Below are 288,358 nucleotides of genomic sequence, written 5' to 3' on the forward strand. Positions count from 1 at the left end.
TTTGTTTTGTTTGTTTGTGTGTTGTTGTTTTTTTTTTAAGGTTGGCAAATTCCGGAGATTCGTTTTGTAGTATGCACTGCTTTCCTTTCATTTGCGGATAAACGAACCTTCGGATCAACGCTATAGATCTTCAGATTTGGACGAGCCCTCTTTCATTTTCGGATTAGCGAATATCTATAGGTATATATAGGGAATTTATGTGTGTGTTTCTGAATAACGAACTTTCGGAATGACGAACTTTATTTCATTTTCGGATCAACGAATCTTCGGGAAACGAACAACACGCATTCACTTGACAGGAAACCAGAGTGACGCCACAAAGAATGTGCGCAAAAGAACCTTTGTCCTACATGGAGGGGTATAAAAAGTCGAGTCTCTGATTAGATTAAGAATACCCATTCTTTTTCGTGCCTCGTCATCACGTCAGGGAGACTGCAGTTGTGACAGAAGATTTCTCTCTCCAGACGAAAAGCCAAAAAACAAAGAGATTTGGCATCATTACTGGTTCAATACAAGAGTCAACCCATCCGTGATATCTAAAACGATTATAACAGATACATACTGGTACATCGTGATACAACCATAACAACAAGGGTCGCAAGTAGATTCACAGCGGAATGATGTTCAAGTATACTGACAAAAGAGGGCGCTAATTAACTTTATAACGAAACACTAGATTCAACGGTAAAGATAATGAACAATAACATGTATATCACGTCTTTGAAAGTGATACATAAACGTTACGGTCTCATCGTTCCAGTATAATCTATACTCTATGATATTAGGTTGTCTATTTCTAAACTTCATCAAAGAAATAAAAAACTAGAACACACAAACAAAACACAACAGGGAATGTTCCGTCATAAATTAGCAATGTTCAGCGAGATTGGATGTGACGTTTCCCGGGAAGTTTTCAAATTTAGCATGGTTTGTATATAGAGAAGCATAGATTCATAATCAGAAGGTTAACTCAGCTATGTCTATAATTATGACAACAAGAAAAAGAAAATCATGGAACTTGAAATTCACGAAATTAAACATGATTAAATTGATTAGATATTGAAGAAATAAATTACTGAATCGTGTTGTTGGTCACAATAACACTGGTAAAAATAGGAGACAATTGCAGTGTGAAATTTCTTCATAAGGCGCGGTCAGACTGGCAAAAGATCGCGAATTTTAAGATCGCGATCTTTAAGATCTCGAAGTTTTGCCAGTAGGCGCGGTCAGACTGGCAAAAGATCGAGAAGTTTAAGATCGCGATCTTTAAGATCTCGAAGTTTTGCCAGTGTGACCGCAAACTTCCCGCGAAACTTCGCGCGAAACTTCTCGATCTGTTTGCGGGCGCGGTGCCTCCGAAGCGCGAGGCCATTGTCATGTACAGATGTGCATTTTTACGTCACAATCACTAGCCATCGGACGGTGCACTCTTGCTTGCGCGCGTACCAATGGCCCAAACTTCGCTATCTTAAACTTCTCGATCTTTTGCCAGTCTGACCGCGCCTTTAGATCTTCTATTACTGTAGTGTATTTACCAAAATATATATATATATATATTTTTTTTTAAGGGATAGTATAGTATTGGTGGAGATGAAAATTGGACTTTAACTTTTTTGCGAGATACCAAGAAAACACATGAAATACTACAGAGGATACCATTTCAAGCGGAATTCAAAGTTTACTTGATGAAAATCGGGTTTGGAACAGCTGAAACATCCAAAAACAAAGTAAAACAAAAAGATCGTAATGAAGTGTGGGTCCAACACTTTATTAGGATCACTTTTTTTGATATCTCAGCAATTTCAAAACTGCATTTTTTTATCAAATAAACATTTAAATCCTCATGTAATGTTTTAAAGAAACTACAACCTTATCCCCTAAAGTTCTTGCTTATTGCAGCACAATAATGATTTGAAACTTAAATCAAAACTGTAAAAAGCTTTGTTTTTATGTCTGATTTGGCTGAGCCGACACCATTGTCTTCGTCTGATTTCAGTCTATTTTATCAGGGAGGTGAGTCTCACCTCCCTGATTTTATCAATGCAGTTTACGCAGACTTCAACACGGCTTAGACTTGAACTTTAGTGCTTACACGGAGTAATCCAACTATTGAGATTAGTGTACTTGTTATGCAACTGGTTTATTTGAGGAGTCGCTATTACACTTATCGTTTGTTTGTTTGTTTGTTTGTTTGTTCTTTGTTTCATTTCCATCTGAGAAGATGGGCTGTATGGCCCATATTAATTTTAGCTGCTGATACCTTGTCTTCCATGGGGCCCATAACAGTTGGATGTAAGGTGGGACCACTTCAATGGATTAACGCCCTGCTCTTGGCGATGAATAAAATAATGAAGCGGGATTTTTACGTGCATGAGTTGTGACTCTCTCACACACGGAACCCCTCCATTTGATGTCCTATCCGAGGGACAGATCGGGTGTTTTGCCTCCTACTAGAGGGGACGGCGTGATTACACACCACTAGCTCAGTGCAGGGACCCGGGAATCGAACCGGGATCCTTTGGATCGTGAGGCAGACGCGCTACCGACTGAGCTAACTCACCCTACTCGGCCTCGGTTAGACCTCGTCTGACAAATTTCGCGTTGTATACTCCTGTACATCTCTCGCAATACATTGTACATCGTGCACACTGTCAATTTGGTTTTTGAAACTTAAAACAACAACAACAAGAGCATGAAAGTGTTACTGCAAATTTGCATTGAAAGCATGATTTATTATGGTATGTTTTCTTTCAGCTTTACGATATTGACTTAATATCCTCCTTAAATTGATGCTGTTTTGTTGTTGTCTTTTCTCGTTTGTGTGTGTGTGTGTATCCATGTGAGCGTGCGTGCAAGACTCCCCTACATATCCAAATACCGCTACATAATACTAATCAAACATGACGGCGTTTGCACGAGACACGACTATCATGTGCGTATGTATTACCTGTTGTTTGATGGAAATAAACTACAGATGAATTGAAAGTTAAATTGAATGTGGCTGTAAAAATATGTGAGACATGCCGCAGTCACGAGTCGACATTCCTAACGATTTTCAGTCAAGGTGCACGATCGTTTCGTGACAAACGAAGCTCTTAACAAAACATTTAAGCAAAAATCAAACAAGAATATATCATTTTGTTCGGTAATAACTTCTCTGGCCGCCCCCGTGAGAACATGAAACTTAATCATTCCGTAATAGATCCAGAAGAGTTCTCCAAATTACATCCATGTGTTTACTATCTTCCCATTTCATCATGCGCTCTTCAAAGGAATATAGGATACCGGCATCCAACTCGTAAGGACGTGATGTGGTAGTTAGAATAAAAGTGCAGGTAGCGGCTCATTTTTTGTAAGCTTTCAAAGTGTTATGACAGAATACAAAGAGGAAATGAATATTTCTATAAATAGGCACTTTATGATCCAATTTTAGAAGGATCCTGCACTCTCAGCAGAGAATTGTTTCGTGTAAGAGCGCTGCAAGGTAAATGTGAGAGTCAGATATATACATTTGGATCAAAATTGGATATACCAATTTCAGAAACTGTCGGTTAACGGTATCTGAATATACGGGAGTCAAAGTGGTTGTAAGAGGCCAAGCTGAAAGGGAAATCTTTGACTTCACGTCACTTCCGGTATCAACATGATAGTATTGCTATTGTTGTTGTTGTTGTTGTTGTTGTTCTTGTTGTTTGTTTGTTTGTTTGTTTGTTTGTCTTTTGGGGTGTCATTGTACACAACGATAGTGTTCTTGATAAAGACAAATATCTTTCACACTCTGTTAAAGATAACCGTGTTCCATAAAGGTTCTTAAACTGTTTGAATTAATTTCCTTTAAGAAAGGTCAAGAAAAACAGCTTTAATCCTCTTTGTGCGCTTGATCGCAATTCGAGTTGGGTGAAAAAAATTGTTGGTTTAATCTCACGCCATTGTCTTTCTCCTCGCGAAATATGGATACAAACAAAGATAAATAATATTGAGAACAACAATATGAAACAACCACTGACGGTCATTAACGAATGCTTCAATGAATATTCCTTAACTTAACTGTATTGTAGGCTGGCAGACTCCTTTAAAAACTGCAGACTATACGATATACTTTAATGGCGGAGTTTTATAACATAAAATATAATTAATAGTCCCATTGCTTCCATAAGAGGGCTTGCAGTATACTATGTAGTATCACATAGTTATTGAGGTATAGTCTGCGGCATGTGCTCGGCATTTTTATGACTCTGTGTTTATAACTTTAATAATTATGATTATCAAGCGCTTCTGATTGTATAGGAGCGGATTAAAATTACGATTATTCTAATTAAGTGTGGTTACCGCACACTGACACAAATACGAGTTCTTTTTTTTTTTTCTTAATCCATTCATTGCATTCCAATATAAACACAAATCATATTCCATTCAACTAATGAGTATGATTGTTATTGTCATTTCTGTACGAGACACACAAACCCAAAACAAACTGCCAAGCAAACTTAAACATAAACATGATTTATTTTCCAGGTTTTTACAATCTGGTTGGCAAGATGGTAGATGCCTGTATGTGTTATTCACTTTCTTCCAGTTTGAAAATCCTAATGTAGGTCGTTACCATTGACATTCACTGTGTGAATACATGTCACGTCTACGTCTGTATAGTCACATCAATACTGTATTTATGTCGATTTTGATGAGTACAGCTGTTCTGTATACATAATATAATCATGCCGACGTTGGCTCAGGGTGTGATATATATATTTCTAGAAGGCTCTGGGGTGTAATTTGACAGAGCGCCGTCTACGGCTAATTACCAAACAACCAATGTCTCTGTAGCGATCATGAGTGTATACAAAATTTTACACTATACTAGTAGGACCTAATCTCTTTGACTAATCAATTAATTAAATTTAGATCAGTGGCCGAGCTATCTGTCTTCACCTAAAGGGATCCAGGTAGGTCTTTTTCAATGTCTATGAGAATTGTTAAAATCTGCTGCTGCTACTCTGAATACTACTTCTAGGCCTACTGCTGCTGCTGATGCTACTACTTCTAATCTACTACTGATGATGATGATGATGATGATGATGATGATGATGATGATGATGATGATGATTGTGATTATGATTATGATTATGATAGTAATAATACCAACACAGTATGCAGAGATGTCATAATACCATCCTAAATTAATAAATGCAACATGACTGACAAAGAGATGAATAATGACCCTGTGTCATATTTTGCCGCATTTAGACGTGAGCTCGTATTCACAATCCCTTTAAGGAAGCCAAAACCCAAAGAGAAATGTGGATTGAGTGAACACAGCAACATTATTAGAAAACATCAGTGAAAGTTTGAGGAAAATCAGATAATTGATGCAAAAGTTATGAATTTTTAAAGTTTTGGTGTTGGAACCGTTGGATGAGGAGACTACTTGAGTTTATGACATCATGTGTGGACAACAATATAAAGAAAATTTAAAGAAAATTAAAGATGATTAAACTTTTCTAGCAGAATGAAATAGCACTTGACTAAACTCTTTCAGAATGCAGAAGGCTTATTCTACCCTTAACATGTTATGTCAGTAATTAAGTTGATGGAATGTGAAATTTTCATGAAAATGAATTTTTATTGAATTTCCTTTATATTTTCTTTATATTGTTGTCCACACAATGACGTCGTGATCTCTAATTGTCACCCATATAGCGATATTTACAGCTCTATGTAGTCACCTCATCCAGCGGTTCCTACACCAAAATGACTTTTAAAATTCATAACTTTTGCATCGAATGTCCGATCTTCCTCAAACTTTCACTAATATTGCTGCTTTCACTCAATCCATATTTCTCTTTGGGTTTTGAGAGAAGTCTAAATAGGGGAAATATTGTGCCACAGATCAATCTTCAACAGGATAAAAACCAGTCAAGCAGTAGAATGAATCTAACCTTTGGCGTTTTCTCTTCTAAACGGCACAACTCTGTGAAAAATATCTCGCGTTCTCTCCCAATTTTGAAATGGTCTAGCGCCAGCTTTTGACAAGATAGTGCCAAATCCAACATGTCTGCGCCCAGTGTTGAAGTCGTGCATGGTTATCTTGAATGTTTACCTCTCCACTGAGATTGCTAAGACATGATGGCCACCGTAAAGAAAAGCAAACAAAGCTCTTCTAAAAGCATTGAATCGAAAGGGAGTGAGAAGAGGTATGTCCTGTGTTATAACAGTCAGTTTACTTTCAATGAGGAATTAGTAATGTAAGAGTTTCTAGAATTGAAAATGAATGTGTGTATCAGTAGGGAGTGTATAGACCATAGTCCCACGTGTTCGATATGACGTTAGTCAGTGTAACTGTTGTGTGGTCATGGTGGTGTAACGCATAACGTTAGACCTATCTATATGGCTGGTTATGTACCGTACTATCTTTGAAGGTAGTGTAGCTGCTGTTTATTTTAGTGTGCGCCTAATAATATGTGAAATGTGAGATATGTGCAGTGAGATGAAACTTATAGAATTAGAAACCCTAGTACATGTCCCTAGAGTAACTGCGTCAGTAAGCGGCTGTGCAGCCGTTCGCGGCAGGTACAACATACACGGTAATATACAGCTAAACACAGCATTGCACTGTTACATGCACACTACACATATACTAACACACTAGCAATCAACAAAAACCAACCGATAAAATGGGCACGATCTCTGACGAAAGTGAAATTTTCTCACCTAAATGACAACATATCGCATCCAAAATGAAATTTTCGGTACTTCATAACATAACAGTTAAGAAACAATGGTCCAAGAAACTGGATTTTTTTTTCGTTTTCTCGATGTTCATGGATTTTGAAAACATATCCTCACGTAAAATAGAATTTTCGCGAGCCGATGTGGGCCGCCATTTTTTTCAGAAAGTGGATGTTACCATCGAAAAAAATGAGAAAAACACGAGAAAGACATCAACAGCACCACCAGAAGTGCGATCTTGTTTGCGGCCAATGCATGTGCGCACACGCTATTTTCACGTGCTTTCGCAATGGGAATTGGCGCTTACGCAATGTTCGCGAGACATGTGAAGGCGTTCAGCTAAAGATCGCGGAGCACACGCGTATTGCATAGGGATTGTACATCGTGCCGCAAGCAGAAATACTACGCCGCATATCGCCCTTATCGGCGAAAATTGTGCCGGGTTTTGCCATGGTAAATCATGAAAACTGCGTTGGTCAATGGTAAATTTCTTTCATGAAAACAATTGCGTTCATGAATAATCTTGTCTATGATATATGAAATGGTTGAAAATAATTTGCCTGATTTGTTTACAAGTTGGAAAAACTCTTAACAATGCTTAAACTGCCGCAAACGGGATATTTTACTCTAGTTGTATTACTATTAGTAGCCTGTAGGGCCTAGATCTAATTTAGCAATGGAACAGTCTTCCTCAGCTCAGGAAGCCGGAAGCCATCGAGGCCAACACCATCGACACCTTTGTGTCCTGGGCCTCGAGACAGGAGTAATCCAAGTACAAGCATCAAATTCTTTATTAATTTATTACTTCTTCTTATTCTTTATATCAATAAACTGTTATTATTTCTTGAGATTATCTATTATTCAACAATATGAATTATATAGAAACTCCAATTCTACTGCACCGTGCAATACCGACCTACCTGACAAAGAGACAGAATAATCAGCATGTTGATTGCAGTTACTCACCAGGAAGAAGAAGAAGAAGAATTTGATCACTTTTCCACACTGGTGTCCGGGCACTGGTGACACGATTGGTGTGGTGGTGGTGGTGGTGATGGTGATTCTTGCAACAAGTATGCACACCACACAGAGCTTAGGAAGTGGCTATCCTGGGTCACACTGGGTGTTATTTGATGCAAAGCTCATCCAATTGATCCCTGCTTTCATCTTCTATTTGTCTTCCTTCTTACCTCTTCTCAGTTGTCCTTGTCCTTCTGTTTCTACCATATATTTATCAACTTCTTCCGCACCCTTCCTTCCTACAATTTCCTCCAGCTCCATCATTCTTCCTCTCTTCTCAGCCTTCCTTTTTTTCCATTTCATGCTCTTCCTTCTCCCTCTCTCTGTCACTCCTTTCCAACTTCCTCCTCTCCCTTATAATTGTTCCTTCAGCTCTCTTTCTTTCAGCTGTCCACAGGCCACATCTCACACTTACCACCTTCTACCTTTTTCCATTCCCTTTATCCTTCCTTTGCTTCCTCCTCTGTCTTCTCTTGATCTCTACATTTTTAAAGTATAATCATAATGAACTTCACTGCCTTTAGTGAGGAGAAATTATGAACATGTGTAATTAGGCAAAGTCAAACAGATATCTAGTATATTATAGTCAGTGGGATATCAATAAACCAGTAAACCTGAAAAGAAGGGTGGGGGGGGGGGGGGGTCTGGGGGAGGAGATACATTGTAGAGGTGCCTTGGTTTTTAATGTCACTGCAATGCCATTAATTATCTCCGTCAAGGAAGGAGGTTATGTTTTAATTGGGATTTGTTTGTTGGTTAGTTGATTTGTTTGTCTGTGTGCAAAATAACTCAACAAGTTGTGAACAGATTTGGATGAAACTTACAGAAAAGATTAAGAATGACACAAGGAACAGATGGTTAAAATTTGGTAGGGATTATTCTAAGAGAATATCAGGACTGGAGATGTCAGATAACTTGTCATTGGTCTGGTGCATGATCAAAATTTTATTTCGGACTTTTGTTTCAAATGCTACTATCTTTACTTAAAGAATATAAAGACCTCTGTCTTTAAGACAATAATAGATACTGTACTTCTTCAAGAATAGTGCATTATGTAGAATTTATCTATTCTGTGTCAGAAAGCTAAAATAAAATCTAGAGGTCCCCGCAGTTTTGTTTTGAAGTAGAATTACAAAGCCCTGCAGCTACTGTAGGACTAGAATTTTCCTTTATACCTCTGATGTGATTGACTCTTAATATTGTCCTTGCTTTGTAGTCTATGACTGGATATTATTTTTTTCTTTTGTAAGCAGGTGTTTATTTTGATGAAGGCTCAGGTATTTTTTTTTCCTCCCAATTTCAGGAAAGAAGAGGTCCTAGCAGCAGCCAGGAGGAAAGCAGAATCTGAAAAGACAGCTCTGAGAATTGTTGAACGTCTTCTGGAGGAGTCCATTTCTGAGTCGTTCTTCGAAGACTGCGTGAGTTGAAGTTACTTTCTCCCTAGAAAAAAAAAATCAACAAACAGAATTTGTGACTGATTTTACTTGTTTGTTTACTTTTTTTCCCCACCAAAGACTTGTGACCTGTATTAGCTAAAGTCAAGTCGAGTTGGCTGTCCAAACTTTCAACTCAGGAGCAAGAATATTGTCAGTAAGAAAATGTGTTTCTTTGCCAAGTGAGTGTCATACTAGCCAAATTTTTCCAATGAAATACTTGAATCGCCTTTATTGATACCCTCACAGCAATGCCATCGAAGGTATTGTAGGTTTTAAAACTGTGATACGTATGAGGGATCATTATCTTTGTTATGTCAAGTTGGTGTGGGATGAGAACAGCTTGTGTGTAGTCACATTTATCACTATCATTTATCACTGTCATTTCATCGCTGTCATAAGCATTATCACAGAATATCCTTACAGCAGGATGATTTTTTTTTTTTCAATTAGGAGATGATTTTGACTTATAATCTTGAATGATTCTAACTTGCCAGTATATTCTACTTGTCACAATAAAATTTATGACTTACTCAATCAAGATTCTTAACAGCATGTTCGTGAAATCATTACCCAGTATATGTCTGGGATACTTATTAGCTGCATAGCTTGCCAGAATCATATCTTCAATATGAGGTTTGATAGTACAACAGTCTTACATGGGGTATATAATGCAAGGTAGACTGTTCATTAAGAATAGTAATTGGCTATTTGAGCCTGAAGAACATAACAGTCTGTGGAGGGTTATGTGGTTAATGGCATCTTAGGAAGATCAGCAGCGGAAACTTTGCTCGTCCTCTGAAGAAAAGATCTCTAATCATAGCAAACTTCTGTCCCTTCCTCAGGGTAACTACATCACCAGAAAACAATTTGAGGATGTCGCCGTGGAGAGGTCGATCGAGAAAATGTGCGGTTATCCCCTCTGCTCCCGGAAGCTCACGAACATTCCTCGCCAGCAGTACCACATCTCGCTAAAGAGCAAGAAAGTCTATGACATCTCGGAGAGGAAGGTACGGTCCAGTGGTGCTTGTTTTTGTTTTTGTGCTATAATATGAACAACTAGAATCTAAGCACTCTGAGAGTGCAGACCTCCGCCAAACAGCTACTTCATTTCTACCGAGGATTTTGCTCTTTCACAGAGATCAGTGATTTCCATCAATACGTACTAGTATGCATGCCGGAAAATTGCCCAATTTCCCAATATAGAAGCCTTTGTTACGTCATAAACCTTCAGCTGCGCAGCGCGCCTTGCCCTTACAGAAACTAGAGCACGTACTTTAGTGCGTATATAAAAACCTCCAAAATGCGCAGCTTGAACTCCCAAGTTCATTGACCCTACCTACCAAAATATCAAAAGTCCTTCATAAAATCCATAAAAATTTCTGGATCACTACCAAAACTAAGTCATCTGTTCCTTGTGCCATTCTCAACCTTTCCTGAAAGTTTCATCTAAATCTGTGCACAAATTTTTTGAGTTATTTTGTGCACAGACAAACAAACAAACCAACGGTAATGAAAACATAACTTCCTCCCATGGCAGAGGTAATTACAGCATTCATGTAGATCAATCAATCTGACACATTGTCTGTATTGTGCTGCTGTGCATATCTTGACTTGACACAAAATGATACGATCAAATAATTTTGTGCTTATCTTGACAAGGCACAAAATGATATGATCAAATTTTTCAGTTTCCTGCCGGCCTTACTTGCAGCTTAAGAAATGGACACAATCGAAGTATTTCAGTATCATATTTGGTATAATTTCAGCATGACAGTCTGCTAAAATACCAAAAGTTGTTTTCTTCTTGTATTCTTTTGCATTAGCTATACCAATGTTTGCAGTTTTACTACGTAAGCTAAATCTTTTGTGAGGGTTTAATTTTCAGAAATTTCACAAATCACTATTGGACTGTGAATTTGACAACACAGGAAAATGTTGCAATGCACTAGGGTAATAGTACACTAACGATAGCCTTGGTGTCAATTCGTGAAATCAGCATCTTGCGAAAATGTCAGTGATCACCTTGTTTGCGAAAATAACAGCTTCCATACAGTATTGGGAACTGACTTGATTTAAAAAAAAAAAGTCTGTTATCTAAATGTATGTATATAACAGTGCATTTCTCACCTATATTCTTGTTCTTTGGCCTTATCTTTTTCTATCAGAATTTCTGTCGACAATTCTGTTACAAGGCATTCAAGTACTACCAGGAACAGCTCACTGATGAACCGCTTTGGACAAGAGATCACAAAAGGTGATGAATAATTATTACCTGGACTATTTACTGGGGATTGCTTCGTATAGGCTATAAAGACCTCTCAATCATTTTACCTTGGAGGAAAGAATCTGAATTTTGACCATTCCCAACTCTCTTTTCAATAAGGGTTTCCTGTTTTTCTGGATGATTTTATTACACATTCCTAGGGAAATGCTCTTTCTTTCCTACTTATGAGCCAAATTATTCCTATTTTTCATTCAGAACAGTTAGGATGTCTGTACCACGTATATGTCTGCATGAACAAACTGCTTTCTGATTCAGCACCACGGAATGGTGAAGTTTTTTAAATTAGCCTGTTTTATTTGAGTACAATGCCTGAAATACAGCACTTGCCTGTTGGTTGTGGAAGTATATTTTGTGGTTTCTGATTTGATCTGTATTATTTGGTCATGACTTGGCAACATGTGCAGAATGTGGGGAGAAAAGAAATGTTCAATTGATTGTCATATTTGCTTTCGTTTGGGTCTCCTGCAGATGAAATGGCCGTAACATACCTTGGAAATCATACCTTGGAAGTGGGCTTAAAGTTATAATACCAAACATATTTGCCCCTCTGCACCAATAAAGATGATTAATTTCTGTGCGATAGGCTTTGTGTAGCTGGGGTACATGGACATTTAAAAACTTCATCAGGGTTATAGTTATCTATCTTACTGGATCTTGCCCAAAATTTCTTCATATTTGGTTTTGAATGTGTTGATTGAAGTGCTCTCTACTACATACGATGGTAGACAGTTCCATTCCGATATCACTCTGAGAGAGAGAGAAGATTGCCTCACCTTTGTATTGACAGGCTTCATCAAAATCTTAAATCGATATCCTCTTGTTCAGCTGCTAGTTGAAAAATCAAAGAAGTCAGTTGACTAGAGAATATATGCCCTGTACTATTTTGGAGGTATGTATCATGTCTGGTCTATACCAGTTGATCTGCAATAATTAATACCCAATGAACCAGACAGCTTTCAAGAGCATAAGGGCGGACATTCTCCTGACACACTTAAAACTCAATCTTATGTGGTTTAAGAAGTTGGTTGTTTTAAATGAGAGAGTAGTCACAGTCACACTGGCAAAACTGCTTGAAGTTCAACTTTTAGAACAGTTTTGGAAGTTTGCTTGTCCATCACATCAGTGGCCAAACTTCTTGAAGTTTCAGTTCGAAATAAATTCTCAAAGTTTGGATGACATAGCAAAAGAAGAAAGCAAGCCATCTGACAGCTAATGATTGCTCTGTACAACAAACAATGCACACACATGCATCCCAATGAGCATGCTCTTCTGAGGCACTGCATACAGGAAATGGACTGGTTCTGTGATAAAGTTGGTGAAATTTCAGCTCTGAGCGGTCAAATTGCACAAACTTTGAGAAGATTTGCAGGGGTTTTGGGAAATTTCCCCAGTTTTAATGGGAAGTTTCAAAAAAGCTTTCATGAAGTTTGCAGTCACACTGGTCAAACTTTGAGAACTTTGATAACCTTTGAGAAGTTTTGCCAGTATGACCGTGGCTAATATATGATATGATATGATAAGCACTCTCAATTCTTGTCATCATTCTTACAGCATGCCTCCAATCAAGTTCCTGAGAGAAGATGAGGAGAATTCGGTGGCTCCTTCTTCCCTCAGATCCCAGGATGAGGTGAAGATGAAGATCCAGATCAGGGAGGAAGAGGTGGAGCACGTACCGGAGACAGGGCCACCCGGCAACGGCAGTGATGGAGAGGAGGAGATTGGGTCTACAGAGAACCCGAAGATGCCCTTGAAAGACGAGATGTCTGCACTGAGTTTGACATCTCAGCGTGAAAAAGATAGAGGGATGGGACTGCAAGCGAAACTTGAGAAGATTGCTGCAGCAACTAGACAGGAGCAGGCTGCTGTTACCATGGCGAGCCAGTCATCCAGTGTTGGGTGTGGTGCTGCTGATGATGTGTCGGCAGCACCTGGTGATGGTGTCGTTGTCTCTGAGGTTTCCTGTGTTGTTGCCAACAGGAATGAAGCACCGGCTCCATCCACTTCAAACCAGAGTGATGCGGTCCAACCCAGCATCAAACGGGACTGTCCAGCTGGTGATGCAAGTATTGGAAAGACAGATATTGACTCATCTCAACCTCTCAGTGCTAGAGGCAGATGTGAGACGGAAGCAAAGCATAGTTCTGCTCAGGACGGGGCATCTTCAGAGGGCGGTACACGGTCGCCACCGCGACATGAAAAGAAGAAGAGGATGAAGAGGAAGAAGCAAAGTAAAATAAAGGGCGATGCAGGGACTAACCCGCATCTTGCAATCCTGAGGCACATTCAGCAGTGCCTGTCGGAGTGGAAGACTGCTGCAACGATGAAACACCTGTATGGTGAAAACATGGAACCACCAATGAAAGAGGGCATGCCGGAGAACAATAGCCCGTTTGGAAGTGATCACTCCAGTAATAACATCCCTCAACAAGCTGTTCGATCGATTGGAGAGCGAGCTGAGGATGCTCTGAGGGATTTTGAAAACGAGGTGGAAAAGAGGATTGAGATGGAACATGAGGAGGAGGAGGAGTTAAAAGGAGAAGGTATGATGCCTGTTTCCAAGCCAGTGCCAGAAATAGAAAGGTTGCGACAAGAAACCGAACAGTTTTCGATCAAGGTCCGAGAGTTCTTCATGGGGCGGGAGGTAGCTGCTCCTTCTGCATCCAAGACGACGGACACTGATGTTAAAGAGGTACAGTGCAGAAGAAAAATCCCAAGTCAAGTTGCAGTGTTTGTTGTCAAAAGATACCAAAACTCAAATATAAATGTGGATGGAGTAGAAGCAGCAATAAAGTAGAACAGATCAGTGAAAATATGAGAAAAATCAGACAATTGACTAAAAAATTGTGAATTTTTTAAAGGTTTGGTGCCATCAATACACGATAAGGAGACTACCACTGTTCATGATGTCTTTACAGATAACAATATAGAGAAAATCGAAAGAAAATTCAGCATATTTTTACTTTTCTAGCATAATGAAAGAGTCCTTGAGTATACTTTTTTTTTCAGAAAGCAAGAGGAATGATATAACCCTTAACATAATACGACAGTAACAGGTTGATAGAATGTGCACTTTCTTGAAAAATAAAATTTTGTGGAATTCTCCATGTTTTATCTTTATGTTGGTGTCCATTATGATGTCATAAACTGTAGTAGTCTTCTTTATATTCCATGATGACAGATCCAAAACTTTAATAATTCATAACTTTTGAATTGATTATCTAATTTATGTCAAACTCTCACTGATGTGTTCTACTAATATTGCTACATTCACTCAATCCACATCTGTATTTGGATTTTGGTTTCCTTTAATGCTGTAATGTTGTAGCCAAACAGTAAGGTATATACAGACATATTAGATGATGGTTTTTGGTTTTGGGGCAGGTCTGCAGGTTGGCAAAAGGGACATTGGAAAGGAAATCCCCCCCCCCCCACATTCCGCGCAATGTATTGCCATCGCAAAAAGTTATCACTGCGATGTTTCACAACTTTTTTCTTTTGAGGCCCCCAGGCTCTATCATCTACCAAAATAGCCTGACCTACTTAGGGTCATTGCATTCATTGCAAAAAAAAAAAAAAAAAAAAAAAATGATTAAAAACTGATAATGACTCAATGAATACTTTGGTCAAGGATTCATGGTATACGAACTGTCACAGCCCTTTTGTCCTGGAAAATAATGCTTCGAACTATTCTGGCTTTTCTACTCTGAAAAAAATACTATTTGATTTCCATATGCTCCCCTGGAATTGAACTTACGTCACTTTAAAAGCCACATGGCTATGGATTTGTCTTTTCCATCCAGCAAGCCCTAGAGCCAGTCAGTCGAACCCTTGGTCTTCCCCCGGTGGATTCCCATCAACAGATGAAAGTCAGGCGCAGGATTTTCCTGGAAAGACTGGGGAAAGTGTAAGCAGGATTTCGTCTGATTAGATTGATGCAGATGTATTCAGGGAATGCAGAAAAAATAATGAAACACTCATTGAAAGTTTAAAAAAAATCAGATGATATCTGCAAAGCTAATTGATTTCTAAATTTTTTGAAAAATTATGTGTGAGTCGCTGCCTTCTGTACATGGCAACTCTACAACAAGTACAACATGTCACAGTGGTGGAATGACATTGAAAGAAAAATATGGAAAGGATTTTCACACTAACTTTAGTTATATCACAAAATATAAGCTTTCCCTTGACCTGTTACTGATATATGTCAGGCAAGTGTCATTTTCTATGCCCTTTTCGGGAGCTAGACCAAGTGCACTTTCATATGTGTTGCGAAATCAAACTTGTGCAAAATTCCTTTTACATGGTTTCTTCGAACTTTCACTGAGCGTTAACACTGACTCCATATGGTCTTCCTTGTAGAAAAATGCAAAACTGTCAAATGAAGAATGTTGAGGCTATGGAGTTGTCAATGGGTAGTACTGAGCTGTGTCATCCAATGTAGACTTAAAGGCACTGTACAGTACTGGTTGAGGTGGGGATTCATGTTTTGAACATTCCTAAGTGAGATAATGAGAAACCTCTTATGAAATATGAAACAGCGTGTAATTCCAAGAAGGATTCAACATTTATTTGATGAAAATTGGTTTTCAAATGGCTGAGATATCCAAAAAAGTGATAATAGTAAAAGGCGACAGGCCGCGCCTTTTATTAGGATCTCTTTGTTTCACCTTGTTTTAGGATATCTCAGCCATTCCAAAACCGATTTTCATCAAATAAACTTTTGATATCCCTTTGAATTGCATGCTCTTTGACATCTCATAGAGTGGTTTCTGAATATCTTGCAGAACGTTAAATGCTAAATCCTCACCTCGACCAGAACTGTACACACCCTTTAACCACTTGGACATGTCATGCATTGTCATTGCACCTTGTGAAGCCACTATGTCTTACCTTCCATGCTAGCTGGCATTGGCTGGGTTAAAGGGGAAATCTAGTCCACATACAGGTTAGTCTGGTAAAAAAAAGAGTAAAATCCTATGAGTTCAAAGGTAAAAATTTGAAATTGGATGAAAAATAGGGTAGTTATGACATTTTGAAGTTTTGCTAATTTCTGCAAAACAGGTCTTGTACAGTGAATATGAATATGCGCATCAGTGAGCTAACCACGTCATACCCTCACAATTTTCCATTGATCGTGTACAAAAAAAAAAGAGACAAAATTCAATGTTTCTGTCATTAAAGTGTGACACATGGTGTTATTCCTGGTTGAATAACTTCAGAATAGTGATCAGTTAGATATATCAGGATTTGAGCCTCGGGCATAATTGTGTTTGAATGAAAAATTGGAAATTTCAAAATTTTATGTACAAACTCTGTGGTAAGTTGTGAGGGAATGACATGCTCACTTTGCCATTTGCGTATTCATATTGACTGTTCAAGAACTCTTTTCCCCTGAAACTTCAAAATGTCATAACTTCCTTATTTTTCATCCGACTTCGATCAAAATTATACCGTTGAACTCATAATATTTTACTCTTTCTTATCAGACTAACTTATACTTGGACTGGATTTTCCCTTTAAAGGGTGTGTACAGTTCTGGTTGAGGTGAGGATTGAGCTTTGAATGTTTTACTCTTTCTTATCAGACTAACTTATACTTGGACTGGATTTTCCCTTTAAAGGGTGTGTGCAGTTCTGGTTGAGGTGAGGATTGAGCTTTGAATGTTTTGTGAGATATTCAGAAACCGCTCTATGAGATGTCTAAGAGCATGCAATTCTAAGGGGTATCAAAAATTTATTTGATGAAAATCGGTTTTGAAATGGCTGAGATATCCAAAAACAAGGTGAAACAAAGAGATCCTAATAAAAGGCGTGGCCTGTCGCCTTTTATTATTATCACTTTTTTGGATATCTCTGCCATTTGAAAACCAATTTTCATCAAATAAACATTGAATCCTTCTTAAAATTACATGCTCTTTCATATTTCTTAAGAGGTTTCTTATCATCTCACTTAGGAATGTTCAAAACACGGATCCCCACCTCAACCAGTACTGTACAGTCCCTTTAAGACATCTTTATGTAGGGCTCCCACACCCAAGATGATAAAGCCTTTTACTCTGCCGATGAAGAGAGCTATGTTGGTCACCATGACAATCCATCATTAAACCAAACACATACACTTCCAGTCAGTAGCGGTCATTTTTAGAAGTATTTTTCCAACAGTAGAATCCTCTTTCTAAGTTTGAGGTTCGGATGGAAAATGATGAAAAGATAGTGTGTTGTACACTTCTTTTGCACCCAGGGGTGTTAACATCAGGTTTTCTCTGTTTTTGGCCCATGAGGTACATTAATAATTGCATGAATAAAAAAAAAAAAGAAGGAAGATATTTGTTGAAATTTCCAGCAGTTGCATTACAACAGTACTTGAAAGAAATAGGTAAAATGTTTGTGATATGTATTTCAGTCTCTGATATAATCCTATGATCTCTTCATGGCAGTTGCTATAGAATTTTAAATCCCATTTTCTTTGATCTAATCTCAAAGAGTTTATCAGTGAATATCTGGACACTTCTCAAAGCTCTTTAGGCTAGGGACATCATTTTAAAGCTGAGAACCTGCTCTCTCAAAAATCTGATCAAAATGAAAAATTTTATCCGGCAATTTTGATTTTGCAAACATTGTGTTATGGCATGATTGTCACAGAAGCAGGATCAGTATGTTAAAGGTCCAGTTTACCTTTGGAAGCAGTGATTTCAAAAATGTTCAAGATATCACATTTGATGCATATGTGTAGGTCTGTTGTATCATAAAACATCCTACCATATGAAATATTTGCAATAAAACCTAAAATATAAGGAGATATCAGGGTTTTTCTTCATAAACCGTAACTGTATACGGTTTAGTCTGGAAACATCTTTATTATAACTATTGTTCACATTTTGTGTATTAAACAACACTTAACATCGATTATACGGATTCAAATTTTGACAGTGGTCGTTTCTATCCCTAACTCACATTTTAGAACTATTTTAAAGCACTAATGCTGGGTTTTTGTTTCATCTGCAAATGGTAAATTATGCCTTTAAGTAGTGCAGAGATGGACATGGTATTGTAGTGCAAATTGTTCATGAAGTCAGGAAGCATTTATAGAGATGTCCGTTTCTATGGCAACCCTCTGGTTTTTAATTTGCACCCCATTCAGTCTTCCGGGTGTAGTGGTTCCGCTGCAGCTGTCTTTGCGTGACGTTAACCCCACAATGATAGACTTGGTGAACACCTTCCGTCTTGGCAGCGGCAACATCCTCTTCAAACCTGTGGGGTGGACACTTCTGGCCTTGGTTCTTCTGCATCTGTGAGTACGAAAGAATAGAGAAAGAAAGAAATCATATTTATTCCATGCTCAGAGGTCACTCACCACTTGGCCGGCACCACGTTTTCAAAAGTGGGGGGCCCACTTCAGACTTCTGGTGCCACTTCCGGGTTTCATAAGCTAACAAGCTAAAAAAAGGTCTTCAGTGCAATAACAAAGCCTTACTGTGCTCACACTTCAAGGTTTCTATCTATTTCTTTCTAGTTCCACTAGTGCCACTTACGCATTTCCGTCCATCCCCTCTGATAAGAGGCAAAACACTCTGTCCCTCGGATGGGACATTAAATGGAGGTCCCGTGTGTGAGTTACCCACGACTCGGGCAAATAAAAGATTCCACTTCGTTCATTCAATGCAAAGAGCAGGGTGTCAACCCGGTGAAGTGGTCCTCATACCCACCCTCACAAGAATACGGGCGAATGATGCCAACCCCTCATGGTTCACCCCCGGTGACTAGCAATAGTCAGCAAACGGTATACAAATATTCAATATTTATGAGTGCGATGGTTCCGAATATTACATGAGCGTGCAAGTTTAACCGTTCTATTCAACGACGCGAAGTGGAGTTGAATAGAACGGTTAAACTTGCACCGAATGTAATATTCGGTACCGTCGCACGAATGATAAACATTGAATATTTGTTTTATACAACACATGATATCGAAATATTTAGGCATGGTCTAGAGTCTAGACCAAGATAGATATGCTTTAACCCTATAGGTCGAGAACTATGCGAAAGCCTACTCCTATTAAACGTTATGGCCTTATGCCTACTATAGCTATATGTAGCGTACTGCCACTGGATGGCTCGATCTGTTGTAGGTCTTGAAAAAAGGTCTAACTAAACCCTATATATATAGGGCTAGAGAGTTTGCTTACCACTATTTAAAGCATACTGTATTTGACCACTTTCTTAGTATTTGCTGCTGCACTTCACTCATGATTAGCAATGCACGGATATCCTCATCAGAGACGAGAACAAAGCTCGGGTGAGAAGAGGTACAAGTAGGTTTACGTAGCCATGATAACATAGTGGCATGGCCGTGCGTGTATAACGGTGGACTGGTACGGTGGTGGTGAACCGGTTGCGTGCTGGCGCAGCGCAAACCCTACGGGTGCAAACCCTACGGGTGCAAACCCTACGGGTGCGAGTATGCCATCAATGCCAGCTAGCTAGTGTATGATACACAAGTTCAGTGCTTCCTAGGGTCTATTGCACTGCTGGCTCGCTTGTACCGTTCAATAGTCGACTATTGCACTGCCATTGAGAGTAAGCGTTGGATAGCTGATTCCTCTGAATGTCATGTGACCCGCATTCATCCAATCAGATGGCAAGATTCCATACATGTGTTGTATAATATCAACTAGGCACATTGTGCCATATGCTGAAAGAAGAAGAAGAAGAAGAAGAAGAAGAAGTAAAACGTGTGATTAGAAGACAAATATCAGCCCCCCCCCCCCCCTTTGTTCAGAGCATGCATGCTGCATGTTGTGAATATTGTGTACGGTTCAATTTGTGTGAATTTTTACTTGATTGAGTCACATGTAAGAGCAAAAATGAATCGCCCTGGATTGTGTGTACTTTACTTCGTGCTTGTCTTTTAGCCGGGGAAAAAGTGGGGGGGGGGGGGGGAGGAGTGGGGAAGGGGAATAAAAATTGTCTGTCAAACATGAACGTATAGAGCCTCTTTGACCCACTTTGAGAGCATGTAAAAATAATTTCAAGGCTAGGATCTTTCCAATTGGGAGGAGAGGAGGTTTATTGCTGTAAAACCTGGAAATGTGCCCGGCCATAACCAGGCTTTACCCGTGAAGCAATTAAGAGATTATCTATCCTGTGAGAATTCAACCCCGTGCTTCATCGAACCCAGAGAGGCAGTAAGATACTAAAATCATTTGTTACTGAAAAAGATGAACAAGTAAACCTGTGTGCCTTTTGAACCACAGTTTGTTTTACGTGCCCCACATTTCATGCAACTATAGTAAAATTTTTGAATATGTGGCCAAAAATCCTGTTAGTAGACCTAATCTCTCCGTATTTTTTTGGATGCTATATATATATGAAACCAAAGTACGATGCTATCCCAGGCGGGATTAAAATCAGTAGGTCAGTAATAAATTTGTATGGTACTATTTAAGGTGGCCTAGGGCCAATAGTTTTATTTTAAATGTTTACTACTGCTACAACTACAACTTCGACTACTTCTACTGCTATTACTACTTCTACTACTACTACTACTACTACTACTACTACTACTACTACTACTACTACTACTACTACTACTACTACTACTACTACTACTACTACTACTACTACAACTACAACTGCAGCCGCAACTGCTACACGTAACTACTTCTGCGACTGCTACTACTACTACTTCTACTACTTGTCCACTGCTACTACAACAACAACTAACTGTTACTACTATTAGTGCTACTACGTGTACTACTACTACTACTGCTACTACTACTACTTCTTCTACTACAACTACTAAAGTGTACTACTGCTACTTCTGCTAGTACTACTATTACTGCTAATTCTATTCTACTATTACTACTGCTACTCTAACTATTACTGCTGCAACAATAACAACAACAACAACAACTACTACTACTACTACTACTACTACTACTACTACTACTACTACTACTACTACTACTACTACTACTACTACTACTACTACTACATCTACTACAGTTTCTGCTGCTAGTAATATTTGTATTTCTTGTGCATAGATTTTCGTCATGATAAAAGCTCCTTGTCTTTTCAATACTATGGCTATTAATACCCTTTTGTTAATTTCACGCCTGTGATATTTCACTCCATGGTGAGCGCCTTGCTTTCAAAAACAGCATTACACAAAAGCCCACCAAAAAATTACCTTCAGAGCACGGCCTATCCTTGATTGCTGAGTGATTCAGAAACAATCATCATTATAAGAGAATCATCAGGGCGCTTTAATCCCAATCAAAATAATGGGACGGGGAGCTAACGACGCCGAGTGATTACACGTGAGCACTGCCCTTTTACTTTGCCGTAATTGGTTTCATGATTTTTCCTCCTGCTTTGTTTTGCAACTTTTCTGATGCGTGCTCAAAAACCGTGACAAAGAGACAAGATAGCAAAGATAGAGAGATAGATAGATAGATAGATAGATAGATAGATAGCAATAGAAAGAGAGAGAGAGACAGTGTGTTATGCCCACATTCTTAATAGAGGTTTAGATTTCATGGGTGATGATTGTAGCATCTGACCCTTAGGAAGGAATTCATTTATGTTTTATGCGTCGCCAAAGTCATCTGGCATTTTAGCCAATTACTGGACTCTGTGAGTCTGCCTTGAGAGACCGGAAGGTCGTGCGGTTGTTCAAAAAAAAAAAAAAAAAAAGCAATTTCCTAATGATGAAAAGTGATCTCTAATAATGATGAGGAGCATTTCCTTTATTCTGTGCCTCTGTGCCCTGAGCCATGATTATGGTAGATACTCATGTTGAGTTTGTCCTTGATGTTCCCCTTTGGGCTGTCAGACACATGCCAGGCAGGAGAGAGAATGGCAATGTCGCATCATTTAACATCAGCTGGCATCTTTAAGATCTCGTTAATCCCCTTCAACTTTCTCTCCATCAAATGCCGTACTCTGACCTTGAGTCAAAAGCTGTGATTTTGTATTTCTTGGCTTTGTCTGCACACTGTATTTTTTTTGTGTGTGGTAATTTAAAGCTACACTACAAGTCATCAATTTTAATCCCTTAGCATCCAGTCTTGAGTGTGTACCAAGTATTCTGAAAAGATATTTCCTTATATCTTGAAGTATATATAATCAAACTTATTTCATAAGGGAAATTTGTCAAATTAGTAGTAGCATTTTGCTGTCCGTCAAAATACGGCAATTGCCTATAAGAGCTTTCAAAGTAGAAGAGGAAAAGTATGGTACCAAATCTGTAGAAATTCTCATTTAAAAGCTATCACTTTAATAAATCAAAAATTAAAATGAAATTAAAAAAAAGACCCAGAGGAATTGGTAAAGGAGAAAACGGAGAGGATCAGGCTTTAACCCAGAATTAAATTTGAGTTGGCATAGTGGTGTGGCCCAGTTGCGATTTTGAGGTCAGTCTTTTGTACTTAGTCACGAGGGTGAAAGTGGGTAATGGTTTCCGATTGATTGATACAAATAATGAAATCAGCCATGCTTTAAGAGTGAGAAGTGTATCATAATAGTCATTTTGTCACTATCAGTATCATTGTGGTAGTCCAATCATCATTCTCAATGGCACTAAACTGCAGACGTATATGGTAATCAAAACATGAGAGATTTTTTTTTTTTTCTCCCAAGTTTATTTCGGGCCACACATATCAAGGAGTTTGTTGGGAGAGTTACATTTCACTTTTCATACCTGATCAAGGTCTTAATCAGCTGGTGCTCCTCTGTACTGTAATGGGTTTGCACTGCTAATTGTTTTTGCTTGTGAATTGAGCCATCTTGTCATCAATAAAACAATGCAAACGCGTGCGAATCCCCACGAGGGACCGTAGCGCGACGGAGCTGGCGTGCTTTCAGTCTTTGTCGTGTGGCTAATCGGCCAAATGAGCCCATTGTTTCGCCCCCCGAGCCCAAAACAGTTTCAATTCACTAGATTAAACTATCTGGTAATTACCACCCGATTGTGATTCATTGTTTCATTACTGGCGGATGGCCATGATACGCGCCTGCACCCCCGATAATGATGGGGGAGGATTCTTTCGGTGCAATTAGGGAATGGAATGCATGTGGATTTCCTTTTCTCTTTTTCATCTTCATTGTCTGGCTAATGTATAACTTCCCTTTTCACCTGGTTTGGCAAATGCACTATGCAAACTTTGTCAGAATGGACAATAGATCTTCTCATCTCATCAAACTTTTCATTTTTTTTTTTTTCTTGAGTGTGGGACATATCCAGAGATTATTATCTTGGACTATTGCCAGCTTGATTGTGCAGTGGTAGATTTTATCTTTTCTGAGATTTCACCTGAAATCATTCACTTCTCAACAAAACTCGCACGGGCCATTAACGTTATTCCCAAGTCTATGGCATCGTGCAATGGCAGCCCATGCCTTGAAATTGTCATCATCATGCTTTCTTTTTCGAGTTGTGGAAATGTGGCGGCCAAGTTGACACAGTCTTTTACACTTAAGCCAGAGGCTGATGGACTGTATTCTGCCACTAAGTTGAACATCATAAAACTAGAGGACAATATACCTATCTATCCCGAGTTTGCCCCACATTATTGTCTGTTTTTACTGCATTACTTATTCATCTATGGTTAAAAATACAAACAGACCACTGTCAGAAATGAATGCTTGTCTTGAAGTTTGGCGTGTTTCTGATCAAGGCGTGCAGATTACAGAAATGAATATGGGTAAAGGCGTGATAAAGTGGTGCACAATCTAGAATGAAAAGCGGACATTCAGGTTCAGAAAAACCTGAAAGAAATCAACTTTTGATTATCAAGGTAGAATACGTCCAAACAATCGGCACATTTGCTGTGCAATGACAGTCTATGCTAACTATAGGGGGTGGTGAGTTTGCTCAGTCGGTAGCGCATCTGCCTCCGACCCAAGCGACCTGAGTTCGAATCCAAGTCTGGACTGAGCAATGTTGTGTGTAATCATACCGTCCCCTCTAGCAAGAGGTAAAACACTCTCTCCCTTGGATAGGACATAAAATTGAGGTCCCATGTGTGAGAGAGTCCCAACTCATGCACGTAAAAGATCCCGCTTCATTCATTCATCGCAAAGAGCAGGGTGTTTAACCTGGTGAAGTTGTCTTGCCTCACATCGAACTGGACCCCAAGGAAGACCAGCTTAGCCTAGCTGAATATGGGCTATCCAGCCATCTTCTCAGAAGGGAAATGGACAAAGAAACAAACAAACAAACTTACTGTACCCTTCATTAAGTATATTTCTGTTTGCATTTTAAACATTCTCACAAAGGATTTTGTGGCTTTGCTATGTCATCTTGTCTACAAATGTTCTTGTCAGAACTTGAACTCTGTTTTGATCTCTTGATTCATATTCAAACATCACATTTGAAGTAAAAGTTCTTAAAATTTTCTCTTTTCCTTTTTTCGCTTTTAATAGTGCAAGTCATACAGATGTATGTGAGATAATAAGAAAGGGGGGGGGGAATTGAATTGATACAGTATTAGCAGGTTCTGAGTGCACAAGTTGATTTGAATCTGCATACTAATGCTGATTGCCCTTTTCAGTCATTGAGATGTTATACTGACTATGAACAGCTGTGTCAAAATCTACAGTTTAAACCCAAATTGATATGCCTCAAACAATTATCTTGTTAACAAACCACTAATTGATCCTATGGTCATTCAGAGATACCCCATTCACTCACATCTTGTTAACAGTGTCTATTCAAAACAAGAAATACTCTTTCTGCATCAGTGGCTTATACTGTTGACGAGAAGACTTTTTTTTTGTGACAAATCTTTCGCATTTTGCCAATTTCAGTCAAGTTCAGTAATTTCATCAATTTTGTGGCTGTGAGAATTTTTCTGCAAAAATTGACATCTCCCAAAATAGTTACACTTTATTATTTGTTCAGTCAAGTGTTGAATGCAGGAAAAATGTCACCCCACGAAATATTCCTCGTTTGCAGTATTTGCCCCAAAGCTGCCGTAGCAGATGATTGATAAAGGGAGTAGATGGTTGCCATGGGGATGGACACTCCTATTTCATTCCATGTGCGATACCAGGAGCTTGAATATACTTGCAACTTCAGAACATCCTTTCCCCGAAAATTGCATTTCTGAATGTTTGATTTTGCATCATTTTGATTTTGCAGGGTATGGACAGTCAACTTTGCACTGTCGTACATCGTTTTAAAGCTGAATAACTCCCACCCCCCCCCCCCCCCCCCCGGAATTCAGTCAAAACAAAGAGATCTTTTTTGTTCCATGTTTCATTTATTTCCCTTTTGGATATAAGATTCCAAATGCATCCAAAGTCACATGTATGTGCCATAGCAATAGTCCCTGATATGTTGTAGAATCCAATCAGTGTGAAAAGTCGATGTGAAGTAGCGACATTTTCAAGTTTTCCTTTATTTCCTCCATTTACCTGTCTTTGGGGAATCATTAACCAGCATGCTAATGATGTATCATTATAGAATGTCCCCCTGATTTAGGAAATTTTTGCCCTCCCTGTAAATGTACTCATTAAGAGTCATAATGACCAACCTTGAAAGTCAAGCGGATGCGTGTAGCAGGTGGCCGTAAATCACTCGGGGGAAGCCAGGTGCCAGTGGGAAGATTTCAATCTCCTTTTAACCTCTCGCCAGATACCGGCTGAAATGCTGTTTTTTAGGGTCGATGTGGAGTCATCATTTATTGACTGCATGCCACTGCTCATCGCGACGCCAATTTCCTGTGTTTTTACACCCACAATTAGCGTAATGGTTGCCACAAAGTGTGCAACAGTGCGTTCGTCTCGCCACATCAAAGTAGTGTCGATTTTCGTGGAAGTGGACTTCTGTAATCGATCTATCCCTGGGTTTATTGAGATTCCCAAGGGCAGGAAGTCGATTGTGCATATATATTCATATCATTCCTCGAGAAAAAAACTCTGAAGTTGTACTTGTCTTTTATTCTACTGTTTTGTTGTTGTCATTGTGTATCAGATTTGTGTATCAATAACCTAATGCTAGCATTCTGCACACAAAAACTGGTGCAAGGGACTTCGCAATCACACATCTAGAAAGATGCAAATGAGGCATTTTTCACGTACTGCTGTATTATAATTTTGAAAAAGAAAAGTCGGCTTATTGTGATTTTTTTTTTCCATTTTCACTCATACTTTCAAGGTAATCATAGGATGAAAATTAGCATACAATTTCTTCTATAGTTTGGTCTGTGCGCCGACATGCATGTCACATAATTGGATATATTTCGGAGGGGTTATGCTGGTTTTGACACTTTTAGGCTATGACCTAAAAGTGAGTGAGTTAGAACATTCTTAGAGGATATTTCTCTCTTTCTTTTTATCATTAAGCATTGCTTACAATATTTCATTGCAAGTTCTTCTCACAAAGGCAAGCAAAAGGGGGAAAAGTGTATTATTAACACAATGGACAGTTTACAACCTTTGCCAAGATTTGAAAAGAAGAGGACCGGTAATGTACTTCCACAATCATATCTGTATGTTTACATACAGTACAAATGCTTAAATGTTTAGAAAACGAAGGTCGTTTGTTTCTTCTTTTTTCTTTATTGTGAATGACATAATTATTCACAACATAATTCCATTGAGTTGAGTTGGCTCAGTAGGTAGCTCGTCTGCCTCACGATCCTAAGGGCCCGGGTTCGAACCGGAGTTTGGACTAAACAATGTTGTGTGTAAGCATACTGTCCCCTCTAGCAAGAGGCAAAACACTCTGTTCTTCGGATATGACATAAAATGGAGGTCCCGTGTATGAGAGAGTAACAACTCATGCACGTAAAAGATCCCGCTTCATTCATTCATCGCAAAGAGTAGGGTGTTTAACCCAGTGAAGTGGTCCCACCTCACATCCAACTGGACCCCATGGAAGACCAGCTTAACATAGCTGAATATGGGCTATCCAACCATCTTCTCAGATGGAAATAAACAAACATTACTTTGCAAGAATCACCACTGTTATTCCTCATATAATGATAATCTTTATTGTTATTATTATTGCTATCATTGTTATCAGTATTATTATTATTGTCATTGTTATTATCATTCTTCTTCTTCCTATGAATTATCATTGTTATTTTTTTTTTTTTTTTAGTATAATGATGCCAGCTAGGCAGCTGGGATGAATGATCCAAATGTCACATGAAAGACCAGCTTTATTTTTTTTGGCCAGTCCTTAGGTGCGAGCTGCCTTTTTCTCGCGGAAAATAATTGGTTTTTCATTCGGCACCGAGTCTAATGGTCCGTAAGATTGTCAGTTCTGTTCCCACTGTGCTTGAACGACAAAGAAAATTAATTTGCCCTTGAACAAGATAATTTAGATAAGTGAAATACTTCAATCAAGCTGATTTCATTGATGGGAAAAGTGTGTCTGTGTGCGTGTCTGTGTGTGTGTGTGTGTGTATGTTTTTGTCAGGGGTGCCATTTAATGGATAATAGAGTGTCTTATTGAGCTGTAAAATTCATGACAGTCTTGTGCTTTGATTAGTAACAAAATAAATGAAAAATGCCAGTTTTCATGCGTAATTAAATTGTTTCTCCATTTGAGTGCACGGGACTGGACAGAGTGTATTTTTTAATGCAAACATGCTTAAACTGATACCATTTCTTAGTTGCCTTTTTTTCTCTGTTTAAGGTATCCCAGGTGCATTATTACATAATAGAGTTATACACATAAAAGTTAGGTTGCAGTAAATATATTAAAAGACCAACAATTCTATAATCATAGGTGGGCATTTCCACAGTAAAAGGGAACATTTCAGGGATGTCCCTTTATTTTCTGTTTCCAATGTGCATTACTCCCTAATACAATATCAGAAACAGGACCCTTTAATGAGAGATCACTTTACCCTAAAATTGTTTCAAAGAAGCAATCTATTAGAATTTTTGCCCAAATGAAAAATATTTGGGTAATAAAAGCTGCACGCCGGTAAAAATCACTGTCGTACCAGTAACCTTTTCAGGAATGGACCAGAAAAAATTGAAAAACTTGGTACCTACTGGTCCGACAGACAGGTCTGACCAGTAGAAAAAAATGGGTTAGTGTGCAGCTTTGGGGTAACGTATGCAACGCTGGACAGACATACTTATACTACTATGTGAAGGTCAAATAGTAATGCTCATTAAGACTTTCTTGTTTTTCAACTGAATGGCTTAATATTGATTAGAAAAGATGATAACAACTCTCAAATTCTATGAAACATTTGGTTTTACACCATTTTTAGACTTAGTGTGTAATGTTTGCAGCGTGGACAGACAAAACTGTCTGCATTACAGCAGAAAAAAATCTTTTGTCTACATTGAGAGCTCCACTATGATGAAATATTGAATATCATTGGCATAAAAGGACAAATTGGGGGCCCTGAGTACCACAGCTGTGGCTAGCCTTGGGCAACCCCCGGCGTGCCCAGCAGTGTAAATGGGGACTAGGGTGAACATTAAAGTCAAAATATACAGGTTGTATACACAAGGAATGGACCATGAATTTAACCCGTTGAAAACTAATCCCACTCGGGCAGGTGTCTGTGGGAAATTGATTTGATTTGATTTGATTTGATTGTTCCACATCTCAAACACAAATAACATGATACAATCAATTGAACATTTATAAGACTAGAAATGTGTTTTAAATAGCAAAATCAGTTTGTCCTCAACGGGTTAAATGATGAGTAAAGTATGAAGAGATATCAGTTAAGAATATAAATCTGTGTATTTCAATGAATTATTGAAAACAGGAACAGATGTGTAGTTTATAATCGCCTGACTGGATTTTTTGTTCTTTTATACTTTTATGGAATTAGACCACAATCGTCATACCTAAAAAATGAGCTATCAGTGCAAGGAAAGGGAAAAACAGCAAACCAAAACTGATCACATGCCTGTGCAGTGCTAGAGTTTACCTGCCGTCCAAGTCCGCCACGGCAGACGGGAGTGAGCAACTCGCTTCCGAACCCTGCGTTGCGTCTCGCTCGCATGTTTTCGTCATCTCTCAGTTGGTCAAAACGGATGATTGCAAACTGATGGAAGGCATCAAAAATTCATGCCCGCTAAAAGGTCCCGTTTGTGGGTCAGAGACAAGATGGGGAGATGGAAGGGGGGGGGGGGAGGGAGAGGGTAGAAAAAGAAAGGGGGGGGGGGAAGAAGGGATGGATGTTGTTGGTTTGAATGGGGGTGGACCAGGTTTGGGTGTCATGCAAATTGAGGGCAAATCACCAAGTGCAGTGGGTGAAATCCTCTCTGCGATCTGGCCATTGATCCAGAAAGTGGTTGTGTGCCACGGATATTGAGTACTTTGTGTAAAGGGCAGGGGTGTTCCACTCTCAGCCAGTGTACGGAGATGCAGCTGCCAGCTGAATGCACTAGAACCCATTTTTTTTTTTAAAGCCAGTATATCAGTTACATTAATGAATTTCAAATTTACGGGAGATTTTCCTCTGAGAAGCTCTTAATGGTAATGAATGTTCTGTCTACATGTACGTTGTTTGATAGACTTTCAATATTTACAATCTGAGTTTGCATGCATTAGTTGTTGCTATGTCAGGCTACACTCAGGTGTGCCTTCGTGTTGTCGAGAATAACTTTGTTATTGTCGTGTGTAAAAAGTGTAAGGGCTAGTCTAGGTTTGGTTCAGATGGGGGATTCAGATTTTGACTTTTTGTGCGATAATAAGAAACCACCTTACTATTAAATGTTTGAGAGCCTATAATTCCAAGAGGAATTCACAAAGTTTATTCGATGAAAGAGGTTTTGAAATGTCTGAGATATCCAAACACAAAGTAAAACAAAGTCGTCCCAATGAAAGGTAGGTCCCACCTTTTCTTCGGACCTCAAAGTTGTTTTTGGATATCTCAGCCATTTCAAAACTGATTTTTATCCAATAAACCTTGAATTCCTCTTAGAATTGTATGCTCTTTCATATTTTGTAAGAGGTTTCTCATTGTCTCACAAAAGAAGTTGGAAACCTGAAACCCCCATCTCACCAAAACTAGTCATTACCCAATTTACATGTTTAGATATAGATTGCTTCTTGATTCTTCATCACTTGAAAAGAACAGAGCTAAACCAAATGATTCTGTAGTTAATGATACGACACCCTAGTGGCTACTTGTACTTACAGTACGCAGAACCTTTATGGTCAAGTACCCATACCATGAAGGGCTAATGACTATGTTTGACCATACACGGTTTCGCTGAACATGAATATGTCATGATGTTTTCACCCTGAAGTGACCTCATTTGGCTTTACATTCCATCGTGTTCATTTAGGCTCACAGCGACACAGTACGAAAAGTGCAGTAGATTTACGTAGACACCATTGCTAAAATCAGATGCTATTCCACAGTAAGTAGACAATGGGAGCCCTAATCCTGTGATCTCCGATGTATGTGTATAGTAATCATTCTTTTTTTTGTATGAATTATTATGAATATGGTGCCATTAGGCCATCTGCATACACTGTAGGTGCATTACGACGACAGGAGTGAGATTTGCATTGAGATCTGAACTACGATCCAAATCTCAATTTTCTCATCACCTTTAAAGGTAGGGAATCCCATTTGCATGCCTTAAATGAAGAGTTGTATAAACACAGTGGTATGTTGAAGAGAGTATCATTTTAGAAACTCCCATAAAGTATTGAAAGTGGAAGGTAACATTAAGTACATTTTTATTGACCGTTTGATTTTGAATTGATTTTTTTTCGGGGCTCACCGTAAATTCCAGTACATTACTAGGCTACCTTTGCAGACCCATGCACTGCATGTGTGTCCATCATGTATATTTTGTGAATAAAGTTCATCAAAACTTACAAACATTTCTATATACATTCTTGCCACACACTCTATATGTTATTACATCAGCTCTTATACTTTTAGATTTGTGTTTATAGATAAAAAATACAGAAGACTGCAACACAAAGGCTTAAGTGTGGCTGACACACAGAACTACTGGGTAGTTGAGTTTTGTGCAGTATTCAAATTGTAGATCTATAACTGTTGACTTCCAAATTTCTAAGCAGTGGCCTAAACAAGTCCACTGAGGTTCATATTTAATGTTTTGCTGCATTTTAGGAGTTCTGTAAAAGGTAACCCCTACCTTTAAACCAGCCGAAAGTTCTACCAAATAATCGCAATCAAAACATTAAAGTTGTTTGGGGTTTTTTTTTTGTTATTTTTAGCAAGCGTTCACACAATGACCAAAATTTTACTATCAAGCCACTGAAGTGGAAACATGTTATCGCTCATCCTCAACAGGTAAGCATTTGACATGTCACCACCATAAGGTATGGAAAATAACATGTGCCATAATGTTGAGGAATAGTGTATTTTTCAAGAAAAATTTGAAAAATGATATCAAATTAAAGGACTGGTAAAATGGGGAAAAAAAACAAACAACCAAATACACATGACTACATATAAATAGATTTATCCATAGATATTCATAGATATATACACCCCTTGTAAAGTAAAGACCCAAATGCATAAGTTTCTCAGCAAATAAAAACAGATGGTTTCTCTGTGAGTGAAAACTTGAGCTCAGCCTCCACTCACAGCAAAACTCAAAAAGAAAATGATTTGTGTATCACAATTGCTGTGTAAATATGACAAGACTTGAAATAAAATGAAAAGAAAAAAAAAAAAATGCCGGCCTTTGAAAACCTCTCGCTTGTTATGATTGAAAGTGCTGGTCGGCATGACGACCTTTGTGAAAAGACACCACTTTGAGGTTAAAGATCTTTGTGTAAGCCGCCGTGTTACCCTGTTGCCAAGAGTATCTTCCGCTTGGTTTCAATCCAGACTTCCAGTGAAGCGTAGGTTTATTCGATTTGTTAAGTCCTTCATTTACCCACACCGGAGCAAGTCCCCCTTTCCCCCCAGAAAACAAGGAAACTGACGGAAGAAACATGCAGCTATGTGTTTTTATTAACTCACAGCTTGGTGAACTGGATTTTGTTTTGCTACTCGTAATTGTGTAATTTCATTTCAGTTTTTTTTTCTTAATTTCTTGTTAAGGGACAAAGATGTGACTGCCATTTTTCTAACCTCTCCGTCATTAGAAATATTTATTTTTAAAAAGGGCTGTTACTAGAATTTGATTTCATCTGTCTTTTTATTCCTATGTTCTTCTCTTTTTTCTTTTTTTTTTTGTTCCGAAAAGGAGTACGGTACTACTGTACTTTTTCATTGTATAAAGGTTGATGTCAATTATCTTCAGGGGGCAAAATTAAGAAACAGTCGAGAAACTGTCTCTGATGAGGTGAAAAATCAGTTAGGTATGATACTTGCGGTATCTGTTTTTGTGTGATTGTAATAACCCGAACCTTTGTGAAAATTAATGGAGAGCGAGGAAAAACAGGTGAATGCAAGAGAACAGAAAGACTATGCCGAACAGAAGAATACTCTAAAACATCAGAGTTAAAAGTATTGTCCATGACCATAAAACTAGAGCTGGCTGTAATTTTATAAGGCTTTACATGTGCGCTTGTATGTGTGTGTGTGTGTGTGTGTGTGATGTGTGTGTGATGTGTGTGTGTGTGTGTGTGTGTGTGCGTGATGTGTGTGTGTGGAGAGAGAGAGGGATTAAAAAAAAACCCAAATGTCAGATATGGCTCACTTGCAAGAAAAATGAATGATATGTAAATGACAATGGGACGGGTGATAATTAGGGTGTTTGTTTTTTTGTGCCTCCACCATGAAGTGGTGCCGGAGACATTATTTTGTATGTTTGGCAGAAGAATGAATAATTTAATGAACAGAAAGATAAAAAATTATTGAATAGTGAGTGCGTGCACAAATGAATGACTGACCGAAGGAGGGAATGAATTAAAATCTAAATGAAAAATAAATGAGTGAATGCATGAATTAGTGATTGCAAAATATTTGGACAAATGTATGGCTGATTGAAAACGTAAGTAGATGAATAGATAAAAAGAAACGAAGGAATGAGTGAGTAGATGGATTTTTAATTTATAAATAGCAAATGGTATAACGATGCTAGGCAGGGGTGATGGTAGAAAGTTATTGTTAGGATAAAGAGGGATACACACTTCTTTGTCAGCAATTAAACTAAGCACTGGGCCCTTTTTTTTTTCTTCTTTTTTTTTTTGATCACTCTGTCCTTGCTTTCACACATACCGAGATTGCTCAATTTGATTGCTGAATTACAAATATGATTGCAATTACGATTCGAATCATCATTCGTTCACACGACCGAGGAAGGCTTCGCGGATTCTGCGGTTTTGAATTTGAGAGTGAGGAGGGGAGGTTCGCCTTCCTTTCACGTTTCCGTCAATCACTCTTAAGCCGTAAAGAGCGCAAGCTTTGGCGGCATTGTAAGCATCTGAGGAGCAGGGTCTTTGAGCGGAAGTGGTTGAGAGGTCACCGTAAGCTCTGCCCCCCCAAAAAAAACACAATTGGAAGTTGATCCATTGACACGACTGTTTTGCTCTGTCATTCTTGCGAAACATGATTGGAAAACACCTCCGGACCATCATTTAAAGCACGATTGGAATCATGATTCAAATGTGCATTGACATGGCAAGAAGGCTCAATTTGCAACACGATTCAATTGATGCATCATTAGAATCGTATTTCAAATGAAGCACTCTCGGTACGTGTGAAAGCAAGGTGTATTTTTGTTCCTGTTGTGTGTGACAAAGCCCCGAGAGTTAGTGGTCAGAAATACAGAGTCATTTTAATTAGATTTGGTATGAGCCTGTTTCCAGTAAATGAATTGTGTGTGACCAAGAGTGGTATGGAAGAATTGAACAGGGAAGTAGCCAACTCAGAGTAAAAACAATTATCTAACCAACACACAGCCTTGAATGTAAGATAGAGAAAAAACAAAACGATCCCATGGTTTCAGAATCTGTGATGTCTATAATCAATTTTAAAGTAATTTTGATTTATTTTTCCACACCAAAGATACACTTCTTTTAAAAACTGTCATTGATGTTGAAATGAATCTTCTTTATTTTTTCAGGTGTTGTCAATGTAGAAGACAAGTCCACCTGCTTATACAGTACATAGGGATTGAGTGAATGCAGCAGTATTAGTAGAACACATCAGGGAAAGTTTGAGGAAAATTGGACAATCCGTTCAAAATTTATGAAGTTATAAAGTTTCTGCATAGTCACTGCTGGATGAGAAGACTACTACATTGTATGATGTCACATGTATAGAATGATATAAGGGAATATAAAGTGTTCGGGACAACTTAACGCCCTTCTCATTCTCAACAGACGATATGTTAAGGGTAATATCATTCCCCCTGCCTTCTGAAAGAGGCAAGTCAAGTGCTCTATTTTTATGTGAGAAAAGTGAAAATAGGTTCAATTTTCTTTATACTTTCATATATCGTTCTACACATGTGACATCACAAGCTGTAGTAGTCTTCTCATCCAGTGCTGGCAGTACTGAAACTTCCAAAATTCATAATTTTTGAACGGATTGTCCAATTTTCCTCAAGCTTTCACTGATGTGTTCTACTGATAGTGCTGCATTTCTCAATCCTTATAAAAATACATTGTATATGAAGGTGGACTTGCCTTTTAACCCGTTGAGGATGAGTCCCGAGTATACTCAGCCAAGCGTCTATGGGAAATGCATGTTGTAGCAAAATTAAACCGTCCTCAACGGGTTATAAGTGCGATCAGAATGGCTAGGGGGAGTGAAGGGATTATGTAATGAGAATCATGGGTGGGATACAAAATATGCAGGTGCTTGCGATTATGTGTTCAGGGTGTGGCCACATGCTTTTGAATTAAGGGCCAAAATCCTAAATTTTGAATTTGGTGGCTTGTATGGAGAACTCCTGACGCCATACTTCTTTGGCAGTTTTGATTTCGTCATTAGTGCGCCCATCAGTAATATGAATACTGTATACGCCGAATATTTCGCGAGGTTTTTATTTTCGCAAATTTCGCGAGTCAGCTGCAATTCGCAAAATTAACAACATGCGAAAATATTGACTCTGATCCCAATATGAATGCGACGTACGCGTGTACATTTCTTCGTTCAGCACAGGACTCCACGATCACAAAATTTAACCACTCGCGAAATCGTCGGGAAGCCTTGATTCGCAAAAATTTAGACTCGCTAAATATATGGCGTATACAGTATGTGCATCAAAGTGTATGCTCTTTAGTAACAGCGGACTCCATTTTGAGATTCCCTGGCTGTGTGTTTACTCACAGAGAGATCAGTGATAGAGCTGAACAAAAAGTTGTTACAGGAATTCTGGGATATATTTTGAGCCGGGTCAGCCTTCCACGGAGCCATGGTATCCCAACACTACTGGGTCTTAAAAGGGATGGCATAGTACTGGTGGAGATGAGGGTTGGACTTTTAACTTAATACGAGATACCAAGAAACCACTTATGAAATAATACAGAGCATATCATTCTAAGAGAAATTCAAAGTTTATCGGATGAAAATTGGTTTTGGAATGGCTGAGACATCAAAAAACACAGTAGAACAAAGCGAACCAAATAAAAGTTGGGTCCCACCTTTTATTAGAATTGCTCTATTTTTGATATCTCAGCCATTTCAAAACCAATTTTCATCAAATAAACATGGAATCCCTCTTTAGAATTACATGCTCTTTTGTAATTCATAAGAGCTTTCTCATTATCTCACCTAAAAATGTTCGAAATCTGAAGTTTGGTCTCAACCGAACTATACGATCCCTATAAGAGAAAATAATCCTGATTTCTTATTCCATTGCTTTGGTTCTCAATCATGAATTTAAACACTGATGAAGTTGGTATTTACAAAATGTGTAAGTCTTGACCTGTTTAACGTGCATTTGAAATATATATAATTCACACAGTGATATTTGATTCATTTTGTGTGTGTGGGTATGTGTGTTTGTGTGTGTGTACCATCTACTCTCTTTAATATCTCCCATGCTTTGTGAGATGAAGAAAATGCTTGTTCCACAGTAAACGCCTGATAATAGGAACCGTCGGTGCTTTGTGCATTATTGATGACAATTATCATTACCTGCTGATTACAATGAATTCTGAACCATCTATGCGCCATGGTCTGCTTGTTCTAAAGCGTGCCCTTTCATGTTGTCTAGATAACATTCATGTTAATACTGTTTTGTCAAAAGCATTCACCGGCAAAAAAAAAAAAATGTCTGAATGATGCACCTGTTTCGCTTGTCTCGTTTGTTTGACTCCCAAGAAGTGATCAAGGAGATGGGTATAGTGGAAAGTAATCAATGAATTTTTGAAAAAAAAAAAATGTTCCATTTTCTCCAATTGTTGATCACTGTAGTGTACATGAGTGCATTGGGGGTAGATTTAGTGCATTGTTGTTATTGTTTTTTTTTTTTTTTTTTACTTAAGCAGTGTCATCATTTTTATTTCAATCCATGTCATTTCACTGTTATCACCAGTCCCACTGCAGTAGACTGTTATCAGCTTGATGTAATTATGAGGGATTAGTTGTTTAAAGAGATCGTTTAGTTTTGGCAGGGAGGTGGAAGAAAGCCTCCCTGGTTTTGGTTGAGACCTAATTTCAGGTTTCTAACATTTTTTTTTTTTTTTGTGAGATAATGAGAAACTTCTTATGAAATATGAAAGAGCATGTAATTCCATGAGGAATTTGAACGACGTTTATTTGATGAAAATTGGTTTTGAAATGGCTGAGATATCCAAAACAGCTCTAGCGATTCTAATAAGTGTGGGACCAACACTTTATTCCGATCAGTTTGTTATTTTACTTTGATTTTGGTCTCAGTCATTTCAAACCCGATTTTCATCAAATAAACTTTGAATTCCTCGTAAAATGGTATGCTCTGTACTATTTCATAAGTGTTTTCTTGGTATCTCGTAAAAAGTTAAAAGCCCAATTCTCATCTCCAACAATACTGTATCATCCCTTTAACCCATTGAGGACGAGTCCGGAGTATACTCGGGCAAGTGTCTATGGGAAATGCGTGTTGTAGCAAAATCAGTCCATCCTCAATGGGTTAAACGGACTGTACAGTACTGGTTGAGGTGGCGATTCATGTTTTGAACATTCCTAAGTGAGATAATGAGAAACCTCTTAAAATCTGATTAATATTTCATAATATGAAATATGAAAGAGCATGTAATTTTAAGAAGGATTCAACATTCATTTGATGAAAATTGGTTTTCAAGTGGCTGAGAAATCCAAAAAAGTGATAATAATAAAAGACTACAGGCCACGCCTTTTATTAGAATCTCTTTGTTTCACCATGTTTTTGGATATCTCAGCCATTTCAAAACCGATTTTCATCAAATAAACTTTTGATACCCCTTAGAATATCATGCTCTTTGACATTTCGTAGAGTGGTTTCTGAATTTTTCACAAAACATTAAAAGCTAAATCCTCACTTCGACCAGAACTGTACACACCCTTTAATCTGTCCCCTCCCTAGAGTGTGAATTGTAAAGCATGAAACCTCTTAGGTTTACTTTATGTGCAATTGATTTATGCCACAAACGTCAACAAAGTGGATATTTCACCCTAAGGCTAGGCTCAGAAATTGCCTTACCCCAATATATTTCCTTTCTTTTGTAGTACCTTTGATTATGCACTAGGCTTTCCCTCATTAGTTTGTGCATGAAAATATCATCAAGAACAGTTTATGTCAATTTAATATTTGTAGCTTATCCCCACATAAAAAGTCATTGTCACTATATCACTGTTCTAGGATAATGTGATCCTATACTGGAATTTCTTCTTTCTGAATGCATTTGAATAAAGAAAATTATGTGAAGATGTGTGTACAAATCAGATGGATGTCATTAAAAGTAATAATGAAATAATTGCTTCACATTGTTTGCACATGTGCACAATTGTGACACACTATAATATCACTGTATATTACTCTGAGACATATATGACATGGTAGAAACTTTTACCCTTCCACTTCTCTGACTTTGCTCACTGTATCGAAGTCAGTGTGACGCGAAAAGGAGTTTCTCCTCAATATTACGTCAAGCATCGATTACCCCACCCCTCTAGATCTTATGGAGAGACGTCCCCTTACACCACAAAAGTTTCCCACATGACAGTTTGCAGCCATCAGCATTCCATGCTGTATCAAACTAGCACACCTAACTTTCAGGAGAGGCAACAAGATGGATATAATACCCCCTGATGGTCATCTGTGTTCTCGCCAAAAAACAAAACAAAACCAAAAATCAGAGGTTGGGAACGAGGGATGCGCTCCCTTTGTCGGCCGCGCCCGTGACGTCGTCGGGAGCCGAGAAAAGTCGAGACCCGATTCCGCCCCCACGGAGTGGATCGCCAGCTCTGATTTGGGGGAGAGATAAACGTTATCAATCGCATCATGTGGGTCAGATGAGCAACAAACAGCACTCTTCTCGCAAAAATGATTGACGTCCCTCTAGAGTTGTGATGTTGTTGTTTGCTTTTGTCTTTTTGTTTCCCTCTGCCCTGCTCTATCGCAAAGACACACTTTGATTGCCAATATATTGTGCCCTGGCTTTGAGTTTTATGTATCATTTTTTTTTTTATTTAGTTCATGATGGCGATCACAAATGAAAACAAAAATGTAAACATGGAGTCATCAGACTGCCATTATAGCGTGCAAAATCCGAAGTTGAAAAAAACAAACAAAATCTAGTTGACGACACTGAAGACGTCTGTTCTGTATGTGTGTGTGTGCGTATATGTGTATGTGTGTGTAATGGTTGTGTGTGTTTGAGTTGTGCAGGAATGTCCAGTATTAATAATTATGACTTGGTAACAAGATTGATAATCAATAACTTACCGGGAATGACTGGGGTATTTCCTGGGGTGAATGGTCAAAGGTCAAAGGTCAAAACCTATCAAAATGAAATTGCAAGACTATTATCTACCCTCAAATTCCATGTGATAAGTCCAGTAATAATGCTGTTTGGTAAAGTGGATTGAAATGAATTTGAAAATATTTCCTTTGTGCAGAGAGGGTTGAAGGTCATTCTGTTGTCAGTGGTCAAGATCAGTGAACTTCATCAAAAGGTAAATGAAGAGCCATGCGCATGACCAGCACATTAGTGATTACTTGTGAGGTGGGAACATCCCAGGTGAATGTGAGGCAGTTGAATTGTTAATTTCTTTACCAAACAGACTGGTAAGGGTACTGTACGTGATTTCAAGTTGGAACCAAAAAGGTAATTAATGTTGTACAGTGTCGACGGAGTTACAACCCTCTACCGTATGTCAAAAAAATTACAATGGGACCCTCCGCAAAGATAACTTTGAAAATAGCGAATCAATCCAAATAAAATTTCAGGGTATGAAACTATAACTCATTGCCCACATCTTACAGAAAATCCCATTTGATTTGCTTCAGTGGTCAAAGAGAAATGTAGCCTTTTGTCAAGGCCCTCTCGCTGTAATGGGCGAGCGAAGCGAGCCCAGCCGAGCGCGCCAGCGCGAGGGCCTTTTGAGATCTGCTTCATACATTATTATTCATGACACGTGAACCCTTCTGAATACTCATTTTAATGGCTTCCGGTCAACCAATGGAATGGCGCACTCCCCGCATCCTCAGCCTTGGTGGTCATGCCTGTTCGCATGCATCACTGACCACCCGAGGAGGTCTGCCACGGAACTCTACACACTCTGTGTGTAGAGTTCTGTGAGGTGTGCGGCAGCGGCGTGCATTCGCTCTATTCAAATCGGGTTCGAGCAGACAGACACGCTGATTGGACCCCGACTTTTGCTCCCGAAATCGGGGAGCAAAAGTCGGTAATTCAAAGGGCTAACAAAAGGATGCGAAGCAGATCTCAAAAGGCCCTCGCGCAACCCCACTCAGCTGGGCTCTCTTCACCATACAGCGAGAGAGCCTTGACAAAAGGCTAAGAGAAATGAGGAATTTTGTAGAGGATGTCAGGAATCTCTCCCCTCCAAGCACTGTCTGTTGTGTTCACACATTATGCAGTTCCAAGAGCATCCAAGAGCTAAACTTGGAAGAATCAGACTCATGACATGCTTTACAACAATCCACATTTCTTTGTGACCACTTAACCAAATTGAATGGGGTTTTCTGCAAAATAGAGCTAAGATGTTATATTTTAAGATCCTGAACTAGCATTTAGATGGCTTGAGAATATCGGGTGTTATCAATGTGAAAATCGGATTGTAATTTTTTTTGTGGACATACTGTACATCTAAAGTGTAGATGCCATTCTCTTGGAATAATCTGGCTGTGGAAATTTTGGATAATTTTGCACCATGCATGACAAGTGCCATTAAACGGGTGACACAACATTTGCTCCTGCGACAATTGCTCCAGTTATTTTTTTTTTTTCTCCAAGGACTTAGGATTAGGGTTAGGATATGATAAGGTTTTAGGGTTAGTTTGATGTGAGGATTAGGATTAGGGTTACGGTTATGTTTGTGGGTAGAATTTATGTTTGGCTTTAGTGTTCAGATATTATATTCCATGGGAGCAATTGTTGCAGGAACAAATGTCATGGAACCATTATATGAACATGCAAAGATTTTATTTACCAAGCTGTACATATGAATTGTAAATATTTTCTGTACTAATTTGTCGACAGTCTGTGAAATTATCAACATGCAACACTCACCCTACTTGTATGCGTATAAAAAAATCATCCGGCACAGATCCCAATTTTTATAATACATACACATTCTATAATACATCTATGTTTAATACAAAACACAGTCAACTGTTGCTGCTGGATGCAATTTTATGGAAATTTTACTGAAGCCTGATTTACAAGTGGCTGCCACTCATGCAGCAAACCACTTTGTTGTAGAGAAAATTACCATTGCATACATGTTTGGGTATCGTACATAGTTTGATTTTAGGGGGGGGGGGAGGAGGAGGAAAAAAATATGCATGTACCTTGAAGGCTTTTATGAAATCAATCAGACTAGATTCCCCTTGCTCTATTGATAGAACATTGCTTCTCTTCATGACATTTTCGCCAAGTGTGTCATGTTGGTTTACATGGTCATGCACTGCTTCTTGCACTTAGGATGATGGTAAAAGACAGCATATTTAATATCAGTACTGCAATTTAGCTGATCAAGAGTAGTGAAAATAGCACAGAGTATAATTACAGTTTTTTTTTTATGTAATCAACAAATTCAAAATGAGTACATTCCATTACAACTCTAAATCAAGATGGAATCATTTTATATTAGCCAGAGCTCAATAGGATTCATCTGTTATGTATTCAAAGCTTATTAATTGGTGAGTTGGGATGATTTTATAATGTCAGTTTTGAGTAATGTGGGCTTTTCAACATATCCTAGTATTTTTTTTTTTTTTTTTTTTTTTTGAGGGGGGGGGGGTTTCTTCATGATTTCTTTTAATCTATTCAGGTAAATCTCTTTGGTCCCTGTCAGTGACAAAGCTACTCTGCACACTTGTCGAAGATTCATCACTAGCAGAAGATGGCTGCATCTTTTGGGATAGATAATGACGACGCTGATCATGATACAAACGGGGTTCCTCTTTCCACGAACTGATGCGCAACTGAAACCATTACCCTACATTACACCATTACTCCGTGGCTTATCAATGCTCGTTATCACCGTCACTGCCAGTGGTTTAAGCGATTTTTTTGAGGGGCAGTTTCGTTTTAGTGGGTCTGAGGCAAGGAGGGGGAGTGATGTCCCTCCAGCTATTGTCAGTGAATGAGATGAGGGGTGGGGGCTGGGGGAGAGATATGGCAGGCCTTTCAGATTGGAAGAGAACTTGTCAGTATCCCGTTCCTTCTGCAATTCTCAGAGAACCTTTGATGCCCCCAAACGAGAGGCTTCTTACCCATTGACAAAGAATGGCAAAGAATGGCAAAGAATAAACAGGTTTGTAATCCACTTGTGCAAAAGCAGAGAAGTGGTACGTGTTTCACCTTTTCACAGTCAACTGCATGTGCCATCAAACAATGCAAAATATCGATCAGACTTGACATGTAAATAGAGTGTGCGCTGATGGGCTCACCATTTTTGTGTTATGCACTATCAAGGGCATCTGAATGGGGACAGCAAAAGTCAGTATCTAGTGAGCCCAGCCTCAATTGCTGTGTACATCTTCATACAACTTATACAGCAAAACAAGCACACCACGATGTTGGAAAAGGTAAAGTACACATTAAAAAAATGCAATTTTGAAACAGAAAAAGAACTTGAAATTGTGTGGAATGTTGTTTTCAGTTTGTCAGTGTAGCAGTAAAGGAGGGTACTATACAAGTGTAGTTCTGTGTCTAAACACAATCATGGTTTTTCTTTGAACACATTTTTAATATACCATTCACAACTTCATGCCCTTATTATCAGCATAAGAGCAATGAAGACAGTTCATAAAAAAAATTGCACACACAAGCAATCTTATCAATGCATTCAAAGCACCCATGAAAAAAAAAAAAAAAAAACAAGACTGGAAAAGACAAATGATTGTCATGGTAACTGCACAGGCCCCTCCCATGATGCCTGTCAAGAAAAAGGGTGACCTTTTGACCATACCTTAGAAATAATAATTATGTAATATTGACTGGCCTCGAGGGAGATACCAGAAAATATTGCCCAAACTGAAAGAATGCATGTATTGCCTGAGTCGAAGACGAGGGCAATATTCTTTCAGTGCGGGCAATATTTAACTGGTATCTCCCTCAAGGCCAGTCAATATCATAATTATTACCTATCCCTGTCGAATAATTGAAAATTGTTCATCAATGTATATCATTCAACTCCAACTTCAAAGATACATAAATATGTAGTTGTAACAGGCGAACTTCAAACATCTGAACGCTTTTACACTTTATTTTGCTTCTGTTTCAATTTGGAGAGTTGTAATAACTGATGGTCACTGTACAGTTATTGAGCACAAATGGACTAGTCATTGTTTGACGTGTAGTGCTGCTAGAAGTGGTCCAACTTGTATGAGTTGATTTATCGGCGTTCTTCTGCGGTGCGTGTAATCGACACGCAGTAACCTCCTTGAATGTTTTCTTTTCGTGGTCGATCGGAATGTTTACATGTAAAGCAGGGAGGTTAGATTCCACTCCTTCTCTTCCCACCTCCCTGTTTTACAGTGCACTCCCGTTATAACAAACACGGTTATAACAAAATTCTGGTTATAATGAAGTAAAAATTTGGGCTGCAATGTGGTCCACTCTATGTATTTCTATTGTTTATTTGTTCGGTTATAACAAAATTCCGATATGACGAAAGAAAACTGCCGGTCCCGAGGATTTCGTTATAACGGGAGTCCACTGTATATGTAAAAACCCAGATGCTCGTGATATGCTCTAATGTCGCCTGTTGAACTCCACGACCCTGCAAAATACCAACTGTAATTGCCTTGCAAAACTACCTTGTATAGGTAATAATACACATTATTTTGGAATTGCGTTTACAAACTCCCAGTCTGGTTTTGATGTGGATAATAGCAGTGTTGAAATTGTGTGAACTACTCTAGTCCCACTCTGATGCCAAATAATGTACTGGTACTAATCTGCATAAATAAGTCTTTGAAGGCGGTATTATTTGTCAAGTGATTGACAAATCCCCAGGAGTGCTTCCTTCACCAACTGGCACAGATGAGTGGAAGCTAATCATCAATGAAAAGAGATTACTGTATACGCCATATATATCGCGAGTCTAAATTTTCGCAAATCGGAGCTTCCCTACGATTTCGCGAGTGGTTAAATTTACGATCGTGGAGTCCTGGACCGAATGGAGAAATGTGACCCGCGACAACGGTTTCAGGCAAAAGTCGCAAGAGCAAATTCCCTCCTAGGCGGGGTACAAAGATTTTGACCATGTGTATGTGCGTGTACATAGTCATTCCCATGCCACTGCATGTTATACTATGCGTGCATGGAAGCTGCGATACCACTAGCGTGTTCTTTAGTGCAGTGCAGTGCAGTGGCTAGCACGCGCTAGCCCCAGCACCAAAATAATTTCCTCTTTTTGGCACCCAGGGTACAACCTTTAAAAAAAAAAAAAATAATTCAACAAAATGGCTGATTTTTATTTGGTACCCCGGGATACCATTTATATCATCACATTATGATTCACTTTGGAAGAATTGACTGGAAGCTTATGGCATAGTGTGGGAAGATACCAAGAAGTGCCTGTGCCCTGTTTTCATAAAGCTGTTCATTAAGTTACGAACAACCTACGGGCGACTGGTGATCTGTTCTGATGTGCTATACTTATCAGCCATGCCATGTTGTGGAAAAAAATAGAGAGAAAGAAAGAAAAAAGAAATATTAATAGTGATAAATAATGTGTCCTTAAGTTTCATTACGGTCACCAACAGACACAAAGCTTAATTAGATTGATATTTGATGCCATTCTATTCACAGTGACAGATTGCATGTGGCGTATAAACGTAAAAACTTAATGAGGGAATATGACAATAGATCTCCCCCAGTGTCAGATTTGCCCTTTTATGCATGCTTCCTGACCGTGATAGCATGAACTTCAATGGCCTGATTTTAACGATTATTGATAAATGCCATGAATTCTATATTGCTATGAATCATAATTGTTTTTTATTGGATGTTGTGCATTCACTTGGGAAATGATGATTGTGTCATGAAAACGCAATTACAAGCAAAATTGGAATGTGTTCTCATAATTCTCGTCATAAACTACTCTGGAATCCACATGTTTTTTGGGGGGATTTCATTGAATGTTCATCGCATTATTGGATTCTCTACAGGGTACCAGCTGACTCTTGGATGGGTAAAGTCTTCTCATTCTACACGCCTCTGCCACAAAGTGTCGCCAAAGGCAATCTCTTTCTGTTTTTTTGTTGTTGTTGTCACTATCAATCTTATCACACAATCAGTCTCATTTTGCATTGGACATGCCCAAAACTTTTCAAGTCGAAGTAATCATAATCTAATACTAGAGACGATCATCTCCGGGCCATTCCCATGTCATGGTTTAGAGGGCGCTTCTCACATGGCCCACTTATTTCGCACCGGCACCCGCCTAAGATATTTTTCAGCAAACCTGCAGCTGTCATCCTCGGAGCCCCTGGCTCCATGGAGCCGCCTGGCAGTGTGCAATTTGGGAGAGGCATGGACTACTACCCAAACTAAGGACAATAAAGCACAGACAATTGACTTTTACACATAAATGTGAGGGATCAGCTCAAAAACCCAGAAAAAGTTGCAGATTAGGATTATCTGTAATGGACCAGATAATTATGTCATTTGGAATGAGTGACTCAAATTTTTAAAGATTATGTGATTTGTGAATGTGATCTTTTCTCTCTTTTTTTTCTACTCCTGCTGTCTAAATCGGGTGGCTTTGAAACAAAACCGAAATCAAGATACTGACAATTTTTCTGAACCATGTTTTCATTTTTTTCGGACAGTTGCTGTTTTTACTGGGAAATAGAATATATTCTCATCAATATTTCTGCACAGCACACCTGAGTGACCCAAATCTTTAAATCCTCTTTTCTCCCTTTTTGGTGAAACTGCACTTCTTTATAATTTTCTCTCAATTCAATCACATATTGAGTGGGTAAGGGTGGTCCAATTTTAATTTCTATGTCATTTTAAAGCTTAGAGTCTTTTAAACTATATATTAACCCGTTGAGGACGGTTTGATTTTGCTACAACACGCATTTCCCATAGAGGCTTGCCCGAGTATACTCGGGACTCGTCCTCTACGGGTTAACGTGGAAATTCATTTTGGTTAACTTTTCGTTGATTTTAAAGTGGGCTGTCACAAATGCATGTACATTTGACTTGAGCATATATTATCCATCATGCGGCAAACTTTGTTGTATAACCCTTTTAGTGCCAGGGACTTTGGACGGTGTGTGCAATGCTGTGGGTTTTTTTGTGCCATTTGACGCTCAAAGAACACAATGGCATTTCTTTCTGCCACTGATAGCGTATTCCAAACTCTTCTGGTTTAAGTGGGAGACATTTAAATATGCAAAGAGCATGATATGTTTAGTTTTGTGATACTACCACTAGTTTCCCGTCCTGATGCTGTATATGATTTAATTGCCTTCATCTCAAACTCTGTAAACATCATGATAGATCAAATTAGAGGTGTGTATTTTTAGACATCTTTCCTTCTTGTTGACATCTCAGTTTTCACAAGATTTAAGTCGTCGATGGAAAAGAGGACCATGCTCTACCTCTTCCGATAAATGTCAAAGGACTGATGAGCACCATCATCATCTAGCAAACGAACTATCATATACTGTATATGCCATATTTTGCGAGTCTAAATTTTCACGAATCAGGAATTCCCGATGATTTTGCAAGTGGTTATATTCGCGATCATGGAGTCCTGTACTGATCTAAGTAGTGTACACGCATACGTCATGTTCACATCGGGATCAGAGTCAATATTTTCATGTGTCTTTCATTTTGCAAATAGCACCTGCCTCGCGAAATTCACACAAAATAAAACCTCGCGAAATATTTGACGTATACAGTATGCAAATCAATTCAGGCTATGTATCTAATGACAGAAATATGTATCAATAGATATCTTTGGAAAATGCTGTGCACTCTAGGTCGGGAACATAGCTTGTTTCATGTAACATTGGATGAATAGAAAATAAAACCTATATGCAGTATTTTATAAAGGAAAGATTTCCTCCAATATTTGTTCCAGTGTACAAACAATCAAGTGATCAAAGTGAAACAAAAGAACAGGTGGGTTGAAAGCCAGAAGGCAAGGATCAAATATCCAAATGTGATATATGACATGCTCATAATGCAATGAAAAATAATGAGAAATGAAAACAATAAAGATCCACAAATAGTCCAACCTAATTTCAATTGTCTACAAAAATGGGCAACTCCTAATGATGTCATTAAATATGCAACTGGTGCTATAATTTCTGTGGCAGCATTTATGAGCTTTGTCTCAATGGCTGTGAATGAACCATAGAGTCAATGTACTGTAAACCGGATCTGCACTTCCATCTGCATGTTGTCATGTGACATGGCCAGGGTTTCTGACTGACCACCTGATAGTTTTAGCTCAGCTGATAATGTGATCTGTGTGTAAGGCTTGTATTGTAAATGCATTCAAACCTAATTTGCACAATGTTAGCAGACAAAGGCAGCACATTTGCTCCCCCCCCCCTCTTCCGACATCTGATGCCATTTTGAGATTTGTCAGTCAAACAGTCCCAACAGTTTTTTGCCTATTATCATGCTTGTATTAAAGATAATAAAAAGTTTTGGTACCTCAAAAGTGTCCTTGAATTTCCTTGTCTTAGTTTGTGTTTCAGGTTAAAGTACCTTTCATATAACTAACACTGTGAGACTTACTCGCCCCAAAGTGCTCTCACGTCTTAGTAATCATGCAATTAACTGCGACCAGCAGCCCCATACGCATAGCGACCAGCAGTCCCATACGCATAGCGTAATCGGGCTTCGCATTGTAGCATTCAGGATCATGACAGATTTAGTATCGCAGGGTAAATGTCAACTTGAAATCCCATTCTTCAATTTGAAGACTTACCAATTAAGTTGAAGTATTGAAAACAGGCTTCGGGCAACGTTTGGTTCTGCCTATAGTCCCTTTCTGTTCGAATTGATGACTGAATGTGACTCGGTCGACAGGACCTTAGGAGAGCTACATACAGTACACTGAATACTACAGCCAGTGCATGCGAACACATCACATGCACACAAATTTCAAATCCATGAACGGATAAGATGTTTGTGTGCGCATGCCCTGGCCATGGTATCCAGTGTGTAGCTCTCCCAAGGTCCTCTCGACCGAGTCACATTCAGTCATCAATTCGAACAGAAAGGGACTATTGGCAGAACCAAACGTTATTCGAAGCCTGTTTTCAATACCTCAACTTAATTGGTAGGTCTTCAAATCGAAGAAATTTTTGGATTTTAAGCTGACATTTACCCGCGATACTAATTCTGTCGTGATCCTGAATGCTACAATGCGAAGCCCCATTACGCTATGCGTATGGGGCTGCTGGTCGCAGTTAGCTATGCGTACAATGGGCTGCACGCTGCTGGTCGCAGTCAGTGGTTTCGTACAATATTTATCGACGCTGTACAGCGTCGGCTCTGGTACGAAACCATTATTGCATGATTACTAAGACATGAGAGCACTTTGGGGCGAGTAATTCTCACAGACAACGTACTTTAACCTGAAACACAAACCAAGACAAGGAAATTCAGGGAAGCTTTTGAGGTACCAAAACTTTTTATTATCTTTAAGGGGGATCGTGTCTTTGTGTTTGTTCTGAAAAATGCTTTCGTAGGTACATGTATTGGCTTTGTCTGGCAACAACAGAGAGTTTTCGCAAGCACGACGCGCTCGTGAGTTGAGCGTGCCGTGTGCAAAATTTGCTTCTGTGCATGATCAAAGCCGAGAAACGTCCCGTCCTGGGGAAAACGAGTACGGTACTCAGCCAAAATAGCGTTCGTCCCAGTGCTGGGCAGCGAGTGAGCCAGCCAGCCAATCAGCAATCTTGTCCATATGCTCCCATCCTGTACAGGAAAGCGAAACTGTGTAGATATGGGGACGGGAGTCCGAGTACGGGGACTGTCACATGTGATTACTTCCGCGTATTCTCGGTCTTCCCGTCGTGTAGCGAAAACTCCCTATTCTGTCAAGACTTCAGCATCTTCAGTGCAATGATCCCCGTGTCTTTCTGTTAAACAAATGAATTAAAACAAATTCTTTCCGGAATTTTTGGCTTCTTTGGTGCAAAAGTGCTGTACACTTGTATGTGTAGGACATCTTCAGCTAGGTGTGTCCAGTTATCATGCCGATCAATATAGTGCTTTGAAATAAAGAAATTATAAGTGCAGAGCGGTGAAGATGTCTGATTTCTTTTTCTTTTCTTTTTTTTATCGATTGTTTACCCTCTGTACAAATGTATTTGTCAGATTGCAACTGCTGATCTACTTTACAACAAACGTGCTGGAAAAAGGAGCCAGTCGGATTCAAACCTGCCGGAGCCTGGGTTTTTGTTCCAAGTTCATCGCGTCAACGCCAGCATCCAGGGAAAGCCTGGTGGTAGTGTCACTGCGCAGAAAGCAGTAGATGACAGGTTCAAATCCTACTGGTTCCCTTCTCCAGCATGTTTGTGAAAATGTAGATCAGAAGTTGTGAACTTGCATCTACAGAGGGAGGCAATTGCTAAAAGAAGACCATAGAAAACTCAGCCAATATTGTGCTTTGTTGAAGTATATAGAAACCGCCTTCCTGTATCATATTTAGCAGTGCTTCCAAACACAGGCTGACATTTAATTCATGCATCCAAACAATAGACAAAAAAAATCTAAAGTAATCAAACTGCTAGTGTGTTACAATACGAGGAGAGTCTAGCGAGTTCAGTGCAGGAATCGGGCCATCCGTGGAGCCCGTAGGCAAAAATTGTACTTATAATGAGTAGTTCTCGATTGTGTTACTAAGCTGACAAATTGTGCCATTGTCATCAGATTTTTCATGTTTTGTTTTCTTCAGTTGTTCCTATAGTGTGACTTGGGCGAAAACTTTGCACACAACAGACATGTATGCTTTCGCTGTCGAGCGATGAACGGAAAGTAAAATGTTATTTCTGTTTCTTGACCCTTCATACTTCTTTTCGTTGTTGTAGTTACAGAACTGCAGTGATGGTATGTGACTGCAGTTTTCGACTGAATTTGAATGCCACCGCTCGCAGTACTCTTCTGCATTTATCTGGGAGTACAAAGGATGCATTGTTATGCAGATTAAATGTTTTAACTGTCCAGGGTTTCAGATTTCTTCCCAACTCCGTGCTGGAAAGTCGATCCTCTCCAGTTCTATTCATCGCACAAAATTGTTGTTGTTCATCATTTTCTTCCCCTTTTCCCTTTATTTTTCCCCTCTTCTTTTCTTTTCCCCGTTTTTTTTTTTTTAAATTCTCGTCACAACTGTAAAGATTTCTTGTATCTTGAGTTTGAATTCTACACCCTCTTTCTCGTCGCACTCCCTCTCAATTCGATGCCCCAAACGATACACTGATACTTTCATCATTTTGCCATCAATAAAATTACAGCCAGTGTAATGGGAATTTTCTGCCTTCCGGCAGTTTTCCCTTCTTTTCTCAACTGTCATCTCGGTTTGCTGATGGGGAAAGTAGGGTGAGAACGGAGAAAGAGAGAGTTTTTTTTTTTCTTCGAAGAAGGACCAGGATTTCCTACACTCCTTTATCAATTTACTGTGATGAAATTCTGGCAGTCCGCACAAAAAGAAGAAGAAGAAAGAAAGGAAAAAAAACCCCCTCCTCCTATCGGGAAGTCTCCCGAGAGACGAAGAACTGTAGAGATTTCTATCGTGGATTCTAAGTGATGTCCCAAACGCCTCCTGTGGGTAGAGTCCTTCCCCCCTTTTTTCCCCGTACTCCTTTAGATTTTTCCCCGCAGCCACGCCGTGCTGTGGAGATGCACACCCCGAAACAAAACCAATTTCTCTCTTTCCTTTGTTGCCCGCTTCTCGACCCTCCTTGGCGACGGAGACGGTGGTGGGGTGTGGGGGGGAAGGGGTGTTGTAGGAGGAAAGTCATCTCACCGCCTCGCCCGGATGGGGAGGGCGAGAGATGTCACAGGAAAGTCAGGAAGGAGGAAATGGCCAGAGACAGAGAAAAAGAAACAAAGACAGACAGACAGACAGACAGATAGACAGACAGACAGACAGACAGACAGGCAGATAAAGACAGACAGGAGCGGGAGGGAGTGATGGTATAAAAACAGGGAGAGATGGACTTTCCTTGAGATACAGCAGAAGGAGGAGGAAGAGGAGGAAACAATGAAGATCTGAAGAGGATGGAAATGAAGGAATGAAGTAAGAGATTAGAAAGAGGAAGAAACAAGATTAAGAATAAGAGGGAGAAGGAGCAGATGGAACAGAAAGAGTTGGAAGCAGGAAAAGAAGGAAAAGAAAAAGAAAACCTGAATAGGACAGAGACATACACAGGAAACAAGCAGAAGGAGTAACAGACTGTTTGATGGTAGAGTCCATGGAGGAAGTTGTGTTCTTGAAATCAGAGAGATTTTGAATACAGAATGAAAGAAAGAGAAAAAAACAGTAACAACCGATGCTGACATAGAGAAATTGACAGGATAATCAGATAAGACTGAAAATGAAAGGTGACGGGGTATTGTACTGGAAGAATAAAGGAATAGATCAAAGCAGAGAAGAGAAAGAGAGGGAGTGATGAAAATGCATAACAACACAAAATACCGATTTCTGATGTGGTGAATCAAAGGTATTTTACAAACTAACAACAACAAAAAAAGAAGAAAAAAAAAGAAGGCAGAACACATTACCAGTTGAAAGCAAAACAGGCTTTGGTGTTGTATAGTAGTTATAGGGAGATCAGCCCTTCTGCTATTCATCCTTTAACGACACTCTGAGTAGGTTTTGGAGCAGTGCGTGTGAGCTGGAGGGTTGATGGACTCTATGGAGGCGGGGGGAAGAGATGGCAAAATGCAGTCGCTGAGTGGAGGGGAGGAGACACTTGGGGGTGTCTCTTGGTCAGGGTAGGGTACGGTACCGCCGCCATGAACAGATTGATAGATTTCGGGTAGGATACGGGGTTTGTGTGCGGGGCGAGCGAGGCAGTGTATGACTCCGGGCACTCCGTGGACTCGCAACAGCCGTGTGGCTGATGAAATGCTAGCGTTAAATGGGCCAAATCTATGTCTGCCTGGATTAGAAAGAAACAGCTACCTGCCACTAATGAGGGCGTGTATGGGGTGGGGGGGGGGGGGGGTTAGGGTGAGGAGGGGGTAAGGGAGAGGGGCTGTCGAGAAAGATAAAGTGGTAGGCATTTTTTCCCCTCCCCATCATGGGCGGTCGAATTGATTCTGATGCCTGATGATGTCTTGTGGCAAGATGCTATGAACGTAATGCATTTCATATTGCCATGTCAAATATTATTTTTTATGGTTAGGTCTTTAAAGGACAAGTACCACCTTCATAAACATGTGGATTGAGTTAATGCACCAGTACTAGTAGAACCCAACAGTATAAGTTTGGGGGAAATTGGACAGTCCATTTAAAAGTTATGAATTTTTGAAGTATCTGCTCAGTCACGACTGGATGAGAAGACTGCTATAGCTTGTGATGTCATAATGTGTACAATGATAGAAAGAAAGTATCAAGAAAATTCAACATATTCTCACTTTTCTCACATAACAAAAGAACACTCTACTTCTCTCTTTCAGAAGGCAGGGGGAATAATATTACCCCTAACATACGTCAGTAACAAGTCGAAGAAATGTGCACTTTATTAAAAAAGTCAAGTTTTGTGAAATTCTCTTTTATTTTCCTTATATCGTTGTATGTATGTGACGTCATACACTAGTAGTCTTCTCCTCCAGCAGTGATTGTGTAGATACTTTAAAAGTTCATAACTTTTGAACGGATTGTCGGATTTTCCATAAACTTGCACTTATATGTTCTACTAATATTGCTACATTCACTCAATCCACATGTCTGTTAAGGTGGACTTGTCCTTTAATCATTATGTTTCTCCAAAATTTACTTCATTATCATCCCTACACAAAATTGTACATGTGGTGGGACATTATTTGACATAATGATTTCATATGCACATGACAGAACTTAATCTTAAAACTCAGATATCATGGTTACCTATATTGTCATGTAATTCTGCAAAGTTGCAAAACTGCAAGAATCTTATAAAGTCAAATTCACTGGCCTTAAAAGTCGATATTCATAATCATGCTACTTGAAGATTTTGTACCTTTACTGTGGGTATATATATCTTAATGTTACTCATGACATAGTAATGTATCCAAACAAAGCTTGTTGCAATTAATTGTGGTGGAAAAGTTTCAGCATAACATCGTTTGTAGGATGGTCTTAGACAACATCTGTTTATGAACACATGAGTAACAAATTCCAGCTTTTCAAAATGTTCCGTGTTCATCTTGGTGGCTGTCTGTGTCTGATATTGATGTTTAGAATAAGAATTCTACTGCAGAAATGTCACAGAGGATCTAGCAAAAACCCATCGCTGCACTACTTCGAGACACCAACAATCTTGACATAGCTGCGAAATGTTGCTAAATTAGGATTAAAGGCTGTTAACTTGTTCTGTGCCAGGGACTTTGGACAGTGTGTCCAATGCTATGGGTTGGGTTTTCTGTTCCAATCAGCACTCAAAGCATACAATATTTAGTTCTTGATGTCATTCCTGCAAATTATGCATTGTTTCTCCGATACCTTACATCTATTTGTAAATACACTTTGCACAATACTTTATAGTTTCCACTTCTTTGATTCTTTACTTGTATGCTTTGTATTGTTATTTTTTTTTTTGCCCAATGATATAGCAATCTCATTGTATTTCAAAGTTATAAGTACTAGGTTATTGCAAGAGTACTATAATACACATGGAAGGTGCACCTTTTTCTTGTTTATTTGATATAGAAAACAAAAATTCACTGAAGATTTTTTAAAGGCTGTTGAAGAGACTGGTTGGGTAATGACATTGTCACTTCAAATTTGCATTGCTGGTGATATCTTTACTTGAAAAGAAAATATGTGAAAATTTCAAATTCTGTAGCTTTTCTATTTTCGAGGGATTTTGATGATACCTCTTCTGTTCACCTGCTTGATTTTGCTGTGTCTGTCAAAGGTAATTTGACTTTGTTTAGTAATCCAACTATGATGATGATGATGATGATGATGATAATCATCATCATCATCATCATCATAATAGTAATAATAATGATAATGATAATTACAATAGCAATAGCAATAACAACAACAACAACAACAACAACAATAATAATAATAATAATAATAATAATAATAATAATAATAATAATAATAATAATAATAATAATAATAATAATAAAAATAATAATAATAATAATAATAATAATAATAATGATAATAATAATAATAATAATAATAATAATAATAATAATAAGAAGAAGAAGAATAATAATAATAATAATGAATAACAACAATTGTACTCCCCTTATAACGAACATGGTTACGATAAAATTTCGGATACAATGAAGTGGAGTTCAGGGCCCAAAATAATCAGTTAGATATCTTTATACACTTTATTTGTTCAGACATAACAAATTTCATTATAATGAAAGAAAACTGTCTTTTTAAGGACTTCATTATAATGAGTTGCCTGTTTATAACATCTATAAAGTACTTAATATCATATTTCTAAGTGCTAGGAAATTGAGTGCAAAGAGAAAGAATGAGGAAAGTAGAAAGCTAAATGAACAAGTACCATGCATAAAAAAATGGTACAGAATATATATATATATATATATATTATATATATATATATATATATATATATATATACCATCTATGTGTGAATGTGAGAACCAACATATGATGTCTTCTTTACTCTTACCTTTACAAAATTTTGAATTCTCTTTCAACAAAATGCCATATATTTCTTGATGCTTTTATGCCCGCCAATTCTGCTAGTCAACTGCTAGGTGCAAGAATTAAAAACTCACAAATATATTGCTTCTTGTAGGATGAAACTGACACTGTTTCCAAGTTTTATCTAAAATAGGGATAACAGTTATAATGTATTTCTCATTTTAATCACTGTGGTTCCTAATTGCAAATTCAGCCATGTGTGAAATTGTCTGCAAGTCCCTATTTGTGAGAAATCATGCTTTGTGAAATATATGGCATATATATTTGTTCTCAGTCTGACTGGCTGGTAAAAGCTAACATGTAATACTAAGCTGCTTTAATACCAGTATTCTCTTTTTACGAAACTACTTACTTTGTCTTCATCAAAAATAAGAAAACTCATGTATGAGATAAACATTCTTTTTAAGGAAATTTAATTTGGAATGCTTGATATGTTTAATATTGTTTATTTTCTTCTTTCTTTTTATCCAAAACAAGATTTGTGCCTTCAAAATATGTTTTCATTCTATGCATTAGTAGGTTTGTTTGTTTTTAATCGGGAAAAGTTAGCAGTCCTTCAATTTGATGACTTTGAGCCATCAGATGATGGTGAACTGCAAATTAAATGAGGTTGTATCACTCAAAGAGATGTGCTATTTCATATCTCTATGTATTTCTGATTATCAGTCTTCTTTTCTCTCTTTTTTTTTTTCTCCTGTGTGTGATATGCCTTTTATTGTTCTTGTGTAGGTGTCATATTGGAAGCTCGGTCGTCTGACCAAACGACCATCAACATCGTTTTCATCTCGTCATTGTCCAATGACAGTGTAAAGTGCATTAATTTGATGCCCAAGCGGTAGATGGTAATCGGAAACGGGACTTGGGGGCATCGCCGAGCGAAAGCCGATAGTGGGGCAGATCGTGGCTTTCAATCTCTCTTGCCCCAAACTGCTATGATGAGGGGAGAAGGAGAGGGAGAAAGCGTGAGAGTGAGAGTTAGAGAGATGAAAAACATAGAAATAGAGTTGGAGGGAAATGGGGGCTTGTTTTTTAATCTCTTTTTTTTTTTGGGGGGGGGGGGAGGAATATTCCAAAAAGTCATCTCCTAACAATTTCTATCCGTGTCTAATTTTTTTTAACTTTTTGGCACTCTATTGCATCACTTCATTCAAGTTCTTGTTGATTTTTTTTTAAAGCTTTGTCTGATACCAATTTGATCTATTTTGTTTTAATTTAGTGCATACCATTCTTATCTAAATATTAGCACATTCCATGAAATATGATTCTTCCAGCACGGAAATTATTTCTCCACACATTTTTCTTTTCTTTTCAGCAACAGTTCATTGCAAATCTTTCCTTACTTTAGGTCCTTTCTTGTGTTTTACACTTAGAGTAAAAGCATGCCAATCAGCACATCTATAAGCAAAATATCCAGTACTTTACTCTGTAATTTTGACAATTAAACAAAGAATATTTTGTTCTATTAGTCAAATCAATATCTAACTTAAAAGTGTCAGATAGTGCTCTAAAAAAGGTTACACTTCCTTCTTCCAAAATAAAATATAAGTTACTTGGAAGCTCCCGACCATCACATAGTGTAATCAATCATAGTAGTCCTGTTTTCACGATTTATTGTAGTCACTTTTACCCCGATCATCAGGCAATATAAATAAACAAAAATTCCTGTACTTGCTAATCATGTAAGAATACAAAACTTCATAGAAAAGAAAGTGTGATGTGTTAATAAAGTCAGAGCTGTGTCACTTCCAAGTTCATAAGTGCATTGTCTAATATATTTGTACCCGTTAGAAAAGGCAAAATGTCATAACGTAATGCAATGTTCTACTGATTTCATAAAGTCATTTTTGAATAAAGCCCTTACGAGAAACACACTAGTTGTGGTAGTCATTGCTTTGAATAAAATATGATCTCAGCAAATATTTGAAATGGCAAGTTTTACATTTCTCAAAACTTGGAATCAGTCTCAATTTACCAACTTCCCATGAAATTCGAATTTTCTAGTAGGCTTTGGACAGGTTGTGCCAAGGTTCAATATGCAATGGCTGAATAAGAGTTGAGACAGAAGAGCTTGAACTCAAAACTGGTTTAGCACAATTTGCAAACATCTTAATCCTTCATCAGACAGAGAGAAATTAGACCTTTCCTCACATGTTACATAACAATGAATATTTTAGAACTTTAATATGAAGAAAAACATCACATATTTTCTTATCAGTTTCTATGTCTTTTTAGCACCTCTAATGACAGATATTAATCTCAAATTAACATGAATGGAGTTAGCTTGCTTTTGCAATCAAACTTTTCAAATGCAATGGGAGATTCTAATTCAGTCTAGATCATTTCATTATTATCCTCTCTTAGGATTGTGCTGAATAGAGAGGATAGTTATTATAGTGATTGAAATGTGTAATCGCATGCTTGAAAATTTCAGTATATATGAAATACTTGACAGTTGCTTACTTTTAGAAGTATTTTAGAAGAAAAAGAAATCTCCTCTGAATATTTGATTGCAGACCCTAAATGTCTCTTCATTACAGATGACAGTAGGCAAGTCTTTCCGTCTTCTTTCGAATGTGATTTTTCTTGATCATAGCTAATTCTGCATGAACTTTTAGAGATGCAGGGTTGTTCTGATTCAGATGAGATTTTCATTGGTGCTGGATAGTGGAATTACTGTGCCACTTTTTGGTTTTCTCTTTAGATAGGCAATTTTTGCTGTGTTCTTAGTGTTTCTGTAGCATTGACATGCAATGGTGAAAGTTTCCTTTAATTCTTTATGTGCCATGGGGGAAACCCCCAGTGTGCCACATTATTCTGAGACAACAATGCAGTGATACTTTGAGAAAACATTCTGTTTTTCAATCTATGTATCTTCTATAGATTTCTGTTAAGCTTTACATGTAGTGAGCAAAATTGTAGAGAAAATGCCATGGTTTGCTTTGATGTAAATTGTATGTCAAATCTGTAATTGTTTTTCTTTCAAATGACTAGTAGCTACATCACTGCAAAGGCATTACTTTTGCACACAAAAAAGTGACAGAAACTCAGAATTTACACGCAAATCCAGAAGGGAACACCGCTTGCTAGTCAGTCACAACATGAAATTCAAGCTAAACATGAGAGGAGCGGAATAGCGTGAAACGCTTTAATTGTATTGTGGCATTTGCCGATTTATTGATCGGTTTGGGCAGGTTTGTGCGTTTGAGCGAAATATGCGAAGTTGGCATGCCGTCGACTGAGACGGACGTGCGAAACATGACTCATGAAGAGTTAACAAGTTTCAAAGCAGAAAGGCTTTTGGTTTGGCAAGTCCCATTGATAGATACTCCATGGTGAGCTATCGCATCAATGTAGTTAGTGTTAAGTTTCACATATGCATTTCTTGACATACCCAGGAAAGCGGGTACCTGTAAAAAAATGTGAAGGATGAAATCTTTGACCAGTCTAAGCTTGCACAATCCCTGCTTGCTGTCCTGTTGCCAATTTTGAGTCAGTCAGGATGCACATCCCTGTACTGACACTATAGAGGAGACTTGTCAACCTTGCCCTGCAAGGAACGTGCCGCTGGTACAGAGCGGTATTGAAGTACTGTAAAACACAATATTTTTGCGGCATGAAATTTTCGCGAATTGGAGCCGACGGCCTTTTTCGCAGCATGAAATCTTCGCGAGTTGCCTCTAACATTCAATGCACAAAGTGCAGACAAAACTTTCACATACATTTTAATTTCGTGAATCTTGGCTCTCGCGAAATTCACGAAATTAAAATGGATGCGAACATTCCTCGTTTTACAGTAGTCCTGATGTTTTCCACACCACTACCATCACCCCCATAGCAACCTCCACCTATGTTGTCTTCATCATCTTGTTCACTGTCATCCTTTTATTGTCTCATGCATGTCTATTATCAAAATAGTAGATCTCACATTGTGATGTGAGGCAGAAAAATGATTGATGAGAGAATGCATGGTGAAGATAATAACCATGAGATGAAGGATTTAGCCCCCAATGTCATATTGTTTATACCTATTTTTATACTTGAAATATTCATTGCAATCTGACAATCCACGACATGAACCTCAACATGGGCCTTGCATTACAGGGAGTTTGCTGTCTGGCATCGTTGAATTCATGGTTAAATTGAGACATGATTTTCATCAATCTTGAAATCCATCAAAGTGCCAACACTAGGAGACTTTGTCAGGGGTATTATGTGCTCTTTGAAAATTCATTTTTTTTGTAAACCTTGTTATTGTCATAGCTAATTCTTTCTTTTTTATGAGTTCTTTGACCCTGTGCCATAATTGATTATGAAGTTGTTGAAGACATTATTTGTCATTGAGTCATGGATATAAATCTTTTAATGATAACATATGATGAGTCAATGATATAATATGATAAGATGTGAGTCAGGTGTACTTGCCTTGAATGCTGTGGCTCTGTTTGGGTCTCATTTCTTAATATTCACATATTTGAATGCACGGGTGTCGTTCTTGATCTTTACAAGATTTCACAATAACCTGCCTCACCATTGATATTGAGCTTTAAGAAATCATGGTATTTCATATGATTTTTCAGAAAGTTTTTGTATGATTTTGTGTACAATCCGAACAGAAAGATAGACAGGTTGTAAACAGCACACAAAATTTAGATTTTTACAACTTTGCATGGAACCTGCATTCCCAAAAGAATAATTTTATGAATTTGATGATGTCATACTCTGGACTTCACATTTGTTTCATGTTATACACAAAAGGGTGAAAACATGGCTTGCATTGGTCTCACTAAGGAGGTTGAAGAGATGGAGTAACAACAGAGTTTATTCCCTTTGATCAAAAATATTTGAAGCATGTGCCAAACAGGATCTGCCGCACCGATACGAAGACAATTGACTCGTGTCTCATTGCATAATCACCAGCCACTTTCAAAGGAAGATATGTCTTTGTGATGGTAATTACTTTTCGCTATCCCTTCTTGTAAAAGGTAGGTAGTACAGACACGAGGATGCGCGAACAGAAATTGAGGAAAAAATGCTGAAATGAAGATGAAAATTACTCGACTGGGCATACGCGGGCACTAATCTGATATATCTATCAATAAAGAATTATACTTGAAGATTATTACATATTAGTTTCATTTGGGCAAATTAAGTCGAAAAGTGATAAAACCAGCTTTCCAGGATGGTACAGTTTTAAACATTTTTACATAATACAGCTCTGATTTACACTTTTGCGCAAATTTCTAAACGGAATTGACTTTTGTTTTACATGCTTTATTATTAAGTGAAATTTCATTTCATTTAATAAATAAATAAGCAAAATATGGCCAACATTATGATAATGTTCAAAATGAATCTTCAGATTACTCAGCAAGACGGCGGCTTGGAACATTGATCATCAAAGGCACAAGTGCACCTGTGGAATTCTTTTGTACATCAATAGAAATCTGACAACTGTTTGAATAATTACAGCCAGTTGGAACTCCATGTATAAAACCTCCTTGGTCTCACTATGGTGTTGTTGATATCTTTTGTCTGTGAGCAAAGTCAGGAGAAAATCATGTCCATGATAATCAGAGACACAGAATGTACAGTTGAACCTCTCGTATCCTGGCAAGTCGGGACCGGGGCTCATCCGGATAAGGGATTTGGCCGGATACTGGAGACTCAATGCTTTATACATGTACATATACATACACATGTACTGATGTAGCCCATTGTAGTACCACATGTAGTAATGTGTATACTGCAACCTTTTCATTGTTACACTCAGTAACAGACCCCAAAATAGAGGTGTATGCTAATGTTGTAAGTAATATGTAATTCATGTGTGTTTGTGTAGGAGTTCTCGAGGAGTTGGGAATCTCCCTTTCCTCCCGTAATTATAAAAAAAAAAAAAAAATCACGGCGAGATTGCGTCCGTATAATAGAGAGATCCGGATAAAGGGAGGCCGGATAAGAGAGGTTCAACTGTACCTGGGTACTAGTTTTTATAAGAAATTATTACTGTAAAACACGATATTTTCGCAGCATGAAATTTTCGCGAATTGGAGCCGTCGGCCTTTTTCGCGGCATGAAATTTTCGCGAGTTGCCTCTAACATTCAATGTGCATAGTGTAGGCAAGAACTTTCTGTAAAACACAATATTTTCGCAGCATGAAATTGTCGCGAATTGGAGCCGTCGGGCTTTTTCGCGGCATGAAATTTTCGCGAGTTGCCTCTAACATTCAGTGTGCATGGTGTAGGCAAGAACTTTCATATGCATTTTAATTTCACGAATCTCGGCTCTTGCAAAATTCGTGAAATTAAAATGCACGCGACAGTTTGTCTGGTACCAATGCATAAAACTGATAAGGAACTCTTCATAAGTGACACAATTGTGTTTGATTCAGGCAACAATTGTAAGAGTACCCCTGGGCCCGAATTCACGAAGGTGGTACAAATGAAACCATGGACAAAAACCATGGAGCGCCAAGTGTCGCATGGAATATTTAGTTACGAAATCAGTCATTTCGTTGATAAAATGATTATTTTGTAACGAAATGACAACATTTTGTAACTAAATGAACATTTCGTCCACGAAATGATAATTTCGTTTATAACGAAACGATCATTTTGTCGACGAAATGACCAATTTCGTAATGAAATATTCCGTGTAACATTTGGCGCTCCATGGTTTTTGTCCATGGTTTAAACCATGGTTTCATTTGTACCACCTTCGTGAATTCGGGCATTGGTGTCTGTGTGATCATGTACAAAGGTTTAAGTGATCATAGCTGTACCTGATATGTCCAATCAAACACAAAATTATGTCATCTTCTGTTGTCACAACTTCTCCCTGAGAAATTCCCTCTTATACTTTTCAAGACCTCCCACTTCAATATGTATTTTGTCTATAAATTTTAGATTTCAAATCAGTTAGAATGAATGTGCTTCTTTTATTCATTTCACATCTCAAGGCACTAGTGGGAAGCCACATGATATGCTACACAGTCAAATGAACATCAAAGAGTTATGAGCAGCGCTTTATTAGCTGAGGGGTATGTGCCCTGAAGCAGAATGCTGCCCTCTATTGTCAGGGTATGGGAAATGCAGAGATGAGGTCCTTCCTTTGATTGTAATTGTTGTGTAGCCTAATACGAGAGATAGAGATAGATGGGGGGGGGGGGGGGGCAGAGAGAGATGGGGAGAGTTTAAATAGAGGAATCCTTTTTGCCTTCATTCACACAAAAGGACTACCTACAAGAAGCACTGCAGTGCATTATCAGCCAAAACTATCAGATCTTCCATAGATGTTGTTTTGTACTAATATGACCTTAATACAGTGAATGAGATAGTATGTTATACACAAATGTATAGCCTCACTTATAAGTTGAATTGCTGGTCTGAATATAATTTTTTTTTTTTGCACACTTAATTTCTCATCACAAACACGAAACATAAATCTTCTGTAATACAGCTTTGAAAAAATATCAGTCTTAAAAAAAAAAAATACCCCAAATTTGAGTGTGCATTAAAGATTGTTGGTAATTTGTTGAAGTGAGACACATTATCAAATGCTCTTACAACTACACAAACAATGATTGTGAGAATTATTTGTGTGTTCATATCTTGATTCCTTGTATCATTCTTTTTTGCAGATTAAAATGATGACACTAATAGTGATACCAATGATTATGATTATGATTTCACTGCAATAATGATATCGTTAGAACGATGATATTCTTGTTACCATTTTAATCATTATGTGATGTCCTTGACATCTTTATCATCATTGTTCTTTTTATTATTACTTCTATTTTCATTGTTATGCGTTCTTATCATTATATAGGTTATTGCCAGAGTAGTAATATTATAACTGGTATTTACTTAGAAATATTATGGTCATTGGCCGTGATATTGTCTTCATGGATAGTATTACTTTCATAAAGCATTGTAGTAATTAGCATGTTTTCCATCAAAAGTGGGTGAGGGAATGCCATCTCATTTTCTTTGTAAACAACTCACTACCAGCAACCTTGCCAAGAGGACATCTTTGATTTGCTCAAGGGTAATTAAAAGAGTTTATTGTAAATGGGCACTAAATCTCTTTCCATGGCTTCACTGTAACTACATACAGTGTGAAACACTTCACTGTGAACTACATATAACCAATGTGAAACAACAAGATTCTGATCTTATGAGCTTGCTTCCCAGTAGTAGCTAGTGTAAAACATCATGTAAGAAGTGTATTCATAGATATTGTAGATCTCTACTTCTCAACGAAAGGTGGGGGGGGGGGGGGAGTGAGGGGTGGAATCATAGTGCTTTTGATGCAAACAGTTTTTCCCAAAAGTAATCAGAAACCTCTTATGAAGTATGAAAGAGCATGTGATTCTTAAAGGAATGCATAGTTTATTTGATGAAAATTGGTTTTTGATATGTCTGAGATATCCAAAACAAAGCCATCCTGATAAATGGTGGGACCCACCTTTATTAGAATTGCTTTGCTTTTCTTTGTTTTTGGATTTCTCGGCCATTTCAAAACTGATTTTTTTTTTTTTCAAATAAACTTGAATTCTTCTTAGAATTATATGCCCCTTAACATTTTCATAAAGTTGCGTCTAAGTGTTTCCCGAAAAATTGAGAGCCAAATCGTCACCTCAACAGATACTATACTACTAGTATGGTACTAAAGCCATAATTCCAGTGTTCAGCTAAACCAACAACACCCTAGCATGTTCAGGGTCATCCCACAAGACCGACACCCACGAGTCATACAGCCCCCGAGTTCAACATTGAAAAAAAGGTCTATGAGCAGTACAGCCCACGAGTCATACAGACCAAGAGTTTGACACTAGGTAAAGAGGGTCCATGAGTTCAACACTAGGTAAAAACAGTCCACAAGTTCAACATTGCAACACAGGGCTTAATGTGTCAGTCTCGTGGGCCTTGTTTGCATAGTGTCTAAACTCATGGGCTGTATGGCTTGTGGGCTGTATAACTTATTTAGGCTGTATGTATGACTCATGGGTGTCGGTCTCATGACGTTAACCCGCATTTTTGTATCTTGCTGTGCCCTTAACCCTTAACTGTTGTGGAAACTCATTCTTACTCAATGCCAAGTTTTGAGGAATTATCTGAATTCTAATGAAAAAAAAAATGATGAGTTGGGCCAAGTTCCTGAGAAATTAAGAAAATAAAAGAAACCTCATCCATGAAATTTGAGAATATTTGCTGTATTTTGGGCATTTCCACAGAAGTGTACATTTCACAGATGTCGCTTTATTTTTTTGTTTTCAGAGAACATGCTTACCCCCTATTACAATTTCATCTTTTATAACACTTTAATGAGAGATAACTTTGTTCCAAAACTGCTTCAAAGAAGCAATCTATTAGAATTTTTGACAAAACTAAAAATTTTGGGGTAATGTATGCAACACTGGACAGACATTTAAATATACTAACATAATACGAAGGTCAAATATTGAATGTTCATTGAAACTGTTGTTTTTTACTTGCTTGTGCGTGTAATGATGTACGCAACATGGATAGACAAAAATGCAACAGTTTTCTCTGTCCACGCATATATTACACACTAATTCTAGAAATGGTATAAAACAAGAATGTTCAATAGAAATCTAGAGCTGCTTTCATCTTTTCCAATCAATATTAGACCATTCAGTTGAAAAAGCAAAGTTTCAATGAGCATCCATAGTTTGGTCTTCATTTGTTATTACATACTGCAGATGTCTGTCCTGCATTGCATATACTGTACATGAACCGTCAAATTCTTCATTTTGCGAAAAGAATCAAACCGATTGCTTCTTTGAAGCAATTTTGGAGCAAAGTTACCTCTCATCAAAGTGTTCTAAAAGATGGCCTTTGCATTGGGGATAATGCATGATATTGTAAACAGAAAATAAAGTAACATCCTTGAAATGTATCCTTTTATAGTAGAAATGCCCACATCTTGTGATCCATTCTTTGATGTTTCTTATGGCATAGTTTCCTGCTGTGTTCTAATACTCATGAATGAATAGTCACGCAAAATATGTTCAAAAGATAAGTAGAAATTCCTAGAAGCACCTTTATATGCAGCCGGCATTTTTTTCTTTTTCTCTCTCCTTTGAAAAGCTAAAGAAATTAAACTTTATGTCTTCAGAGAACCTTTAATTTTTGAATATATGTTTTGTTTGTATTGCCATTGTGGCCTTGTATGTATTGTATGTTCTTATTGGCAAAGTACATGTATGCACTGTACTCTGCCTGTCAGACAGTGCATGCATCATCTTTACCCAACTTCTATTTTCTTGCCTTTCTTATATTACTGGTGAATGATCATGCATGTGACCTTATGAAATAACCTACTTCTTTGGAATAGTAGAAGTGTCATAAAAAAAAAAAAAATTAATATGAATTGAGAAACATGCAACATTTTTATGTTTCACATGTTTTCACTAAAAAGTAATATCATTCATGACCACAAAGTAGAAGATACCATGATGTCATGCCTCACAACATTCCAATTTGTTTGTTTCGAATGGATATAGATATGATGAAATTTATGTCTTTGGTTGATGATTTAGCAAGTGCAATCATGTTTGCCCCTATAAGACATCATTGTTTAGGTTGTTTTAAGATGAAGGATATAGTTAATTTCCATTCATTTCATGTAAAAAATGAGAGAATTCAAGGAAGGTGAATGCACTTTAGGTTGGTAGGAGATGACATAATTGTCTCTTCGTGTTTCTACATGTGGTTGCAATTGATATTAGCTCAGTGAAAACATGTAAATCTTCAAGATTTCATAACTTTCCTCCTTTTGTTGTCAGCCCAATTATGATGAAACCTCTATTAGATTTACTCTTTTGCTTGAAGCCAAATTGACTTTCATACTTGCATGGAAATACAACATGAAAATTTCCACCAATTTTCCCTTGCACCCTTCCGTAAGGTGTGTGTCTAATCGAATTGCTGAAATATGTTCCGAGTTCATCGCATCACGCCGGCAAGTTACCCGACGGAAGCTCGATCGTTAGAAATCCCTCACCGCATTGTGCGGTGCTGTACCTGTCGCTGTGCAAAGAGTGATGGGCAAAATTTGAGATGACATTAATCAAGCAATAACTATTACCAAACAGATTACAATACATCACAGGTATGCTATTGGCATACTTCGATTTCTAGGTTGAGCCAATATTCGCAGCAGGTCAGTTCACGTGACAAATAATAATAATGATTAATAATAATAACAATGTTAATGATAATAATACTAATAATTATTATAATGATAATGATAATAATAATGATAATAATAATAATAATAATAACAACAACAACAATGGTAATAATGATAATAATAATAGTGATAACAATAATAATCATAATAACAATGATAATAATAATAATAATAATAATAGTAACGATAATATTGATGATGATAATAATAATGATTATGATGATAATAATAAAAGATGCAAAAACTTTCTTTTCTAGTTGTTTAGAATCAGTGTATTGAAGTAACTATGGATACCACTGTTTTGGATTGCAACAAATTTACACCATGTGCCACGTTCTAGAATATTCCTTTCAAAAGAATATACATTGCTATACATGTAATGAAAGTTTAAAGGCCATTTGCCACATCAACCATGTCAATTGTTTTAAGATTCCATTTCTGATGTGCTCATGTAATATAAGTTTACTGACTCATCAGCAGTCCTGGCTAATTGAATGAAAGGGGCACCTTTTGTGTTTTGAATGTTGCTGGGGGAGGGAGCAGATTTAGATGTACATTTGTAATAGTCTTTTGACATTAGGAGAGCTACAACTATGTATGGGTAGATAGTTTCTTGATAATGTTAGTAATGTGATTTTAATGAGAAATTGTCAGCTGTCTCCAAATTAGTAGACCAATCAGAATTGAATATTTGTGCATCACGTCAAATTATGATGTTCAGATGTCTTATTGATACATGTTGAAAGTTACCATTGGATAAGGTTTCATCACTGTCCAAACAAAATTATCATATTTGTTTTATGGATATTTAACGATCTCCAAAGCATTGTGTGACCCTGGTTCTGTATTAATATATAGATGTATTCACATTTACTGAATTGAAGTGGAGAAGTAGCCACACTTCCAGTGATAATCTAATTCACTTAACTAAATTACTTTTCAGTTATGAACAGGTCCTGTATGACAGGATATTTGTATTCCCAAACTGTGTACCTGTTTCCAGTATTTACATAAAAGTCACATCTATTAATTGTGCCCATGAAAGCTCTTCACAGATGAATTCATTCCAAATATTGTTTGCTTTGTGAAGCATGTCTCGCACCGTATTGTGTGAATGTCACTGCAATTTCAAGCCCATATGTTGCATTTATTGCTTGTAATTCGTACCCCCGATGCCCTCTTGATTCTTCCCGACCAATAGCTGTGAAATTGTTCCATTGGATTCCATCACAAATTTATTTGCATTACCATCAGAATTTGTAAAGAAGTGTATTGTATGGATCTGTGAAGGTTTATGAAGAGCACGTTTGATACTAAAGTGGCTTCATGAACGGAGGGAAAGTGCGGTATATATGCATTCTTTCTCGTTTGAGGTGACAGACGTTTTTGATGAACGCGATTGCTAATTAATTTCCGGGTATAGATTGAATGGAGCAGAGTCATAGATCCTGGCTTGATATTCAGCTTGTGACACGGAAAAAAACAGACCTATTTCCGCGTCCCTTACCTGATATGCCCGTGGGAAGGTACTGCATTACGAGTGACACCCCAATTTTGTGGCCTAGAAAGTGAGAAATATGGCACTCTTTTTTTTTTTTATAGTCAACTGTCACAATGCATATTTGAGTTTTCTAGTTTTCTTCTGAAAAATCTGCCATACAGAAAATTTCTACAGCTCAGAAACTTTGAAACACTTGTCCTCACCAGTTGCCGTGTGAAAGTCTGTCACCACGGTGATAATAAGATACCAGAATTTTGTGGAATTACATTCTCTTTGAATGCCTTTTAAACAAAAAGCTTTGAGGAATAACTTAGCAGTCATTTTACTTGTCTTATGTATACATATCTGCAAATACTCAAACAAGCGTGATAAAAAGTACGGAAAGAAATTCAGTTGCGGTTTCGGTTTATTTTAGATATGCACAAACCCTGCTTCAACCACAGCCTGTTCTTCAGCATGTCTGTGCCGAAAATACCTGCATTATCTCCGTTGAATACAATCAGAACATAATCATTCATACTGTATACGCTGAATATTTCACAATGTTTTCATTTTTGCAAGTTTCACAAGTCAAGCGCTATTATTTGCAATTTTAAAGACACGCAAAATTTTACTCTGATCCCGACGTGATCCCGACATGAATGTGGCATGCACGTAACAATTCTCCGTTCGGAACATGTGTTGTACTCCACAATCGCAAATTAAACCTCTTGCGATATTGTCATAAAGTCCCAATTCACGAAGATTTAGATTTGATGAATATATTTCATATACAGTAGGTATAATAACACAAGCCAACATGAATGATTTGAAAAAAAATACCTAATGATAAACTTTTAAATCATGAGTCTGTTGCATGCTGTATAACGCACTGTTCTCCTGTGGTGCTTAATGTGCTAAACAGCTCAGCTACAAAATTTCTCTATTTTTTTTTTTGTTCAATATTAGGCTTTAATTAAACCTATACCATTCTTTTTCCTGATCAATTGTTTACATGTAGACATTTTGCATGCTGTATAAAGCACTGTTCTCCTGTGGTGCTTAATGTGCTAAACAGCACAGCTACAAAATTTCTTTATTTTTTTATTCAATATCAGACTTTAATGAAACCTATACCATTCTTTTTCCTAATCAATTGTTTACATGTAGACATTTTCAAAGAAATATACTCCCTTAAAAAGAAAAAAAAAATGAGCGAAAATGTTCACTCTTGAAGGAGTGAATAACAGAAAAGAGTGAGTTTAGAGTGAAATTAGAGTGAATTTTGAGTGAAAATGTTCAGTTTTAATGCTATAAAGGCACCTCCCCTTTACGGAATTCCTGGATCCGCCACTGATATATATCATTCTTATGAAATGGGATCGATTGTGGTAGTTTGCTTTGACTGGAATAGTTATGAAAACCATTTGCAGAGTAGGTCTATGGCCGTTACGAGAAAAATATTGTGGATTCCAAGATTATAGTAATACTATGATTATTCAGGTAATTTTTATGAGTTCAAAACTTAAACAGATAGGAAGAGGGATGGTATTTCATTGCAAAGATTGTTGGAGGGCTGAGAGATATCTATGAGTGTCCTTACTTTTTGTTCTTTTTTTTTCGGGGGGGGGGGGGGGCTTCTTGTCTCCTTTTGTTTATATCATGTAATGTTATATGTAGAGTTTGCAAACTTTGTTTCCTTTGATGTCGACACACATGATGGGAGCTTTGTAACCTGAGAGACACGCTCAGAATGCGAGCCTTTTGTTCTCATCGACTGGTGGTACGAAGTTGGGGGGCTGATCAAAGCTAAAATAAAGGGAAAAGGCCTGACTGGTTGTTCTATTGTCCATCCCTTGAAAGGGACCAGTTGTGAAAATAAAACAAGATCAATAATCTGTGAATGTACATCTCTCTCAAGGCCTTCTATGGTATCGCAACTTTCATCTGGGCCTTTAATCCGAATTGATTGACTCCCAAGTAGGGGAGGGGGGGGGGCTTTTTTTGTTTAATCCACATATTTGGAGATGCTTGGCTGCAATGCATGTTGGGAAGAATAATCAGGCACTGACATGTTGTCATTGATAATTGATGATATTTGATTTAGTTTATGAAAAGTTTGAGCTTTCACTTTAATCTCGTCTCGTTGTTTCTCATCGGGCAATTTCACTATGCCTTGTCTTCAATGAACTTTACCTTAAAAAAACAAACAAAAAGACAAACAAAGAAGAGAGTAGAATTGTAGAATTGGACAATCAGAATAGTGGAAGTTTCATCAAAATATGATATGGAATAAGAAAGTCATAACATTTTTAAATGATGGTCATTTTTACCCAAAATTGATATTGGTCGCAGCCGTATTTCTGAGTTTAGCTGACGAGTTGATGTAATCAACTCACAAACTGTCAATCTGCTTTGTGTACAAAAATATAATGTTATGTTACAATATCAGTATGTTTGTGGTGTGATGACTTGAAAATTATATGAAGAAGAGGTGCACTTGTTCAATATTAAATATTATATATATTATATATATATATATATATATATATATATATATATATATATATATATATATATATATATATATACATACATATATATATATATATATATATATATATATATGTATATATATATATATGTATATTTATATTTAATATTGAACAAGTGCACCTCTTCTTCGTATAATTTTCAAGTCATCATTGCCATGTTAATTCAAATTCAATAAGAAAATGATGTGAAGGACAAATGCCTTGCAAAGAAAAGATATTTACATATGTTATTCACTTTTTTATTCTTATGTAGATCAATTGAAATATTGTGTGGCCATGACACCTTAGCACCTCATTTCATCTACATATCATTAGCTGAGAGCCAGAAGGGTGCTATCACATTGTACGATTTGAGCAAAGATGAAAACAAAACAATTAATTTTCATGAAATAAAGAGCTTATTTAATCAAAGTTGGTGGATTTATAAACAATGTTCCAAAGATCAGGTAAGATAGCACCCTTGTGGTTTTGATTCTTAACATTTTACTGCAAATGAAATTACTTTGGATTTGACACCATAATGTACAATGTGATACCAATAACTTCATACCCCCAAAATTGTGATAGCATCCTTCTGGTTTCAGCTGATGATATAAGAATTGCTTCTTATTTGATTGCTTCATTAAAAATGCAAAAAATTGAAATTCCATAAGTTTATATTATAACATGTAACCTCCACCTTATTTTGATATTTGATTTGATATTAATTTTTCTTATTCACATAAATGCCAACCTGAACATGGTGTATCATTTTTATGAAGACTTCTGCATAAAACTGCTTATTTATGATCTCATGATACATTCTGAAATAGTGAATTTCCTTTCAAATTTCATGCGTAGATATGCTTTATGTTCGTAAAAAAAAATGAACTCATTCATTTGAATTCCACTGATGCATGTACATGTAATGCACCAAAGATGATTCCAAAGATTTTATGATTACACAAATTGAATGTTTAGTTAGACCCAGAAGACAAGCGGTGCTGTTAATTGGGAAGATTTTTCATTTTTCATGCCGCTAGTGGTAGGGATATTAATTTACTTCAAGGGTGAGAGCAATGCCTTCCTACTGGTGCTTTCTGCCAACCAAATGGTAGAATTACTCAAACTCTACTGCAAGAGTTTATTTATTTATTTATTTTTGCAACTGATTGACAAATTGCCCTACATCGACGTAAATAAGCACTGAATTAATCAGTGTTTTAGTAGTAGCCATGATAAAGAAATCATTGGCGTACATACTCGAGCAGGATTCCAACCTATGACCTCCTGATCACCGAACAGGCGTCATCTCCACTGGACCACCGCTGATTCAGTGCTTATTTACGTCAATGTAGGGCAATTTGCCAATCAGTTGCCATGAAAACACCTCGACACCTTGACAGAAGAATTTCATGAATTTGAAGAGTTTATTTGTTTTTACAAAAAATAAGAAAAATAATGTATTTTTAAACATCCCTGTAGAATCATGTTCAATCATAAATAAAAAGTGCAGGCTGGTTTCTCATTTCGTGCAACACGAACAACAGCAACAATAAAACCCTACATGGCTATGGGCAATAGTAAATGTCTTTACTGTTATGTGACCCTCATCCTGTTATCATCTTAACCTCTGTCATTTTGTGTTACATGTACAGTATCGTATGTCCCCCTCAAAAAAGTACAACGGGACCCTCCGCAATGATATCTTTAAAAATAGTGAATCAATCTAAACACAAATTCAGGGTATGAAACTATAACTCATTGCCCACATCTTACAGAAAACCCCATTCGATTTGCTTCAGTGGTCAAAGAGAAATGAGGAATTTTGTGGAGGATGTCGGGAATCTCTTCCCGCCAAGTTCTGTCTATTGTTATTCACACACAAGAGCATCGATGTGCTAAAATTGGAAGAATCAGACTCGTGACATGCTTTACAACAATCTACATTTCTCTGTAACCGCTTAACCAAACTGAATGGGGTTTTCTGCAAAATAGAGCTAAGATGTTATGTTTTAAGACACTGAAGTAGCATTTAGACACATCAATCATATTGGGTGTTATCAATTTGAAAATCTGATTGTAATTTTTTGGGGGGCATACAGTACAGTATATTCTTTAGTAATGTTCACTCTTGTTTTTGTCCTACGTCTGTAATGTTTATGATATATATATATATATATATATATATATATATATATATATATATATATATATATATGTATATATGCTCTTTATCTGGTCAAATAGATAATAATGATTATAATAAAAGCATAATATTTTAACCTGTTGAGGATGGGCTGATTTTGCTACAGCATGCATTTCCTATAGACACTTGCCCGAGTAAACTCGAGACTCGTCCTCAACGGGTTAATGAATTTTCCACAGTTTGTTTGGTCTGCCTGCATATCTGTATAGCTGTCAGTTGTTGGGTTAAAGCTTGGTAATCATCGTGAAGTTTGCTTCCGTTTAAAGCTGAGAGGTATGTAGCGGGTTAGCTCTGCCCATGCACATACAAGCAATATGAACGTAATGAAAATCATTACCACATAAATCAGCATTCAGAAAAAAAAAATAGTGATTAATGATGTTTTTGCCATCAAATAAACTGCAAATAGCATGTGTGTTACATATCAACAGTTTCAAGCATACATATGAGCCTTCATGCAATGTGTAGGGTTTATTTCACTTATAAAACCTAGCAGTTGAATTCTGTAGACATTGTTGGTTCATGTAGATGGTTTGTATGCTGTTTTCAACTATATTTGTTGCGAGGGAGTGTGGTAATGGTGGAAACATCAAATTCTGACACTGAACCATTTAATGTTATAATGATTAATTCAAAGCTCAAAACTTAGATGTAATCAAAGTCATAATTTGAAAACCTGACATAGATACAGAATGAGTGAAATTGATATGATAAGTGAATGATAACTCTCACTTTTGTGATCAGTTCTGCAATTTTAAAATGAATATGATCGATGACTCAGTAAGTGCTTTGATTTAATGTGATTTCTGCTGTTCTTAATGATACACCATATTGCCATGGCAATGTCTGCATACATGTGTAGTTATTGGATGTAGGACATGGTGAAAAGGAATTTACATTTATTCTCTATGGACAAGGGGCTTTAATGAGGCTTGACTAATTCTGGAAACCTAGAATAACTTTCAAAACAAATCAAGAGCAACTTAGTCCAGTGATCAGCATGAATCCTCTAAAAATCTGTATTTTTATGATGATTGAATGGCAACCAGAACAAATTTCTACATTGCTGATTGTGTGAATTTGACTGACATAGAATGGAAGTGTTCTCTCTGTCTGATAAATTCTTCAACCTGACCAGCTTTTTCCCCCAAGAATTAGGTTGAATCCAAATTCACATATTTGCTAGGGTTTTAAAGTTATGAATGACATAAATTCTAGTTCTAATAGATAAACTTAATCAAGCGGTAAGATGTATGTATCTCCTCAGACTGGGTGTAGATTTGGTCTGTTGCTGTGATGCTCCAGTTGCTAGGGTGTGTCCCATGTAGAGCATTTTGCAGTACAAAGATGCCCAAATGGAACAGAGATGTTCTGTTTTATCACCAGTCACGCAGCGCATGCTACCAGCTGCCCTATCAAGGACAGATTCAATGTATATCATTGTGATCTCAAATCAATACAGTTGCAAGCAACATTCATGTACCACCTAATCGGGACCCCCGTCGCACAAGCGATGAGAGTTACATTGATTCGTGTACCCCATTGTCTCGCGGACAATGCCGAACAAGACATGCGGAGGTGCCTTTTGGTCGGCGCGCGCTTTCCTATTGTCTCAGTGATTTTAATGATTTCTTCATTGATGTCCCCATGCATTGCTTTTCATGTAATGCTGTCCCTGGCGACTGAAATGTGGTCGTCTCACCTTGTCGTCGTTACATTCATGTCTCACTTCTATGACCCTCGGTTTGCTGATTGAATCCTTGTCAAGTCGAGCAGATGATGTAAAGTAATCCTTGTAATGTTTCACTAAGCGGCTTGTCGCATTAATTATACATGGCTGTAAGCCTTTGTCTTTTTGTGTCTAATGATTTGTGGTGTTGCGCATGAATGGCCGCCGTGTCTCGACTGTTGTGACTTTTGCTATGGTAATTGAATGGTGTTGGCAAAACTTTGTAATTTGATGTTGTGGCCGCTTTGGAAGAGTGGGATTTTTTTTCTTACTCGTATTACAGCAGCAGTTCCTCCAAGCTTTTGATATATACTTCTATTCATTTCAAATCATTGATTCTTTGATTGGTCTACACCAATGTAGTTTGATGCATTTATTTTGTGCAAGAAATTACTATATGTAGTTTGAGGACTGTTTGGGAAAGAGACAGAATCTACCCAAATTTTATTTTAAAAAATCATTTTTTGATGATCATTCAGATGCTGTCTTTAATGAAAAATGAACGGCCAAGGAAATGATTTCAAGTATGCTGGCTGAGGTAAATTTTGATATGAAGTTTTATTAAAATTGGAGATATATATATAAATTTTACTTGATTTCACTTTACAGTGGCCCTGATCACAATACATGAATATTAGATTTGAGACCATAATATCATACATTCCACAGTCTTCCATTCAACTACATACAAATTTTTGGGAAATTCACATTGTAGACAAGAACTCAGAAATAGATTCTTTTTACCAAATTATTCTGAGCTTTATAATAGCAACCTGTGCTTTAAAGAGCGAGTTGATGTAATTACAATATAGTTTACAAGCAATGATCTTCACAACATTTGTGTTTTGCAATGGCTTTGTCCCTCTCAGAAATTTCACCTGTGAGTATGTCTGATTTCACTGTTTCATTAGACCATAAACAAGTATGATATTTTTACATATTTTTTCTTTGTTATTTATAATGATTAGACATTGCACTTTATATTGCTATCAACTTGAGCACAGGATAAAAATATCCCTTTTTAACCTGTTGAGGACAAGTCCCAAATGTACTCGGGCAGGTGTCTATGGGAATGTGTGATGTAGCAAAGTCAGTCCATCCTCAATGGATAAGTCTATTGTTGTTAAAATGATAAAGTAAAAGTTGTCATTCACACTAGAGAGCATATATGCCATGGACTAAAAAAGGGTACATTAAACTTAGAATGAATTTCTGATCTTGTGGGAAAAAATGTAATCAAAGGTTATTCTCTGAACATTTTTTTTTTTGTAATAAAATGTTGCATATTCTAATCTTAGGTGACAGAAGAATATCAAGTTTCCATTTACTGGTGTGTCAAACTTGATATGTGTGTGTCTTTTTCTGTTTTGCCTCTATAGATTGAAGGGTCTTGGACCCCCAAATTTGCAAGGTACAAAGACAATGCGGTGCCAATTTCCATGTTCGCAGCAATGTTTTATGCAAAATGATCGAGTAGATAGCTTTTACCTTGAGAAATTCATGCAATCCTTTGAAATATTCATCTTGACTTCTTTAAAATATGTGCCCGATTATTTTTTTTTGTGGTCAAATTAAAGGGAAAGGCCATTTTGACATTCTGTTGCTTTCTACACTTTGTATGAAAACAGACAAATCAGAGAAGTATGATGGCACAAATTTGGAAAAATTCTTGACACATTAAAAGTCATGAATTCTAAAAATGTAAAAAGTAAGTATGGCAAATTGGCAACTCTGTGTGATCTTGATATTGAGCAACTTTCCATTCAGTTTGTACATGAATATTTCCCAATTTTTATTTTCATTGTGAGAGATATTTTCAGCCGACCTGTTCTTAATATAGATAGATTGACTCTTGACTGTCACATTTTTGCACATTTGTCCCAGGGAGGTGGACACCACCTCCCTGTTTGTCCTCAGCAGATTGTGTAGCTGTCTGTCCCCAACTACATATTTTGTATATCAGAAAAATTAAATTGGTGTAATTTTGTGTACCAAACAAATGGAGAGATACTCAAAAGGACAGCTCATACAGAGCTGCCAATTTGCTACACTTTTTGTAAAGTTTTACAAATTACACACCTTTTTGTGTAATGTTTCTATTTTTTTTGTCAATCATTCACTGATCTGCTTCTCTAATTTATGTGTTTGTTTGTGAGTGAGTGTGTGTGTGTGTGTGTGTGTGTGTGTGTGTGATTTTAAGCAACACAATATGAGGTTGGATTTGCCTTTTAAACCCTTTAGGATGAGCCAATTTTGCTGTAACATGCATTTCCCATTGACACCTGCCAAAGTACAGTCGGGACTAGTCTTCCGTGGATTAAATTATAAATCATACTTTCTGATCTTCTGTCCATCAGAGTGTAAACTTACCACACTACTTTCATCGTTGGCCTTATTACTTGTTCCCACCCCCCCCCCCTTTCCCTGTTCCATTGTGCTGGTCCCATGCATTGGCGAAGACGCCCCATAAGAGGGGCCCCCAACAATCCCGGTCCCAAAGCCAGGGCACATGAGATTACATTGATTTCATTGTCGCTTGTGCACTAATGCCCTTGTTGACCAACAAATCAATAGGATTTCATCGATTCCGGACGGGCCTCTCCTTTCTTCTATCCGTTGTAAACTCTTCCTGATTACATATCAAAAGGATGCATTCCCACCCGTTTCCTCGACCGAGGGCACGGAGCGAGATTTGTGTCAAGTGCCACACCCGGTCACGTCAACTGCTCGGAGTTCGACTGCGACTTAAAGCAAGAATTTGGTTCCTTCAGTGTACCAAAGTGGTCTTTAGAATTGTTTAAAACACATTACTTGATGTCTTTTGATGAGTTTTGTAGCAAATGTAACATTATTTCATATGTAGACTTGCATATATGACATTCAAACTGTATATTTTTAACCTTTGTGGTGAATGGTGCTTGTTTCTTTACAGTGACATATATTTTTTGTGGGTCGTGGATGCTTATGATGACTTGGCACTAAGTGCTGAATTTGCTTTTGTAATGATTGAAGTATAGCTGTCTATTAAATGGGAGAAAGTGTTATTTCTTTGTTGAACGTTGGAAAGTGTGACATTGGTGAAATGTTATTTACAATTTAAGAAAATGAATAAACAAATCAGTGGGGAACCACATACGGGAATATACATGAATGTGAACCAGCATTTATTTCTGCCAGATTTTCTCATAATTACAGATGACATCGCTATAGAAGGTGCTTCAATAGGTTTTTCTTAAATTTGTTGGTCAAGTCATCATGAATGTAGCAAATAGTTTTATATTCTTGAGAAGTTTTGAACATAGAGATTTGCTGGTAACGAGATTCTTTTTTTTTTCCCACGCTAGAGTAACACCACTTAACATATTCTTCTCATGTGCGTGCAAAGTACCAACATAAAATTAAAATTAATTGCCCTCATTCATTTCCCTTTCCTGTTCTCTGGATGGAAAAAAAAAATGAAAAGATTTCTTCTTGTGCAGCATGCCAAGATGCACTGCATTAAATCGGAGTGATATATAGCGGCAGTATAAAGTTTACATCCAACCAAAAGATTGTGGCAGTCTAGGACCAGCACAGAGTGGGTGCTCAGATTCTAGCTTTACATTGCGTGTGGGAAAAATACCTACGTTCAGTTATTATAGTACCAGCACACTCTTCTCATATGAGTGTTTGTTGACGATTTGCCAAATAGCAAGTTACCCATAAAACTCCACACTGAGAGGGTAATTAGGCTTTAAAAGCACAATCCTACACCATGTGAAATATGACGTTGACGGATAGAATAAAATCGGTTGAATAGAATGGACGAAAATGTAATCAAATTGGATGAAAAGAAATAAGGAAATTACAAAATGATCTAAAACTGTCACATCTCCTTACTGAATAGCAGTAATGGTTACAACCTCACAATGTACTTCACCTGCGGTGATAATAATATTGTCCACTCAGTCTTTCCCCTTTGGCTTGTGTAAGAAGATAACTTTTAGAATCATATTTTTTGGTCATTGACTTTGTAACTGCAACTACCATTGCCCCTGCTGTCATCAATGTTAACCCGTTGAGGACCGATTATACTCGGGCAGGTGTCTATGGGAAATGCGTGTTGTAGCAAAATCAGTCCATCCTCAACGGATTAAGCTTTTGCACCTAACAATAATCTAGTGTGAAAAGTACAAGTTTACCTGTGTTTAAGATTTCATGTTTAATGAAAAGTAAAGAAATAAATGCTGTCAGAACTTCTTTATGTAGACTAGTTGGTAGATTGGTAGGTATTGCCTCATCTAATTTGCATGCGTGCTTGGCTCTCATGTTATTTTTTGGGGGGTGAAAATATGTTGTACTTCTGCTACCACATCACCACCCCACTCTCACTTTTTTTTTAACTTTTACTACCACTACTACCGCTATTTAAGCTGCTGCTAGTAAGGGTTAGCTTTTACTACTGCTTTTTCCTTTTTATATTCACTTGTGCCATTTTGCATGTTTTTTCATCAACTATCTTTGTTTCATCTAAGGTACAACTGCTGCCACCACTTTGTGTTTCTAATGCCACCACACTTACTGCCATGTTTACTACAACTTCCATGACTTTGCTACAGCTATCTCTGCCACATCCTATTTCCCTGGTTTATAAGCTATTATATACCTCATAAGTGAGATTTTTTTTCACTGATTGGTCAAAAGTATATCATGTGACAAGGTACAGTCCCATCTATCTTGCCTTGGGGTTTTCATGTAAGTGATAGAAAGGCAAAACCCTTGTGATAGAATTCGTAAACCCTCAGCGACTTTTGTACACATAACAAGTACACTTTCAGCATGGCATGGCGATCGAGTGCTCCTCCGTGATTTGAAGAGAGTTGAATCAAAGATCGTACACTTTGTCTTTAGTATTTCTTAGGATCCCGAAGCAGAGACAAATCTCAACATGTTGGAAATATCGAATTAAAACACGAGCAACGGGAAGCTGGCTAATAACATACTGTATTGCTGTAATCTGCCAAGATTTATGCAGGAGCTCGCAGAAGGTCTGTACGAAATGTACGAAAACCATGCAAGCGATCGCTGCCAAAATGGCCTGTTCTAACGTTAGTGTTAGAATTTACTTCGTATTTGACTAGCCCTAGATCTTGACATAGCTAGTTATTAGTTGTGTTAGACCTAGTCTTAAACGATGAGGTATATAAAACAAATATTAACTGCTCTGTATTCGGATGGTGGTGGAAATTATCACTCCCTTGGTGCTTTTCATACCGACCCTTCCATCACCCCTCGGCTAACGCCTCGGGGTGATAGAAGGGTCGGTATGAAAAGCCCCTTGGGAATGATAATTTCCACCATCATCCTCATGAGCAGTCAATATTCGTATACTGCAACCACGACTGCTTTTACTACTTTGTGGTACCAGTTTTCTAAACGTCTCCTTTCTCCAGCATTGCAGCAACCGTTGCTGCTACTACATGTATACCTGTAGTGCTTCTGCCACTTGTAGTACTGTATACGCCATATATTTCGCGAGTGTAAATTTTCGCAAATTGGGAATTCCTGACGATTTCGCGAGTGGTTAAATTCGCGATCGTGGAGCCCTGTACTGAACGGAGAAGGGTACACGCGTACGTCACATTCACGTCAGGATCAGAGTCAATATTTTCGCTTGTCTTTAATTTCGCAAATAGGACATGACTCACAAAATTTGCGAAAATAAAAACCTCACGAAATATTTGGCGTATACAGTATCACTTCTTCTTCTTCTTCTTCTGATTCAGTCTGCCTCCTTCAAACTTGAAGATTCTTGCAAACTTTGGATGTGTGTGTGTGTGTGTGTGTGTGTGTGTGTGTGTGTGACGCAGTGGTTGAGGTGCATGATGCAGAGTACATACACGGTGCAAGTAATTAAACACTCCAGGGACTTATCCACTGCCTTCCGTCAATCGATGGCGGAAGGCTTCCAGTGATGGTGCGGTTACAGTACTCAGTGGGAGGATGTTCCCTGTTCTTAGTGTTCTGGGGAAGAAGGACATTTTGTGATGTTCTGTTTGGAGCGTGGAATGACATAACCTTGTGCATGGAGAGCTCTTATAGGTGCGGCAACTGGAGTGATGTGGGACTGGGTTGGGAAGTTTATGCAGTGGGGGTGGAGTTTGTACATCATTGTGGGACTTGTTGAGCTAAATTGGAAGTTGAATGACCCATTTTGTCTTTAGTTTTTGGCAAAGTTTTTATCCAGACTGGATCAATTATTTTTAAAAGTAAAAAAGATTGATAAATGTTAGTGACAAATATACAGTATACAGTATCACTTCTATGTCTACAACCAGCTTTAAAGGAATGGTATATTTTTGTTGACCAAGTCGAAGTTAAACCAGGTCTCAACCAAAACTATACCAATCCCTTTAATATTCTACAACTATTTCTGGATACAAAACTTGTCCTGTAACTTTCACCATTAAGTTTGCTGCCATTCATACTATTGTGTGTGTGTGTGTGTGTGTTTGTGGGTTTTTTTTTTCTTATCTGTGTATGTGTGCCACTATGTGTGATATCATAGATCCTTTGATGCTTTATGTAAGTTGCCACATGGACCAGGGCTGCCAGCAACACCTCACAGCGACTGGTGCCAGGCGACCGGTCCAATATTTGATTACTTTACCGAACACTTCCTCTTACATACCAATACCACACCCGATATCTATCCCATTGGAAGCGGCCATTTAGTCAAGTGATAAGCTCAGTTATGATTTACTTATAATGCTGTTCATGACAAGAAACAAAAACAATCAAACAAACAAAAATGGGGATAGTTCTACCCACAACAACAGATTTCAAGCGTGTAAAGGAATCCACTTCACTGTATTGATTACCCTTCAGTATTAACTTTATGCTGGTAGGAGAGGGTCCCTTGTTGTTTTCTCAGATTTGGAGCGTGATATGTCCTTCCGTGTAGATGGAGGAAAGGAGAGAAGCATGTTGGGAGTCATTGATATCAGATTAGTCTAAGCAGGACGAGTTTTATTTATTCAGTCTATCAATTTTTTTTTCCCGGCATAGATTTTTGTCTTTTCTGGAGCAGGTCATGCAGTGGTACTGTACGAGCTGAAATTTTCGCGTACAGATATTTTCGCGAATTGCTACTAGGAGAACATTTTCACATGTTGTTAATTTCGCGGTTGCGAGGTGTAACTGTGCTTATCTGATCGCACGTTGTTATTTTCGCGGTTCAAAGGCGATTCGCGAAATTCGCGAAAATAAAACCGCCGCGAAAATTTCAGCTTGTACAGTATTCCTTCATATCTGACACCTGATAAGGAGAGATGGTATACTTCGAAAATTGAGAGCTTGCGTGCAAAATGTGACGTTCATCATTCACCTATTTATAGCCAACAGTGAAGAAAATGAAGCAAATATGAAGTAATATTGGCAGAAGGAGTGGAGATTGCACCATTGTATTTCCAGCTTACGTATTTTGAAGCATCCTGCAAAATTTTCAACGACTCCATTACAATCTTATATCCTGTTTAGAGTCCCCATTTCTAGGAGGACCTCTGGAGGACACACTACATGCCAGATGAAAACGAGCATTTTTTTTTTTTTTAACTAACCCAGTCGGGGGTGAGAGAACCCTGTTCAGAGTCCCCTGGTCATCTGGTGTAAAGTCGGCATATGTTTCTATGGAAACCAGTGGGTGGGCATTTCTCCTTGAGAGGGGCAGGAGTTTCTTGTGCACACATATGCACACTCCGCACTGAACAGCGTGGGTCACTGAAAGTGTGTGCTGTGTTCAACCGCGACTGTTTAGAGTACCTTCACATAGCGCAAGTCTAGCACAGCTTTCGGAGGTTGTACGAGACTCGTGCTAGGCTGTCTGGCATGTTCCGACCTCAGACTTACCCCAGACTCACCTCATACTCGTGCTTTGTGCTTTGCACCGTGACCATTTAGAGTCCCCATCGTCTTGGGTAAACACGGCACTACTCTCAAAGATTATGCCGTGTTTTTGGGGGACTCTAAACAGGATATTAGAAAGACCGTGTTCCCAGTCTTCCGAGAGAACATGTAGAGGGTGGAATGATGGGATGTGCAGTTAAAGGTCTCTTTGAGTATTTACGAGATGTATATTATCCAACAGTGATAACACATATTTGGAAATGTGAAGAATGTGATTATTGAAGTATGTAAGGGGTGCATGTGAAGTAGTTAAAGTAATTATAAATCACTGCTTTCACTCTTTGTCCCTTCAGCACTGTCTGCATTTATCATAATTTGCTGTCCTGAATATTTTTGCCGGCTACTCTCATGGTCAGACATCCAGGAATTTAGCGAGGGCTGGAGTGAAAGCAAGCCTACAATACTCCACAGTCGGTTATTATTAAATTTATCGACTTTTATGCTCTCAGTGGCTTTGAAATCCCATGAAACTATCAGGTATGGTCCACCTATCGTCTCCGAGACGACTTCTCCGTTGTGGAGCCATCTTGGATGGGTCTCCAGTGAGTCTCCACAGAGACCTCGTGAACAAAATTGGTCTCTGCAACTTGGCTGCGACTATTATGGCATCACAGAGAGATGTCCTTGAGACTAGCTGGAAACTGGAAAAAAAAGTCTCCAAAGAAATTGAATATGTTTGATTATTTGGCAACTCACTGCAGACTCCGCTAGGTTCTAGGGGATGTCGCAAGATGTCTCAGCGACTGGGAGACTCAAGTCGTCTCCAGGTTGCCGACTATAGTCTCCGGCCCAATGTGATACCCACTTTACATCTCCTAAAATGTGTTGCTGATTTGCGAATCTATAACCAAAATTCAGGGGTACAATGAGGCTTGTGAAAATACTGCAAGCAAAACAAACAATAGCATATGAATAGCAAAAATCTGGAATAAAAGGGAACGCATTAAGCCACCTCACGAAACACCAATGATTAATGATAAAAATATCTACAGAAAGACACGGCAGTATACCTTTGTTTCAGGGACTTGTTGTGCTAAAAGGAAAGTTAAATGACCCATTATGTCCTTAATTTTTGGTGAAGTTTTCATCCAGACTGGATCAATTATTTTGAAAGTTAAAAAGATTGACAAATGTTAGTGACAAATATCGCAAAGGTGACACTGTCAGAGTGTTCAACACATTGGCTCCCTTGTCGTCCGTCCCCTCCCCCCCCCCCTTTCTCCACTAGAAAAACCATGCCCAGAATCTATTTTGAAGACTTACTGATTCAGTGGAGTTTGGTGGGCACACATCCTCAATATCTGGACAGCTTCATTTATATGAGAGACAAAAATATCAACTTTCCAAATTGTACACGGAGAGAGTTTAAAAAGACATAAAGCAGTGATGCATGTAAAAGATATTGCAGTTAAAGTATATTAGCTTTCAGCTTTTCAAGCATATTAACTTTCAGCAGTAGGCACATTAAAGCCTTGAACAATTTTGTGAGCTGTAGTAAAATGTGAAACATCAAATTTTACAGAAGCTCCATAATGGTACATAGAGTAGGTATATAGTAGCTTGATATTTTTTTTTCTCTCAAAGTGTGGGCGTGATTCCATGCTATATAAATTTATGCAGATAATGTGACTTTCATAAAGATTCAAAGCTGCACTCAGCCCTTAAAAATGTTTTCTGCATTCATTCGCATCTGTTGTCTATCATGCAGAATAATGATACTTATTTACAGGTGAGGCTAGGGTGTTTAATGGTGTCCATACACCTGTTGAATGTCAAATCTATTTCTGTATGCATCTGTGCTTGCTCATCCTATTCAACGAACGTGATCATCACTGATTTTTTTATATTTTTATACTGAATATCGATATTGATATGTTACATTACTAATGTTTAACTCTAGTTGCTATACAAAATGAATTACAATTTGATATTTAAGCTTTAATGATATGTTATGAATGACCTATACAGTGTAGTATGCATGCATCACAAACAGTGATGGAAACTCATTAATTAGAACCCTAAACTTCAAAGCAAACTCTGCCGACATTTGAAGTTTGAAAGTGCATTCACTCGAACTATTTTAAATGTGTTTTTGTTTTTTGGGTTGTTTTTTTTTCTTCACATAGATAAAACATTAATCTACTGATTCACGTCTACATACATTTGTGTATGTATACATTGTAGACATGTCTTCACTTTTGATTGAATATGTGTGCTCTGGTTTGCCTTTAACCTGTTGAAGATGAGTCCCGAGTATACTCGGGTAGGTGTCTATGGGAAATGCATGTTATAGCAAAATCAGTCCGTCCTCAGCGGGTTAAGGCTGTGGTCTCAATCCCAGAATTCAGTCTGCTCTATGGTTAGGTGGTGAGTTTTTAGTCAATTTCACATGGGCATTGCTGTTTTTAAGGGTATCACTCGGTCACCGCTGAAGTTTTACCATGGAGGTGAAATTTTAGTGGCCCCTGCCCACTTTGTACTCGCAATGGCAGATTATACTCTCCTGCAGTTTGGATACAATGGCGTCGACCAGTAACAATCAAGGATTTAAGTGCCATATATAAGGAAAGTCTGGACAACTGCTAAAATGGATGCCATGTCGTTACACATCGTATTACGCAGTAGAGGGTTATAGCAAGGAGGTTCAAGAGAATGGAGTAACAACCTTCTTATTTCCTTTGCTAGATGTTTGAAGCCGCCGCTCAAAAATATTTGAAGCATGTGCCAAACAGGATCTGCCACGCAGATAGGAAGACAACTGACTCGTGACTCGTGTCATGTGTGAGTGCACTTTGGTAACAACATGGCTCTATGAAGATCACAAGACCAGTTTTGGCCAATCACAGGCTTCAAAACTCATAAGCTGAAACTGAGTCGGCCAGACTCTCTTTTAATACATCCAGTGCTGAAGGATTTGATGCCATAGCGCCGCCACTTGGCAGAGTGCGGAGAAGTGAACTGCACTCCCTGGAGTTTGGAACCAAAGAGACTTCCACTTGTAAGTCTGGATCAGGTTTCATTTCATTTGGCCCATTCTAAACATGCAAAACTGATTTATGAGCACCATCTTGTCTGCAATGATTTAATGGTTTAGAGTCGGCTGCAATTTGATACTGATATCCGTCTGACATAATGTCACGCAGATCATATCAGAACTTTGACATGTTTCAGTTTCAAGCGAGATGCATGTGTTAAAAAAGAAAAAAAATTTTCAAGACAGAATTGAGTGATGCACAATCTTATTTGTAGTAGGAATAGCAAATATGAGTTGCCGGTACTCATTTTCATTCTCTATTTACTTATATTACTTTAGATGACTTAATGTGAATTTTATTTTTCACACTTGTGTTTCCTTTTCAGAGGTGGACTATGCCCTTGTTAGAAATATTAATATGTTTATAATATTAGTCTCTGAATCTAGTACATTGCACTACCTTATGTGGTTGAATTTCAGACATAAAGCTAGAATTGGTTTATTTGTGTGTTTGAATGGAAAGAGAATATCCTGTAGTTTCAGCAATTTAGAGTGGATTAAATTGTATATAATATTTGTTTATATCTTCATGCACTTAATATCTTGTGACTGCTTAACAGTTTACATACTTTCTTAAGATTAATAGCTAAGGGGAATTATCTTTTTTTGAGAAACTTTACCCCCGAAAGGACACTCAGTTCTTGAATTAAGAGAATTTCACCTGTATATAAGTGTAAAATTGCATATGTCTGAACAACAAAGATTGTTACCCCTCTGTCTGTCCCCCCAAATATGCCTTGCCACATCCCAAACTTCCCTCCCTGAGGTTTTTCCTCCGTGGGCGGTGCCGCCGTCCGGTCAAGATGGGTGCTGAGAAGCCTCTCAATTATTCAGGGAGCTGGCCGTCCTGTCTCCCCCCTTCCCATTTGTACCCATCCCTGCCCCACTATCTCTTCTTCCCCTCCTCCTCCTTTCTTTCCCCCTCTCACTCTCCATCTCGGTGTCATTCTCTTGCTCTCTCTGCGGACCAAAGCCATCTTCTCTTCCCTCTCTCATCCCCTCCCATCCTGTCTTCATGTTGACATCTCAATCATGACGCGATGATGATGTTCCCACACACTCCAGGATACCCCTCCTCAATTAAAGGCATAATTTACCATTTGCAGATGAAACAAAAACCCAGCATTAGTGCTTTAAAATAGTTCTAAAATGTGAGTTAGGGATAGAAACGACCACTGTCAAAATTTGAATCCGTATAATCGATGTTAAGTGTTGTTTAATACACAAAATGTGAACAATAGTTATAATAAAGATGTTTCCAGACTAAACCGTATACAGTTACGGTTTATGAAGAAAAACCCTGATATCTCCTTATATTTTAGGTTTTATTGCAAATATTTCATATGGTAGGATGTTTTATGATACAACAGACCTACACATATGCATCAAATGTGATATCTTGAACATTTTTGAAATCACTGCTTCCAAAGGTAAACTGGACCTTTAACCCACTGAAGACGAGTCCCGAGAACACTCGGGCAAATGTCTATGGGAAATGTTATAGAAAAATCAGTCCATCCTCAACGGGTTAAATGGATGGTACAGTTTGGGTTGAGATGAGGCTTCCTGTTTCCAACTTCTTTTGATGATAGATTTTTGAGAAAAATTAGAAACCTCTTATGAATTATGAAAGAGCATATAATTCTAAGGTGAATGCAAAGTTTATTGATGAAAATGAGGATGACGTAAAAAGGAAGAGTAGGAAGAGATGAAGATAAGGAGAAGGGGGAGATGAGGTTTAGGATTAGTGGGAGGAGAAGATGAAGATTAGAAGGAGAAGGAGGAAGAGGAGAAGGAAGAAGGAGATGCGGATTAGGGAGAGGAGGAGGAAGGGGGGAGAAGATGTGGATTAGCTTGAGGAGTAGAAGGTAGAGAGGAATAGTAGTAGGAGGATGTGACAGAAAGGAAGAGCAGGGAGAGATAAAGATTAAGTAGAGGATGGGAAGGAGGAGGAAGAGGAGGGGGTTAGGATTAGGAGGAGGATGAGGGAGGAGGAGATGTGGATTCGTTGGAGGAGTAGAAGGTAGAGGAATAGGAGTAGGAGGATGTGGCAGAAAGGAAAAGCTGGAAGAGATAAAGTAAGTAAGATTAAGTAGAGGAGGGGAAGGAGGAGGAGATGAGTATTAGGTGGAGGAGAAAGAGGAGGGGATTAGGATTAGGAGGAGGGAGGAGATGAGGATTACGAGGAAATGGTGGAGAAGAATGGTAGTAGGAGGATGTGGCGGAGAGAAAGAGTAAGAAGGGATGAAGATTAGGAGGCGGAGGAGGTGGGAAATGAGGAAATATGGTAAGGCAGGATGTTTCTTTTAGTATGCAAGTTATAGGAGGATGGGTCAAAGGAACCCACTATATAGAATTCATTTAGACATGGAAAGGGAGCAGTAATGCTGATTAGGAAGAGGAGGAGCAGGAGCAGGAGGTTGAGGAGATGAAATTTAGGAGGAGGAGGAGGTGGGAGATGAGGAAATATGTTAAGGCGGGATGTTTCTTTTGGCATGCAAGTTTTAGGAGGATGGGTCAATGGAACCCACTATATGGAATTCATTTAGACATGGAAAGGGAGTAGTAATCCTGAAAGTAAAAAGATAAGAGGAGGGTAGAAGGTATTTAGATGTAATGGGTGTGGTCATCTCGAGCAATTTCAAGAAGGGATTGGGGAAATTTAGCATCTGAGATGTCAGTGTTATACTGGTGTCTGATTTATCTGTCTTTCCATTCTATTCCATTTATCAAATTTTCTAGAACAATGACATTCGTAACAATGAAGGAAAAAACAGCGATGCTCTTCAAACATTGAAAAAAAAAAAAACTTGATGTGAGAAGACAAGACAAGGAGGAGGAGGATGAGTAGGGAAAGGGGTAGGGCATGGCAGGCCAATGGGTACAGCAGTCAATATTTTTGTTTCAAGTACAGTTGCCCCCGCTTAAATGGGACAACTCTGGAACAAAGACCCAAATTCTTTTGTAAAAGAAAGTTGGTCATTTTGCCTCTGAAGAAGATTCTGCTAGGATCGAAAGCTCAGACCCCTTTTGACTCCATTTTACTCCTTTGGCTTGCCTCTTTTGGATAAGCAGTTTTCAGCAGCTTTTTTTGCTACACTTCTTTCTAAAAGAGTTCAGAGAGGCAGGCAGTCATCTGTACATCTTTAGTGGCCACCTGTCTATAGCAGCCACTGAAAAAAATCCACGCACGAATATGCTGTATTATATACCTATTATATAGCCATCACCTGCCTAAACACAGCCAGTGGCCAGTGGCCACTATTCTTGTATCTCATGTAACAGAGTCCTAATTAAACACTGGTGACTGTATTTGTTTTAAAAAAAGAGCAAATATGTATAATGCATTTATCAATTATGTCAGTGCCATATACTCGTAGGACTGGATACTGTTGGTTTTGCACTAGAGTAATTGAGGGGTGGCCACTAAATGAATTCTTTTAATACATCAAGGCCTGTCCCTAGAGCGAGGGAGGGGTAAGCTGCAGCTATGAATATTGATATGAGCAATCCATCAGGTGCGGGGGGGGGGGGGGGGGGATGAGAAGGTACCGTTGAATCTGTGGCATTAATGTTTACCGTATGCATGCAATCTGTATGATTTAGACATCATCACAGTGTGAATGTTGCATAGAATATCAATTGTTAAACAGAATATGTTAGGACATGTTTCCGTGATGGGATTCATGAGTAATGTTCAATTGTTTACAACCCACGTCATTAGATACATGTTCATTAAAGGGATAGTATAGTTCTGATCGAGTTTGGGATTCAGGATTTAAGTTTTTGTGAGGTTATTAGAAACCACAAATATCAAAGAGCTTATGATTCTAAGAGCAATTAATATTCTGTTTGATAAAGATTGGTTTTGAAATGGCTGAGATATCAAAAAAAGAAAATAAAACAAAGTGGTCCTAATAAAAGATTGGATGCACCTTTAATTAGAACCATTTAATATCTCAGCCATTTGAAAACCAATTTTCAACTAATAAACTGGCAAAGAAATAATGCTAACTAGTGCAGATTTAGGCTGTCCAGTTTGAAGCCATTTTAAACAACAGTTTTTGTAAATGGACTAACCATTACATCACAAGAGAATTATGTTCCAATCAAGGCAGGATAGTAATGTATATAGCTGGTTTTGATTACTCCTTGGAAATGCTGTGAAAGTCTAATGAGACTATTGGAGTAGCCATTTTTACTATCATCAACTCCTGCATTTATGACCAGTACCACTACTAATGTCATTATCGCTACCACAGCTGATTGTATTATTACAACCACTGAAACTTCAACTGCTTCTGTACTTAACTGTCATACCACTCATCACTGGAAATATTTCCCCTGTTATCTTGACCATTTTAGCATTGACCTGTTGAAGACGAGTCCTGAGTATACTCAGGCAGGTGTCTATGGGGAATGCGTGTTGTAGCAAAATCGGCCCATCCTCAGTGGGTTAATGGCAACCATTATTTTTGTTTTTATCACTAGCTGTCTTTTATAATGATAACACTTGCTTTGCTTGAGTGGTGAGGTGAGCAATCTTATTTGCATAACAAAATCAAAGTACCTCAAACAAATCGCTTAGATGGATTTTACCACCAATTTTGTTCGAGCTCTCAGGCAATCTCCCTCTGCCCTACAAATGAGAATTCTGATCTTATGGCATCTCGCCTCGACCCATCACTCCCCCCCCCCCCCCTTCACGTTCCAAGTCACCGCACGGTTGAACACGCCCTCGTGAGACAAAACTCGGGCAGTGCAACTGTTTGGAGGGGGGGGGGGGGCTGGGAGAATGGGATGGGGAGCTTTCAAAATTAACAGACTGAGTAGAAGGGTCATCACTGTTCTCTCTGTTTCACCAATAGGGGGATCTGTTATCCCCACCAGGAGAAACATGTTTTCTCAAAGTTCAGGTGGATAACAGGCAATTTTAAGCATCCCAAGTGAAAGGCATTAAAGGATTTCGGACAATGGTTAGGCAGTGAGGGAAGAGTAACACATGTTCACCGGTCAGATATAGAGGAGTTAGAGCAGATTATCCGTTCCCCCCCCCCCCCCATGTCTGAAAGCATTTTGATTCACTGCCGTGGAATCTTAATCCGTCATGGGCCGCGGGCTTCAGCCGATTACCTTCAATGGGAGACCCAAACGTTGGCTGAATTAGTTGTCCCCCCCCCCCCCCCTTGAGATAAATCTTCCCTCAAATCCTTAACAATATTGGCCGCCTAATTCTGTTACCTATTCCCCTATTGCACTCCCCCCCCCCCCCCCCAACATGAAAGGCGTTATCTCTTGCTTTGGTCGATGGTTGTTCGACATGCTTGTCAGTTGAGAGACCTCTATTCAGACTAGTGCCCGACAAGGATTTGCGGATTATTACCCGTATTGTTGGTCCCGTACAACAAAGCGAGAGTGGTCTTTGAACCCCCGCTCTGCAACAATTGTTTCCCCAATAGACGCATTCTTTAGCAGTGAGGGAAGACAGAGAGTGAAAAAAAAAGAAATGCAGCACAGAAAAGAGAGAAGGAGGGAATCTCTGGACTCATTTTTTTTTCCTTCTTTTTCTTCCTCTGTGTTCCTACAGATGGGGTTTTTCCAGAAGCCATGAAATCAATAAAATCCATAAGTTTAAATTATTGATGAGGATGGAGAGATGAAATGCAGGAGAGGGGTATTAGTACTCATGAATCGCTACACTGGTACTGATCTGTTCCTTTCAGGTTTGTTGAGTACCGTCCGCTTGCGCACATCAACAACTTAAAAGCCTTTGTGTTGGTCAGCAACTTGTGTCTGCAGGTGACTGACCAGTTTTTCCCCCTGTATGTCTGGCTACTGTCTCCTATTCCATTGGGTTTATTTCAACCATTACTCATCATTGAGCAACGCTTTCCTTCCAATGCATCTCATCTGCTATTTTGTCTTTTGTCTACAATTGTCTGCCTCCATAGTCTGCCAATTTGTTTAATTTTGGTAGAATAAAGAAAATACCGTGGTAAACAGATTTACTTTTATGTGACAAATAGATCAGCTTTTAACTCTTTATGTGCCGTGGTGGAAACCCCTGTGTGCCAAATTATTCTGAGACACCAACGTAGTCATGCGTTGAGAAAACAGTCTGTTCTTCAAATCTATATAACTCTTATAGATTTATGTTAAATTGTAGGCGAAGGGAGCAAAGTTGTAGAGAAAACGCCAAGCTTTGCATTGATGTAAATTCTATGACAAATCTATAATTGCTTTTCTTTCAAATGCCCAGTAGCTACATTAATGTAAATGTGTGACTTTTTGCACACAAAGTAGTGACAGAAACTTAGAATTTGCAAGGAAATCCAGTATGAAACATTGCTTGTTAGTCAATCACCAAATAAAAATAGAACTTATTGACGATAGGAACGGAATCACAAGAAACGCTTTCATTGTAATGTGGCATTTGGTGATTTATCGATCTGTTTGGGCGGGTTTGTGCGTTGAGCGGAATATGCGAAGTTGGCACGCCGTCGACTGAGTCGGACGTGTGAAGGTGGCACATAGAGAGTTAAAGATTACCTGTACAGTTAAATCTTGTGTGTCCCTTTTGCAGCGGTGAAGATTAGACTCCTCTTTATAAGCTTGTATATTGTACAGGAAGGTAATTCAGATCTTTCCTCAGAATATTAAAACTGGGGAACTTCTCAGTGGTAGAAGGGGAACTACTACCTGAGATTCCAAATGAATTTCTTTGGACCCAGAGAAGATTCCAATTGTTATTCTTGGTACAAAATGGGAGCATAACCTCAAGTGACATAGGTTTTTTTTTTTTTTCTTCTTCTTTTTTAAAATCTCTGTGGTGTATTACCGAAAGATTTCATACACATTGTTGGAAGACAGTATTTTTCAACCATGCAAATATTTCTGTGATGTTTGCAAAAGGGATATTGTATAATGATCGTAAAGAACAAAAATTCTTAACAAGATAAAAAAAAAAAGGATAAGAGCCTTTATTTGGGGGCTTATTTGCACGGCACTGTGCCTGTCATACCGGAAGAGGTATACTTGAAAAGTTAATTTGCAGGGAACAAAAAAAATGTGTAATCTTTATATAAAAATATATCGTCGCTGGGGTGACAAAACCTCGTATCTCAAAATTGTCAAATGTTCAGGAGAGCGAAAAAATATGGCGGCCAAAGCACTATAGTGAATGGGAAAGCCTTCTCTTTGACATGTCATGGTGGCTTCATTTTTGGAGTAAGACAGTTAGGATTTGGCCAAGACATCACTTGACCCATTATTTGACCATTAAGCTAAAAAAAAATTTTTGACATTTTTGAGATACGAGGTCTTGTCACCCCAGCGACGATATATAAAGTGCATTGTTACCTTTTTCTTTGTCTTAAAGTTAGATGTATGGGAACAGGTGAAGTAAGCACCCTGAATTCCCTGCTTCTGTAGATATATTGATAGACGTACATTTACATGAATACTTACATGACTATCAAATTAGGGTTACAACATTACTGATCAATAGAAGAAGTACTGTAAAAGTGGATATTTTCACGCGATTAATTTTTTGCGTTTTGCCGTGCAAGAAGAGTCTCGCGTGTTTTTAATTCCGTGGAATCAAGACATCACGCACATGAAGATATGGCAAGCAAAAATATTCACATGCTTTTATTGTCGCGCTAGTTTCTGGTTGCGCGAATGCATCAATGTGATAACTTGAACATTTTTAAAATCACTGCTCCCAATGGTAAAACAGTACCTATAAGTACCGTGCAAGCACATATTTCCTTTGGGGGGAAACATGACATGTGTCGGGTCACATTAATAGGCATGGCTGTACGATTAGTAGTTATTTTGTGACAATTATTAATCAAATCTTGCATGCATATTTTGCACAAAATTTGAATGACTGCTCTACATACCACATTATTTCATGATGCATTTTGTGATGTATTTGCATGAACATTCTGAATAACTGCCCAAAATAACATGGCATATCATGGTCAATATGTGACCCGCTACAACAAAAGGATCCTAAAGTCACTGACAGCTGAGTCGAGAAAATCAAGTTTGAAGTCAGATCATCAAAATTGGTCAAAACGATCAGATTTCTGTTCTTGGCATAATTTTCTAGTTTAGTGTATCATCTATCGTCTGCCAAAATTTCGAAGCTAAATGATCAAAGGAAAGGCAAAAAAAATAGCATTTTTCTGGGCCATGATTTTCTGTCTTTCAACGGAACAGAAACATATGCGCCACAGATATGCTCTTCCCCAGCAACGAGGGAGTGATGTTATTGGTCAGTGCGTGACATCCTGGTTACTGATTGGTCCTAAGTAGACCGCTGACGCTAAGCTTGCATGTACATTGCGGAGGTTGCCAGGAACATACCTTCTATTGCCAGGAGGTGAAAACTGTCTTGCCTCCCCTTGATCATGATAGCGTCGGAAGGAAAACTTTGAAGGTGGTTTTCTCGAAACACTGATTTTCTAAACCACTTAACATGCATTAATAAAATCATTGATATCTGTGCAACCGGGTACTTTTATGAGTCGTGTTATATATGAAATGAAAGTGGAAGAGTAAGGGAATAATGTCATGTCATTTTCAGAAAATCGTCCTCCCCCGACTTTCGGATCCTTTTGTTGTAGCAGGTCGCAGGAGTGCATCTGTGTGGAATGATAACTTTCCATAGAAAGTGAAACCAGTCTAAGTTCCCTAATTGCCTCGCTGTTCCTCCTTGCTTCCTTTCCTTTTCCCCTCCCGTGAAAGGCACGACATGTCGGGAGAGTAAGGAAGGAATAGAAAAGGGAGAAGAAAGAGAGAGGGAAAATGTGTATGACAAGCATCATCAGGAAACCCCCGGTCACTTGGTTCATATTTGGTTAGCATGGCAGTCCTATACATGGATGTTTCATTAAGCAGATTGCAATAGTGAGGCGGTGCCATAGGGGGGAAGGAACTCCTGTTATTCCAACCTTCCCTTAAATAAATGGAAATCAGGCAATTTTATTCAGATTTTGGGAAGCAATCAGGATCAGTACATGTAGTAACAAAAAGAAGAAGAAGAATGAAACAAGATGGGTGAGAGAAAAGGGAAAGAGAAAAGAGAGAGGATAAAAGCAAAGGGGAAAAAGAAACACAGAAAAAAACGAGAAATGAAAAGGAGAGAAACAGATTGAGGGACGGCCAACATTGTCAGAGGACCGGAGGACATACGAGGTCTGCTCCTGTGTGTTCATTTTGTCATAAGTGTGGTTGCCGAACAGATTTAGAAATCCAATCAAAGGGTGGAGAGAATTAAGAGTAGCACCGTGAATTGGAGGTGGGGGGGGGGGGAGCGGGGGAGGGGGGGTGAAGGAGGAGGAGCAGGGGGAGAAGTCTGGGGGAGATACCAGAGAGAGAGAGAGAGAGAGCTGCCACCGGGCAGAAGTGTTATGCCAAATTTCCTGTCGTGAAATGTCAGTTTTTCTCACACTAAATGCCAATGTCGTGAGCAAATTAAGTTTGGGCAGATATGATGTGCTTTTCAAACTGACACCTTCCGACATGACGCAGTCTTGTCATATTTGTTTTATTTCTTTATTTCTGTTTCCTTTTCTTTTGCTTTCATATGTGATCATACAAGCAGTTTCCTCTCCTTTCTTTTTATGTTGTTATCATTATTGTTGCAATTATAAGGGATATCTGCTTCTCAACCATCTGGTCTTTAGAAATATCAACTCAAACTCAAAGGCAGAAGGGCACAAAGGCACTGTGAAAAATTTAAAGTAGAGTAGAAATGTCTTTTGAATGTACAACTGACAACAGAATGATTGAATATTACAAACAATCTAATACAAAAGGCAGTTACATGAAAATAAGTCAGAAGCACATACTTCTCAATCCATAAAAGTCTTCCAAAGATTAAGTATTTGACAGACCCGACAATCATACGTAATATTTCAGCCGGTGAAAGTCTCTTTTTTTCAAATTTCTAATGAGACCTTTGAAGTCATGCAAGCTGTCAGTCTTTATAGAATTTTGTCATCGTGTTTTGTTCGAGGATGAAGAGAAAAGAAATGATACTACACATCGTGTTTGCTCAATGATGACCAGTCACCCCTCTTCAGATAAAATGTCTTCACTGAGTGGGATTAGCCAGTGGTTCACAGTATCCTCAAAGAAAGAAAGAAGATTATTCCCCCTCGACCAGTAAATGTAGCTTAGCCTTCTTCACAGGCTGGCTGTTATTCTAAAATCCTTTAATTCCACTTGTTTAGAATATGTTCAGCATGCGTAATGCTTATTACTCAACTGAGAAAAGATAGAGAGGGAGATAGATAGATGAATAAATAGAGAGAGAGAGAAAGAGAGTGAATGATATAGAGCATATCAGATGTTGGAACATGTATTCACATCTCTAATGCATATTAAAGGGCAATAGCAGGGCTGAACATTATTGGTGGCCCGGAGCAAATAAAAAATTGGTTTTTGGGCCACCTAACTTCCAAAAAAGAGTGTCTTTTGTTGGCCTGATTGGGCACTTCAGATTCCAAATGGATTATTATGTTTTCATTTATTTTAGGCCACTACATTTCTTTATTGGGCCACCAAATTTCAGATTAGATTATTCTAGTGGCCCACATGGACCACCAGAAAAAAAAAAAGAAGAAAAAGTTAGCATCAATGTTTGCTATACTTTTTTTTTGTAGCCTGTTTTTGAAGCCTGATCATATTAGATAGTCCTTTGTGATTTTCTGAGATCTTTAAAGTCCCCAACTCCAGTATATTTATTCCCTGATGCTACAACCATTATACGTTGTATTTCTCACCTTGATAACAACAGGAGATAGCATCTGTACCATGGCTGAACAGTTTCATATTGCATATTCTTCATCTTTCATCCATCGTGTGACTGTCAGCTGTTTAAGCTCATTCAACCTTTTTTTTTTTTTTTTTTTTTTTAGTAATGAAATTGAGATGACATCAAATTTTGGTGCGGGAGGGTGTTGTGCCTTTGTGCGAGGGAGAGAAAGAAGCCATTCTCCGGAGTGCACAATGATGACAAAGGTCTCCTTCTGAGCATCTCGTCACCGGTCGGGATGCCGACAACAAGTGTCTCACTGCGGATGCAATCAATGTGTCGTTCATCTAATTAACACCTCGCTGTTACGCTCCCACACCACGTTACTCACGAACGAAAACAGGTGATTGAGTCTCATTGTGCGGCTTTGCTGGTGTTTCTGAATTTTTGATTAATTCATTTTTCATTTTTCATTTCTTCTCCTTCTTCTCCTGCATAACCACGGCTTTCACGAGTGAACTGCTTGATCTGGAACGGGGACAATTTGATCAGATCCAGTGGCGTGAATAATCCCCCCACTCCACAAAAGCCAGATTTTTCACCTCACTATTCCTCTTTTGTGGCGGACAAACGGTGAGCAAATTAACTCTCTCGGCAGATTGTGCGGTGATCACAATCATGCCACATTTGGGATGCAAACTAAAACGAACAAAAAATGGCATCAAAGCTTCTTGGCTGACGATAAAACAAAAGCTGAGAGGTGGCGTGCAAACGAAAGGATGAAACAGGAAACTAGAGGGGAAGAAGTTTAGAATAACATTGTAACGAGTCAGGTTCGTGGTTCCGAAACCGCCGCATCAGCTTTGCTTCTACAGATTAATAACATTAGTGAGAAAAAAAAAAAGATGGGAGGGGGGGGGGGGAAGAGTGCCCACAACAATTAGCAGTCACCGTTTGCCCAGCTACGCACCGTGTAGATTTGATGACATGGCTGAGAATGGAAGCCCTCAGCCATTGCCTGAAACCAGCATGGATTCTGCCACTTAGGGCAAATTAGCTCCTCTATTATGCATGGGGCCCCCTTTAGAATGTTGTAATTATCTGTTTTACACCTTCCCCCCCCCCCCCACCCTTCCCACAGTGAAAAATTGATGCGTCGGAATGAGCCCGAGCAAGGAGGATAAGGGAGCCTCGCCCCGGCAAGATTCACTTTTTGGGGTCGTGACTTTTCTTCCAACCAGAGGAGAGACAGGATGAGAGGATAAAGAAAATATAAAGAAAAAGAGAGAGAGAGAGAGAGAGGGTGAGAGTAAGAGAACATAAAGATAGACAATATATTCATGCATAGAAAGTGATCAAAGTGGAGAGAGAGAAAAAGAGGAAAAGAGAGATAGGAACATCCAAAGGCCAACTTACACTGATACTTGCAACATCTCTTGAATGTAGTATAAATGTTAATGTGGTACATTCTTAAGCCTTTAGCATCTTAGTTCCACTGGCTTTTTTTTCCCCTCATATTTACCGAAGCCATGATCTGATTTTGTTCTTTTGTTCTTTTTTTTTTTTTTTACTGAAAGAGCTTTTTTAAAATAGGTATATAATCCCACTAAATATTGCTTTGCATTTCTATAACTTCTAATCTTTCAAAAAGAGAAAAAGACAAAAATGTTGCCCAAGTAAGGTGTCCTTAGCAATATTTGAGTGAATGTTTAAGAATAGGATTTATTCTGTGCGTACTCATTTACTATATGTGTAACAAACAAACACACACACAGACACACACTCACACATTGTAATATATTTGATTCTATGCCAGAACCATTCACTTTTCCTCAAATGACAGAATTCATTGAGGGAATCACAGTAGAAGAGCTCATGTGGCTCAATGGAAAATCCCTCAGTCTCTTAGTCTTAGGGTCCCGGGTTCAAGTCTCCCTGGCATCAGCAGCTGTGCCCTAGTGGGCAAGGTACTCTATCATCATTGGCCTAGTCATTCAGAAGGGGCATGCAGCCATCCGTCCCATCTCAGCTTGCTTCCAAGCAAGGTTCCGTGAAATTTGCTCCTACGACAGTTGCTCCCATGAAATATCTGCATGCTGAGCCAAAGGTATAAATTCTACTCACAAACATAACCCTAACCCTAATTGTAATCCTCACACCAAACTAAATCTTAAGACCCTATCACAACCCTGTAAACCGTGACCCTAAGTCCTTGGAGAAAATAAGACCAGAGCAATTGTCGCAGGAGCGAATGTTGTGTCACCTCCAAGCATATCTATCTACACTGAAGTGGTTAGAAAAGTATCTTGTAATTCTGACAGTTTGAGAATGAAAGAAGAAGAAAACAAAATGTCATGATTATGACATCTGCAACACAATATGGACATCTGCAGAAATCATTTTGTACCAACCGCAGAGTTTAGATAGTATATCTTGTCATTTTTTTTTATATATTGCAGAGTGTAGGAAAAAAAAAAGCAGTGCAAAAATGTAAAGATTGAGGGAGGGGAGGGGGGTATTAGAGTTGGTGTGGTGTTCGTCAAAATGTTGGAGATGATGAGAGACTGGTAAGCAGGGATGCGCTCCAGCGACCACGGAAGAGAGAAGAATCGTGCTTGTTGCGTTCTGCTCTGATAAAGAGTCTCATTTAGATTTGGCATCCTCCGCGGCTCCGTGAGCACCAAATCTTGCTGAAGTCATGCAGGTAGCTTTTGTCAATTCTGACGTGCGTGGGTAGGAGGCAATATTTTTTTCTGTTGCCGGCATTTGTCGAGTGGATATGTATCATCAGTTTTGAGCTTGAAGGGATCTTGCGGGATTCCATGTAAATTGTGTCTGAAGATTACGTGGCATTTGGAAGCGCACTCGTGCTGCGACCTCAAAAGTGTTTCGGAAAGTTCCTTGTGACCCACGTGAAAAACATTTTAAAGATAGATACCAGTGAAAGGCAATACATCATTTTTTTTTTTTTTGTGCAATTTTTAACAGGAAACTGTGATTTTATCTTTCCTCAAAGCCCTACCCCCCAAAAATAAGAAGAATGTGATGTGTCATTCATGGAACTGAACTGACATGCTGTGTCCTTTGTTTGAAGCGTTGGAACCACAACTCAGATGCAAATGCTTAGCATACCAAACCCTTTCACCTTTGTCAAGCCCCCCCCCCCCCATGATGTCATAGCAATAACATTATCAACCCAGCTTTTGGAAGGATGTTTTTAGAGGACTCTCTATTTACTTATCTAAATCCTTTGTTTGTTTTTTTCTAATTTTCTGCATTTTTTGTTTGAAAATGAGATGGACATCTATATATTCTCCATTTATGATACAACAACTCAGCACCTATTAATACTTACGTAACATAGAACCTTTAGAATGCTGTTGTTTTCTTGCCCATAATATTATACCATAAAACCAGAAGTATTCATGGCATGAAATTTTCACGAATTGTAGGCGACTGCCTTTTTTTCTTTCTTTTTTGCGGCTTGACATATTTTGCAAATTGCCACTGGAATTCAGTGGATATAGAGCAGAAAGAATTTTTGCATGTACTTCAATTCTGCAAATCTTGACTCCCGCAAAATTTGCACAAATCAAAATGCTTGTGAAAATTCCGGTTTGACAATACTCTGCTACTGAAGCCTTGTACACATGTACCGCTACCTGCATTATATCATTTAACCCACCCAGGACCGCTCTCTTGTGAACTTCATTGCATTTCTACATATTTATCTTGTCTCTGGCTGTGACAGGCTTAAACGCCTTCATAGGAATGCAGAGAATCCAAGGGATGTTGTTTATTTCAATTAAGGAATGCAGCACTTAAAGACCATCATTGTAATGACTCTGATCCAGTAGGAGTTCATTTAGGGATTAGTCGTTCCCCTAATAACCTGGTTTAGATAAAGCTATAATGAGTCAAGTTGTTTCTACAGGGAACACTGGTGACCACATTAACCTTAAATCAAGGCTCAGCACTAAGAAAAAAAATGTAATCAAACTTTGTGAATGAATACAAATGCTCACTATCAAGTTCTCTGATGATTCAAATGAGTCTTAACCTTTTGCTACTCCAAACTTGATTCTGTGATAAGGGGAGTCTATTAGAACTGATCTCTTCCCCATCAGGAGGGAACAAATGAATGATCAGATGCCGTGGATTAAACTTGAGAGGGATTGAGAGGGATTAAATACCAGTCAAAGGGGGGCTATTAAGTGGTAGGAAGACCCTCCTTTCTTGTAGCGGTAATCACTTCCTGATCACTAACCGGTGATGATGAAGTCTTGTCACTAATGAACTTACTGCTTGTACTTTGAGATGGAAGAAAAAAATGCCCCCCCCCCCCCATCCAGATGATATCCTTTGAAAGAATTAAACATTCTCCGATATTGCTCTCTTCAAGGCACAACCATTTCTTCATTTTTTATCAAATGAGAATAGTCTTGTTAAAGAAAGAGTGTATCTTATGGGGGAAGTGTATATATCACAAGAAAATTAAATCTTCAAGTAGCCATAATATTAAATTAATATGTTGGTTGAAACTTTAATTTTGTTGCAATAAGAATAAGCTTGATTAAGCATTTTTATGTTACTGATTTTCAAAAATGTGCACATCAAAGATTATTTGTTGTGGAGTCTTAAGTCTTTGTTCACAGGAGACAGGCATGTGATGTACAAAGTCTATGACTATAACTTAAAGTTCATGGGTTTAATGAAACCTTAGAATTTAATATTGTCAAGCTTGGCTGAGTAGAGGGAGACCTTCAGATGCTCTTGTGATGTGTAATTAATGGCTTTGGATGCTTTCCCCCAGGGATAAGTTTATTTGTCATTTGCACTTGATTCTTTTAGTATACTGAATTTTGTTTGAGATATTATTGAAGTGAGGTTCGTAGGACTTTGACAAAAAACGTAAACAAACTTCAAAGTGGCAGAGAAGAACATTTTCCAATATTCTTAACATTGAGTTATATTTCAGTCATGAAGAAGTGTTGCAAAAGTCTCTTTCCCAAGCCATGCCCTACTCAGTTCCCTGTGTATAGTACAGGAAGAATTGTTGAAACAAACATTAGCTCTACGTTTGAGAGCATCTGGCTCGTGTTCTGAATAGCTTAAAGGTCCTGTTTACCTTTGGGAACAGTGATTTTAAAGAAAAAGCCAAGATATGACATTTATTGCATATGTGTAGGTCGGTTGTAACACAAAACATCCTATCATATACAAGCTTTGCGATAAAGCCTAAAAAAAGAGAGATATCTGTATTTTTCTCAATAAACTGTAACTGTAGACAGTTTAGTGTGGAAACACTTTTATTATAACTATTGTTCACATTTTGTATATTTAACAATATTTAACAATGATTTTACCAATTACAATTTTTACAGTGATTGTTTCTATCTCTAACTCACATTTTAGAATTGTTTTAAAGCACTAATGCTGGGTTTTTGTTTCATCTGCAAATAGTAGATTATGCCTTTAATTTAGTGAATTCCCATGCATACCTAGCCATGTAGATTCAGGAAAATTACACCAAAATTACCAGACTTTGCTGAAGAACATATCCACTATAGAGGTGCCTGCATTGTTCAGCATATATGTGTATCTTGGTTTCATAATTATCCCACTCTTCAAGTGATTTGTACATCAAAATAAAATTCAGCCTGAAAGTAATTGTCTCATTCAAACCCTTCAGTGCGGAGCTAAATCTTTTGTGTGCTGGGCTAAACATTTCATGAGCTAGGGCTTTAAATTTGCCCTCACGCTCACTGTCCACTACAGATTATAGAAGGAAACAAAATGGACTGAGGATCAGAAACAGGCAGGCCTTGAACGGATCCTCTTTAAAGACTTATCCTGGGGTTAATAGAGCTCTCTCCATGTTCATTATCATGGGCAAATGTTTCATGGAGTTTACTAGTTTGTGTGAAACAAGCCAAAACATGTTGTGGCCTTAAGATAGATGATGGAGCTCCTCCCCCACCCCCCCCCCCTTCATCAAGGGTTTGATCTGGGATCACTCTAGGATTAAGGCTCCCAAGCAGTATACACAATATTACTGAAGATTAGAGAATGAAAGTGAAGAAAGGAGTACCTTAGGAGGCTCCCTTTAAGAAGAAAGAGGGGGGGGGGGGGGAGATGGAAAAAGGGGAGAGAAAAGGGGTCTATTAAGTGATTATTTCCTCTCACATAACATGATAGGCTCCTTATCGGGCAGGTTGGGCGAATGCTGCTGGTAGTATTATGATGACAATCCGCCTTGCTTTTCCAGGATGTCCCACGCACATTAGGCATACATGGAGGTGTTGTGCCCGTGTGGATGTACCTCCTGCGCTAGATGTGCGGGCCCTAGGTTCAAGCCTCGCGCAAGATACTTGAGCCGTAAAACTCCTCTCCCTACGCTGATTTACAACTATAGGAAGCTGAACGTCTTTGTGGAAGGATTTAGCCCTTTCTGTTCCAGGGACTTAAGACAGTATGTACAGTACGTCCCGAAAAAAATTACAACGCGGCCTTCCGCAATGATATCTTTAAAAATAGTGAATGAATCTTAATAAAAATTCAGGGTATGAGACTATAACTCATTGCCAACATCTTACAGAAAACCCCATTCGATTTGCTTCAGTGGTCAAAGAGAAATACGGAATCTTGTAGAGGATATCGGGAATCTCTTCTGTCCAAGTTCTGTCTATTGTTCACACACAAGATCATCGAAATGCTAAACTCCGAAGAATCCGATTCATGACATGCTTTACAACAATCCACATTTCTCTGTGACCGCTTAACCAAATTGAATGGGGTTTTCTGCAAAATAGAGCTAAGATGTTATACCTTAAGAGTCTGAAGTAGCACGTACACAGGTTGATCATAATAGGTGTTATCAATTCGAAAATCTGATTGTAATTTTTGGGGCGACTTACTGCAGTATGTCCCCCAAAAAATTACAATAAGATTTTCGCATTGATAATGCCAAATATGATTAAATTTTTCAAATGCTACTTCAGGGTCTTGAAATATAACATTTTAGCTCTATTTTGCAGAAATCCCCATTCGATTTGGTTAAGCGGTCACAGAGAAATGTGGATTGTTGTAAAGCATGTCATGAATCAGATTCTTCCGAGTTTAGCATTTCGATGATCTTGTGTGTGAACAATAGACAGAACTTGGACAGAAGAGATTCCCGATATCCTCTACAAAATTCCGTATTTCTCTTTGACCACTGAAGCAAATCGAATGGGGTTTTCTGTAAGATGTGGGCAATGAGTTATAGTTTCATACCCTGAATTTGTATTTAGATTGATTCACTATTTTTAAAGATATCATTGCGGAGGGCCCCGTTGTAATTTTTTTTTGGGACATACTGTACAATGCTGTGGGGTTTTAATCTGCCAATCAGTACTCAAAGCATACAAAGGGTTAAGATGCTTACATCACAAATTGTCAGTCTGGCTGGAAATATGCTCCTCATTGTGTAGAGAGAGCAAAACTGTACTTCAGGGTTTGATTCCAGCGACTGGGATAATAATATGTTGAGGTGTGAATTTTTTCTTCAATTTGTCTCCCTCTACAAATGAAATTTGTAAGATCGCAACTGCTAATCTGTAATTTAACAAACATGTTAGAAAAAAATTTTCGAACATTTATCACGCGATTTACCTGATCTGAGCAAAGCTTGGCCGTTTCTCTTCAACAATGCTCATTACATGTCCAAAGTAACAAATATCTATTAAAAGTTACATAGATTTGAAAAGAAAGGAATGTTTTTCCCAAAGCACGACTACTTTGCTGTCTCAGAATAACGTAGCACACAAGGGTGTTCACACCATGGCACATAAAGAGTTAAAACATTCTGTAGTCTTCACATTGTGAGGTTTGCCCAAGAACAGATTCTGGCTCCAAAGGAGGCCAAATGGATGGACTGAACCTACAAAAAAGGAACAGAAAGAAACAAACAAAAAGTGAAAAATTTAGGTGATTACATCCTCACCTGATAATGTTTATTTGTTTGGGAAGCAACAGTATCTTTGTTTTGGTTTAAAAAAAAAGAATGAGCATTAGAGGAAACCCAAACCCAGGAAAAGTGTGGATTTAGTGAAAGCAACAACATTAGTAGAACACATCAGTGAAAGTTTGAGGAAAATTGGACAATCGATGCAAAAGTTATGAATTTTTAAAGTTTTGGTGTTGGAACCTCTGGATGAGGAGACTGCTAAAGATTATGACATATGTGTGGACAACAATATAAAGAAAATATATGGGGAATTCCACAAAAATTCACTTTTCTAACATAATGAAAGAGCAATTGACTAACCGCTTTCAGAAAGCAGGGGGAATAATTGCTACCCCTAACATATGTCGGTATCAAGTTGATGGAATGTGTAATTTTCATGAAAATGAATTTTAATGATATATTCTCTAGTAGTCTCCTCATCCAGCGGTTCCAACACCAAAACTTTAAAAATGCATAACTTTTGCATCGTTTGTCCAATTTTCCTCAAACTTTCACTGATTTTATTATTATTATTATTATTATTTATTTATTTCTTTTTATTTCTTTTTTTTTTTTTTTTTTTTACTAATGTTGCTGCTTTTACTCAATCCACATTTCTCTTTGGGTTTGGGTTTCCTCTAAGGTATTTGTATGTTGTTCCTGGGTAGCTCCATTGGTGTATTTGTGGGCTATGTGTTTTATGAAATAAGGGCTTTCATGATAAAAATCTGTCAGGTTTTGTACTTAAATAGTGTTGCTATACTCTAGTAGTCCAGGATGACTCCATTTTTTTTTTTCTATGTAAGGACCGCATGTTTGCAAAATAATGGCTTTCAAGGAAAATCATCCAGCAGGTTTGTGCTTTGGTGTCCTTTCATTGGAAAATTATGCATGATACACCTTGCTGGTATAAGCACTTTCTGGGGAATTTTTTTTTTTTTCCAATTTTACCCCCAAAAGGTATTGCATTTTGGTGACCTACTTGCGGTCTTTCTCAAGGCATATGGGCCATGCTTCTAGATTACGATGTGATTCTTGGTCAGGGGTGCTTGAAGAAAAGAAAAAAGAAAAAAAGAAAGAAAGAAAGAAAGTGTCGGGTGCCTTTGCACATGGCAGATGACATCGTATACCAGGGGGGTGTTTCATCAACGTTTGTCGGCGCTGACAACTTGAATCCCCATAGTAACAGTCAGTGACCAGAGCATCTCAGCCAATCAAAACTAAGGATTTTGCTGAAATTGGTCAGCGCCGACAGTTGTCGGCGCTGACAAGCGTTGATGAAACACCCCCCTGGGGGGCGTTTCATCAACGAGTTCGTCGGAGGTTTTCACCGACGAATTTGCTATCAGCCAATCAGACGCTAGGATTTACACTGACAACTGTTAAAAGCTAATGAAATCCTTGGTCTGATTGGCTGATAGCAAATTTGTCGGTGAAATCTCCGATGAACTCGTTGATGAAACGCCCCCCAGATTTGAGGATCGTAAATGAGGCGTGACACTGGTTCATGGGACCAATTCCGGCGAAATGTTACATAATTGCGAGGAGACGAGCACAGGGGAGAAAGTACCTGCATATTTGTCTGTCTGCCACTTTGTCTCCATGGGTCTGTCTGTCTCTCTTTCTCTCTCTTTTTCTCTCCTTTACTCCCTGTTTATCATTCTGAAAATTTTGTTCCACCAAATGATACTGTCTTAGAGAAAAAGGGCGACAGGTTTTACGCAATAGTGTGCATATAAATTTGATGAGGCTGTCGTTACTGTCGGAAACCTGTTTGAACACCATATTGGTGACACGTAGAGGCGATACTTCTGAGGGTGTTGAAAGCATGGTATGTTTGAGATAATCTGTGCGAAGTTCTTTCACCCACCTTGCTGATGAAGACGTGACACATTGTTACAAAAGACTGTTCAAGTTAGCGAGCAATGATTGTGTGTGTGTGTGTGTGTGTGTGTGTGTGTGTCAGATTTTAGTGTATTTCAAATTTTGTAGGTTTTTCTATGTATAATAATGCACAACTTCAACTGCTTTAGTCAAAGCACAGCTAACTATGAAACTGAATGTGATAAGGAAGTTGGCCACTAGAAAACTGCATTTTTAGTAATGAGTTTGTTTTTTACATTAGTTGTAATTAAATTTGTGTGAAATCAGCCACAATTGGCCACAATACATCTTCCATATATTTCTCTCATATACATACATATATCATCTATGCAGCAGTATGGTCAGCAGTATGGTCTAGACAAAACCCCCCAAAAGTTTCATATTTGGGTAGACTAGTACACTTTTTACTCCGGACAGGATCAAGATATCAATTTTTATACAAATTCAATATTCTTTACTTTTCAGCCAAATAACCTCATTTTGCAGTTACCTGAGCTTGAATGTTTGTGATTTTATCAAGGTACAGGTAGCAGGGTGGCACTTTGCAAACTTCCGGCCTACCTTTAAGCCGCTTCTCTCACCTGTGATAGCCACCCACTTCCCTACGTCGTTACGTATTAATGGGACTGCGGGATTAGTATGCAGCCATTTCCAAGCTCACATTTGTGACATAAATCTGGCGTCTCTGATTTCGGAGCCGAACAACGCAGGGGGTGCGGACACTCAATGATTCAGACTTTATGAAGAATTAATCGGGCTGCAGATGAAATATACACGACGCTGAATTATGCATCCCGATCTGGGAAGCGTAGAAAGAAATCAAGTTACTTCTATCCTGTGTGGTTCTTTTTTTTTTTTTTCGTGTGCGTGTGTGTGTGTGTGTCCTGTAATTTTTATTTTCCTTTTGAAGTCCGGTAGTGTCAAGGAAGTGAGAAAGCAGGGCTCTCGGAGGAAGATCATAAATTCAGTCAGAGTTAGAGAGAAGGATTGACCCAAATAATATGCATACATTTCCTATTTTGATGCTAAATTCTTTAGCAGTACTGTATTCCTTGTATATTTACAGTCCACTGTATTGTTTTGTTGTATATTGTTAGTATAGGTGTTTTCACATCAGCCCGATAAAAATCCAAGCTCGAAATATTTTCTGCGATTGCAAATTAGAACGCTCTTTCATTTCTTATTCACATCAACCCGAAGAGGGGTTAGCCTGAATAGTTAAAAATTTTAAAATAGCTAATTCGACAGCCGAGTTGGAGTCGAGAAATTTTCTCGATCAGAGCGATACAATTAGCGTGCTAATTTGTGTTCACATTATCAAATAACGCGCTATTTCGCTATCGGGAAAATCTCCCAAGTCAGAAAATAGTGCGCTATTTCGAAACATCGGGCTGATGTGAAAACGCCTTACGAAGCATTTCTTCTTATTGAATTATTTTACTTCCAACTTTTTTCAGAGGGCTGTCTTTCACCATTACAAAGAAAGGAAATTCTTTAATTTGTATTTTTCAATTATGGGCTCAGAACAGAATTCTAGTGTCCTTATCAGTTGGTAACCAATTGATTTTCTTTTTTTTTCTGGGGATTATTTCATTTCATTTCATTTCATTTCATTTTATTTCATTCCTTTATTAAAGCAGACTTATTTCATTTCATTTCATTTCATTTCATTTCTTTATTCAAGCACAGCACATGCTTCAGTCCAGATACTGTTCTTCTGCAGGTCCATGTGGATAGAATACAACATAAATGTATGAGAAATGAAAACAAATCTCATACATAAAAACAAAACAAAACAAAGAAAAAGATAAATATTGATGATGAAACTGCTGTACACATTATCTGTGTTTATTTTTACACACTTTGCTCAATTTTTTACTTATGAATCATACATATTTCTGGTCAGTTTCCCTTTTTTTTTAATTTATTACCACCGCCAAGGGAGGAGGCAATGTTTTCATTACTGTTGGTTTGTTTGTTTGTTTGTTTGTCCGTGTGCAAAATAACTCAAAAAGTAGTGAACTGATTTGGATGAAACTTACAGGAAAGGTTGAGAATGACACAAGCAACAAATGATTAAATTTTGGAAGTGATCTGAGAATTTTTGGGGAATTGATAGGTAGGGTCAATAAACTTGGGAGTTCAAGCTGCGCATTTTTTAGGTTTTTAAACGCGCACTAAAGTGCGTGCTCTAGTTTCTACTAGGGCAAGGCGCGCCACGCAGCTGAGGTTTTATGACGTAACAAAGGCTTCTATATTTGGCAATTTTTCAGCATGTATACCTATGGGTGGAAATCACTGATCTCTATGGAAGAGCCCAAAGAGCTTTTCCCCAGTGGTGGAGAGGAGAAAAATCTCTTTGGGAAGAGCAGGATCATCGGTGGAAAGTAGCTGCCTGGCAGAGGTCTGCACTCTCAGAGTGCTTTTCTAGTTTTGTTTATTTTATTTATTGTCTTGAGAACACAATGTCCATACAATTTTTATGTCCTCAAACAAACTTCTCAATGCCTGTGCATAAGGATTGCCTGTTTTCAAAGGCCCATTTTGGGGGGCCCCTAGCTCCCCCCCCCCCCACCATGATTCTTGATCTCGTACAATATTTTCTAACCAGAGTAAACATTTGTTGATGCACAACATACATCATGCACTTGATTTTCAATTAGGAATATTCCTTCAATTGATTCCAAGACATGTATTTGTCTAAAAATTTTGTTTATGAGTTTGTGAAGTCACTACTTTATGAATAGATGGATGTTACCCATGGTGGATATTACCGTACCTGAGGAGGGGCGTGGTTGTCTTTGATATATCACATTGCTACCACAATATAGATCCACATCTTGAAAGTGAGAATTTTGGGGAAAAATAGGAATTTGGTTTTTATTCGAAAGTCCTAAGTTTAGTAGCTTGACCACATCCTGAATTCCATGTTTTGAGAAGGTTTTGAAACTAATACCCCGTTTATACTAAGGAAAAAGGGGGTTCTGAAACCCCCTGTAGCCGCTTCGAGCAGGCTTTCAGCTCAGTATAAACAGACAGAATTCAGAAAAGGCGATCCGGTCGGGTCGGGTCCGGTCGGGTTCTGAAACCTCCTACGGGGGGAGGTTTCAGAACCCGCTATAGCCGGCTCGAGGAGGCTCGACTGCAGTATAAACGCGAGGGGGTTCGAAAAGCCGCTTTTTTGCCGACCCGGAAGTTATCGCTGGAGGTCATCGCGCGCTCATAATGTAAACAAGCAACTGCACCGGATCGCGAACCCACGTTGTTATAAATTCGCGCTCAGCAGTCACGTTTCCGCGCGAAAGTGATGCCACGAAAGCGCGCGCCAGTTTTCGGAGGGGAATTCGGTTACCGTAGGAACGGAAGCCGTGACCCTGCTAAGACCCGCTCGGGCCTGCTTTCGTTCGCGCAGTATAAACAGACGAGAACCCGCTTTTTCATAGCGGGTTTTCGAACCTCCTCGAGGCGGCTCGAAAACCCGCTCGCAGTATAAACGGGGTATTGAAGACTTGTTAAAAGTTCTGGATTTCTGCATTGAAACATTGTGTTTAAATGCCTAATTTCCTATACATTTCAGTTCAAATAAACTCAAAGTTTATTTTTTCAAACATATCTGTGTGTGGTGTCTGGCCTCTTTTCCATTTTCTGTGGGAGGGTTTTGAGAAGAAAAGTGGAACATGGTATTCAAATAATTATTTGAAAGCATAGTGGTTTGGGGAGTGAAAAATACCGAAATTAGGAACTTGGATGTTACGCGATTTCATGCGGCTGTGGCCATGTTTGAGCACTCAAAGAGCAAATGCAGTGGTACTGTATTGTATTGTTTAGAGTTTCTGTTCTGAGAATCTCAACCAACAAGAAAGATTCTCCAGATCCTCACCGAAGGAACTAGAAGAAAGTTCTTGGGAGCTTCATGGTTCATTTCATCAATTTAGCAAAGTTCGGGTGACGGCTGTTCTTGGTGCATCTTGAAGGAGGACGGGAAGAGTTTCAAGCCGTGTATCATTTGTCGATGTTTCCACCCAATTTGTCACAAAGTGAATCAGACCTGCTCTTGCACTGTTACATCACTAAGGAGACCCATCAGTGGCAGAAATATGCCTGCTGCAGTATTGCCATATTAAATTGCTGTTCAGAGACAAAGGTTGCCATGTTTGACATCAAACGCACTTACTGCTGGTTGACTGCAAGATAAAATTGGTGTTTAATTTGGGCGTTCTTTCTTTTTAATTTCTTTCTTATAAATGACTAAATAAGGGAATAATTGATCAGTGGGAGAGCAATGTAGATGAAAATTGGCAGAAAATTATGAAGAGGGAAAAATAAACTTGAAATACTGGGAATATTGAGCATGAATTAATTTTTCCCCCACCTGTTTAATTTCACTTTGGAGGTCATGTGATACCAAAAAGTTTGATTTTTGTTAGTGATGGAATCTACACAGGTTCTGCAATGCAGATAATAAAAGTGCTGATGTTCATGTGCGGAGTCAAATGTGGTCTGTTCATGAAAGTTTGTGAAATATCGACATAAATGTGCACCAGTGTCCTCTGCATTTTGATGATCAACTCAGCAATGCATCACTAGCTCATGTATCAAAATGTAATAGTTACATTGTTGGGTTTTGACTCAAATTTTATTCATTGGTACAATTAATATATCTAAAAAATAGTGTCTCGTTTGACGAACATTTCACAACAGCTGTGTTGTGATCATTGAGCAGTGTTTAACTTGTTATTGAAGTTGATTCTATGTCATTTGAGACAAGTGTTCGATATTTCAGCAAGCTTTTAAAATAGGTAAAGAGAAATGTTAAAATTGTTCTCAATTGTCATGAAGTGTACAAGATGATAGTTTGTACTAAATTAATTGTGCAAGTGCCAAATATGGGGAGAATGTGGTAAAAAGTGTGATGTCTTAGCTTTGAGTGGGTAGGATGATATGTGATGGCTGCTCCCTTGTACCTGAGGGGTGCTGGGATTATTGAACCACCTAATTCTATGTGTACACCAGCCTTATGACAACACCGTCAGTGTTAACACTAAACACCAGAGCTTGTACAGTGACTGTTGAAAATTAAAATCAGATTGTTCATTACACTGTGGAGCTTTGATAACACCATCATCACTCATAACAACACAGAAGATGATGACAGAGAATGATGTAATGAACTGAAGAAGTGTATATCATTGGAGTGGAATACCACAAGGGCTTTAACGCCAAACAGAAAGAGCTGTTGGAGTTCTATGCCTTTCTGCCCCTCAGCTAGCATTAATGGTGTACATTATACATTGTTGTCTCATAATATATGCAGTGTCTTATCCACCTCATAGAAAATCCCATCAAATGTCATGTGAAAAAAGTTTTCATGTTTCCACCTTTTGTCACATACATGTCTGTGGTGCTGTGGTCTTGTGGTAATGTACCTTGCTCCGTCAGTTGAGATTTAAAGGTTCAAGTCCAAGCTCACATGATGTCACTGTCATATTCCAAGCGAGGAACAAGGCAGGCCACATGGTTGCACCTACCTTAGGAGTGGTGTGCTTTTTCACAGTACCCAGTATAGCTTTCACAGAGTACTTACCAGGAATTAAAGATGGTGCACTTATGGTGTGCTGACATGACACCATATAATACTGGTAGTAAGGGCAGGTTATTCTGTAGTGTATTTAGAAAATTACTAGGAAATTACACTGTGTTGTCATTATAAACATTGCTCTTTTGTCCAGTGCGTCTATAGTTCCAATAGAAATGTTTATATGCATTTAGTCATATGATTATTTCTTACCTGAGTGTGATGGATGCTAGAATTCTACAGAAGGAATGTATTATTTTCTTCTCCTAATATTCAAGCACATACTGTAGAACATATCTCTATTAAAGACATAATTTACAAAAACAAAATCCCAGCATTAGTGCGTTAAAATAGTTCTAAAATGTGAGGTAGGGATAGAAACAACCACTGTAAAAATTTGAATCTGTAAAATCAATGTTAAATGTTGTAAAATATACAAAATATGAACAATATTTATGATAAAAATGTTTTCAGACTAAATCATATACAGTTACGGTTTATTGAGAAAAACACTGATATCTCCTTTGATATTTTAGGCTTTATTGCAAAAATTTTGTATGGTAGGACGTTATGTGACACAACAGACCTACACATATGCATCAAATGTGATATTTTTTAAATCACTGCTCCCAAAGGTAAACAGGACCTTTAAGTGCTTCTCTATTTTACTAGTTCAGGGCAGAGAGAGGCATTAAGTCTTCAAATGCAACACAATCTTAACAGGCTGATATACTTCATACTGCAGATATTCATTGGTTGGATACATATGAAAAGTCTGTATAGAAACAAACACACATCTCTCTCCCTCTTTCTTCTCTCTCTCTCTCTTTCAAATCTCTTTCTCTTTCAAATCTCTTTCTCTTGTCCAAATTACACTACTGTATACACCATATATTTCGTGAGTCTAAATTTTTGCGAATCGGGAATCCCCGACGTTTTCGGGAGTGGTTAAATTGGCGATCGTGGAGTCCTGTACTGAACGGAGAAATGTACATGCGTACGTCATGTCCACATCGGGATCAGAGTCGTATAATACTGTTTATATATATATATATATATATATATATATATATATATATATATATATATATATATATATATATATATATATTATATATGTATATTATATATATATATCCTTCTCTTTTCTTACTGTTTTCCTGTCTAGCTCTCCATCTTTCTCTTCCTCTCTCTCTGTCTTTCTGCCAATCCCTTTCTACGTCTATATGTCTCTCCATCCCTTTTCATCTCTCTCTCTCTCTCTCTCTTTCTCTGTCCATCAGACTTTCTATCTGTCTCTCATTTCACATTTATATATCTCTCCGTCTCCCTCTCTCAACATCTATATATATCATATCTCCCCCTCTTCATGTGTTTGTCTTTTTCTCTTTCTTCACATCTATGCATCTCTCCTCTCTCCCTCCTTCTTCCTCCATTCCTCCTTAACTGACTCAACACTCATCCTCTGTTGACATTGTAGTATACCTGTTCCTGCATTCTGCACATATCATGTATCTAGTCCATGAAATCATGCAGAGAATACAAATCCTCAGCCTGCATCAAATCTCTCTTCCCCTCCCTCCCCCCCCCCCCCCAATCTTCCACCGGATGAAAAGCAATTTATCCAAAGTCACAAACCTGCCCGATCTCCAACTCTGCGCATCAAGTCAAAAGACGGGAAGAAGGAAGATAACGGGGAATCAGAGAGACTTCATTATGAACACAGTTGACAACTGGCAACGGTTGGTTCCCTCGGGAGGGAATTGGGGTAAGCTAATTTCTGTAATTGCAGACAGATTGACAGGGTGATTTTCTAATAACAAACACCGTCACAGCCACTGGGTAGAACCGACGAGGCCGGGGAAACGACTCGCGAAGGGCAAATAATTCTGTGATTTGCGATGCGTCCAGGGGACTGTGTGGAGGAAGAGGAGGAGGGGTTGCCGTGCCGACGGGGGAGATGGAGATGGTATGGGGGGGGGGGGAGGTTTGTTGATGAAAGGATGAAGGGAGGCTGGTGTTGGTAGGGGATGATGCTATTTGGATTGAATCGTGCAGCCACTGTGCCCGGGCTACTTCACGGAGCCACACCCGGCAACAATATCCAAGGCAACAGAGCGTGCAGTGAAATGCTGTGAAGCGTCACAAGTTCTAATAGCCAGGGAGACAGGTATCTGTCACGGGGCGTGTGCAGTGGGAAATGGCAAACTTCCCATTCCCCTTAACAACTGCAGGGTGTTCACACCATTGCCATCCTAGGGGGACTATACCGGTATAACCCAGTTGGGGAGGGGGTAAAGGAGGTACCATTTCTCTCATCTTGGCTCATTCCAAACTACAAATAACCCCTTCCCTAAGGAGCTAGACGAGATATTGATGTCCATGGATAGAGGTACTACTCTAATACGGGCTGCTCTTGTCGCAATTTGCGTAGGCCATAATTAATGCAAAGGAGTTTAATTTCCACCCAAATGAATTACCACTGGTTGGAGTAGCACCCTATCAACTGTATCCCATCATCACAAGGGTAGTGAGCTGATTTTTACCTTTAAAGTCAAAGTTTATTTAGCATTCTTGTGCAAGTTTTGTTTCCTATATAGGCTATGGTTTCATTGCATTTTTGCTCTTTACTTTGTGTTTTTCTTTACATAACTGACAAATATTTATATTCATATCAGCATAATCAATATCAATATCTTATTGTAATCAAAATATTTTTGACTCCTGGTGATTCATATTTGTTAGCTAGCAAGTATACACTACCAAATGAATATGAATTCATCTTATGATGAGCATATCAGATGTAATCTTTTGAAAATGGCTTCAATGTTAAAACTAGCAATTATGTGGGATCTCTTGTTTTGGATAGAAGGCTGTAATATGTGAATATTCTTTTGTAGCAGAGGAAATATTTCGGGCATGGGATGCGGTAACAGTCTGTCAGAAAATGAGCCAGGAGCGAAAACCAGGGAAACGGTCATCTTCTTTATGCAGTGTGAACAAGTCTCGGTCGGTGGTCCCGTGGGTGAGATTGACACAAGTAAGGCGTATCAACCATTCTCAAGTCGGCCGGAGCACTCAATCTGACAAGCCGGCCCATGGGACCGAAGGGGGAAACCAGGATTGCAAATCAAAACGCGGGGCTCCCTCGACGGTGGCAGCGACAGCGGCGCTACCACCGATCGGCCACCCCGTCTCCCGCCTCCGCTCACTTACTTTCCCCTCTCTCTCTCTTCATCCTCTCACGCTCCCTGTTTCGTCTCCTCTCGCTCCTCCGCCGTTCCGCCTCCATGAGCAACGCCATGATGCAGTCATGAGGAGAGGATAAATAGCGGTAGAATTTCTCATCAGGGTAGCAGTCTGAACACATCTCTGCCCCTCCCCCACACCCCCTTCCCCCACCCCCTCCATGTGCATATCATACACACTCACACACCGTCTACCGTATCCAGCCCATTTGGGCTCAATCTTGCGCTGAATTCATGGCAGAACAATCACATCAGTCCCACCGCGTCCGCTTTTTTAAAAGTGGTCCCTGAACTGTATGTTGATGTTATGACTATGCATGTCATTAACTTGGCTGTATATATTTTATGTGGGTGTCCATATCTTTCACATCCAAGATGCGGCAAGAGATTTAATTGTCTATTCACTTTTTGCCTCGAATCCTTCTTAAATCCTGCATACGGTGTGGATGCAATTGATATGTGAAGGAGAAATTGTCCAGGATGTGTCTGATTAGGATGGTGTAGATTTTTCAGATTCCCATACATTTTGGACATGCGTGTGGATCATCAAATATTCAGCAGCCTCATCAAAGCTTGCTAAAGACCAGTTGTGCCTAAACCTGCTGATATGACCACTAGGAAACTGAACTATTTTTGCTTTAGGGATACCATATTGGGTCTTGTTAATTCACAATTTGCAAAATTCATAGATGTATAATGATAATAATAGTAATAATAATAATAATAACAATAATAATAATAATAAATGACAATGATAATGATAATAATAATGATAATAATAATGATGATGATGATGATGATGATGATGGTTATGATGATAATAATGATAATAATAATAATAATAATAATAATAGTGGCTACTTGTATAGCACACAGATCAACCTTTCGATGCTCATGGCACTTCAAAAAATTCAAAGATAGATGTGCATATTCAAACATGACAACAGAGAAGAAAATGGCAAACAACAAACAAACACATACCAGATAAAAGAATGAAATTATTACAAAATATAACAAAATATTTGAAACACAATCAATGATATGGAACAAAATGTGTCAGAGAAGACATTGCATCAAGTAATATTGCCTTGCCTGTCTTGTCAACAAATATCTCTTATTTTGTGTTCAGTTTTTTTATCAAAAATCTCTTTCTGATTTCTAGCCTAAGCGTGAATATATAGCCCTCAATGCTGTATTATTGTGTTGAGAAAGAAACATCATGCTGTTCATCAAAATGTGGCATCAAAAAGTATATGTCTATGCGTATGAGATTCGCACTGTAGAAATCATCTGTAGATTTCAATTCATGGACTTATGTATAAAATGTGTATCGTGACATGTGTACAATAACATTTTCTAAAAATTTCCAAAATGAACTCAATTTGAAGAAAGATAAAATGAATGCAATGCAGAACCAACTTATTTGCAAAAATAATTTTTTATACCAACTTTCAGGAATTATGGATGATTTTGTGCATAACTCTAAAATTAAAGAGTGTGTAAGGATGATGTATAATGAACAGTATTCATATTTCTATCATTAAAGATTATTTTTTTACAATGTCTGTTACAAAACAGTTTGTGTACAAACATGACCAAAACACTATAATGCCATTTCATGAGTTTTTTTTTTTTTCAGTGTATTTGTGAGGAAAAACTGAGCTCTGCAGTTAGTTGATAAGTCAACATCAGATGACTTTTCTTTTGCTCTTTACCATGTAGAGTATGCAAAGCACTTTATTCATGGAATTCCTTGTCCATGCAGCAGTCGCTTTCATTGTGAAATTGTGCATGAATGTGAAGGTGACTCCCATCCCGTCCTCCCATCCAGGCAAAGTGATGCGTTGCCATGGCAGCCGGGTGGGAGACACATACAATCTCCTCTCGTACCCTCCCCTCCAACAATCCCCTTCACTCCCCTTTCCACAATCGTGGCACAGGGGTTGTGCGTATTTTCTCCACACTTGTGCAACAAACTGACAATGTATCTGCAGATTTTCAGTGTCGAGCATCTCGACGTCTTTTCTTGGTAGCATTTTCTCCATCGTCTCACTTCCTGCGTGTAAGACCCCTCCAAGGATGTTCAGTTTTGATTCTCCATGACAATCTGACGTGCCCTGGAGAATTTTCCCCGGGTCCTTTCTCTTTGTGCGAGTATTCTTCAGTGCATTTTCCCGTTGCATACAATGTATGTCTGAAGACATGATTGTTGCCATCTTTGCTATGATTTGCTTCTTATCGTCCAAGTCATCTTTTGTCTACTATCTGATAGTCATGGACCCCCCCCCCCCCCCCCCCGACGAGCATGCTCTGTTAGTCGGTAGGAGTGTGTTTTCGTCCTTGCCCTTAATATCTTTTATGCTCTAAACTTTGAATCAGACTGATGTTAATATTGCTTGATTCTGTTTCGGACAGGATGTTATTCACATATACGCAGAGCTGCCAGCTGTTAATAAAAGTTTGTAATTAGCATGTGACTACTGTTTGGGCCTTGTAAAACCCTATGCATTATTAATATACTGTGTGCTTCTATACGAAACAAACCACAATTAGTAATTTTCATAAAAATGTGTAAATTGTATACAGATATGTTGGCAGCTATGTATACACTGCATATCTTTTCTTCTTTTTTTTTTAAATTCATCAAGTGTTGTTATGGCTGGTGTATAATATGATTTCTGCCCCATGCAACAGCAGAAACATATCAGTAGTTTAGCTATAAGATGAATTAAATGTGTAGTAATTTCATGTAAAAAATATAAACAGACTCTGGACATATGCTTGCCAGTACTGTATGAGCTATATATTTCGCGAGGTTTTTATTTTTGCAAATTTCGCGAGGTTTTTATTTTTGCAAATTTCGCGAGTCCGGTGCCATTCGCAAATTTGAGAACAGGCAGAAATATTACACGTAATTCTAATCTCGACATGACAGTGATGTGCACACATACATATTCCTATATGTACGTAATCCTGTACTCCAGGATTGTGAATTTAACCACTCACAACATTGTCAGTAAGTCAATTGCTTTTTCAAATTGTTCGTATATTTTATGTTGCATTGATATTGTTTGTGGTTATTGTATATGAGAGAATTTTAATGATGTTGGAAGTTATTGTATATGAGAGAGTTTTAATGATGCTGGAAGTGCAATTTAAATCATTGGCAGTAGTATTAATATTAGCAGTAGCAGTAGTAGAAGTAGTAGTTATTGTTATCTTATTATATATTTCATCATGATTATTGATACAGTTCGACCTCGATTATCCGGCCATGTGGGGACCGGCGCTCATCCAGATAAGCGAATTGGCCGGATGTGGGAGACACAATGTTAATGTAGCTGCCGTCCAAGCTGCCGTCCCAGTGCACTGGCAGCTAAGCAGGTAGCGTTCCCCGCAACGGTGGTGTAATCTATGCTAGCCTGCGCAAAATTGTAGTCCCTTCTTCACAAAAATAAAGTATATCTTTATGTGAAAATCATACATGTTTTACATCATTAGATATTGAGAAACCTATCATGCACGTCTTATGAAATTAGTGAAATAGATCCATGAAAGTCACAGTTTTTCTCAATTTTTGGATGAAAAAAAAAAGTCCTTCACTGCGTGAACGCGTCCGGATAATAGAGATTTCCGGATAAAAGGAGGCCGGATAATCGAGGTCAAACTGTATTGCAATTGCTGATGATGTCATTATTACATATTGATGCACTCTTACAAGGCTTATCAAATTTGCCATACTGTGATTGCTTTTCCTTCTCCTATTCTCCTTTGTGTACACAGTGCAGCTGTGAAAGAGGCGGCCATTATGGAGGCGCTGCAATCAGAGAGCAGCAAGTCGTTCCTCGCCTCGATGTTCAAGCAAATGGACCTCGACGTCGGTATCATCGAGGTCATCGTCAAGGAGTTCAGACAGGGGCCAGTGGATGGTCCATCAGCTGCAGACGTTGCATCGTAATATTTTCGTGTGAAATACTGTATTTTGGTAAACCGTCAATATTTTTGCATGATTATTATTATTTTTTTTTTTTTTGTGCTGAGCGGCTCAAAAACATACGGTTTCTGGAATTCGCACTGTGCAATTGTCAATTTACTTAAACTGTGCAGATAAAATTGTGGAGATATCTAGTCATAGAATTCGCTCTGGCCAAAAGTAACGTGAAATATGCAAAACGTAATGTTCCGCAAAATTTCTGCATCTACAGTAATTAATTCTATGATCATTCCGCTCTGTTAACATTGTTGTATCATTTTTTTTTAGTGGGTCTTAATCTGGTATTTTTTGTACCCATGTGAGTAGCACATTATCAGGTTGATTGGAGGGGAATTTACCTCAAATAAGCATGTGCATTCAGTCAATGCACAAGTATTTGATGTACACATTGATGGAGTTTTAGGGAAAAAGGGGACAATCCTTTCAAAGGTTTGATTTGTTAAAGTTTTGGCTAAATCCATGTGCCATCTCGAATAAGAAGACTACAGCAATTCATGATGTCACAGCAGTGTATAATGTAAAGAAAGTATAGTGATAAAGAGAATTCCTCAAAAGTTTATTTTAATAGAAAGTACACATTGCTTCAAATTGTTGCTGCAATAATAAATGTTAACCCATTGAGGAGTAGCTGGTTTTGCTATAACACACATTTCATACAGACAACTGCCCAAGTGTACTCTGGAGTAGTCTTCAACGGGTTAAGGGTAATATTATTCCATCTGCTTTCTGAAAGAGAGAAGTCAAGTCATCTCTCATTATGCTAGAAAAGTGAAAATATAAGCTGATGCAAGGGTGTATGATAACATTCATGAAAATGACAAATAATGGTCAGTCTGAAGAAGAGACTACAACTTACCATTCATCCAAGCAGGCAAATAGATGTACCGACAGCTGACCAAGGATACTCATTACAATATTCTTTTTTGAAAAAAAAAATGATAAAAGGAAAAGAAATTTATAGATAAGTGTTTGGCGTAAATATTCTAAAGAGAATGGAAAACGCCACTAAACACAAAACAACAACAACAACAACAACATCCATTACCATTGTTCCTGAGGCATCCTAGAATGGTAAGTTGTCTTTTTGTTCAATTGTCTTATCAATTCTTAGAAGAATTTGACCATGTGTTCTCCCACAGTTCAATGAGCTCCGTTATCTGAATGTTGAGACAATGTTGATGTAACTATTAAACAAATTTAATTTCTCATGTAATCGTACAGTAAAAGTATGGTTTTATTTCCATTTTACTTGCCAATGCTGGTTGCATGTCTGTGGCAAACATTTTAAAAAGTCTAAAAAGTCATCATACTACATACAAGGAATATTATGTGCCATTGTTTCATTGCTCATCAGTTAGCAGTAAGTCTTCTGCACTGGTTCTTATGGTGAGTTGAATCCTGTTCCATTCGTTATGCTTAAAAATAATGCAGGCAAGTACATTGTAGTAGCTTGCCAAACCACTGCAGTATACATCTGCATTGGTCAGCATTGAAACTGCATGTTTTCTTTTTCTACATGATCTGGTGAGCACCTTGATGTGAATGAGCACCAACATGTGATACTACCAAGAGGCTAAATTAATGCCAAACCGAGCCCGGAGGACATGCAAGCAAAGCAACAAATGCACATTATGTATGACGTCTTTGTGGCTGCTATACTTGAAAAGACAAGGAACATTTGTAACAAAAAGAATGGAAAAGAAAAGACACAAGGCCTTTAAAAAAGGAACAGCTTCAGAATATGAATATGGAACATGCTGCACGCGTGATTACATCATGATTTAGTAAGACACAAGCAAGGACTGTGGGGAAAGACAAATGCTAAGCAACGCAATACCAACTCTTTTTTACTGCGTCAGAAGGTGCTTTATAAACATATTGACATTTTGCTATTGACCGCCAACCTGATTCTATGTACAGTCAGCTATTTATATGTCCAGTCTGTGGGGGCTGAGGAAGAATGTTTAATTCCTGGAATGGTCAACTTACATGGCAAAAAGGATAGCAGGCTTATTACATACCTTGCTCTGAAAATCTATGGGGACTAAATGCTGAAATTATGTGCGCCTTACACAAATTCAGCTTCAGGCAGAGTTGGCCGTATTTCCTTTAGCCATGCAAGACTTTGTGTGATGAGCCACATTCTTCTACTTTGTGCATGAGCAGAAAATGGTAATTTGTGATAACAAATGTGTCAGTTTTTAAACTCCCCAAGATGAACATCTATGATGTAGTGATTATTCATGATGTAATCCTTTAAAATGTAAATGGTGCTTGCCAGCACATCTACCCTACAGCGACAGAGTGTTCATTAAAGCCTAGGATTCTGCAATATCAGTAGAAAAAGGTTGTTAATGCATTCACAGCAAAACAATGAAATTGTTGCTTTCCCAAGTGTAAATTGACGGGCCATTGTAGTCACCTGGGCTATGCAGGTTCATTCTTTGTTTGAACATGAATTTCATAAATTGTTTGTCAGTCAAGGTAATGCATTATATCGCTTTGATGTGTGAAGTGCCTTGTAAACTGAGACAAAAAAAAAAAAGAAAGGTCATTTTCCCAATAATGTGCACATGAGCTAATTACAAACTGGTGAAGCTTGAACTGATTGCCCCAGTCGCATAGACATGCTGGATCACCCCGGATCTGATCCGGGGTGATCTGGAGAGAGATCGGTGTTGGTGCCTTGGGCGTCCTTGGACATCCAGGATGTCAACATGGCAACTTTTGATGGTCAAAAACATCCGGCGTCATCCGGGGACTGCTGTGTTGGCAGAGCAATCGGGGATGGTCCGTGTGGCTGCCGTGTAGCTGTCGTGTTGATACAGTGTGTGCAGTCATATCAACGCTCGTCGACGCTCCATCGAGGTCGAAACTATCCCGGAACTCCCGGATCATCGTGTAGATCTGTGAGGATCCGTGTTTATATGTGACTGGGGCCTTATCAGAAATTGATTTCTAATTTTCAAGTTACTGTGCCCCGGTCTGAGTGAATTAGCAATTCAGATACTGTATACGCCATATATTTCGCGAGTCTAAATTTTTGCGAATCGGGACTTCACGACAATTTCGCGAGTGGTTAAATTTGCGATCGTGGAGTCTTGTACTGATCGGAGAAATTTAAACGCGTACGTCACATTCACATTGGCATTAGAGTAAATATTTTTGCGTGTTTTTAATTTCGCAAATAGCAGCTGACTCACGAAATTTGCGAAAATAAAAACCTCGCGAAATATTCGGCGTATACAGTATTATGATGTAAACGAGCTGCAGAAATGTTGATGCCATCTTAACCCTCTGCATTCTACATGAATCTCCTGGCCATACGTATGTGTGTGACATTAAAACCCTCTGCATTCTACATGAATCTCGTGGCCATACGTATGTGTGTGACATTTTTGCACAGTAGACTCATTAGCATAGAATTGGTTAAAGGCATGCCAAGAGATTTCTCACATGAATTTTGATTCTTCATTAGTTTTGTGCAAGAAGGTCACTGCTGTTTTAGTTGATGTAGCACAGATAAAGCAGCCTTTTCTATAAGGAGGCATGTAAGCTTCAAAGAGTCTATCTGTCCATTTTTTCTGTGTGTCACAGTTTTTTTGGGGGGTTTTTGGCCATAATTCATGAACATACATAGGAATTAAAGGTCCTGTTTACCTTTGGGTGCAGTGATTTAGAAAATTTTCAAGATATCACTTTTGATACATATGTGTAGGTCAGTTGTATCACGAAACATCGTACCATATAAACTTTTTGCAATGAAGCCTAAAATATAAGGAGATATCACTATCTTTCTCATTAAGCTGTAACTGTAGACGGTTTAGTCTGGAAACATTTTTATTGTAACTATTGTTCCATTTTGTATATTTAACAATACTTAACATTGATTATACTGGTTCAAATTTTTACATTGGTTGTTTCTATCTCAAACTCACATTTTAGAACTATTTTGTAGCACTAATGCCAGGTTTTTATTCATCTGCAAAATGGTGAATTATGCCTTTAAGGCATTTTTTTTTTTTTGTAACATGAATGGAAGATGTCTCAGAAACCTGTTGAAAATTTGACAACATTTCGTGTCAGATTGAGGGGCAATTTCAGCTGAATTTGAACAGGTGTTAACATAAACCATAATAATTATTCACATGTTCCTGCAAGAAATTGAAAGACTGACCAAACAGGCTCAGTGTCTTTGACGTGCGAGTTGGAGTATTGTAGCAATGATGTATGTAATCTTGATAGAATGTTCTTCCTGCTGAAATATTGTTTTTAACAGTTGCTTACACAGTGCTTGTACCACATTGGCCAGCCAAGAATGCCACCCTGCGCTAGAAATTTCATGCAAACATGTGGAAGAGGACGCGGGGGATTGACAACTTAGGTAAATTTTTAGGTGATTTTATAATTATTGTAATGATAATATTCATGCACATAGCCAACGGTTCATGTGAATCAAAGTAGCTTTCAACTCAAACTTCGCATTTCTTCTTGCACATGTTCTTAGATTAGATTGTAATATACAATTTTTCATACAAGAATCATAATAAATTTTGTATGGTCATTTCCAACATTACACTTCTGGCATCCGCTGAATGATTTCTATGTATGAGTATTTATGCATTTCTTTATGACAAAGTGCTTAATATAGTTCATATAGACTAAAATGGTAAACAGGATATAGTCCTTCACATTAAGATCTAACTTTCTTAGTTTCTGAAGCTTGCGATCAGTCGATATTTTGTAGTACCGTGTTGCAGTATTGTGTTCTGTTGTTTGAAATGTTGATATTGTGCTGGATGTAGGTTCAATGTTTGCTCAAAATATGACCCATTAAATGCTGTCTGTGCAAAACAACATTCAGTCTTACACAAGACAAGCAATACACACTCGAAACTGGAAGTAGCAAGGGAACGAGATTGTCAGCCCCGGGAATCCGCGGGGACTCTTCCCACACTCAAGATTCATCGATTTTTGACTCAAAACGCGGAGAGAAGTCTGTAATTACTACTGGGCCGCATTTGCATAATCTTCTCATCTCAATCTTGTGCTTCCAATCCCAAGAAAGTCTCTCCCCCTCGCTCATAAGGAAGACGAGAAGGAGCCAAAATGTGCCATAATAGAAAACTTCTCGGCAGGATTCTTGCCGTGGCTTCCTTCCCGTCTCAATAAAATCTGATAATGGTCGCCTTTCAATTATGAAGGAGTCGTAAAGGGCTTTAATTGCCGCTGTATTACATCAATATTTTGACTGCTACAGAAGCGGGAGTGCTCGCAGAACCTTTTATGGGAGAAAACACTGATATTGGGTTTGTTTTTATGGCGGTTTTGAGAACAATTCTGCTCCTAAATGGTAAGTATAAGGAGTGATTTCGTGAGCGGAGGAGTAAAACAACCCGCGCCATAAAAATGAAAACAAATGAAAATGAAACAAGCCAAACACGTGAGGCGGTAAAGGTGAGGTTTACTTCGGCTGTTTGTCGCATGGTGGAAGAAGGGACTCTGCCGCTAGCTTCCCATCTATATTTCATAACATTTAAACAAGTAATTTTCCCTCCTCGCCTCTCCAAGGATCTTGGCCTTTCTTAGATGAAGCAAAGCAGGAGACAAACTGGGAAGTGTCTCGATCCAAGCGCGGTAAGAATAAAAATAAAACAAAACAAAATAAAACTTACAAGGGACCTCTTATGGAAATTAACGGTTTGATGGTTTTTTGTTGTTCTTGTTTTTCTTTGCCAGATATTTTGTTTGTAAAAAAGATGATTTTACCGGTCACCCACCACGTTTGCTTTTTCTCGTGATGAAATTGATTACTTCCCCTCTTGTTAATTCTCCTATCTCTGAGCTCATATCATATTATCTTTATTTTGTGTGTGTTTTGTTTTTATCTTTGTTTTTTGCCGATGATAAAATGCTACAATGAAGAAGATGTAAGAAAAAGAACCCATTGGCCCGAATTCACGAAGGTGGTACACAGGGGAAACCATGGTTTAAACCATGGACAAAAACCATGGAGCGCCAAATGTCGCACGGAATATTTCGTTACGAAATTGGTCATTTCGTTGACAAAATGGCCGTTTCGTACACGAAATTATCATTTCGTGTACGAAATGTTAATTTAGTTACAGAATGTTGTCCTTTCGTTACAAAATAATCATTTCATCAACGAAATGACTGATTTCGTAACGAAATATTCCATGCGACACGCTCCATGGTTTTTTTTTTTCCCATAGTTTAAGCCATGGTTTCATTTGTACCACCTTCGTGAATTCGGGCCATTGAGGGTACGGCCTTTCTTCAATCTGCCTCCGCAGGGATACAAAGGTTAATTCTTTCGCTGTGCTAGTAAATTGTCATCGTACAATATGTCCCCCCCCCCAAAAAAAAAATTACCATCGGATTTTCGCATTGATAACACCCAATATGATTAAACCATCGAAATGCTACTTCAGGTTCTTAAAATTTAACATCTTAGCTCTATTTTGCAGAAAACCCCATTCAGTTTGGTCACAGAGAAATGTGGATTGTTGTAAAGCATGTCATGAGTGTGATTCTTCCAAGTCTAACACTTGGCTGCTCTTGGAACTGTATACTAATGTGAGGACACAATAGACAGAACTTGGAGGGAAGAGATCCCTGGCATGCTCTACAAAATTCCCCATTTCTCTTTGACCACTGAAGCAAAGTGAATGGGGTTTACTGTAACATGTGGGCAATGAGATATGGTTTCATACCCTGAAATTGTATTTGGATTGATTCGCTATTTTTAAAGTTATCGTTGCGGAGGGTACCGTTGTAAGTTTTTTTTTTTTTTTTTTTTTTTTTGGGGGGGGGGGACTTACGGTATGTATTGCTTGATCTAACTCATTAATTTTTATGCACGGGATGATCGCGGACGGGGGAAATGTTATATAAACAGTGAGGTGTTACAGATAGGATGGAATCTCCTCGCAATTTGTAAGAAAAAAACCTATGCTCAACAATCCACTGGATTTGTTGCTCCATGTTGCAAGCCGCTCTTCTATGGAATTTGGAGATGGCGAAATAAAAAGAGAAGAAATAACCATATTTGACAGAAAATGCTGCAATCCTATGAACTTGGTGGTTGTAATAAATTTATTGTGGGGAAACAAATTCCTTGGATATGTCTTCAAATCTCCTTTTTATCGATGCCACAGGACTTCAAAACGGGTAGATATTACATGTAACTATCTTGTGCACATTTTATTAATTTTTATCAATTTTTCTCCCCGGGCTTAACACTTGAATGCTAAAACTGTTTAATGTCGTAATTTGTCAATACGTGATTCTACGTGTTAAGTAGTCAGATACTAGCATTTACAGTTAAAGAAGTACTTTTTTTTTAACCGACTTTTCTTCGCGTTTCCAGTCATTTGCACACTGAAATATTGCTGTCGAAAATACTGAAAGGGACAATCAAATTAATGAACTACTGATCCCTAGGTTCGTAGTGATTTGGAAATAACGCACACTTAACTCAAAGTGCTTCTTCGGGTCAAGACAATTTATTCATGCCAGCGATAGAGAGCATGAGTTTTTCACAGCAGGGAGCATGGGTAGAAAAGAAAAATTCTGGTTTCTTCTCTTCCTTTCACACCTACTTGGTATAATCCCTATAAGCCATCGCCTTTATAAGAGAACCAGAGCCCTGTTTCATAAAGCTGTTCGTAAAGTTACGAATAACTTACGAGCGACTGGTGATCAGTTCTGATGTGCTATACTTATCAGAATTTCCATAATTCAGCACAAGAACTGATCACCAGTCGCTCGTAAGTTATTCGTAACTTCACGAATAGCTTTATGAAACAGGGCCCAGGTTAGTCATGTACAAAGTCTACGGGCTAACATGGCTCCCCACAATACCATTATGAACCTTGTAGGCCTACTTGAGATTTGGATCATGAGTTACTGATCACACGTCTTCAGTCATGGAAGTGTAATATACTAGAAGCATACGTCGTGAGAAGAAGTATGCGTTATGTATACACACACACACACACACACACACACACACACACACACACACACACACATTATATACTATACTGAAAGAAATTCATATATATACTGAAAGAAATGCTACCCACAATGAGGCACTGATTTTACACTCAAAATGTTTAATTACCACATCAGAAATGATACGTTAAATAACTTATAATAATGATTTAATAAATCAACATTTACAAAAAGGTTGGAGGAGGGATAACATCCAAAACGTTGATTTACCAATTTATTTTTTAGAGTGTTTGTGCAGGTTTTCAGTACTTATTTCGACACCAGCGCGTCAACTCAACTAAAGCGATTTGAATTTTTTAGAGAATTGCCATAATCCCCTCTCCGAGTCAACTTGGAAGTGTGAAATATATAAGTTGAAGACGAATAGATGCAAATGCTATTCGTTAAAAAAATTAGCCTTTCTTGTTGTAGCTTGTTCATACAGAGAGGCCAAAAAATATGCACACGAGCATAGTCCACACTGAAAGGCGTATCCACGATTGTGTTGATAATATAAATGAATGACATGAATGTACGTGTTTACACGCGTGAGTTCGTGTGTGCGCCATGACTTCCGCGATTGTGCGTGTGTATGTTTTTTTTTTTGTGTGTGTGTGTGTATGTGTGTGTGTTTGTACTTACCTGGATGAAAACTGTTGAGTATCTGCACATTCAGTTCTACTAGATTCCCGATGTTTGGTGTTCTATACTTCCGTGTTATTTATTATATATATATATATATATATATATATATATATATATATATATATATATATATATATGTATATATATATATATATATATATATATATATATATATATATGTATGTATATATATATATATATATATATATATATATATATGTATACATACTTTTCGGTGAAGAAGCAACTTCTATATTCCTTTTCCTATTCAGCCATCATTTCCACAAAGAGACACGCAGCATTCCGTGCAGTAACCTAGACACAATGTGGGCATATTCGCTATAACATGTTCGGCATGTTGTTGACGTCATAATGAATTATGCATTGTCACGACATGAAATCTATGTTCTCATTTCGAATTTTTTCCCTGAAGTTTGGAGCTTCCCCGCACAGTGATGCAAAAGCTTGGCTCTATACACCGAATGAATAATACATTATTATTTCTTAAGCCGGCAGCTTTGCGTTGCATACACACACCCAATCACGCACACACACACACACATACACAGATGTATATATATGTATATATATATATATATATGTATATATATAAAGATGATATATATATATATATATATATATATATATATATACATACATATATAATATAAACATGTTGAGAATTCACGTATTGGCTCCACGAAGAAATGAAGAAATAAATTGGTAATGCATTTTTTTTTTTTTTTTGCCGATAAAGAATGAGTTTATTCGACTCAAATTTTCAGCGCCCTCCGCCTTCTTCAGGAGCCTTGATACCGTCATTGTCAAGACTCCTGAAGAAGGCGGAGGCCGCTGAAAATTTGAGTCGAATAAACTCATTCTTTATTGGCAAAAATGCATTACTAGTTTATTTTTTCACTACGATATATATATATATATATATATATATATATATATATATATACTTATCTATTTATACATACATGCCTAATTATACATTATGTGTATAACTGCTATATACAGGTATACCACGTGACATTCGTTGATTTATAGATCTACACACGATAGCAAACTGTACTTTTTTATCTTAATATGAGCAATTCCCCCATCCCAGACAAACCATAAGCGCTTTATTGATCATAGCAAGTAACACATGCACTTTTATGCACTATTCTAGCCAATACACACTCCAAAGCGTATAATTCGCCCTCTCGCAATTCTATTTCACCTCGTTCTTCGGGCTTCGTGAATCTTTATTTGGGGTAATTATGCATTTGTCGCGTATCATAATTTAGTATAGTGCAAGCAAGATCATGAACTATTTATATAATTATCGGCATGATTCACATCAATCGCGCAACCAACTGTATTTCATGCTCAGTTCAAAACATCGCGAAGAACGTGCAGTGTTTACATTTTGATTACATACCATTTATCGTCTAACCGTCATGACAGAAACAAAGCAAGGTAATCAAATTAATGTAGTCATTTTTTTTTCGTCAGTTTATTTTAATCACACATCTGTTCTCTGCAAGCAAATAAGATACAATATCAAACAATATGTACACACATTGTCCAAAGGAGTCAGATTCAAAATCCATGTTTGTTTGCTCCAAACTCTACAATCAATTCGAACACACAATGTTATTCAAGCGACCATGGTATTATGTCAGGGAAAGGAATTCGGCAAACTTAAAAATATTGTACATTTCCTACACCAGAAAACACCAGAAGTGAATAAATAATGTTTGGAATCGCTGTGGGCGGCGTATACTCACAATCTTGCTTTTGCTTTTATTTTTGTTTTTGTTTGTTTTCTTACCCTGATGGCTTATCATAATATTGTTTGCACTTGGTGATATATACTTGTGTGTATACCCCTCCAAACTTTTTTTTTTTTTTTTTAATGGGAAATGATTCAAGTTGGAATGTGTAAGGAGTACTCTAAAATGAAATGGTAAATCAACATTCTGAATGTTGTTACTCCACCGACCTTTTTGTTAAATGTTTTATTTAACATTCAAAATGTAGAATCTAACAAGCAAAAATATGCTGAAGTACTATTTCAGAAATGGTACATCCAACATTTTGAGTGCTAAATTAACATTTACACAAACTTTTGAGGAGTGAAATTTAATATGCTGATTTACCATTTCATTCTTTTAATAGAGTGTAGCACAGATAAATATGATTCTTTGTTCCTTAGTGTATTTTGCTTCTCTGTCATGGCTATGTAAGAATGGATATTCTCAGGGTAACGCCGCACAGAATGAGGTAGGAAATGAAGGAATTCTGCCCTGCCTTTCGGCCAGGAAATATTGAAGTATATTACACGACGCACTGGAATGTATTAAGTGTTGATAGTGTAGTGACAAAGTATAGGTGTATGCACTATTGCACAATTATTGCATGTACTAATCGGATATACGGACAGCGACGCCATTTGTTGTTGTCCCCGATGTGGGATTGCACGTGGTTTAACCATGTAAACTGTGGAATTGATGAATATTGAAATAGATGTTTTGAGGTTATTTCATGATTTGTTGTTGGGGACGGCAAGGCAAAACATTTGCCAAATTCGTGTGAGCTTCTTTCAAGATAGGCCTACTGAGCCACTCTCACATATCAATGCCTCTTGATTGCATTCGTGTTGCCACAAAATATCCCACTTGTCGTATGCTTTCAATGAAGAATGTGCATTATATCAAAATAATTATGAATGTAAAACAGAAAATGATTAATGAACACAATTTACACAGCAGGTCGGATTAAAATGATAATTAGAAAGCAAAATTTAAAAATAAAAGAACACAACTATGTGGACTATACATTAGCTGCATACAATCAATTTAAGTATTATAGTGTATTGTTAAAGGAGAACAATAAAGAATAAAACCTGTAGCCAATTGACTGTCACACAATCCTTGGAACAATTTCTTCGCACCTCACACAAAATTGTTGACAAGCCGAGGAATAATTATTTGTCAATTCCTTAGCCACAGATAAACTTCAGATTTTAAAAAGAAAAAAAATATATCAGTTGCACTCAATCGGCCAGTAGCATGCTAAATGAAATTGACGTATACAGATGTACAGTAAATTCATTCAGCGTTTATTGCGATACAAATGAAAGTGCGATTAGTTAATCAAGTGTGCCACCAGCAAAATGATATATCGAAAATGGCGCCATTAAAACAACTGAATTACAAGTGCCACGTGGTCATATTATGAAAAGTTTTGAATATGCAGAAAAAAAAGGAAAAACATGTGTCTGTAGAAACACATTTAGCACAAGGAAAGGTAAAGCAATTTCGAAAGGAAATATTGCACAAAACAGATATTTCAAGCAAAGTGAAGTTTCATGTACGTTAATCAATTTTCGTTTCGTAACCTCGTTTTTGTAGGTATTATTATGTGTGTATCGGGGCGATTACTCGACGGTGAAAATCCTGCATGCAATTCGGGCGTGAAATAATGGTTTATGCAGCAAACCGCTGAACAAATCATCAAACATTGTTTAATACAGACCGAGTAGTAAGTTGCTATTACAACTATACTATTGATTCGTTACTACCTAACCATTTTAAAACAACATCGTTACATGATTACTTTCGTCGAGTAGATTATAAGTAATTCAGGAATATAACCCTTTTTTACGGATGGATTGTAGACTATAGAACAATTCGGGAGGGAGCAAATCAAAGATTATTAAAGAACTAGGCTCTCGATCTTTTTGTGACATCGCAAGATAGCGACAGATAAAGAGAGAGAGAGAGGGAAAATATAATGTGTGCTCTATAGTCATGCTTTAATATGAAGCTTGTATTTATGATTTCTTTTTGGCGCCTACGAGCTTCACTGTCTGTTGTACGTACGTGTCACGGTGTGAGTACCCAGTCCATGATTATCTGCTTCATTTCGTGTCGTGATCGTTAAGACTGCTGCCGTTTTCACCACCACGACGATGACATCGAACAAGTCCCTTAGTAAGCGATGATGTCGGCAGAAAAAAGAAGAAGACGTGGTTGAGTTCATTAAGCTTTGCTGAGCAAAGGGACTGCGTTGGCCATTGAAGGTGACGACGCGACTGCGATCGGATTTCAACCGTCGCAATGCGCAGGCGGCCAACGAGTCCGATCCGATGAAGATGTGAACATAGCGCGTTAGTCGTCGCCCTGCACCGTCTTTGGGCATCATGGCATCTGACCCGTTGCCAGGCGACAAGTATCATCGTCTGCCGCATACCTGCCGCTAGGAGGTTAACATCTACTCAATCAGACAGATTGAGGAATGTAAAGTGGCGTTAGATTCCCCCAGCCTCTCAAGATGAGAAAGAGTTATTCGCTGTTGTCCCACTTTTTCAAATAGCCATCATGGGTAAACCCGCGTGTATCGGTGACGTGCCATGGTGCGGGGGGACGGCGATGGGCGTCGTGGCCATAGTCTGCGGGGTGGCCCGGCGGGGGCTCAGTGGCGAGTGTCCGTTGAGCATCTTTTCGTGTTCGGGATGCTGCGTCTCGAAGTGTCGTCGCAGGTCGACTTTCCGCTGGAAGGCGCGCCCACATATCTTGCAGCCGAAGGGTTTGTAGCCTGTGTGCTTGCGACTGTGAGTGATCAGGTTTGAAGACTGACTGAACGCCTTCCCACACACCAGACACTTGTGCGGCTTTTCGCCTGTAGAAAGGGAAAGCAAAAACAAGAAGAAACGAGATGAATAAAGATTGGGTGTAAAGGGTCATAAAAATCAAACAAAAGAGCTCTTGTGCAAAAGAGAAGTCATATAGCTTACATCAAAGTGCCTATTACTATTTCGTTTCAGATATCATGGCCTAGATAATCTTTTGAAAACATCACTGGCCATTATCCACATAAGATGGTTTCGTTGGTGAGTGCATGTGTTTGTATGAGGGGAGGGGAAGAAGTGTTTGTTGTTACGCGTTCGCGAAAAAAGAAATGAGAATGCCTATTTCACGCTACAGCTGGCATGACCTGTTACGATGATTTCCGTAATGAAATCATCTCAATGATGCGATATCTATTTCTTTCTTTTTTCTTTAAGGTCATACACGCATTTCTCTTTAAACGAGGTATCATTATAATGCTCGCAATCTGTTCGCTTCTGGCTGTAAAACAACCCTGCGGCTGGAAATACAAAGCACTTAAGGACAAATCTTTCCACCGTGCAATTAAGATTCTCGGATCTCTTGTTCGCTCTAACACGCAGATTCAATAGTCAGAATTTTAAACGGGAGACAGACAGCAGCAAAATAGTGTCCACGTCCCTTTTTCCCGCCATCTTCGGGATGAAGACATCACATTTTATCGCTCTCGCGGGAGCGCGCAAATTACCCTAGCCCAATCATTGTCCATTCGCCGCACGTGAGTGCGCTTTCGTCGACGCGCGCTCGCTATTCAAAAATTCATAAAATTCCGTCTCACTCGCGCGAAATAAGTGTTCCACAAACTTACACCCGTCTTCTTTAAAGTACAGCGAACCGTTCATTCCCCGAACAGCGCCGACTGGTGTTAAAATGATGCGCAAGTAAGTGTTTTGCTTGATTGCGATGGGGGAAAAAGAAGGAAGGGGGCCACCCCTTTGTGTGTGGATACATGTGCGTGTGTGTGTGTGTGTGTGTGTGTGTGTGTGTGTCGGTTTGATGACAAGCAGGGGTCGAAAAGGAAAATTGCGTCGGCTTGGTTTGGGATTTGTCGTGACGATGAGGAGGACGAAAAAGAGGTAGCACTGTGTTGTATTATGGGGGTGTATTGACACGGCTGACGCCCGGCTATGCACGACTGGGCACGGGGCGTGAAATCGCGGCCGGCTCGTGGTGGCGGATTAAGTCATCGTTGCCCGGCCGACAGCTCGATGATGGGGCGCCGAGCTCAACTCGATGCCATAATCGAGCGGGTGATCGCACGCCGCGATGAATCTCGGACCACAGGGATTACAGAAAGACAGAGAGAGAGAGAGAGAGAATGGGAAAGAGATAGGAAGAGACAGGAAAGGAAGAGGGATAGAAATCACCATCTTTTATTGACCACATCAGATCCAGAAAAGAATCATCAATATCAGCTCACAATTTGAATCACAATCTGAATTATCATCATGTTTTCATACACATTTGCCAGCAGTGTCCTCAAAATTTACTGAACTTCACTAATGGCAAGAAAAGGAGCATACAAGCATCTCCACTGACACTCTTGCTGTAATGCAGTCCGCAGTAATAAAGCTGCGTTCATTACTGCTATAATATTCCTCCCCGAATCACACACACATACATACACAAAGCGGCGACCCTTCGCCATAATCATTTTACCACGCTTGGTCTCCAGAGGCTCTAAAGACACTACTTAAGTCGGAATCCAGCTATTTCCTTTTCCCTTCTTTCCCTTCTTCGCCTTCTAATTCCTTTCCTTCCTTTTACTCTTTTTATTTTTAACCGATTCGCCGATTGCTCGCAAGAGGCAGTTGTCGGGCTGAAATCGCGTTAAATTTTAATCACCAATTAATATTCTCAGGGTGGAGAAAGCTGCGGTCTCGTGTCCAAGTCGCTGTGTCGTATTTCTTCCCGATAGATATGCGGAGGGCAATCGGTAAGCAGAACTGATCCTCGCAGATTCGGCCGCAGACCCTCTCAGCTATGCTTGATCGGTCAGTGTATTTCAATTTGACCATCATACCTGTTATTTTGGCATTCTTCTTCTCACTAACCACACTGACTCACATGATTTTGATGTCTGCTTTCTATTGGCTTTGTATATTGACATCTACGCATTTTGTGCGTAGAGACCGTTTTTTAATATATTTTTGCGTTTTTGTTTTGTTTTGTTTTATAGGGGAACGACAAAACTAGAAATCACATGAAATGATACTAGATGATGAATGTGAAAAGGGAGTATAGTGGCGCCGTATAAACAAAAACAGGCAGGATATCTTGCATAGTTTTCTAATTTTTTTTTGCCGCACCTGCTTAACATGGACTCTGAATACCGCTATCTACTGAAGATCATTCATTCAAACTGAATACATTATACTGCGTATACTATACGAACCAAAATAAAAAGCAGCACAACTTACAAAACACAGAGTACCACCAACAGAAGCAATAACATTGACCAACATGCAGTAACAATGGCACCGAACGTGGAAGGGGTTGATTTACCGCGCAGTCTCGGTGAATCGGAAGATGGCGGCAATGCTAAAATTGATTGATATCTTGAATACACCTCAAAATGTTCTCTGATTGAAAAGTATTTATTCGCGTATCAGATTTCAGGAAGAGGAAAAATATAGGGGGAGCGGAACTCGGACGTACGAATATAGGTCGTTATCTATGTTCCTAATACATGTATCATTGATAAGAGGTGGGGTTGGGGTCACGGTTGGTTGTAGGCTGGGTGTCTTGGAATCGCGAGGCCGGGGTATAGACGGGCGGATAGGTCGAGTCGAATTTCGAGCGACGAGGAAAGGAAAAGGATAAAATCGAGAAAAATGAGGGTCTAATGACTAGCACAAACAGAAACATCGCCCTTAAAGCCGGGATGTCTTATTCTGGAACATTCGAAGTGGATCTTATCTCATTTTTTTTTTTTTAAATGATTGTGGTCATAGTCAATAATCAAGTGTGTATGGATAACTTTAAAGGTCGTCTTTAAAGATCACTCCCTGATCATTATTAGTATGCTTGTTTTCGTTCAGAGATTTATCTTGATCGATGCGTGACGTCATTTCTGCAGGTTTCTGCCGACATTTGAAGATCAGTGCTGGTAAAAAAAGATTAACTCTAATTGTGGTTAACATGATAATCGGACTATTTTTCAAATGTATCCCATAATAGACAGGCAAGAACATCAAAAATTAATAGTGATCTTGCACAAGACATTCTGTGTGGGGGGTGGAAGGTCATTGGAACTCGCAGTTCAAATTCCCATTGGAGAGATTTAGGTGTATATGTGGGGAAAACCATGCTGCAGTTAGCACCTTTAATCCAGAAGAAACCCGCTACTTCCGTCACCTGCGTTTCAAACTTGCCCTACATTACAATCATCCTCTGCGCAGCATTAAACCCTTTCTTTTCCATTCAGTCAAGAAGTATACAAAATAGATCACACACAAACCTACTAGCCTATGGGCAGGTAATATAGTGTGGCATGCAACGGGTTAAAGAACCATCACCCACCAGGATAATATGAGACGACACTTTTGCGTCGACCGCAATGGCTGCTGGGCTGTGTCGGCGGGGGTAGGCGGTAGTATTATACCGGTGGATTTCAATCAAGGAAACGTGGATTTATACATCCACAATTTCTTTGTTTTCCGGTAATGAGCCAATCAGAGATGCATTTTTTTTTCTGATTTTCCTTCTTCATTATTGTTGTGATCTGTTCTGTGCTTTAAGTTGTCTGCTTGCTGATATAATTTGAAGCCGGAAAAAGAAATGCGAACTTTTTGGAGCAGTTTGCCATAGACGCCACGGTAGTCAAAGGTGAACCCACCTGTACCCCCCCCCCCCCCCAGAAAAAAAAAAAAACATCATATTACATAGGACAAAGTATAAAGGCCTACATCATTAATATTTCGTGTATTGATTGTTTTGTGATTATTTTGAATAGTTGCACCAGATATGGTAGTAATGATACCTGTGAATTTCTGCAGTGAGAACTGAAGGAACAAGGGCGTGTTATCTTACCAAGTACCACTTGGCGAGTGTATGAAGTAGCTGTCTATAGTGAAGAGTGCTTGTGAAGAGTGGCGTGTAATGAATACCTGGAGAAGCGAGGGAAAACTCGGCGTTGCGTCTCGTATTGCGTGACGGAATGCTTTAGGACGCACAAACTTGGCGCACAAACTCAACGATAGAGGGAAGCAAATTCCCCAACACATGCGCGCTTGGTATAAATCGCGATTTTCGTGATTAACGATCACTAACGATAATAAGCGATTTAGGACGCTGAAACATTGTCCAGAGCAGAATTCCCTGATGGAGGTAAAAAATAGTTGTGTAGTTTGTTTGTCTGTACCAAATGTAGAGCGACCATGATCTTTCTGAAACCCATCTCAATTACACACCCACCGATCTCTTCCTTTGAAAGCCTCACACCCTGTGCCATTTTGCCGAATTCTGAATGTCAAAGTTAATAATGCTATTACAACCACCCACACCTCTCTGCGACTAACCGAGGAAGGAGTCGGGTCCATCAAGCTACATGGCGCATCACCTTGTCAACATGGGCTGGTATCCCCCTCTCTCATCCCTCTTTTCACCAACTAATCACCTCCAAATCGTTTCTAAGATTGCCCCCCGACACTGCCTCTCGGCCCGCTCTCCCAAGAAGTCATTACACGCAGCCGGCGGTATACTCCGACACTCACTGGCTACTCTCACTATTCGGTCTGATCGCCTCCTCCGCGCCAAAGTACATGAAACCTCATATTTGCTTTCTCACTACGATAAGTGACGAAATCCATAATCGTTTCGCGGAGATGAGAGGGGGGGGGGAGCTGGGTGCGAGGACAAGTCAACAACTCTTGTTACGCACACTTGACCTCGCTTTCGGTCCTTCTTCACTATCACAGTCATCTCTACCTTCTTCGCCTTTCCTACTTCTTCTTAATCTTCTTTCTCTTTTTTTTTCTTCTAAATCCATATTTTGTTTATGTGCGGGGATCTTTTCACACCATCATACCCCTTTGATGACACCACCATCTAACAGCGTTGTTGCGTGCTCGCCTGATTGCAAACGGTCATGTATCGGCTGCGACCCACTTAAGCGCGGGAATGGGCCTGGGTGAAAAACTGTGAGATTCACCAGCTTTGACCTGTTTCTTCACAAATAATCCGTAACGACAAGCCTTCCTTGCCAGAAATCCTCATCCCTACACCATCAAGACCATGATTACCAAGTATCTTTTTTTTTTTCTGTGAGTCTCGACAAGTCCTATTTCTCACCCGAGAGTGTCAAAGCCCATTGCGTTTACCTATCACACACTTCAGAGTTCGCCTCTTGTAAAATCTTCATTTTTGCGCTTAAAGTCCACCCTGCATGGGCAGTGTCCTCCTAAACTGACAAGACATCGATGGACCATGAAGATCGCCCCCAATTTATTTGGATGAGCCACTTGAGCTCGGCCATTACCTCCATGTCTAACCGATTACTTTGGCAGACGACAGGTCACCAGTGACAGGCGATCAACCCGATGTTCCCGATATGACGTCATAATCAGCGTTTCCATATTAAAGGCGCAAACAAAGGGAAATCGTGGTCTGCTTCAGTACATTAACTCCGTGATTACCATCGGCAACTTGTTTCAAATGTGCATTGCTAGTGTCATTTTCAGATGGCTCTTCTTATTATAGGAGGGTTCAAGAGGTTCTCACACCCCCAGGACATTCCACCCTTACACAGATCACGATTTGTTCCTGTTTAAAGCAGAGAAATCTATTCAATCTTTTTCGCTTGTATTGCGTTTTCATAGTTTGGTTCCTTCCTATCTAGTTTGATGTCATCAGATCGACAGAGTGCTTGATGCGACAAGGGGAGAGAGCCGCATCTGGCTGGGATAATTATTCTTTCAAATAGTCATAAAATATCCAAACAATTCTCTCCCCCTGTACACGACGTGACATCGGCTAATGGAGTTGGGGTGTCGTTCACCCTGGGTTTCTACGGCCGTGATGTGTGTGGAGTGGAAATACTTTTCCCACCCACACTTAGGTTCTCTAGTCCTGATAGTACACAGAAGAATCAAAGCAACCCTCGATCTCATTTTTTCCTCATTTTTCCTGATATTTGAGATGCAAGACCCTTACGCTTTCACGAAGTTCAGCAGACTCGCATTTCGCAATATCTCTTCCTTAATCTTCTCTTTGTTTTCCTATGACATCAAATTTAACATCGATTGTCATAAATTGCCACTCATATCTTCATTTCATTTGTTCGTCATGATTGCACAAAGCAATGCTCTCTGCACTGCCATAAATAGGCCTAAACATAATTTCATAACAATATGTATCTTATCGAGTCATATAATTAAGAAGGTCCCATAGACCTGTATTTCATATTTAAAAAGCTATCCCGATGCATAGGCCTGGTGTATAAACTTCAAACACACGATCTGAATTTAATTCACTTTAAGAAAATTCATCTTTCCGGAAGCAGCGTTATCTAACCATACGTTTCTCTCCTATTCTCCTTTGTGTGTGTTTGAAAGCATCGGTTGTTTACTTTTACCCGTACAAGATTCCTTTCCCTGAGTCATTGGTTTCCATTTGTGGGAAATAAAAAGAGACGTTTCGTTTAGGAAATCGCCTAATAGTTCCTCTTTATGCGGTAAATGATCTTCTTTGTCCGGAGACGAACCCACAGATTTCGTCTTCCACCGACTCTGACGCAACCACCGAAATCTATTCTATCCGGCCACCTATAGAGTGAGATAACTATATCCCACAGCGTTCATGTAAAGATACTAAGCTCCTTCAACAGCATAGACTGTTATGTCATAGAGTTTAACAATTCTGTTTCAGTTTGAAACACTGACTGAAATGCGAGATCTGATTTGCCTCTTGCGGTGAGATGAACAAGACAATGTGTTGTATGAGGATAAATGCATTTGACTGCACAGATTGAACAAGGGATAGGTGCACAGTTGCATTATTTGCCGGAAGAAAATGGCCGTTGAATGGCTAGTGTCGCCCTAAAAAGTTGGTTGTTTGTTGTTGAGTGCCCCCCCCCCCCCCCATATAGCAAAGGATCCAGTTATTAACAGTTGAAAGTAAAGACTTTGATTTCAATTCAGGAGGTACATTTCACATATTATCATTAATACGACAAAGGGGCGTTTTCTTTTTTTACTGTTGACAGGGAGAGCTAAGAATTCCCTTCTGCGCTGTGTTCTGTCAGGTTGGCTTCTTGGAGCCTTTCTCAGGTTGTCTGATTTTTTTTTTTTTTAAAGCATCTATTTTAGTCTTCAGATATTTCCGGCAAAGACCTCAGCATAATATGGGTAACCCTCTGCCCAGATAAGAAAAGCACGCGTACTTCTTCTGAGTAAATCTTTCGCGAGTTGAAAATCTCTCGCTGGTTGTATCAATGCACATGTCATGAAATCATGGGAGTTTGGCTATGAAGAAAAAATATATAATAAAAGAGAGACGCCGGAATAAAACAGCTCCATGTGTTCGATTTGAGACAGCTTTCCACTTTATTGCATTCCTTTCATCACCCAGCGTGCCTGGCACAAAAGTCATGTCATTTACAGCTCCAACGCGACGAGATAATCACTTTCCTCCAAAAGCCAACATTGATTATTTTCTTGAGTGCAATCCAAGCTTACAACATCTTGGGCGTTAATTCCAGACGAGTGTTGCGGGACATGCACGCAATTGTTGGGTGCCCGCTTTGTTTTCCAGCGAACGGAACCCCATGCTCTGCGCGCGATAGGCAGTTCGTGCCTGAAACTAGCGCTCGTGCGTAATCATGCACTGGAAATTGATGGAGAAAACTTTCGCGCGCGGCGCGTTAACAATCTCTAAATTGCTCTGAGCACAAATCTTGTTTTCTAAAACATTTACTCTGTGAACAATTTGTTGGGTCGTGGCGCTGCTCAAGTGGTACTAGGGCTTATTGTGCGTAATATAATTTTGTGGTGACATATTTCGCTGAGAGAAAAAAAAAAGAAGAAAGAAAAAAAACACCAGACGACGTGTGACTGAGAACAATAGAAATATACTGGTACGGCTTCGATTTATGCTGGGTAAAGCAATTCACTGTTCACTTATTGATTTAAGCACTCCACATATATTTTACGACCCTATCACGGCATTCACACACTGAATGACAGAGTGCTGTGTCTATGCACTTACAAGTACTATGTCATCGAAGGTCGAATTCTGGAGACAAAATGGCGGAAGTCTTGCCATGTGTAATTTGACAACATTATAAAAGATTGCATACTTGAAACATTGTCATTGTGTATAGACACAACAACAGAGAAATAAGAAAAAGAGGATGCACATGATTCCGCTGTCATTCGTAACTAAAGAGTTGTCATTGATTTATTATCCCTATCACTGGTGATGATCACTACATGCCAACACTCAGCCGTAACTTGGCAACCTTCATCTCTTGTAGCGTCAACAACACTGTTCGATCACAGTCTACAATATTATAGCCAGCACCGAGTGACGAGGAGATCAGTCACCGCTATACTTTGCTTGAGTGCGTTTGTAGAAATTAGCCATTTCTCATGATAAAAACAAAAAAGCAAACCACTCACGGGTCATGTCCGTGTCTTCAAAATCTGGTGTATTTACCATATTTATTGTAAAATTAGCCGCAAAACCTGGTACAAAATACAATCATGATCGATACTCGGGCATGCGTCTCAGATTCAGAATGAAGGCAGCGAGAAAGTGTTCTCGCAACAAGCTACAACTGCGTGCATTTAACCATAATTATTCTTTACCATGGGTACAGAGGTCATCCTGCTACCAGTGGCTAAAAATGTTCATGTATGCCGTGATGTTTTCTTTCTGCGAGTCCTCGGTTGACATACAAAGCAACGAACAAAGAAACAAACAAACGCACACACAAGTAATCAAACCCCATTATTGTCACATATATGCACGAACGCGCACAAACAAAACCCCAGCTCTGCAATGATTTAGAAGCTTACGTAAGTGTGTTATTTTCCTCCCCCACCCCGTCACACTACGCGCACACCTATCCTAAATAGTCATCCGATTGTCGCTTTTATATTTCTGGCATCTTCTGTTCTCATGTCTTTTGTATTGAATTGGACAGGCTCAAACCACACATTATGATTATGAAGCAGATGCCACTCCTATTGACCACATTCGATGCCCGCGGCATCTTTTTATTGATTGGTTGAAAGGGGATGTATTATTCACGAGTTGATTTCATGTCACGTGACAGGCTCGATCAAAACACCGTTTCATTCGCAGCAATCCATCCATCATCGATGCTTCGTTTTGTTTGCGTCATTTCGTTTCGTTTCGTTTTTTGTTTGTGTTACATTTTCTTTCTTTTTTCTGACATGACATCGTGACAATGTAAGCACAAGCGTGTTATTGACAGTTTCACACGGCAGGGATGGGGGAAAGGGATTGTTATTGACAAAATCTCAATGTGATTGGTCGTCCAATAAGATCTGAACAACGATATTGATTTTTAGGATAGTTACATATACTTTCATCATCATCAAAATCCTGCCATGCATTTTTTTCCCCATTCATTCATTCTATGCCAGTTGCAAATCAAATTTATGCTACTCCGGTATACAAATGGGACTTGGTGATGAATTACAATAAGATATTACACCAGGTTTCCCATTTACTGAGGCGGAGAAGAAGAAGAGGGGGAAAATCCAATTCGGCAACGAATTGACTTCACAATTATGAAATGTGTTGAATTGCTTGCATTTTGAACAATGTTATCTGGTGACTCGCGAGAGTTTATGTGCGCGCGACTATCCCAGCACTTAACGCTTAACAATATTTGGCCGAACAATGAAATCAATTTACAATATTGGTTGACGCAGGGTTGTCCGCATCTTCGCGTATTATAGCTTCCCAAGCGACAATACTCTAATTGTCCTGTGCCCTACTCTTATGACAGATCACTATCAATTATTCATAAATTCTGATTACTCGTATAATAGCTTGTTTTGTCCGGACAATTGTAATCTTTTATTTTTTTTTTCTTTTTCTCGGTCTATGAACTCGCTCGTTCCGAGAAAAGCGTGCGGAAGATTCGTTACGTATTCATGCAGTATAGTTTAATTTATTCAGATTCACATAATTATGATGTCGGGTTAGCGACTGAGCAGAGTCTATGGAGGAATTCTAATAAATCATACTTTCGAAATTGAGCAAATCAGCCGAAATACCTAAGCGGTAAACCGGTGTCGGTCATTTCAGAAGGGATGCACTTTTCAACAGATTGGTTGGGCATCGTATATGTAATAGATGTTTTTAGATCAGAAATTTAACTGCACACTTCTCAGCCGTGTTTGTATGTTATCACATCATTTAGAAAACATGTTCAAATTTCGATAAATAATTCTGTGCTCTTTTGACATTTTGGACGTAACCCTTGCTCAAATTCATTTCAGCGTAATTTCATCCCCAAACGTCAATCCTCTTAAGGGATTTGCGAAACGTTATCGTTTTATTGAAAGCACTTTTCTGTGAGAAGAAATTCTGAACAACAACAGCAGGAAAAAAAAAAAACACGGGGTTGGAGAGCTTAAATGATTTGGAGCTTATGCAGCGCGCATCCCTGTGCTATGTAATCTTTGAGACGGACAATGTCATCGTTCTTTGAGCGCCAAATCAAACGGAAGGCCGAGTTACAGGCGGAAGGATAACGGTTGCAATCGCCGAAGACTAACCTTTAGAAGGTGAATCAGAAGAAGAAAAATGTATCCGCAGCATTCTACCTAACGCTGCTGCAATGGTTCTGTGGGGGGAAAAAAGAGTGGGGTTGACGCTTGAATAGCAGCAGCCATTTCGGGCTCTGATGGAACTCTCCCCGTACAAGTTTACCCTTTTCTTTCAAAATAATAGCGCGCGCAATCATAATACGCTAATCTGATTTGTAACCGGGGTATTTACATCTCTCGGGAGACGTAAGGGTTGTCATCTTCCAAGACACGCCAGATTCTGGCTCGATTGGCTCTTTCATGCGTTCTACAAATGCTTTTGCTTGTCGCAGTTGTTTTTATTCTATCACGTTGAAAGTGTGTGTTTTGTAGGGGGTGGGGGTTATTCGATGTTGTGAAAAAAAAAATCGCAAAGACAGCCTGCTTGATTTTGTTTCCTGCCTTATTCGCTTACGTGATATTGTGTGCTGAGCACTTAGCTTCGAAAGTGGAAGGAGACCAGATGAAAATGAATGGGTAAAGATTGCTAAGCAGCAGAAAGATACATTATTTCTAGTACATAACTGTTGATATAATTGTCTTTCCAGTCACGCGAAGATCTGTATGGCCTCGGTCGTCTGCCAAGATAATTTTCGACATTTTATTGCGCGCCCTTTTTTCTTTTCCCTTTTCTTCCCCTACCCCCCTTTTATCACACAGTCTTGAGAATATATTTCCTTGAAGATACCTTGCCACGTTCTTTTTTCTTTGCTATCACGATTTGGTGTCTCTCAAAAAAAGTGATTTGATAAATTTTACTGGTATGATCCTATTTCAAGATTGAGGGTGACAGAGTTAACAGCGATCGCACGTTTTGACCATGCCGTTGTTTACACGGCTGTCGATTTCCTTACCCGTTATAAGCTGAATTCCTATAACATGGCCAGCTTGCTCGTTGTTTTGTCGGAGGGGACAGATTGTCTTTAGCCATGAAAGTGACCTATGACAGAGGTTCCTAGAAAACTCAAGCTGTAAAAAGGCAACAAAGAGTAACAAAAAAAAAAGACTTTAAATGTTCTGTCAATTACTGTCCTGACAATATGATTTCAGTTTGTTAATTTTGTGCGTTTGAATGCTTGTTTAAACTGTTTTCAGACACAATTTGACGCATGGCTCGAATAGCACAAAGTGTTGATGCTATATGGTGACCCAATAATGTCATATCAATAACGTATTCATGCAAAACGTACTCTTTTGAATTTTTTTCTCAGCTTGAACATTTGTTAAACTATAGCTTGCACTGCTTTAATGCCTATGTTATTCTCTTTCTTTGTTGAAAAAAAAAAAAGTAAACCCAAATGGCTATTGTACTTATGTTGTGCAGTCCCCTAACTTGGACAAAAGCATAAGTTGTATTTGATTTTAATAGAGGATGGCAATCTGAATTACTAGCAATAAGAATAGAACAACTAGTGTTTTGTAGTTATAGAGGACGTCAGAATTCTTTAGCGGGTAAACTCCACAACGACCAAGCGACATTTGGGTATGTTAGTCAACTCATGGTGCTTGAATTAGTCTTTGGTTTTTCCATGATCGTTTCTCACTTTCAATTACAGAGCTCCCTTGATGTTTTGCCGCCACCATTTTTTTAAAAAAGGGAAAACGGATCTCTATACTTGATGTGGAAGCTTTCGAGAGGTTTAATCTGAGTGATCCACACATTTCTATGCTTGCATTTTCGCGACGTTTTTAACTTTGAGTCTTCTGAAAGCCCGGGTTGAGAAAACCTTTCCTCTTCTTTTATGCTTTCGGCTTTGCTGGTGCTATTATTGCAATCTAAATTCTCTAGTTGTAGTCATTATCCTTAAATCGGACTACAAAATCCGATCAAATGCACCAGCACGGCCAGGGTGACAAAGTACTGATTAGACCCGTGTTATGAGGTCTCAAGTCCGAAGTTGGGACAACAAGTTCCTTTGTAATCTGGGAATAACGCATCTGTCGTGTTTTGAACCGGCTGCACGTTACCCACGACTCATCCCTGATTACTGTGAGATTTACCCTTTTACCGACCCATCCAAGAAGGACGGGGGGGGGGGGGGGACAAAAGGTTAGAGGTTAATGTTTTGTTGGATTATTATTCTTACACTTTCTCACATCAGCAAAGGCCGGGATCTACAGAAAGGGGCGCGACGAATTGCGACAATAACATACGATCAATAATTCGTAAGCTCTTTTAAGATTGTTTTAAGAGCGAGTTTTGCCGCTGCGCCCCCCACAGGTGACTGTCAGAGTATTGAATTTAGGGGACCTGCGAAAAGCTGCATTTTTTTCTTTTTCCCCCTTTACTGTCAATAGGGGAAAGCCTGATCGATTTCTGTCAGTTACTATGAGATTTGGCCGCGATAAACCGTATTCACTGATCGGCCTGTTACGCCACAAGTAGTACTGAGTGAAAGGGGTTTAGAGAGAGGCGAGGGGCTTACATCGATCCGAGACAAAAAGCACCATTGTGAAGACGAGAGATTTATAATATCGGAAAAAGGATTTTAGAGGGTTTGTCGTTGATGAGAGAGATCTCCACAGCATATACTCCAAACATGCAAAGAAACACGCACACATACAGACTTACATACATACACACGGACATACACACATAAACACAAACTAGCATTCTCTTTCCCCCTCTCCGTACATGTTTCTTCCATGTGAGAAAGAAAACAGCCTGACAGATCGATATCGTGCAAAACTTGTTTAGTCCACGATTACGAAAGCAGACAAATATGACGTGAGGTCAGAGTGTTGCCGAGCGCCGGAATGAACGTTGTACTAAAAGACGTTGTACGCAATTCTAGCTTTACGTGTTTACTGAAAAATGAAAACAAACAAACAAACAAAACGAGAGGAGAAATTAAGGAAGTTGTGTAGAAGGTTGCTGTTACGAGTTGCATAATGATAAAAGGTTTAGATGCAAATGCTTAAATGACGCCCGACAAACTGCTTTCAGACTGAAAAAAAGAACAAATATAGGCCATACAATAATGTAAATGTTGGATATGAGAAAATGAAGTCATATGTACGTCGAAAACAGCAAAACGGGACGAAAACAGAAAGATAGCGCCGGGGTGAGGGAAAGTTTATCACCTTTTTTTGGCGCCAAGGAATTTATCGATCTCCGTTTGGTGAAATCGCAGAAGGAATCGATACAACTCTCTTGTCAACAAGGAGATTTTTTTTCTACTCGCGGTCCAAGTAACAGATTAAGATTTCGCTTATTTACAAATCTGCTTAGCTCCTTTTTCTCCCGTCTTATTTTTTTCTTAACTTTTATGACCTCTTGAATCGATCGATAACGTTTTGAAGCCACGATCGATCAGACTACCGGGTTATAAATTGTGTTTGCTTCATGAAAGATTGATTTTTAGCGATCGAAACAGATTTAGCGCAGTCATTGCCTGGCGCGGGATAAAAAGCTCGTCGAAATAAGCCCCAAGAAATTGTTTTGGCGACGACACTTTTTCTTTTCCCTCTCAACATGTGGTAGAATCCAGTATGGCGACAATAGTTTTCTCTCACCATTTCATTTTTCACTTCTCTCGCATTATTGCCAATCTAATGTTAGTGATGACTTGTGCCCAAGTCCCCCTCACTATTATAACACTGTCAGCAGCGTTGAAAACTGCAACACATGCCGTATTTTGACAGGATTTTCATAAGGCCTACTGATAACACCACGTCGTATCATAAACCTACATGCATATTATATCTTACAAGGCCGTTACTTATGAGACGGTTCCAATTGCGCGTAAACACGTCGGTGCGATTGTGTTTATCGCCTCACACTATTTGAGTCAACGTTTCTGCGAATCTGACAATTGTGTTATGGACATGATGAATGAAAACATTGCAATAAACTATGACTGATGTCCAAGATGTTACTGATTAAGTTGAAGGATTAATGTCCATACTGTAATCCGTCGTAATATACATCACCATCAGGAATAAATAAGGGCGCATAGTTTTGCTACGACTACGACTTAAGTATGACAGTATCATTACAGAGTGTGGACTAGCAAGGGTGATTGCAATTTTAGACAATGTGGAAAGTTCAAATTGACAAATGGAAAGCAGATATTGCAGCTATTGATTCATCCATCCATCCATCGCCATCCGTCCGTTATTACATTCATTCATTCATTCATTCATTCATCCAACCATCCATTCATCCATCCATCCATCCATTAATTCATTCATTCTTTCATTCTTTCATTCATTCATTGATGTTTTATTCATTCCATTTTCCTTACCTGTGTGTATGTATGTGTGCTTCTTCATGTCTGACTTCTGGTGGAATCTTTTGCCGCAGTACTGGCACGGGTACGGCCTCGTGTCCGAGTGGATCAGCATGTGTGTCGACAGCGTGGATGACCGCTTGAAAGACTTCCCACACTGCTTGCACTCGAACGACCTCTCTTGCGAGTGTACGGCTCGATGTTGACTGAGGCTGACGGCGTGGCCGAACGTCTTGTGGCAGATATCGCAGGCGAAGGGACGCTTGCCGCTGTGCGATCGCCTGACGTGGACCTCGAGACCGTGCGGCGTGCTGAACACCTTGCCGCAGTCGAGGCAGTTATAGGTGCCGTGCGGCTGGTGGTTCGGCGGCGAATCGAGCAGCTTGGCGTCGCTCACTTCGTCGACTTCCGGCGAGAATCGCTGCAGGCGATCGGGCATGCGGACTCCCGTCGGTGAAAGCGGTATGCCTCCGCTGCCTCCGACGCCGACGCCTGTCCCGGCGCCGGCGCTGCCGTGGTGGAGGCGGTGGTCGCGGAGCTTGCTTCTCGCTATCGCCTTTTCGTGCATGAGCGAATAGGGAGAGCGAAAAGGTGCAAAGTTCGGGATGGCTAGCCCAACCTTGGCGTTGTACCACCGGAGGTCCTCGGGGGCGAGGGCCACCATGTCCTTCTCAAGCTGCGCGAAACGAGCTCGGTAGACGTCTGTGTAACTCAGGCGACCATCCTTCAAAAGCTCCGTCATTTCGCGGTTCAAGAGACCTAGGATGAAATAGAAAAACCGAGCGAAAAAAAAAAATAGTGAATAGCGTTTGGCTGAAATGGGGGTCAGATATCTAAAAGAGTGTAAACACAGATACATGAATTACTAATATATGGATTGCGAATCCTGATAATGTACTTTTGGTCGAAATCCCCGTAACCATGGAAGCTGGTGTTAGGTGAGTTCTGTTCAAGGCCATAAGGTCACAGGCGATAAAATACTGCTAAAATCAGTGTTGTAATTTTTATAAATTACACAGATTACAGAATAACTTTAACTTTAAACCTGGCATTATTTTGATTAAACATACACAAGACAATATTGACAGAAAACCCCCTATGTGACAATAATAATTCAACTAAGTTTCATAGTTACGGAACTTCAATCGTTTCAACTTATATTCATCATGGTACTTTAATGCTGCAAGGTTGTTGACACGATCGTGGGCAAACACGGTCATTAAATGAAGGGGAATGTTCTCGGTTCTTCGCCACTTTTTCTACTTAATTCTAATGATGATGACGATGATGATGATGCTGAAGAAATTCACAAGAGATGCATGCAGCAGCGTCATATTTGATTTTTCTTCACATTTTCTCTACCACTGTAAAGCAAAAAATGGTCATTATCCGATCCCTAGAGATAGTCAAGATGGCGAATGAAATGATTGAAGAAAACTTTGACGGAAAATTTCGATTGAAACCGAAGGATGTAATCGGCTTTGCGAAACTAATAGCCTGTTAATATGCGGACTGAAAAGCTTTGCTGAGCTTTACTCGCAGATCTGATTACTTAAGTTCGTTTTCATATCTGATATTGAATGTTCGTCTTTTCATCGTTCAGTAATGTTTAAAGAATTTTTATATAAAGAAAGAAAAATGACTTTGTTGCAACCTCTTACGGTGCTTGGAGGGGGGCTGTAACTTAGATTAAAGGGAAATCAACACAGGAGAAGAATGAGGGAGAGAGAGAGAGAGAGAGAGAGAGAGAGAAGGAGGGAGAGATTATTAAGATAATTTAGATAGAGATAAGAAATGTTTTCGAGTTACATCTAGCGGAAAATTGCAACGAATAATTACTTTTACCATATATGCCAGTGACATATAGTCATGGAAAGAAATATGCAGGGAAACGCCCAAAGTGTAACAATGATGGGAGAGATAGAGAGAGAGAGAGAGAGTTGGGTATGAGATAACCCGGTGTTCGTGCATGGATATTGTTTAAAATTAAACTTGTCATTTTATTTTTCTGTTTACTTGAAGATAAAGTCAAATCATTTCTTTTCATCCCCTATTTACAAAGAGCAACTCTGACTTGCTTCAAGCTCTGATGTTGTTTACCCCCTTCTGTGATAATGCTCCAAATATGCACAAATTTCACACACTAACTTATGGACAAGATTTCAATGTGGCATGGCTGAGATTTAACACTGGTTTTTAGCGTGACGGATGTTCTCTAAGACTACTATTATTCATTCTCCTATCATTATACATGCATAATGTTTGTTCTACAAACTTGCAAAGAGCTAGGGAGGGACGGTAAGGGAAAAAAAAAGATTACGGAATAATGATATGATGCACAATAATGAACATACATCGTCGGGTGATCGTGATGACGACTGATTAATATCAAGCGAGGAGCGAGATTTTTTTCTTCGTTGTTTTATTTTTGCACGCATTCTCAAACAAACATTCTAAGGTAGGGCCAACAAGGGTATTATTGGTGATTAATATTAAGCACACCCATAGAAATCGATAAAGCTTATAGATCTGCATGGATGAACATGAAAATATCCAGAAATTCACTCAATAGTGAAGACCAAGCAAAGTTGATACGAATCACCACACCCTAGTATGTCAAGACCATAGAATAGTTATGGTTTAAGACCCTACACAGATATGACAGTGTGGGGCTTATCTTCGTGCATAAACTAACTGTAGGCCAGACATGCGGAGGTGTTCCTTAATGTTCTATATCAATGCAGGGAGGTACCTGTAGGTCAAAGACTGCGATGTAAAAAAACAAAAACAAAAACAAAACAAAAACAAAAAAAACCAGAGGCTTCTGTTCGATATTTTCGAGGTCCTTTACCAACTGCCATTGTCTTTAAAAGACAGGATGTAATAAACGTTTGTTGGGGAGACATTTACCAAATATGTACTCACTATTTGACAAAGAACGGGAATTAATGCCCCGAAGTGCAAGTAGTGATAAAATGTTAGAACCGCACATGATATGCCTATGCATAGCATCATATTGTTTTCTTGCACGCGAGGCTCATTAACTAACATACGTTTACTCACGGAAGATCACAAAGCTATAGGACTGATATGACTCTGTACTTCTTTGGTGCTCTTACAAAGCAAAGCGTTCACATATGAGCAAAGATGAGTCAAATAAAGGACAGGATGGAAGGATTTATTTTGTGAGTAAGAAGGCAGTGATACCATGTTTTGATTTGCCTGTTTGCTTCTCATGAGAGCATTCACGATGACGACATACATGTAAATGCATGAAAATTCGCGGCAAAATGGCTACTACTGTAATAGACATATTGTCCCAGTCACTTAAAGACTTACAGACAATCTTCCTTGTTCGGGATCTTGTGTATGGTTACATTAATCTACATTTTATACAAAATCACCACAGAATATCTGATTTATTTGTCAACCACACAAAGTGTTTCCTCGAAGACAAAACCACATTGTTCTAATCAAACAAAAGAATAAGGGTGCAATTTGGCAGAATACACTTTTTCCAAAGTAGGCTTACATGGAAAAAAAAAAACACACACACACACAAGCGCCAAATATCTTCCATTGGATGTGCTGGCGTCATTGAAGAATCGTATCGATATTTACATCTTAAAATAGGCCTCTGTGTGATGTGTGTATTGTGTGTGTTGACCGATTCTCCGGCCATTATCAGGCCATGTGAACGTTTCGAAGGTTTTCATGTTTTTATAATGTTACAGACCCGTGCATATACACACGTTCGCATGTCCACTCGCGCATGGATATTGCAGGCGAGCAAGTGCTGATAATCATGTATGAGTGACATGTAACTTCGGACGACGAATGATACGTAATCATGGTAATGGCAAGTCGTGAGCTGGAATTTGTAACAATTATAATGTTGCATCCTAGACATAATCAATGTGTTCATCTCAGCGTTTGAGGCACAGTTTTGGCCACTCACTTCCGTACCACGAGGGAAGCTTTGTTTCAGCGCTGTCTACACCTTTTGTCAGATCTCCCTTCCGACAAAGGAAAGAAGAGGAAATAAAGGCTATTGCTTTTGGAAATCAGACGCTGATCGCGACTTGCCATCGTGGAGATTGGCGAATTATTAACCCGCGGCACGCGGCAGGCATTGCGATACACTCGGATGGTGATGATAAGCTCACTTATAGACGTACTTCAGCAGCTTTGCCATATTTTTTTTCCCTTAATAAAACAAATCTTTTTCCCTAGTCTCTCTGTTTTTTCGCTAAATCTGTAAACAAAACGGAGAGAGAAAGAAAGATAGATAGATAAGTGTAGAGAGAAAGAAAAATCGTGCACCTGTAGCTTTTCTCATACAGATTGGTTTTTAGTTACATTGGCAGGGATTATAATGTCTATATTTACCCAGCTCTTTAGTCGACAAATGAATCGGTGTACCAATAAATGTCAGATGGGGGGAAAGGGACAGAAACAAAGAGAAGGGATGGGGGGGGGGGGATGGAGGGGTTGGTTGGAGGGGTAGTTGAGATCGAGCAGTGCTTAAATACATTCCGCTGGAAAATCAATTTTCCCCGGCATTTAAGTTCGTGTAAAATCGTGCTTTGCTCTCGATTTGCAGCTCCAATATTTACCACAATCTTGGCACTGATTGCTGCAAACATTGTATCCTCTTGTGCTGGCGGAAAAAAAAAAAATGAAACGACCAAATTGCCGTCACCTGTTCAATTACAATGGAATATAACATTTCACTTTACCACACAAAGGCGAGGAATGCAAACGTCGCCCGATATTGTATCAAAACGCGCCCGCGATCATATTCTTGCTATGTATGTAACTGTTGGGTATTACCACGTGTAACTAACAAGATCTATCAAGCAATAAACATGAAAGTAGTATCCTAGGTGATATTTTTGTTCTTCAGTTGTTATGAGGTAATGATTTGTGTCTCACTTCTTTTAAACCAGTGTATTTCGCAAACAATAAGGTTGTGGTTATGAGGCGGTGAATATTGGTCCTTTTTATTTAACGTTTGAAGTGTTGTCTACTGAAGTCGTTTTGAGTCGCATCCGCAGTGGGAATAGGAAAGTCCTCCTAAAATGTCGTATCATGGAAATGGATGGTGATGGTGATGACTGACTGCGATTTAAGCAAGATTGTGCTTCCCTCGTTCTTCCATGCAGTGCTGTGTGTTGTCTTTTACAGTCGTGCGGCAGCCAACGCTTTGTTTGGGGGCCGAGTTGAATCATGGCGGCATTAGTCGCACAATAGCTCCTAATGGAGACGTGTGTACAATTACTTGCACCGTGGTGACAGTCGACATTTTAGGCCTGACGAGTAGAATACGATTGCCATTTCTTTTTCTTTCTTTTTTTTCAACTTTCGACGATGACCAATTCCGACCCCCCTGAATAGCTCAGTTGACTGCGGCATTCGCTTCTGTCTTCTTGGGTGATGTGGAAAGAGTTCTTAAACTCTTCAAAAACTTACAGTTCGCGTGTACCCTTTGCAACTCTAACATTAGATTAATTTCATAAGCTGGCATACTGTTTACTGTAGATATATGTTGTTCAGACCTTTCCTCAAAATGATAAAACTGGAAACGTCTTTATGAAGGAGGTGGAGACAGTACCATAGATTTACAGCGAGTTTATTCGGAGACCAAAAAAAAAGTAACTGCAGCTTCGGAGGCAAGGCTTTGATAGATTATCATTTTTGGTCAGGTTTTTTTTTTTTTTTTTAATGCAATGTAATTCTTAAAATGTTTCATTTTGATAAGCATTACGATGGTGGAACGTCGCCATGCAATCACAGCGTTTATTCGGAACCGTTACACGCATGCAAGAATTAAGACACTATCAGTAACGCCATATTGTACTCAAGCTGTCACAATAACGCATGCCTATACGCGTATCATCACAGGTGGATTCGTCAGTAGCAAAACGAATTCGGTTCTATTGTCAGTCGGTGAGGTCGTTTTTGTTTTCTTACTTTCTTTGGAAAATGTCTAATTTATTCTGTTAGTCAGTAAATCCTGGGGAAAGAGAATGCCAAAAAAAAAAAAAAAAAAAGCTGATACATATATTATAAAAGACGGGAGATGGCTGTCTGATTTTTCCACTCTGCTTTTCTCTATCTCCTTCTCTTTTTAGCTCTCTCTCTCTCTTATTTCAGAGTGGGATGTATAAATGATGAGGAACGGAGGGACACCGCCATGATTGGAGGCGGGAACGTGACACGGGTAGACCAGATTGGCTCGGCCGTAATCGCGGGGTATGATTTTGAGGGGGTTTCGGCGAATACTGCGTGCTTTTACGAGCCTATAAATCTTGTTTTTGCCATGCATTATACAACTGTTGGGGGCACTTTGGTTCTGATAGCTCCAATCTCCCGCCCAACTAAAATTCTATCATTCCACCATATTTCTTTGCTTGTCCTAGTTTCATTTCCACTTTCGTATACGAGTGCAGTGAGGGTGAACTCCTGGTGGTGTATTAAAGTTTCGACTGAACTCTTTGTGTTTGCTTGTGTGTATGTGTGTAATAAAATATGAAGGGCTTATTTTCAATGCATAGTAATGTCACGTCTCTGTTAAAAATAAGCTTCATCACAAACTTTACGGCAAACTTTAAGGCGAAAGAATAAAGTACGCCACTCGTGCGTCTAGTTTATTGTCTGTGTGAATGATGTTTGTGTGTATGTACGTTTGTGTGTTTTGCAGGCATCAGCTACCGTCAGAAGGTATACCGCATTCGTTGTAAAACTGCACAGGCATGCAGAGCACACGCGTGCACGCTTTCCCACGTGCACGAAGATTCCAAGTCACCCGCGATGGGCTACGTAATCCTCACCAGGGAGTCGATCAATTAATGTAATCGTAATGTAGCTGTTGAGTGTGAAAAACAAGACGATGCGCTTTCTACATTGTCCTATTCAACATCTGTGGCTATAAAATTAAACCTCCATGCACTGCACAGAGCGGCAAGAGGTTGAAAGGTCGACAACGCATTATCACAGATGCTGATTTGAATAGAGAGGCAGCTTGTCCTTAACCTTGTGTATTGTCGTCTGTGCGGGTTAGGTGTACAGCAAGAAAAATAGTACTCGTAACTTGATGCATATCACAATCACCACTGCAATTTCGCAGCATGTTTAAAAAGTTATGTTATTGGAATAGACTTCATCAGGGATAGAATTGTATTTTGCATGGTATGTCTGTACACGTTCACGTCTTTATGATGCGTTTTTTATTCACTATCTATTAAAACTCGATGCATTATTACCATTAATAGTCTTGTCCTTACAGCGATACAATTTAATTACAAGAAATAAATAAGCTCTAATTACTGGGTGCATAATTAATATGGTCTAGAGAGCTCCCTTGCTAGACACCGTATTTGTCCTTTTTGTGAGTGCATGTACAAGACTGAAACACTCTGCTATGGTAAACATGTGACTGTTGAGTAGTAAGCTGTACCCCCTCGCAGGGGCTTGGATTTATGAGAGTGATTGCGTTACACCTTCCTCTTCTCGTACGTACGACGTGTCCCGAATGCCAACGATCCGCCACGGTGATTGCCGAAAATTCCCCGAGCGCGCGCTTGCAATTTATACACTGATTCACTTAATTAGGATGTAACTTTCTCTGTTTGATAGAATTGCCGAGGGGCAGCGAATATGAATCATGGGGCATGATCGAAATGAAGAAATAGCAGAGTGTTTGCGATTAATATTAATGCGTGCCTGACTACAGCCGTCTGTCGCGGCCGTTGCTACAGCGTCTTCCAATCGCCCAAACTCTAAGCAGTGCGAAAAAAAAAAAAACTCGGGGCACGTTGTTCTGAGTTGCACTATTATCATAGCCATCTAAAGACAATAACAAGGGGAAATGGATGATGATTGCTAAAGTTTAACATTTTAAGAATCTCTTTCAATGAAATGATTCCGTCATTTCTCTATTGTTTCCCCTTTTTGTATAGTTTCCTTGAGAGTATAGCCCCCTCCCTTCACCCCTTTACCTCCCTCATTTTCTCCCCTTTTTCTGTGCCCTTGTCGAGGGAGAATATATCGCTAAGGAGCGAGGAGAAAATGTCTGCAGTGATATATATCACACACTCATGAATAATAGATGCGTTTCCCGCTCCCTGCATCTCGAGATTGTACACGGGCCGTGGGGAGATGGAAATCAGGAAGATGAAGACCCGAACTAACGAATCAATTAATATCATGTCTCATTGATCTCTCACACCGGGGAGAGAGAGAGATAGCGAGTGAGAGAAGGAGATGATGGGCTGAAGAAAGAGACATATAGGAACAGAGCAAAATAGAGAGATAGAGAGTGACAGAGAGAGGTAGAGTGCAATGAAGATGTTAGACGGACAAAAAGATAGATATATAGCGAGAGATAGACAGAAAGAGAGAATCATAAAGAGGTGAGCAAAAAAGAGAAATTGATGGACAAAAAACAAATATATAAACAAACAGAATGGGAAGTATATATAATAGAAAGAGAGAAAGTTATATAATCAGACCTATAAGGAGAGAGAGAAACACTAAGTGACATAAAGAAATATAATGTACAATGAATGGCAAAACGCATACTTGAGCATTCTGAGAACTAGAAGGACATAATAATTGTGAAGAAAAAAAGGGAATAATGTTCTCGCGCACACAGATGGAGATATATCCTCTGCATGTCGTCCAGAGATTTCGAAAAAAAACAACGAATTGTGATAACTACTGATAGGTATGGCGACTGAATGCCAGGATGTGAGAAATTTGAGAAAGACTGAAATAAAGAGGGGAAAACATGAAAGCTGCTACAACTTGAAAATGAAGTGGGAGAGAAAGAGAATTATTAAGAGACGAAACAGAAAACGAACGGCGGACAGCTGATGTCAGAGAGACTTGAGTAGGCGCCACGAGGAGTCTTCGGAAGAACGTCAACTTTTGCCAAAAGACTGAGAAGAAGGACGTGTATATATATATATATATATATATATATATATATATATATATATATATATATTTATATTATATCATATATATGAAGAGTTTGTTTGCAAAAACCAATAAGTCCATATTTGTCAAATGGAGACATTTGCGATTAAAGGTCAAGAAAAATGTAGAGAATAATAAGAAATTTTTTGCTTCTTTTGACCATAACTTCAAAAATATACCTTTATATGTAGTGACCAATATATCATTTAAAATGTATTATTTTGTACTTTGTGACAGAGACCGTACTTCAAAATCTTCAAATATGGACTTATCGGTTTTTGCAAACAAACTCTTCATATATATATATATATATATATATATATATATACATATATGTTTGTGCTGTGTGCGTGTGTGTGTGATTCTGGTATGATAGGGTACAGAAAAGGGAGAAAAAAGATAGGGAGGGGAGAGTGCAAACTTCTCAGACAAGTCGACATGGCGCCACTATCAGAAATAAGAACATATTCGCTTGAAAAATAAAAGCAAGCGAATTTGGAAGGGTGGAGTTGGAGATATGACAGGGAAAGTTGGTGAAATGGTGAGATATACTGAGAGAGAGGGGAGGAGAGAGAGAGAGAAATGGGAAATATATGTACTGTGATATTGTGTGTGTATGTGTGAATGAGAGAGATGAAGAGATGGAGGGAGAGAGGGAGAAATGTAGGGAGGGAGAGAAAAGGAGAGAAAAGGGAGATGAGACATGGTGGGGAAAAAAAGGAGAAAGATATTCTTTGACAGGTAGTGGGGATAAGTCAATCTAGAACCCCGCCACACCATGCGCGAGCAGCGGGCCGGAACGGCCGGGCTGTCAAGGTAATTGCGCGGTGGCCAGTTCACGATGTTTTTGATTTTGTTTTTGTTTTTGCCCCCGTATCTCCTCCCATTGTCTTCTTTCTCCCCATCGAGAATGGCAGGCAACACTTTCATTTAAAGGACCAGGTATTGATCGCAATCTCAGTCCCTCCGATCACCACTGCTGCGTTGGAACATTAACCTTGGAATTTACACTGGTATATCTCGCTACTTCATAAGATGTGAAAGGATCGTACTTTTCAAGTCATGCTTCAGAGAGAATGTTAAGTAAGGCATCGAAAGGAAGATCACTGCTAAATCACAATAACATGGTCTAATACCTGTCGGACAAAATCCATTATCACATTGCTCTTTTGTCAAAAGCCTATGGTAGATAACTTCTACATCACCTAAAGTATCTAATTAACAACAACAGCCATGTAGCTAGAGGCGCGGGAGAGTGCATGGATGCATTCTTATACGGGATTTAAAGGGGATGGCTAGTAACTGATCAGTGGGAATTAGTGGGAATGCTGGGGATTGATTATTCCAATCCTTGTGGGATTCATTTAAGAGTACATTATGTATCTATTGTTGTGTGAAAATTATTTGACTCAGAATGGTCTCATATTCAAGTAATGTGCAGTTTAATATTTCCGGTTATCATGCCTGTACAGTGACGGGGCGATTAAATTGCACATTACTTGAATATGAGACCATTCTGAAGCAAACAATTTTCACACAACAATAATTATAATGTACTCTTAAATGAATCCCACAAGAATTGGAACAATCATCCCCCAGTATTCCCACTGATTCCCACTGATCAGTTACTAGCCATCCCCTTTAATGATGGCACGATGAAGAAGAAATATCGCCGCTTGAGTACAAACGATAAGTGATGCGGAATTGTATAGCTTCCAAGCTAACACACGATCAGTAGTGTTATGAACATAGCTCATACTGTGACGTAAGAACAGTGAAATTTCATCTGGAAAGCGGGGAGAAAAAGGTAAATTAGGTTCATTATTTGTTTTATACATGATGTATTTATCATGGAGGGGACATTGTCATCATAAACCGATTTCAATACTACTGACAAAGTCATGAAAAAGAAAACAGATTGACGATAAGACTATATACACGAGAGTCACCCCACGATTGCAGTCGATTTGAACTAAACAACATTGACACTCAAGGATGAAAATCTGCCCTTCCTTTGCATTTCCCCTACATTTCTCTGTTCTCCTTTGCCCTTGTAGCAGCAAACCACAGATAATACTCACTTCAACAAAAACCTAATCTGTGTGATAATGACTTGGAGTGGATGAATGAATGAATGATAATTCATCCGATGCTGTTCTTGAATATCAACATGTCATCCCTCACCCGTCCCCACCACTGCAGGCACCCGAGCCCTGGCGGAATGGGTGACCGTCGCGGGCTTGCAAGTCAAGAAAAGTCTCTTCGCTGCCTCGCTTTGGTAATCGTTGCGCTGTGACAAACGTCCCATCCGGTTATGCGGGAGGAGGTTGGATGCTTGAACCGACGCGTGAAACGCGCGCTGTGAAGAATGCGTGATTGTGTCTGTCTAAAGCAGTGTATGAATTTAACTGTTTATGATAAGAAGTTGCAGGAGGGGTAAAGGGGAAAGAAATGGCCAGGAGATTGTGAAAATGGGGGTAAGTATATAGGGAGTGGGGAGGGAAGTCGGAGGGGTATGTTTCCATTGTCTTTTGGTTGGAAACAATTACCGATGAGGCATAAAGGATATAGACCTAAAAAAATCCTACCACTGTTGATAACATCTGTTGGCTTATCTGCCAAAATAATTGATATTTCACTGCAAGACCTATACATTCTAATTGAGAAATTTGATTATATTTCAAGCATTAAATTGATTAGCTTTGAATATGAAGGGATTATATGAAAGGTGTGTTTTGTTGTGCATTCTTCTTTTGTGCCGAAAACTCGTTTCAGCGCGTCAAGATTTCAATTCATTTTCCACAAAATGTTGAATATCACAAAGCCATATCACCCCACCTCTGCTCATCCCAAATTTCTTAGATCATCATTTTTTAAGGACGTACTATACACCATTATCATCAGAGCTGTCATCACAATAAATTCATTTTGAACAAACTCATTACGTTCCTGTGAAATGACCCCGAAGTGACCCCATCTTTTGCTGTGTACATGTTTTGTTTACCCTTTGTTCTGGATTGCCTCCTGTACTTTTTTCCCTTCTCTTGACCTGGAAATGACGTCAGAGTTGCGTAAGGCGCATGCTCACTGCGGCAAATGTTTCCCCTCCCCCTTTCTCTCTCTAATGCGTCTAATATAATATTGATGATTGACAAGAGGGGGGAATAATCAGCCCCCATCGCGGGATCAGACCCGGGAGAATTTAGTTGTAATGACGTTAGTCTGATTGTATTGTGCTGCTAAAATATAATGTCTCGAAAGTCATTACAAAGAGTCAACAGGGTGAGGGTGAAAAGGAAAATTGACATGTGTCCGCAATGCACTTGTCAACAGAAAGAGAAATCTGACTTTACAATGGAAACAAACAAAACACTCAGAGAGAGAGAGAGAGGTGGGAGTAGGTGTGAACAGCTGGTAAAGATAGTTACTGATCAACAAACATATACAACCTTCTTCAAGTGAGTTTGATAGTTATGGTAAAAAAAAAAACAAAAAAAAACAGTTGCATACTGAAAAGATGACGTCATATTTCATGACACAGAAGACAGAGCAAGTATTTTAGTCTACTGTCAGTCATCATCAAGGATCATCATTAGTAAATTTGTATCATCATTAGTAAATTTGTATCAAAATCATGCTTTAGGACCTCTAGACAGACTGTGACGATTACTCTGTTCTTACCGTTCGAGGGAGGTGACGGTATGTCGTAGCTCGATATCTCGCCCTGGAACCGATAACTGTGACGAGTCGCGCCGACATCGGTAACTGGGAAAGGTGTTATTTCGGGCCGTAGTCGAGGACTGCCGTGAGCGTGGACCTTCGGGACGGTCAGTGTGAGCGGCATGGACGAGATCGGGACGTCCGCCGACGCCGGACGTCCGGGCAAAGGGCTGCCGGCCGTGGTGGCCGCCACGGGCAGGCCGGAGGGGCGTTTGATTGGATGAGTGAGGTCGGCTAGCCGTTGCTCGATGCTCAGCGTCGGGCTGTGCTGCTTGGTCGGCACGGCGGCCATGGACGAGTCGGTGATCGGGAAAGGACGTGGCAGTCCGATCAGATAACGACAATGGGCGATCTCGGTTTCGCTCGTCGGCGTCAAGTCAAGAGCATCTGCAAAGAATAAGAATGATAAGGTCACAGGTGTAAATAATCGTCCAGATGTAAGCGATCAGGAGTGACCACAGTGGTCAGTTGATCCGTATGATTTTGCACATCTCACCCATTTTTTTTTCTTTAAACTTGCGAAGTACTTCTTAGTGATGGACTTACAAGTAAGAGTGGCAGTAATCTAAATATAGAAGTAGAAAATGGCAAACTTGTTTGCATGCTCTTCCTCCTATATATATTTGCAGAGTCTATTCAATCACTTGGTTTCTTTGGGATCTCGAATATCTCAGAAGGGTGTGTCCTGAGTTTGACCAATTTCTTCGTCAGCTAATCTGTAATCCTGTCTTTGACTTCAATAGTCATGTTTATCACAACACAGCGAAAGATGCCGTCATGTGTTAAAAAAAATAAAGTGAAAATCAAGGATGGCAATTCATAAAAGTGGATAAGAAATTCAGCATTGGACAATGTATCCACTGACATTTATCCGTGTTGTGATGGCCAAATTCATTTGATTTCTTAGTCGGTAGAAAAATGTCCATAAGTGCTGCTTAGGGGGGGGGGGGGGGGGGAGAGACCCAACAAACTCTGAAAGTTTCACCGGAATTAGCTTCCTAGTTTAGATTGGTTCACTTATCGGCAAAAGAAATTTAACGGCAAAAGAAATTTAACTTTTCGTCCGTGGTTTCCACTTTGCGTGTGATGTGTTTTTCCTTTTTTTTTTGTTATTGTGCTTTGTTTTCTTTTCTTTACGCTTTTGTATACGTTGCGCATTTACAGTAGTCGCGAGATTGACAAGTGTGGCCGATTATGAATTCATTTCTTCCGGCCAGTACCGGTGCATTTCTATTCTTGTTATTCCTTTATCTCTCAGAATTCCTTTGCATTGGTGGGAAATCATGTCCCAGATCTGGAATCCGTTCAAGTGGTCTCAAGTGTTCGGGAAATGATTGAGCATTTGAGGAAGATTTTCAATCTCAAATCCCCGTCAGAATACGCCTGCCTTTCCAAACGTTACATGTAAGTATTCTAGTATGCTTCGGGGGGAAAGCGAGCCAACGTGAAAAAGGACAGCCAACGTTATTTTGACACGTGTGGGACTGGACGAGTGATCTGCGCGGTGCGCTGGAGAATTTAGATTATTGATTAAACTAATTAATCTAGATCAAAACCCCTTAATGGCGATATTCCATCATAATATGAACAGATAAGAATGGATCGCCAAGATAATGAGGTCATTTACAATTTCACTCCCGGCCGTGCGACATAAATTGTGGGGCGAGAATTACTAGAGGGCAATAGAGCAGCTTCTGGCTCAGTGGTGATACGTCTTTCCTTAACCACCTTTCTGCGTGCTCGCAAAGAAGAGAGAAAAACCACAAGAACAAGAAGGAAGAACAACTCTTTATAGGTATGCACGTTTCTTTCGCCTTTAGTAGAAAGGACTCCACCTTCCAGTGTTGATCTTGCGTGGCTAACTTTGGCAAAAAAGTTAACTTTGTGATTGAAGGGGGAGGGGGATGGAGAGTACAGGATGAGAAGATGAAAGAAGTTGGCATCTTGTGACACATTTAGCCGAGTTTGGTTTAGCAGTGATGACGATGTATAGTGTATGTATGTGCATGTGCATGTGCGTGCGTGTGTTTGCGGAGATGTGGGTGTGTTTGAGTGTGTGTGTGTGTGTGTGTGTGTGTGTGCGTGTTTGTGTGTGAGAGAGATGGAGAGGGGGGGGGGCAGCTCATCCAAGTTGTAGGTATTCATCACTATGTACAGTACATTGAAGACGGTAATAGGAGTGGACAGGACATCGAAAATATCACATAAACAAAAGAGAACAAAACAATTATGGGGAGAGATTATTTCGTAGGGAATTCGGGAAGGTGGGAAACACGCATGATTTATTTTGATACTGCAACTTTTCTACACAACTGTTCGGAACTTATAGTTTATTTTGTCTATCAAACCAGCAAAGAGAAAAATCTAGTACTATCTTTTGGTCTACAACTTCATCCATTTGTCAGACTCTTTTCCAGTGCAGAGTTTACTGACTCCTCAACGGTCTCTTTGCGTCATTTTGTCACACCAATAGCTTTGGTCTCGACCGTTACGTTAACCGTGAAATTAGCCCGCGACCGTCTGCTATCCGTCCGAGGGAATCTCGCAGAAAATCAAGGCGTATAGCCTGCTCGATTTAACGAGGCGCGAGCCCGCTGCTTTTTACCACTCCCCGCACGCATCTTGATCAAACACGGAGCAAGGGGTTTAGAAAACATGACAGTGAGATCATTTATTTGAAGGGGGTGATTTTTCACCCTCTGGCAGGTGGAAAATTCGAATCTGAAAGCAAGAAAGAGAGGATGAGGAAAGAAAGGAGGAGGGGGTTGAGTAGATTCAGGAGGGAACAGGCTCCTGAATAACACACTCGGATGGACTCGGAGTCAAACAAATCACATGGCGCGCTCACATTGCGGTAAAGACAGGGGAGATGAGGGGAGGAGGCGGGAATAATTAATACCCGATTTGATGGATGTTGGGTCCAAATACTGTCATCCGGTATTAGAGGGCTGATTGCGTTAACCACTCCTAGCAGATTGCAACGGGCTTGTGCCCCGGACCCGCTCCCCGGTCATGCGTGGGAGAATTCTCGGCGGGGCGGATGCAGTCGAGGGCTCGGCATGAATCAAGGAGGAGTTTGTTGCGACTCAGAGGAGGAGGAGGAGGAGGAGGAGGAGGGGAGGGGGGGGGGGGGGTAGAGTAAGGTGAGAATGTTGGCGGGAACTTGGCGGTGTCGAAGAAATAATTTGTTCTTGTGATTAGATTTCAATTAGCTCATATATCTCAAAGATGTGATCGACAAAGTTTTAGCTCCGTGCCCTTCCTTGAATACTACATTACCTGCTTCATTCCTTGCGTTAGTTTCGCATTATGTATGTAGCCACGTCGACTGTGAACGCGACCAAGTTTACGGTTGTGATTCATGTTCTCATCAGGATATGTTACTACGCGAGAAAAAAAAAATGATGCAATTGCATCGGCACTGCTACAAGAATAATTGCATGCAGAAAGCAACCAAATATTAGACTTTGCTCTTGCATTAATACAAGATAATAGTATTATCGCAGTAAGCGAGCGAAAACTTGAGATGTCCCAGTTTACACTCGCCCATGTCACTTCGACTTTGTCGCCTTTTATAGTCTCTTTAAGCCGCATGAATGTAGTTAGGACCTTCTGCGTCTATAAGCCCTAGACTCAGAGCCTCCCCTTTTCTTCTCTGCCCCTTGAACCCCACGTTCACCAGACACTCCGCCATCAGAACTCGTGACTGTCGTGGACGACGCCACTTGGCGAATCGCATCGTCTCATCGGGTCGCGTGTGTTTACCGCGGGCCATGTATCATGTCACGGCCTTTGATATCATAGCAAACAACGCTAAGTATAATGACTCGCACACGCACTCGATATTTATGGCTCTGAGGACGCGATGAACTTGCACGTTGAAAGGAGAGGAAAAACCGCCCTCTATCGTACGCCGCATACATGCCACCAACCTAATCGAGAATTCGTCTTCCTTTATCTTTCTATTCTTTCTTTCTCTCTCTCTGTTTCAAACTGAATACCTCAACTAATTCTACTTATAAAGATTCGATTGGTATTTTGTTTTAATGCTGTCTACATTTTGTGACATTATATCTGTTTTGTTTAAGCAAGATCTCCATACATTTTCGACACCCTCGAAGAGGTTGTTTGTGCTGTTTGTTTTTTTTTTCCGAGATGGGCATCTGTACAATGCAAAAGTCGCGTGTTTTGTCTCTGAGTCAGCTGAGATGAGATTTGACTTGAAAACAGTAAACTGATCTTGTCATTCTCTTTCTGGTGAACCAACCCGTAAAAATACTTTTACCTCTTTAGAGGTCAGAAAACAAGGAAACGACAATCTTTACCTGGCTCAAGACAAATTTACCTTCTGTTTTCATCACTATGGCATCTTAATTCCCGGGTCTTTTAACTTTCATTCGACCATTTTCTATTCATCTTCTCTTCCGGATGATGTGGTTTCCTTTACCACACATTCAGTAAAGTACTCCGCGATTTGGGTCTTACCTCTCGTAAACTACCATAGTATACAACTAATCGGATTGGAAGCGCTGACAAAATCAGCGAACAAAATATCCGTCTGTGTAGAATCGTCTGCTTCATTGTCTGTTACAATACAAAGTCATGTTGAGAGCATCTTTTTTTTTCTTTTCGCGACGTTCATACGCGTATACTGAAGTCCGCACGCACACATGCACCGATTCCCTATTATTGCGCTCTTTCTTGCTACAAGTACAGCATTTCTTTTTCTACACTATGTTGCGTGTTTAAAATCTCTTTTCGCATAATTTCCCTTTCCTGCGACTAATTTGCACAGGATTTTTAAGGCACTGAGATGCAGAAATGTTCTCCAGGATTTGTTTTTTCTTTCAGCCCCCCCCCCCCCGCGAAAAAAGGTAAGTAACCAAACTGCTGACACCATCATTCGTGTAATAGGAAATCTATATTGCATTATCATTTTAGCATTTTATCGAATCCGCTATGGAGACAAACTGAAAACGTAAATTATGATAGCAATTATAAGTGTATATGGGAATGTACGTGGTAGGAGAAAAGAAGAACGTGAAAATTAGATACACGTGCCTAAATACCAGAAGATGGCAATCCAGCTCATTATGAACTACCTTCGTAGGCCTAGATAAAGAAAGAAGGGGAGAGAAAGGAGAGAGAGAGAGAGAGAGGGGGGGGGGTGGGAGTGGATAGGATTGTTTGAGGCGGCACACGCCGTCGACCTCGCCAGACTATAGGCATGCGATACGAGGCTTTGTCAATAGCTGTATTTCCCGCCATTCATATTTTGTTGTCAGACCTCAAACACGTGCCCGTTTTGAAAGCTGCAGCAGACACGAAATTAGGGAATCACAATTCAAAACTATGCTGATGTGACTATTCCTTTCATTCACGCCTCGAGGGGAAAAAAAGATGCATTTCTGAATGACTATACAGAGAGGGTTCAAAGTTATCCATGTGTACATTCTTTGACCTGGAATGAATAGCACGAAGGGGGGGGGGGGTTGGTGGGGTGGCAAAGTTTGATAAATAATAGGTACGCCCCGTTTTATATTTCGGCAGACTGTATGTTTAAACACCTCCCTGGCTGGCACATGCAAACAAAGCAGCCAAAATCACTGCAGTATTGTGATATATCCTAATAATACAAAGTACCATGTAATATCCATGCAGAGGAAAACTGCACAGTATTTAATGTACTTCACGTGTGCATTAAAAGGTAATGGAATAGGGACACGATGGTAAAGCTGCAGGGATGACGAAGCTTTCAATACACAAGTGCACTGATTCACATGCATTTAATCTTCAGCGATGTAAAATAAATGATTAAACAAAGAAATATCACAGGGAAATCTGAACTTTGCACATTATGACTTGTCTACACTACCAATGCTATCATTTATGGAAGGAAATTGAGAGATCGAGATTGAAATCGAAGAAGCAGATCAGATTATTAGCTCGCTGCCATGCAGTTTAGCTTAAAAAAAAATGGCCAGACTTAAATCGAGGGGATAATTGAGGTTACAAATGCAGAGACTTAATTCTTAAACAGACAGAAATAAGCAACATGAAAAACATGGGCCCACAATGAAACAGGATGAGAGAGGTTGGACTGTGTAGCCTCGATCGGCAATGTCACGTTATTAGTGTTTCGTAGGTGCTTGGAAAAAAAATAATTAATTTAGTTTTCGAAAGATTGACCCGAGTCAAAAAGCACGCACGCACCGGGACACTGAGCAAACTCGGCCTCTCTGACACCGCCTGCACTAACTCGCTAATCTCTGCCAGAATCTCCGCCCTATCGTCACCTGCACTCGTGTATACACGCACCCACCACAATGAGATGTGTCATTATTATTAATTGTTAGAAGGGCCGAATGCATGTGTCTTTTTTTCGTTTTGTTCTGCCGTAAATCGAGCAAATAAACGAGCTCTGAAATGAGCAGCTCGAGTCTTCTTCTAATCTTAAGACGCTTTGGACTCTTTTGTTATTGACTCAGCTCATAAATCAAAATTTATCAACGAGGATGTGTAAGGGTGGACTCGTCGAAACATTATCGCGTCGAAGTCATAGCTGCACAAACGAGGGGGAAAGAAACCAGGGTTATCACCTGTTGTTCACAAAACCCACAGCGATCGGCCCCTAGACCGTACCCTTTGTCAACAAAACCAGTTGAGAAATCAAAGTTAACGGCACCGATTTGGGATCATTTGCATGAATCAATAGATATATGTGTACCCGCTGTCGAAGTGTGGACACATTTTGGCGTGCGATTGAATGCCCAGCACGTACGCCCGCCAGATCCGCCCATCACAGCTCTGGGCTGGCTAAACTAAGGGAGGGTGGGGGGGGGGGGGGGGGGGGACGTGCGATATCTCTCGCGTGTATCAAACACCAACCAAGCTCTTTGCCGCGTATCAATAGCATTGTTTTTCCCCTCGTGCGATATTGGTTATGGCGGGATGGAATTTGAGTTGAGGGAACACCTGCCTGTTATGCACACATATCAAGCTATCAATCCGAGATAAGGTGTGTCGTCGAAAGAACGACGAAAAGAGAAAGAGAAGGAGTGAGAGAAAAAAAAAATCTTGGCAAAGGAAGAAAGACAAGGCTTAGTATGGCTGTGCAAATGCAACTCTGCCGAGATTAGCAAATAGAAGCATTTGATTGGCCATCATGTGTAAGCACACACGACCTACACGCGAACGGTTTAGATAACGCTCGAAGATGGATGTCACATTAGTCTTAATATGCAGACCCAATTTAACACACACCGCGGAGATCACAATAAAAACATGCTCATAGCCAAAGTATGCTACACAGCGGCTATTGTTGCATTTTGCCGCATGCCATAATGTGAAATCTTTGTTTTGTTATTTAGAAATTTGAAGCTACATTGTTTTTAAGGGTTTATGAAGGCCGATAACCAGCTAGTGCAGTCTGGAAAAAAGACAAGCAGGAACGGGCGCCACTAACACCGTGTATTGCGGTGCTGAGCGAACTGCTACACGGCACATGCATCGAACAATGCGATTTATCTTTTACTTCTTGTATTCCTCTTCTGTATATTAGCGGTCGGTTTACGGAGATATTCTGAGTCGTTTTTACAACATTTGTTTCATTTACTTCAAGCGTTGAGCCAGTGAGTTGACGACTTCCCCAAATTTCTGGTTCTTGTGGAGAAATAATGTGGGATTTCCCCCTTTCCTGGGTCCAACTTCTTATACGGTTAGTTTCGAATTTGTACAGCCTTGGTGGAATCGTAAAACGCACAGTTATCGTGATTTTTAGGGAGCCTGCACAAACATTCGCTGCCCGCTGGTTGCGATAGTCACCAAGTAATGATGCTAATGATAAGACCCTTTTGGAAACCATTAGCATTGTGTTCTGAAAACCAATTATATTGTCCACTGTGCATGTATTAGGTTACAAGAATCCCCAAGTCGAGGAGAAAAGTTATATGGGATGGGAAAAAAAAAACTCGAATAATAATAGTAATTATTGCTATTGCTATTGATAACAATTAATGATAAAATGAATATTATTGCTAGCCATTACGTTCGGGGGGGGGGGGGGGGGAGGGACTAGGCAATCGCTTAGAAAGTAGCCACATTTGCCATGTCAGTACACCATCTAACATTAAAGACCTATAGAGACCGCCATCTTGGGTCACGTGTCTAAGTTACCAGCAATATTATTTTTTGTTTCCCCACACATTATTATGGGATGTCCATTGTGGTGAAATGACCACGATGATGTACAATGTCCGCCTTGTTCTTATTGATAATGTCACTTTTCTTGGTAGCAGTTAGATGTGTGTGGTTGACGAGTTTGTGATCACTTTTAGCATTTATTTTCTTCAAGGTTATTAGAGCGCGGCGTCAGACAGAAATCGATAAAAAAGAATAACACTTTTCCCATTATGAGTTGTAAAAAATCCCCAGATTATTTAACTCGCTGTAAAGCGATGAATAGCACGACCCGACCTGGTTTGTGTTGGCAGACTTTCAACCACGAAGGGAAAAAATAGAAGGCAGTTTCTAGGAATGTTTGTCATTTAATATCATTTATATGTTCTTGGTACTAAAGCTGCCTACAGAGTGTGTTCTAATACATACATACATTACATACATACATACACACATACATACATGTTTGTGTTATGTATGAATGGTAGGTATGAATGAATGCATAATATGAACATTTAAGTAATGTGTATATGCTACATAATCATGCGGTTTTATGTATGTATGTATGTATGTATGTATGTATGTATGTATGTTTCAAAAACTCTCTCCCACTTCCTTGGTCAGTCCAATCTTCAAAAACGCCCTCTTGGTTGTAACTGCCCCTCGATCTCTAACCGTCTTTTTCTTATCTCTTTGTTATTATAGTAATCAAGTTTGATGTGAACTTAAATCACGATCTTTGTTATAAGATTAAAGGAGGAATTCTTGTTAGGGCAAATTCTAAAATCATATTAATTACTCCTTTGTCATTTAAAAAGAAATTTGACCTTTATTCGATGATCTTTTAATGTAATCTCTTCTTGTATATCAGGGGACCATATCACATGAAGACAAAATCCGTCTTGAATTTAATGCATTCATGGATTAGCACGATTAGCATAACAATTAGTATACTTATATAGGTATATAGCTTACAACTGTATGGTATGTTTCTGTGTATGAATGCCGGTATGCTTGTAATGTGTGTGTGTGTGTGTGTGTGTGTGTGTGTGTGTGTGTGTGTGTGTGTGTGTGTGTGTGTGTGTGTGTGTGTGTGTGTGTGTGTGTGTGTGTGTGTGTTGGGCTTTGGGGCGGTGCTTTGCACAGCACAAGCCATGAGTAACGTGCCTCAGCACAAAATTAACCCTTATTGTAAGGGACTTTGGACAGTGTGCGCAATGCTATGGGATTTTCTGTGCCATTAATCGACACCCAAAACATAGAAAAGGTTAAGTTATGGAATGTTTTCGGTTTCCTGCACTTTAAACACCTTGTCGATTCTTAAGAGCCGGCCGTTGATCAATACGGTATGATTAGCTTGTGCACACACGTTGATGCTCTAAGTGTAAATCACGGGTAGAAGTGTTGAGGGCACACTTTAATTGTCCCTTGCAGCACACGCGTTTCCTGTGCAGAGACCCGATATACTACCGAGTACATTGTGCCAATCACCAAGACAGCTAGTGACATTATACACACAGCACGTCACTGCACTGTCGTTCACAGACACTTATCGTAGAAGAGCCCTCTCAGAACACTGTCAACTCGTTTATATCATAATTATGGGTGCACTTTTAAGCTATAAGTAATAGCATCTTCGTCATAATGACGTGTCTGTTTTCACGGCAAGATCACCTCGGAATGATTCTTCATCTTGCCCAATGTTTCTCCGGAAAAAAAAATGCGAATCATCCCAAAATGATAAAGCCAACTTCGCATCATTCTGCTTTAACTTCTTGTTCTTCTGAGTATTTAGGACAGTTGTTATAGGACACTGCTGGCGAATATATATATATATATATATATATATATATATATATATATATATATATACATATATACATATATATATATATATGAAATGTGTAACAAATGTTTTATCATGCTATGTAGTGGCACCAAATCTGGCGGCTGCAATGACTTGATAGTTAATGAATGGACAGTTAATTATGAAGCTTTGGCAAAATATTATTCATTGTTATAACATACAAACGGACACATACAATTAATTACACACACAAAAAAAAAAAGAATATGTGGAAGAAAATCATACGTTAGAAATGAGAAGTTGAACATTAGACTAAATAACTCAACCCCAGTGTATTAATTAAAGGGCACAATGTAATGTATTCATATTACCACAGTAACGAAATGTAGGCCTAATAATCTAGTGTACAAAATCTGGAAATATTCAGAGATTTTCAGAAAGCAGTGTTTCAGTTATACACAATGACACTAATGTCTTGAAATTGACAATGGTGATTTGAAGAGGACTTCTACACGAATATGCGTAGTTTTGTTGCATTATTAGTCAGTCTTCCGTATCGAGGATTCATAGGAAATTGTCATTTTTATCAGTAAAAGGTTTTTGACCAGAATGTTATCTCTTGGTTTGATCATCAAATCAAAATGCTCGTATGATTATCGCACGAAGTGTCTCACGCATGTAGCTACTGCCTCGCTGCAGTGAATACACGTTCTCCGTGGTCCCTCAAATCCTCGCATCCTGCTACGTTGTCAGTAAAATTATCAGAGAGAGACTTCTCTTTGTGCGTAATTTTGCAAGTGAAACGCTCACAAGCAGATGTTTATGGGAATTAATTTTGACTATTGACGAGATAGAGAGAGAGGAAGAGAGGAGGGGTAGTGTGGTAACATGGGGTTTTTGTGAGAGGGAGAGAGGGAAAGAAAAAAAAGACGTAGCCATTTATCCGTAAACGTCAATGTATTGTGGTACTATTTCAAATCGGTTCCAATCATTTTGCGAAACAATAGAAAATAAATGTCCCCGATGTGCGTATGCGGGGGGGGGGGGGATGTATGTTCCCATATACGAAATGACGTTTATATGGTTTATCTTTTTTTAAGCGCAAGCAATAATAGCAACGAGAGAAATCCAGCCTTCCTCATCCAACAACGACCAAAAAAAAAAGAAGTAAAATCACTGTTTCAACAATAACAAACAAGCAAACGAGGAAAAAATATTTCCGACGTGTTTGCTTCGATGCATGTTATCTAAAAAACACTGTCTTTTTCGTCTCTCTCTTTTCTCCCTAAATCACGTTCTGCCTTATGACGAGCGAGGAGAAATGTATTGTGTTAGCTCATCAAACTGCATACACGCTTGGGTCCGTATACATTACACGTGCGGCGGCGTGGCGCTACGAGGGTGCGCTCACTCACTCGCGACTTGACCGCCGCGCTACAATTAAAAGCAAATTAAACCCAAAACGCTCCACTTGACAGTTTGTGCTTGTGTGCGTCTGGAACTCATCCCCCTCCCCCTTCTCTTTCTTTCTCTTTCTCTTTCCCTCTTACCCCTTCCCCTTTCTCTTTTTATTACTCTAGCATCTTCCTCTCTCTATCAAATATACATATTATATTTGTATTTTTCTTTTACTTCAAAAACAAAAATTATAAGCAATCGACATGTGAAGGAAAGAGAAAGCAGACGTTAAAAGAGAGACGATGGTTATATGTTTCCCCCTTTCTTCATTGTCCAATAATGATGATGCGTTATACCAATGCCATTCTTTAGAGGTTGTCGGCAAATTAACTCAAGAAAAATGAAACAATTAACGCTTCACTCGAGAACCAACTCGGAGACCAAGGAGAAAACCGCAATTAAATTGACCTCAGCAGGAAGGGAATTTTGCCTTTTTCATCAACAAAACTCACGATCATTTTCGAGCCCGTAATCACGTCTGGACAGTAAGAAGGAGAGAGAAAAAAGAAGAGAAGTCTTACGTACGCATATCTCTGTAACCTAAGTAGTGTAGCTTCGCATAGCACGGTATTGACAGCCCAATTCGCGCTACCAGCAAAATCAGCGAAGCGTACTAACTTGAATCGGCGACTCTTGGAAGTAGACCCGCAAGACATCATTTATTTCTGGCTTGTTAGCATTGTGAAGAGAGCAGATTCCATCGCGAGAGTTCAGCATATTCTATGCCAGATAGTGGATGGACGGAATGATTATGACACCCATTTTATTTATTACAATCCGAGCGGGTCGGAGGGAGCATGCGACCACATCAGCGCGGCGCGGGTCTCTCGCCGGGTTCGAGTGTCGTGTGCCTGCGGGAAGTCAGGGGAGCGATGGATTGTGATGCCGGCTGGTGGTTCGCGCTCCGCTGTCACAGACGCTTTTTTTCCCCCCTCTCCTCTCCTCCTCACCCTGTTCTATCTCAGTGCGTAAAACCGCATTTTGCCAAGCGTGATAATAACGATTTCGGACAGAATTTCCCCTCAATTACAATTTAAAAAAACCCATCCGGAGATCACGGGTGGAATCAGGAAATTACATCTAAAATATGCATACTGAAATCCGTGAAGTAATCACACATGTTGAAAAAAGAAAAAAAAACACGACTTGTACATATTACATCTCAATCATTGATCACTTATGTCAACTCAATTAACTTTATCTCAAACCAAAATTCAATCACATTAATTTTTATGCCACAATTCAACCGCCATCAGAATAATTCATGCAGCGTATGTCGTATATGTCTGTTTCTTTCTTTTTTTCCCCTTTGGCTTCCGACATACGAACGTGTCCGATATATATATATATATATATATATATATATATATCACTTATGTCAACTCTAACTTTTTTCTGAAACCAACATTTATATATTATAAGAGAGAGAGGGGGGGGAGGTGTACGAACTTGTGTTTTTGATAGGAATCCATTGAGTCTTACAAACATAAGTTCAAAACATGTTAAATTGTTGCTTCACAAAAACAATAATGTTATTCTTGTTAAATAAGTGGGAATAGCTCCTAAATCATAACTTCATCCATAATAGCCTAACATTCGGAATGCGAAGTGTATTCAAGTTAAAGGATAACTGTATTAAATTAGTTACACTCAGCCTTGAAATTAAAACTAAATTCAACTGAATTCTCCAGCGAACCCTAAATCCTGAACTGTTTCGTAAACATTGTCACTGTACGTGATCAAGACTTTCGTAGTTAAATGGGGGAAAAAAAAATGGTGGAAAGAATACAAATGAATATGACACAGAAAAGAAACAAAGCTTTGTGATAGATGTAACGATTGTCGAATTTGTGTGATGGATGTCACTAAACGGACTAACTGAGAAAAGTTTAATACCTCTATGATAAAGAGTTGGTTTCTTAAAGTTTTTCGTTGACTTTGATTCAAAAGAAGGCAAGGTGAGGTAGTTCATTTTGTCCATGTAGGTGTTTGATGAGATGTAAGCTTTAGAAAATGTTCTCTAAACTTTACCAATGTATATCGTTTTACATGTAATCATATATATGTATATATATATATATATATATATATATATACTTGAATACAATGATCTGAACATTGCCCAAAGATGACCAAATAAGAATTATATCAGAATAAAAGTTGGAGTTAAACAGTAAAATGGATTGTGCTCACCAAAATTGAGTGTGGTATTCTTTTCAAATAAGTTTTTTTTTTCCTGTGATTAGTTTGCACTTATATAATAAAACTCTTGACACGAGAAAAGGGGCATAGATAATGATCATGTAACAAAGAAGGGATGAACAAGATATCCTCACCTTTCTTCTTCGGCGTAACTGGCGTGAACGCGCTCCCCATCCTCGGCTCGGCTGCGAGAGCTAGACCGGGCGACTCCGGGGAGGTCTCCTCGTGTTCGTCCGTCGGCGACGGGGCGTACCGCTGGGCCTTTTTCGTCGCCGTTTTGACCGTTTTCAAGAAGGAGCGTGGCATGATTGTAACCTCTCCCGTCACGATGCCAAGTGGCCGCAGATTATAATTCAATCGCCGGACGGATCCGATGTCTCATAAATACAAGAAAAATCCAGTAATGAGCGTGGGAAGCTATATCAGCAAGGGAACATCGGCGAAAAAGAGCATAATTCAGAGCGCTAATGTGGTTAGTCCGTGTCAGAAAAAGTTAAGAGGACAACACTCCGCAACAAGCAAACAAGAATCAAGATGTAAGAGTGATGAGAATTTGTGCGAGCCAATGACCTTCTCGCTGGACCTCAACTTTGGGACTGATTCCCAAGCTTGGAGTAAGCAGCGTTTTAATCACATCCAAAGTGATTAGCCCCTTATCAAAGCAGACGGTATGTATACTGCTAGCACAGTCGGGCAGCGGTGGCGATTCTCATACGTCAATTTGATTCTAGCTGATCTCTTAACATCGACAGGGATAATGAATAAAAAAAAAAGAGTGCAGCGTCCATAAGAGAAAAGGAGGTGGGGGCTTTAAGCGGGGGGCCAGGCGTAAAGTTTTATTTTTATGGATGTCCGTACGAGAAGAGCGTGGCTTTGTGCCCCGATTCGCTGGCAGAGTGCGTCTATTGTAATCCCCTCTAGTACAGGTGTCCATGCACGGATCCGTTCCGTGTATCTCTGCGGCTTCGAGGATTCGTAGCACGCCACAATCGGGGCGCACGCCGCTTTTTTTTTCCTTCTTTTTCTTGTCTGTTTTTTTTCCCCTCCCCGAAGCCGAGCGTCTTTGGTAGTGACTTTGCATGCCACCATTGACACGCACGTTGAGTGCACATTTTGTGGCAGGAGGAAAGTTAACGATGCGTTTCTATTGGCGAAACTCCGCGCCTCATGCATATGCATGAGGCTTTGTTGGTTTTTAATTGGTGGATGGTTGGCGTTCTCGGGAGGAGTGGCCTTCTTCTGGTGTCCACTTCCCGTGGCGTTTGTAACCACTGGTTTCGCCACTCTTCAGTGTCAAGCGCGCTTGCAATCTCTGCTTCGCTTCTTGCTTGATGGCGCCTGTAAAGCAACTCGGTGGTTATGTATTCTGTATTTCTGTTTCTTCTTTTCAGGGCCTTCTTATTCTCTTCTCTCAACCCGTTTTCATTGTAATAAAGATCTTTTAAGAAGTTTGCATGTTATCTTTCAAGTAGTAGAGTTAATCACTTATCATTGCCTCTCCAATAATCGCACAGTTCAACGAGAGCCATATGTGTCATTGTCTATATCACTTTAAGAATATAATTCGATTCCACGATACACACACACGCACATGCTACGCGTATATTAAATTTTTGTTCAACATACATATATTTTTGTTCAACATATATATATATATATATATATATATATATATATATATATATATATATATATATACATATATATATACATACACATACACATACACATATACATATATATACATATACATATACATATATATATATATACATGTATTAATTTAAGATTTAAATGTTAAGCGCTTAGAAACTACTGTAATAAGCGCTATATAAATGTACATTATTATTATTATTATTATTATTATATACAAATATACATATGGAATATTTGATACAAAAATGATCTAACATAATTCAGAGAATTATGAGTTTCATGGCAATTTGGATACAATGTATGGTTAAACTTAACATGATGAAATAATTATGTAGTAACACAATAGAATGATAATGATACACTGGAGTATTACCATGCTTGCCGTGCTTAAAGGGGAAGGAAAAAACACTCAGAAATTACAAGACTTGTTCTTCTTGACAAGTCCTACCTCATACTACGCCTAAACATAATCACTATCATAAATCATCGACTGCTTATTTTTCCTGATATATTGATAGTGATGGTCATTAATTTGTGGATATACTACGACAATGCACTGTATTTGGTATCAAAACACACACAAACACAGACAGACACACACACACACACACACACACTAATATACTCTAAACCTGTAGGCCTAAATGCCCATCCTCTTTTTTCTGTAAGAGACTCGGATTGCATCTCGATTTGAATTTAATATGTTATATAATCGGTGATGACACAGTATAAACATCTCTTACTTTATATAATAAAGAATAAAATAGAATGATGATACATAATATTCATAGTATATACTATATGTTATATATAATATACATCATATATCATACATCATACATAATATATATATATATTACATGTCATATATGTAATGTATACACATATGTATATTCTTATATATAATATATAATATGTAATATATGATATATAAGTTATATATAAATGTATGTTATATAAATCTATATACATACATATCTGTATATGAATATTCCTCTCTCTGTCGCTATCTCTCTCTATTTCTCTGCAGTTCGTAAATGTTTATGAACGAATAAAATTATTCTAATTCTAATTCATCTGTTGACGCATAGGTAATGACGATTTCTCACCTCTCTTTGGTCTACTTTGCAGTCATTTCCTCTCTTCAAAGTTGCACCTGCTACAAAGGACAACCGACAATGAACACATATTAAGCAGCCGTATATGGGCGTGTCTCTCACTGTTACTTTCACTTGAACTTTTATACTGCACAAATTTGTTCTTTAAAAGAAGTAAATCGCTTGCTACTTGGCGTGGAAAGAGATGGGGGTTTCATTCACACCGTTTGAGTGGGGAAACTGAAAATGATTTCATTGTTTATATTTATTTGTGATTTGATTTGATTTGATTTGATTTGATTGGTATTTGATATCAACTCATTGTTATACTTCATTACTATTATTGTTGTTGTTAATACTCTTTTTACGGCAATGAAGACAAAAGGAATGGTTCTGTGATTTAATTCTTATCTTTCTGTGATGAGTGCTATTTTACTTGTAGTAGTGGTAGTATTGGTAATAACAACAACAACAACAATAATAATAATAATAATAATAATAATAATAATAATAATAATAATAATAATGATAATGATAATAATAATAATAATAATAATAATAATAATAATAATAATAATAATAATAATAATAATAAATATTATCATAATCATTATTATCATCATCATTATTATATATAGATCATGATGAGAATTGATGTTAATGAAAGTCATGATAATAATAACAAAAAACGACAACAATGACAAAAATGACAAAGATAATATTAACAATAATGATAATGATGACGACGACAAAAATCAACAGTGATGACACTGCTGACAATATTATGAAGAGGATGATGCTACTGTACGCTATCGATGATGGTTATCCTATCACCATCAGCGTTATCATTATTATTGTTACTATGTTTGTTTGTTTTTTTTTTGGTCATGACCCTCTTCTGTTGCGCCCTCTCTCGCCTTCTCTAATTCCTTCCTCTTCATACGTTCATGTCGTTCAACGAAATAATGATCACATAGACAATAGTGATGTTGATGAGGATCGCGTCAACGATGACGTGAGGGCATTTGTGGACCGCAATGGGATACTAATGGGGAACGGTGATGATGACGATGAGTGGTGATGATGATGATGATGGTGGTGGTGGTGGTGGTAGTAGTTGTTTTGGCGATGATGATTATGATCGTGCTTGCATGAAAGTGATTACGTTGCAACTGATGATGGTTCCAGAAGTGATGTAAATGGTAAATGGCACTGTGAAAGTGACGATTTTAGTAAGGATTCAGTTTTTAGATGGTGATGACATTTATGCTAATGGAAGAGTCGCCCACTGAACAAACCAATCTTGGATGTTCTTTCTATATAGTAACATTAACAATGCGATGATGCAGTGTGGATCTCTAAAGATATAAGGCGTATTTTGGTAGTACGATATAAATACAAATTTTTATCTCGTAGCATTTCTATTGATTTCTGTCATCATAATCAATATCCGTTAAAGCATATCATTAATCATGATATATGTCATTGTCATGACTACAGATATTTTCTTCATATTATTATTATTATCATTATTATTATTGTTGTTGTCATTGTTATTACCATTATTATTATCATTATTATCATACATTATTGTCGTTAACATCATCATCATTATATCGTCATAATTACCATCCTTTTTGAAATCCCTGTCATCAATTAGCCACTTATCATACTGAGAAGAGGATGATGCCAGTGCTAACTTATCAGTAATAATTATCATTGTCGTTAAATCATTATAAGTCATAATACCCAGACATTTTCATTATGCTTTTCAGTTTCAGTTTTCAGTTTCAGTAAGTTTTATTTCTCCACTTGAATATTCAATCAAAAAACAAACAAACAAGCAAACAAATCAGTATAACAAAATCAGAAATATTCAGAGGACAGGAAAATTTAAACAAGAGTTATCATTACAAATACATAATCATGTAAATGATACGTACATATATTTCATGGCAGTATGTCTTTATACAGGTGGAGGAGACTGTTTTCGATGAGCAAATCGCTTAAAGGTCCAGTTTACCTTTGGGAGCAGTGATTTCAAAATTTTTCAAGATATCATATTTGATGCATATGTGTAGGTCTGTTGTATCATAAAACATCCTACCATATGAAATATTTGCAATAAAACCTAAAATATAAGGAGATATCAGGGTTTTTCTCAATAAACCGTAACTGTATACGGTTTAGTCTGGAAAAATTTTTATTATAACTATTGTTCACATTTTGTGTATTTAACAACACTTAACATCGGTTATACGGATTCAAATTTTGACAGTGGTTGTTTCTATCCCTAACTCACATTTTAGAACTATTTTATAGCACTAATGCTTTCATCTGCAAATGGTAAATTATGCCTTTAACTTGGACAACGGCCTCTAGACAGTATGGCTTGTAACATATATATATATTTTTTTTTTCTAACTGAAAGAACATAATACATACGCATGGAATTGATAATGTAAAACTTTCAGGTATTTTCAATGTCACTGTTTACTTTTAGTGTTATCATTGTTACTCCTCTTTGATATTTATGACCGTCATCTGTGGCGGCCAATTATTCTTTTTGTTTCTTTCCTTTTCTTGTTACATTTATGTTATTCAATGAGTTGTTAATATAGACGATGGTGTTAAAACAGTAATTGTACTATTATATAATCTTTATCACCATTCAATTCAATTCAATTTATTCAATTCAATTCAATTCAATTCAATTCAATTCAGTTTAATTCACTCGTACTCTATTTCCATCAACAAAAAGTAATACATTATACAAAATATATACATTTTATCAATTCACATTGTTTAACAATTTTTAAGAAGTGCAAGTCAAAAAGAAAATATATGTACGAATAATCTACGTATTATGAGAATGCAATGCAAACTTTGGGATGGTGACGAAAGATATATTATGCTGTCATTGTCATGGTGTCTTTTTTTCTTTGTATTGTCATCGTTACTATCATCATCATTAAATCCTTTTCATAATCATTTCCTATCATTATTAAGCAGCATCCCTTCTTTGCGTGTGATGTGAATTACATTGCGGGATTTGTAAGACTGTCGGTGAGTGTTAGTCCACGCTCTGTGGGAGTTTTATTTTTTTTTCCCGAGGGTGGAGGGGGTATGGGGGGGGGGGGTTCATGAAGGTCAATGTGGTATAACTATCTGCCTGGCATACGGAATTACAAGATGTAGAAGTATCTTTTTTTTTGTCAGTAGGAGTAATCAACCAGTTAAGTAATCAGATCTGGAGAGGGTAAATTCAAGATTTGTTTTCGAACTGAGAAGAAATAACAGCTTGCGATTGGTTTCGAGACATTTTAAAACGGTTTATATTTGATTAAGATGGTCCTACCACAACCATTATTTCACCACACAAACTTACTACCATACCCATGTACACACAGACAAACTCACACGCGCCTTTGCTCTGGATATAATGCAGGCTTTATGACCAGGGACGTACTTTATGTATGTAATGCTCGTTTGGTGTGGGTATAAATTGCCCTTGTTAAGTATGAACTGACACGCACTTAAAATCACATTAAAATTTCAAGGATGATACTTTATGTTCGCATTATATGTACACACGCGCACACAAACACATTGTATGCGTGTATGCTGTATGTGTGTGCGTGCGTATATGTGTGTGTGTGTATGTGTATTCATCAAATAAGACGCCATAAAGAGGGAGAAAAGGGAGAGGAGGGAGAGATGGAGAGAGGAGAGGAGAGAAAGTGAAGAGGTGGGGGGGGGGGGGGGGACTACCCTTCCCAGAATCTGTTGATACGTCTTATTACAATTTTGTTAACCTGGAGGAATTTTTGTCGGTCAATCTGCCAATCTTTTCACCTGTATGCTTACGACTCTCTTTTGTCACCGTCGGTATATGGGGCAACGTGCTATTCCCATGCTCGATAATTTGGAGTTAGCGATAAGAACAGCGACGGGAGATGACTTTACAAAGGAAAATCTACTTGAGCGTCTGGCACGCGGGGAGAAGCACGTCGCGAAATACCAAGGACATTGATTTGATTTGCAAATAACGACGACATCGCATGCTTATTCTAAATTGATCGGAGCTTCCTCACCATCAGGCAAACTAAAAAACAGGAGCAACAACAACGATGGCGGGAAAGCAGCAACAGAAGAGGATCATCCGTAAACAAGGAGCGCGAACGCACTGCCCGGCTCCGGGGGAAAAAAAAAGTGCGGTCACGAGAAATCCCATCATCTCCTTGCGCTGCGTCAACGCCGCATCTTGAAGTTGCTAGGATGACACCCGTTGCTACCCCCGGCATCATTCCTCCACCTGCGGAGAGGGGAGAACGGGGGATGCGTTTGCCAGATCACCCACGTGGGAGAAATGTACGACGATGACTTCTTACGCAGACAGGCGGGTGACAATCTGACAGGATTTCATCATCTTCCGCCCCGCTCGCGATGGGTTATGGAAAGGTCAGTACAGATACACCGGCTTGGAATATTTTTTGGGGAAGGGGAAAATGGATGAGGCTTGTATACTGGCACGTAAACACACATACGCAAGACACTTACACACTTACACACATACACGCAAGCAGGTGCGCGCTCACACACACTGCACACACGCGCACACACAATCCTACTCGTAGATAAGGAGTGTGGTATAAATAGATTACAGATCAACAGTCTATAACGTGTCGAAAGTTTATTATTCGACCTGTCCTACACATTACACAATGCTATTGGCCTACTTGACAATATTAGTATGACTGACGGATAGTAATTCCTAATATCATTGGCAATATCATTGCAAATGAAATCTTCCATATCCGGAGAGGTGACAAATCACGCAAGAATCTATTATAACAAGAATATTTGCAAGGTTGCGTTTTATTTCGTGACATGATGCATTAATTTGATATACCTCGCAATATATCAAATTAACCAATGATTCATTAATTTGATATATATATATATATATATATATATATATATATCTATATATATATATTTATATATATATATATTTCAAAGCATCTCATCGCATCTACAGCGACCGGGGTAAGGGAAGTGTGACAGCATCTTACCCGAAAGGATAAGCCTCTTCGTTTTCAAACATGAGGTATCAAGTTTTAATTGTGCATCCTTCGAGCGTTCTTGGACAATGTAATACAAGTATACAAGTATCATAATTATTTACCATCCTGTTCGTTGGCCGCAGATGCAGAAATGGGTACAGAGGGATGCTGAGGTTAGTGATAACACCAAATTTCATGGGAACGCTGTGAACAAGTTACCTTTGGTAGACAAGACACGATGATGATGATGATGATGATGATGAAGATGATCATGATGATGATCATGATGATGATCATGATAATTGGTAGTATTGTTATCTTCATTATTATCATAATTTCTACAATTACCACTACTGCTATATTCTTCTACTTGTTTTACTATTATTTTCATTACCTTATGAATTTTATTTTCAACATTAAAACTATGTATACATGCTATCATATCGTTAATTACCTTCTATATATAGTTCCATCTTGCAGTCAACTAAAATGAGTAATGTATATTCAAGATCATTTGTAATGATTATTTTTTAGTATTATGTTTCGTGAAAAAAATAAAAGAGTTGATTTTAACTGAAAACAAATTGAAATGAATTGACTTGAACTGAATTGCAGTAAATTATATTGAACTGAAATGAATTGAAATGAACAGGTCTACTGTTGATATCTTCACTTGGTGACTTACGATATTTGCGCTAGCCGCAACTATTATTGAATTGAATTGAATGAAGTGAAATTATTTCTCAATATATTTCTTAGATCCTGCAGCTCTACAAGTTCGCTCTTATATAGGTTCCATAATTTTTCTCATGTTTTCGCTTGTATTCTTACCATAAAACATTGAAATTTATTGCTACTGTATGTGTGATCGAAACGCAATTCTTTCAAATCCTTTGTAATACCATAATGCTTTAAAATAGATTGTTACCAATTTTTCTGTGTGAGAAATATGAAAAATAATAACTTGAATTCAGTCGAATGGAGGATTTGATATTTTTTTTTTATGATCACGTCAATCATTATCATCATTAAATCTATTTCCAACTTCACATTTTATACAATCACAACAAATCAATGAAATACAAAATATACATACATAATTTATATGAAACTATTTGTTCCAAATCATTGTATTACTGTAAAAGAGAGGTCCTTGCAAAAGATAACATTGTAGAGATATAGGCTGTTCAACCATCGTCATCATTATTATCACCTTAATCACCATTTGTTTTTTCTTCCTCTCGTTAATCTTGCATCTCTTCTGCACCGTTGTGACACGTGACCCCGGGAAGTGGTAAACCGACAAATCTCCGTAAGATGTGAAAATCATATCATTACATGCCTCCATCCTTGATAGTTAACGCTGCAATTGTTGGTGACAGTTCTCGCGATGACTGCCACCTCTCGTAAAGACTTCGATATATAGATCAATATCTGAAGATTCTAATTTCTCGGGATGGATATGTTAAGTGTCGGATTATAGGCTTTAGCATTGCAAAGTGTGCCTCCGCTAATTCGCAGAAGAGAGAACCGCTCGAGGCGCCGCCGTTTGATTTTCGAAGATGCACTCTCAGCGTCACGTCAGAAACAATAGCAATGATGGTGTCACGTTTGCGGCGTCTTTTATTTCCAGAACAATCACTTTCATAATGTAAGAATATGCCTACTGATAATACCGATAGTGATTATTGATGAACTTATAGTGATGTTGGTGTAGTAATGCGGATAATGGTTAGAGTTATAATAACAATTATAATAGCAAGAGATTGTTATCACTACCACTATCAATTTCATTGTTATTACATTTTTAATTCGTAACCGGCAGTGTTCCTGAAAACGTCATAAGTTTATTGATGTATCTCAACCAAGCCGACATCTTAGGCGCACAAGCGTAATCATACGGATTTCCTTTAAAAACGATTTCCATGGGAAGAAAACACAAAACTTTTCTGGGTTGGTCGGGAAAATGGGCATTTGTATAGACAATCATGCATTCAAGTTTTGTTTTGTTTTGTTTTGTTTGGTTTTTTTTTTTGTTTTTTTTTTTACTTTCTTTCCTTCCTAATTTGATTTCATGTCAGTTGACATTGTTTTTTTTTTATTTTGTTTCATATATCTGTTTGCAGTTTCATTAAGTCATTATTCGTTCTCTTATGTATTTTGTCAGCGTCCCATACCGTACAAGCTTTGCTTTTTAGTGGGACCTTCCATTTCCATTCCCACCCTTCAATCGCCCTTGTATTATGCATATGTATATACCTTAAAAATAACTTGTGTTGTTACTCGTGATCACATGTATTTTGTTAATTTACGTTTTTTTTTTAAATTATTAAGAATATTTTCTGTTAATGCAATGTAGTCGAATCAAAGTTGAATTAAAGTGATATGAAATGGCCCATAACTTAGCTAAATAGATGATAACTATACAATCAGGACGATTGTGGAAAAATAGATAATTATTATCTACTTTGGCACATCCGTATATTGCCCTATAAGAAAACATAGGTATTATGAACAAAGTTGCTGATCGCTGATTCTTACTTTTAAATCCTCTAAGAAGTTATCTGTATGACCATCTCATTCTTGGTGTGTATACAAGTTAGTGTTTTGTTATCCACTATAGATCGTAGTTACAGTTGACAGACAGCGCTCACTCTTAATGGTTTGAGAATAATGAAAACGATGTCAAGGCTGTCAGTGATGAATGTTTCTTAATGATGATGTTAGAAGCAGATGTTTAGATTACTCTCGATTTGGAACGCTTGAAAATAAAGCATGCACTTCATTTGATCTGTTATAATATTGTTACACAGTCGTGAGGAACAATTCAGTGGTAAAGAATTACAATGTTTTGGGGTTTTTTAAGAGAGAGTAACATATTATTTACAGAAACATGATTTACTCGATATTTTACTAAAGTTGAAATTTCATTGCTAAACCGAAAAAAGACGCAAAAGTTTGTTGCATAAACATCATCAATAACATTGTGTACGCTACAACAAGTGGAACAATGACTTTGACATAACCTCTAATCAGAATGACGTCACTTGGATGTGATTCATCAATACATTCAAAACACATATTCCTTTCTTTGAGAGAAACGCAGTTCTGCATTATTGTTCACTGACTAAAGACCAAGACACTGTAGTTTAAAATGGAGGTTTATAATGTAGTTATTATAATAATGTATGACCAACACGATGTAAATGATAGTGGAAAAATAATGATAATTATAATGATAATAATTTCCAATTTTCATTTTCATTTTTTTCCTTTCGTATTTCTCAATGGAATATACATAAAGTATAACAATGAAATGATAAAATGATAATACACAATGTCTATCTTGGATATAAAAGAAGAAAAATACAAACATTTGCCGATGTGTCAGTTTTAATCAAAGTAAAAGAATGCTGTAGAGAATTACGATAGAATCTACTTAAAAGCAAGCTTGTTGAGTGTAGGTTCCAACAGGAGCCTAGTGTGAATAACAATAATGATGATGATGATGATAACAAAAATAATAATAATAATAATAATAATAATAATAATAATAATAATAATAATAATAATAATAATTATTATTATTATTATTATTATTATTATTATTTTTTTTTATTATTATTATTATTATTATTATTATTATTATTATTACTATCATTATTATTATTATTATCATTATATAGTTATATAGTTCGTTTTGTTCTTGTTTTTTATTGTGTGCACATGTAATGTAATGTATATCAACGCAGGGCTCCCTTGCAAAGCAGGCCTTTGTGGCACTGAATGGGACTACCCTGCTTTTAAAGAAGACTTAATAAATAAATAGAATAAATAAATAATAATTATTATTAATATTATTATTATGATAATACCGATAATAACAATAATACTGACAATTATAGTATGGGTGGTATAAGTGCTAGAAATAGCTATTAGAATTATAGCAATAATTACGATAATGAAAGGTAATAATCATAAAAGTAATCATTGCCATTACAAATCATGATCATGATTAATGCTGTGTAACAGAGGCATTCTCTATAGTGTTTGGTCACCGTTCCAGCAAGGGCCCTGTTATTGTTACTCTGTTTATATCTTTGCTTTGAAAGGTACTCATAGACTGTCCTGTAAAAAAAAAACAACACACACACACACACACACAAAACGGGTTATATAATTCACTGCCTGCCCGGCAGAAGGGCCTGAAGACTTGCATGCTCTAAAACTTGCTATGACAGGGTCCTAAGGCTTGCATGCCCTAAAGCTTGCTAGGGTCCTACTGCCGGGCAGGCGACGAGGTGATAAAAGTCATGTTCAAAATGTACTCCCATGGAGGATTCGAATCCGAGATTGCCCGTTTAAGTGTTTGGGGTCTTATCTACTGGACCACAATGATCAGCAATATTTTCTCGACGAATACCAAGGATAGTGTGACACAGAAAATGTGACAGAAAAATATAATGATACGCACACTGCACAGAACATACCCAATATACACAACGATCACGACAAGGTAAGGGATGGCAAATCCTCACCAAAGGCTCAGGCACTTAAAGCCCCTTTTCGACAGTCGTGTATATTGCGCATTCACATTTTAACTGCAGATTATCTTCTGATAACAACAGCAAAAACAAGGAAAGGGAAGGAAAAGGAGAACAAAAACAACCCAACATTAATTTTCAAAGCAATGACTATTGATTAAAAACTGTACCATCGAGTATATATGACGTTATATCTCATACTGTCATGATCTTGATGATGCACGTTTAATAGATATACGTACTAGTGATGATAACGATATGAATTAAGATGACACTAAAAATGACAACACTTCTACGTCTACAGTATTATAAGTGGTGTTCATATCACCTATTAAATGATGAAGCAATATCAAAGTCATTGTCGTCATTATCATTAATACCTTTTACCTTTGATGTTAAGTAAATATACATACAACAATAATGATAATAATGATGATGATAAAAACAAATAAAATAATAATAGTAATTATTTTTATTATTATTATTATTATTATTATTATTATTATTATTGTTATTATGTCTTGTGCTCATAAGGATTGCTATTTGCGTCATCCCCGTACCAGAGTACCCGGAGATGTCCGTGTTGTAGGTCCTTACCATGGCGCCCCCCAAATCATATATGCCTCCTTGATGAAGCTCCTGAGGTAAAGCCATCTATACCATCTCAACGTCTATCAAGGAAGCTGCAAAACTTGCCTTGATCGGCAGACACGGCAAAAAGCGAGGTTTCAAAATACTGGATGAAATTCGATGGCTGGCAAAATATTTTACGGGAAAGAATACTTATATTGAAATTGATCTGGTTTATTGCCATCGTAAACATGCAGACGGGTGAAAAGTCCTAAGACTTATTATTCCCGTTTACAAAATACCAATTGTACATTAATATACTTAAAATACCTTATACAATGCACAGGATAATATCATTAACAAAAAAGATTAAGATAATGAAGGATCACTACATACGGAAATACACACATTGCACACACAAACACACACATAATACAAGCAAAACAGGCACACCAACCAACCACAAACATCTCATGCAAGGGACTTATCAATCCCAATGTATGTATATGTATATAATATATATATATATATATATATATATATATATATATATATATATATATATATAATATATATATATATATATATATATATATATATATATATATATATATATATATATATATATATATATATATATATATATATATATATATATATATATATATATATATATATATATATATCATATCATATATCATATATTACATATCCCAAAACTTCTCTCGACTCAGGTAAACTCATCACAGAATGTGACCGATGGACTTCACATGTATGAAATGAATGTTTGATGAGAGATATTTCTCTGCCTCCCCTCCCTCCATAAAAGCCAGAGCATGATAAAACCGGATGCGAAATTGAGAATGTGGACCGACAATAACCAGACTATACAGTGAGGAGTGTTGTGGAGTATGAAATGTTGAAAAAGATGTGGAAATGATAGATGTATTTATTAAGAGTAAAGAAAGAGAGAGAGAGAGGGGTGGGAAAAACTGCAGATAAGAAAATCTGAGGGCCTGCATAAGTACACAGAAAACATACTACCAAAAAAATACCTTGGTACGTTTATAATGTTTATGTGTACATAATATTCATATACATAGGCCCTATGTATAATTATATGTAATATATATATATATATATATATATATATATATATATATATTTATATAATATTTCATTTATGTACATAATCATATACATAACATTTATAATGATATCTATTCACATGTGTCTTCATGCAGACATATGGTAATTGAATGTATTGTATTGTATATGAAGAGTTTGTTTGCAAAAACCGATAAGTCCATTTTTGAAGATTTTGAAGTACGGTCTCTGTCATAAAGTACAAAATAATACCTTTTAAATGATATATTGGTCACCACATATAAAGGTATATTTTTGAAGTTATGATCAAAAGAAGCAAAAACTTTCTTATTATTCTCCTTATTTTTCTTGACCTTTAATCGCAAATATCTCCATTTGACAAATATGGACATCGGTTTTTGCAACAAACTCTTCATATATATGTTACATATAAAATTATTACATACATACATACACACATACATTCATGCAAATGTGTGTGTGTTTGTGTGTTTATAGAAAGTGATATGGATAGACAAAAGATAAGAACACTAAACGATAAAAACTAGAAATAGGATGGATTTGCTTTGAAACAATTACGCTTGTTTGTTTATGATACACAGTATAAAGCAACAACCGTCACAACAAACACAGATTTATTACACGAGTTCCACAACCACGAGCACACTGAATTCCAATGCCAGCACCTGATAGATGTATCAGCAAAGGAGAAGAAAAAATAGTGGCGCACATTCCCCCCAAATAGCACAGCTTATGGATTATGAAAAAGCAGAATCAGTTCCAGCATAGTTATTACATCGTCTGGTTTTACCATGCCCTCCGCTCACACTCCCCCACACATACACACCCTCACTAGCATATACCATCTCCATATGTACTGTTTGCCCCGATCAGATTTCTTTGATTATATATTCATATGCGATGCTGTTATTGTTGTTGGATTTTTTTCTTCTTCTTTTATGGGGGGATGAAAAAACCAAAAGGACCTGGGTCGCTTGCTTGATGTAACATTTTAATTACAATCCGGGGGTATCAAGGTGTTAATCATAAGATTCCAGATTTCTCTCACCCCCCCCCCCCCCTTCTCTCTTTCTCTCCCCCCTCTTTCACTTTCATCCCAAGTCTTAGCACTCTTCGATGCCGGGGCAGTCTCTGGATGTTGGAAGCGCGTATGTGGAAGCGATCAAGCCCCGGCTAATTTAGTTGATGATGTTATTAAGTCAGTGACGAAAATTTGATTAGTGTTACCGTTGAGCGTCGCAGGATGAGGTAATGCGCATAAATCACTCGTCATTACGAGGTGCTTTTTCCCGCAAACCAGCCAGATAAACACGCAAAGTCTGCGATTTATTAATTTTTCCTCCAAGGTTTATTTTTTTCTGTCCTTTTTTGTTATATTTTGTATTGGCTCTGGTGTTTCCGCTCTTCCAAAAAACACCTTTATGAGGATTTTGGGTTGGTGTCCTTTTCCGAATTGATATTTTGAAACGTTGTGTAAGAACATTTTGCCACATATTTTATTTCAATTTCAATTTCAATTTCAATTTATTTTCATATTTCTCGATGACAAAATACATCAAATATAACAAAATTAAATGAAGTACATGACATCAAGCTGAAGACATACATAAAATATTGCAAATATATAAAACATATATTGGTCCATTTCACAAATATTTTAATCAATATAGTATGTGTTTTATTGTATGGCAGGCTACAGAAATGGCTTTCGGAGCAGTAAATTGTTGTTTGTTTGTTTGTTTGTTTGTTGTTTTTTTTTGTATGTGTTTTAACCAGAGGTAATTTGCATCTTAACTAAAAGCGGTACATGCTGATGTAGATCCTTCTCTTTTCCAGAGAAGGATTAAAAACACGACAAACACAAAGAATGTGAACGAATTTTAAAGTAAGCAGGTTGTAAAGTGACCCATTGCCTAAGTCACCGCAGGGTAAACAATAATATTGTTCACCCTCTGATTTACATATTCATTACATTACAATGAATATGTAAATCAGATGTTGCTCTTCGTAGCAAGACAATGCATAACTTGTGCAGTAATGATTTGGATTAGAAAATGCTCGTATTTTGGTTCAAAAATAAAGAAACATATATAAATATGATCTTTAACACGACAGTTCAGTACCTTCAAAACAAGACAATTTTCTTCCACAAGAGTGTCAGTTCTCATTGATGTTAGGGGATAAGAGATTGCTTGTTGATTTAGTGTCCATTTCAATTACATTTTCGGAATGGAGGCGAAATGGACGAGAACGACGATGAAAAAAATAACTCCTTTCGGCAGCGATACATGTATAAGAAACCAGAAAACAAACAAACAAAAGCAATCAACCGGGCAGTACAACAAAAGCAAACGAAAGAAACAGCAAAAGCGGGACACCACCAGCGATAGAAGAAATGATCAACAACAACTACTACAGCAGCAAAACAAGAGAAGCGCAAGCGACAATAACATCAGCAACAGTGCCAGTAGAGCAATGTAAGAAAGAAGAGCAGAGCGGATCAAAACCAGCTCAAACATGATTCCCAATTAATATACAAGACGTCGCCTTATCGCCGTGATGCATGTGACCTATTCACCGCTTCCTCTCCGCTTTCCCACATGCGGATGATGGGGAAAGCAGGAGCAGTGATGTCGACTCGAGACAAGTGTTTGGAGCTTTACATCCTGATGACATAACACGAGAGAGAGAGGGAGACCCCGCATCCTGAACTCATCCCATCATTTCCCCCCCCCCCCCCCGTCCCTACCCTCTTTCCCGGCTCACGTACTCCTGTAGCTGGTGGGTCCGCGTAACCAATGAGAGAATGTATAGTTTGCATGTACGTATCTCCTGCGCCGCAGTTCACAGCCCTCGATCGACAATACACGGCGGTCGTGATATATTGGCAAAGATTATATCAAATATGATTATCTGGAGGCGACAAGTAGGGGATTGAACTTACAGCGGGAGGGGGAAACCTCTCCCACAAATGGGGGCGCTCTTCAAAAAAAGTGAAGGCTTTACACCAGCCCCTAAAAGGGGTTCGGAACAGGGAAAATTAGACAAATCCAACCCAAATTCTATGTTATTTCTGAAATATTAGTTCCTGTTTACCAAATGATTTGAAATATGGATGGGATATGTTGAATTACATGATAATTTTGCTTTATCTTAAGGCTCTTAAGTACAGAACAAAATGATTCCTCCAATAACCTTGAATTTAAGTCAATTTTTTTGTTGTTGTTCTCATTCCATTTCCACTGTAAGTTTTTTTTTTTAGCTTAATAATGATCAGCCCCTTAATAATGATGATAATAATAATAATAATAATAATAATAATAATAATAATAATAATAATAATAACTATATATATATATATATATGTATATATATATATATATATATATATATATATATATATATATATATATATATATATTTCTGATGCTTTTTGTCAAATCAAACACAAACTTACGTGCTGAAATTGTCCATAGCTGATTGACATGCTAATGTGTTTATATTTCTCATGTTGTTTGTCTTTGAAGAAGGGATAGTAAATATTCATATCTTTCTGTAAACTTCAAAATATCTTGAATTTTGTGGCAAAGATTTTGTATTGAGGGCCAAATGTAAAAAAGAAAATTAAAAAAAAAGAATAAAGATCAGAGAAAAGGAAGAAAATCAAATGTTAGAATGATGTTTTGTTGTCTTATTTTCGCATTTCTTTCAATGTTCATTTTCATGTGTCACTTTCGGAACTTCTACCGACCTATCTCTCTCTCTCTCTCTCGTTTTCTCATTTCTCATTCCTCCACGTTTTCCGGAATCCTTTTGAATCATATACCCCTGACGTATGTGTCCTTTGCGTCCTCCCCCCCCCCCCCCGCTTTCCCGCTCTAGACACATTTATTACGAAGAAAGTATTGATTCTCCATCACTGCTAAATGTGAACTATAGGGGTAATATTTGCAAGGTGCGTTGACTCTGATAGTGACTTCGTTCTGAAGGTCGTGCCAACATCGCGGTCGTTACCCGACTTACAAATAAAAGTGCAGGTGAGTTATTAGTCTTCTTTCAGAGGTGTAGAAGTTAATGACAAAAGACAGATACTCCCTTGCTGGTTTGTTATGCAACAGTTGACAGTAGAATATGAGATAAAAAAGAAATAATGTAATATATTGTATATAGATAAATGAATAAGTAAGTAAATAAATAAATAGATGAATAAATAAATAAATTTATGTATTTAATCATATTTATGTATTTAATTAAATCGTGAGTAATGTCCCCCAATTTATGATTCTGGTGATTCATGGCAGTTCGATAAGAAAGAAAAAAATGTTTGTTTGTTTATTTATTTTTTCACTTAGGAGTAAACTAAAAAGCTCCAAGTTCACTTAAAAGCAGTTTTAAGAAAAGAGTTTTTTATGCAATGTATTTGTTTTGTTTTATGTAATATTGAATTGAAGATAATTTTGATTATGAAAACATTATCAATTACTTCTGTGCAATGTTTGACGAATCATCCTATGATGTGCATAATAGTTTACACAATTATGAATTGGATTGGAACAGGATTTGAATAATTATCTACGATGGGCATAATGACTAACGTACATTTTGCCCACAATAGATATGACATTAGTTACGGTAGTAAATTGTACGAATTTTGTCTAAAAGGTACATATGAATTAAATGTAAATCTCTGCATTCAACGTAAGATCAAATCGGCAAGAAAGAATCAATACATTATCAAGATTACTCACTTTACATTCGTATTCATATTCATTTCATATCAAAATTCACTCCCTCAAATGTCATCTTCGTGTCATTCAACCATTGAGGCATGGGTTTCATGGATCTTTTGAAACATGATTTCTCTGTTCATTATTTCTATTTTTTTTTTCATTTAAGCTTAGTTAACGTACAGCAAATGTATGAAATCTTCAGGTTTCGGATAAAGTAACGCGGAATGACAAAATCGATTCTTTAAGGAGCATTCACATAATTATAAAACTCGTTTTGCATTTCACAGAAGTAATTTGTAATGCTTTTGTATAATAAGAAAATTCCATATCACTTACCCCAGATTTAAACAAGGACAATGCTTAAAAGAAGCAAAAAGCTCTTTGCTGAAAATGTTAGTAAATTCACTTTGAGCATTTCGTTACAGTTAATTCATGTGAGAAAGGAAACATCTTGTTTTCTTACCAAACTGGTATGAATTGTCACAGACGTAAATATGGAATTAAGAGTTTAATGATGGTATGATAACTTGAGATTTTCAGAATAGATCAGTCATAATTATGCAGATGACTTCAGCAAGTAAACAGATCGATATAAAAAAAAAGACACTTTCTGATCGTCATAGCCATACTGATGACAGGGCCTAGAAAAGTGTGATCTTCGTACATCATTTACGCCATCTTGAAAATGATTAGAAAACTGCTTGAAATTCTATTGAAAGTTAATTTGTTACCTTTCAGCTTGAAACAATCATATCACACGTCGAAAACAACATTGTCTTTTATACGAAGAGATAGCCATACGCTTACTGTGTCTAAGGGAACAAAAAATGAGAATGGCAGAAAGTCTTGTTGTTTCTCTTTATTCAAGAATGATACCTGAGGCATGACTGATAATTTTTCTCATGAACTATACTTGAACCCCTAAAAAGTTGTGTCTCTATGTAGAGAACATCTGTCTTTGTGAAGAATTAATGACGATAGGACTTTCCTGAAAGCTTGAATGAGTCAATATTTTTGTAAGTCTTTTCTTAATTTCTTGTGACGCACTATACATAAACTTTAGGATTAATGATGATGCAAATGAGAACACGCGTAATCATGTAATAAGGATTATTATTGGGATATGTTATTACTATATACATTACAACATGATAATTTCAATTTCACATCCACATTGAACCAAATTGATGATCTTCATGAAATACTTCGCGACACATCAAGTATCTATACATTGGATTGGAATGCATGCGGACTGTAAATTACATCTTAAAGGGGCTGTACAGTACTGGTTGAGGTGGGGATTCATGTTAGTGAAATAATGAGAAACCTCTTATGAAATATGAAAGAGCATGTAATTTTAAGAAGGATTCAATGTTTATTGAAAGAAAATTGGTTTTCAAATGGCTGAGATATCCAAAAAGTGATAATTATAAAAGACTACAGGCCACGCCTTTTATTAGGATCTCTTTGTTTCACCTTGTTTTTGGATATCTCATTCATTTCAAAACCGATTTTTATCAAATAAACTTTTGATACCCCTTAGAATTGCATGCTCGTTGACATCTCATAGAGTGGTTTCTGAATATCTCCCAAAATGTTAAAAGCAAAATCATCACCTCGACCAGAACTGTACACACCCTTTAAGTCTCTTTTTCTTTTCAATATCTTGATCTTCGCACTACTTTACTACTTTGTATACACATTTCATCTCTTCAAGAATAGGTAGAAATGAGATAGTGTTTGTGCGATTCTTTGTTATTCTGTGTGATTGCATTGACAATATCAGTAATATCTTTAGTATACCATGTGCATAAGTGCATAGCACTGCAAATGGATCATAATTGTGATGGGGTTATGCATTATATTCAGAAACATATAATTCATGTTCATTTTGCATATTCAGGTTATGTGTCTTTTATAATAACGGGATATAACATCATGTCTTTTGGAGCGTGGAACCTTAGAGATGAGACCTGATGGTCACTCACCTTCCCTTGGCAGAGAGGACAAAGCGGTCAAAGCTTGACCATTCGGACATGACAGTCCATGCCACCGGCTGTAATTCAATCTGCTCTCCGCCTCGACCAATCCCTCGTAACCTGGTCTGATTTTTGGTCATGAGAAGATAAAAAAAAAGGACATGAATAGAAACAGAGAGAGCGAAAGAAATTCGAGAAAACAAGAGATGCAGGTAGAAAGGGGAGAGACGTCGGATTGCCCGTAGAAAATATACAAAGTTCATTTCCAGATTATTGGGCGAAGTTACCAAAGTGCAGTTGGGAAGAATACACAGGGGTTCAGGAAATTTGTCTTCTGTACTGGCATGTCCAGACTTATGTAAGCATGGTCAACTTAACTTAGTTTAGATTACCTAACCTTGATTTTTTTTCTTCAACTCCGCCTTTGCTCTTTATACGACACAGATCGTAGGATTCGACAGACTCGCTATCGTTCTATTTAGTTCATTGAGGTAAAATTACAAAATTTCAAACAGAACATGATAGGCCTAAATATGTTCAAATTATAATATTACAACACAGAAAAACACATCGAAGAATACAATCTGCACCAGAATGCAGTTCACCTCAAGCATTTTAAAAAAAAAAAAAAGGTTCTCAAATGCATTTTTTTTTTTCGAAAAGAAAATACATTTATTTTTTATGCTCAAATGAATCACGGAGTTGAAGAGATCGATGACTTAGTTAAACATGGACAATATCATCAAATACAAAATGTTTATTTTTGACGATTTAAAGATCCATTTTCCTTAGCTCGGATGAAATCTTTGGAACAGGAGTCATTTACCTCTATCACGATGACCTCTTCATAAGTTCAACCCTGTCCTTCCTTTAGATGAAAGGTTCATAAATTTATATTACTTATTTATGAAGGCAGTCTGGCTATTAGCTTAGTAACGACTTTCTTTTTAACTCGATGATTCCCAATTTGTTAAACTTGGATTCCAATGTAAAATTCAGATTAACTCGTTTGAATGTCAACAGAGTATTGCTACGGTTTCACGTTCTCCAGCTTATTTCAATCAATGCTTGATGGTAAAAAGAAATTATGTGTATTAACGACTCAGAATTGACTGCATTCTGCAGTTCCAAGAAGCAGTATAAATGATTTATACTTCTATCAATCTAGGACCATGGACAAAATAGCAACAACAGCATTTTTAGAGACGAAGTAGAAGTGAAAGAGTGGGAAACTGATGTTTGTATGGTAAATGACTGGCTGTGGGTGATAATTTTTCGCGAGTACACAGACGCATAAACATGGCGACGGTGACGATGATAAGATTGTTTGCGTAGTAAATTTTTATACGAAAAAAAAAGTTCAGTTTAAGTTTGAAAATAACACGGATGGGCGGGTTTATTGACAGTACGTGGAATATCAAAGAAACTAAAACCACCTATAATACACCGAGTATTTTTGACTGAAAATTTACCTGGAAGAGGCCAGTGAAATTGAGTGGGGTACATGGAACTATGCGATATGAAAATACGGAGTGGTTGACTTCTCAGAATAATGGCATCGATAATCTGCGAAAAAAAAATATTACAGTGATTGCACATAAGAAAGACCTACCTCCAATAAATCTAGACCTTTATCGTTAAGTTCTATGTTTAACGGTTTAGCGTATAATGAGTAGTGAGAGGGAACTGCTGTATACAAAATAAAAGTTGACTTGATAATATTTCATGACAACCATAACCATCCTCTTCCCCCCCCCCCCCGTCTCCTGTATACTGGCTCTGACTGATTATCAGAATAATCTGTATTACCTCTGATAGTCACATGCTATCCATTCATACCCAAAATTTTGCATTCAGTTCCATCTGTTTACCATATACATGATGTGCATAGGCCGTCATCATAAGAAAACAAATGCATTCTTTTGATCTTTTCTCAGCCCGAAAAAACCCGAAAAAAACCCCACACTATCCAATGCTTGGTGCCTAAATTCATGGCCTCATACAAAGTCTTATCATACTTAGAACAAAATAACTATGATAGTGACATCTACACTTGTACTGAAGTTCGTAGATGCCATTGAGAATAAATGAAACTAGCTATTAGCTTGAGTTTTGCACCCTTTTATGAAATCCATTGGATGATTAAATCGAAAACAGACATATTTCAATATTTTCAATCTGCTCACACTTCTTGTATGTGTCGATATCAGGATCATCAAAGGCAATATAGTTCTAGCTGTTAGGAAAGAAAAATCATAATCATAAGACTTGATCAAACAAAGGTACGAAATGCGATTTCAAATTGATTTATATCGTGTACCCAAGCCATAAGAACAAACTCAGCGTATGAAGCTTAACTTATCTGCATTAGTAAACATAGTAATGGCTCTATTATTTTAATCACGCTCACGACAGGACTTTGAAAGTGTTTTAGTGTTATATTTTGAAATCACGTCGGAATAGAAGGCAGTGAACAAGAAATGGGATCCACTGAGGCGGCACGTAGTGAGTCATGATTTTTGGAGGGAGTTTTCTTATTATCAAGTCGAGTCTGCTAGCAGGTCATAAATCAGAACTATATAAAGTTGTTGTTAGTTAGTGAAAAATATTTTTAAGAAAAAGAGTCATCTCGTTCACGTCAGTGGTTTAATAATGACATAGACACACATGACAGTATGTTCACCACGAACACTGGAATCTCAAAATGACCATTAGCTGCTCTGGACATACTGTAAATGGAATTGAAAGTTATTAATGTTAAAGCTCAGTCTATCTCAGTGTTATTACAAAAAAAAAGAAAATCAATTTCTTCAAGAAAACGCACACACACACACACACACAAAGACGTATACGTGTTTATATTATATAAATACAGTTATAACACTTGTCACGTGTTGATGAAAATCATTAAAGAAAAATTCAGGAACGGATTATTAATCGAGCAATATCACTTATAATTCCTGTTATGAAGTGCTTATTGTGGAATGCCTATTATGGAATAAGCCATCTTAATGACTTGTGATCACCAATCTAAAGCTTAGGGAACATCGACATATGCATAGTTGAAGTTCTCATAAATGTGATGTCATTTGAGCAGAAGAGACTATGTATTATTGTAGATAAACAGATAGACAGACAGACAGACAGACAAACAAACAAACATACAGACAGAGAGACAGGGCGAAATGAAAGGCCATAAAATCAGAACTGATAGCTTTTAAAAGACGATGGAATAAGTACATGGCGTCTGCTCAGAGCAAACGTTGTTGTCTGATCCTGAAGATGTGACTACTATAGCCCTGTTGATGACCTGGGTTTAAGGAGCGAAAATGAATCACTGCATTCGCAAACACTTATCTTTCTACGGTGCGTCTCTAGATATTGTTAAAAGAAGTAGATATTGAACTCAAAGAGAGATAAACGAACTTGAGCAAATAGAATCACAGGAAGTGATAATCTTTCTTGGCACCGGTAAGCCGAGACAACTGACTTTGCACTCCCTTTAATGCCCCCCCCCCCCCCATATATACATGTACTCGAAAGCTCGTCTTTGTCGTCGAAGGGACAACCCAAATTCATGTCATGAACTTTTGCTCACATTCTTATCGGCGAAATTAGATCATATTCAAATTCGGATATAGCTATGTAAACAACAATAGAGCATCTGAAGACCAATACTGTTCACGCCAAACACTTGAAATGCTTGAGTAATATTATTTCATGAAGTTAGAACTATCGCAAAAGCGTCCCCATTTTCTTTCCTGACCAAGTGAGGTGAACATCGATGATAATTCAACCATATCGTTTTCAGCGAGTCTCTTTTTTTTTTCTTGATAATTTGACTGCTTTGAAAAGTCCCTTTTAGCAGCCTTTCCTGTCGAACAAAATGTACACAATATATCTAATTAAATTATCATACGGTATTGTTGATGAACTAACCACCGGTCACCTCATTGTTCATTTAAATCGGCCAAGGAGGACTTCGCGATGCACATGAAAAGCGATATAGGTGCTTAATTCTAACATCTGATCATCGGTTTGTTTGTTTTTTTAAGCCATTAGAAGTTTCTCCCTGGCATTGATATCGGAAGAATCACTACGTAGTCTCCTCAAGATTGTTAAAAAGATATTTCCTTATCGAAACATCTCAGTATTTCATTAACGTTTCCGACTGTTAGATATCATTGTTATGTTATTTACATAATAATCATTGATTGAAATTGATTCAATTCAACTTATGTAATTTTCCAACAAAATAAAATTAAAAAATTGCATAATTATACGCAATTACACAAAATTAGTACAACATTGTGATTAAGGTCAAATTGACGCGATTAAATTATAGAGATGCAACTTATATTATGTCAAAAGAAAATCGGGGATCAGTGAAGTTTGTGTCCAATTTATTGGGATACTTATGAAGTGATGACATCACCACCACTGCCAATTTGAGGATGTAGTAACGATTTATATCACTGATTTGAGTAAAACTTCAAAATTCCATTACTCTCTCATTTTAGGTCCGATCTCGATTAATTCTTTGCCGTTTTGTATTCTGCTTTTACTCTATTCGATTAATCTTACTTGAAGATAGCGTGGAAATGTACCTTAGATTTATACTTTCGACCAAGCTGGACGTTCTGGGAACAAGTGAGTTAATGAAACTGATGATGAATTACGCACGGAGATAATCCCTAATTTTCTGATATTTCCTAATTTCTTCATACTGTAAGTAATCAGACTGCCTTCTTACTGATGAGAGCAATGGATGACTATAAAGTGCAACTTGTGTTGAATGTAGATCGATGTGATCTAAATAAATTGAACCAATCTTGAGTTTTCCGCTCGTCCAGTGCATACAAAGAAAACGCTCAGTAGCTCTGATACGACGTCGAAAGCGGCACGTGCGTACTATGTGTGAATATCGTATATCAGCTCATCACCATTAATCGAAGTAATGTTCTACTATGTATGTCTTTGCGGTGAATGATGCAGCTTCCATGGCAGACAAGAAGTAAGCATAGAGTTTACAGCACATCCAAGTTCACAGATGTTGACGGAGCTTTTTGTCCGAGTTGAAAAAAAAAACAAAAACATGAGGGCAACCGCTTTTATCAGACTCCTCCCTGCCCTTCTTCTAAGAGCTAAGATTGTGCAAATGCTAAGACACGTGTGACTGAAAATACCAGCACTACTGGTGGAAAAAGAAGATAAGATCCTCGTCGGTCAATGTACTTGTGTCAATCTGATTTGCTCTCCTTAGAATCATGTTCTGTGTGAACAGCAATCTTAAAGAGAAAATTAATCCCCTTGGTGGTCCGATATATGTCATACGATGTCCAACAAAGTTTCATCAAACGGAGGGGGGGGGGGGGATTTCTCCCTAAAAAAGAAAGAAAGAAAAAAGAGAAGTATAACGATTGATGAGATAAACATGCATTGAAAAAAGCACGAAGCTTTAAAGATTTAAATATAAGCTCAAAGACGTTTCTTGATAAGTATTTGGATAATAATCTTCTGTTTCATTCATAATTCTAATAGCGTAAAGAAATGCACTTTGTACATGAATCTGTACTATGTAACCTTACATTTACATCCCTACGAAAGGCTCATAATTAAACCCTTGTACATTATGTATATTAAATAGTGTTTTCGCTATAGCACTTTGCCTTTCCTTTGAAATGGTCAAACTTTGTATTTGTATGCATTGTGTAGGGGGTCTACATTTTACAAGCACTGCTCCTTGGTAGTCCACTCCACATTTGTAATTATATGAAGAAATGTCAAAATATTTTGTATACTGTCCACTATGTGAAATATGAATAGATAATTATTTTATTTCAGATCAAACTTACAAAACAAAAACAAGTGGTTGAATACAATTGATTAAACCTACTAGATTGATCATCTTTTTTTGCAATCTGATGTAAAATGCATTTTTTAACTTTTATTTCATATTAATTATGTCCAATACAAGATGGTATTGTTTTATTGCAATGTATTTTGAATTTAAGTTGTTTCCTTTTGTACTTTCACTTTTATAATTTACCTATAGCGGTAACTCCATCTTCTGATAAATATTTGGAGAGTGTATGTTGATTTGAACTAAGAAATATATAGTTCAAAAATCTAGAGAAAGTAACATATATATTTACATAAGTACAATAGATAAAGTGATGCAAGTAAAAAGTACAGCGGATATAGTGATGCAAAAATTGTGCACAAACTTTCAAAACATAATATAATCGGGGCATAATCAGAGAAAAGGAGATGTGTGATATGATTATATAGCACATCCTCTCCGCCTCCTGATTTTAATACATTGTAAAACAATGAATAAACTGGTATTTAAAGAATTAACAGTCATAATGTCAGAAGCATCTGAAATATCCCAGTCACTGATAGCAGAAAGGCGAAAAACAAAACAACAACAACAAAAACAAAGAACGGATAAGTTTCAAGGACACATAGATGACGATGAAAAGACATATTGTAGAAGACCCGGATTGCTTTTGATGCATTTCCTTTAGCAAACCATACTTTCCTAGTTCATTCACCCGCTTATCCATATTTACTGACCATCTTTAAAGGTATAATTTACCTTTTGCATATAAATGAAAAAGCCAACATTAGTGCTTCAAAATAGTTCTGAAATGTGAGTTATAGGGATAGAAACAACCAATGTAAAAATTTGAATCAGTATAATCGATGTTAAATGTTGTTAAATATACAAAATGTGAACAATAATTATAAATATCTAAATAAATTATAAAATCATAATAGAAATGTTTCCAGACTAAACCGTGTACACTTATTGTTCATTGAGAAAAACTGCGACATGTCCTTAAATTTAAGACTTTGATTGCAAAATTGTTATACATGTAATTATGGTAGGATGTTTTGTGATACAACTGACCTACACACATGCATCAAATGTGGTATCTTGAACATTTTTTAAATCACTGCTCCCAAAGGTAAACAGGACATTAGATTTTAAGCCTAAACGTGGCATATAACTGCACATCACGTTTGTCCCCCCCCCCACACACACACACCTTTCCCCCGTCATAAAGTCGAACGCACGTATACTGCATACGACTTCCAACTTTCAAAACAGGCCTTTTATAGAAGTCCCTAACGGAAACATCTTTTTAATCATTTTTTGTTTGTTTAAGAAAAAACAGTTAAGTCAACTTCATCGCCGGAGGCAAATAGCCTCTGAATAAACTCAATCTCTCGTATGGCTAAAAAAAGGGATAAAATAAATCAAGGTCTTGTCTATATCTCTCTGAGCAAAGTCTAGGTCCAAGTTCAAGTCTGAGATTTGATGATTGTTCGTCCTTCCCTGCATGCCCCCTTTGTTCTGAAAGATTTTGATTTTTTTATCGCCCACGCGATACGACGCTACAACAATACTGATTTTTTTTTTCCAGCACCAAGAATCCTTTATCATAATTCTGAAGTACGCTTAATGGTTTCCTTGTTTGCCAGTCCATGCTTCTTATTTGGATAGATAACTCGTGCATGTTCTCGTGACCATGTTGACTCTGATAGTGTAGCGTGAGGCTATACATTTAAATAATGAAATTCTGGCTTATTTCTTTCTTCTCTAAAAATAAAAAATGTTTTGGTTTTGACATCTACTTCACAGACAAAATTAGCGCTACTGTTAGGGCATGAGTAGACGTGATAAAGATGGTAAGAATGAATAATGAAAGAATTCAGAGATCGCTGGTATAAATTACCTGCATGGGATTCTATGATCTGTAGATTTGTCAGAGACACTTTCATTGGCGCTGTTTGTGTGTAAAGAGTTGATGGCGTGGCAGGGTGTAAGGGGACAGAAAGCTAGATGTACTGTTACCGGGACATCCATTTAATAAAATCATTTAACTAACACACACTATATATATATATATATATATATATATATATATATATATATATATATATATATATATATATATATATATATATATATATAGATAGATATAGATAGATATATATATATATATATATATATATATATATATATATATATAGATATAGATAGATAGATATAGATATAAATCTCGCGTAACCTCGCGTGCACAGCAAAGATTCAAACCCCGTTTTGTTTTCCCACCCCACAATACAGAATAACACTGTCTTTTCACATCTGAAAAATATAGATTTCAATGAGTGTGATATAATTATATCGGCATTCTCTCACTCGTAAGGTGGGAGTTGTAAATATATACAAAAGAAATCAAGCATTGTAAAGAACGCGCAGCCACTAACATGGCCGTTAAAAGCCAAAAACATTGCAGAATAAAAACTGTTGGAATGCTTAAATATACGCCAACTGATTTAGCTGTTTATTTCGCTCAATATGATATACAATATAATACAATACAACATAACATCACATTGTCTTTTATACGAAGAGATAGCCATACGCTTACTGTGTCTAAGGGAACAAAAAATGAGAATGGCAGAAAGTCTTGTTGTTTCTCTTTATTCAAGAATGATACCTGAGGCATGACTGATAATTTTTCTCATGAACTATACTTGAACCCCTAAAAAGTTGTGTCTCTATGTAGAGAACATCTGTCTTTGTGAAGAATTAATGACGATAGGACTTTCCTGAAAGCTTGAATGAGTCAATATTTTTGTAAGTCTTTTCTTAATTTCTTGTGACGCACTATACATAAACTTTAGGATTAATGATGATGCAAATGAGAACACGCGTAATCATGTAATAAGGATTATTATTGGGATATGTTATTACTATATACATTACAACATGATAATTTCAATTTCACATCCACATTGAACCAAATTGATGATCTTCATGAAATACTTCGCGACACATCAAGTATCTATACATTGGATTGGAATGCATGCGGACTGTAAATTACATCTTAAAGGGGCTGTACAGTACTGGTTGAGGTGGGGATTCATGTTAGTGAAATAATGAGAAACCTCTTATGAAATATGAAAGAGCATGTAATTTTAAGAAGGATTCAATGTTTATTGAAAGAAAATTGGTTTTCAAATGGCTGAGATATCCAAAAAGTGATAATTATAAAAGACTACAGGCCACGCCTTTTATTAGGATCTCTTTGTTTCACCTTGTTTTTGGATATCTCATTCATTTCAAAACCGATTTTTATCAAATAAACTTTTGATACCCCTTAGAATTGCATGCTCGTTGACATCTCATAGAGTGGTTTCTGAATATCTCCCAAAATGTTAAAAGCAAAATCATCACCTCGACCAGAACTGTACACACCCTTTAAGTCTCTTTTTCTTTTCAATATCTTGATCTTCGCACTACTTTACTACTTTGTATACACATTTCATCTCTTCAAGAATAGGTAGAAATGAGATAGTGTTTGTGCGATTCTTTGTTATTCTGTGTGATTGCATTGACAATATCAGTAATATCTTTAGTATACCATGTGCATAAGTGCATAGCACTGCAAATGGATCATAATTGTGATGGGGTTATGCATTATATTCAGAAACATATAATTCATGTTCATTTTGCATATTCAGGTTATGTGTCTTTTATAATAACGGGATATAACATCATGTCTTTTGGAGCGTGGAACCTTAGAGATGAGACCTGATGGTCACTCACCTTCCCTTGGCAGAGAGGACAAAGCGGTCAAAGCTTGACCATTCGGACATGACAGTCCATGCCACCGGCTGTAATTCAATCTGCTCTCCGCCTCGACCAATCCCTCGTAACCTGGTCTGATTTTTGGTCATGAGAAGATAAAAAAAAAGGACATGAATAGAAACAGAGAGAGCGAAAGAAATTCGAGAAAACAAGAGATGCAGGTAGAAAGGGGAGAGACGTCGGATTGCCCGTAGAAAATATACAAAGTTCATTTCCAGATTATTGGGCGAAGTTACCAAAGTGCAGTTGGGAAGAATACACAGGGGTTCAGGAAATTTGTCTTCTGTACTGGCATGTCCAGACTTATGTAAGCATGGTCAACTTAACTTAGTTTAGATTACCTAACCTTGATTTTTTTTCTTCAACTCCGCCTTTGCTCTTTATACGACACAGATCGTAGGATTCGACAGACTCGCTATCGTTCTATTTAGTTCATTGAGGTAAAATTACAAAATTTCAAACAGAACATGATAGGCCTAAATATGTTCAAATTATAATATTACAACACAGAAAAACACATCGAAGAATACAATCTGCACCAGAATGCAGTTCACCTCAAGCATTTTAAAAAAAAAAAAAAGGTTCTCAAATGCATTTTTTTTTTTCGAAAAGAAAATACATTTATTTTTTATGCTCAAATGAATCACGGAGTTGAAGAGATCGATGACTTAGTTAAACATGGACAATATCATCAAATACAAAATGTTTATTTTTGACGATTTAAAGATCCATTTTCCTTAGCTCGGATGAAATCTTTGGAACAGGAGTCATTTACCTCTATCACGATGACCTCTTCATAAGTTCAACCCTGTCCTTCCTTTAGATGAAAGGTTCATAAATTTATATTACTTATTTATGAAGGCAGTCTGGCTATTAGCTTAGTAACGACTTTCTTTTTAACTCGATGATTCCCAATTTGTTAAACTTGGATTCCAATGTAAAATTCAGATTAACTCGTTTGAATGTCAACAGAGTATTGCTACGGTTTCACGTTCTCCAGCTTATTTCAATCAATGCTTGATGGTAAAAAGAAATTATGTGTATTAACGACTCAGAATTGACTGCATTCTGCAGTTCCAAGAAGCAGTATAAATGATTTATACTTCTATCAATCTAGGACCATGGACAAAATAGCAACAACAGCATTTTTAGAGACGAAGTAGAAGTGAAAGAGTGGGAAACTGATGTTTGTATGGTAAATGACTGGCTGTGGGTGATAATTTTTCGCGAGTACACAGACGCATAAACATGGCGACGGTGACGATGATAAGATTGTTTGCGTAGTAAATTTTTATACGAAAAAAAAAGTTCAGTTTAAGTTTGAAAATAACACGGATGGGCGGGTTTATTGACAGTACGTGGAATATCAAAGAAACTAAAACCACCTATAATACACCGAGTATTTTTGACTGAAAATTTACCTGGAAGAGGCCAGTGAAATTGAGTGGGGTACATGGAACTATGCGATATGAAAATACGGAGTGGTTGACTTCTCAGAATAATGGCATCGATAATCTGCGAAAAAAAAATATTACAGTGATTGCACATAAGAAAGACCTACCTCCAATAAATCTAGACCTTTATCGTTAAGTTCTATGTTTAACGGTTTAGCGTATAATGAGTAGTGAGAGGGAACTGCTGTATACAAAATAAAAGTTGACTTGATAATATTTCATGACAACCATAACCATCCTCTTCCCCCCCCCCCCCCCGTCTCCTGTATACTGGCTCTGACTGATTATCAGAATAATCTGTATTACCTCTGATAGTCACATGCTATCCATTCATACCCAAAATTTTGCATTCAGTTCCATCTGTTTACCATATACATGATGTGCATAGGCCGTCATCATAAGAAAACAAATGCATTCTTTTGATCTTTTCTCAGCCCGAAAAAACCCGAAAAAAACCCCACACTATCCAATGCTTGGTGCCTAAATTCATGGCCTCATACAAAGTCTTATCATACTTAGAACAAAATAACTATGATAGTGACATCTACACTTGTACTGAAGTTCGTAGATGCCATTGAGAATAAATGAAACTAGCTATTAGCTTGAGTTTTGCACCCTTTTATGAAATCCATTGGATGATTAAATCGAAAACAGACATATTTCAATATTTTCAATCTGCTCACACTTCTTGTATGTGTCGATATCAGGATCATCAAAGGCAATATAGTTCTAGCTGTTAGGAAAGAAAAATCATAATCATAAGACTTGATCAAACAAAGGTACGAAATGCGATTTCAAATTGATTTATATCGTGTACCCAAGCCATAAGAACAAACTCAGCGTATGAAGCTTAACTTATCTGCATTAGTAAACATAGTAATGGCTCTATTATTTTAATCACGCTCACGACAGGACTTTGAAAGTGTTTTAGTGTTATATTTTGAAATCACGTCGGAATAGAAGGCAGTGAACAAGAAATGGGATCCACTGAGGCGGCACGTAGTGAGTCATGATTTTTGGAGGGAGTTTTCTTATTATCAAGTCGAGTCTGCTAGCAGGTCATAAATCAGAACTATATAAAGTTGTTGTTAGTTAGTGAAAAATATTTTTAAGAAAAAGAGTCATCTCGTTCACGTCAGTGGTTTAATAATGACATAGACACACATGACAGTATGTTCACCACGAACACTGGAATCTCAAAATGACCATTAGCTGCTCTGGACATACTGTAAATGGAATTGAAAGTTATTAATGTTAAAGCTCAGTCTATCTCAGTGTTATTACAAAAAAAAAGAAAATCAATTTCTTCAAGAAAACGCACACACACACACACACACAAAGACGTATACGTGTTTATATTATATAAATACAGTTATAACACTTGTCACGTGTTGATGAAAATCATTAAAGAAAAATTCAGGAACGGATTATTAATCGAGCAATATCACTTATAATTCCTGTTATGAAGTGCTTATTGTGGAATGCCTATTATGGAATAAGCCATCTTAATGACTTGTGATCACCAATCTAAAGCTTAGGGAACATCGACATATGCATAGTTGAAGTTCTCATAAATGTGATGTCATTTGAGCAGAAGAGACTATGTATTATTGTAGATAAACAGATAGACAGACAGACAGACAGACAAACAAACAAACATACAGACAGAGAGACAGGGCGAAATGAAAGGCCATAAAATCAGAACTGATAGCTTTTAAAAGACGATGGAATAAGTACATGGCGTCTGCTCAGAGCAAACGTTGTTGTCTGATCCTGAAGATGTGACTACTATAGCCCTGTTGATGACCTGGGTTTAAGGAGCGAAAATGAATCACTGCATTCGCAAACACTTATCTTTCTACGGTGCGTCTCTAGATATTGTTAAAAGAAGTAGATATTGAACTCAAAGAGAGATAAACGAACTTGAGCAAATAGAATCACAGGAAGTGATAATCTTTCTTGGCACCGGTAAGCCGAGACAACTGACTTTGCACTCCCTTTAATGCCCCCCCCCCCCCCATATATACATGTACTCGAAAGCTCGTCTTTGTCGTCGAAGGGACAACCCAAATTCATGTCATGAACTTTTGCTCACATTCTTATCGGCGAAATTAGATCATATTCAAATTCGGATATAGCTATGTAAACAACAATAGAGCATCTGAAGACCAATACTGTTCACGCCAAACACTTGAAATGCTTGAGTAATATTATTTCATGAAGTTAGAACTATCGCAAAAGCGTCCCCATTTTCTTTCCTGACCAAGTGAGGTGAACATCGATGATAATTCAACCATATCGTTTTCAGCGAGTCTCTTTTTTTTTTCTTGATAATTTGACTGCTTTGAAAAGTCCCTTTTAGCAGCCTTTCCTGTCGAACAAAATGTACACAATATATCTAATTAAATTATCATACGGTATTGTTGATGAACTAACCACCGGTCACCTCATTGTTCATTTAAATCGGCCAAGGAGGACTTCGCGATGCACATGAAAAGCGATATAGGTGCTTAATTCTAACATCTGATCATCGGTTTGTTTGTTTTTTTAAGCCATTAGAAGTTTCTCCCTGGCATTGATATCGGAAGAATCACTACGTAGTCTCCTCAAGATTGTTAAAAAGATATTTCCTTATCGAAACATCTCAGTATTTCATTAACGTTTCCGACTGTTAGATATCATTGTTATGTTATTTACATAATAATCATTGATTGAAATTGATTCAATTCAACTTATGTAATTTTCCAACAAAATAAAATTAAAAAATTGCATAATTATACGCAATTACACAAAATTAGTACAACATTGTGATTAAGGTCAAATTGACGCGATTAAATTATAGAGATGCAACTTATATTATGTCAAAAGAAAATCGGGGATCAGTGAAGTTTGTGTCCAATTTATTGGGATACTTATGAAGTGATGACATCACCACCACTGCCAATTTGAGGATGTAGTAACGATTTATATCACTGATTTGAGTAAAACTTCAAAATTCCATTACTCTCTCATTTTAGGTCCGATCTCGATTAATTCTTTGCCGTTTTGTATTCTGCTTTTACTCTATTCGATTAATCTTACTTGAAGATAGCGTGGAAATGTACCTTAGATTTATACTTTCGACCAAGCTGGACGTTCTGGGAACAAGTGAGTTAATGAAACTGATGATGAATTACGCACGGAGATAATCCCTAATTTTCTGATATTTCCTAATTTCTTCATACTGTAAGTAATCAGACTGCCTTCTTACTGATGAGAGCAATGGATGACTATAAAGTGCAACTTGTGTTGAATGTAGATCGATGTGATCTAAATAAATTGAACCAATCTTGAGTTTTCCGCTCGTCCAGTGCATACAAAGAAAACGCTCAGTAGCTCTGATACGACGTCGAAAGCGGCACGTGCGTACTATGTGTGAATATCGTATATCAGCTCATCACCATTAATCGAAGTAATGTTCTACTATGTATGTCTTTGCGGTGAATGATGCAGCTTCCATGGCAGACAAGAAGTAAGCATAGAGTTTACAGCACATCCAAGTTCACAGATGTTGACGGAGCTTTTTGTCCGAGTTGAAAAAAAAAACAAAAACATGAGGGCAACCGCTTTTATCAGACTCCTCCCTGCCCTTCTTCTAAGAGCTAAGATTGTGCAAATGCTAAGACACGTGTGACTGAAAATACCAGCACTACTGGTGGAAAAAGAAGATAAGATCCTCGTCGGTCAATGTACTTGTGTCAATCTGATTTGCTCTCCTTAGAATCATGTTCTGTGTGAACAGCAATCTTAAAGAGAAAATTAATCCCCTTGGTGGTCCGATATATGTCATACGATGTCCAACAAAGTTTCATCAAACGGAGGGGGGGGGGGGGGGATTTCTCCCTAAAAAAGAAAGAAAGAAAAAAGAGAAGTATAACGATTGATGAGATAAACATGCATTGAAAAAAGCACGAAGCTTTAAAGATTTAAATATAAGCTCAAAGACGTTTCTTGATAAGTATTTGGATAATAATCTTCTGTTTCATTCATAATTCTAATAGCGTAAAGAAATGCACTTTGTACATGAATCTGTACTATGTAACCTTACATTTACATCCCTACGAAAGGCTCATAATTAAACCCTTGTACATTATGTATATTAAATAGTGTTTTCGCTATAGCACTTTGCCTTTCCTTTGAAATGGTCAAACTTTGTATTTGTATGCATTGTGTAGGGGGTCTACATTTTACAAGCACTGCTCCTTGGTAGTCCACTCCACATTTGTAATTATATGAAGAAATGTCAAAATATTTTGTATACTGTCCACTATGTGAAATATGAATAGATAATTATTTTATTTCAGATCAAACTTACAAAACAAAAACAAGTGGTTGAATACAATTGATTAAACCTACTAGATTGATCATCTTTTTTTGCAATCTGATGTAAAATGCATTTTTTAACTTTTATTTCATATTAATTATGTCCAATACAAGATGGTATTGTTTTATTGCAATGTATTTTGAATTTAAGTTGTTTCCTTTTGTACTTTCACTTTTATAATTTACCTATAGCGGTAACTCCATCTTCTGATAAATATTTGGAGAGTGTATGTTGATTTGAACTAAGAAATATATAGTTCAAAAATCTAGAGAAAGTAACATATATATTTACATAAGTACAATAGATAAAGTGATGCAAGTAAAAAGTACAGCGGATATAGTGATGCAAAAATTGTGCACAAACTTTCAAAACATAATATAATCGGGGCATAATCAGAGAAAAGGAGATGTGTGATATGATTATATAGCACATCCTCTCCGCCTCCTGATTTTAATACATTGTAAAACAATGAATAAACTGGTATTTAAAGAATTAACAGTCATAATGTCAGAAGCATCTGAAATATCCCAGTCACTGATAGCAGAAAGGCGAAAAACAAAACAACAACAACAAAAACAAAGAACGGATAAGTTTCAAGGACACATAGATGACGATGAAAAGACATATTGTAGAAGACCCGGATTGCTTTTGATGCATTTCCTTTAGCAAACCATACTTTCCTAGTTCATTCACCCGCTTATCCATATTTACTGACCATCTTTAAAGGTATAATTTACCTTTTGCATATAAATGAAAAAGCCAACATTAGTGCTTCAAAATAGTTCTGAAATGTGAGTTATAGGGATAGAAACAACCAATGTAAAAATTTGAATCAGTATAATCGATGTTAAATGTTGTTAAATATACAAAATGTGAACAATAATTATAAATATCTAAATAAATTATAAAATCATAATAGAAATGTTTCCAGACTAAACCGTGTACACTTATTGTTCATTGAGAAAAACTGCGACATGTCCTTAAATTTAAGACTTTGATTGCAAAATTGTTATACATGTAATTATGGTAGGATGTTTTGTGATACAACTGACCTACACACATGCATCAAATGTGGTATCTTGAACATTTTTTAAATCACTGCTCCCAAAGGTAAACAGGACATTAGATTTTAAGCCTAAACGTGGCATATAACTGCACATCACGTTTGTCCCCCCCCCCACACACACACACCTTTCCCCCGTCATAAAGTCGAACGCACGTATACTGCATACGACTTCCAACTTTCAAAACAGGCCTTTTATAGAAGTCCCTAACGGAAACATCTTTTTAATCATTTTTTGTTTGTTTAAGAAAAAACAGTTAAGTCAACTTCATCGCCGGAGGCAAATAGCCTCTGAATAAACTCAATCTCTCGTATGGCTAAAAAAAGGGATAAAATAAATCAAGGTCTTGTCTATATCTCTCTGAGCAAAGTCTAGGTCCAAGTTCAAGTCTGAGATTTGATGATTGTTCGTCCTTCCCTGCATGCCCCCTTTGTTCTGAAAGATTTTGATTTTTTTATCGCCCACGCGATACGACGCTACAACAATACTGATTTTTTTTTTCCAGCACCAAGAATCCTTTATCATAATTCTGAAGTACGCTTAATGGTTTCCTTGTTTGCCAGTCCATGCTTCTTATTTGGATAGATAACTCGTGCATGTTCTCGTGACCATGTTGACTCTGATAGTGTAGCGTGAGGCTATACATTTAAATAATGAAATTCTGGCTTATTTCTTTCTTCTCTAAAAATAAAAAATGTTTTGGTTTTGACATCTACTTCACAGACAAAATTAGCGCTACTGTTAGGGCATGAGTAGACGTGATAAAGATGGTAAGAATGAATAATGAAAGAATTCAGAGATCGCTGGTATAAATTACCTGCATGGGATTCTATGATCTGTAGATTTGTCAGAGACACTTTCATTGGCGCTGTTTGTGTGTAAAGAGTTGATGGCGTGGCAGGGTGTAAGGGGACAGAAAGCTAGATGTACTGTTACCGGGACATCCATTTAATAAAATCATTTAACTAACACACACTATATATATATATATATATATATATATATATATATATATATATATATATATATATATATATATATATATATATATATATATATATATAGATAGATATAGATAGATATATATATATATATATATATATATATATATATATATATATATAGATATAGATAGATAGATATAGATATAAATCTCGCGTAACCTCGCGTGCACAGCAAAGATTCAAACCCCGTTTTGTTTTCCCACCCCACAATACAGAATAACACTGTCTTTTCACATCTGAAAAATATAGATTTCAATGAGTGTGATATAATTATATCGGCATTCTCTCACTCGTAAGGTGGGAGTTGTAAATATATACAAAAGAAATCAAGCATTGTAAAGAACGCGCAGCCACTAACATGGCCGTTAAAAGCCAAAAACATTGCAGAATAAAAACTGTTGGAATGCTTAAATATACGCCAACTGATTTAGCTGTTTATTTCGCTCAATATGATATACAATATAATACAATACAACATAACATCACATTATATTATTATTCTATATATTATACAATGTATGTGTTCTATAACATATACAGTATTATGTAATAGAATATTCAATATCTTGTTACGATGGAGATGTAAGGCGAGTACGACGAATCAAATAAACAAAGATCAAAACAACAACAATCAAAAAGAAGTGAGCAACTGCATTCCGTATCGACCACTCATTGCAGAGGTCAGAAAGTACAAAGACCAGCCAATACCAGTCAATCTGTTCTAGATCTTCGCCGCATCCCCCATCTCTTCCCCCTCCCCCCCCCCCCCCAACATGATTAAGTGAGGGCAATTACGTTTTTAAGTGACTGAACAGCTTCTTAAGTGACAATAAAAAGGATGATTTCCTGGCATCAATTTATATCCCGGCACTCCTAAGTTTTGTACTGTATGGAGCTAAATTCTACAGAAGTTTGTCGATGGCGTCCATAGTATGAAGTGCTATACAATATTTTAGTCTTGATGAGATCTCTTACTAACATTACAGAAAATATGTGAAAGGAGTGTATGTGAAAGATACGGGGGGGGGGGGGGTGGGGAGACAAGGAGATGAGAAAATGGAGACACCTGGAGGCATTTCATGAGGCGTTTTGTCAGATTTTTTTTTTCTGACAAACTGTTATAAGCTACTGAAATCCTCGTATCTGATCGACCGAGAGCAAATGTGTCAGGCAAATTTGTAGGACAAAACGATTCATGAAATGCCCCCCCCCCCCCCCCCCCGAATCATAGGGGGCGTTATAGCGCGGTAGTATAGCCAACGAGGTAAACTCTTTTATTTTGTTTGAAACATTTTCAGAGGCAAAATACAGATGAAAGACGAAAAGAAGAATGAGAATAGATAGTTACTAGTCACAAAGTATAGTTCTGGGGGTATTATTAGATGAATATTTTCCCTAGTGAGTTTCGTCAGGAACTGAGTAAGCGCTCTGGGCATGGGCCGGGGGGGGGGGGGGCGTTGAAACATCTCCTTATTCTCGGTTATGGACAAATCGACTGATCGACTTATCGTTGATCGAAGAGAGCATAGAAACCCCTGAAGAGGATGTCGAATAGAAGCTCAAACGAAAAGTAAAAGGAATGCCTAATGCATGTATTTGTATTCATTACTAATTCACGTGTGCCAACATGTACATTAACATGAATGTGTAGACGTTTCTAGACATTTTGAGATAATTTTTGTTTGTTTGTTTGTTTCATTTGTACAATTCGCATAGCTCAATTATTCCTTATCAGCTTTAGCTGAACTTGACAATGCAAAGTTTTGATACAAAGGTGCAATTCTAACACCCAAATAACTGTGAGGTTTTGATGGGGGAAAGCCAAGCAAAATACATCTTTCAGTTGCTGTGACAGAACGGATTTGAGCCTAGCCCAATATACATGTAGCATTCCGAGGAGACAATGAACAAGAACCTCTTAAGGATTTGTCGCCAGCATATAACCAAAGCAGTCGCCTTTGGAACGAAATCACACCCTACAAAAGATACAAATCTGCTTTAAAACTGACGACCGAAATCTGGCCCAGTCCAGAGGCTGTGATAACCATACCCGTATTCCACAGCTTTTATGTCCCCACGTGTGGGTCTGGGGAAATAAAATACCGTCGTTACTTCTTTCTCCGATATTTTTCTGCGAGAATCGAACTTTTATGACCCACCGGCATAATGATGTGTGATGGTCGTTTGCACTTTTTTAGCTCCTCAGCAAACAGAGTTACGGTAGTGGCTTTGACCTACAATCTCCGACCTTCATCATTCCCGTTTTTCTCATTCAGTCAAAAGAGAAGATCCAAATTTACACGATTCCATAATCTTTTAATGCACGCAAGCGTTTTACATCACGCCATGGGCTGACCCCAGTTTTACTGTTTTTTTTTTCTTTTGCAATTTCGATAACATGCATAAATCACCAATTCGTAGAAGGTTAGCGTTTACGATTATCAATACGTTTACTTTAGCGTTTATGACTACGAACAATATTGACGGAACTTTCGAAAAGTGTGAGTTTGGGAGATTTTTAGCATGCATGTAATTCACTTTTGGATAAAATCTTGCTTGAGCTTAATTTCTAAGTCAGGGCATTGTATTTGGTTCTCTGCGTCGAGCTCGTGGTATAGGGGTAGCTGCATAGGACTCCGAGAGATCGCCTGGATCCTCAAACCGTGGTTGCCTCCTAGTGATGCTGCCAGGAAATATTCAGTAAGATTCGCGCAATCTTCTCAAGATCGTAAACGATGATACTGACTATCTACCTCGTAACCCGCATGTCGTGCCGTATGCTCCCTCTGCAACATACACGCTTAAGAAACGTGGACGAACCAGCAAATGTTCTCGATCTACACCGCCAGTTTCAAAACTTATTATACCCCAAAAACGCATAATAAGGAACTGGACATATTTAAAGTGCAATTTGCCACCATGATCAAGTTGATTTTGATTTTGATAGTAAAATATCTTTTTTTTTTCTTTTTCCTATGAGCTCTTCTCTGAAAACTACCATTATGAGCTCTCCCGTGGAGATGTTTTATCAGCACAGGTTTATAATGTTGTAATAATGTTTGATCTGTTTATAATGTCGCTTGATTTGACATCAGTATTGTCTGGAGCAAATTATTATTATTTTTTTTCAGTATACGGGGCCCCATTTATTTTTCCCCATTGACAACAAGTTGACTTTAATAGTATATATAGAATATCGACTTAAGAACATAGAATGATGAAGGTTAGAGATAACTCTTTGATGTAAAAATTGACTTCTCTACTATAATTGAAAGTTTCTGCTTTTACGTCTGGGATATATTGTTGTTGTTGTTGTTCTCTTTGATGCTTACGAACTTTGCAATATACTTTTTTTTTTTCTCAGCCACTCATAAAGGTGAAATTATTGGTCAGTAGTTGACCTTGAATTTCTGATTTTTGTTGACGTAATTTTCCCCCGTGATGCTAGATTGTGCTGATCTGTGCTATCAATCACACTCTCTAATACAACACTCTTAAAACATCCGAGTCAGAACTGACCCGGAACTGGGTCCGTTGGGGTCATACACCGTTCCGGGTCAGAAATGACAAGGAATGGAGTCAGATATGACCCATTCAGATTCATGAATTGGGTCAGGGTGACCCCATTCGGGATCTTCATGACCAAATTCCAAGTCATTTTTGACCCGGAACGGTGTATGACCCCAACGGACCCAGTTCCGGGTCAGTTCTGACTCGGGTTTTTTTAGAGTGTAATTAAATTGATTTGATAAGATAACCTGAGATGTCAAGACGCGGTTGTGATTACGATGTGAGGAGAAACAAAGATATCAAAGTACACCGTTTTGTAAAGTCTTACGAAATCACTCTCGTATATACGCACACTATACGAAACAAAAAATGATACTGTAATGCAACTCAACAGCCACATAGTGTATTAAAGCCATCCGTATGCAGTTTTAAGAACAAGCAATTTTTCACGCATGTTTCAAGGTTGGTAGATGAAGCTTGTCAATCAATAAAATTGTGTTGTTTGTTTGTTTGTGTGTGTGTGTGTGCGTGTGTGTGTGATATTTTTTTTTTTTAGAGAGAGAGAGAGGGAGAGAAGATCGATGTAAATTTCGGACACTGATGTAGCCCATGAACTAGAATAACATCAAGGTTAATTTTTCACGGACTCAGATACAATGTACTATACGAAATTTCCACTCGGTAATATAGGCGTGAATTCATTGTCAATAATTTCAAGGAGACAAGGAAAAAAAAATGACAAAATGCAGTGGAGTTTGATGGATTTGATACGCATTGTACTGTCAAACGATATTCGCCTGACTTACCAAAATGCCACTGGAGTGACTTTTGAGTATAGTTCAAGAGACGGTTTTTGTGGGCACGCTGAAAGCTGAAGTGCCCTTGACAAGGTAGGTAGATTAACTTTCTTTTCACGGATCAGTTATTGGGGTTACACACCCCAGCTGCTTCCTAAAAGCGGTAATATTTCATTCACTTGTGAATACGTCTTTCAATGCTATACATTTATATCACATCCACAGCAATATCGTCTGCTTCAAATGACACTATCAGGAGGCGTGATGAAAAAAAATCCCCTCTTTACTCCCCTATCCTTTTTCTATCTATCTATCTATCTATCTATCTATCTATCTATCTATCCGTCCGTCTATCTATCTATCTATCTATCTATCTATCTATCTATCTACCTATTTATCTATCTATCTATCTATCTATCTACCTATCTATCTACCTATCTATCTATCTACCTATCTATCTATCTACCTATTTATCTATCTATCTATCTACCTACCTATCTTTCTATCTATCTATCTATCTACCTACCTATCTATCTATCTATCTATTTATCTATTTATCTATCTATCTATCTACCTATCTATCTACCTATCTATCTATCTATCTATCTATCTATCTATCTATCTATCTATCTATCTACCTATTTATCTATCTATCTACCTATCTACCTACCTATCTATATATCTATCTATCTATCTACCTGCTTTATATATATATCTATCTTTCTTCCTCGCTCTTCCTTTACACTCTCCTAACGATGTATAATGAAAATCCAATTATTTGTCTATTACGTGCATTCATGATTATGTGCTTGTAGGTGCAGTTTTGTATAGATATTATATTTTTGTTATACTATTGTTTGTATTTCAATTTGCTTCATGACATTTCACCTTCTTGTACAAATATTGATTCTACTTTGCAATAATTTTGTATCATTTTGTTATGGAAATACATGAAAATTTCTGTGTTCCTTTCGTTTGCCATCTTTGTTCTTTGAGTCATTTTTCCTTACCGTTTGATTCACACAGTCATGTCAGATATCCCACTTGGTGGATTTTTTGTGAACGAAAAAGACCGTGATTTTTGTATACTATCCTGAAATGAAATCGGATCATAAGAATGAGAAGGAAAATGACAAACACACAAATAAACATATACAGAGAGAGAGAGAGAGAGGGGGGGGGAGAGAAAAAGTGAGAAAGAAAGAAAAAGAAGAAGAAAAGGGAAGGGGAGCCACATGATAGTACATGTATCATCAAGTACGGTTTGGTAAGTAGGCGTGGTTAGGACCAAGTATGAATATTTATATTGTTCGCTCGTGCTAGCGCGTGACGGAAGTATGCCAGCGCCTGAAAGAACACTACTGGGCTTTGGTGCTATCGCTGAGACGACGAACGTGGTTACTGCTTGCAGGCAAGAAAATACACGACAAAGTCCACGCGTCCTGTTTTCCCGAGCAAATACTGGTTTATTTACCCCTTGGCATTAACTATCGAATGAAATCTAAAATCAAACTGATAGCCACAACAGGATTCAACCCCAACCAAGAATCAGTGTGCCTTTGGTTATGGCAAAGAGATTTGATGTCAGATTAAAGTTCGAAATGATATGAGTTTGTGTGATAGGCAATGGTGTGATACTGCTGGTATAAAGAAAAGAAAAAATAGCGAAGTACAAAGGACGCGTGAGTGGAAAATGTATGTCACAAAGCACTAAGAGAACAACTTATCATAATACAGTAAAAACAGTTGGTGTTATGGAGGTATTCAAGTACGATATTGTAACAATGCAGTGACCGTCCTGACGATAAATGTCCCTTCCAATGGTCCAGTGGTCAAATGGTCACTATAGAGTATATCAGCAGCAGCTGGACAGCAGCGAATCAGACGTGAGAATTTATGACAGTGCTAGTCTAACAAATTATAAACCTTCCGTTATTTTGATTATGTTAGAATAATAATTGAATGCAATAAGCTGCCATTTTATAATAATACGTACTTTCCCTCTCTCGCAAATGTTAGTCGTGTCTTCCGCAAATGTATCCGCTTTTTTGCAATCATAATTAAACACAAAGAAACAACAATCTCCTGAACTTAGCTGGCTTAAATGATCAGTACACAATAATGGCATCTTAGCTCTGACGTCATGTAATTATAAAATCCGAAACATAGATGGCAGCATTGATATTTCGCATCACGTAAACTAGAATCCCCAAAAATTAACCAACGTGTAAGAATGTTTCTATAAAAGTGCATAAAACCAAACTCTGGATTCGCTCATCGTTGGCCTCTTCGCTGTTAGATGCTATACATAACACAGTTTGTTTCAAAATCTAGATCTGGTTCTTATCGTGAAAACAAGACATATGGATATGTTTTAAAAAGTTTGAGACAGTTCAAGTACTTTTGCACTCATGACGTATTTTACAAACAGTTCGTAGAAGGATGTTAATTGGAAAAAGGACGCAATATAACAGGCATTTTTATCACCATTATCATCACCAGTTTTGGCGCTCATGCTATCATTAATTTTCATTCATTGGACACACATGCATTCTCTTTTAAAATTATGTTTTGCTCCTTTATTGGTTGGCAAAGGATCAAACAAACAGGTAATAGGTAAACATTGACACACAAACAAATTTCTACGTGGACGCAAGGAAACATCGCTTTCTTACATTTTACAAACGATGCTGATCCAAGTAGAACACGCTGTATATTGAAAGATCTCAGGGAGAAAAAACAAAAATAAATAACTTACTGTAACAAAAATGCCGCGACCTTGAACTTCATCTTGCGTTTCGACTCTCAATAGGTATTTCGGCTTTCGGCTCTTTGAAATCTATTTTTGCATTCACTTTAGATACAAAATAGCTTAATAAGTCATTCTAAATGACTGCTTGCATCCTCAGGAAGGGTGTTACAAGCAGCGGGTTGCAAATTTTCTTTCTTTCAGGAAAACGTGTATATAGGGAAACAGTCTCCTTTTAATTATCCATCACACGGCGGTGCGGTGTCGACTCCCAGCGGCAATTTACCGGCTGCTTGCGCCTCAAACCGCCGAAGCCTTTGGCTTGACCGCTAGTCGCATGCTGGGTGGACGGACGCTCAGGCGGGCCTTTTGTTCTGGACAAGTCATCACCTCCCCGTTACGGTTGAGAGTTAAACGACAGAAATTATTGCCAACAAAAGCAAAGGGGGATTAACACAAATTCGATTGTCGGAGGAGGGTGGTCGAGCTGTGCCAGAAACCATCTACCATGACGGGGAAAAAAATAATGCTTAAGTAGAAAACATACACACGCGCAGATACAAACACATCCCCCAGCAAACAGACGACACACAAAGTAAAAACGAAAACAAGGAAATAAGAAACAAACAATGAGGAAATGGGTATAGTTTAGAGTCATTTAGAACTGCCGGAATAAGTCGAGGGATGTAGGCCCTATATTTCTTTTTTTTTTTAATATGATTATCTTGATTGTACCTAAGTTAGTGTAATCGTGCGAGTAATATCAAAATTTAGTGAGCAACATATGTTCCCATAAGAATACAGGTACAACTCAATAAATACAATACATACAAAAGTACTACAATGTACCAGCTGCTAATTTTGCCACTTATACCACTTTATTATGCATTGCTAATGCCTCAATAATGATTATACTAATGTTATCATTTCGTACTTTACAACTTTTAGCAGTACTACACCACTACTTCTATTACGACTTCCACGACCACTTCTACCATTTTATCTCATCTATTCCCTCTATTTCGTACCCTCTCTTCCCATCTCTCTCCCCCCCCCCCCCTCCTCTCTCTCTCTCTCATACAATTAATGCGGAGCTTCGGTTTTAGTTATTGTTATTCCTTATACCATTCCGGGATATACTGTACTCCGTTTAAATTTACGTGTCTCACTATTTTCGAGGGCCTAAGTAATACAAGCTTTGCATTTGGTTTAGGTTTCACCACATTGGATCTTAAGACTACTACTATTTGTTGCAAGTGATGCAATTTGTTTCGATTATTTTTGTACATCAAAATAGGCAAGATCTTATTGTATAATAATAGTATAATTATACAGTATAACTCAGTTATGAATGTTTCTTGCTTTTGTGAACACAAAGTGGAAATAAATTCAAATCAAATCAATTAAATCTTATTAACCACCTCCACTGTGACCTTTTTATCTTTTATTTCCAAGCAATATATAATCATATTACAAACGTCAAAATAATCGTATTCCATGTAACATTCCACGTATCATAAAAGAAACGAATATTGCTTCCCTAAAGACTGAAAAGGAAAATGTCGGTAGGGTAATGTTGTATAATAACCATGGTTTGATTTGATTTATTCACAAAATGCTTATACATTCATTATTCACAAAATATGTACATAGTTTGTACATGAAATATGTTATTATACATTTTGTGTGGATCGTCATAAGCTATGAAAAGCTTGACTGGGACGTCCAGTAAGGATAACTTACACATAATTATGTGCATAAACACCATTCACACACAAAAATTATATATATATATATATATATATATATATATATATATATATATATATACATATATATTACATACATATATTATGCATGTTCAATGGATTAATAGATAGGGATATGAGAGAAGGAGAGAGAAAGAAAGAAAGATAGAGAGAAAATAAGAAGAGGGGTACCCTAAATCATGGTGGTTTTATACAAAATTGATCATTCTGGTAACATGGAAAGACTCGTTTCGGTATATGTACGAGTTGACAAAATATAATAAACCTGTGAACCTGGGAGTGCAGGCAAGAACCGTGCATTGGATAGAAGGACATTCTTTCGGTTACTACAGCAATTTCTTCTTTGATAATTCTGCTACTGCATTAGTTATGAAGTCCGCTTTTTCTGTAGCATCTGTCATGCTTCTGTTAATATTTACAATTACCGTGGCTATTCCTATATACATCACTACTGCTGCTGGATAACTATTACCATTACTACTGATTACTATTACTATTACTATTGAAATTGTCAATACTATCTTTTATTACTATTACTATTGCTATTACTATTGCTGTTACTTTTATTGTTTATAATTACTATGAGTATTGTCAGCACTATATCTGTTGCTTTTAATATCTCGCCTTATATTAATTTCTGCCATTATCGCCCAAACTGCTTGTATAAGCCAGTTCGGAGTTAGCTCATGGGCACATTGGTACGAATGACCTTTCTTTTTCTCTCAGTTGGTTAGGGGCACTTTACTCGTTTTCAGAGCGACATAATGTATAAGCTTTACGTAACAATTTATGGGATTCATCAATCCCGTTCAAACAAAGAATAAACTTGTGTAGACCAGATGAGCAGAATGATCTGTCAATTCACACTTGAGAAAGCATCCATTTCATTATTTTGCATTGGATGTATTGACATTCTCTTTCTATTGGTATTGCCAAATACCACTTTTGCTGTCAGGTGGATGTGCTGGCAAGCGGCATTTATAAGGATTACATGAATAATCATTACATGACAGATGCTTATCCCAGTAAATTTAAAAACCAACATGCTTGTTGGTCCGAATGACCTTGTTTCTGCTCATGCGCAAAGTGGAACTCCGAACTGGCTTATTACTGTAACTGTTGCTCTCAAAAGGATTTTGTGGTTGTACGTTTCTATTATGAAATTTACTATTCATTCAAAGTATTTCACAAAAAAGAATGAAAAAACAACAACAACAACGCAATTCTTTTGTCGCTCATGATGATAAGCAGTATATATGATCCCCCTCGTTAATCCTCCTAACTGCTAAATATAAAACCAATTCTTAAATCGTTAACACATTTAAGAATGTAAAAATTCCTGCTTCTCTTCCACATCGACACTTTTTGCCTAAAACTCTTTCTAGTTTCATGTAGATTTGATGAAATTAACTGATACCGAAACCTTTCTCCACTATAGGATACTGCATGCAGTGAAAGTCAATTCAATTCAATTCAATTCAATTCAACTTTATTTTTCACCTCCATCAAAATGAACAAAGAAATTTAAGTCCGAGTCCGAGGTGCCAACTCAGTGATGACAAAAATTAATGATAAAAGTACTTCAAATTCATCTACATCTCTCATCCTGCTGCTATATTCCTCTGCTATACTCCTGATACTATACTGCACAAATCCATACTCCAAATTGGAGGACCCGAGGTCGATTCCCGCCCAGTGCCTACGTCCTTAGACAAAATGTTTTTACCCACCACGTCCCTCTCAATCCAGGTGTATAAATGGATACCTGGAAACACTAGGGTAATAATAATGGCAAAGCCCTCTGGTAAAGGAGTGGCAACACTGAAGAGGCTGAGTTCAAATCCCGTCCAGTGCTTTACGTCCTTGGACAAGATGTTTTTACCCACCACCATGTCCCTGTCTACCCAGGTGTGTAAATGGGTACCTGGCAACGCTGGGATAATAATACTGACAGGGCCCTCTGGTAGACCAGTGGCAACACTGAAGAGGCTACCCTGGATAAAGAAGACATTATTACTACACGTGTATTATAATATTGTCATCATATACTTCTTCAGCTTCCAGTTCATCGTTATACTGTTTCTACCACCACATACCATAATACTACTATTACTACGACTGATATCACTGCATGATAATACCATGAATATGATGGAGTTTAGAATGAATAGAGTATTGGTGATTAATATTATATTGATATGGTGTCCGAGAGAATAATATTAACTGTGAGAACGTTCTGGGCATTAATCTTTTTTTTTTTTTTGTCGGAGTAACCATGGTAACAGAACAATTTGGCAGAAAACAAAGTTACAAAGGTAAGCTAGACGGTTTATCTCAGCGTATCACTGATCTCTATGTCATCACGTTTATCGAAAATGCGTAGATTTTAATCAAGCCCGGTCAATTACTTTGGTGCAGCTCCCATCCATGTCGCTCCGTTGGTACGTCATAAATGCTGAGCTCAAATTATTAACGTTGTTGCGCGATGAGAACGTCTCTTTTGACGTATCCAGGCACACGTGCACATACAAGTAGTTTAGGTATAAGATTTCCCTTCCTCATTATATCAACCCGTCAGCGCGATTGGTTAAGTTTTGCTTTGTTTTTCCTTTTCTTTTCTTTCTCATCAAGTAGAGCAATTTGACGTAACCACGTTAGCGATCGTTTGAGGATTTAATGTTTATGTGAACTCGGCATTTGGCATGCGACGCGGGGTGCGCGCGCGCGAGCGCTCTGTAATCAAATATCGTGACTGGCAGGCGTGGAGAGATGGATGCAACGTAAAGCACGTGCACTAACCCAGCCCTGACATTCAATCTTTTTTTCTTTTCTTTTTTATCTTCTTCCTCCTCCTCCTTATTTCGCCACATCAACTTAACACCGCGCGGACACGCATAGCTTTTATACTCAGCTCATTAACACAGGTCCGCGGCCGGGTCACTAAACTAGGCGAGGAAGTGCAACGTTTTATTTTATTATTTTACCCTCTTTACATTTACATTCGCATTCGAGGTGCTTTGTTCTACCGTTCCCTTTGACTATCGTGCCACCCGATGCAGTCTCGACACAACAAGAATAATGCTTTTTGTGTCTTTCAGCCAAATCGAGACAACTATACAATCTATTATGAGTCATCTTTATTTACATTAGCTCCCTGCCTACCCAAACTGATTATCCTTTCATTTTTCTTTTCGTCAGCACTTCGTAGTTGTTGTTTTTTTTCAGTATATCCGTCAAATTCTCATCTCTCTCTGCCTTTTCTCTTTGTTTATTGCTTTATTCTGTGGCAAGATTTTGATATTTTTGTCTTTATTTTCACTTTTTTGTTGTTTTTTATTCTTCTATTTCATATGACATCTTTTCCTAATGTCATCACAAATACGTGGCAGATATACCTCACAAAGCCGAGCGTATATCTACAATCTAGCGTATTCCGTTTCCCTGGACAGCTTTCCCGGTTCGATTAAAATTTCAAGTGTGTCGATGATGCTACTATAAAGGCCTTTAGACAAGGCTCGACACTAACGGTGGCCTGGTGGGCCACCAAAATTTTTTGAAAAGTATGTCAATAAATTCGTAACTTTTTGCACCAGAAATGATGAGGTTTGTTTATGAGTAGATCTGTCTAGCTTCCAATTCTTACTATGATAAATCTTAAATATTTGACTCATTAAAAAAAAAGGACTTTCAATGTTTTTTATTGCTTTTTTTTTCGGGCCATCAAATTTTTCTCTTGGGTCACCAAAAATTTGAAACTGATGATTTAGGTGGTCCCATCGGGCCACCAAAGTTAGTGTGGAGCCCTGCTTTAGATATCATGTCCTAACTCTGCAGTATTCATATTTATGTCGTAAGTTTTACTTTACCATTTCATGTATTCTCTCTCTTTCAGGAATTTGTTATTTAAGATATATGCGATGTACTGACAACACTGTATTTGTCAGTGTCTTTTATTTTCCAAATTGTAATTTGTATTTTTTTTACATTCGAAAACAGCTATTGTTTTTTTTTTTTTTGTTACACATGAATTCATTTTTGATGATATTTAGTATATATTACGTCTCAAGTGACCCACGTCTTGCAAGCGATGCTTTTCACTGGGCCACTTTCTCCCCATTCAAATATTATTTCCTTTTGTAAATTTTCTAAATGTAGGCCTACTTTGATATTTTGGTTATTTAATGAAATTGTATGTATTGTTTATTATACTTCATGACACTGTTATCATGTATTTTCTGGAAAATGATAGAATGATGATAATAATAAACATGTATACTTTTTATTTTGTAACGGTTTTTTGTGAACAAATGGAAATTAATCTCAATTTATTGAGCTGAACATATACAAGAAGTGCAATGATAATGGCGATTATGAAGATTTTTGTTACTGCTAAAGCTACTACTATTACTGGATGATGTATACAGAGACATATGGTGCCTAGAAAATATAAGGATTTGCAAAACAGTTATTAATGTACTTCTCAAAACACTAATATATAAAATTTGCTCAAAGTGGGTATTAAACAATGAAATGCAACTCAGATAAACTTTTGCTTTTCTGAGACGCAATTTTCTAAGGAAATTTGAAGGTCTGCAGAGGGCTGACGATCCTTAATGTCTTTATTATCCTCATCATTTCCACTCGTAATATCTCAGACGGTTAATCATGACCAGGGCACACTTCACTGTTTACCGAAACACTGCATATGGACGTCGACATGTTTTCAAGTCGGGGAACGCGAAAAAAAAAAAAAAAAAGGCAAAGAAAGACGAAAATATCATTGCGTGTCGAACTTCAAGTGCAATTTATGGTATTTTCAAGCTGAGAGATTGGAATACAAAGACAATGAACTTTGTAAGAAGAAGAAGAAAAAAAAAGGGAGATAAAGATTGAGGATAAAAAGAACAAATCCTATCCAAAGAGCGAGTCCCGATAGAGTTCGTGCATCGTGCAAGGAATGTCAGTGCTACCACCTATCAGTTATATATCATGTGTGTTTGTGTATAGTCTTGCGCAAGTCAATTCAGCCAAAATGCTGATGGGTCGACTTTATTAAAGAAATTAATTACATCGACATATAACATATATGTAATTGTGTGCAATTAATACTGATGAGGTAGAATTGAAAAGTCATGGATATGTGATGGTAAATATATATATATATATATTTCGTTATCTGTTTTTTCTTTTCTGTTCAGTCAAAAAAGTGACGTTGATAAGACTAGCATACTTTGGTTCTCAAAAAGCAAGAAACTCTACAAGTCTCGCATTTTTTTTTCTTGCGTGAACTTGTCCACTTGTCCGCTCTCTCGTTCCACTACATCTCTCCTAACAAATTTTCGCATCTCCATGCCAACGGGAGTTAAGCGGGGGAATCGCAAAATCCCGCTTTGGACGCGAGTACCTCCCCGCGTGCGAAATTCCGTACCATTACGCACCTGTGGCGGTTTTTAATGTGTTTGCCTTCCACTACGTTAATGGCTACCTCAACTCTTGGTTCGAACTTTATGACCGAAATCGTACTTTATTTATCTTTTGTAGACGTATTCTGCTCACATTTTCGCCGTGATGTATATTCGGAAATCTATGTATTGAATGAATCATCTATATTGGATGACTTGATTTCGGTCTTTTTTTTGGTCGGTGCGAGTTGAAATTCATCGACCATTAAGAACTGTGATAAATTACCCTGTCATACAGATCACTGCGTTACTCTATTTTGGCGATTTACTGCAATGACTCCAAAGTATTGTATTAAACTATCAAATCTCTTAATACTGGCAGACTCCTTTCTTTCTATTTTAATGCTATCGTTTATCAGTGTCAATCTTGAACTAAGGAGGTTCGAAATTCTAAACTAAGTGCCATTTCGTCAATGTTATTCAATGCATAATACATGTGTCATTAAAATAGCTTTGTTTGATTTGATCAACATTATTTGATTTGATCAAAATAGTTGCATTCTACTTCGATTCAAGAAGACGTAGGGCCATCATCACGTTACAACAAGTTTAGTGTCGTCAAGACGCTGGTATTGCAAAGCCAGGTGTCGAATTCATGACAATGAATTGTGTACGATCTTAGATTGTGGATGAACACTTCTGCCAAGTAAGTTCAGTTCAGTTTTACTTCTGCATTCTTTTATCAGTATGATATAATGCTGAAAAATTATGTAAATGTACAAAGTTGATAGACATGCTGTAAACATGTACAAGAAAGCATGAATTAAATCAATAAAGTAATGTCCCATCGAATTTACACGAGGACAAGAAGCACTCATATAGTGACGTTTTCAGAAAATAATTCAAAAGCAGGGTTTCATTTTCACAGGGAAAGGTTGGCTACACGACATGTAGAGAAAGATGGACAGGTGACGTTTCGACGTGAAATATGGTAAACATTAAATAAACATAAACCATTCAGTATATCTAAAAATAATCTTGCTACCAGCTGAATGGACATCAGTCATGCAGGAGGCTTGTGTTGAAGTGAGGTGTGAGGTCAAGTCAGTCTATTTTTAGCTTGCGTCGCCTGAGTTTTTCACTACGCGTACTGGGCTATTTTCACGTCCGCACAGTTTGCGACGTAGAGAGCTTCTTAATGCACTGATCATATGGGGGCGCGATTTTGTTTTTATACGTTGCGTCCCAGCGTGATGAAAAAATTGTTAATCGATGAATTTATAATCGAAAATCATTTTTTTTTTAATATCTTAGACCTCCCTCTACCCCACTGCTGAACCTTCCCTTAGTAAGTAATTAAGTAATTAATTTTGCTTACTGCCAAGTAGACCTTGATTCACAGATTGAGTGACGGCTGACAACTGTATATACATGTATATTTGTAAATATGTTCTATATCGTTATAGTATTATATTATGTTTATGTTATGTGCGTTTAAGCCTTTATATGCCCCACGGGGCCAAAAGGTGTTATTCTCAATAAAGTTCAAAGTTCAAGTAATCTAAAGCTACTTTTCCACACGACGCAGGGAGAGGAGAACGTCCAGCGTAAGCGTCGGCTCAAACGTCCGCGCGTCAAAATCTAAAGCTCCCAATAGTGGGCTATGTGAAGACAACTGAAAACAAAATGAACTCTATAGAGAATCTGTCTCAACAAAATTCACAGCGCCTTTATTTACTGCCATCGACATTCGCCCGGTTTGAATATGAACACGTAATTCAGAACATTTTCGATATTGATCAACCTGTTAAGGATCTAATCACTCTGGAAAGATTTCAGTCACCTGTTGTGAGATCTAATCATAAAAGAAATACTTTAAGAAGTCGTATGAATTAGGTTTTTATCAACTGCCGCTATATAGTTGGTGATTAACATACCGAAATGAAGCGAGAACTCCATACACTTGCGTCACTCTCTAAAAAGATACAAATTTTGTTGCTCCATTTTGCAATAATGATTTTGTGTTATGTATCATCTTCATTATTGTGAATGCATATCCATTTAGTTTAACTCCTTCAGATTTTTGTTTTGTTGTTGTTATACACAGAAATCAAGAGTTTATAATTATTTGATGTAAAGTCAATATTAGATAGGGATAAAATCCATGCAATAACAAACAAAATGTTTTAAAGGTTTGAAGTCAACAGACGTGTTATAAGGTATGATATTATCTGTCAACAAGTATTGTGTGAAAGCAAAGAAAATGATAATGGAAAAGAGTTACAGGATCTTACAATAAATAAATGTTGTACAAAGATTTAGTTGAAAAAGAATATTAAGAAAGGGAGAGCCTTCAAACAGCGATTAATGGTGTAATTATCGAATGTAAAACAACCCCAAATGAAACAAAGTGGAAACTAAATATATGTAATATGGGCAGATTTTGTCACTTTTGAATAGATACGACAGAAAAAGAAAAAGAAAATATAATAACCAGTAGATCCTTGGGTTTAACTCGATGTCATCATGAATCTTCGTCGACTGTCAGATTATTTGTCATTAACGATTTGCTGAGTATTGTGCGTGAGAGGGCGGCGAGGAGGAGGTTTGACAGTTATTGCTCAAACTGTCATCACCATCTGACGCGCGCTACACGTTCACTCTCAGCGCTGAGTGCACGAGGAGGCAGGCATTGATGCCCATAAAAATCGACGGCATGTTTGCCCAATCTCGGCCCGTCGCCGGTGAAGTTCAGGAGCGTATAAAAACGCGCGCGCGCGCGCGCCTGGAAGCGGCGGGGGAGGTTGCCGTTGTTGCCGATTTAGCTCGGTGAAGGAAGAAGCATCGATTTTCTTTTAAAGGTGAAAACTTTCAGTCATCTTGGTATTTTTAAGAGGTCTAAAAACAAAACTCGGCTCGGGACGAGGCGTAGAATCTTAGAGTGTATGTTGTTTTTTTTTTAAAGACATTCTCCTTGAGTAAATATCACAATAATAGTGATATGCCAGTGAACGAAATAAAAGAAGTCAAAGAAAGAACATTACTTCATCATCAATCTTTGAGTCATTTTGCATCTTTTGGATTGAAAAAGTTTGTAGCATGTGTAAGTCAGTTATTCGCCTAGGGGTTTCACCAGTCCACTTGTCAAGAAAAGTGTGAATATTCGAGGAGCAACTTTCAACAATTATATATATTATGTATTTATATTTATATAAAATCGTTTAAAGAGAGGAAGAGGATATGGACAATGGACTTATATTTGGACTTATAAGCGTAACTTGACAAATTCGGTGTATTCTTATTATTTCTTAAGGAGTTCCATTGACAGTGTAGTGTATTTGTATTCACTTGAGTTCCGAGCAAAATTCATTTATATAGGCCCCTAGTTTATATATCTCACATTGGTAAGCAAACTTATCACCATTATTATTATCTTTGTCATTATCATTATTTACATGCATATTGTACAGATACATCATAAATATTATATGTATATATATATATATATATATATATATATATATATATATATAATATATATATATATATATATATATATATATATATATTGCAGATGTAGTGAAAAATAGTCAGACTGAAAGATACAAGTTATCTCATGTATAAATGATCTATGTAATATTGTAATTGTATGTGTGTGTGCGTGTGTGTGTGTGTATTATGTAGTGCTTTATGTGCACTTGTATTTCATTCGCCACTGAGTGACGAAGATTCGTCGAAGATGATGATATCTCGGCTCCAACCGCGCCATCATCCAGCTTCCATCCACATCACGCAGCGAGAAGCGATGGGAAGCCGGCAAGCTGTGGTTCGCTTTAGGTCTCTCGACCCGACCGGTCCCCGATAATCAATGACTGTTTGAGCACACATCGCTGCAGCGGGGGCGCATCGACTGGAACCTCTATATTCCCCCCCCCCCCTCTCTCTCTCTCTCTCTCTTTAAAGAGAAACAGCAATACTACTGACTTCATTAAGACATTTTACTTGATTTATGCCTTGATATATGACTCACTTCAGGCTGACATTGGCCCCAATTGGCTTCCCTCTCCATTCTATATGATATGCATTTTGTTTTACTTCCTCCCTGGAAGTGTTATTGAAGCCCGGGCTCTGCTAAGTAAATTCAAGTTGTCGTCGATGCACCTGGGAGTGCAAATTAAAAAACACTGACTACTCCTTTGCACAAAGGTTTTTGCTCCTGCAATAAATACAGTCAGCTTTCTTTTGTCTTTTAGCTTGTTTAGCAAAGGACATTTAGAGATTTTGAGAGTAACTATGCGCTTAATATTATGTCTTAAAGTTTGTGTGCACGAGTGGAAAGATATGAATGACATGGATCAATCATTCGTTTCTGATAGATTTTGTTATGCTTTCCTTTTCAATCCCTGACACTAATATCTTCTTTGTCATGCTTCCTTCCTCCTGTTTTGTGTTTTAATCTGCATGACTCTACCTCCCTCCTCTCTCTTTCTTATATATATATATATATATATATATATATATATATATATATATATATATATATATATCTGTCGTCTACATATCTATTCAGCTAGCCACCTACTCATCTGTCTATACTATCTATCTAACTATCTATCTATATTTATGTTAACAGGGCTCTTTTTGAAAGCAGGCCTTTTGACTCTGAAAAGACTACCCTGTTTTTAAAGAAGACTGAATAAATTGATATATCTATCTAATCTATCTATCCATTTATCTATCTATCTATCTATCTATCTATCTATCTATCTATCTATCTTTCTTCCTCTCTCTTTCTTTGTATATATATATATATATATATCAGGATATATATATATATATATCCATCTATCTATCTATTCATCTAGCCATCTACTCATCTATCTATACTATCTATCTATCTATCTATCTATCTATCTATCTATCTATCTATCTATCTATCTATCTATCTATCTATCTAATCTATCCATCTATCTATCGAGCTATCCCCCTGTCTATCTATTGATTTCCCTATCTATCTATTCATCCGTCTATCCATCTAACTAACTATCTGTCTATTCTTCTCTCTTTGTTTTCATACCCAGCTTTGTTGCAATCTATTTGTACCCCTTTATTCCGGCCGTTCTTATGCATCTTCTTCTTATATTCCTTTTTGAAGGTATACCCTGATTTCAGGTTTGTTTCAGCAGCATTCAAGTTGACGGTATAGGTCACATACAAGAGGACTCCCACACAATTCGACCAGAGAAGACAATCATAAGGATTACAAAACAGAATCATCTTAATTATAATGTTGATGATAATAGGGACCATTATATTCCGATATTTACAACTATGATAATAGCAATAACACACTGTCTTCATTTTTTTATTTTTTTTTTTGTGGGGGGGGGGGGATGGGAAGGGGGAAGGAGAAAAATAATTTTTAGAAGAATGGTGGAAAGTCATATTGATCAATCTTTGGTAAACTTATTTATTCATGAACTCTTGGCAACATTCTTCAATTTATGCTATACTTTTATCAAATAAATGATAAAATCAAAGAAAAATGGGAGAATTTTTCGTTTCTCTCCTTCTCCCTACCTCCCCCTCTCCCCCTCCTTCCCATTCTCCCTCTCTCCCTCTCTCTTCATTTCTCTTCCACTCTTTCATGTCTGTTGATAGTGGAGTCTCTCTTATCATAATACTTCACTGAGTTAGTGTAAAGACGATATTGTATACCCATGATATAGTTCAGTCGTGGATAACACTTTAACATGACTGGGTGTCGGAAATTATTTTGATTGTTAAATTATAGCCGTAAAAGGTGTCAGTTATACCAGTGCGCACGCGTTCCCCCAAGGGGATCACTTAGTGCAGGGGGCTGTAAATTATGAACTCTTCGAGGCATGCAATGTGGAGCAAAAATATGGCGTAGTTGCAAAGCGATGTGTGCTACAGGAAAAATCACCTTGAAAGGTAATAGACTGTATATAAAAAAGAGAGGCATGATATTCTTGCACGACAATAACTTCACATGACTCTTGGCCAAACATTATCGTTTAATCGGGATTTAATCCGGAGAAGGATTGTGCGGAAGCAGTCGAGCTTTAACGGGGAGCGTGCGCGACCCGCTGCCCGACGCGACCGACCGACGTTCAGCTGCCAGCGGGGACGGCCGGCGGGGGTGGAGCGCATGGAAGGTGGAACCCCGCTGGGTTTACGCGTACGTCATATGGTGTTAGGCGCGCGCCGGTGTTTACGCCGAACGTCCGATTGTCCTTTCCGAACGATATTAGCTCCACCTCCTCCGTAGGATCTTTGATGGTATTAACTTACATTCACGCAGAACCATTCATTCAATGGCATCTCCAATCTACGAAAGAAAAAAACATAACAACACAATATTCATCTACTACTAATAACCACTTGACCAAGTTTCATCGAGACGCACTAAAGTTATTATTTCATTGAATAATAATTTCAAAAGGCACTCCCCTCAATGCTGCAGGGGTTAGAAGTAAAAGACCTACTTCTCCATTCATTTGCAAACGACACACACATACACACACACATACATACACACACATACACACATACACACACACACACACACACATGATGATATAAACAGGGTGATGTACAGATTGACAAGCTCGAGATTCATCACAGGATCATCACAGGGTCAGAAAGTAATGATGATATAGTGATGATGATGATAATAAAGATGATAATAACCACAATGAAAATTAAAACAAACTTTACATTAGTGATGATAATGTATAATTTTGATGAAAACATTAACAATGAAAATTAAAAATATAATCATGATAATGATAATAATTGTAATGGTGATAATCATAACAATGGTAATGATAATAGTAAATGATAATAATGATGATGATGATGATGAAGATGATGATACAAATCGTTGTAATGATAGTCTTACTTATCCAGGGCAGTCTCCTCAAGTCAGAACAGCTAATCCATGAGGATACTGCTCTCATGATTATCCTACCATATCAGCCAACGTTGCCATATACCCACTTAATTAAATTTGGCCGAGAGGGATAGTTATAACTTCGTGTGTAAAATCACCATCCAAAGACATATATGCACTTGGTAGGATTCAAACACATATTTAAAGGATACCTCCGGATGATTTTTAGACTTTTACATAAATATGGACAACTGTAAATTGGTTACAATGGGTGCAGAGTTTAAGAATTTGTAGTGGTTGGGATGAGGAATAGGAGTGTTTTCAACATTTACAACAAATCGCAATGAACAGGGATGATGACATGACAGCCTCACAACAAGAATGCATGAGTTGGGGCTCAAGAAGCAGAACAAAAGAAAAAGGCATGCACAAATTCTACACAGGTGAAATTGTTAAGAACGTGGTATTGTAATGGAATTACATTGCTACATTTCTGAAATATGTGAGGCTCTATGTCATCACCCTTGTTCAGTGTAATTTGTTTTGGTTTTCAGAGTATCGATTTCTCTGCTCAAGGACCACAACAAATTCCACAAATCTATACATGGAGCTGTTGATTTATGTACTACAGAATGTGAAATTATGAAAATCGTCTGGATTGCCCCTTTAATCCCCATTTGAAAGTCAAGAGTTGCACTCACTGGTATATCGAAGAACAAGAGCAAAATAATCGCGTGATGGAACATCATTTTTCATGGTTTCTGTTTTTTTTTTTTTCTTCCTCAAATTCATATTTTACCATGATCGCATGCAATGTGCGCTGACAACATATTTATAGCATTCCCTTGTCTTACACAAAATAAATTGTATTCTGATTGGTCACTTCGGACCTTGAGTGATTACGTCACATACAGTTACAGTGCGTTGCCTCGTGTATCCTAAGATAACCTTGAATTACTTACATTTTTACGGAGCGATATTTAAAGGACAAGTTCACCTTCATAAACATAAGGATTGAGAGAATGCAGCAATATTAGATCACTGAAAGTTTGAGGAAAATTGGACAATCGATGCAAAAGTTATGAATTTTTAAAATTTTTGTGTTGGAACCGCCGGGTGAGGAGACTACTAAGGCTCGTGATGTCAAGAGTGCAACAGTATAAAGAAAGTATAAAGAAAATTCAACATATTTTCACTTTTTTTTTTCGCATAATAAAAGAGCACTTGACTTGCCTCTTTCTAAAGGTAATGGGAATAATATTACCCATCGGATACGTCAGTAACGAGTCAAGAGAATGTGTACTTTTTTCAAAAGATGAAATTTTGTGAAATTCTCTTTATATTTTCCTTATATTGTTGTACGCATGTGACATCATACACTGCAGTAGTCTTCTCATCCAGCGGTGACTGCACAAAAACTTCAAAAATTCATAACTTTGGAACGGATTGTCCGATTTTCCTCAAACTTTCAATGATGTGTTCTACTAATATTGCTACATTCTCTCAATCCTCATGTTAATGAAGGTGAACTTGTCCTTTAAGTTCTTAAACATATTTTAGATGAAGGAGAAGAAGAATATGGAATGCTGTTTCACGGCGACCTCATTCACATCAGATGGACTGGTCATGACTCGACGTTACCATTATTAGACAGTAGTTACTTTAACCTTTTACTCCTGTTTTTTTTTTAAATGATCATTTACATATCATGCACGAAAAATAAAGAGACAAACCGAAGTGTAATTAGCATCATGTACTCTACAACATGGCAAATACTTTTGTTGAAAAGCTATATATATTTAGAAAAAGAATAAGATTGAATAGATTGAGAGTTTTCTTCCCGTTTTGTCCTTTCAGAATATTTTTTTTCTTTTGTTATTCAAAGAATAATTCCGTGATGATTAATAACTAACCCATCTACTACATCAACTAACCCATAATTTGTAGCCATAATCATGTTGTCGATTAAGAATTAAAAAGGGACAAACTACAAGGATGTGTATATTTCGGAACTGTTACTACCATCTCGCATTGTGTAGGCGAAGACGCTTTGAAAAATACAGCGCCATCTACGAGGAGAAACCATCCCTGATGCTCCTAATTATTTTTCCCCCTAATGATGCCAAATTCCAGGTGCATGTTCTTATGGTATAACGTGTGCACCTTGACTTTACCACGGATGCACCATGAAACCAAAGGTACAAAATGAAGTACTTTTTCTGCAAAGTAAACAGACTTTGCAATACCCGTATTATGATTTTCTCAAACAGCTCAGATAAGCTCGGTGGCAGCCAGTCCGAAAAGCGAGAATCACGAAATGAACAGATCCATGCGTGCTTCAGATGGTGTACATTCTATCGCAATGCCATCAACATTATAGTCAGACTTGTGTATACAACAGGCAGACATGTATAACGTGTATATCTTTCTATACACCGGCGCCTTTTGACTGTATGTTATGGAAACCTTTATAGTACTTCACGAATATCCCCGAGGGTTTGTTATTTCTTTTTCGCTTCCCTTCTGAACCTTGTCGGAGTAATTCGAGATGATAGCTGACATTTCATACATAGTGTAAATTATATGAATTAAGGATATATATAGATTGTAATGGAATGACATGATAAGTTGGAATAAAAAATCCTTACCAAAAAGGATTTTTCAATCTTTAAAGGCATATTCCGTCAGAGAGACTGACCATACCCCACCCGAAACAACGTTAACCGCAGTTGCGTATTTTGGCAAGAAGTGTAAGTTACCGTGGAGCCTTTTTTGTTTTTTCGCGTTGACGCACCAGCGATGTTGTCGCGAGGAGGCACGCGCTGCGGTCGGGTCGCGTGGCGAGCAGCTCCCCGATCGATTTCGCCAGGAAACTAGCGACGGGGGGAACGTGTATTCGGGAAGGAAGCGATTAGGCTGATATTTTCTTGGCACCAAAATAAGGATAATTTAGATCCTACGATGGCCAGAGACCGGGAGAGAATTGGCTCGGTTGTTAATCTGTGGATAGGGGAGTCTGCCTTCCACGCGACTTATGCATTCCTTTATAAAGGTTGGTGTCCTTTAAGACCGGATGACGTCATTTTGATATCATCAAAATTTGACTGAGGTCTTGGAGACTGTTACCTAGTTTTGCAAGTGTCAAATCAGACACATTATAGATAAGCTACCTATCTTACGACGATTAAAATTTTTCTGAAGTTCTAATCATGAACCTTCTCAGCTTTCACTAATAAAGACACAGTATGAAAGTCAAAGGACAATAATAATTATTGGCAGTCATATGGATTTGCATCAAATAAATGATACAGCATGATACACTCAAACACTCATTGATACAGTATACAATGTAAAATCATCTAGAGAATGCAATCATTGATTACAAAAATCCCAAGTGTCTTCCTTTAAACGTCATAAATGAATGAAAATCGAAAAGTGTTCAGTGTGTATTGTTTATCTGCAAAGCAATTACCAACGCAGGTGTGTGCAGATATCAACCTCTCACCGACCTGTATCTTATACAAGGTGAGTTGGCGCCTATTATGATAATGGTAATGGTGACGATGATAATGGTGGTAATGATAACTATTATGATTTTGTTTCGAATGATAATGTAAAAAAATAGCAATATCATTGTTATTGTTATTGTCATTATGATAATTATTATCATCATTATTATTATCATCATCTTTCTTAATCATCACAATAAAATTACAATTTTTTAGTCAACTTTAACATTCTGTGATTGTTGGAATATTTTCAGAATGTATTCCTTTAACTCATGCACTAAGAGATGTGTTGGGGCTTATCAGATGTTGTCTCTTCATAACAACTCGGCAGCTTTTTTTTTTTTTTTCATTGTCCCGGTATATCATTGGATCGACGTTATTATATGAAGTTCGTTCGCAACATTCTGTCAAAATTAAAGTTAATTGGAGGACACGCACGCATTTTTATAGAACATATGATTATCCTATCATTGCTGATTACTATAACGGCATTTCTACAATGTAATCTCTATACAATCCTGATACTGCTCGGATAATATTATTAAAACATATATTTTATAACAAACCTGTTCTACTCCATTTCTCTTCAAAAACAAAACAAAACAAAACAATGATTATCAAGATGTCATGGGAGAAGCGCAGAAGTAGGCCTACCGATTAAAAATGAAATCAAGAATATCGGAAATATTAGAGAAAGAGAGAAAGACACAGACAGACAGGCAGACAAACAAACAAAATCTATTTGAACAGACATTGAATACGGCTTTATATCTTTCGGTGCAATGTTAAATGATATATTACAAACATACATATACATCATGGACCTAAGGTGCGTCTATTATCTTAATGTCAAGACAAGACATGTAAATGAAAAAATAATGAATCTAAATATCATCGATATGTTTAACAAGGCTTCAATACTTTACCTGATTTGTACTTCCTATTGTTATAAAATATGAATTGACAAAATAATGTATGCTTTGTATTTTATATCATATATATACATATTTAGCTCGATGGCATATACATGTATTTGAATTGAATGGAACTGAAAGAAATAAACATCATATCCTGCTGAGCAAAAGCATCTATTAAGTACAGTAATTGTAAAGTTTATTGATGACGTGACAAAAACAATTAGCTCCATGTTGCATCAAATCAAGTTTTTGTTTTTTTTTTTTTCTAGAAAAGACCCCGAACAAACAAGGGATATAATACTAAACAATGGGAAGTGAATATCAAATTCAAATCATTATAAGCCCTCGAGCAGTAGTTCAAGTTCAAATGCGCTCAGGGATGCTAACTCATATAGCAGGAGCAAATTCACTTATCGTATAAATTTATACGACGAAAATCATTTTGAGCTGGTATAGACGATTGTAGGTAGAGGTGGAAAGTATATTGAGGGAAAGGCGTATGGTGCGGCGGAGTTTGAATTTAACAGTCGCTATGAACAATACAATCGTCTGGATAACACGTGTCAGCCCGCCTCTACAGCCAGAAGCAGACGATCAATAGCTTGGAACCTTTAATCATTTATGAATGCCTGCTTGTTTCTTACCTACCTCCTCCGCTACGCGCGAGGAAAAAAAACACACAAAACGGAATAAAAAGTTAGGCGCTAATTGGCCTGCGCGTGATGCGACCAAAAACTTTACGTCCTGCGCACAATGTGGGGGTTTACTATATACTTGCGCGGGGGCTTTTGGCTGCCCGGAGCCTCAGACTATTATACCCGGAGGCTATTTGAAGTAATTGCATTCACACTTGGCAGGAAAATGACAAAGAAATTCCTCTTTGTCTTATTCTACCAGAATAGTGTTGAGGGAGAATGTTGATAAAAGTAGGAAAAGAACAGGAAAACATACACAATAATCCAACTTTGTCTCTTATTGTCAAGACATACCCTGCGCTTATGTTGCCCAGAGAAAATCTGCTCCTCTTTTTGTGTGCCTGGATGGGTAGTTTGTTTGTTTGTTTGTTTGTTTGTTCATTTTCCATCTGAGAAGATGGCTGGATAGCCCATATTCAGCTACGTTAAGCTGGTCTTCCATGGGGTCCAGTTGGATGTGAGGTGGGACCACTTCACCGGGTTAGACACCCTGCTCTTTGCGATGAATGAATGAAGCGGGATCTTTTACGTGCATGAGTTATTACTCTCTCATACACGGGACCTCCATTTTATGTCCTATCCGAGGGACATTATGTCCTATCCGAGGGTAGAAAAATATTCCACTCATAACAGCTAACATTTCCATTTTTCTTTACCGTAAGTCCCAGAACGGACTTTGGAAAGGAAAGTTGTAGGGATCGAGAGCGAAACTGTCTACAGTGATTCATGAGCAAAGTCGAAATACAATCATCATTCCGTTGCAGTTATACCACCAATCTTGATGTGGGATCAAACACACTAAGCTTCATGACAAACGCACGCAAATGGATTTTGGCATATCGTTATGTAGGAAAATAAAGTTTGTTTTCCGAGGCGCAACACAAACAATGGAACAAGATATATCATAAAAAAATCACAAAACGATTGTTTGAAATGTTGATCCTCGAGCAACTGTTTTAATTCGTCTATCTGCATATGTATGGAGAAAAACATGTTTGTTAGGCCTATGTGACGTCTTGTACTGTTGTCCTGTAAGATAAGCGTACAATCGTGGAAACAAAATGTTATGCTCTTGGTGCATATATATCATATATCTTACATCATGCTATTCTGTAATTCGGATCTAATGCAGTGCCGTCATTCACATAGAAGCATTAAATCAAAGGAAAAAAACACACAGTAATTTTCTTTGTCACAACATCGTACTGATTTTGTGTTACTGTATATGTATAACTGCAAAAAAAAAAAAATAACGTTTTGTGTTGCTGGAAATGAAATTAAATGAAATAAAAAAAAAATGAAAATAATGTAAACATTACTATCAGAGACGGGTTTGATAACCTTAACGAAATTATAGCCAGGAGAAAGTCATACGTACATCCATCCAACCATTTGAAGCATGGTGGTATAAGATCAAGTACCATCGATGAAAACAAACAAGACACAAATGTCCTACAATTAACCATTAGAATGTTCGCACAGCAGATAACCAGTAAAGTATTTGGTCATGGTGCGGTTTTATACACTTCACAAGGTAAAATGTTGTCTTGAAACAACATTGGTATAGGTAGTTCCTCGCACTTTCTGAAAACTAGACATCATTTGCGGTATGACAAATTTTATCTCTTGAATTGAAACAAAAAAAAAGCGCAGTGTTATATAAAAAGATTTCGTAAAAGATTAGATATTTATACTGTTTGCTTTCGACATCGCACGAGGACAACATAACATTAATCATGAGTCAAGTTGTTCCCCTATATAGTCTTTAATGATGTTATATCTCTTTAATAATCTTTGCCGTAGATATATCAAGTGGAAAAGTATGTGATTTTAGGGCTTTGGGGTCAACCCTAATTTGATAATGACACGAAGAATGGGAGGTTATAACAAGAAGGACCAGTCATCTTATACTCATGTGCAAAAGTTTGTATATATACTAGTGCCGTTATACCTTACCACATTTGATAAAACACAATACATTGACTTTGTAGTTTTTTCCCCGTCTCAGACATGAGAACCACCTGTAAGGGTTATCCCAGCCAGAACTCTCGGCGTCAGAGCGAGAGAAGGAATCGATTGGAACAGCTATTAAACTCCAATGATTCTCGAGGGGTCGATGCAAGCTTACGCCTGGTTCAAGGAAGAGAGAAAGAGAGAGAGAGAGAGAGAGAGAGAGAGAGAGAGAGAGAGAGAGAGAGAGAGAGAGAGAGGGGGGGAGATAGGGACGGGGAGGGGACAGAGAGCAAACATATTGTAGGTATTGGCAAAACTATACAGAGAAATGAAAAAGAGAATACAGACCTAACTCGATAGATGAAAGGATGAAAGAACGATCACACAAATGGATGAACGAACGAATGAATGAATGAATGAATGGATGAATGAATGAATGAATGATAGGATGAATGAATGAATGAATGAATGAATGAATGAATGAATGAATGAATGAATGAATGAATGAATGAGTTAAACACGTTTACCCGTGACTGAATGGATAGATGAGTAGATGTATCAATACTATACTCAATAGATATCACATAGATAGATAGATAGATAGATAAATAGATAAAAGGACACAAAGTAACTATATAACTAAATTACTAACTAACTAACTGACTAAATAAATAGATAAATAAACACAAATATAATTGAACAAATGAATGAATTCATAGATAAATATATATATGTATATTATATAAATATATAACAGATAAAATAGCAAAATATATATGAATTACTTAAATAACATGTAATAATTGCATGCTAAATGGATCAATAATCAAACAAAAGCAAAGATTTGAGAGAATATAGACAACAAAGAAAATGAAAAACGCAAACGGACAGAATGCTATCGGACCCCATAATCAGCAGACATAAGCATTCATTAGAAACTTTCCCCCTTGAAGGCATTGCTCTTTAACATACATAAAGTTTATGTATGTACGTATGTATGTATGTATGTATGTATGTATATATATATATATATATATATATATATATATGTATATATATATATATATACATAGATATAGATATATGAGACAAAGGGCATATGTGCGTCGTCTCACGTTCATTATTAATTAGTTCGTCCACCACTGGTACTGGGTCTGGAGGCGAGAAAAATGATCCTCCCTCCCCCCCCCCCCCCTTGCCTCCCCGCCTTGCCTTCAACTCATCCCCGCACGCTTAATGCCCCCCACCCCCACCCCGACAACTGCATGTTTGAGCTGTAGCGTCTATTACAGTTCTCTTTTGTGGTATTGTCTTATACCGTTGTTGTCTATTATATTTCTTTTTAGAACAATGTTGTTTGGATGTCTTCGAAAACAATTCAGATCATAAAGTCCTGGATATCTTCGCCAATGTTCGCGATTTACTTCTCGGGTGAAATGTAACAAATATGGGAAAATTCACTAAGAAAAGTCAATTTCCGTCTCTATTTAACTATTTTTTCCAAACACCAAATTTCATTTCTCTGTCATTATTTCACTCTATTCCTTTAACTTTTATGCTCACTAACTTTATACTCATGACATTCTTATGTAAAATTATATATCAGAATATAACGACTGTCAGTGTTCAGCATTCCCCGCGCCATCTTTAACTATTTGAACTTTAACAAACTTGGCTATCGATCCAAATGAATGACCTTTTCGAAGCACAGTAATGTTTCCAACATGAATTCTGGAGTGTTTGAATATTTCACGTGATCACCAGAACACATACATTCGCCTCCCCTGTCTCGATCAATTCTCCTCTCTTTTTTCCCACTTCATTTTATATAAACTCAGCCATCAGGCAGCATGTTCTTGGAGTAGATCAATCGGCGGGATCGATATTGTGGCGATTTGACAGTATCGTATCACTGTCTGATTGGCTCGACAGTTCAACAATCATCTATATGAAGTGGAGAAAATAAACCGCGCGCACTTTTACAATCAGACAATGGTGGAATGATTTGGTAAAATGAAAAATTTCACAAGGTAATTCAAAGAATTCCTTTTCGAATATTTTCACTGATTAATTGACGGAATCTATATCGTTAGAACCGCTATGTCGCTCTCTTTTTCAAGATTTAAAACATTCAGATTCAATGAAAAAGTCAATGACAACGCTGCATGCATTGACAATTATACATTATTTTGTTTTAGCTAAATTGCGAGTATTATTTTAACTGTATTTTAACTATTGTCATCTACTTAGAACCAACATCATTAAAACCAATGCCACTTACTTAAATCAACCTCATCAACCTCATTTCATTCTTAGTTGCCGCCATCGTAAACATCCTTTAGCATTTCAATTATCAACACCATTACATCATTATCATACCACCACCATAGTTATAATCGTCATCACTATGGTTACCGAAGCAAACATCATTTCTACCATCATCCACGTGCTCTCGGTGTTGACAGCTTCATCTAGATAAGTTCTTCATCACAGATAAGTGTTACCATGAGTGTTGTCTCTCCTCTGATGGTCTAACTTCGAGTGGAAGAGAAAATCATTGAATGGTGACCATTTCAGTTGCTCAGTGGAATCACGTTACGAAAGCAGAATAATCATTACCTTCAGTTGATTGAATCAACAGTTATGCTTTTTATTGATCTACAACTAGTCGGAAAATAATAATATCAACGCATAACAGACCTGTAGGCGAATTACTTTTAAATGACCTGTCCGCTAAACTCTCTGTACACTGACCAGCAGGCCAAAGTATAGTGAACCAATTTTAACTGACCCTGACTGGATTACAGATCCGGAAAAAAAAAAGAAGAATCGCCAGCTGCAAAAAAATCCATGGATGACTAGAGTTTTGAACACACACACACACACACACAACACACACACACACATACATACACATACACACACACACATACACGCACACACACGCACACGCACATGCACACGCACACACACACACACACATTATAAAAAGAGAAGCAGTGAATAAAAAAGATGCCAAGAAACAAAACAAAAGCCTTCGTTCGATCGGGGTTAATAAAAAACTCATAAGGTCTTCTTTTAATGACGCCACCAGTTCTCTCTTGCTCTTTCTCTCTCTCTCTCATACTCGATCTTATTGTTTGGTTTGTTTCTTTCTTTCTTGTCTCGCCTTGACACTATAAGACACACAGCATCCGGCCCAGCCTACACGCGGACTAATCAGGCGAAATCTCACCGCGATTTGTGGCACGTTTGGAGATGTAATCGTACGAAAAATCAAGGTTGCAGGGGGACTAATTAATTTGCTGATCTGTCATTCACTGCAGGATCGATTCGGCTTCTATCGACCGTCTCATCGGCGGGGACCAATTTAGCGATACTCCGAGGGGGAAGGAAAGCGATAAAAAAAAAAAAAAACCCAAGGAGAGTATCAACATAGACTAATAAAATACAGAGATTATTACAGGAAAAACTGGAGAGGATGAAACTGAATTATGGTTAGAGCTGCGTGATAAAACAGACAGAAAAGTTCGACCAATCAAGTTTAAACTCCAAATTACAAGTTTACACATGAGTTCGAAAATTTTCGAGTAAAAACCTAAGGTATACAACTCAAAAGAGTCGGGGGGGGGGGGGTAAGGAAAGAAAGGGAAAGTACAGAAAGACTGACAATCAACAGAGGACGGAGGGATAGAAAGCTGAGAGAAAATGTTGGTGATAAAGCAAAAAGCTAATACGAAAGGTTGTGCCACTCCGTTCGCCTATTGATGGTAGGCATTTTATGAAATCTAATTCCGATGATACGTCTCCAGCAAGCATATTGATTTCGTTTCCCCTTGCCCGATCGAATCAAAGAAAAATCTAATAAGACAGATTCAGGCAGGTAATAAAACAGGTCTAACAAGGTTGAATGAGTGATCTGATATACTTGAACTGAATTCTCCCTTTTGTTTTCTTCGGCTTTCAGTGTTATTATTATTTTTCTTATCATTTTCATAATCATCGGTATATATAAACATCATCTTTACGATTATCACTTTATTCATTTAATCTCGCAATATTGTCATTGTTAATAAACAGAATATGATTATTGATATCTTTATCATAATTATTATCATTACCATTATCATCAGTAGTAATGATATCGGTAGTAGTAGCATGTCAATATCAGTTGTATTGTTCTTGTAATTATTCTCAAAACCGTCATCCACAAGTAGTTTTATTGCTTTTGAACAATCATACAACTGATAGTCTTCCCGATTGCGTGAAGCACAACTCATGACAATATATCAATGCTATAGGAGCTCGAAGTCGAGGCAGTAGAACTTGTTTCAAACGTGACAATGTTAAAAATAATAAAAATACAATTTTTTTTAAACCTATCATACTCGTCGTCGCTCTCTTCATTTTATTATTCATTGTTGTCGTCAATATCTTAATACTTCCGTTACGATACGTATGATAATATTTGAATTTGCTCTTCTATAAACGCCCTCAATAATTTTGATCATGATTCTACAACTAGAATAGGTTTATGTGAACATGACGTCATTTAAGTCATAGTTATTTTCCTTTTCCACGACCGACTCCTAGTAACTCTTGTGATGGACTTTCCATAAACTGATGTGCTTTTACCGCTAAGTACTAATAAATCACCCACGTTTGATCTGAAAACAAGTCAGTGTAATCCACTTCTTCCTTGAAATCATTCAAATCTGATATACTCTTTCTTCAAAATTTTTTGCATTTGGTATATGTCCCAAAAAATTTAAGTTTAATATCAAAAATTCACCCGTGGATGAACATGAGAATTAAGTTTCTCCAACAACATCCACAAAAGAGAAAATCAAACGCAGACTGTAAAGTGTTTACATTCATGCCAGCGGTTTTTGTTTATCTGTGTATTGATAATGTCCACAGTGACCTAATCCAAAGTCAAATAAAATTTAGAGTGGCTTTTTTTCCCCCAAATTTTATCTATTTCTTATCATAAAATAGGGGGCTTCTGAAATGAAAAAAAACTATTGTCAATGTGTCAATCAATAATTCAGCATGTTCGTAATTGTGTATCAGTGCCTCCTCTAACTCAAAGCGAATCCTCCCCCCCCCCCCCCCAACCCCCTTTAAATCCGGTAGCGAAGAGTTTGGCCAAGTATCAAAAACATTGCGAATTGTAACTGCCTTATGCTATTGGGAAAAAAATATATATATATGAAGAGAATAAATCCACGTGGATCCCAGAAAGCGCTAATATATTTATTCTAATCCAAAAGTTTGATTGGCAAAGCGGAGACTTTTTTGGGTTTATTTGCTCATTTCCCCTGTCCATCACGGTCACGAAGCAACTACGAGCTTTGTCCTGCGCCATATTATTCAAATAAAATTGTTCTTCAATTGTTCTTCAAAATTACGGCATTGCCATTAAAGAAAAGGAAGAAAAAAAAAATCGGTAGAGATGGCAGCGATTCAAACCATTGCCTTGTTTCGAAGACGCAGCTGCCCGGTGAGTGTTTTTTTTTTTCTTCTTTTTTCTGTGAAGTTAAGTTTGGTCCTAAACAAGTTCAACTACAGCTGCGTTCAAGATATCTACGCCAACTCGAAAAAAGGGAGAAAAAATGGGGGGCAAGAAAACAAAAGAGCGCAGAAATTTCTGCAAATGTGGAAAAGGAATGATTTTGCTCTCCCTTAGTGTATGGCGTGGCTTCCCGCTCTTCACAACGTGATATATCTGCTCAAAACTCGCTTACTCGGGCGCTTTTTTTGTTTATCGTATACATTATTATCATAATGTACTGGATCGACGGATATAGAGGCAGGGGGAAGTCGGAAGGAAAAAGCGAGCGGGTTTCTCGGTATGATGTAGGCATCCGAATATATATATATAAATATATACAAGATTCAAACTCTCGCATATATTTCTCTCTTCCTCTTTTTCCTCTTCTCTCCCTTTCATTCACTGATGCGTCATTGGCTTTTGGTATATTATATCTCAGCACGCGAAGCGCCTCGTCCTTTGTGAGTGTCGCGTGGAAGCACGAGCCCCGGCAGCAGCGGGCACGCGCGTGGCTTTGTGAGTGGGCGGGGCTTCGGAGGCTTACTTTCACACCTCCTTGTCTCCGTTCAACGCGTCGTCGGCGGGGAAAATGCCCCCCCCCCCTTCTCTCGGTACACAGACACACACATACATACACCCACGCACACACACATACACACGCACGCACGCACGTACGCACCCTTCTCGTTCTTTGCATCGTACCCTGATCTCCTGATCTGTTGTATATCGATAATAACATATTATTATACAAAATCTATATCACAATGATACAATAATGATATATTACAATACATGTCTATTCATCTACGTATACATCAATCTTCTTAGAAGAACAAGTCAAGATATTATCAAGTACAGTTGTATGCTGAAATTACAATGTCATAATTAACCGTAATCATAATTATTGTCTATATTTCACAGGAATGATGCACCATGTGTGGCGGATCCAAAGGGGGCGCACCCGGCGCACGTCCCCTTATTTTTCGCTAAAAACAAAAGAAATAAAAAAAATGAAATGAAATAAAACCCTAAGTGGCACCAGTAATAGTTGCGACCCCAACCCCCCCCCCTCACAGAATTCCTGGATCCGTCCCTGTGCATGTCACCTAAAATACTCGAATATTCCAGTTCGTCGTTTTAACAAGTTTTTATAGAAAATGTACAAACTATTAATTAAGTTAAAACTCTGAAAAGACAAACATTTTCGATTGTCTCACGTAGCGCTTCCAATGTTAAGTTACGTGGCCAAGCCTACAGGCCTAGAGGGACCGTGAAGCATTTGGTGACTGGACTCAATCAAAGGTCAGTTGACCCATTGCCGAAACCTGGCAGATTCTGTAGAAAGTCTGTGACGATTTCAAAATATCGTGAAAGGTTATACTGTTGAAAGAGGGATGTCTATGTCAAGGAACTGCGCATTATAGTTAGAAAAAGAGTGAAGTTTAAAGAAATAGTCGTTTAATATCTGAACGAAACTTGTCTGCGGATGTTGCATAAGATTGTACTCAGTCTTTTTGATGACGCTGATACAGCCTGTTTATTCTATCCAACGAGAGAATACCCTGCGCAACTACAATAGTTACAAAAGCTATATTAGCACAAGATGGAAAGGTAATTGGATGGTGTCATCTTCATGAAGTCATTTTTTTTTTTTTTTTACACCTGAAGGAACGACCTTCCCATTATCATTCTCTACTTTGATTGAAACTTTTAAAATGCAACTTTTTAAAAATTCAAAAGCAGAATACTCCGCTGAGTTTTCTCTTTTTTGTACAGGGGACTTGGAGGCAAAAAATGGTAGGACCAAGACCAAGAAGATATTGAGGTATATTTGCTTTACATAATATTATATGTATATGTATGTATATATACATATATATATATATATATATATATATATATATATATATATATATATATATATATAAATGTCAGTTATTATATATTGGATTTAGTAGTATACATCTCATGGTTCTCTTCATGATATCTCAGATTTTAAGTACTGTGGCTTGGTTACAAAATACATGGAGAAACAGCAATAATACAAATATCTTGATGGAAATGGGAGGAAAGAGTAGAATTTTGAGAGATGTGTTTGGAAGTTATTATCAAAGCATACGTGCTATTACGTATTGCGGTATTAAAGATGACGATAATCAGAAAGTGCAAGCTTTTGTTTGAGCTGAATCCATAACCACGAAATTCGGGAAAGCGTGAGTATCTAATTCTAAATCTACACTTTCAGTGTTGCGAATTGATATCTGTCACGAATATATTGTCGAATAAAACGAAATTTGTTGAGGAAGTTATTGAGATATGATAAAAGGTTTCGTTCATTTGTTTGGACCTCAGGAAATGTCTCGATCATTCTTTCATTTGAATTCTTTTAAAAGAAAAATCTGATCTTTGTGTGAAGGTAACAACTCTTTGTGAATATTCATTACCATTCACGTCTCTACAAATCCCACAGAAACATCATATTCATTGATAATTTTCAATATATTTTGTAGGACTGAAAGGCGTAAGTGAAGAACAATATCTGAAGCAACGTATTAAGGGTATTCCGTCGTTCTGTTCGAAAGGAGAGGGGTCCGTTATTACACCCCTCCCCCACCCCTACACCCTCCCCCTGGCCCGTCAGCTGCCGCGCGCCATACCAACACAACAAAAACAAAACAACGCATCTACACCCTTCAACAATGGCGTGTCGAGGACTCATCCAGCCCAGAAACCACGGCGTTACACCAGGCCCCTTGTGGTCCTCTGAAGAGGTCTCTGTGGGCCTCTTTTCATGCTCCCGTTAACCTTACTTCTCGCGACAGAACTGCAAAACCACATTTACAAGTTCGCCATCAACAATGGTCACAATGGGGCGGTGAAAAGCTCAAGTGACTCGTAAAATTACAGCGATGTGGTCGTAATTGCGGCAAGTGTGTGCGTATCACGGCGCGCGGAGCCATACTCCAACCCAAATTCACCACCAGGATCGCAAAATAAACATTCCTATTCAAATTATGTATTCATACGATTTCTCCGTGCGCTGTACCCCTGCCAATGTTTCGTCCTCTCTCTCTCTCTCTCTCTCCAACACTGCATGTTGATTTATCTCGTACAGAGTTTAACGACAATCAAATTCGTTACAACAGTGTAAACGCGGCGTAATTTGGAGGATTGAAAAATATCCCCCTGAACCACTCTGCAGACAGCAGCGATCGTGCCCGCCCAGTTACAGCTGTCGAGAACATTAATTCTTGTTTCATGCTAGCCTTTTGATCGATTCGACTACTTGCCTACGTGGTCATCTCCAATTATTGTGCAGTTTGTGGACCAATAAATGTCCTTTGTGCTTGTTGCTAATTTTTGTTTAAATCGATGCCATAAATTTACAGTCGTCTGCTTTTCATGCACCACTTACATACCGAGGACAGAGGGGGCGATCATTACAAAACGCCATCATCTTTCTTCCTGTCGATAACGTAAATAATTTGTCGAAAAAATGGGAGTGAGCGACACCGACAAAAATGATGAGAAGGAAAAAGAGGAACAACTTATGATAAGATCTTGATTGATATCTTTAGTTTGAATCGTTTTGATGCGGGTCGGGAGTACTTTCGTGCGTTTCTATTATTTGTGGATATATAAGAATGACGTTGAAAACATGAGACAGGAGAGACTGCTCACGCGCAAAGTTCGAAACAACAACTAATAATTGCGATAACTCTTCCTAGCACGAAATACTTGGCATTCAATGCTATTTGATCTGGCGCTGTATTACAAGCATATTGTTTATCGTAGTTGTGAATGTCAAATCGAAAGCGAATTCTTCACAGTGCCCTATATGAGCACGGCAAAGAAAGACATAAAAGCACGAAATTTGAAGGGCACGTAATAATATCAGCTAACTAAAGGAAATAAGAAACAGATTATAATACCTTTGCTTGCCTAATTTTCTCTAATCAATAAAAATTGTATCTGGTGAAGAGATCATCATTATCTTAAAGTGTGGAACCTCTTTGTCACTTAATGTGGTAAACTGAAAGCAAAGCGCAAGAAAGAAAATATCGCATTATATATCATTCGCAATTTATCACGAAGTTGCTTCTTAGCATTGATACAAAGGGTCCTTTCTTCTTCTCGTTTTTTTAAATGTGCGTGTGCGTTCGATTGGATTTAAGCAGAAAGTTGGGTATTTGATTTTCACCAACTTTGTTTTTAAACACATACAGCACGCGAGTACAAGCTTAGTAGTAGTACAGATTCTCTGTTTCAAGCTTAGACCACCCTGACTAGAATCTGAACTTCGATGACAGAAAATGGGAGAGACCGGTTTTTATCATGTAAGTGATCCATCAAACACACGTAATCCAAAGGAAAGTCTTTGTTCTTATCTCATTACCATGTACCATCTCTCTCCGCTCTTATGAGATTTGATCAAATAGAATAAAATCTACAAAACTCGAAATTAGTTGATTAAGTGAATTATACACATAAGAAAATAGAATGAAGAATGAAAAAAGAGCGGGAATGATTTATCTTTCTCGGAGAAAGAAAGAGAGGGAGAGAGAGAAAACGAAACGAGAAAAAGACGTGCTTTAAACAATCCCAGTGCCATGGATTCATATAAAAAACCCATATTGTTCGCTTTCCCCGCAATTGTCATATCCGATACCCCTTACTTCCTCGAACAATGCCCCTAATGTTGACTCTGGGTGCCTTACGCGACCCTCGCACGCGTCGCGCATTCATGCCGCCTCGCTTAAGCACGGTCGTGCGGACCTTACGCCTGATCAATAGCGCGACCCTGCGAGCGGCTGGTCCGCGCGCCTGCACTCGCGTGCCGTCGCTTTTTTACCTCCCGTCCCGTCTTGTTCTTTTCTTTCATTGGCTAATTTACCGCAGCCGGCTCACGGGTCATGCGCAAAATAGACGCGTTACGCGCGCGTGGCTGGGCGTGATCGCTTATGTCAACTCCAGTGACCATGACACCGCAAGCTCCGTTAAGGATGATTATATACAAGCTCGACAGAAATAGTGTTGGTCAAACATGCAACTGGTTGTTGTACAGCAGACGAATTCAACAAAAGAAATACCGTTAAATAAATTTCTGCTCTCTGTTCCAAAGAGAAAACAGAGGGGGAAGGAGTTGTCGATGAATGCAATAAACAACGCACCGATAAATTTGTTGTTGCGTCCCCGCGGAGCGTTTCAGTTTTACAGAATGAAGGAAGAGCCACCGCTAGTTTTTTCGGCAGGTAGAAGTCACGTACAGTAATTAAGAAACTCGTGCTCTCCTTTTGTGTGCTGAATCCGTCCGTTGATTCTTTCATAATGAAATTTTATGCTGCGTAGTTTTTAATTTCGCACCGGCTGCTTTCATCGTGAAGAGGAGAAGAAGCAGAAAAGAAAGAGTTTAGAAGAAATTGAAGTGTAAAGAATGGAATATGTATACGTAGTTATAACTGTTCAGAGGAGTTGGTAATTGCAGAAACATACTCATAATGCGGTCGGGAGTTCAAAGGAACTGGCTTGCATTGTGTTTTGAATTCAGTTAAGCCGATAGTACTTCTTTTTATCTACAACTGATCAGATATTTGTTCACAAACTTTAAAGTACATTTGTAGTACGTTTAACACACGCTTGGCAATCTCATCCAACAGAAAACTTACATTACTTTAAGAAAATTCTATACTGCCCTTATAGATTTGACTTTCGTTTACAGTATGCGTATTGATACGCGGGCATATAGTAGGTGCCTAAAATGCATACATATCTTAAATGCCTTACACATACCACGGGGTAAAACTGTTAATCTTCCATTGAGCTATTATACCATTCAGTCATCAAAATAATAATTGAAATGAAATGAAAAAAAAAACACCCAACAACCACACAATTGTAAAGCGAAACAGAATGTAATCATTGTATATTGACCAGAGAAATCCACTCCTCCACCTTTCTGCATCTGCCCCACCTAACCTTGTAGTCTCTACTCAGCCATCCACCCACCCATATACACACAAACACACACACACACACACACACACACACACACACACTCACCCACACACACACGCAATCGTGCGCGCGCGCGCACACACACACACACAAGCAAACACAACAACCAAATTTCCTTTGTAACAGCACTTGCCAATATCATCTTCCCAAACTACATACAACAGGCTAAACGCATTTCATAATTATAAACTACTTGGCAACTGCTTGGTATTAGAAATACAGCCTTTGATATTTGTACACTTGTATGATGATGACACACAAATGCACATTGAAATTATCACGCTCGGCGAGATGGACAGACATCGAGACAGACATCGAGACAGACATCCCACAACCACAACCAAGCACCCCTCCTGTATGGGGAAGGAGTAAACCACACTCGGAAAGAGGCTAGGATACCTTTAACCGATCTCTGCGGACGCCACCGACGCCACGCACTACATGTAGGGCTACTCCCAACTTTGGGTATTTCCAGTATGGACCTCTACACACAAAGGGTGCGTTTATCAACTCCTTTTCTCGGTAGAAACAGGTTATCCAAACAGCTTTCAAGGAATTTTTACGAGTTGATAAACGCAAAGCTGTTTTGAAAGCCCTTTAGGAAAGCCTTGCACCCTTAGGAAGTGCTAGAGAAGGAGAGACTACTACTGCTCTCCTCTGAAGTCATGCGCGGCACCGCCGAGAAGTTATGCGTTCAACTACAGGTATTACCCATGTGCTTTGACAAAAGAGAGCATCAATAATCGGGCGCTCTCACATCTAGAAACACTTGCCCCTACTGCAATTCGCTCTCTCTTTCAATGTGATGGCAACAATGAATTTGTGTACCTTGAATTGGAGCAGCGAATCAAAATGCAGTGTAAAACTCACAATTTTAACAGCAAATAGTTTAAAAGCACGCTGGAACACGCTTTAGCGGAGTACTTTATTTGAAAGATCAAAATATACCAGATTAAAGGATAGAAAACCAACATGCGGAAATGTGCGCATTATAGAAAAATATTAGGTTTTTAAGAGGGCCAAATTTTCATTTCATTTCGATTTGCGCATTACGAAGAAACTAGAAATATATGTTTATGATATTGAATTCTTTCCTAAACTATTCTAAATCAATTCGAGCATTTCATTTAAAATTTTACGGTGAAATAAAGCTTGTAATTCAACGACAGGTGAAATGCGCTCTTCGTCTCCGAACTTCGTCTTGCAACTAGAGCGCGTGCCGAGCATGACTTAAAAGCGTAGTGGAATGCTAGACATGCCATTGTAACGCCGTGAACCCAAGCATGTGTTTGCATGAATTACGAAGAGTTGCCACTCCATCTTTGTAACACCTTCCTGATCTAATGATGCTTTCAATGGCCTAGGAGTCCACCGTTACTAAAAGTACACTCCCGCAAGGGTGCGGTGGCGTCACACTGCCCCGAAATTGACAAGAAATGGCCATACAAATGTAGAATTCGCAATTTCGCCCGAATTTGGCCCGAACTCCGTTAAAAGCTAATCAGGAGTCGAAACAAATAAAATGCCAACATGCAGAAGAGCACAATATATGATGACATCCGAACCACATTACAAGCGTACATGAAGATGTGAATCTTTGCTATAAAATGAACCATCGCAAGATCTTTGGGCCGCCGCTCACAAAGTTGCTACCCGACATTTGAACATTTTCCTCTATCGTGGGTCCATCTTTGCTCAATTATGGGGTAGTCTGACGCCTGCAGAAAGTTTAGTTACAAGGATTTGAAGGAATCACACACGTACCAGGGAGGTGTTACAGAGATGGAGTGGCAACTCTTCGTAATTCATGCAAACACATGTTTGGGTTCAAGGCGTTACAATGGGATGTCTAGCATTTCACTACGCTTTGAAGTCATGCTCGGCACCGCTCTAGTTGCAAGACGAAGTTCGGAGACGAAGAACGCATTTCACCTTTCGTTGAATTACAAGCTTTATTTCACCGCCAAATTTTAGATGAAATAATCGAATTGAATTAGAATAGTTTATGAAAGAATTCAATATTATAAACATGTACATCATGTATTTCTAGTTTCTTCGTAATTCGCAAATCGAAATGAAATGAAAATTAGGCCCTCTTAAAAACCTAATATTTTTCTATAATGCGCACATTTCCGCATGTTAATTTTCTATCTTTTGATAAGGGATATTTTGATAACAAATAAAGTACTCCGCTCTGAGTTGTGACCGTAGCCTTAGGCTACGGTCACAACTCAGAGCGGCGACCGACCGATTTGTAGCCTGCTCGGTCGCTGCTGAAATTTTGACACCGCTCAGCAGTTTTTGGAGATGCTGAGTAGGCTGTAAAACCCTAGCGATGGCCGAGCAGTGCCCTGTCGATTTCCCGTCGGTCACCGATCGATTTTCAGTAAAATTTTGACGAAATATGGGGATCTGCAACGCGCAGAGTCCGAGCAGCCACCGAGCGATGCCCCATGGGCAACTGGGCGATCTCCCATCGGCCACCGGCCGATTTTTACAAAATTGCTCAGCGATGGAACAAATATGAGAATAGATTTGATTTTTCCAAAATATCTTGTTTGCTTTTATACTTTACAGTATTTTTCTATTCCTATTTGATTTCATATTTTAATTTTCCCCATCTCTTGTCATTCATTTCTTCCTCAATCAATAGACCTTTAATGAATGATAAGGTAACCAAACCATATTTCACTACGTCAACATATCAACACTAACTTTTAGCTTTTGCCCTAATGTGGTTGCCTCTGACTTCCATGTCCCTCATGTTGCTTGTCGAGATGTTGAGATGCTGAGATTCCTCCCCCTGCTTCTTCCAATTGCGCTAGATCTAGTCCCTGGTTTCCTTCAGTGCTTTTGTAATTTTTATCTTCACATTTTTAGTCCCTAAATCGCTCGACGGCGACCGCTCGATCTATTCTCTTGGTTTTCTTCTGTGCTGTTGTCATTTTTGTCTCTATTATTTTTGTTCCCTAAATCGCTCGGCAGCGATCGCTCGATTAGGTCAGTGCCTGGGCGGTTCCCGCTCGGACACCGAGCGTATTTTGGGCAGCGAGTGAAAACTGGTCGGTCGCCGCTGAAATTTTAACTCCGCGTTAAAACTTCAGCGGCGACCGACCGATGCCCTAAAAATCAGTGGCGCCTGGTCGGTCACTGGTCGGTCACCGGTCGTTGTCCGACCGGTTTCGGCTAAAAACTCGCCGACCGGTCGCCGAGCAGGCTGATTTTGGGGGTTGTGACCGTAGCCTAAAGCGTGTTCCAGCGTGTTTTTAAACTATTTGCTGTTAAAATTGTGAGTTTTACACTGCATTTTGATTCGCTGCTCCAATTCAAGGTACACAATTAATATTCATTGTTGCCATCACATTGAAAGAGAGAGCGAATTGCAGTAGGAGCAAGTATTTCTAGATGTGAGAGCGCTAGTCCCGATTATTGATGCTCTCTTTTGTCAAAGCACATGGGTAACACCTGTAGTTGAACGCATAACTTTTCGGCGGTGCCGCGCATGACTTCAAGGGAGAGCAGTAGTTGTCTCTCCTTCTCTAGCACCTCCCTTCACGTACTTAGTTCCACTACACACACAACTCCAAACGCACGAAACTCCAAAAGACGTACGCATTTATGCGCACAAAATGCACACTTAACTAATTCTAATGAATTTACTCATACCTTCTCAGAATCTTTAATACACACAGTCAGAATTTAGAATGTTGTAAACACCACACGCACATTCATCTTTGAATTCAAACCACAAACATGACAATGCTCATATTCTATAGACTAGGTGAAGTGTACTCCTAATCACTAAAAACCAAACCAAGAAAAAAAAAAAGACAGATAGTGTACACAAGACTGCTCAGGAAAGACAAGAAACACGAATTTTAAGTCTGTTGTATATCGTTACTTGTTTATTATTATTAAAATCTCTGAATGACAGGGGATTATGTGAATAGCACTCTATTTGTTAACCTCATATTTCTACACATGTACATCTCAATCTGAAGGTTATGCACATGAAATTAAAAGAAAATGTCAGGAACAGTTTGTTATGAACAAGAGACCCGAGGGCCTCGCGCTCACCTGAGTACCGCAAGTTCACCTTCAACAAAATCTTAAAGACTCTTACCTGAGAACATTGCATTTTTTTTTTGGGGGGGGGGGGGGGCAGGGGGCAGCTTTGAGAGAAAATTGAGTGAAAATTTATCATGGGGTTTTCAAGAAGATGAAAATGTACAATTTAGGCCCCCATTTGGGCCCCTCCCAAACTCTTTCCCCCGGGTGCCAAGTGGGGCACCCCTGATTCCTTCACGAACAAACTTGAAAATACAGTCATCAATGTGCTAACTCATAGTATTAACTTAGCTCTATCACTTCTGGTTCTGAAGAGGAAAATTTCTCGAGATTCCTTAATTGGGGGGGGGGGGGGGGGCATTGGGCCCCCATGGGGCCCCCCAGGTGGAGCATGGTTCCCATTTAAACAAATTAAGATTCTATCCTCTAGGCATGCTACCTGCAAGTTTGGGGACAATCGGTCTAGGGTTTTCAAGAAGAAGATGAAAATGTAAAAAGTTTACACATGACACACAATGGATGACAGACAATGCATGCCGGAGGACGAGTGAACAAAACAGCTCACTTTAGCCTTCGGCTCAGGTGAGCTAAAAGTTAATAACATAACATCATGAGCTAGTGTGTTTTATAGTGGTAATCCCAGTTGATTTATACAAGGGAACCTTGCTATTGTGAGAATCTAAAAACCAAGAAAATTAACTTCCTGTATCAGGTTTCTCATTTTATTAGGTTTCTCACTATATACATGAATCAGGGTTTCAAAAACAAAGAAATGAAGAGAGTTTGATCCTGCAAAATTAGCTCATTATAAGAGGGTTTTGTCATAGCTGAAATCTTTATAACAAAGTTCTACTTAACTTAACCCAACCCATTCCCTTTTAGAGTCGCAAACTCCCAAAAACTTTGTACAGCACTGACCAGGTTCCAACATGCAATGGATTGATGTGCCTTGTAGTACATAACTAGTAATACACAGCCTTGGATCAACCAGGGTTTCCACCTCCCTGGATCAACATAAAAGAGGTCTGTGGGGCAATAGCGCCCTCTGTGGTCAAACCAACTCCTCTGTACTATCTTCTACGAAGTATCAGGACTACATCTAACTTCCACATTACTGCAAATAGCACATGATAGGTGTATTAAAGCATCATTTGGATACTACCCAAGAGGACTGATACAGGATTCCCTCAGTTGAAATTGTTGACCTACCAAATGAATATTGATGGAGGAAACCAGAATACCCATATTGTGTGTAATGCAAAATTTTCCCTCCAGCGCATCCAACAGTCAGAGGCACATTACAGTACAGTTCTCCTGGCTACAGACATGCACTTTGAACTCGCTGACTCAAAAGGGCATGCCACATTTTCACACATTCATTGGTGGATAACACTGTTTCATTTCCCACCAGAGGATGAGATTATGACAATGCCTCCTTGCATGCTACCTCAGAGCACAATTGTTTTTATTTACACCTGGGTTTTGTTAAGCACAAGAATAGACAATGCACAGCTTTTCTCTTTTCAATACACATGAGCAGAGCAAGCTTTCCTCCATGGTGCATACATAGAAGAATTACCATTTTCATCTGTAATATTCACTTTCAGCTTAACTTCCTACCCCCCCTCATGCTGGAAATTAGAGGCCAGTGTCTTCTGGTCAATAGCATTAGTGACGGAGCTCAGCATTCATGTGACAACTCCTTCATCCTACAAGCACAATGCACTCTTGTGGTGGTGGCTCTTCAGATTGAGAGTTCCAGTGGTTTACTTTCATTCAGATTCTGAGCAACTGCATCTTCCTTGTATGTCCTGGAAGTCAGTGAACAGTCTTCCGGCTGATACATTCAGATATGCAATCTGGTGTTACCACAACTTTTTTTTCCTTGCCTGCACACTAGACAGCAGTGGCGAGTATTCAGGTCAGGAGAGAAGGTGGTATATTTTGATATTCAACAGTACAATTCCTCCTGAATCCATGCACTAGACAAAAAGTTGAGACTTTACAGCTGATGACTTCAGTGATGTGGTTTTCCCATGTAGGTAAACTTGTTTCTCAGTCCCACATACTGGGTGAGAGGTTGTCAATGCTTCAGCTGAGAAATTCTTTGATGCACTCTGGTATCCACATTCACTCTACTGGGCAGGAGGTTGTCAGTGTTTGAGGAGTAAAGTTCAGTGATGTACTTCAAAATCCACCTAACAACTTCTTCCCACCAATGCAAAATTAGTGGCGAGTCTTCTGGCCATGAGGTCAAGCGAAGTGGTTCAATATCTGCGCAACTGCTTCTTGAAGCGTTCGTAGTGATAGTCATCCGTGGCCTTCTCTGCATTTGGAACCTTCCTCTTGTGTGTCGGGGCACTCGGCTCTGTGTGGAGGGTGGGGGTGGGGGGAGGAGAGAAAGTGGAAATGGATGTCACTGACTTCACCTGCTTCACATGGATCTTTAACCCGTTGTATACCAGCCAAGGTGCTGCCTCTGAAGACTTTGTGTGTAATCAAGAGTGTCAACTGAGACTAGCAAGCAGAAACTTAAAGATGCCACTACACTGCACCATTAATGATTACTACATGGCACGAGAAGAGAAGAGCTTTCCATGGAATAAATTATGGAAAGATGTCTTCTCTCACAATCTACCAATGAGGATGCTATATTCCACTATTCTCAGCCAGTATTTACAAACTTCCTTTGATACTCACCTCCCTGGCTACCTTTATTGTATTTTCGTTTGTGAAAGATCTTTCGGCGGGAGGTCAAAAGATGAAATGTCATCATCTACATGTATTTAGTTTCATTCATCAAAGTCGCATTATTTCTATCATTGTAGTTGTCTCATGTCTGATCAAAAACATAACAGCAATAACAACATAGGTGTATGATAATGCACTATGAATTGAAATTACCTTATGCATTCTGCCAAACATTCTGAAACAATATTACAAGGTTACTTTTAGTTTATACTTCCTCACACCATTTTACGTACTGATGAGGAAAAGGAATGTTCGGGAGTACTGAAAGTATTACGAGCAGTGGTACAAGCATGAGAGTTGTAATAATCAGTATCAGTAGCAAATACAGTCAACATCATTAGAATAATTTTTTACAAAAACAATGACAATGAAAATCTCACAAATTATAATGATTATTACATTATCCCAATGACTCAATAATTACACAATCAGAAGGACTGTACAATTATTCAATAATCACATAATCAGAAGCACTGTAAAAGTGGATTTTTTTTGCATGAATAATTTGTTGCGCACTCGGCCATAAGATGAATTTTGCGTTTCTTAGTTCCATGGAATACAGACATTATATTGTGGTATTAAAATAAAAAGCAAAAACATTAGCATGCTTTCATTTTCGCGCTAGTTTCTGGCTGCACAAAGGCGCACAAATTCCACTTTTACAGTATGAAGACGGTAAACAGCGAGCTACTGTATATGAGTATCATTTCATTGGTGATGGTACCTGGTTTCCTAGGCTGATCAGCGTCTCCCACGACGACAGGTTTGGGCTTTGGTGCTTCCTCCCTGTGGTGGCGGTGGTGGTGTTTGTTGGCGTAGTAGTCCTCATGCATGTCTGGAGATGACATTGTAAACCAAGATTAAAGGACAAATCCACCTTCATATACATGTGGATTGAATGAATGCAGCAAATAGTAGAACATGTCAGTGAGAGTTTGGGGAAAATCAACAATCCATTCAAAAGTTATGAATTTTTACAGTATCTGCACAGTTACTGCTTGATGACAAGACTACTGCAGTGCATGATGTCACACACATATGATGATATAAGAAAAATATACAGAGAATTTCACAAAATTTTACTTTACGAAAAAAGTGCACACTTCGACTTGTCACTGATGTACAGGGGATATATTATTCCCCTTGCCTTCTGACAAAGGGAAGTTAAGTGTTCTTTTATCATGTGAGAAAAGTGAAAATATGTTGAATTTTCTTTATATCACTGTACACATGTGACATCACAAGTTGTAGTAGTCTTCTTATCCAGCAGTGACTGAGCAGAAACTTCAAAAAAATCTTAACTTTTGAACGGCCGGTCCGAATTTCCTCAAACTCTCACAAATGTGTTCTACTAATATTGTTGCATTTACTAAATCCACCTATCTAAGAAGTTGACTTGTCCTTTAACTTTCATCACACAGAGGGAATGCCTCAAGATACACTCAACACAAACACACAACTGCCTGAAGGTAGATCTTTATCCAAATTAATGATTCTTGCATCAAGCTGTTTTTCTTCAACCTGACTGACAAATGGCTCTTCATGGACATAAATATTTTGACGACAGGAAATTTGTCAATCAATTGCAACAAAAAACCTACACTATAAGAGTAGCTATTGTGCATTAGTGGCTGACAGTGTAAGTCTTTTTCATTTCTTTATTGGTTTTAACCAGTGGGTGCTCTTATAAGACTGCAGAGAAAAATCACAAGAGTTGGATGGATTTGGTCAATTTCCAATGTCTGCTCTTTCAGCAGACAATCCATCGTAAAATGAGTAAAGGCCTGTGGCTACAGGAGGTGATATCAAAGATCACGCCTGATGAGGAGCACATTCTGTCAAAGTATTCCTCGAAAAGTGGCTCAGGATACCAAAGTTAAATAACATCATTTAGAATTTTGCCCCCTCAAATATTAGCACATCCCCCCCCCCCCCCCCGATCCTAGCAGGTACAATGTACAGGTATGCAGTTGTACCTCTTGTACTATATTCTGAAGCTGTACACAACACTGTCTCTGAACGTATCATCTGGTTGAGACCAAAGAGGTTATATACTCACTACCTATAGAGGGCAGTCTATACACAATTTCTATTGTCATGAGGAGACATTGAAGTGCCCCTCTTAGTTATACCAGAGTTTGCCCTTCACACTACAGAACAATAGAACAGGGCATACTGCGAGTCTACATTCCTTGGCTGATCCTTGGCTGCTAATATGCTTGCAAGGAGTGCTGTTTACAAGGAGGGGCAAGCCTAGTGCCTTGCTTCATGCACCCACAGAGCAACTGTACAGGGTGCATTACATTTAGGCATTCTAGTCCCTTACGAGTATGTAAACTCTTTGGTTTTGACTCACATCGGGAATGCTGTACATAGTTGACGGCCATGTTGGCGGGGACGAAGGAAGTGGTGTTCTTTTTCTTATTCCTCCTCTCCTCAATGTGCTTCTGTTTTGCTTCCTCGGTCGCCTCAATGTTCCTGATCTTGGCACTGAATATTTGGGAACATAAGAATGTGTGTAAAACAAAATCAAGATTCTCCTACCACATTCAGGCTTACTTCTCAGTATACTCAGGCTGGCAGCTTAGAAAATGTGTACCACAAAAGTATACATTTCTTTACAAGAAGGGTTACTCTTAAAAACTCTCTATATACAACATGGACTGGGAGAGCCAGTAGACATACAAATGCCATCTACGGTTGTATGACACATTTGTGATGCGATTGTCAAGCAAATCATTAATATAGTTCTTGTTCTGGTCCACAAACATTTTCTAGTAGCAACATGATCTGCAAACCTGTGAAGAAAGCTTACAAATAATAAGACATACAAAATGTTGACCTACATGTAAATACTGCAGCTAGCATTCCACTGAGAATATTTTTCATCTTTTATCTTTTTTAATTTTTTCTGTATCCAGATGGACTGACTGGGCCTCAACGTGATTGTAAATTTCTCAATTCTATTTGTATTAGTGTATATATTTATTTTTGTTAAATCTTACTAATAGCCTGATTAACCTAGTCACCAACTAATAGCAATCACTTGTTTACATGACCGCAACATACCCCGTCCCCAAGAACTTTAAACAATTCGTTTTGCAACTTACTCAATGCCAAGGTCGACCTCTGGAATGCCAGACAGCATCTGATTGGACAACATCTCTTCAGATCTCTTCTGTGCCTCCACCTTGAGGTAGTCTGGTAACTCATACAGCTTGTCTTCAGGGGTCTTATGCCTGTGAAAAGCAATGGTGCCACATTAGAAAACATTGCACGTGGATACCTCAACCACTATGTACCTACATGTATATTTTCTTTTTCATAAATGTTCAATGGTCAAGAGATACAATATTGTGGTGCAATGACTTGCAACAAAATCACTCTTGGTATGCAAACAACCCTACAGATTGTCATTTCTCCCATAAATATTTTAACACAGATGACCCAAGAAATACAGTGCACAATCACTGATGGGGTTACCCTGTTTCAATAGGACAAAAAAAAAAAAAAAAATAAACAATCAACTAGAAGAGCACTCTGAGAGTGCAGACCTCCGCCAAGCAGCTACTTTCCATCGATGATCTCGCTCTTCCCAAAGAGATTTTTGTCCTCTCCACCACTGGGAAGAGCTCTTTGGGCTCTTCCATAGAGATCAGTGATTTCCACCCATAGGTATACATGCTGAAAAATCGCCCGATTTCCCAATATAGAAGCCTTTGTTACATCATAAACCCTCAGCTGCGCGGCGCACCTCGCCCTAGCAGAAACTAGAGCACGCACTTTAGTGCACGTTTGAAAACCTCAAAAATGCGTAGCTTGAACTCCCAAGTTCATTGACCCTACATGTCAAAATATCACAAATCCTTCATAGATTCCCTCAAAATTCTTGGATCACTAACAAAATTTTATCATTTGTTACTTGTGTCATTCTCAAGCTATCCTGCAAGTTTCATCCAAATTCGTTGACTACTTTTAGAGTTATTTTACACACGGACAAACAAACAAACAAACGGTAACGAAAACATAACCTCCTCCCTTGGCGGAGGTAATTAATTGAATAAGTAAATAAATAAATCTGCCCTGTGTCTGACATCAACCACCCACATCTCTTATACAGCAATGAGCGTACCTTCACACTGGTACAGTTCACATAAAGCTTGGGACTTTACCTAGTAGTAATCGCTTGGACGTACACCAAACTGTTGACTGTTGACATCAATCTATACGTATCATTGTGCTGGGCAACTTACTTGGTTGATTCCTTGGAGGTGTCTTTTCCCTCCTCAATGGCATCAAGTCCTTTTTTCTTCTTCATCTCAACTTCAATGTACTTCATCCTGGGGGCAAATAACAGAAATTGTGATCCAAAGATTAACATCAGTCACTTGCTGAACTTCTCAACTTGACAAAAGTATACAACATTTCCAGTAATTGTGTGATGACAATGTGAATATTACTACATGTAAATGCACTGTTAAGAGGAGTTTCTTACTTTCTTTTAATGACATAGCACTGCACGATATAACAGGCTAGGTTGCATAAATTAAACACTTCCACATAACAATGTATTATACATTTTCACTCTTGCAGGGAACTGGCAAGTCAAAATAGATATTCATCATACTCTGAACAGTTTCATATGAAAACACAAGAACATTACAACTGGTAAAATGGATGTCACTACACAGAGACACAGACACATGCACACACACACAAATGTGTCGCGATATCCTTTAAGATTTCCTCCTCAAACAGTTAGAAGTCCTCTTTTGCAAGTTATCAAATTTGCATGCATGCATGCCCAATGAAGATGTAATATGAGTATTAAAAAATAGTACATATCATGTCTACTTCTACCAAATCTTTCAACAATAACCAAAATGCATTCATGTTTTATGTACACACAAATCATAAATGTTTAATAATAATAAACCAATATATAAATTGCCGTTATGAATCAATTAAGATCGGCCTTTGCAGATATCCCATGACAAAATGTGAATAATTTTTGACAGAAATCTTTTTCTTACTTCATTTTTTTTTTTCAAATATAAATCTCTAAGGTACATAATTGGACGTGCAAATCGTGAATTGTCAGGAAGAAAGAAAGAAAGAAAAAAAAAAAAGGTGGAAGACAAAACATACATTTCAGCATCTTCATCCCTTTGATTAGTTTCCACGGCGAAGGTACTGCCCATATTCGCCACATCTCTGTCATAAGCTTCATCTGACCTGCAACATACAAATGGTGTACGGGAGAAAATAAATCCAGCAACAATGCATTGATATACATTTGTATGAGGCATCGCTGCAAAAAGTCTGTACTTCAGAGATTGCTATTTTCTACAATACTTTAAACCACACGCATGTCATCTTACCTACAGTGGCTGCTTTATTATCGTGAAAGGCAAATTCATGTTTATAAGCCCTACAGAATATTGTATACCGGTACATAGTAAATTTTGTGAGTCAACCATTATGAATTGCAAAATCAACAACTTGCAGAATTATTGCCTTACACATTAAATCATAAATGCGTTGCATTGTCATCATACGCAATGTGGGAAATACTCTTTTTCTTCAAGAGTGATGTGTCTTTGTCAGCTCATCACTGTGGTTCTACATAATATAGATTTCGAATTCATCCACTTGTGAAAAGTCCCAATCCACAAAATATGATACCTGCAAATATAAGGCATATACAGTAATGCTACAAATGTACAGTATGTGACCTTGGTGATAACAAGCAGGTCTTTTTGCTTGTCTTTTCATGGCTGACACTCTGCTGGCTCCCTGAATTGGCCATTGTTTATAGTGAAGTCAGACTACATTATGCTTGAATTTGACTTCAAGAGTGAATAGTTTAGCCACAACGCCAGTCCTACATTTACCTGTTCATCTCCCAGAAACTGAATTGGATAAGATGATTACTTTTACATACAGTATGCATCTATAAAAGCATCACATACAATACTACAGTATAAACAGAATTAGTGTATATCTGTGGTAATTTCATGATGTCTACAGACGAAGGAGAAAAGCTCTGGTCTGGTAGAGGTCACTGTATACAATCATGATTTGATGTTCACCTGTCTCTATTCCTGTCCTTGATGTCTTTCAGGTTGATCATTCCGCCAGACCTTAGCTTGAAAGGATCATCCTGTATTAGAAGACAATGCCAAGGACGCATCATCATAAAGACAGCAGAGGCTTTATTACTGGCTCACAACAAACATTTTCGCAGTCAGGTATCCATCACTTGCAGTAACTTGAGTGGAAACAAACAGCTCGTCTGTACACGTACAGAGCTCGAGTGTGAACACAGTGCATACTAGCAGTAATGATACAGATGACAAAGCATGGCGTTCACCACTGATCTACCAGTTCCTTCTGTAATTTGTCAATAAGATTTCTTGCGACTATCAGAAATGTTAAGATGGACCATATAATTATTAAATATTATCTGATACGTTTAACTCAAAGACTGCCCGTGGGTTTGATTTCACTTTTAACAGCTGTCACTGACTGTGACTCTGTGCAGGTGCCATATACAATACCCAGATGTCCAACCATACGAACATATACCTTGAAAACATGTAACCTTGCAATGTGATACTAACTCAACACATACACTATACACATAGTGAAAGTGAAAACCTTTGACGTGTACGAAGTACATGTACTATTATTTTTATGTGTTCTGGACATGTTTTACCAAGCTCTGCTTGTACAATTATAAACATTGTCATATTTTTCTGGATGAGAGTTTGATCATACTGTCATCAAGTATGATAACCATACTTCCAAAAGTATTACAAAATGTGTTATCATTTCCTGTGATAGTCCATCTGGCCTGAAATCTGTAAGTAGTTCCACTGTAACTTTGTACTTTAATTCAGACTTACATGTGTAGGAGATACACAGTACATGTACTTCAAACTGATGGGCATCCATGTGCTGACACAAGACAAGTTGTCCAGGGCCCTGTTTTATGAGAGTTATAATTGATTATATATCTAGATGATTTCTATCATAAGTGTATGGCAGCCTGTGTGGTAAGGAAATTTAGAATCAATTTTATCTTTTGATAAAATGGGGCCCACATGACTTGTGCCTGATAATGTTTTTTTTTTTTTTTTTTTTTTTTTTTTTTTTTTTTTTAAATCTACACACAGTATAACTACAGCTGTGTGTACAATTTTCTGCTGTAAAATCAACAGAAAGGAAACGGATTTAAACAAGTGCTCAGTAAAAAAGTCATATTCAATATTTAAGACTTACATCACCCAACTCTTCCACTTTTGTTTGTTTCTTGCCGGTTAGTAAAACAGTTGCACTGGAAGGAGAGAAAAGGTGAAAATTTGTTAGCAAACAGGGAACTCAACATCATCACTCCATACGTAGACCGTACCATTGTTAGAATTAAAGAAAGTACAAAACACAGCTGACAAAATTATCATAGCATAATAGCATAATCATAATACATTGTGATATACACAAGACTAACTATCATCTCTTAAAGAAATCATCAAGCTGTACCTTAACACCCCATTTGGAGGATTGCATTTTGATATTAAAAAGAAAGCAAATCAAGAACAATCACAAACATGGTATGAACTACGGGTAAAGAAAGAAAATCCCTGCAAAGACATATTCAAAATTGCCATGTTTCATTTTTGCACATAACTACTGTACATGTTGAAGAGTATGTTGCACACACCCTACATGTAGGAAGGTGCATTTAAAACTGTTGCTGCCTTTATGCAGTTGTAAGTGGCACTGGATTACATGTACCTTCAACTCTGCATATAAATTTTCTCTGAAGTTGACTGTATTCTGGAATTTTATTTTTATTCACAATGTAGACTACACAAGAATTTTTAGATTTAATTGTCAACTCATTATAGAAGAGTAGCTATAAATTCATTCTGTTGGTGGACTAGAACCTCCTTCAAAAAGAAGAAATCCACCCCAAAAATAAATAAACTTCAAAAGAAAGAGAGGGAAAAAAAAGAAATGAAAAAATATCCATTACAGAACAGTACAAAAATGACAAAATCAGATAAGAAATAAGGCAGATATGACATTTTGAAATTTCACATTTTTTCAGGAAAGATTTTGACTAGTCCTTAAAATTGTAACTATTCAAATCAGTTGATGATGTCATGCTCTCACAATTTCTTATTCATTTCATACTCATAATACAGAAAGATCTCATATTTTAGCTGTGTGAATATAGAATTTGTCTTAAAAACCACCCAAAACTAGATATATCGCTACGGCTACTGATATGCCTCCGCCATAATGCATGGTTCTCCTAATAGGTCTATAGTACAATGTCTTGACAATGTGTGATGACAGTTTCACACAATTGGCAAAATATTAAAATGACAGGTTTGGCACAAATGTGCTGAATGTCCACTTTCCTAGAACTAGGTTCAATTGGATGAATGATTAAAATGTCAGAGTGCAGGTATTTGGGGAACTGATGATTTCTACTTGACTTTTGACCCTTTTATAAGTTTATGCATTGAGCAATTTTCAAGGTATTGAGAAAAAGTATAATTTCAGTATCAAATGGGAAAATAGCATTATCTAAACCTGGTCTTTGACCTTTGACCTCACAGTTCCACAGAGAATCACTGTTAGGTAGAACATGCATAAATATGTAAGTTTCATGATGATACCTTGAGTTACTTTCGAGATATGGAGGAAAAAGTGCAATTTAGCACTTTCACTTGACCTTTGACCTTTTGACCTTTTGGCAAGAAACTTCCCCAAAAATATATATTGGGTAATACAAGCCATACATCAAGTTAAAAAAAACCAAACCTTCAGGCATATTGCATTTTAAGGAAAGTAGTGATATTTTGAGGAGTTGACCTTGACCTTTGACCCCTGACCTTTGACCCATGACCCCAACTTCCCTAGATAATCACTGCCCATCGGTACAAGCATATATACTAAGTTCCATGAAGATACCTTGAACCATTTGCGAGATATGGAGAAAAACATGAAATTTCAATTTTTTTTTTCACAAAATAACCTGTGACCTTTGACCTTTGACCTTTGACCCTAAAATCCACACAAAGTATTATCCCCCAAGGATATACCCTCATACCAAGTTTGATGTAAAACCATCACATGGTTCTTGAGATATCGACAAAAACAAAACGGGACGGACGGACGTACGGACGTACGTACGGACGGACGGACGGACGGACGACCCGAAAACATACATGTAATGCCTCCGGCCACTTCGTTGCGGAGGCATAATAAAAAAGAACAAATGTTAATTCTGATATACTGTACAGTTGTACTGTATGGGATTATTGATTTTACTTGCATTACAGGTACCTAAAATTAGCAATTTTTCCAAATCTATGTACATATACTGTACATCGGTCACGAAAAATTGTAAAGGTATGACATGTGACATCATCAATTCATTCATTTGAGTATTCATGAGGACTGGCCAAGGAATGTTTTCTGAAAAAATGTGAAATTTCAAAATGTCATATCTTCCTTATTTCTTATCCGATTTTTGTAATTTTTGTATCATTCTGAAGCATGAAGGGAACATTTTTCTCTTTCTTTTGAAGTTTATTTATTTTTGGGTGGATTTCTTCTTTAAGTTTATGGCTAGATGTAGAGCCTAGCTACAGTGTCTTTGACTAAAAATGAATAACTGTCAGTCTTAACAATAATAATTTTGTTTATTTTTCTCTGCATTTGAGGGTGGTTAGAATTTACATAGTCTTCATGGAAATCCATGTACAGTTGTATGTGCATGGTTCTGCTGTGATACATTTTCTGTTCCTGTAAAGTCAGGTGGATTGTATATTTGATGTTGTAATATAGATAGACAGAACTCTACTTCTACTTCTACGGTGCTTCTCATTAAAGCCTGTTCAGCAACTGGATGAGGGTTTGTGGTGTGGTGCTTCAGACAGTGGATGCTATTTTGTGCTTTGTGCTCTTTCAAATGTATTATACAGGTGCTCACTGTGCAAGTAAAAACAATTCTCTGCCATGCTTAGTTGGCTTCTATGGCTTTCTTGAACTGCTCAACAGAGGGCAGTTCAATGATGTGTTGAGGAAGCCTATCCCAGTCTCTGATTGTCCTTGGGAAAAAAACTGTATTTGTAGGCATCCAAGGTAGAGCCGGTTCTCATAAAACATTGATGTTGGCTGCTTCGTGTTGTTCTTTGTCTCTGTTTGAGGTAGTGTGGTGTGGGTACTGCAATTTGGTTGTTTATTGCCTTGCCTCTAGTCCCTGCTATGGAGGCCACTGCTAGTCTGTACTCTTTTTGTATAGATTTATGAACTTTTATACATCACATGAAGACAATATATTTGACGAGTATCAGAAGTGACTTACTGTAAAAGTGGAAATTTTCGCGCATTTCGCGCAACCAGAAACTAGCGCGAAAATAAAAACGTGCGAATATTTTTGCTTGCCATACGTTCCTGTGTGTGATGTCTTGATTCCGCGGAATTAAAAACACATGAAACTCTTCTGACCCAGCCTAGCACGAAAAATTAGTCGCGCGAAAATATCCACTTTTACAGTATCCGCCTCCTGTGCCAAAATTTGAATGCACATAAGCATCCTGCATAGTAACCCTGGGGCGCTCCTTGTAAGTTGTAGTTTGTACACAAAAGCGTTGGGGCTGGTCGCAGTTACAAGTACATTGTACCTGCATACATGTACAGTGTACACTGTACATGTAGTTTTCTACACGAAGACAGCGGTCAAATCTTTGGATGGCGTAATGATTGAATTATGGGCAGCTTGCTTTACATAATTTGTACATTTACAGACATAGGGCCTACAGTGTGTCGGTGTAAATTTATATGTTATTTATAATGAAGAAGGGATATTTACCTCACTCCCCGAGGCCGCTCTCTAAATCTCTGTGCTTCTTTCGTTTCTTCAAGAATAGTTCTGAAATAGAATAAGAAAGGAAGAAATAAACAATAAAACATTGCAGGGTAGAAAATTTACTGAACTAAGGCTAAGCTAAAGGCCATAGTAAAGCTAGTCTACAGTGTAACTAAAATTACACAAACTGAAAAAAAATAATTTCAGACTTAGCGTAAATACCGCATACATCTATTGTATCGCCCTATCATACCGGTCATACTAGCCCGTCTACTTTCTACATCACAACGTTTAAACGCGTATTAAATGCGTGTTATTTTCCATAGCCGAGTGACGTACCATGACGCACCCCTCGGTCAAAAATTTGACCGACAATGATGGGATTTTGACAGACCCCTCGTTCAAAAATTTGACGGACATAGCGGAAGGCGATCATAGGCCTAAATAACGTTCGCGTTAACCGTTAGATGTGTTCTAGCTGGTGACGGACCAAACGAGGAAATGATGCACCCATGTCCGGGGGTAGTGGGGTGAGTCATTACATTGACAAGTGCATTAGATCTACTTAGAACGTCTACTGCAACTTGTTATTAGAGCTCTAACGGTCAAGTGTAAACTGTATGTGGTCGCGCTATTTCCAGCACAAGCACAAACAAGAACGAGTGGGACTGTACTAAAGCAAAGTCATAATATGCAGTGGGTTTAAACCTATTTCGGGGTTGAACACACGAACAAAAAACTTAAAGATTGAGTGAGCAAAGTTAGTACATGTATATCATTGTACTTACGAAACATCAAGGGCAGAATTATCTTCGTCCTCAGAATCAGAGGATTTCCTCCGCTGTCGGATATTTCGTTTCTTCCCGGAGAACGCCATCTTTAAAATATGGCAATAATATTTGCAGTCGTTTGCTATGAACATATCTTATATTACTAGCATTTAATCCCCATTATACCCTATACGATGTGACTTTATAGAGCAAAAAATGTGTCGAATTATCATCTTTAAGCATTATTTGAAAATTCACTATCTAAAAGCAAATATACACAAGATATATTGGATTTTGTTTTATAAGCGCTAGTGAATAATTCATAAATTTACCCGATTAAAGACTATACCCAAGACCATAGGAACTATACAACGTAACATTGAACCGCACGCCTTTGTGCTTTCAATGTGTTGTGTGAATACGTGGCTGAAATCCTTCTGCTTTCTCGGATGGATTCGCGTGTCTTTGGAAAGTGCTACGAATTCTTAACACTCCGATGAAACGGAGATCACACATGTTAATTAACTTATGTGTAACATGCCCTGTGATATTCGCTGAGTTTTGGTGGATTCCGATTTGTATATTCGAAGGCCAGGTTATTCTTTCAGAAACTCGGTGACAGTTATGAGTGAGTGGACCGCAGTGAAGTGATTGAAACGGGACGACAAGCGGAGCGTCGCCCGCCCCGGGCCCGAGAGCTTCCGTGACGCGTTCGGCGTGGGAGGGCCTGGCCCTGAATCAGGATTTTAACGGGTAAGAATGACCAAAAGAATGCACTAACTTTATTAATCTTACACGCTTTTACGGTCTAATCTTGCAAGAAATGTAACAGTCATCAATGGTCATTGAGCTATAAATTTAAAGATCTAGCATCAACTCTCTGAAAATCGAACTAGAGAGACAAGAGCACCTAAAAAAATCTACATCTAACATATAGGACTAGGACCCTAATCTAGTTTTGAATCTAAGCTAGTTCTAGACTGAAGATAGATCTAATCTAGTCTAAAGAATTAAATCAGCAAATTTAACAAGGGGAGTGACTGTCGAAGGGAGATAGATCTCAGAAGTGATGCCTTAATCAAAGACAAACCCCTTTTTTTTTGCCCCATTACATAAATCACACGAGCATCTAACGTTACATGTGGCATGTGTAGGCTCAAATTTTATTGAAATTCTAGACCTCTAACAGTTACCTCCCTAAAAATGCAGCACATTTGTGTTACAGACCACAGTACACTGTATTTTTCATGAGATGCTGATATCACAAATGTCGGTCCATTCATAAGGAATTACTTCAAAATGTACAACATATAAATTTTCAGTGTGCAAGAATATTTTCATTGTGACTTAATACCTGCACAGATGACCAAAACTGAAAAGATGTCCACTGGAGCTGCCTAGAGGAAGATGAGGCTAAAAGTGAAATGGGTGATACTGTTATCCATTCTCATTGTGAGTCTGTGGCTCCTGGTCATTGTGGTGCTGCCCTCTCCACCAAGCACGAGCACCCGGGAGAGGAATTCGCGAGAGCAGCGGCAGCCCGGCGTAGATGATGCTCTGCAAAATGTTGACAATCGCAGCATCAGGAGACCAGGTGTTGAATCAAACGTTGAACACGTCGAGGGCAAACCCGCTTTGCCAAATGGAGGTGAGGACATCGTGGACGTTGGAAATGACAAGGAGAGCGAGGAAGCCCTTGGCGAGAAGGAAGTCCCGCATGAGGTCGAGATCGAAAATGGCCAGGGGACTCCCCAGAACGGACCGAATGCGCTGGAAAAGTTTCAGAACGATACACATCCCCTGGAACAGGACCTTGTGCCGTTGTGGAAACCAAGAACTAGATACGATTATAGCGCAATCTGGGGCAAAGCAGGGCAATGGGTCAGCTCTGACCAGATCACGCCGGCCGCAGCCAAGGAGCTCGGGACAGTCCTGCATGCCATGGCCCATGCCCCCGTCACAAGAGCCGATGTGGGCTTCAAGGGGACGCAGCTGAAGGCTCGACTGACGCTAGAGGGTGATCAGCTGGTTGTCTTCAAACCAAAGAGGTACGACTTTGTATACAGCCAAGCTTGGATTGGATCCCAAGTAGTGGTAATCTTGGAAACCACCAGAAACTTCTTCCTCTTCTTCTCTCTCAGATTATGCCTGCCTCCTTCAAGCTTGAAGATTCTTGCAAATGGTTAATCATAATGTCGTATGTGTATGGTAGCTGGGTTTGGTAGCAGATGGCAAGGTGCAAGTAAAAATATTTTATTATCTAATTTAGCTCTGGCTTTCAGTCAACTTTGGGTGGAAGGCTATTGAAAAGGAGATATACACACTTGCTATGCGGGGCGGGAGTATGTCCAATGCCCTTACTGCCCTTGGAAACAGAAGACAACCCCCCCCCCCCCCCCAAAAAAAAAAAAAAAAAAAGACAAGTTTTTGCTCTTGACAGGAAAGATGGATTAAATGACAAAAGGCCCAGTACTTTTAACACTTAACAGACAAGTGCTTTTACACTCATTTTACTTGTCTGACAGTGATTTTCAGTTGTTGTGGGGAAGCAGAGAAGTTGGTTTGTGGCACCCTGGTATGGTAAACTTGTGAGGTTTACAACTGCACCATAGGGTGTAATAGCAGCTCATCCAGCAGCTCCTTTTTAAGTTTGATGCTCTTGGAAATATGATCAATGCTTTTATTTCTTAGACAGTATAAGTCATCTATCGTAATACTAATCATGAACCAGTTTCATGTCTTTATTTGAATTCACTTTAGATATCCTCGTGAACATGTGATCTATGGCACTCCGTATGCTGGCTATGACAGACACAATGGAGAGATTGCTGCATTTCATTTAGACAGGTGAGCGTTCATCTCTTTGTTAATTACAATCTGTAATATTGGGGCTCTGTTTCATTTAAACAAAAACAAAAAAGTTGCTGTGAGAACAACTCGTGCTGCAATGGCAAGTGTCATGGCAATGACAAGAATCCTACTTCCTGATTGGCTGTTGCTACAAGGAGTTGGCATTCTAGTTTTAGTTCCTGTCATTTGTATTAACATATTTTATGAAATTAGACCCAGGTCCTTCCAAACTTCTGATGAATCATTGAACTCCCATATTGCAGTGTTTAGTGACACTACTTCTAGACTATAAAATTGCACTTCTGCTATTCGTACTGTTTGCCTGGCTGATAGTGTACATATAGTCCGGGAGCCAGCGGGGGTCAGCCTAGCTGAAAAGGTTACCAATTTTTATGTATATAGCAATTTAGTACATATGCCCCTAAGTATGGAAATGCACGTCTGGCTGGTCATCGGTGGTGGGTGTGGCCAGGAGGGCCAAAAAAAGGACCCCTCAAAATTAGGCTAGCCTAGCTGGAAAAGTAACCCCATGAAAACAACTGGAACTTGTTCGTTACACTTACAGGATAAATGAATGACCATTGCCAGACGTTTTAAGTGGTGGGGGGTAGCCGCCAGACGCTCTTAAAGGCCCAACTCCAGCTAGGCTAGCCTAGCTGAAAAAGTAACCTCATGAAAACCACTGGGACGTGTTCGTTACACTTACAGGATAAATGAATGACCATTGCCAGACGTTTTAAGTGGTGGGGGGTAGCCGCCAGACGCCCTTAAAGACCCAAATTTTTCCAGCTAGGCTAGCCTAGCTGAAAAAGTAACCTAATGAAACCCACTGGAACTTGTTCGTTACACTTACAGGATAAATGAATGACCATTGCCAGACGTTTTAAGAGGTGGGGGGTAGCCGCCAGACGCCCTTAAAGACCCAACTTTTTCCACCTAGGCTAGCCTAGTTGAAAATATAACCTAATGAAACCCACTGGAACTTGTTATTTACACTTACAGGATATATGCATGGCCGTTGCCAGACGTTTTAAGAAGTGGGGGGGGGGGGTAGCCGCCAGATGCCCTCAAAGACCCAATTTTACAAGCTAGACTATAGCCCTGATGGCTGGAAAAGTAACCTCCTGAAACCCACTGGAACTTGTTCTATGTTTGTATCTCACCTGATAAACACTGTCGACATAGTATTCTGGTGTTCTTTCAATAACTTTCCACACTTTTGAGCTACATGACCACCAAATTCACTCCTCAGATCATCTAATGATTGCTGTCAAGTGTTAATATTGGTGAAGTCCGACTACGTCAACAGTCAAAAAGTCAATGAACTAGGCCTATGCCATTTGAAAATCTCTGTAATCACAAAGTCGATACGTGGACGAGACATCACTTCGCTTTTGCCTTGTTAGATGGTGAATATTTGTAAGCTTCCGTTTCTAATTCATACAGCACCAGCATACACGTCTGGGAATAGCGGTAAAGAAGATTAGAGTCTTTGGCAACAAGTGAAAAATTAAATTCTGTGCCTTATTTGCTAAACAAACGTGGTATAGTGATAGGAGGACAACGACCTGTTAGGCAATATGGCGGACCAATAGCTCTATATTATTAGTGTTATAGAATAAATGACAATGATGTAGTTCTGAAGCATGCTTTTCATTAGATGCTTTTGCAATGACTCAATGTATACTTTTAATCGAACTAAGTATATATCCATGACTTGCTCATGAATTACGGCAGAACGATTCGGTGAAGAAAGTTTTCTGTCATGTCATTACGGAAGAAGTGAACGTGTCAATATTTTGCTATTTGTTCCTTAATTATTTCTGAAGGGGTTAGATGTATTTTCCTAAAACATTTTTTCTTTTATATGATACCTACGTTGCATCCAAATGCCTATTCGTTGAAAAAATGCGGGCCATGTATTCAAAGGTGAAAGATCATAGGTTAATGGAAGTAGGGCATATACATTGTACAACATTTCACTAAGTTGTTGGTTTGTTTTGTTTTGTTTTGTTTTGTTGGTTTTTTTTTTTGGTTTTTTTTTTTTGGGGGGCATGATTCAAAGTGTCCTAAAACCTTGTATAATACATGTATTTAGTTTTGTAGTCACGACTCTTGCTATAAGTATGATGCCAAACTCTTCCCTCTCATACAAATGCAGCCGTTTCAGGGAAATAATTATGATAATGATTGTTAATGCTGAAGTGGTTCATAACATTCCATTGATACTATGTATAGAATTAAAGTGAATATGACAATGGTATATGATATCCGCAATTTACTCTTTGACAGGTTCTATCATCCGATTAATAATGTATAAATTGAATATACAGTAGTCCCCTATTCAGTAACTACAGGTTAAGTTAGATAAGCTGCATTCATTTTGCACGCGACCATGGCGTCATAGCCAAAGATGATTGAATTCTGTAAATCTCTGTGTGCCTGCACAGGATTGGAAAACGAAACAACTTTCTGTGTATAGAACAACGAAACAGAAACTGGTGCATGCATTATTCTCAGTCACTTTGTTATGCATAATGATGGTTTGCTCATTGCAGTTCCGGAATCTCAGCTCGAGGGACTCGAATTGATCCCAAATCAGTCGGCATGCGTGTATCACCCAAAACAATATCTGAACACAATTATAACTGCAGTCTTCCATAGTCTCTATTGGTTGCCGATAAGGGCTGGTATCAAGTTTGATTTTCATATTATTTACAGTGCCTTGTATTTAAATGTTTTCATCGAAATGCCCGTATACGGTATGCGTATCTCAGTTAACTCTTTAAACCATAGTTGTAATCTACGTGCCAAGAATCTCATGTTTTCAATAAGCGTGAACTCCAAGACATGTCGTGATAAGGACTTTAAGACAATTGGCATCGTCATTATAAAACGAATTCCCCTTTTACAAGACACGTTTTAGATTTTAGATAGAAATATGGATTCGTTTGAATGCATACAAACAGCTTCTTAAATCCTCTTACATTTTGTTTTTAAGATATGGTGTATACTTTAGAAGTGTAAGAAGCATGCTCTTGTTTTAGAGGCTTTGAGTACTGGTAAGAAGCATAATATGTTATTCTTATAGATTATGTGAATAAGTACGCATTCAAGAACGTTTTGAATAAAACGTATCCAGACAACTGCATATCATATTTTCACCTCTTCCTTCATGCAGATGTATACTCTTGCCGAGAAGGTTAACTGTTTGATAGACATAGTGCTCACCTTATTGAAAAGGTAATTGGGTACATTTTTGGTTTCAGTATATTATTCAAACACAACTAAGTTAACTTTTACATTAACATTTTCACAACTCACAAATTCCACACGCACACACATTTCATGATTCACAAGATCCAAGTTACACTAATCCTATTTACTTTGCAGAGTGCAACAACATAAGTTATATACTGAGCAAATAGGCTTACATCAGTTCGCACTATTCAAGGTTTAGAGTAGTTAAGGAACTAAATCGTACCCGATTATGTGATGCTAAGTTGCACCTTGAGATGATGGGCAATATTGCCCCTATAAAGGAGTAGGCGGTGACACTGACTTGCTCCTTTAAAGGAGCAATTTTGCAGCAGTCATGGAGCAAATAAGCACCACATAGGTGCAACATCATACCAATAAGGCACAAGATTGCACCCTCAAGAGAGGGTACATTCTTGCATCCTTCGGGCATAAAGTTGCACCTAAAGGTACGAGGTTGCGCCTTTTTCAAGGGGGCAAAGTTGCTCCCGAGGGTGTAACTTTCACCCTTTCTTGAGGGTACAAAGTAGCACCCAAAGTTCCAAGATTGCACCCTCAAAACAAGGCACAATCTTGGAACTTTGGGTGTTTCTTTGCACCCTCACGAAAGGATGTGAAGTTGCACCAAGATGTAAAGGCTACACGGGGTGCAAAGGTGCGCCGAAAGGTAAAGGGTGCAAGATCGCACCCTCAAGAAAGGTGCAACTTAGCACCCCTTAGTGTGGGTGGAAAGATGCACCCTCAAGAAGAGGTGCAATCTAGCACCACTTAGTGTGGGTGGAAAGATGTACCCAAGGGAACATTTTCGCACCCTCAATAAAGGGTTCAACTTTGCACCCTCTTTGCAGTATTATTTTATACACACGTGAATTCCTTCCTGTGAGCTACGTTTAATATGAGCGTGACCCAGTATTAGACACGTGTCAAGCCTTTGCAGACACAGAATTTTTTTCTTCATATTGTTTAAAGGTCATTTAAAACAAATTTGAATATATATTTATATCTTTTAAGTTAAGAGGAGCAAAAATGTGGAGATCATGACCTGTGATACATGTTACGGGAAGTCTATATTTTTATGTGTACTCGGTTTTTTTTTTCAACTACAAGGAATTACCCATGAGCTAATTGGATAAAGAAGCTGAGCATTCCTTTTTTTTTTTTCATCAGTTAATGTCAATGCTGGTGTATTATTCTTGAAAAGTTGGCATCTAAATGTCCTCCAAACCAAGTACTTTTTACACTGTATAAAATTATATTACTGTGAGTTACGTTTCTTATGAGCATGACAGATCTGTAGACACGTGTCATAGTGGTTACAAACACTAAGTTTCCTTTGCTTTCGTCGTTATCAAGAAGCGATTTTGAACAATTTCAGATGTTCTGGGTTTTTTTTTTCTATTTCGTTAAGAAAATGCAATAATGATTTCATGTAAAACATGTTAAGGAAAGTTGATAGTTTGGTTATTTTATCATTACTCATCTTCGTCTTCTCAACAAGAAGATGATACACATGAGCTCATTTGCTAAAGAAGTTGAAGGATGTTTAATTGCTGGTAGCCACGTAGGGACTTTTGTCATAACATTTTGCATCTTAATCCCTCGAAACTAAGTACATGCAGTATTAGTTTATAGATAACATGGTATTTTTGTTGTTGCTGTGAGCTTATTCATATAAATGAATTTTAGACATGTTTCTCATATGTTTCTGTCATAATTATGCTTTACTGAAGAACAGCAAATGTTGAGTTTATTAGCAAGAGAGGTTGATCATTACTTTACATTTAAGTTCATTGAAGTGCCGGAGCATAAACTTGTCTTGAAATATTAGCATCCAAAACCCTCCAAACCAAAAAACGTGCAATACTAGACACGACAGGAATTCCTTGTTGTTGTGAGTTATGTATCTTAAAAAACACTGATTTTTTCTGCTTTTGCAATGTACTATGTTCAAAAACACTCTTGAACAATTTTCAGATTTCGTTTCTTTCTTAAGAGAAGAAAACGGTGAGGTCATGTGAAGCATGTTCCTATAAGTTTTATTTCGTTAATAATTTTTCTTTACCCATCTCCTCAACCGTAAGGTGATACGGTACCTTAAAAAGTCATAGGCCAAAGGTGTTGAGATTTACTTCCCCTTTTTAAAGTAAATTTAAGAGCTGGGGCATTATTTTTTAAAAGTTGGCATTTTAAGCTATGTACACCGAGGACGAGTCTTACTGAATGGATTTCTTGTTGCAGTAGAATTGTATTTTTTATGAGCTTGATGGAGTATTAGACAATTGTATATAGTGTTTGCAAAAACTGTTAATGTATTTCCTTTTGCTAATGTCCAAAGAGTTCATTTGCCAAGTTTTGATTGTCTTTTGTTTTAATCATCAGGGGTTTGTTTTATCATGGTCATAGAGGAAAGAAACTTAATTATAAAAAAAAGCCTTCATAATATAAGAAGAGATACTGTAGGAGACAATTTCATCAAAAGTTGTGATTTCCAACATTTCCAAAATGCAATTGATGAATATTTCTCCCCAGGGCACAGAAAGAAAGTAGTTTTTGGTCTTGTTTTTTTTTTTTCACGTCAGTATGTTATAATACCCGCGGGTTTACGCCCATCCCACCAATTTCCATCCGGATACTGTACCCGGCCCTGTTTTTTTGTTTTTTGTTTTTTTATTTTTGTTTTACACTGCAAAGAAAATGAGAACACTGATGTTTGAGAAAATCCCGACATGTGTGATTGGGCAATTCTTTTTTGATGTCTATTATTCTTTCCAAATAAGTTTTTTGGTTATCACTGAGGACAAATACAGATACCCTATTTCTTCTACCAAAACCACAGCACTGTATATTCTCATATTTCTACAGTATTTCGTCTCAACACTTGCCCTATTGATATTTCAAAGCATGTTTCCCTGTGAGCTCAAGAAACTCCCCCATTAAAGGAGACCTCCGGGTGATTCTCAGATTTTACATTTGTACAACTATGAATTAGTTATACTGAGGACAGAGTTTCAGAATTTGTGATAATTGGGATAAAGAATAAGAATATTTTCAAAAAATAGAACAAATTGCAATGAACAAGGATGATGACATGGGAGAGTCACCATAAGAATGCATGAGTTGGGGCTCAAGGAAGCAGAACAAAAGAATAAGGCATGCATAGACAGGTGAACTCGCAAGCAAGCGGTATAGTTATGGAATTACACTGCTATCATTTCTGAAATATATGAACCTTATAGCTGGTAAAATTGGGTCTTTGAGAGCGTCTGGGGGCTACGCCCCACCACTTAAAGCGTCTGGCAACGGTCATGCATTTATTCTGTAAGTGTAAGAACAAGTTCCAGTGGGTTTCATGGGGTTACTTTCCTAATTTTCAGCTAGGCTAGCCTAGCTGGTAAGAGTTTGGTCTTTGGGGCGTCTGGCGGCTATTGTCTGGCAACAATCATTCAATTATCCTTTGAATGTATCACAAGAACAAGTTCCAGTGGGTTTCAGGAGGTTATTTTTCCAGCTATATATAGGCTAGTCTAGCTGGTAAAATTGGGTCTTTGAGGGCGTCTGGCGGCTACCCCCCCCCCCCCCCCCCCCAGCCACCACCATTTAAAACGTCTGGCAACGGTCATGCATATATCCTGTAAGTGTAAAGAACAAGTTCCAGTGGGTTTCACAAGGTTACTTGTTCAGCTAGGCAAGCCTAGCTGGAAAAAGTTGGGTCTTTAAGGGCGTCTGGCGGCTACCCCCCACCACTTAAAACGTCTGGCAATGGTCATTCATTTATCCTGTAAGTGTAACGAACAAGTTCCAGTGGGTTACATTAGGTTACTTTTTCAGCTAGGCTAGCCTAGCTGGAAAATTTTGGGTCTTTAAGGGCGTCTGGCGGCTACCCCCCACCACTTAAAACGTCTGGCAATGGTCATTCATTTATCCTGTAAGTGTAACGAACAAGTTCCAGTGGGTTACATTAGGTTACTTTTTCAGCTAGGCTAGCCTAGCTGGAAAAATTTGGGTCTTTAAGGGCGTCTGGCGGCTACCCCCCACCACTTAAAACGTCTGGCAATGGTCATTCATTTATCCTGTATTTGTAACGAACAAGTTCCAGTGGGTTTCATGAGGTTACTTTTTCAGCTAGGCTAGCCTAGCTGGAAAAATTTGGGTCTTTAAGGGCGTCTGGCGGCTACCCCCCACCACTTAAAACGTCTGGCAATGGTCATTCATTTATCCTGTAAATGTAACGAACAAGTTCCAGTGGTTTTCATGAGGTTACTTTTTCAGCTAGGCTAGCCTAGCTGGAGTTGGGCCTTTAAGAGCGTCTGGCGGCTACCCCCCACCACTTAAAACGTCTGGCAATGGTCATTCATTTATCCTGTAAGTGTAACGAACAAGTTCCAGTTGTTTTCATGGGGTTACTTTTCCAGCTAGGCTAGCCTAATTTTTGGGGGTCCTTTTTGTGGCCCTCCTGGCCACACCCACCACCGATGACCAGCCAGACGTGCATTTCCATACTCAGGGGCATATGTACTAAATTGCTATACACATAAAAATTGGTAACCTTTTCAGCTAGGCTGACCCCCGCTGGCTCCCGGACTAATAGTGAGGCACTTTTGCTGTAAATTGTACAGCTTTCCCAGGCATTTATGTTTGTGTTTTTGTAGTTTTGTTAACTGTGACTGATTTGCAAATTTGAGATACTGAAGCTAATGTGCATACTGTGCAAATACAATACCAAAGGCTAAACTTTGTTATGACTGTAACATTAGAATTTATATATATGATCATGAGATGGATAATTCAAGAATTGTTAGATGTCATTGCTTTACCCTAGTCTTTATATTTTTTTTCTTAGTGCTTTTGATTCTTCTTTAGAAGTCAGTTACAGCTTTGTGCAATTTCATGATGTTCAGTCACACATCTGCACAATCGTAATTCTAATACAGTATTCATCGCATAATCGGGACAGGTTGGGAGTAGCAAACACGGCCCCTTTAAGCGGGGTGCCCGATTTCGCGATGAGCACTCACCATACACTAACGGCATACGACATGTACATGTAGTGCACACACACACACACACACACACACACACACATGCATACTGACGTACGTTGTACTGTACATGTACATGAATACACAACCACGCTACCCCTCGGCGCAACCCTCTAGCTCTCCCTACATTCTCGCAATGATGTACTGTACAAGTTTGTAGAGTAATCGCAACCGGGTTCTTCTGTCAACTCTCTGAGTAGGAATTGCAAGCGAGCACATGGCTTTGCTTATGTAGGGGAGAAGAATGTTCGCGAAAGTGTGTGTTTTGCAATGGCATGGATACTTTAAACGGCGCTTTCGTGGCTACAATGCATGTGTACGTGTACTGGATGGACGGAGGTCAAAACACACCAGTCCGAAGCTTGCTTTGTAAGTTTGATGTAAACAACAACTGATAGGGAATCTTTGAAATATTGTTGTGGTATTTTGGTAGATTTTTTTGGGTAAAATATCAACAAAATCAAAGATCGCTTGAAGAAAAATTGTCCCGTTTATCAGAGGTCCCCTCCCGATTATCCAGTGAAAATACCATGCATTGGAAATGTTTCTGGGAAGCGTATGTCATTTAAGCGAGGTTCCCGATTATCAGATGCCCAATTATGCGATGAATACTGTATCATCAATATCAGGTTGTACGCTGCACACATATTGTGAACATATGCTTACCCAAATTATGGTCCAGTCTTGCAAAATGTTCAATTGATTGGATGATTGCAAACTTTTGATAAGTTCTAGTAAATGTTTTCTCTGATCCTTTCCTAGAGTGCTGGACTTCCGGCGAGCGCCAATAGTGGTTGGCCGTGTGGTCAACCTGAGGACTGAAATATTACCCGTTGCCTCCCCAGTATTAAAAGAGACTTTCGTGGAACAAAGTAAGAGTACTGCATGTCTTATGAAAAAATCAGTGTGTTTCATGTATACTAGTTTCAGCAGGATTTTACAGAACTGATGGTTTAAGGTTCATGTACAATGATGACCACATTGTTACTTTAATTGGATGAGTGAAAATGTCTTTGCATGGCAGTCTGTTTATCAAGACTAAATTCCTAATAATAGTTTCACTCCTAATTCTGTTACTACTCATCTAACTGCATTTGACATATATTTGTGTTTTTTTTTTCCATCATACTTACATGAAAATACCATAGCAAGAATCTGTATTTCCTACTAGACATTCCATGTGAAGGGTATGATTGCTTTAAAAGAAATTGTCTTTTGTTTCCTCCCTTTCCTGCTGAAATGTAAACAAAGCTACTCGCTCCCTTTTTTTTTATATTTACCCACTCAAAAACATTTTTTTTTTCCCCAGATGGCAGGGCATGTTCTTACTCATACTCCTGAACATTTCTCATCCTTTTTGAGATAACAATGTGTGTTTTGAATTGTTTTCTGTTTCTTTCAGATGATAATTTGTGTTTTTACGGGAAGTGCTATTACTGCAAGCCGGATTACGCTGCTTGTGGGGATGGTGACCTCATGGAGGGGTCGTTGACCCTCTGGTTGCCCTCTGACCTCAAGCTGAAAAAATGGAGACACCTGTGGTCACGGACATACAAAGATGGCAAGAAGGCAAAGTAAGTCACAAATTTTTTTGTCCCGTTGAAAGTAGGAAACATGCAGTTGGTTTTCACTTGGTCTTGTCTTGTCTGCATAGCACAATGAGACATATACTGTACATCACTTCTTTGTCATTGTCATCCTTGGGAGGCATCATAAACGTTGGTGTCGTCAACAATTTGGTGTACTCTCTCTTACTTTCCACAGAGCCTATGAGCTTTGACTACCAAACTCACACCACAGGTACATAACCTAAATATGGCGGTCCAGTATGAATATGGGTGCCGTCTGACAAGGTCAATGGTCCAAAGGTCAATGAGCTTGCCCTGATAAGCACTGTACAGTACCCGTACTTGTGATATTGTGGTACTCTCTCAATAACTTTCCACAGATTTGAGCTACATGCGTATGACCACCAACAGAGGTCAACAGATTCAATGCCTCCTCCCCCCCCCCACGCTGAAGGACATTCCATGGTCCCTAATTAATATTCATCAACATTCATCCTCGCATCAATATTCATGATTATTACCCATATAAGGTATGGTAGTTTTGACGGGCAATTGTAGTTTGTATTTTGATTGGTCGGGAAACCACCAGTTTCCAGTGGGCAATATTAGTGGGTACCATCCTTCTTGCGGGTTTCGCCATTAACTTTACATGTAAACACCAAGAAAAGATATGCACAAACCATCAGTTTCCAGCGGGCAATATTAGTGGGTATCATCCTTCTTCCGGGTTTCACCAAAAAATGAGAGTTTCTCGCGAAGAGGTTTTGCGATGAAGGGCAAATTCCCATACGTTAGCACATTAAAAAAGAGGACGATCGCAGCGACTGTGTGAGCGCGCCGCGTACCTGAATTGCGCATAGGGGTTGTGTGCAAGCATGCCCGTGTAGTTGAGCGCAGTGGTGTAGGGTTCGACCTGGCGCCGAGTGGATTTTGCTACCGTAAATTGGGAAGTTTACATTTTATTCTAAGGTAAGTTCCTGCTCGAAGATGCCTGAAATGCCTGAAATGGGTAATAATAATGATATGGACTGTCTACTTTTGGGGGATATGACATTGATTGCCCTCACTAGAATTGTATTTCCCTCGTCTTCGACTTGGGCAATACAATTCTAGTTCGGACAATACATGTTGTATCGCCCTCAAGGCCAGTTCATGTTATATTAATATCCAATGCTTCATCAATATTCTTCACTAGCGGTATTCTTAATAACAATATTCATCAGCATTCATCCACATATTATCAATATTCATGAGCATTCATCTGTTATTATGATGTATCAATAAATGTTGCTAAATATGGATGTGTTCATGAATGTAAATATCATGTAGATGTGCTTTTAACAAAATCAAAAACAAAACGCCTGAAAGACTTTCAATTGGTCACTTGTGCTTATTCTTAATAATAATATTCATCAGCATTCATCCACATACAATGTATTATCAATATTCATCAGCATTCATCTGTTAATGAGGTGTTGATAAATATTGCTAAATACTGATGTGTTCATGAATGTATAATGAGTGATATCTTAAAGATGTGCTCAAAACAACAAAAACAAAAAGAACACCTGAAAGACTTTCGATTGGTCACCTGTGCTTAGATGGGAGACAGATGACCAGTACTGTGTGGACCTTCTGAAGAGAGTGCCCCCTGACCGCCACCCTCTCCTCCTCCACATGACGGACGCCGCCGTGTTCGACTACCTCATCGGCAATGCAGACAGGCACATGTATGAGACCTTTGAGAAGGATGGCGACAGGGCGATGCTGCTCCACATGGACAACGCAAAGAGGTTGGCATTCACTGCATGCAAATGATGGGGTTTTTAGTACCCAGGGCTACCAAATGGAAATATACCATTTTGTTGATTGATTGATTGATTGATTGATTGATTGATTGATCGATTTTTTGATATTTATAAGTTGTCATGGGGCCAATTGATGCATTAAAATGATGTCATTTGATGACATTTTGAGTTACTTAAAAAATGAAAACATATTTCAACAAAATTATTTTTAAAGAAGGTATTATCGTTATTATGATTATTGTATAATTACAAGTATAGATGTCATAACATGGCAAAATTGGCTTTGGAGTCATTGCCCGCTGCAGCCAAAATTTGGCTGCCTTGAATGGCAGTGTAACTACATTTTACAAACATGAGATGGCACTACGCAATATCCTTGGGTATGACGATGCCCTTGGGTACAGCGTGATGCATCAAATCTAAAACACAGCCAGTTTAAATAATCCAACGCTTTATCAAAGTTTGTGTGTCCTGCCTGTGCGTAACCCTGAAAATTTGATTCCTTTCTTCAAGCTTGTGTATAGTAGAGGTAGGTAAGTTGGACCTTTCCTCAGAGTGATGAAAACTGGAAACTTCCTTATGGTGGCAGGAGAAACAATAATTTTGGTTTCCAGTGAATTTATTCAGACTCTGAAAAAATATCAACGGTTGCTCTTGGTGCACTATGGGAGCATATTATCGTGTAACGCAGGGCTAGCTCTTTTTCTTTTCTTTTTTTTTTTAAATCTGTGAGGTGTATTAACTTAAAAGTTCATACATGATGTCAGGAGACATTCTTCAACCATGCAAAATTTTGTGATATTTGCAAAAGAGAATAACACCTCTTTAAAGGGCAACTACTCTCAGTGTCAAACTTGACTTTGAAATTAAAAGACGCTCGAAAAAATGGTGTATAATCAAATTAATAGGATTGTGGCAGTTCTCTTAAAATAGGGCAGAAAAAAAGGAAAATTAAGGAATTGTTTAAACTAATGTGATTCAATGAAACTCTTAACATATGTATCAACATTTGTATCCTTATTCACATCGGTCTGTGATGCTGTCATTGCCTTGCAGCTCTCCCTGTATTTTTTCCATAGACAATGTTATAAAATGCTTTTAATTCTTGCCAGTTATTTAGCAACTATAATTTCACCTCTGACAAGTTATTTTCACTGAACTATATCAGCTGTTCAATAGTGTGATGCATTGCATGCAATAATCATAAATTTAATCATGTGTTTGGTTGTTCTAGATGTGCAGTGGCAACTGAAAGATTGATCATGTTTGATGAGGAGTCTTCTTGTGTGTTTGTTTTTTACTTCTTCCCATCTCATATAGCTTTGGAAATCCGTACCTAGATGAAGGAACCATTCTTGCGCCAATCTATCAGTGCTGTAGGTGAGTACCAGCCGCAAAGCAGCTTTTCTCTTCTTTTTTTTTTTTTTCAGTCACAAGCAGGATTTCATTTCATGCATGGAATGCTACAGATCGCAGAACTCATTCCTTCTCCAGAAAATCCTTTTAAAGCACATAGATTTTATGATTAAACAAAGCAGCTTTTCTCTTTTTTTTTTCAGTCACAAGCAGGATTTCATTTCATGGACTGTTTCGGATGCATATTACATCAGTTTACATACTCGTTCCTGCTCCAGAAAAATCCTTTAATGCATGTAGATTTATGTACAAAGGAGTCAGATTTAACGTATCATACTTGGTATGTGAGTTTTGTCCGAGAAAGTGCAGTGTTTTGCTGCATCATAGACAATACACCATGTTTCATGTATACAGTATGCCCTTTTTTCCCTTACAGGGCATGGTAACATGTCAGATGCTTCTTTTCATGCAAAACCAGAGACTCGACCTTTGTTTTCCTCTTCCTCATGTCAATTCAAAATATGTTATTGTCCTCATCATCACTTCTCTTGTAGAGGCTAGAAACTTAAAGGGATCATATAGTTTTGGTCGAGACCTTAATGTCAGGATTATAACTTTTTTGGTGAGATAATGAGAAACCTCTTATGAAATATGAAAGAGCATGTAATTTCTAGAAGGATTCAACATTTATTTGATGAAAATTGGTCTTGAAATGGCTGAGATATCCCAAAAAGTGATCCTAATGATATTGACAGGCCATGACTTTTATTAGGATTTCTTTATTTTACCTTGTTTTTTTGATATCTCAGTCATTACAGAACCAATTTTTATCAAATAAACTTTTGATTCACCTTAGAATTGTATGCTCTTTAACATTTCATAGAGTGGTTTGTGAATATCTTGCAAAACGTTACAAACTGAATCCTCACCTCAACCAGTATCATACAGTCCCTTTAATCTTATGCAACATAGCTCCCCAGGAATTTAGCATGACTTACTAAGCTTTGTCATCACTAATTAGTAATCCAAACGTGACTTAGTTACCTCCGCCAAGGATGGAGGAGGTTAAGTGATCATCGGCGTTGGTTTGTCTGTTTGCAAAATAACTCAAAAAGTTGTGTATGGATTAAAATGAAACTTGCATGAAAAGTCGATATTAACACAAGCCAACACCTCATTCAATTTTGGTAGTGATTCAGGAATTTTTATGGATTTTTGAAGGATTTTTCATCTTTTGGCATATAAGATCAGCGAACTTGGGGTCTAAGCTGCGCGTACTGGAGGTTTATATTCGCGCACTAAAGCATGTGCTCTGCACAGGCAAGGTGCCACGCAATGACATAAACAAAAGGCTTCTATTTTTGGAAATTACATGCATGTAAAGGTACAGGTGGAAATGAGTTGCTGGCTTGGCGGAGGTCTGTGTTCTCCGAGCGCTTTTCTAGTTATAAACTTAGCAAGCCCACTTTGGTATGTATCAATGTGCTTCAGACCAGCATGAATGTCATGGTGACACAATACCGTTAAGGGAAAGTAGCTGTCTCTATTCATTGGCTATTAGTGCTCAGACACCTGAGCCTGTATGGGAAGAAAGCAGCAAGTGTGCCAATCTGCGCAAACAGCACAGTAAGGTTCAAGTTTGTTTGTTTGTTTGTTTTTTTTTCAGAAGAGAAGCTGAAGTGTTTGGTTGTTTTTTCACTGGTGTAGGTTGCGACGCAGCACATGGACCACCCTCCAGCAGTACAAGGACGGCCGCCTGAGCCACGTGATGAGTCAGGTGCTCCAGCACGACCCCATCGCCCCCGTCCTCACCAACTGGCACCTGGAGGCGCTGGACCGGCGGCTGAACGACATCATCGACACCGTCCACAACTGCTTCACCAAGCATGGCGAGGATGTGGTTCTTGTGGACTGAAGCTGGTTACATCTTCGTGGTATGCTATCTTTAACCCCTTCCGTACCAGGGACTCTAGACAGAGTGTACAATGCTACGTGGTTTGGTGTGCGAATCGGCACTTGAAGCACATAGAGGTACCGGTATTTATTCAAAGGGGCCGCATTGTGAGTATGCTCTTGCAATACTGGGGCTTTTTGCCGTCAGCGAATATTGCCCAAGCCTCGCCCCTTGCCAGAACTCATCACCTCCTGTTCCCTGTAATTAACCTGCTGAAGACGAGTCCCGAGTACACTCGGGCAGATGTCAGTGGGAAATATGTGTTACAGCAAAAATCAGCTTGTCCTCAATGGGTTAAAGCCAAGACCTGTCTCTGTTCTATCTAGCTTTGGGTAAAGTGACCTATAACCCCCAGTGATTGTCCAGAACTACAGTCAACCATTCCTAAGTCAAATCTATTTGGACTGAAGAAATAGCTTTGACTTAGAGAGAAAATTTGACTTATGAGGAATTAAACTCAATGTGATATAAAGAGGAGAGGACTTTAAAAGACCTTCGACTTAGGTGATTATTCGACTTATGTGAGGTTGACTGTATCTACCAGGTTGCATACTAATTAAGTATAGTGGAGACATCACTTAATTGGCAGTGCTAGGCCAGAAATGAACAAGCTGTGGTAAGCATGCCAGTATGGAAATGGGCAAAGGAAAGTCAATGGCTAAAGAAGATCTCGTGCCAAGAATTGTATAGAGCTAAGAGAAATCAGAGAGAACAAGGAGATTGATACATTTGTGAAATGTTTGAGTGTGTGTTGGCAAGACTATGAATACCACC

General features: G+C 38.2%; 4 protein-coding genes across 4 annotated transcripts; 2 read left to right on the top strand and 2 right to left on the bottom strand.

The window, feature by feature from the left end:
• Nucleotides 1-6,123: 6,123 nt before the first annotated feature.
• LOC140241137 (putative RNA polymerase II subunit B1 CTD phosphatase RPAP2) lies at nucleotides 6,124-118,981 on the top strand. Its single transcript, XM_072320898.1, has 9 exons — nucleotides 6,124-6,191; nucleotides 9,050-9,164; nucleotides 10,025-10,189; nucleotides 11,348-11,436; nucleotides 13,018-13,583; nucleotides 13,716-14,155; nucleotides 15,267-15,370; nucleotides 18,607-18,756; nucleotides 118,271-118,981. Exons 1-9 carry the CDS (start codon nucleotides 6,124-6,126, stop codon nucleotides 118,443-118,445), a joined length of 1,872 nt encoding a protein of 623 aa, XP_072176999.1. The 3' UTR covers nucleotides 118,446-118,981.
• Nucleotides 118,982-131,502: 12,521 nt separating this feature from the next.
• On the bottom strand, nucleotides 131,503-173,472 carry LOC140240990 (uncharacterized). The gene is made up of 4 exons (XM_072320766.1): nucleotides 173,301-173,472; nucleotides 159,483-159,908; nucleotides 146,835-147,578; nucleotides 131,503-131,816 (listed from the first exon to the last, which is right to left on the bottom strand). The coding sequence occupies exons 1-4, from the start codon at nucleotides 173,470-173,472 to the stop codon at nucleotides 131,503-131,505; spliced, it is 1,656 nt and encodes a 551-aa protein (XP_072176867.1).
• An 81,684-nt stretch (nucleotides 173,473-255,156) lies between these two features.
• LOC140240744 (splicing factor C9orf78-like) lies at nucleotides 255,157-269,858 on the bottom strand. The gene is made up of 10 exons (XM_072320510.1): nucleotides 269,770-269,858; nucleotides 268,985-269,044; nucleotides 265,378-265,432; nucleotides 264,186-264,256; nucleotides 263,242-263,328; nucleotides 262,347-262,433; nucleotides 261,204-261,332; nucleotides 260,450-260,583; nucleotides 258,818-258,928; nucleotides 255,157-257,710 (listed from the first exon to the last, which is right to left on the bottom strand). Exons 1-10 carry the CDS (start codon nucleotides 269,856-269,858, stop codon nucleotides 257,610-257,612), a joined length of 924 nt encoding a protein of 307 aa, XP_072176611.1. The 3' UTR covers nucleotides 255,157-257,609.
• A 1,272-nt stretch (nucleotides 269,859-271,130) lies between these two features.
• LOC140240870 (glycosaminoglycan xylosylkinase-like) lies at nucleotides 271,131-287,947 on the top strand. The gene is made up of 7 exons (XM_072320644.1): nucleotides 271,131-271,799; nucleotides 272,512-272,598; nucleotides 281,661-281,770; nucleotides 282,301-282,472; nucleotides 284,068-284,259; nucleotides 285,595-285,654; nucleotides 287,338-287,947. The coding sequence occupies exons 1-7, from the start codon at nucleotides 271,159-271,161 to the stop codon at nucleotides 287,543-287,545; spliced, it is 1,470 nt and encodes a 489-aa protein (XP_072176745.1). The 5' UTR covers nucleotides 271,131-271,158; the 3' UTR covers nucleotides 287,546-287,947.
• The last annotated feature ends 411 nt before the right edge of the window (nucleotides 287,948-288,358 follow it).

This window comes from Diadema setosum, chromosome 17, assembly GCF_964275005.1.
Source record: "Diadema setosum chromosome 17, eeDiaSeto1, whole genome shotgun sequence".
NCBI classification, from domain to species: Eukaryota; Metazoa; Echinodermata; class Echinoidea; order Diadematoida; family Diadematidae; genus Diadema; species Diadema setosum.

Coding starts and splice junctions, on each gene's coding strand:
- LOC140240990 (XM_072320766.1), bottom strand. CDS start 173,472: ATGCCACGCTCCTTCTTGAAAACGGTCAAAACGGCGACGAAAAAGGCC. Junction 159,909..173,300: donor AGTTACGCCGAAGAAGAAAG/GTGAGGATATCT, acceptor TATTCTTTGCAG/ATGCTCTTGACTTGACGCCG. Junction 131,817..146,834: donor GCACACATACATACACACAG/GTAAGGAAAATG, acceptor CCCTTTCTACAG/GCGAAAAGCCGCACAAGTGT.
- LOC140240870 (XM_072320644.1), top strand. CDS start 271,159: ATGAGGCTAAAAGTGAAATGGGTGATACTGTTATCCATTCTCATTGTG. Junction 282,473..284,067: donor AAAGATGGCAAGAAGGCAAA/GTAAGTCACAAA, acceptor ACCTGTGCTTAG/ATGGGAGACAGATGACCAGT. Junction 285,655..287,337: donor CCAATCTATCAGTGCTGTAG/GTGAGTACCAGC, acceptor TCACTGGTGTAG/GTTGCGACGCAGCACATGGA.
- LOC140240744 (XM_072320510.1), bottom strand. CDS start 269,858: ATGGCGTTCTCCGGGAAGAAACGAAATATCCGACAGCGGAGGAAATCC. Junction 269,045..269,769: donor AATTCTGCCCTTGATGTTTC/GTAAGTACAATG, acceptor ATTCTATTTCAG/AACTATTCTTGAAGAAACGA. Junction 265,433..268,984: donor GAGCGGCCTCGGGGAGTGAG/GTAAATATCCCT, acceptor CTCTCCTTCCAG/TGCAACTGTTTTACTAACCG.
- LOC140241137 (XM_072320898.1), top strand. CDS start 6,124: ATGGCCACCGTAAAGAAAAGCAAACAAAGCTCTTCTAAAAGCATTGAA. Junction 14,156..15,266: donor CGGACACTGATGTTAAAGAG/GTACAGTGCAGA, acceptor TTTTCCATCCAG/CAAGCCCTAGAGCCAGTCAG. Junction 18,757..118,270: donor GCCTTGGTTCTTCTGCATCT/GTGAGTACGAAA, acceptor TTGTGTACACAG/TGCAGCTGTGAAAGAGGCGG.